Here is a 273,946-nt window from a genome sequence, read left to right as displayed (position 1 = left end):
GGCAGTTAAGCCACTGTTCCTAGGTCGTCATTGTAAATAAGAATTTGTTAACTGACTTGCCTAGTTAAATAAAAATTAAATACATTATTTCTATATGACCTACACTTTATTGTTCTGAACTTCTAACACGTGCGGCTTTGTGACAATGATCGCAAGAGCAGCTGCTCACCGATTTGAGGGCTCCAACGCAGTTCCACCTCCAACACTGCCAAAACATCTGCCATGCGGGTATCTTCTATCACCGGTTAACACTTGATCTGATGGAATCTAGGCCTTGATTTCCCCTTACGAAAAGCCCATCAACCCCTACAAAAATGTCTATTAATTATAATCCACATCAATCCATTCCCGTTGCTGCAGGATTATTTTCCTGCTGTAGCAAACTGGCTCAAATTAAGATCCTACATCTGTATCTACTGCTTGGATCGTTCCACCTGAGCCACTGGTTTATTCCCATTCTTTAACTTTTATTTTTGATTGAATTGGATATATGAATCCAACATATCATTTTTAAATTGTCATCACGTTAATAGGCTATTTGTTGTATTTCAAAAGTGATGTTGAATTGTGTGATTGTCAACGCAACCAAATATCAACATTTGAAAGAGATTTATCTTCTGCAAGGATAGTTCCATCTGTCTCACTTGACTAAATATCTGAGCATTTGGATTGACAAAGATCATGTTTAAAAAGCCTATGGATGAGCTAGTTAAAAAGCTAAGATTTAAAGCTTATTTGTTAGGAATAGATATTGCGTCTCCCTAGTGGTAGGAAGCAGGTTGTACAGTCAACTTTCTTGCCAGTTCATGACTATGGTGACACCATTTACCAGATTGCAGCAGCCACTACTCTTAAGCCTTTGGATGCCATCTACCATGGAGCCAAAAATACAAAATACATTACAATTGGATGTTCTGGTGCTGCTCAGGTCATTTCAAATATTGATTGGGAAACTTCTTACTGAGGAATGTATCTGTTCTTCTTGAATATTTGTGTTGTATTTGTTTTACATTGTATCTGATTTTGACTTCATTTTGTCTCCTGAATTGTGTATGCAGGGCTCCCTTGTGAAAGAGACCCTGGTCTCAATGGTGACTCCCTGTTTTAAAAAATTGTCTGTCTTTAATTTCAGTTTGTCTACAAATGAATAATATATCTTAGATTTTTTATTAAGATGGAGACTTAAATCCAAGTTATCGAATAGGACTAAATCGAATCAAACATTAAATGCACTTTAAATATAGTTTGATTTGGTCCTATTCTTAAACCTTTTTGGTTGAGATGGGGACTTGAATCCAACATGTCATTTTGTTTTATTTGAAGACAAACTGGAATTAAGTGAATGGCACAGATGGAACTGACCAAGCAGAATATACATCTACTTCAAATGGTAATATTTTGAATATCATTACGTTTTAAATCAACCAGAGCTTGAAACCCTAGGTCTCTTGTATTGTACATTTTGTTGAATTCTGGGTAAAAAAAAAACAATTGCTTTTGATGAATTTGCAAATGCCTTATAGGCCTAAATAGCGTCATTGATGATCGATAAAGCATGGTTACATTCAATTTGCTCCGTTAAAACTACCCTTTGGAATGACTTCGATAGCACCAGTGAATCTATTTAGTTTAGTGAAGATCTCTCGACAAACAATCATTCTCACAATAGCACATTGGTAAAAAGACAGTGACAAATATCATAGCTAAACAGGGCTGGGCTTGGTTAAAACCCTTGATGGGAGACCAAAGGGTAGCTGTAGATCAATTCTCCAGGAGGAGCTGCCCAGCTACGTTATTTATTTACATAAGGATTCAGACCCTTTGCTATGATACTCGAAAATTGAGCTCAGGTGCATCTTGTTTCCATTGATCATCCTTGAGATGTTTCTACAACTTGATTGGAGTCTACTTGGGGTAAATTCAATTGATTGGACATGATTTGGAAAGGCACACACCCGTCTATATAAGGCGCCGCAGTTGACAGTGCATGTCAGAGAAAAAACCAAGCCATGAAGTCAAAGGAATTGTCCATAGAGCTCCGAGACAGGATTGTGTCGAGTCACAAATCTGGGGAAGGGTACCAAAAAATGTCTGCTGTATTGAAGGTCCCCAAGAACATGTTGGCCTCCATCATTCTTAAAATGAGAGAAGTTTGGAACCACCAAGACTCTATGGTCACTCTGACAGACCTCCAGAGTTCCTCTGTGGAGATGGAAGAACCTCCTAGAAGGACAACTATCTCTGCAGCACTCCACCAATCAGGTCTTTATGGTCAAGTGGCCAAATGGAAGCCACTCCTCAGTAGAAGGCACATGACAGCCTGCTTGGAGTTTGCCAAAAGGCACCTAAAGACTCTGACCATTAGAAACAAGATTCTCTGATCTGATGAAACTAAGATTGAACTCTTTGTCCTGAATACCAAGCGTCACGTTTGGAGAACACCGTAGGGATGGTACCAGATTAAGCATGGTGGTGACAGCATCCTGCTGTTGATATGTTTTTCAGCGGCAGGGACTGGGAGACTTGACAGGATCGAGGGAAAGATGAATGGAGCAAAGTACAGAGATCCTTGATGAACACCTGCTCAGAACCTCAGACTGGGGCGAAGGTTCACCTTCCAACAGGACAACAATCCTAAGCACACAACCAACACAACGCAAGAGTGACTTCGGGGACAAGTGTTTGAATGTCCTTGAGTGGCCCAGACGGAGCCCGGACTTGAACCCAATCGAAAATCTCTGGAGAGATCTGAAAATAGCTGTGCAGCGACGCTCCCCATCCAACCTGACATAGCTTTAGAGGCTCTGTAGAGAGGAATGGGAGACACTCCCCAAATACTGGTGTGCCCAAGCTTGTAGAGTCATAGCCAAGAAGACTCAAGGCTGTAATTGCTGCCAAAAGTGCTTCAACAAAGTACTGAGCAAAGGGTCTGAATACTTATGTAAATGTGATTTGTATTTTATTTTTAAGAAACTTGCAAAAATGTCTAAACCTGTTTTTGCTTTGTCATTATGGGGTATTGTGTGTAAACTGATGAACAAAACAAACAATTTAATAAATTTTAGAATATGCCTAATGTGGAAAAAAGGGTCTGATACATTTAGAGTGCACTAACTTTGAAAATTTGGCATTGTTTTAAAAGTACAAATTCAAAATGTCTGAAATTTGGTTTCCATGAAATAATCCTGTGGTTGAATTGTCACCCTCAAAACAACAGTTTTGTATTTTCCACATTGGGCCAGTAACTGAAAGGTTGCTAGATCGAATCCCAGAGCTGACAAGGTAAAAATCTGTCTATCTGCCCCTGAACAAAAATCAAAATCATGTTGAAACAACGTTGATTCAACCAGCTTGAGCCCAGTGGGAATGTATTGCTTTTTAATTATTGAGGTCTGTGTTTAACTGAGCCCTGTTTACTTGTTGTGAACATACAGTGCCTTGCGAAAGTATTCGGCCCCCTTGAACTTTGCGACCTTTTGCCACATTTCAGGCTTCAAACATAAAGATATAAAACTGTATTTTTTTGTGAAGAATCAACAACAAGTGGGACACAATCATGAAGTGGAACGACATTTATTGGATATTTCAAACTTTTTTAACAAATCAAAAACGGAAAAATTGGGCGTGCAAAATTATTCAGCCCCTTTACTTTCAGTGCAGCAAACTCTCTCCAGAAGTTCAGTGAGGATCTCTGAATTATCCAATGTTGACCTAAATGACTAATGATGATAAATACAATCCACCTGTGTGTAATCAAGTCTCCGTATAAATGCACCTGCACTGTGATAGTCTCAGAGGTCCGTTAAAAGCGCAGAGAGCATCATGAAGAACAAGAAACACACCAGGCTGGTCCGAGATACTGTTGTGAAGAAGTTTAAAGCCGGATTTGGATACAAAAAGATTTCCCAAGCTTTAAACATCCCAAGGAGCACTGTGCAAGCGATAATATTGAAATGGAAGGAGTATCAGACCACTGCAAATCTACAAAGACCTGGCCGTCCCTCTAAACTTTCAGCTCATACAAGGAGAAGACCGATCAGAAATGCAGCCAAGAGGCCCATGATCACTCTGGATGAACTGCAGAGATCTACAGCTGAGGTGGGAGACTCTGTCCATAGGACAACAATCAGTTGTATATTGCACAAATCTGGCCTTTATGGAAGAGTGGCAAGAAGAAAGCCATTTCTTAAAGATATCCATAAAAAGTGTTGTTTAAAGTTTGCCACAAGCCACCTGGGAGACACACCAAACATGTGGAAGAAGGTGCTCTGGTCAGATGAAACCAAAATTGAACTTTTTGGCAACAATGCAAAACGTTATGTTTGGCGTAAAAGCAACACAGCTCATCACCCTGAACACACCATGCCCACTGTCAAACATGGTGGTGGCAGCATCATGGTTTGGGCCTGCTTTTCTTCAGCAGGGACAGGGAAGATGGTTCAAATTGATGGGAAGATGGATGGAGCCAAATACAGGACCATTCTGGAAGAAAACCTGATGGAGTCTGCAAAAGACCTGAGACTGGGACGGAGATTTGTCTTTGAATCTGTGGAAAGAACTGAAAACTGCTGTTCACAAATGCTCTCCATCCAACCTCACTGAGCTCGAGCTGTTTTGCAAGGAGGAATGGGAAAAAATGTCAGTCTCTCGATGTGCAAAACTGATAGAGACATACCCCAAGTGACTTACAGCTGTAATCGCAGCAAAAGGTGGCGCTACAAAGTATTAACTTAAGGGGGCTGAATAATTTTGCACGCCCAATTTTTCAGTTTTTGATTTGTTAAAAAAGTTTAAAATATCCAATAAATGTCGTTCCACTTCATGATTGTGTCCCACTTGTTGTTGATTCTTCACAAAAAAATACAGTTTTATATCTTTATGTTTGAAGCCTGAAATGTGGCAAAAGGTCGCAAAGTTCAAGGGGGCCGAATACTTTCGCAAGGCACTGTATGCGTCCATTGTCCTGAACTTGTCCACATTCAGATTCTGCCCACATTTTTAGACGGGTGTAGACGATTATAACTGATTGATCATCTTCCTGACCACTTCTGGAGGTAGTCGGGGACGAATTGATTGGTTGGATGAAAGTTGTGGGAAAACTTTGTGACAGGTCAGTTTGTGGAGTTTGCAGGTGAGAGTCAAATAATGGAATGTCTCGAAGGGAGGCAGGTTGGAGGGCATTAAACACAAGGTTGCCAGTTCGAATCACAATGCACCTTTTGATTTACAACCTTAGCTAACATACTGAAGGGCAGCTGAACTCAACTAACTTTGCTGGTTGAAAACGGCCTGTTGCATCATTATTAGTCAGACATTGATTCTAGTGTAAAAATGTACTAAACTCAGCAAAGAACGAAACGCCCCCTCACTGTCAACTGCATTTATTTTCAGCAAACTTAACATGTGTAAATATTTGTATGAACATAAGATTCAACAACTGAGACAAACTGAACAAGTTCCACAGACATGTGACTAATAGTAATGGAATAATGTGTCCCTGAACAAACTGGGGGTCAAAATCAAAAGTAACAGTCAGTATCTGGTGTGGCCACCAGCTGCATTAACCCTGTTGAATCTAGGGGGCACTATTTGCATTTTTGGAAAAATAACGTTCCCAAAGTAAACAGGCTATTTTGTCAGGACAATATGCTAGAATATGCATATAATTGACAGCTTAGGATAGAAAACACTCTAAAGTTTCCAAAACTGTAAAAATATTGTCTGTGAGTATAACAGAACTGATATTGCAGGCGAAAGCCTGAGAAAAATCCAATCAGGAAGGACTCTTATTTAGAAAGCTCTGCGTTCCTATCTCCCTATTGAGCAGTGAATGAGATATCAACCATATTCATTTTTCTATGGCTTCCCTAATGTGTCTAGTGTCACGATACATAGTTTCAAGCTTTTATTTTGAAAAATGAGCCTGAACGTCAACATTGCGTCAGCGGTCAGCTGGAGTCTCTCAGAGTGTTTTGTGCGTAAAAGACAAATGCGGCCATTGTTTCTCTCTTTCCTTCTATGAAGCCACCTGTCCCGGTTGATATATTATCGAATAGATATTTGAAAAACACCTTGAGGATTGATTATAAACAACGTTTGCCATGTTTCTGTCGATATTATGGAGCTACTTTGGAATATTTTTCGGCGTTGTCGTGACCGCAATTTCCGGTCGAATTCCCAGCCAAACGTGAAGAACTAATGGAGTTATTTCGGCTACAAAAATAATATTTTGGGAAAAAAGGAACATTTGCTATCTAACTGGGAGTCTTGTGAGGGAAAACATCCGAAGCTCATCAAAGGTAAACTATTTAATTTGATTGCTTTTCTGATTTTCGTGACCAAGTTGCCTGCTGCTAGCTAGGCATAATGCTATGCTAGGCTATCGATAAACGTACACAAATGCTTGTCTTGCTTTGGCTGTAAAGCATATTTTCAAAATCTGAGATGACAGGGTGATTAACAAAAGGCTATGCTGTGTTTCAATATATTTCATTTGTGATTTCATGAATATTAATATTTTCTAGTAATATTTATGTCCGTTGCGTTATCCTAATTAGTGTCAGTTGATGACAACGCTCCCGGATCCAGGATGGGAGTTACAAGATTAAGTACTGCAGTGCATCTCCTCCTCATGGACTGCACCAGATTTGCCAAGGCACCTGCAAGCTCCCGGACAATTCTGGGGGGAATGGCCCTAGCCCTCACCCTCCTATCCAACAGGTCCCAGACGTGCTCAATGGGATTGAGATCCGGGCTCTTCGCTGGCCATGGCAAAACACTGACATCAAGTACAGAACGGGCAGTATGGCTGGTGGCATTGTCATGCTAGAGGGTCATGTCAGGATGAGCCTGCAGGAAGGGTACCACATGAGGGAGGAGGATGTCTTCCCTATAATGCACAGCGTTGAGATTGCCTGCAATGACAACAAGGTCAGTCCGATGATGCTGTGACACACCGCCCCAGACCATGACGGACGCTCCACCTCCAAATCGATCCCGGTCCAGAGTACAGGCCTCGGTGTAACGCTCATTCCTTCGACGATAAACGCGAATCCGACCATCACCACAGGTGAGACAAAACCGCGACTTGTCAGTGAAGAGCAATTTTTGCCAGTCCTGTTTGGTCCAGCGACGGTGGGTTTGTGCCCATAGGCGAAGTTGTTGCCGGTGATGTCTGGTGAGGACCTGCCTTACAAAAGTTCTCAGTCCAGCCTCTCTCAGCCTATTGCGGACAGTCTGAGCACTGATGGAGGGATTGTGCGTTCCAGAATTCATCAATAATGGGAGCTTTGCTATTCCCACTGGGGTTTGTATGACCAACATACACTGGGTTTTGTATGACCAACATACACTGGGTTTTGTATGACCAACATACACTGGGTTTTGTATAACCATCATACACTGGGTTTTGTATAACCATCATACACTGGGGTTTGTATGACCAACATACACTGGGTTTTGTATGACCAACATACACTGGGTTTTGTATGACCAACATACACTGGGTTTTGTATAACCATCATACACTGGGTTTTGTATAACCATCATACACTGGGGTTTGTATGACCAACATACACTGGGTTTTGTATGACCAACATACACTGGGTTTTGTATAACCATCATACACTGGGTTTTGTATAACCATCATACACTGGGGTTTGTATGACCAACATACACTGGGTTTTGTATAACCATCATACACTGGGTTTTGTATAACCATCATACACTGGGTTTTGTATAACCATCATACACTGGGTTTTGTATAACCATCATACACTGGGTTTTGTATAACCATCATACACTGGGGTTTGTATGACCAACATACACTGGGTTTTGTATGACCAACATACACTGGGTTTTGTATGACCAACATACACTGGGTTTTGTATGACCAACATACACTGGGTTTTGTATAACCATCATACACTGGGTTTTGTATAACCATCATACACTGGGGTTTGTATGACCAACATACACTGGGTTTTGTATGACCAACATACACTGGGTTTTGTATAACCATCATACACTGGGTTTTGTATGACCAACATACACTGGGTTTTGTATAACCATCATACACTGGGTTTTGTATAACCATCATACACTGGGTTTTGTATAACCGATATACACTGGGTTTTGTATGACCATCATACACTGGGTTTTGTATGACCAACATACACTGGGTTTTGTATGACCATCATACACTGGGTTTTGTATGACCAACATACACTGGGTTTTGTATGACCAACATACACTGGGTTTTGTATGACCAACATACACTGGGTTTTGTATGACCAACATACACTGGGTTTTGTATGACCAACATACACTGGGTTTTGTATGACCAACATACACTGGGTTTTGTATGACCAACATACACTGGGTTTTGTATGACCAACATACACTGGGTTTTGTATGACCAACATACACTGGGTTTTGTATGACCAACATACACTGGGGTTTGTATGACCAACATACACTGGGGTTTGTATGACCAACATACACTGGGTTTTGTATGACCAACATACACTGGGTTTTGTATGACCAACATACACTGGGGTTTGTATGACCAACATACACTGGGGGTTTGTATGACCAACATACACTGGGGTTTGTATGACCAACATACACTGGGGTTTGTATGACCAACATACACTGGGGTTTGTATGACCAACATACACTGGGTTTTGTATAACCGATATACACTGGGTTTTGTATAACCGATATACACTGGGTTTTGTATAACCGATATACACTGGGGTTTGTATGACCAACATACACTGGGTTTTGTATAACCAACATACACTGGGTTTTGTATAACCGATATACACTGGGTTTTGTATAACCATCATACACTGGGTTTTGTATGACCAACATACACTGGGTTTTGTATAACCATCATACACTGGGTTTTGTATAACCATCATACACTGGGTTTTGTATAACCGATATACACTGGGTTTTGTATGACCATCATACACTGGGTTTTGTATGACCAACATACACTGGGTTTTGTATGACCATCATACACTGGGTTTTGTATGACCAACATACACTGGGTTTTGTATGACCAACATACACTGGGTTTTGTATGACCAACATACACTGGGTTTTGTATGACCAACATACACTGGGTTTTGTATGACCAACATACACTGGGTTTTGTATGACCAACATACACTGGGGTTTGTATGACCAACATACACTGGGGTTTGTATGACCAACATACACTGGGTTTTGTATGACCAACATACACTGGGTTTTGTATGACCAACATACACTGGGGTTTGTATGACCAACATACACTGGGGGTTTGTATGACCAACATACACTGGGGTTTGTATGACCAACATACACTGGGGTTTGTATGACCAACATACACTGGGGTTTGTATGACCAACATACACTGGGGTTTGTATGACCAACATACACTGGGGTTTGTATGACCAACATACACTGGGGTTTGTATGACCAACATACACTGGGTTTTGTATAACCGATATACACTGGGTTTTGTATAACCGATATACACTGGGTTTTGTATAACCGATATACACTGGGGTTTGTATGACCAACATACACTGGGTTTTGTATGACCAACATACACTGGGTTTTGTATAACCAACATACACTGGGTTTTGTATAACCGATATACACTGGGTTTTGTATAACCGATATACACTGGGTTTTCTATGACCAACATACACTGGGGTTTGTATGACCAACATACACTGGGTTTTGTATAACCGATATACACTGAAGCAGGTTCGAAAATAACCTGTGGTAATGTGCACTACCGTAAATAAACTAAACTTAATCATGAGAGGCACACCCGCCCGAGATTAAGACGGGATATTAAATAGGTGCTGGGGGATAGGACGGTGATCTTGTACAATGACTGACCTTGGCTTCAGGCGAGGAGGGAAGGCTCGAGAACTATAGGGCCTCTCTACCGGTGTCATGAAGAGAGAACATTTAGAAAACGCTGACGTCATTTTCAGTTTATAACCTGTGGAAAAATGTGTATGTACCAGTACTCTCTTGAATTAAACACTGTTACCTGACTTTTGAGACCGGGGCTCTGTCCATTCTTATAAAAATATAGGGTCTTACAAGCCCTTCGAATGCATTGACAGAGAAATTAATTCTGATTGGGAAATAATACAGAGGAATTTAGAATTCCACTAACAACGACTGGCTCATGTGAACTACAATTCCGACGCGGTGTTTTAAAGTTTAGAAACATCAATAATCATCGCTTGCGATACAGCTTTCAAAACATATGGCCCTTATCTTTATCCAGCGAGCAAAAATATACATTTACTGTAGCAGTTTTGCACAGATCCATACAGCTATGGGTGCCTCCATCCAATGAAACCACTTCCGCTACACTTCCCAAGTTACGCTTACACACACCAGTGTTTGGCGCATGCTAGACAGCTAACAAAACTGCCCTATGCAAAACTGCCCTATCCATCCAATGACTCTTGCGTGTAATGTAACCATGCCTGAAAGCAGAACCATTTATTAGTCAGAGGAGATGTGCTGGAGGGAAACGTAATAGAATCATGGGCTGAAATTCATTCAATAAAGTTGTGTAGAAACATACATTACATCAGCCGAGGTCATAGTTTCCTTACATTTATTAAAATATGCAGATCCTGAGTCTAGATAGAAGCAAACTAAGCATTCAGAAATCTGTAAAATGTGTTTATAGTCAATCTTTCTTATTGCACTTATCTTATTGCAATCCTTCTTATCTTAAATATATACCAACATTATAATATTTTAATCAAAGGTGTTTTTCCACTAAAATAATATATTTACCATACTGAATATTTGTGAGAGAGAAGCTTTCTCCCCATGCTGTGTTGTAGGGCTATTCTCCTGTGTTGTACGGCTATTCTCCTGTGTTGTAGGGCTTCTATACTCCTGTGTTGTAGGGCTTCTATACTCCTGTGTTGTAGGGCTATACTCCTGTGTTGTAGGGCTATACTCCTGTGTTGTAGGGCTATTCCCCTGTGTTGTAGGGCTATACTCCTGTGTTGTAGGGCTATTCTCCTGTGTTGTAGGGCTATACTCCTGTGTGGTAGGGCTTCTATACTTCTGTGTTGTAGGGCTTCTATACTCCTGTGTTGTAGGGCTTCTATACTCCTGTGTTGTAGGGCTTCTATACTCCTGTGTTGTAGGGCTATACTCCTGTGTTGTAGAGCTATTCTCCTGTGTTGTAGGGCTATACTCCTGTGTTGTAGGGCTATACTCCTGTGTTGTAGGGCTATACTCCTGTGTTGTAGGGCTATACTCCTGTGTTGTAGGGCTACTCTCCTGTGTTGTAGGGCTACTCTCCTGTGTTGTAGGGCTACTCTCCTGTGTTGTAGGGCTACTCTCCTGTGTTGTAGGGCTACTCTCCTGTGTTGTAGGGCTACTCTCCTGTGTTGTAGGGCTACTCTCCTGTGTTGTAGGGCTACTCTCCTGTGTTGTAGGGCTACTCTCCTGTGTTGTAGGGCTACTCTCCTGTGTTGTAGGGCTATTCTCCTGGGTGAAATGTCCTTTGACCACAGAGAACTTGTATTTTTATCTTCTGGTCAGCTCTTCACCAATAATGTCAGCAAAAATACCTTTGCAGCTGTCTTATAAAATCTTAGAAACTCTATTGAAGTCTGATGGACAGAGCTATGAGGATCACAAACGTCAGAGCTCATTTTCTTCTTAAGCTCAAGAAAAACTTCCAATCCCTGTTTAGTAGACCTCTAGCTTTAGTAGAGCACTGCACAACCTCAGGCTCTCACATTGCACACACTCAGTCTTGAGTCTGCATGGCCCTCCTCTGTGACGCAATGGCGATGGACTTCTTGCGTAATGCGGAGGCGGCGGCCTCAGTGATGCCATGATAACTGTCGGTCTCGGCCGAGTCCTCGCTGTTCTGAGACTTGGTGGAGTCCTGGAAGTCTGGTTTCTGTCTCAGCGTTCTGTTCTGCTCCTCCTTCAGCTCCAGGTAGGACCGAGAGAATGTGTGGAAGATGGAGGTGACGGGGAACGCCATCAGGAGGATCCCACTGAGGATGCTACTGAGTGCCACCACCTGACCCGGGATGCTCCGCGGCACCATATCCCCGTACCCCACCGTTGTCATGGAGATCACCGCCCACCAGTAGGTGCCAGGGATGCTGGTGAAGTCATACTTGGCGCCCATCTCGCTCTCCGCCAGGAACACCAGAGGGGAGAAAAGTGCCATGGCAACACACAGGAAGAGGAGGAGCAGGCCGAACTCACGGGTGCAGCGTCGGACCGTCAGGCCCAAGGTCTGCAGCCCCAGGGAGTGGCGCGCCAGACGCATCACGTAGAAGATCCTCAGGGCCCGGAGTACCCGCAGCACCAGGCCCACCTTCTCCAGGTAGTTGTTCCCGCCGCTGGGCTTCTCCCCTCCCTCAGACAGAGAGTCTACAATCAGGGTAATGTAGTAGGGAAGGATGGCCACCACGTCGATGATGTTGAGGGGCGTCTTCAGGAACACACACTTGCTCGGCGTCTGGATGAAGCGCAGCAGGAACTCCAGAGAGAACCAGGCCACACACACCGTCTCCAGGACAAAGATATTGTAGCACCTCTGAGAACACTCACCCTGGAAGACAGAGGAAACCGTGTTAAGAAAAACACAGTGGAGGAGAGAGAACAGTGTTAAGGGTTTTAAAAGTGTTGTTGAAAAAGTTAAGGGGTAAAAGTGTGAAGGTGAGCAACAATTATAATCCAAGACATTGTTAGGAAAGGACAATACATTCACTATTATAAAACACTATGAACAACTGTCTCCTAAATCACACAAGTCAGTTATTCCTATCTGGCTCGAAGGGCCAAACTGGGCCAAACTGGGCTGGGGAGAAGAGGAGAGGGAGGGTGCCAGACTCCTCTACACCAGCATGGGGGGGGGGGGGGGGGGGGGGAGATGGAGGGTGCCAGAGCAGTGATTGAGGGAGAGCTGGAGAGGGTTTTGTACTCTGATGGAGCAGCACACAAAAAAATCTGAATGTCCCTGCTAGTTGATTGGGATCAACAGGAAAAGAGATCAGTTTCTTTGATCAAACAGCCAGAGGGAGATGTCAATTTGTCTTCCTTTGTATTATAAAATAGACAGGCTGTCTGTCGGCAGTACTTTACATGATTTATAAAGGTAAGAGGAGAGGCTTTGATGATTCATTGAGGTTGAACACTGACTGAGGAAACACTATTCCTTCCTTTAATTGACAAGACAGTTGGGCTATACAGTACAATGTACAACTCTTTTAGACAAACCACCCTGGTAGCAATATCTGGTCATACATACAGAATCTTTGTACCCAAGATATAAATTACTGGTGTCCATCCACACCAGTAATCTCTCTCTCTCCATTAAGTGAAAATGATTACCTTCCTGGGATCAGCAGGTAGAAAGCTAAAGCCAACTGTGACTACATTATAAATATATTAGAAATACATTTACTTCTGACATGCTGAAACATCCTTACTTCCTGTAGGGTAATACATTTTCCGTCTGCTCTAAATTGGTCCATAAATATTATAGAACTGTAATTACATGTGATTATGAAAACAGGCCCACAAGGAGAACTGTGAGAAAGGGGGAGGAGGGGATGGAGAAGGGGGTGGATGCGTAAAGCCATCTATAATTATTTATTTGTATAAAAGAAATAACCCAAGCTGTTGGTCCTCCTTTCATTGCACTCTTACTCTGGGAAACCTAGCTACGCTTCATCAACATGTTTAAGAACAAGTGAGCATAAAATAATGTCTGAATTACTTTTGCCAACTTTTTGTGACTTGCCTTCCGTTTCGTTATACATTCTACCCAATTACTCCTTAAATGTTATTAGGGAACATGTGTCTTTGAGCAGCTATTGAGCTCTAACCTGTTAGAGAATCATCCCTTGTGAATAAGAGGTGCTTAAAAACCAATCCAGTGTATCCTTGGAAACATACAACATCGCATAGTGAGGAGGGAGAGTAAGAACAGAGCTGGGGGACAATTTAGATTCTCATTATTGTAGTAAATATAATTTCATCAAAGCAAATCTGTGTATTTGAAAGGCTTAGAAGGCAGAACAGAAATAAACATTTCAGAAAACAACCTTTCTTCCATGTTTACTAATTCAGACAACATGCAACCACGTCACTATGCTTGGTTATTCACAGAGCATAACGATAAACCCACTGGCACAGACGTCTGGTTGAGTTATCAACTAACGTGAATTCAACATGAAGTTAACAAAAGATGCCACCATGACATTGGGTTTAGGTTAAAAAAGTTGGGTAAAAATAAAAAAAGAGGAAATTCCCTTGAGTTGTAAATCCAATCAGTTTTCCACGTTGATTCAACGTCATCACATTGATTTGTTTGTTTGTTTGTTAAAATGACATGGAAACGATGTTGATTCAACGTCATCACATTGATTTGTTTGTTTGTTTGTTAAAATGACATGGAAACGATGTTGATTCAACGTCATCACATTGATTTGTTTGTTTGTTAAAATGACATGGAAACCATGTTGATTCAACGTCATCACATTGATTTGTTTGTTTGTTTGTTAAAATGACATGGAAACGATGTTGATTCAACGTCATCACATTGATTTGTTTTTGTTTGTTAAAATGACATGGAAACGATGTTGATTCAATCAGTTTTTTTTTGTGTGCACCTGTAAAACATATTTACAATATGGCCAGTCGTTGTTGTAGTAACGTTGTCCTTTGATGGGAATCTTTCTAATGGAGTAGGCTACATGCACCGCAGGCCCCCTTCCCCCCTTCCCCATGCCCTACAGTGCTCTGTGATACACAGACACGGCCACAGTGGATCAAATTAAAAACACACAATTATCCGATTCAGCAAACATGCTACTCTGACCGTATCAGAGCTCCAGACAGGCGTGTACCAGCCATGAAGTGTGTTAACCAAACTTTCCCCACTCAGGCCCCCCTGCGCACGCCACGTCTATTTCTATGGGAACAAGCACTGTTCATGAAACAATCTGTTCACACCCCTGTTGTTGGCAGGGAGAAAATGTTGCAGGTTTAAAGCGGGGTGAGGACAGGACTGTTAACATAGCAGCTATGAACATGGCGACCATTTTTGAATTTCAAGAATTCCTCATCTGAGAACACACATTTCTTGGGTCTAGATTCTCCAACTTCTGTTTTGACCCCTGGGTTGAATTGAAACAATAGCTGTTGATGACTTTGCAAATGCTTTAAAAGGCCTAACTAGTACAATTGATGATAATGATGTATTAAGTATGGTTACATTTCCTTTGCTGTGTTAAACCTACCCTTTGGAATGACTTTGATAGCAACAGTGAATGTATCTAGTTTTAAGTGGGGATCTCATTAATTATTCTCATGATAGCACAGTGAGTGACAAAATCATATCTATGCAGGGCTGGGCTTGGTTAACACCCTGGATGGGAGACCAAAGGTAGATGTAGATAGATCAATTCTCCAGTAGGTGGTGCTGTCCAGCCTATTGTTATTTTTTCTGATACTGGATATAATATTGAAGATCTGATGTTGTTTTAAAGGTACAAGTGCAACAGAAACCTTGTATAAAATATGTTGACATTTCAAAATGGGAAAGCTGTTCTGAATGTGGCAGTGGTATCTAGTGGAAATCGCTCTGTCTTTTCCCCTTGTTTAAAAAATGTTACACTGTTCCCTCAATTTCAGACTGTAGACTGACACTTGGTAGTACATGTAGACTGTGGGCTGACACTTGGTAGTACATGTAGACTGTAGGCTGACACTTGGTAGTACATGTAGACTGTAGGCTGACACTTGGTAGTACATGTAGACTGTAGGCTGACACTTGGTAGTACATGTCGACTGTGGGCTGACACTTGGTAGTACACGTAGACTGTGGGCTGACACTTAGTAGTACATGTAGACTGACACGTGGTAGTACATGTAGACTGTAGGCTGACACTTGGTAGTACATGTAGACTGTAGGCTGACACTTGGTAGTACATGTAGACTGTAGGCTGACACTTGGTAGTACATGTAGACTGTAGGCTGACACGTGGTAGTACATGTAGACTGTAGGCTGACACTTGGTAGTACATGTAGACTGGGCTGACACTTGGTAGTACATGTAGACTGTGGGCTGACACACCTAGTCGTTCGTATACAGTGCCTTCGTATACAGTATTCACATCCCTAGACCTTCCCACACGTGTTACAGCCTGAATTTAAAATGGATTACATTTATATTTTGTTACTGGCCTACACACAATACTCCATGTTTTTTGTTGTCGACATTTTTACAAATTAATAAATGAAAAGCTGAAATGTCTTGAGTCAGTAAGTTGAATACTCATTTGTTATAGCAAGCATAATTAACTTCACGATTTAAAAGTCTGCTTAACAAGTCACATACCTTGCATGGACTCACTCTGTGTGCAATAATAGGGTTTAACATGATTGAATGACTACTTTGTCTCTGTACCCCACACATACAATAATCTGTAAGGTAAATAATGACTCAAAGACCAGGGAGGTTTTGCAATGCCTGACAAAGGGCACCTATTGAGAAGGAAAACAAACAAAACAATCTTTGGATGGTGTAACAATACACCCAGTCACTACAAAGATACAGGCATCCTTCCTAACTCAGTTGCCTGAGAGGAAGGAAACATCTCAGGGATTTCACCACAAGGCCAACGGTGACTTTAAAACAGTTACATAGTTTAATGGATGTGGAAAACTGAAGATGGATCAACAACATTGTAGTTACTGCACAGTACTAACCTAAATGACAGAGTGAATAGAAGGAAACCTGAATAGAATAAAACTACTCCAAAACATGCATCCTGTTTGCAAAAAGGTACTAAAGTAATACTGCAAAAACTATGGCAAAGCAAATAACATTTTGTCCTGAATACAAAGTGTTATGTTTGGGGCAAATACAACACATTACTGAGTCCACTTTCCATATTTTCAAGCATAGTGGTGATGGCATCATGTTATGGTTATGCTTGTAATCGTTAAAGACTGGGGAGTTTTTTTAGAATAACAAAGAAAGGGAATGGATGTCACATTCGTCATAATGATGAGACCAAGGCGCACGCAGCGTGAGTAGAGTTCCACATAATTTTAATAAACTGAAACTCACCTAACAAAACAACAAACAACAAACGAAACGTGATGCTACTGCTGTGCACTAAGGAAACTATACATAGACAAGATCCCACAACACAAATGAGGAAAATGGCTACCTAAATATGATCCCCAATCAGAGACAACGATAAACAGCTGTCTCTGATTGGGAACCATATCAGGCCAACATAGACATACAAAAACCCTAGACATACAAAAACTAGAGTACCCACCCTTGTCACACCCTGACCTAACCAAAATATATAGAAAAACAGAGATATCTAAGGTCAGGGCGTGACAATGGAGCTCAGAACAGACAAAATCCTAGAGGAAAACCTGGTTCAGTCTGCTCTCCACCAGACACTGGGAGATTAATTCACCTTTCAGCAAGACAATAACCTAAAACACAAGGCAAAATCTACACTGGAGTTGCTTACCAAGATGACAGTGAATGTTGGCAGAGTTACAGTTTTGACTTAAATCTACTTGAAAATCTATGGCAAGACCTGAAATTTGTTGTCTAGCAACGATCAACAACCAATTGGACAGAATTTGAATAATTTTTTAAAGAATAAAATGGGCAAATGTTTCACAATCCAGGTGTGGAAAACTTAGACTTACCAAGAAAGAGTCATAGCTGTAATTGCTGCCAAAAAGGTTTCTACAAAGTATTGGCTCGGGGGTGTGAATACTTCATTTAAATATGTCGGTATTTCATTTTCAATACATTTGCAAAAAAAAACATAAAAAACATGTTTTCACTTTGTCATTATGGGGTATTGTGTGTAGATGGGTGAGAAAGAAAATGTGTTTAATCAATTTTGAATTCAGGCTGTAACAACAAAATGTGGAATAAGTCAAGTGAATACTTTCTGAAGGAACTGTATGTTAATACTGATTTTAGATTTAAATAGCAGAGAAGACAAACCTGGTAGTATATGTAGACTGTTGGCTGACACACATGGTAGCATTTGTACTGTGGGCTGACACACCTGGTAGTATTTGTAGACTGTGGGCTGGTATAGGGGCAGCTGCCGAAGGAGAAACAACAGGGGCACTCTGAACTCAGGGAGCTGCTGTCTCTCTAACAGAGGATCAAGGTGCTGCCCGCCAGCCATGCTGTGTGCGTGTGTGAGAGAATTTGCTTGAGGCTAGATGGCCTCAGGATCCTGTTGTATGATTAGAGCAGAGAGAGATAGTAGCCGTCTCACTGCAGTATTTGGTTTTCGCCAGACATAAATGGGACCCATCTCGTCCAAAAAGTTGACTCAAGTTTGCCAAAAAGCACCTGGATAATCATCAAGACTCTTGGGAGAATGTTCCATGGACAGATGAGTCAAAAGTATAACTTTTTGGACGACATGGGTCCCATTATGCCTGGCGAAAACCAAACACTGCATTCCATAATATGAACCTTACACGAACGGTCAAGCATGGTGGTGGTAGTGTGATGGTTTGGGGATGTTTTGCTGCCTCAGGACCTGGACGACTTGCCTTAATAGAAGGAATCATGAATTCTGCTCTGTATCAGAGAATTCTACAGGAGAATGTCAGGCCATCTGTCTGAGCTGAAGCTGAAGTGCAGCTGGATCATGCAGCAAGACAATGATGCAAAACACACAATCAAGTGTACATGAAAATGGTTCAAGTCCAGACCTAATCCCAATTGAGATGTGGCAGGCCTTGAAATGAGCAGTTCATGCTTGAAAACCAACAAATGTCGCTGAGTTAAAGCAGTTCTGCATGGAAGAGTGGGCCAAAATTCCTTCACAGTGATGTGAGAGACTGATCAACAACTACAGGAAGCGTTTGGTTGGAGTCATTGCAGCTAAAGGTGGCACAACCAGTTGAGTGTAAGGGGGGCAATTACTTTATCCCACAGGGGCATTGGGTGTTGCATACCTTGTTTAATGAAATAAGTATGTCATTCTTGTGTCATTTGTTCACGCAGGTTCCTTTTATCTAATATTAGGTTTTGGTTTGAAGATCCGATAACATTCAGTATCAAAAATATGCATAAATAGAGAATCTGAAAGGGGGCAAATCATTTTTCTTCACGGCACTGTATACTGTATGCAAGAGAGGAGACAGAGTAGCTGAGTGAGGGAACAAGCAAGAATTTTATTAATTCAAGACTAAAGTATCCCAAAGTCTCATGAGGAGGATTCAGAGTAAAGAATATGAGTTATTAGTATTCCATTTACGAACAGAAAATTAACAATTCAAGGCAGAACAATTTAAAGATTTAAAGTAATTTCCCCTCGTTCTCTTTCACCTGTGAAGATGGTAACCTGAAAGCTCAGCTCTCCATTAAATCAGCCAGAGATCTCCCCAGTCATTTATCAGAGAGATGAAAACGGATAAAACAAGTCCTACATTTCCACAGACTTTACAGGGGGAGAAATAAGCCATTTTGTTCATGGATGAAGTTGACATCCCAATTCTACTACTCTGAGGAGATAACTCTGAAGACACATTACATAGAGGACACACAGTTCTTAATCCTCTATTCATCCAGATAGAGACAATAAGCAGACCCATAAAACTGTGTGTGTGTGTGCATGCATGCATGCAGCTGTTATGTGGCCCCAAATCACTCTCAGAGCTATATCAGAACAGACAAGCGAAGTGCTTTAAAATCACCATCATCACATTGGATTTGTCCTCTGACACTTTTACACAAACCACAACATTGTTTCTGTTTTAATGGATCCACACCTGCACACATGCAAAGGGATGTGAAAGTTAGAGCCTAACTGGAGTCAGGAAGACAAGGGAACATCTTCGAGCAGGTGAGATAGGCCTGTCCTCTGGACGGAGCAACAAGCTCAATTCCTGAACAGAATGTAACATTTAACATGGTTGAGGACGCCACCTCTTAGTGTAAGACTACAAATGTACAGTTGAAGTCAAAAGTAATTACTTATAAATCATACAATGTGATTTTCTGGATTTTTGTTTTAGATTCCGTCTCTCACAGTTGAAGTGTACCTATGATAAAAATTACAGACCTCTACATGCTTTGTAAGTAGGAAAACCTGCAAAATCAGCAGTTCTCCCCACTGTAGATACTTTCGTACCGGTTTCCTCCAGATGTTTACAAGGTCTTTTGCTGTTGTTCTGGGATTGATTTGCACTTTTAGCACCAAAGTACATTCATCTCTAGGAGACAGAACGTGTCTCCTTCCTGAGTGGTATGATGGCTGCATGGTCCCATGGTGATTATACTTGCGTGCTATTGTTTGTACAGATGAACGTGGTTCCTTCAGGCGTTTGGAAATTGCTCCCAAGGATGAACCAGACTTGAGGTCTACAATTTTTTTTCTGAGGTCTTGGCTGATTTCTTTAGATTTTCCCATGATGTCAAGCAAAGAGGCACTGAGTTTGAAGGTAGTCCTTGAAATACATCCACAGGTACACCTCTAATTGACTCAAATTATGTCAATTAGCCTATCAGAAGCTTCTAAAGCCATGACATAATTTTCTGGAATTTTTCAAGCCGTTTAAAAAGGCACAGTTAATTTAGCGTATGTAAACTTCTGACCCACTGGAATTGTGATAGAGTGAATTATAAGTGAAATAATCTGTAAACAATTGTTGGAAAAATGACTTGTCATGCACAAAGTAGATGTCCTAACCGATTTGCCAAAACGATAGTCTGTTAACAAGAAATTTGTGGAGTGGTTGAAAAACGAGTTTTAATATGTTACGGTTTTCTTCCGGTGAAAGAGAGGAGGACCAAAATGCAGCGTGGTTATCTTTATACATCTTTAATGAAGATGATAAAGGAACAATATACAAAAACAAAAAAAAACAAGAGCCGTGGGAGAAAAAAAAAAAAAAAAAAAAAAAAAAAAAAAAAACGAAACAGCCCTATATGGTGCAACAGAGACAGGAACAATCACCCACGAAACACTCAAAGAATATGGCTGCCTAAATATGGTTCCCAATCAGAGACAACGATAAACACCTGCCTCTGATTGAGAACCACTCTAGGCAACCATAGACTTACCTAGACTACTTCACTAAACCACAATCCCATAACCTACAAAAAAACCCAAGACAAAACACACCACATAAATACCCATGTGACACCCTGGCCTGACCAAAATAAAGAAAACACAAAATAGTAAGGCCAGGGCGTGGCATAATAACTCCAACCTTAGTGTATGTAAACTTCCGACTTCAACTGTAGTATATTTTTATCCTGCTGGTCTAGTTGTTCATGTGTTTAGCCTATAGCTGAAACATCACATCATGATAAACTGATTCTGAATCTACATCTCAATAAAGAAGGCGTTCTGGGGATTTAATTTCATTAGTTTCATTTGCAGCCATAGTGGAAAGATCTGTGCCATCAGAAGCCTCCTGTTAATGGATATTAGCTAAATGGAAGAGGATGGTGGGTGGACTCCGTTCAAAAAAGGTTATTAGCTCTGGCTAATGAAGCTAGTTGATCTGGATTTCACTGAAGTGTTTAGTCACAATATTGTTCTGCCTAACATTAACACATGAACATACAGCCCACAGCATAACCTACACACATACAGCATGGGACTACACACCTACAGCATGGGACTACACACCTACAGCATGGGACTACACACCTACAGCATAACCTACACACCTACAGCATGGGACTACACACCTACAGCATGAGACTACACACCTACAGCATGGGACTACACACCTACAGCATGGGACTACACACCCACAGCATGGGACTACACACCCACAGCATAACCTACACACCTACAGCATAACCTACACACCTACAGCATGGGACTACACACCTACAGCATAACCTACACACCTTCAGCATGGGACTACACTACTCTCCTTGAACCCCCCCCTTACGAAAAAAGATTGCAGTCAGAGTGCAGTATAACCGCACCGTTGTCTTTTACTGCAGTAATTTTGCAGTGTAACTGCAGTTCAACTGCCGTATACTGCAGTTATTCTGCAATTACGGCGTCCAAAATAGCAGTCGACTGCAGTTACTGCACTTTTACAGCAGTTTCAAAACAGCAATATTTTTTTGTAAGGGTCCAAACATTGAGATGGTAATACACAGAAAACATTCCATAATACTGCTCCCTATCACCAAGTACAGAGTATTCTTGTTTGTTTGTCAAGTCTCTCTCATTGTAACACAGCAGTATATATCCTTGCCTGACCTCGGTCTCCCTCACTCACTTACAGTATTTACTCTTTTAAAAGCTCATCCAGTAACCTCCCCTCCACTAATAGGAAATGAGCACTCCAAGAGAAGGTCTTGGTTTGGGGAGTTAGCTCGCTAACGCTATCCCTCTTTGTACTGTAACTAACCCATGTAGCAACTGCAACTAGGGACTACAGACAATCATAGACTACAAAAGGAAAACCAGCCACGTCACCGAGACCGACGTCTTGCTTCCGGACAGGCTAAACACATTCTTTGCACGCTTTGAGGATAACACAGTGCCACCGACGCAGCCCGCTACCAAGGACTGTGGGCTCTCCTTCTCTGTGGCCGGCCTGAGTAAAACATTTAAACGTGTTAAACCTCGCAAGGATGCCGGCCCAGACGGCATCCCTAGCCGCGTCATCAGAGCATGTACAGACCAGCTGGCTGGTGTGTTTACGGGCATATTCAATCTTTCCCTATCCCAGTCTGTTGTCCCCACATGCTTCAAGATGGTCACCATTGTTCCTGTACCCAAGAATGCAAAGGTAACTGAACTGAATGACTATCGCCCCGTAGCACTCACCTCTGTTATCATGAAGTGCTTTGAGAAACTAGTCAAGGATCATATCACCTCCACCTTACCTGCCACCCTAGACCCACTTCAATTTGCTTACCGCCCCAATAGATCCACAGATGATGCAATCGCCATCACTCTGCCCGACCCCATCTGGACAAGAGGAATACCTATGTAAGAATACTGTTTATTGACTATAGCACAGCATTCAACACCATAGTACCCTCCAAGCTCATCATTAAGTTCAAGGCCCTGGGTCTGAATCCCGCCCTGTGCAACTGGGTCCTGGACTTCCTGACAGGCCGCCCCCAGGTGGTGGGAAACATCACCGTCACTCCGCTGATCCTCAACACTGGGGCCCTACAAGGGTATGTGCTCAGCCGCCTCCTGTACTCCCCGTTCAACCACCACAGCGTGGCCAAGCACGCCTCCAACGCATTCAAGTTTGCAAATGATACAACAGTAGTAGGCTTGATTACCAACAATGATGAGACAGCCTACAGGGAGGAGGTGAGGGCTCTGGGAGTGTGGTGCCTGGAAAACAACCTCTCACTCAACGTCAACAAAACAAAGAAGATGATTGTGGACTTCAGGAAACATCAGAGGGTGCATCACTGGCCACTTTAAGGAATGGAACACTAGTCACTTTAATAATGTTTACACATCTTGCATTACTCATCTCTTATGTATATACTGTATTCTACTGTATCTTAGTCCGTTCTGCTCTGACATCGCTCGTCCATATATGTATGTAGTCTTAATTCATTCCTACTTAGATTTGTGTGTATTGGGTATATGTTGTGTAATTGGTTAGATATTACTTGTTAGATATTGCTGCACTGTCTGCTAGAAGCACAAGCATTTCGCTACACCCGCAATAACATCGGATAAAATTGGATTTGAACTAGCTAACCCTCCTTATAGTTAGCTCTCTAACCATCCTTGTAGCTACTGTAGCACGTTACCCTTAAAAAAAAAGATAGCATTTTTGAAACTGCAGTAATTGCAGCATACTGCAGTTATACTGCACTTTGACTGCAATTTTTTTTGTAAGGGTAACCTTCCTTGTAGCTACTGTAACTAGCTAACCCTCCATGTCGCTAGCTCACTAATCCTCCTTGTAGCTACTGTAACTAGCTAACCCTCCTTGTAGTTAGCTCTAACCCTCCTGGTAATTACTGTAGCGCGATAACCCTCACAGTTACTGTAACTAGCTAACCCTCCTTGTAGTTAGCTCTCTAACCCTCCTGGTAATTACTGTAGCGCGATAACTCTCAGTTACTGTAGCTCTCTAACCCTCCTGGTAATTACTGTAGCGCGATAACCCTCACAGTTACTGTAGCTCTCTAAACCTCCTGGTAATTACTGTAGCGCGATAACCCTCATAGTTACTGTAGCTCGCTAACCCTCATAGTTACTGTAGCACTCTAATCCTCCTGGTAATTACTGTAGCGCGATAACCCTCATAGTTACTGTAGCTCTCTAACCCTCCTGGTAATTACTGTAGCGCGATAACCCTCACAGTTACTGTAGCTCTCTAAACCTCCTGGTAATTACTGTAGCGCGATAACCCTCATAGTTACTGTAGCTCGCTAACCCTCCTTGTACTCAGATTGATTTCCCCTTTGAAGATACAGCACTTCCTCAGTCCTCTCACCCCCCTCTCCATCGTTCTTTCACCCCGACGTGGAGGTCTCTTTGATAGTGGGAGAAGCCTGCAGAGGTTCTCTTTAATAATTTTAAAGCTTTTTTGATGTCATTCAGGAGGTTGTCAGTTTATTCCACCACAAAGACACTCCAGCAGGAACCCTGAGGTCTCAGAGGCACAACTACTAGTTCTGAAACACCCAGAAAAGATTATGATATAATTACTTCATATAGTTACTTATCAAATCAAATGTATTTATATAGCCCTTCGTACATCAGCTGATATCTCAAAGTGCTGTACAGAAACCCAGCCTAAAACCCCAAACAGCAAGCAATGCAGGTGTAGAAGCACGGCCCTCAGGCCGTCAGGGGAATTGATGCAGTAAGTGGCCAATGCCCAATTTCTAACCCCTATGAGACCCCCAAGTGGACAATATCTGGCTCAATGTGCCTTCAGAAAGTATTCACACCCCTTGGCCTCTCGTCACTGGCCTACACATAATACCCCATAATTTCAAAGTGGAATTATGTTTTTAGACAGTTTTACAAGTTAATTAAAAATGATAAGATGAAATGTCCCGAATCAATAAGTATTCAACCCCTTTGTTATGGAAAACCTATAAGTTCAGGAGTAAAAATGTGCTTAACAAGTCACAAATTGCATGGAATTGCAATAATAGTGTTTAACATGATTTTTGTATGACACATACAATTATCTATGAATTTCGAACAGAACCACGAAGACCAGGTTTTCCAAACCCTCGCAAAGAATGGCACCTATTCGCAATAATTACGTGAATTCTGCCATCTACTGTGCAGGTGGACAATAAAGATCACCAAAATTAAATAATGCAAGGTAAACATTTTAAAAAAGATAGATATACACATTGCAGAATAATAGTAAAGACATCAAAACTAAGAAATAGCACATATGGAATCATGTAGTAACCAAAAAGTGTTAATCAAATCTAAATATATTTTATATTTGAGATTATTCAAAGTAACCACCCTTTGCCTTGATGACAACGTATTAAAAAAATAAAAAAATAAATGGAAATATCACATTTACATAAGTATTCAGACCCTTTACTCAGTACTTTGTTGAAGCACCTTTGGCAGCAATTTCAGCCTCGAGTCTTCTTGAGTATGATGCTACAAGCTTGGCACACCTGTATTTGAGGAGTTTCAAGCTCTGTCAGGTTGGATGGGGAGTGTCGCTGCACAGATATTTTCAGGTCTCTCCAGAGATGTTCAATTGGGTTCAAGTCCGGGCTCTGGCTGGGACACTCAAGGACATTCAGAGAATTGTCCCGAAGCCACTCCTGAAAAAGAATCCAGCACCTTCTTCACCATCCTCGTGACTTCAAAAGGGTTTCTCAAATCAAATGTTATTTGTCACATGCACCAAATACAATCCTTAACTAAATTTTCTTAACTGCATCGTTGGTTAAGAAAATATTTACTAAAAACTAAAGGAAAACACAACTTTTTTTCAAAGTAAGAATAAGAAGAAGAAGAATAATAATAATAATAATAATAATAATAATAATAATAATAATAATAATAATAATAATAATAATAATGCTACATTATATACAGGGGGTACTGGTACCAAGTCAATGTGCGGGGGTACAAGTTAGTCATTTGTACATGTAGGTAGGGGTAAAGTGACTATGCATAGATAATAAACAGTGAGTATCAACATTGTAAAAACAAAGGGGCACAGTCTGGTTGGCCATTTGATTTATTGTTCAGCAGTTTTATGGCTTGGTGGTAGAAGCTGTTAAGAAGCCTCTTGGACCTAGACTTGGCGCTCCGGTACCGCTTGCCTTGTGGTAGCAGAGAGAACAGTCTATGACTTGGGTGAGTAGAGTCTTTGACAATCTTTTGGGCCTTCCTCTGACACCACCTAGTATATAGGTCCTGGATGGCAGGAAGCTTGGCCCCAGTGATGTACTGGGCTGTATGCACTACCCTCTGTACCGCCTTATGGTCGGATGCTGAGCAGTTGCCATACCAGGCGGTGATGCAACTGGTCAGGATGTTCTCGATGGTGCAGCTGTAGAACTTTGAGGATATTTTTATTTAACTTGGCAAGTCCGTTAAGAACAAATTCTTATTAACAATAATGGTCTACCAAAAGGCCTCCTGCGGGGACGGGGGCTGGGTTTAAAAACAAAATATATAGGACAAAAACACACATCACGACGAGACACCACAACACTACATAAGAGACCCAAGACAACATAGCATGACAAAAACACATGACAACACAGCATGGTAGCAACACAACAACATGGTAGCAGCACAATACATGGTACAAACATTATTGGGCACAGACAACAGCACAAAGGGCAAGAAGGAAGAGACAACAATACATCACGCGAAGCAGCCACAACTGTCAGTAATAGTGTCCATGATTGAGTCTTTGAATGAAGAGATGGAGATACCACTCAAACTGGACAGTTTTTTTCTGCAGCTAGTTCCAGTCGCTAGCTGCAGCGAACTGAAAAGAGGAGCGACCCAAGGATGTATGTGGGATCTGAGGACGCATGCCAAATCTTTTCAGTCTCCTGATGGGGAAAAGGCGTTGTCGTGCCCTCTTCATTACTTTGTTGGTGTGTTTGGACTAGAGGTCGACCGATTAATCGGAATGGCCGATTTCAAGTTTTCATAACAATCGGAAAATCTGTATTTTTGGATACCAATTTGGCAGATTTTTTTTAATTTTATATATATATATATATATATATATATATTTTTTTTTACACCTTTATTTAACTAGGCAAGCCAGTTAAGAAAACATTCTTATTTTCAATTAAGGCCTAGGAACGGTGGGTTAATTGCCTTGTTCAGGGGCAGAACGACAGATTTGTACCTTTTCAGCTTAGGGATTTGTTTTTGCAACCTTCCAACGCTCTAACCACCTGCCTTACATTGTACTTCACAAGGAGCCTGCATGGCATTCAAACTACCTGTTACGTGAGGGCAGCAAGAGGCCAAGGTAAGTTGCTAGCTAGCATTAAACTTCTCTTATAAAAAAAACAATCAATCAATCTTAACATAATCACTAGTTAAACTAGTAATATCAACCATGTGTAGTTATCTAGCATGTTCTGCGTTGCATATAATCGATGCGGTGCCATTTAATTTCACATTGAATCGCAGCCTACTTCGCCAAACGGGTGATGATTTAGCACTGTCATTGCACCAAACCGAACCATAAACATCAATGCCTTTCTTTAAAATCAATACACAAGCATATATTTGTAAACCTGCATATTTAGTTAATATTTCCTGCTAACATGAATTTATTATAATTATGGAAATTGTCACTTCTCTTGCGTTCTGTGCAAGCAGTGTATATGCAGCAGTTTGGGCCGCCTGGCTCATTGCGAACTGTGTGTAGTCCATTTATACCTAACAAAAACCGTAATTAATTTGCCAGAATTGTACATAATTATGACATAACATTGAAGGTTGTACAATGTAACAGCAATATTTAGACTTAGGGATGCCACCCGTTAGATAAAATACGTAACGGTTCCGTATTTCACTGAAAGAATAAACGTTTTGTTTTCTAAATGATTGTTTCCGGATTTGACAATATTAATGACCTAAGGCTTGTATTTCTGTGTGTTATTATGTTACAATTAAGTCAATGATTTGATATTTGATAGAGCAGTCTGACTGAGCGATGGTAGGCAGCAGCAGGCTTGTAAGCATTCATTCAAACAGCTCTTTGGTGCATTTACCAGCAGCTCTTCGCTGTGCTTCACGCATTGAGCTGTTTATGACTTCAAGCCTATCAACTCCCGAGATTAGGCTGGTGTAACCGATGTGAAATGGCTAGCTAGTAAGCGGGGTGCACGCTAATAGCGTTTCAAACGTCACTCGCTCTGAGACTTGGAGTAGTTGTTTCCTTTGCTCTGCAAGGGCCGCGGCTTTTATGGAGCGATGGGTAACGATGCTTCGAGGGTGGCTGTTGTCGATGTGTTCCTGGTTCGAGCCCAGGTAGGGACGAGGAGAGGGACGGAAGCTATACTGTTACACTGGCAATACTAAAGTGCCTATAAGAACATCCAATAGTCAAAGGTATATGAAATACAAATGATATAGAGAGAAATAGTCCTATAATTCCTACAACCTAAAACTTCTTACCTGGGACTCATGTTAAAAGGAACCACCAGCTTTCATATGTTCTCATGTTCTGAGCAAGGACCTTAAACGTTAGCTTTTTTACTTTCTTCTCCAACACTGTTTTTGCATTATTTAAACCAAATTGAACATGTTTCATTATTTCTTTGAGGCTAAATTGATTTTATTTATGTATTATATTAAGCTAAAAGAAAAGTGATCAGGCCTACCACCGTTGTGTCATCAGCAAACTTAATGATGGTGTTGGAGTCATGCTTGTCCACGCAGTCGTGGGTGAACAGGAAGTACAGAAGCGGACTAAGCACGCACCCCTGAGGGGCCCCCGTGTTGAGAATCAGCGTGGCAGATGTGTTGTTGCCTACCCATACCACCTGGGGGTTGGCCCGTCAGGCAAATAAGATTCCTTTAATGCATGAATAAGAGCAAGACCAGAGTGCAGCAGCAGTTACCTGGCAAAGGCAATAATCTGGTATTCATGTAATTGAAGTTGTAGCGTGTAGTGTAGCAGTCGTCCATGACAACATCCCTGAGCCATCACACTACCCCGGTGATGATGAGTTACTATCAGAGGGAAGACTCACTATGCAGAGGTTGTCTCTCAAACATCATCCGACTAACAGCAGAATGCAGATATGGATGTACCCAGAGTTTTTCCAGGTCTGTAACTCAGTCAGGTGAAACTCCTGGCCCAATATATAACCCAACTGAGTGTGATCCGGAAGTAAAGCCTGTGAGCAGAGAATAAACAGGAAGTGAACTCACCCTCTCCTCCTCCTCCCTGAGGTCAGGCATGGTACTGATGCAGAGTGTTACCGCGGTGATGGCCACAAACACCACCGACAGAAAGGCAAAGATCTTCCCAGGAAGTCCAGATTGAGGGTTCTCCACCATGTCATGGAGACTGCGCATACACCCCGCCATGCGGCTCTCCTCCTCCTCCTCCCCCCCCGCCCCGGGGGGCCCAAGCCCATCCTCACAGCTCTGGGGGGTCAGGGTGGTGGTGAGCTCTGCTTCCTCCTCCTCCATCCTAAGCTGCTCCTTGAGCTCCTCCTGTCTTATGCGTAGCTTCCTGAGGCAGCACCACTCCAACCTGGTGTCCTCCAGGCCCCAGTAGACAAGCTCCTCCTGAAAGGACAGGGCACACATCTCCCTCAGCAGTCGGAGCCGCCCTGCCGCCAGGAACGTCACAATGGTGCGGAACGCAGATGGGCTGCGGTCAAAGAAGAACTCCTGGCGCCCGTCGTCGTAGTCGTCACACACCTCCATGATCTCGTCCAATGAGCTGCAGCTCCTCAGCCGGCCCAGCCGCGTCAGAGGGAACTCCTCCAGAACGGACCAGGGGATACGGTACCTGGTGGGAGAGGAAAACATGTTTCTGTGCCCGGTTTATATGCCTTTTAAACCTTGCACCAGAGCCCTCCCGAGTAGCGCAGCGGTCTAAGGCACTGCATCGCATTGATTATCGAGTTGAACACGCCAACTCCTGATTCTGTGGATACGGTACCTGATCCCGCCTACATTGATAACGGCTGACAGGTCGTTCTCCTCCTGCGCCTCATTGGGCCTCCGCAGCAGTCGCTGCCGTTTAAAGAACACGCCCTTCTTAGTGACCACCTCCTGCTGGTTCTCCAGGGGGAAGTGGAAGGGCGTGAACTCTTTTTCCGTGCTGCCCGCTAGGAAGGCCACCTCCTGGTACATCCCTGCTGCTCCTCTGGGGGACCCTGGTTGGGAGGAAAGGGGTGGGGTTGGGGGTGTGTTTCACTGGCCGACTGGGTTGGCAGGGACCTCACCCATCCAGGAGCAGGGCTGGTCTCTGTGGAAACAAAGCAGAGGAAAGAAAGTTCTGGGTTTTTTCGAGATGAACTCACAGGTTTATTGGGACAAATTTGGTCAGAATCTCAAGGTTAAGCCGTTTCTAAAATCACTCTTCATACTCACTCTCTCATCACACCACAACAAGTCTTACATCAGCAGAAACCCTGATGCAGAGAGAGGAATTGGTTAAGTTGTGGTATTTAACATTGCCGAGGCCCTAAATGGAGGTGCTTCTCTTTAAAGTATTGTTTATCAAGGTTCACTGAATTACAATAAATACAGACCAATTAACTGTGGAATTTCAAAGAAAATAAGTAACAGGTTGGCTATACCAGAGTAAACCTTCCTGTGATTCATCTTTCATGGGCCATTGACTTTGTTTACAACAACAGAAAAAGGGCAATTAATTCTGCAGCATTAATGTCTTGTTTTAATCTTCTTCCAATATATATGTTTTAGTTAGTATAACCACAGCTTCAACCAAAGAAACAAACCCCTAAGATGTGGAACTTTCTAATGGCACCTTCCAGTCTTAATACTGACAGAATGCAGCTCCGCTCTGCGTAGTGGGGGTTAAATGATTCATACCAAGCCAAATGAGATCACAGTGAACTACTATCAGCCACAATACTCTTCATGATTCAGCATTACACTCTAAAACTTGTCAGTTTCAATTAAGAGTAGTCATTCACGAGAGTGATCCGAACCTCAAAACCCCCGAGTGGCACAGTGGTCTAATGTACTGCATCTTAGTGCAAGAGGCGTCACTACAGTCCCTGGTTCGAATTCAGTTAGTATCCCATCCGGCCGTGATTGGGAGACCCATAGGGCAGCGCACAAGTGGCCCAGCGTCATCCGGGTTTGGCTGGGGTAGGCCGTCATTGTAAGTAAGAATTTGTTCTTAACTGCCTTGCCTTGTTAAATAAAATTAAAAACAGGACACTGACTGTTGGTGGATAAGAGGAACATTACGAAATCTTTGAGAAATTATAGAATGTATATGTCCTTCATCAAACCCTAATCTCTCGTGTCCAATAATACATGTCCACTCCAAAGTCTCCAGAGACCAGAGTGCTTTGATGAGGTATTGATTTATTGTGATGTATTTTACATTATATTGCTGCAGATGGGTGAAAACATTTCAGTCAGGTCTACTGCAACTAAAGTAGAGCGCTGAAAGATGCTAGCCTAATGACAGCCTAATGAGCTAGGGAGGAGACTTCAAACAGACGACAATGATTTTACTGACCTGTTACTCGTATGCATGAAAGACAACTGCAGATTTAGGAAACCCCAAAAAAAGCAAGGTTGAGTCAGGAGTATCCATCGCCCGCTGATTAAACACAGTGAAAAGTGTCAGTGCACTCCAGTGCCTGGCTCGAGGGGAAAATAAGCTCCAGATAGATAATATGTCACATCTTCTGCTGAAGCCTTGTGTTCTAATGTATTTACCACGTGGTTTACCACATTCTCTTTGGTTAATTTTACAATGTACAAAAGGGGGCACAAAAATGGGGATGGATCCAGGGTCAAGTGCAGATAACGGAGTGTGTTTTTCCTATGTAATCCGTAAGTTACTATACCTAACAAAAATATAAACGCAACATTTTCAATGATTTTACTGAGTTACAGTTCATAAGGAAATCAGTCAATTGAAATAAATAAATTAGGCCCTAATCTATGTATTTCACATGACTGAGCAGGGGCGGAGCCAGGCCCAGCCAATCAGAATAAGTTTTGCCACAAAAAGGCTTTATTACAGACAGAAATACTTTTCAGTTTCGTCAGCTGTCCTGATCTCAGACGATCCCGCAGGTGAAGAAGCCGGATGTGGAGTTCCTGGACTGACGTGGTTACACATGGTCTGCGGCTGTGAGGGTGGTTGGACATACTGCCAAATTATCTAAAACGAAGTTTGAAGTGGCTTATGGTAGAGAAATGAACATTAAATTCTCTGGCAACAGCTCTGGTGGACATGCTCCCTCAAAACTTGAGACACTTATGGCATTGTGTTGTGTGACGAAACTGCACATTTTAGAGTGGCCTTTTATTGTCCCCAGTACAACGTGCACCTGTGTAATGATCATGCTGTTTAATCAGCTTCTTATTCCACACCTGTCAGGTGGATGGATTATATTGACAAAGGAGAAATGCCCACTAACAGGGATGCAAACAAATGTGTGCACAAAATTTGAGAGAAATAAGCTTTTTGCACATATGAAACATTTCTGGGATCTTTTATTTCAGCTCATAAAACCAACACTTTATTAAAACGATTGGTGTTTCCAATGACAATCTGTGTGCATCGTGTGATTTTGACTAATTGTGAGTAGGCATTGCCTACTAATTGGTTGATAAGGTCTTTGGAAATGCTTATCTTCATATTTTTTACTACAAAACATAGAAATGCACCATTTTCACATATGTTCATGATTGGGTGGTGCTGGAGATGATGAATATGAAGTTGAACAATTTGGAAATTTCCCGTTAGAAGAATTAGAAGCGTTAGAAGAAAACAACCCATCAAGCACATTTGGTGTCATAGTGGTCTCTGACTTGTGGTCTGACTCACTCAAGTGGAACAAACACTCATTTACACCTTTTTTCAATGCTGAATTGAATGTCATCGACAAAACAGAAAAGGTGTCAATGTATTTTTTTTTCTGCAAACATCCTACACATCAGATGTCATTGGTTAGCATGACATCTGTCTCTGGGGGCTCAGGTCCATAAATGCACAGAAAACCACCCCTGAGAGGAGGAGGTTATGAACTGTGACATAACACCCACAGACCATACAGTGCCATCATTTACAATCACAGGTGTAGGATCTTATATTTGATCACTTTTATTGCTGAGGATTTTCCAGCTCCACAGGAAATGCAGATGAGCTTTGTGATTTACATAAATTCACTGAAAACCCACACAATTATATTAACAGTATTGCACTTTTCATGTAGCCTACTTTTGACCAGCTAATAGACTAACCACTGATCAAACAACATTATGGACTAAACGTTCAAATGATGTTGATGCAGGATTATTTTGCTACGACAATACTGGTCAAATGAAGATCCTACATCTGTATGATGGACCACATCATCATACAGATAGGGCCTTTGACTAGTCGTCAACATAATGAATGCTGAGACAGTAGCCTGGTCCCAGATCCATTTGTGCCGTCTTACTGGAAAAACGGAGGATAGTACAATGCTTGGTCCTACATACAGGACTGCTGAGAGAGATGACTTTAAACTATAGGTACCCTCTCTCCAGTTGTGCTCACCAGTGGTGACCGCTGGAGGGACTACACTATCCTTCAACAACAAAATAGGTCCTGTGTAGTCTCTGTAGTACGATATTGTATCATAGCATTATGCCTACTCTACATATCCTGCCATACTGGAGTGACGTGGGCTTCCAGTTTAATCTGCGATAATGTCTAACAGTGCACGGATGGTTTGGGGAAGACAATACCCATATTTGAACAAGTAAACTTTTATCGGCTGAGAACAGAGCATGGCTGCTGCGCTGCTTCACTGACCACTTTCATAAATACACGTCATTACCATAAACATTCTGAAAGCCCAAAGATGGGTTCATGAACATCATCCGGGCTTTATTTAACTAGGCCTGTCAGTTAAGAACAAATTCTTATTTTCAACGGCTAGGTAATTGTGACCCATTTATTCAGCCCTTTAATGAAAGCAATTATAAAATACACCAGGGGAAAGTAACAACGAAAAGGCAGATGAAGGTAGCCCTAATCTAGAGGTATTCTAAAATGTAACATGTGCATCAGATTTGAGCCATCTAGTGGACCAATACTCAGAACAGTCCTGACCAACAGTCCTGACCCTTGCCAAGGTCCCGCATCAGCTATATCTCATGCGTCAAGCTGCATGTGGAGCTGGAGTACGTGGCTGTAAAAAGCATAGGATAGTTCATCCTTACAGTCGTAGATGGGAGATGCACTTTCAAGGTGGAGAGGAGGATGACAACATCAAAATAGGACATTGTAACAGAAAATAGCCATTTTGGGAGGGATTCATGCCCCACGAGGAAGACTAAACAGCTCCTGTAAAAAGAGCTTGATGGTCTATTCAAACAGAAAGGCATGACATCTTAGTAAGGTTGGGTAGTTTTGTTTATTAAAAGTGCTGTACTTTGTTCCTTTGCAAAAGGGCTTTAGAGAGAATGCAAAGTACAGTATCATATAAATAGCCTCAAGGTAGAGACTTAGAGGGTGTTTGATGCCTGAAATGTACAGTAGAGCACTTGTTTCTGTACAGGCATCGGTATGAGAAGTCCATCCACAATAACACTCTATTCTTCCATACATCGTTACACAACCACACAAGGGAGTGGCTGCATTTCTACTGTTAGAACGTGATTTATGCAATGTATGTGGTCTATAGTGGCTGAATCACGTCCTTCATGTAGTTTGGAAATAGTGCAGCTACAATGTCCAAAACACATTTCCCCCTTGAGGGCAATAATGTTTCTATCGCCTTTGGAATTTGTCTTGAAGGTAATTATTTCTCCCTGCATGTACTCAGATATTACATGGACTGTCTGTGTGTGGTTCCAGGACATATATGAAAAATGGGAGAATACTGTCATGTGTAACAGCATTAACCTCCCCAACCCCCAGTCCAGTCCACACATCAACAAGTGAATGAAATGTGGGAGGAATGCATAGACCTATATATATAGAGATTCCATACAGGCAGTAAAAGGAGAGCCATTTGAGAGGGTAGGAGCTGTTTTAAAAGGGTGTACAACCCATTGACTTGTATGGAACTCAATCACAGTCCATGATAGGTTCTAGAAAGAGCTTAGCTGAGAGGGTGGAATTCAGTAGACTATAGAAATATTTGTTTAATACAATTATAGCCCCATTTGTTTTGTGGTTATACAATTATTGATTATTGTCAATCAGAACGCTTGCACTGAGCCAAGACGGCCAAAAATCCAATATTCAAAGGCCTATATTTGAAATAAATCACCTATAGATTAATCTTATCTCGGAGACAACTTTAAACCTGGCTCTGTCAGATTTTGCACATCTTGCAAAAAAGAACCCGCTGCCATAGCCTACGGTGCTTTGGGATATGAGAGAGACACACCGTTGGACAAGTCGTTCATAGTAAGGAAAGGTTTCAAATGCATCCCAATTTCTTCCACACTGCATACATCGTGAATCAACATTCGCCTAGCCAGTTTATATGGATGGACATTAGATCAGACACATTTGTGACAATAGCCCTCTAACCTAAGTGCGCCGCGCACTCCAACATTTAGAAAAATGTTATGGCTACTATGTAGTAGATGCTGAATAAATATTTTTCAAAGTGTCTGTACAAACATTGAAATACTATTCATGATTACCACACCTACCCGCTGTGTTCGGTTTGTGTCCATCGGCAGAGAACTTCCCCACATTTCGATATCAATTATGAAAGCGCATATTGGTCAACATGAAATACATGCTCCAGTCGACTCCGTCCTCCGTATAAATGATCCTAACATGGTAATTGACTTTATACCAGGTGCACTCAATCCCAGGTAACGTCACGTGCTTTACTTCCGACTCATATGGAGCAAGTTTGAAGGTTCGATAAACTTGCTGCACACCCGCATTAGCAAGATCAAGGGGAGAATAAAAAATACTGAAAACTACTTTGATTGTTTTAAGTCGAATGAACTACAATAATTGCAAAAGAATCCGTCCAAATTCAACAAAATCAAGAGAGAACAGTTGGAAAAAGACACCGCGGATTTGAGAAGAGCCCAGCGTGAATGATTGGGTGTTGCCGCTCTGTGATAACTCCAATTTGAGGGCTCTGCTCTGACTGTCTAGGATGCCGACAGAGACTACTCCGCTCACGCGCAAAATCGCGCTGCGCGGTTTGTGCCATGCTCTGCTTCTTCCCCGAATTGAATCCTGCTTCCAACAGCCATTTCAAGAAGCTCACACTGTGATTGCAGAAGAAAAAAAATCATGATGCATACACATGTTTAATTGCGCACAAATGAATGTATGCGCAGAAATAAAAAATATAGGTTATACATAATTTGAGTTTGGAATGTTCTTTGTGTTATAAAAGATCGACGGGATAAACACAGCTAGGACTACTACAATGACGCTACTGTATTATTACATGGTTATAGGCTCCTCTCGTTTTCCTATAATGGTGTAGGGCCTACCATAGGCTGTGGTGTAGGCCTATGAAATATGATTTCAGAGTGATTGTGCATACAATTTATGGAAAGTGAAAGATGAGGGGAAGTGAAGGAAGACTAGGCAGTTGGTCCTTCTTGATTGACTGGTGTGATGATAGGTGTCTCATTTACAAAGCAGGTAGCAGCCAGGCAAATCAATGCATCATTTGTCTGTTCATTTCAGTGCTAGTGTCTGTCACAACATATCATATCATATCATATCAACATAACGTACCATAGGACCCATCTGCGTCACAAGGCCGTAATTGCTTCATGTGTTTGAATGAAGAAACAAAGCAAACGTGGTAATGATAACATCACTAATGAAGGTCTGATGGATGGACCTCTATAGATGAACAGCCTAGTAACAGATGAGGGTCGACACAGGGCAGGTGATGACACTGGCTTACATTAGGCCTACTACAATTCTAATGTTTACATTGATACTGTTATTCACCAGCACATCATTGACTGGAATGAACAATTGCCACAGTCAGTTGGTGACTGGATTGAGTTCGCCTCTCAAGTAATATTACGGTAAATACAAATATAGAAACAGAGAGTTGGGGCCAGGAGTTTTCCTAACCAGGTGACCCAGGTAAAAACTCTGGACCCTAGTTATGATGAGGTCTAACTATGAGAGCCTGAGCATTGGTACCATTCACTGTAAAGTCACCAGTCAGCAGCTGACAGGTCCTAGACTCTCACCTCTAGAGGAGGAGTCTGTCCTACCATTCAGTGATGATTAAAAGGGACAACTAGCTGTCATCGCTATGCCATATCAATGACACAAAAGCCTTTTGTGAGTGAAGGATGCCTCAGGTTATGATGTGATTCAGCTTCACCTGAGGATGTGAGCCCCAGTGGAATCATTTGTTGTGGAAAAAGTGAATTAGATGTTCTACATTGTGAGGGACATCTCAAAGTCTCATCCCAAAGAAAACGCCCCTCAGAAGTCTCCAGCAAGAGATCATATGTATTTAGAAAAGATCTGGAGCAAATGACTCCTGTTGTCTAGGCTAAAGGTCATTCATCTCCATTCCTTCTCTCATAATGTCCCTAAGACATTAAAATGTCTCTTTAACTTCATGGTGATAGAGAAAGAAAGTTCCAGAGATTGTTCCCTAAAACAAAAGTTTGTTCGGTTTTACCTTGTCTCGAATTGCTGAGAGAGAGCTGACTGGTGGATGAGATTAGCCTTGAACTATATGAAGTGGGAAGAGTGGAAGTTGTGTTAAAAAGAGCTATAGTCTATTGATTGATTGTCAATCACTTCTAAATGCTTTTATGTCTTCAGGAGGTTTTCTGAGTGCACATTACAGGTTTACCTCTTCCTACCACACTGTATGAGAAAGCAACAAATCAGCAGAAACTAGATTACACTGTCTAAGATGAGTAAACGTGAATGACATTACAGCGGTATTAAACGGCCCGCTATGGTTTGTGACATTGATGAATTACCGTGTTCAGAATGTCCAACATCAACTGATTCCACTGTCTCTGTCTCCAGTCCTCCTGTACAACCAGAGATGGAGAATCTACTGATTCCATCAGGGTCGTGAGTAATGAGTTTATAAACCCATGATTATGTTTACACACTCTCCGGTTTGTGCCGTAGGTTTAGGATAGAGTGATGGAGGAGGATGAAGAGGGAAACCCATAGATATAAAGTATAGAAGAGAGGAAGACTGTCGGAACTCTGACAAACAGGACCTGTGAGTCTGTTGTGAGTCCCAAATGGCACCCTATTCCCTATGCAGTGTACTACCAGAGGGCCGGTCAAAAGAAGTGCACGATTGGGAATAGGGTGCCATTTAAACCAGTGTGTTTCCACTGAGGTTAAAAATGCAGCTCTGTTTGCTCTGAGCTAATGATTCATAGTGATGACGCTGTCTGTATCAGGTATTGATTAAGCAGACTAGGATGCTCCCAGCCATTAGGGATCAGTGATACACAGGAGGAGGGTGGTTTAAACCTTTAGAATGGGACTACCTTCTCCTACAATGGCATGCTTGCCAACCACACTGGAAACATCACCAGATTAGGAATAATAAAGGAAAATACTAAAGCCAAATCATTAAATTGGGTAGATATTGTCATTATTCAGGTCACGGGAAAGGTTGAGCAGCATAAAAGCTTTGTCCACTGAACCACCACACTCACTTGCTGTTTGGACTAATCTCGGTTAACCCAGAACTAAAATCTTGCGTAATTTCATCAGACGTTTACGAAGTCTGTCCACAAGATATTACGTTTGGAGAAACCATTCCTACTAAGTAGACAAAACATTAAGAACACCTGCTCTTTCAATGACAGACTGACCAGGTGAATCCAGGCGAAAGCTATGACCCCTTATTGATGTCACCTGTTAAATCCACTTCAATCAGTGTAGATGAAAGGGAGGAGACAGGTCAAAGAAGGATTTTGAAGCCTTGAGACATGGATTGTGTATGTGTGCCATCCAGAGGGTGAATGGGTAAGACAAAATATTGAAGTGCCTTTGAACAGGGTATGGTAGTAGGTGTCAGGCACACCAGTCAAGAACTGCAATGCTCAACAGTTTCCCGTGTGTATCAAGAATGGTCCACCACTCAAAGGACATCAAGCCAATTTGTGGGAAGCATTGGAGCCAACATGGGCCAGCATCCCTGTGGAATGCTTTCGACACCTTGTAGAGTCCATGCCCTGACGAATTGAAACTGTTCTGAGGGGGGGGGGGGGGGGGGGGGGGGGGGTGTTCCTAATGTTTGGTATACTCAGTGTACATTCCTTCATTAGTAGGGCACATACTTCTTCAGTTCTGTTCTGTGGAAGTAAAGAGAGAGACATAAACACTATGAGCACATATCAGTGTAATTATGGTGCTCTTGACCCATATTAAAATGGCCACAATCACAATTATCTCCAGAGTAGTGCTGACACAGGGCAGCTCTGCTCCTAGCTCCTAAGCTTCTACAAGCCTTTCGCTACATCAGCAATAACATCTGCTAAACATGTGGATGTGACAAATAAAATTAGATTTGATTTCACAGTGGACCAGACGACATATTAATCAAAGCACTTTATTGTCTACGTACACATGTTGTACACACGCTTACACACACACACACACACACACACACACACACACACACACACACACACACACACACACACACACACACACACACACACACACGTTGTACACACGCTTACACACACACACACACACACACACACACACACGCACACACGCATGCACGCACACACACACACACACACACACATGGACGCACGCACACACACATAGTCTATCTTTCACAAATGCATTTCATGGTCACACATAATAATAATAAGAAATATTCATACATATAAACCAACACCCACACAAACATAAAAAGTACAAATCTCTACTCTAAATACAATTTATTCCCAAATCAGCCTTTTATTCTGGCTAAGCTTTCAAGCTTATTGCCTTCTCCCTTCATTAAAATAATAATATTTCCTCTGGAGAAGCATGGAGAGAAACTATCACTTAAATGCAGCATTCAACTTAATCATTACAAGATAATTACCCATAATAGTCACATCCATTTGAATAAAGTGCCCATTTGGATAATGGAAGTCGGAATCATGAAACATTTCTCCTTTTCAATCGTTCTCCTTTGAAATGTTGCCTCTGTGATGACTTGGAGCCGGGAGTGGATTCAGCAGGGATCATTCATAGACAGGCCTTGGAGGAGAGAGCTGAGAGGAGCGGAGCAGAGGCGAGAAATGTTCATCCCTGCTCTTTACTCAAGGTCTCTGTCCATCAGAGAAAAATGTAAGGGTGCTGAAAGAACAAGTAATGTGATTGACAGGCTCTGAGTCAGCTGTATTACTCATATTAACCTTCTCCTCTCCATAGCAGAGAAGAGAAAAGAGAAGCGAGAGATGTATACATGAAAGTATGTCTTTCCTTCCATTGCCTGCTGTGAGGTCGTAGCTCAACTAGGATCTAATCCAAAGACATACTGTAGGTCTATAGATGAAGCAGGGTTGTCACTCCTTGTACTCTGTCACATGACACGGAGCACAAGCAGTGGAATGTTAGCTAAACAGAGACTGGCAACCAGGCTACTAAATATCTCACTTCGCCTCTTCCTCTCTGGTTATATTGATAAAGACCCAACAGGGACCAACCACTAACAGAGACCAGCTTTGCATATAAATCCATGACCGTCGCAAAAATGAACTCCATCCAATTCCATGAAATTTGACTTGATCCGATTAAATTAGACTAGTAGGTGAACTCGTTCAAAAACACTTTCACTAACATGTATAGATTCCATATGGTCAAACCTGAGAATAGAAGAGCAAATGTAGAGTAGAAATGACTAGTGAGACGCTACGGAGTGTGTGTTTGTTTTACTGTGTGAGGCTCAGCATTATGGGTTGGAGAGCAAGAGAAGAGAAGACGAGAGAAAGAGAGAGATGTAGAAGGGGAGTACGGCATGTCTCAGGGAGGTGTGCGTGTGTGTAGTTTTGTAGCACATCTCAGAGAGAAGTGTGTGTGTAGTTTGTAAAGTAAACATGAAGGTGCAAGAGAAATTCAATAAGGCAAGCATCTGACAGAGTATCTGTGTGATGTCAGAACACTTTATCTCCTGATTGGTCCTGTCTGACAGGGAGACGTGTTGTGTAATACTGAAGAGTATTGTCTACACTGAGGGACAACTGTCATGTAGGAGTGATGCCATCTGAAGTAAGACAATGACTGAAAAGAGGAGAGAGAAGGTAGGCCTATATGGGAAGGACCAAGAGACTGAAAAACAGCTTCTATCTCAAGGCCATCAGACTGTTCAATAGCCACCACTAGCCGGCTTCCACCCAGTTATGCAACCCTGCACCTTAGAGGCTGATGCCCTATATACATAGACTTGGAATTAATGGCCACTTTAATAATGGAACACTAGTCACTATAATAATGTTTATATACTGCATTACTCATCTCACATGTATTCTATTCTACTGTATTTTAGTCAATGCGACTCCGACATGGCTCGATCTAATATTTATATATTTCTTAATTCCATTCTTTTACTATTAGATTTGTGTGTATTGTTGTGAATTGTTGGATACTACTGCACTGTTGGCGCTAGGAACACAAGTGTCACGACTTTCGCCAAAGTCTGTCCCTCTCCTTGTTCGGGCGGTGTTCGGCGGTCGACGTCACCGACCTTCTAGCCATCACTGATCCATTTTTCATTTTCCATTGGTTTTGTCTTGTCTTCCTTCACACCTGGTTCCAATCCCATCAATTACATATTGTGTATTTAACCCTCTGTTTCCCCTCATGTCCTTGTCGGAGATTGTGTGATTGTGTGTGATGTGTAAGTTATGTGTTGGTGTGCGACGGGTTTTGTACACACTTTTGTTATTTTGTACATTTTGGTTTTTGGAGTTTTGTCAGCACTTATTAAACGACTCCCCTGCCACCAACACGCACCCTTTACAACAAGCATTTAGTCACACCTGCAATAACATGTGACCGATATACCCAAGAAGACTCAAGTCTATAATCGCTGCCAAAGGTGCTTCAACAAAGTTCTGAGTAAAGGGTCTGAATACTTATGTAAATGTGATATTTCCTCTTTTTTTGTATATATTTGCAACAATTCCTAAAAACCTGTTTTTGCTTTGTCTTTATGAGGTATTGTGTGTAGATTGATGAGACACTTGAATATTATTTTTTTAAATTATAGAATAAGACTGTAACGTAACAAAATGTGGAAAAAAGTCAAGGGGTCTGAAGACTTTCCAAATGCACTGTGCTGTCTGGCTATCATTATAGTAGATCCTTTGATGGACTTTGACATCGCATCAAGATATTTCTGTGGCTGGCAAATCAATGATGTTGCTGAGAGGAATCATAACTCACTTCCAGCTAAAAAGGACCCAACTTTATTTACAGTCAAGTATTTACAATGAAATAAATCCACTATTTACTCATGACTGCTGCTTAGAGGGAGTTTTGACGAGAGGCAGTTTTGACACTCCACCTTCTACAAAAAGTCACAGGAAAGGTCCCAGCCTGTTTGGTAGGCTGCTGCTGTGGGTGACTTCCCCCTCCTCCTCCTCTTCCTCCTCCTCCTCCCATGTCCTTAACCATCATAATGGTTAATGTGCCCCACATTCAATTGCAAATCATTGAACATCAATGGGGAAAACAGCCATAAAATAGAGAGTTGCATGTGGGGGCGATAGGTAGTCTAGCGGTTAGACTGTTGAGTCACTGACCGAAAGGTTGCTGGATTGAATCCCTGAGCTGACAAGGTAAAAATGTGTTGTTCTGAACAAGGCAGTTAATCCACTGTTCCCTGGTAGGCTATCATTGTAAATAAGAATTTGTTCTTAACTGGCTTGCCTAGTTAAAAAAAATGCAACTGGTTTTAAATGTGCTGCATGGCTGAGGCGTCCGTCCATAGATTAACTGTTTACTACACCTTCCGCCATGATTATTACGACACGTCTTATAAACAGAGCAGGCTGCAGATGTTAGAGAAGTCTGTCTTTCTTTCTCTTTTCATTTTTTTCTTTCTCTTCCGCTTGACTTCCTGTCAGCAGCCCATCCGCCATAAGGTTCTGTACTGTATGGCGTGTTGTTGTTATGAAGTGTCAAAGTGTCACAACAGCAGCGTCCTAGACCTCAGCACTGCGAACTGCTAGTTTTTCAGTGAGGCTCAAGAATAAAAAACATACACTTTGTGAGTTTCCAAGAAGTTGGGGAAGCCAACATTAATTAAGAGGCTGCAGCACATGAAAAGGAACATCTTAAGTCATGATGATCTGTATGTCCAAACATTAAAGCCTCGCAGTTTCTCAAAATATCTCCAGGCGCAACACTACCCAAGGAGCTGCTCTGCGATTGAGCCTGTCTGGAGTGGTTTTCACTTTGGGGACTATCACGTTGGTTCCATTTCACCAGGAAAGCTAAAACAAGCCCAGCTAAAGAATTTGAAAGAAAACCAAATACTTTTTTAACACAGTTCTGCAAAATGATATCTTCCCCCTGACTTCCACTTATGCAGTAAATGTTATAATTTCCTATAGTAGCTAAATATTATCATGTTCTATAGTAGCTAAATGTTATCGAGTCCTATAGTAGCTAAATGTTATCATGTCCTATAGTAGCTAAATGTTATCATGTCCTATAGCAGTTCAATGTTATCATGTCCTATTGTAGCTCAATGTTATCATGTCCTATAGTAGCTAAATGTTATCATGTCCTATAGTAGCTAAATGTTATCATGTCCTATAGTAGTTAAATGTTATAATTTCCTATAGTAGCTAAATGTTATCATGTCCTATAGTAGCTAAATGTTATCATGTCCTATAGTAGCTAAATGTTATAATTTACTATAGTAGCTAAATGTTATCATGTCCTATAGTAGCTAAATGTTATCATTTCCTATAGTAGTTAAATGTTATAATTTCCTATAGTAGCTAAATGTTATCATGTCCTATAGTAGCTAAATGTTATCATGTCCTATAGTAGCTAAATGTTATCATGTCCTATAGCAGTTAAATGTTATAATTTCATATAGTAGCTAAATGTTATCATGTCCTATAGCAGTTAAATGTTATCATGTCCTATAGTGGCTAAATGTTATAATTTCCTATAGTAGCTAAATGTTATAATTTCCTACAGTAGCTAAATGTTATCATGTCCTATAGTAGCTAAATGTTATAATTTCCTACAGTAGCTAAATGTTATCATGTCCTATAGCAGTTAAATGTTATCATGTCCTATAGCAGTTCAATTTTATAATTTCCTATAGTAGCTAAATGTTATCATGTCCTATAGTAGTTAAATGTTATAATTTCCTATAGTAGCTAAATGTTATCATGTCCTATAGTAGTTAAATGTTATAATTTCCTATAGTAGCTAAATGTTATCATGTCCTATAGTAGCTAAATGTTATCATGTCCTATAGCAGTTAAATGTTATAATTTCCTATAGTAGCTAAATGTTATCATGTCCTATAGTAGCTAAATGTTATCATGTCCTATAGCAGTTAAATTTTACAATTTCCTATAGTAGCTAAATGTTATCATGTCCTATAGTAGTTAAATGTTATAATTTCCTATAGTAGCTAAATGTTATCATGTCCTATAGTAGTTAAATGTTATAATTTCCAATAGTAGCTAAATGTTATCATGTCCTATAGTAGCTAAATGTTATCATGTCCTATAGCAGTTAAATGTTATAATTTCCTATAGTAGCTAAATGTTATCATGTCCTATAGTAGCTAAATGTTATCATGTCCTATAGTAGTTAAATGTTATAATTTCCTATAGTAGCTAAATGTTATCATGTCCTATAGTAGCTAAATGTTATCATGTCCTATAGCAGTTAAATGTTATAATTTCCTATAGTAGCTAAATGTTATCATGTCCTATAGTAGCTAAATGTTATCATGTCCTATAGCAGTTAAATTTTATAATTTCCTATAGTAGCTTATTGGTATAATTTCCTATAGTAGCTAAATGTTATCATGTCCTATAGTAGCTAAATGTTATCATGTCCTATAGCAGTTAAATGTTATAATTTCCTATAGTAGCTAAATGTTATCATGTCCTATAGTAGCTAAATGTTATCATGTCCTATAGCAGTTAAATTTTATAATTTCCTATAGTAGCTAAATGTTATCATGTCCTATAGTAGTTAAATGTTATAATTTCCTATAGTAGCTAAATGTTATCATGTCCTATAGCAGTTAAATGTTATAATTTCCTATAGTAGCTAAATGTTATCATGTCCTATAGCAGTTAAATGTTATAATTTCCTATAGTAGCTAAATGTTATCATGTCCTATAGTAGCTAAATGTTATCATGTCCTATAGCAGTTAAATGTTATAATTTCATATAGTAGCTAAATGTTATCATGTCCTATAGCAGTTAAATGTTATAATTTCCTATAGTAGCTAAATGTTATAATTTCCTATAGTAGCTAAATGTTATCTTGTCCTATAGTAGCTAAATGTTATCATGTCCTATAGCAGTTAAATGTTATAATTTCCTATAGTAGCTAAATGGTATAATTTCCTATAGTAGCTCAATGTTATCATGTCCTATAGTAGCTAAATGTTATCATGTCCTATAGCAGTTAAATGTTATAATTTCCTATAGTAGCTAAATGTTATCATGTCCTATAGTAGTTAAATGTTATAATTTCCTATAGTTGTAACGGCTTTCTTCGGATGAAGTAAAGGGGGACCAAAACGCAGCGTGGTGATGATTCATGTTTGTTTAATAAAGTAAAACTATACATGAATAAACTACAAAACAATTAAATGTGAAAACCTAAACAGTCCTATCTGGTGCAAACACAGAGACAGGAACAATTACCCACAAAACACTCAAAGAATATGGCTGCCTAAATATGGTTCCCAATCAGAGACAACGATAAACACCTGCCTCTGATTGAGAACCACTCCAGGCAGCCATAGACTTTGGTAGAGAACCCCACTAAACCACAATCCCAATACGTACGAAAACCCCAAGACAAAACACACCACATAAATAAACCCTGGCCTGACCAAAATAATAAAGAAAACACAAAATATTAAGACCAGGGCGTGACAATAGTAGCTAAATGTTATCATGTCCTATAGCAGTTAAATGTTATAATTTCCTATAGAAGTTAAATGTTATAATTTCCTATAGTAGTTAAATGTTATCATGTCCTATAGCAGCTAAATGTTATAATTTCCTATAGTAGCTAAACGTTATCATGTCCTATAGTGGCTAAATGTTATCATGTCCTATAGCAGTTAAATGTTATAATTTCCTATAGTAGCTAAATGTTATAATTTCCTATAGTAGCTAAATGTTATAATTTCACATAGTAGCTAAATGTTATCACGTCCTATATTAGCTAAATGTTATAATTTCATATAGTAGCTAAATGTTATCACGTCCTATATTAGCTAAATGTTATAATTTCATATAGTAGCTAAATGTTATCATGTCCTATATTAGCTAAATGTTATCATGTCCTCTCAACACTGGAAACAAAGAGCAAACAAAGACAAACCGTCCGCAGTAAGGCTCGGGGCCCTGTGAGAGGTCTTATGACTGTAATAAATCATACAACCACAGATAGATGGGCTAGAGTTGGAATCTTTAGGAAGTCCACAAATTCTCTTCATGAAATTGACATAACCTTAGTTCACATTGCAATGCGGGGAAGACAGATAGAGAGAAGGAACCGAAAGACAGATATAGAGAAGGAAAGAGAGGAAGACAGACAGAGAGAAGGAAAGAGGGGAGGACAGATAGAGAGAAGGAGAGAGAGGAAGACAGACAGAGAGAAGGAAAGAGGGGAGGACAGATAGAGAGAAGGAAAGAGAGGAAGACAGACAGAGAGGAAGAAGTTTCATCGTACAACAGGACAGCGACCCTAAGCACACAGCCAAGACAACGCAGGAGTGGCTTCGGGACAAGTCTCTGAATGTCCTTCAGTGGCCCAGCCAGAGCCAGAACTTGAACCTGATTGAACATTTCTGGAGAGACCTGAAAATAGCTGTGCAGCAACGCTCCCTCTACAACCTGACCGAGCTTGAGAGGATCTGCAGAGAAGAATGGGAGAAACTCCCCAAATACAGGTGTGCCAAGCTTGTAGCATCATACCCAAGAATACTTGAGGCTGTAATCACTGCCAAAGGTGATTCAACAAATGACTAGTTACGAGTAAAGGGTCTGAATATTTCTGTAATATATATTTTTTATAATCATTTTCTTTATTAAAAAAAGTTTTGCTTTGTCATTACTTTGTCAAAATGTGGAACAAGTCAAGGGGTCTGTCTACTTTCCGAAGGCACTGTAGGTAAAATTGCGCTTCCCTCGATGTATAATATCTCACCATCAATGAAAATATGATTATTCCCACTATTAATTTATAATACAGGGAATCTTGAAATATAAGCCAGCTACTATATACACTATAAAATGAAATGGTCTTCTTTGACTGTCTGTGTGTGATGAGCTAGCCTCATAACAGCTAGCGGCTAAAAACACAGTAACCATCTGATAGAGAGGGGCTTTAAAGGGAAGGTTGTTGCATCGCTTGTTAGCTCTGTCAGAATCCTTAGCCCTTGTGAAGCAGCCAAGGGAAGCATGGCGAGAGAGGTGATTGGCTACTTGTTGTTGTGTTGTGGAAGGAACATGAAGATCAGAGGCTGGTGGGAGGAGCAATAGGACTCAATGTAATGGCTGGAATGGAATTGTATCAGACACATCAAACATATGGAAATGTTTGACTCCGTTCCATTGATTCCGTGCCAGCCGTTACAATGGGCCCGTCCTCCTATAGCTCCTCCGACCAGCCTCCTCTGATGGATATGGACATCAGGACATGTACAGGACCCCTCAGACCTCTGGTTCTGCTTTGAAATAAACATCATGATTCTAAAGCTGATGTTCAGAAGGGGCATCAAATACATGTTTCCTGGTATTTTGTTTCAAGGCTAGAGAATCATCTCTCATTTTAAAGGGCATAGTGCACAGTACAAAGAAAGACCAGAGGCACTTTTTACACAGTATGGTTCAGATAAAACATTTATAACGCAACAACATCTAGTGTTATTCCCAGTTTCAATCAATCAATAAAATGTATTTATAAAGCCCTTCTTACATCAGCTGATGTCACAAAGTGTCCAGCCTAAAACCCCAAACAGCAAGCAATGCAGATGTAGAAGCACAGTGACTAGGAAAAACTCCCTAGAAAGGCTGGAACCTAGGAAGAAACTTAGAGAGGAACCAGGCTATGAGGGGTGACCAGTCCTCTTCTGGCGGTGCTGGGTGGAGATTATAACAGTACATGGCCAAGATGTTCAAGCATTCATAGGTGACCAGCAGGGTCGTGAGCTCTGCTGGCATTATTTTATTTTAAAACTCCATTACACTGTAAATTCACATTGGTGGATTTATAAAGTCACATACGTAGGTGCATGGTGCCATAATGTACTCTCAGCAAAAACCGCTGAGTAGTTCCACTTTAACATTTGAAATAAGCAGCAGCCTAAACTCTATTGTGCCCGTGGACAAAAATACCCACGGCATTAACAACCGACCGCTGTATGACTGGAGGAGTGGGTAATTGGCTGCTGAGGTCTGGGATTCTGAACCGTATGGCCCGTCACTACGGGTGACACAAGGGACAGTCACGGCTTGACAGACAAAGGGGGATATGTTATAAGCATGTGAGAGGGACATGATTGAGTTACAGAGTATTTATTCACTTTGACAGTAGCACCACTGGCACCCAATAGTTGTTCCGGAACTAGCACTTTAAAACGAGTGTTGAGAAGCGTACAAATTCAACATGGCACCTAAAGATACCAGAATTATAAGGAAGGCACGCAGACACACACACACACACACACACACACACACACCAGAGGAGGAGCTGTCTTGTCTTGTTGAACTGACCCAGTTATTACCAGCAGCATTAAACACATGATCAGATTTACACTGCAGCTATTGAAATACAACCACAAGCTATTTTCGGACCTAAGACTGGAATGCGCTCAATAGCTTCAAAACCCTTATTTTTAAAGTTGGCAAAACAAAACAACACAATGGAGAAAACAACTGTTTAAAAAAAAAAAAATTCGTAGTATCCAATTGTTGTAGTAGCTACTATCTTGTCTCATTGCTACAACTCCCGTACGGGCTTGGGAGAGACGAAGGCTGAATGTCATGCGTCCTCCGATACACAACCGATACACAACCCCGATACACAACCCAACTGCTTCTTAACACAGCGCGCATCCAACCCGGAAGCCAGCCGCACCAATGTGTCGGAGGCTACACCGTGCACCTGGCAACCTTGGCTAGCGTGCACTGCGCCCGGCCCGCCACAGGAGTCGCTGGTGCGCGATGAGACAAGGAGATCCCTACCGACCAATCCCTCCCTAACCCGAACGACGCTAGGCCAATTGTGCGTCGCCCCTCGGACCTCCCGGTCGCGGCCGGTTACGACAGAGCCTGGGCGCGAACCCAGGGACTCTGATGGCACAGCTGGCGCTGCAGTACAGCGCCCTTAACCACTGCGCCACCCGGGAGGCCCACCTCTACTGTTGACCAGGTCCCATAGGGGTGCCAGAGGGGATGGCGCCGGAGGTGATGGCTGCCGTTTTACGGGCTCCTAACCAATTGCGCTATTTTGTGTATTTTTTCACATTGACCTAAAATAGCTTCTGGATATCAGAACAGCGATTACTCACCTCAAACTGGACAAAGATTTTTTATTTAATGAGTCTGACGTGAAGGATATAATGTTGCTCCCAGACAAGGCCCAAATCCCTGTCATTCACATGAAGAAAAGAAGGAAATAGAGGGGGCAAAGATCAGGGTGCCTCGTGAGAATTCGTCGGCGAGTGGGTAACCCGCCTCTACCATCCGTTCTATTGGCCAACGTGCAATCACTGTAGAATAAACTGGATGAGCTCCGTTCGAGACTATCCTACCATCGGGACAGTTTCGCTGAGTCGTGGCTGAACAACGACACGGATAATATTCAGCTGGGTTTTCCGTAAACCGGCAGGACAGAACAGCTACGTCCGGTAAAACAAGAGGTGGGGGTGTGTGTCTTTTTGTCATTAACAGCTGGTGCGCGATGTCTAATATTAAGGTAGTCTCGAGGTATTGCCCACCTGAGGTAGAATACCTCATGATAAGCTGTAGACCACACTATTTATTTAAGAGAGTTTTCATCTATATTTTTTGTAGGTGTCTATTTACCCCTACAAACCGATGCTGGCACTAAGACTGCACACAACAAGCTGTATAAGACCATAAGCAAACAAGAACATGCTCATCCAGAAGTGGCGATCTAGTGGCCAGGGATTTTAATGCAGGCAAACTTAAATCTGTTTTACCTCATTTCTACCAGCATGTCACATGTGCAACCAGAGGGGAAAAAAATCTAGATCACCTTTACTCCACACACAGAGATGCGTACAAAGCTCTCCCTCCATTTGGCAAATCTGACCGTAATTATATCCTCCTGATTCCTGCTTGCAAGCAAAAATTAAAGCAGGAATTACCAGTGAGTCCTTCAATACGGAAGTGGTCAGATGACGTGGATGCTATGCTATAGGACTGTTTTGTTAGCACAGACTGGAATATGTTCCGGGACTCATCAAATAGCATTGAGGAGTTTACCACCTCAGTCCCCGGCTTCATCAAAGACGTCATCCACACAGTTACCGTACGTACATATCCCAACCGGAAGCCATGGATTACAGGCAACATCCGCACTTATCTGAAGGAAAGAGCTGTCACTTTCAAGGAGCGGGACACTAATCTGGACGCTTATAAGAGATCCCGCTATGCCCTTAGATGAACCATCAAACAGGCAAAGTGTCAATGACCAAGGACTAAGACTAAAAAATCTGCTGTTTCCAGCTTCAATAGTCATTTACAACATATTTCTGATTAATTTGATGTTTTTTATTACCCTTTTTCATGGTATCCAATTGTTTAGTAGCTACTATCTTGTCTCATCGCTACAACTCCCGTACGGGCTCGGGAGAGACGAAGGTTGAAAGTCATGCGTCCTCCGATACACAACCCAACCAAGCCGCACTGCTTCTTAACACAGCGCGCATCCAACCCGGAAGCCGCACCAATGTGTCGGAGGAAACACCGTGCACCCGGCAAACTTGGCTAGCGTGCACTGTGCCCAGCCTGCCACAGGAGTTGCTGGTGCGCGATAAGACAAGGATATCCCTACCCTCCCTAACCCGGATGACGCTAGGCCAATTGTGCGTCGCCCCACGGACCTCCCGGTCGTGGCCGGTTACGACAGAGCCTGGGCGCGAACCCAGGGTCTCTAGTGGCACAGTAGTACAGCGCCCTTAACCACTGCGCCACCCGGGACGCTATTTGATGTTATTTTAATGGACAAAAAATGTGCTTTTCTTTAAAAAACAAGGACATTTCTAAGTGACCCCAAACTTTTGAAAGTTAGTGTATATAGGGAATAGGGTGCCATTAGGGACGCACACGATACAATACACTCCATTCGTTACACATTATTACACAAGTATCAATTATAAGTTCTGTGAGAGGGTTGTCTGGCACAGGGCCTAAAGGTGGCCGGGATTGGGTTTCTTCAGTCACAATACATTTTCCATTGATCAATGTCATAGGTGCTATTAAAATCGTGTGACTATAGTTCTACTAGTGAGTAAGCATCTCGGAGACTGATGGAAGTATATTACTCATGAAAAATGTCCCAAATCAATTCTTATAGTCAGCCGAACCAGAATAATGGAGGAAAGTCGTTTTCTGTCTAGGCATTTTTCAGTACCATGGATAGGTAGATAGACGTCTGTCTAATGGAAATGTTACTTTACAGAACTTTAGTAGACATACTGACAGTGAAGCTAGGGAGAATTCATTCACATCCCAAGAAGCCCCAGCAACAAAGTCTCAGCTCATATCCAATCATCTTATCGTAAAGTCACGTGGCTCACTGCCAGTTTATCAACTCATTCTATGTTGAAGTAATCATTTTTTCCACCACCATGTTACAACATGGTGGTGGGGAAATGAGGTCCAGAGATGTGTGTGTGTGTGTGATGAATATAGTGTGTATGGTGTGTGTGTGTGATGAATATAGTGTGTATGGTGTGTGTGATAAATATAGTGTGTATGGCGTGTGTGGGATGAATATAGTGTGTATGGTGTGTGTGATAAATATAGTGTGTATGGTTTGTGTGTGTGATGAATATAGTGTGTATGGTGTGTGTGTGATGAATATAGTGTGTATGGTGTGTGTGTGATGAATATAGTGTGTATGGTGTGTGTGTGATGAATATAGTGTGTATGGTGTGTGTGTGATGAATATAGTGTGTATGGTGTGTGTGTGATGAATATAGTGTGTATGGTGTGTGTGTGATGAATATAGTGTGTATGGTGTGTGTGTGATGAATATAGTGTGTATGGTGTGTGTGTGTGCGCACACTCCATGTCTGGGCCAGCAGCAGTTCATCCAGAGTCCCTCCAACAGAGACATTGTTTGTAAATTTGTAGTTCGTCTGACTGGCTGAACAAATCTCTATCGACTGCTGCTAAATGCCACCACTGAGCTGGATAGCAACCAGCTTTTCTTCTGGGAACTCGTTACTTGTTCTTCTTCTCAACACACAGACACACCGAGAGAGAAAGAGAGACAGTCATTTCAAAGACAAATTAATAAACAAATCTTTATTCAATGAAAAGTATTTTCTGTCAGGTCAAGTATGAAATAGAATATTTAAATACTTTACATTGTTTTTGTTTTCAATGAAAAGACTCAGCAAACAAAACTTGAATAGAGAAAACCAAGGATGGGCTGAATGTCCCAACCACAAACTATTTCCTCTTTATCTATCTAATAAGGTGAATAATGTGACAGAGTCTAAGGAGACACTGTACAGTGGCAGTTCATGTTCTGGGTGAGGACCCAGCATCACAGCATTTTAACTCCTGACCCATGACCTATCACCCCTGACCAATCGCAGCCCTGGATTCCAACACTACCTAAGAGGAGGCGGGGAAAACCTATTTTGGTCATTTCTGGTATATCATCAAAAGAAATCAATCACAGCACGTTTTTGGACTCATTCAGCAGTTTTTACCTTAAGTGCAATTGGAAATTAACGTTCAAAGTTCAATTGAAAATGATGCTGTCACTGCTTTCTCTTGACAAGACATTTGAATAAATAGCCCAATGTCAAAACAGAGTTTTAAAGTGCCCAAATCAATAACCAATATACACAAACAGTTTGTGATATATTGAAAACCAAAGCATCTACACATGCATGTGCAGCAATAGTGATCATATTTTTTTTAACTACACTGAAAAAACAGGGTTGGGGGGGGGGGAGCGGAGAAATGTTTCGATCACTGACAACCAGAACACAGTCAGCTACAGAGAAGCAACAATGTTTTATCAATCACTCATATTATCATGTTGAAAACAATCGCGTGGGATGAAATAACCATTTACATAAGTATTCACACCACTGAGTCAATACTTCGTAGAAGCACCAATTACAGTCGTGAGTCTTTCTGGGTAAGTCTAATAGCTTTCCACACCTGGATTGTGCAACATTTGCCCATTATTATTTTCAAAATACTTCAACCTCTGTCAAATTGGTTGTTGATCAACCATTTTCAGATCTTGCCATACATTTTGCAGTAGATTGACTCAAAACTGTAATTCAACCACTCAGGAACATTCACTGTCTTCTTGGTAAGCAACTTTAGTGTAGATTTGGCCTTGTGTTTTAGATTATAGTCCTGCTGAAAGGTGAATTTACCTCGCAGTGTCTGATGTAAAGCAGAATGAACCAGGTTTTCCTCAAGGATTTTGCCTGTGCTTAGCTCAATTATTTTTTATCCTGAAAAAATCCCCAGTCCTTAATGATTACAAGCATACTCATAACATGATGCAGCCACCACTATGCTTGAAAATAAGGAGTGGTACTTACTCAGTAATGTGCTGTATAAGATTTGGCCAAAAAATAACACTTTGTATTCAGGACTAAAAGTTCATTGCTTTGTCTTATTTTTGCAGTATTACTTTAGTGCCTTGTTGCAAACAGGATGAATGCCTTGTAATATTTTTTATCTGGTTCAGGCTTCCTTCTATTCACTCTTTCATTTAGGTTAGTATTGTGGAGTCACTACAACGTTGTTGAGCCATCCTCAGTTCTCTTTCTTTTCTCTCTGGCAACGGAGTTAGGAAGGACGCCTGCATCTTTGTAATGACTGGGTGTATTGATAGACCATCCAAAGTGTAATTAATAACTTCACCATGCTCAAAGGGATATTCAATGTCTGTTTTTTAACCGATCTACCAATAGGTGCCCTTCTTTGCGAGTCATTGGAAAACCTCTCTGGTCTTTGTGATTGAATCTGTGTTTGAAATTCACTGCTCGACCGAGGGACCTTACAGATAATTGTATGTGTGAGGTACAGAGATGAGGTAGTCATTCAAAAATCATGTTATACACTATTATTGTAACTTATGTGCAACTTATGTGACTTGTTAAGCACATTTTTACTCCTGAACTTTAGGCTTGCCATAACAAAGAACTTGAACTCTTATTGACACGAGACATTTCAGCTTTTCAATTTTAATACATTTCCACTTTGACATTATGGGTTATTGTGTGTAGACCAGTGACAAAAACAATCTCAATTGAATCCATTTTAAATTCAGGCTGTAACACAACATGTGGAACAAGTCCAGAGGTGTGGATATTTTCTCAAGGACCTGTACATATTTGGTAAACATGAAAACGTGCATAATTCTTACATTATACCTTGGAATATAGGGTGTTCATTTCAGGAGGCTGCCATCAAGGAAAAGGCAGAAAACCACTTTTTGCTGATTCATGACGCGTTATAGGAAATATCAACAGTGACAACTGTTGGATGCGATTTAAGTGATAGTTTGACTGTCAAATCCATGTATTGGTGTGTGGCCAGCTACTTTTATAGAGAGACTGACCCAATTTCTGGCATTTTAGAATTTGAAAATTAACTCTGCATTCTAAGTCCTGCACTCGGCAGTGCGTGTGATAAAATCAACAGTATGAAATCAAAGAGATTTATTTGTTTTAAGCAATTTATCTTACGTCATCGTGATGACTAGAAACCTTTATACTAACATCACCAATCTGATGTAAAAAGGACGTGCAATTCCACAACATGTTATGGAGTGAAAATGCAAGCTTGTGCAAAGTAGCAACACAAACTGTCCACATTAGGGAAATTTGCTCAGTGTAAAATAATTGTATGTGTCAAAATAATTCAACATGTCAATGTTATATGTTGCCCACTCAAACTATTGAACAATGACATCTATTTCTCACTCATTTAACCAATTAAGAGTTTAAAAATGCTCTCAAACACAATTTAACTGGGGTCTCTAAACTAGAGCCTCCACAGTGTCTGGGCAGCTGCCTGAACGTTTTGACGTTCCTACTAAGAGCAGTTGAGACTGGGACACTTGCTGACCCTGGCTGAAATGTTAGTAAATCAATGCCTCTGCAAGTGGCTAAAACATAAATCACCTGCTAGAAGTAGCTATAACACCTAATAAGAAGAATGGTAATAAAGCTAAACAAAATAGCTCCACCAATCACAGGCTCCAGTGAGTGGTTGAGACAGTGACCTGGTTGGTGGGTCTTGAACCTAACCCTTTGACAGGTGAATTAGTCTCGACCATAGACATGGCATCATTGCATCTGGCCCATTATAGCGTATGTGAGAGCATAGGCAGCACCAATGAGGTCATCTCCATTTTGAAGTAGTCAATTTTCTTCTTCTACTTCTATGAGTTAGAAAACAAACTGAAAGGGTGCACACTGCCACCAGGAGTGTGTTGTTTGAACAGGTATAAAGCCAAAGTTGGCGATTTACTACCACCTGCAGTTATGGAATGTTTGCTCACGAGTGTAATTCATTGGATGATCCCTACTGATGAGTTGGATGGAATTATGTGATCCTTCCTTAACCCATAGGAAGTCCCACCCAGCTAGGTACTTTAAAATGGTGATTGTCAGAATGGCCTTTTGGGTACTAGCATCCTCTCTCTCGACCAGGTAACTTTCGAAGTTGGTGTTGGAAAGGTTGATCAAGACCATTGGTGGAGCCAGGAGGGCAGGCACTGCTCATTGGTGGAGCCAGGAAGACCGGCACCGCTCATATATAAATATCGATCTCTATATATGTCTCTGGTACCAACGCCACAGTAAAGAAGAACAGAGAGGAAAAGATCCAATGGGACACATTCAGGCGTCTTAGTCGTTCTGCTGGTAACAATGTTTTAATGATTAACCCCTAAAAAACAACAGGAAATAGGAACACAGGATGTGATGTCAGAGTAAAATCTTTAGCTGCAGGCTCTGATTGGCCTAGTTCAAACTCTTTGGCATCATACGACCAATGAATTAAGTAATTTGTTGAATTTATATAAAAGTCTTAATGTGAAAAAAAACCTCAAGTAATACTAAATTAGCCAAAATCTCTCCTATTTTTTTATCTTACAATAAAACTGTCGAAAGTTTCTACATTAACCCTAAAAATGATCTACAACTACACTGCTCAAAAAAATAAAGTGAACACTTAAACAACACAATGTAACTCCAAGTCAATCACACTTCTGTGAAATCAAACTGTCCACCTAGGAAGCAACACTGATTGACAATAAATGTCACATGCTGTTGTGCAAATGGAATAGACAACAGGTGGAAATTATAGGCAATTAGCAAGACACCCCCAATAAAGGAGTGGTTCTGCAGGTGGTGACCACAGACCACTTCTCAGTTCCTATGCTTCCTGGCTGATGTTTTGGTCACTTTTGAATGCTGGCGGTGCTTTCACTCTAGTGGTAGCATGAGATGGAGTCTACAACCCACACAAGTGGCTCAGGTAGTGCAGCTCATCCAGGATGCGAGCTGTGGCAAGAAGGTTTGCCGTGTCTGTCAGCGTAGTGTCCAGAGCATGGAGGCGCTACCAGGAGACAGGCCAGTACATCAGGAGGTGTGGAGGAGGCCGTAGGAGGGCAACAACCCAGCAGCAGGACCGCTACCTCCGCCTTTGTGCAAGGAGGAGCAGGAGGAGCACTGCCAGAGCCCTGCAAAATGACCTCCAGCAGGCCACAAATGTGCATGTGTCTGCTCAAACGGTCAGAAACAGACTCCATGAGGGTGGTATGAGGGCCCGACGTCCACAGGTGGGGGTTGTGCTTATATCCCAACCGAGCAGTACGTTTGGCATTTGCCAGAGAACAACAAGATTGGTGTGCAGCACTTCCTGCAAGAGGAAGGCATTGATGCTATGGACAGGCCCGCCCGTTCCCCAGACCAGAATCCAATTGAGCACATCTGCGACATCATGTTTCGCTCCATCCACCAATGCCACGTTGCACCACAGACTGTCCAGGAGTTGGCGGATGCTTTAGTCCAGGTCTGGGAGGAGATCCCTCAGGAGACCATCCGCCACATCATCAGGAGCATGCCCAGGCGTTGTAGGGAGGTCATACAGGCACGTGGAGACCACACACACTACTGAGCCTCATTTTGACTTGTTTTAAGGACATTACATCAAAGTTGGATCAGCCTGTAGTGTGGTTTTCCACTTTAATTTTGAGTGTGACTCCAAATCCAGACCTCCATGGGTTGATAAATTTGATTTCCATTGATCATTTTTGTGTGATTTTGTTGTCAGCACATTCAACTATGTAAAGAAAAAAGTATTTAATAAGAATATTTCATTCATTCAGGATGTGTTATTTTAGTGTTCCCTTTATTTTTTTGAGCGTATATTTACACACCAACGTTTTCCTACTGTACTAACCTACCTTTTCATTCTGTACAACACATTCAACCTCGTTAAAACACATCCACACACACACACGGCACACAGCGTAGAGACAAAGATTCAGGCACCACCTGGACGTAAATCTGCTGGGGTAATTTAGAGTGTTTCTGTGAGGCATCGTTCATAAACGTCCAATCAAACGCCCCAGTTCTTTTGTCAAATCAAATTCATCCTTGTCAAATGAAGTCGTTGAGCTCCGCATCCAGGGCAGCGGCCATCTCATCAGCCTCTGAGCTGCTTCCTTCCTCTTCCTCATTAGAATCCTTGGTGGACTCTTCCGCCGACTCCCCCTCTTCCTCCTCCTTGGCCTCAGCAAGCTTGCGCTTCTGTCCCCTGGAGAGAGAGGGAGAGAATGGTTGATGAGTAAAACCTTTTTGTCTTGACACTTACTGCTATTGACACAAACATAATGATCTCCTAATATGATGTTACATCATGTGTATAGATCATACTGAAGGCAGGTCATTTAGGCATTACCAGAAAGAGCAATACAGCGAAACACAACAGCAACAATATTTGAGTAAACAACCAGACATGAAATCTGAACAGTATTACAGCCATGTGGGGGTCTTTGGTAACTATCACAACGCTATTCAGACAGAACAGGGGGTTACTGATGTACCAAATCTCCTATATCCCTATCCAACATGAAAAGGACTCACCACTATATTGAAGATTCATAATTTGCCTTGTTCCACACAAGACTGCTCTAACAGTAACACCCCTGAGAACAGTCTGATGTAATGAGAGAGTAGGACTCTTCTCTTCTCCACAGAGCTGCAGCAAGTCTTATTCTACTGGAGCTGTCTAGTTACTGCCGCTGTACCTCTATTCTCCCCCAGCCGACGCCATTCACAAAAGGCTGAGAAATACAGAGAGAGGAAGTCACAGACGGATCACACAGCGTGTGATACATCAGCCTGTCCTTTCTATTCCAGTTAAAGGAGAGCGACAGACACAGACAGACAGAGCGAGAGACTGATGCAGCCCCAGCACCTCACATAGGAGCAACGTACACCCTGCCCAGACCAGCGAGACCCCCCCCCCCGAAGGACTAGCACCAAGAGAACCCATGGCAAGAGAGCCTACACCCAGACCACAGTGTCACCAGCCACGCCCCAACCAGCTGAGACCACCCCAAACTATCCCTGGCCACACCCTATACAGCCCCCCCCCCCCCAGATTAGGCCTATGCCCCTTCTGGCCCCACGCTCCTGCATCAAGGACCTCAATATGACAGCAGGACATACGCCCAGGCCGTGAGCAGAGCAACAGGCCCAACCTCCACTAATACACTGCCCAAGCAATGTATTATCCATTATTTTACCAGGTAAGTTGACTAAGAACACGTTCTCATTTGCAGCAACGACCTGGGGAATAGTTACAGGGGAGAGGAGGGGGATGAATGAGCCAATTGTAAACTGGGGATTATTAGGTGACCGTGATGGTTTGAGGGTCAGATTGGGAATTTAGCCAGGACACCGGGGTTAACGGGGCTACTCTTTCGATAAGTGCCATGGGATCTTTTAATGACCTCAGAGAGTCAGCACACCTGTTTAACATCCCATCCGAAAGACAGCACCCTACACAGGGAAATGTCCCCAATCACTGCCCTGGGGCATTGGGATATTTTTTTTAGACCAGAGGAAAGACTGCCTCCTACTGGCCCTCCTACACCACTTCCAGCAGCATCTGGTCTCCCATCCAGGGACTGACCAGGACCAACCCTGCTTAGCTTCAGAAGCAAGCCAGCAGTGGTATGCAGGGTGGTATGCTGCTGGCATCCTGCAACCTAAGAGCTATGTATTAGATTCTCAACATGCTCTGCTCACACCTACTGTAATAGTCGTGGCCTAAACCACACGAAAACAGCACTAGACACTATGGAACACAAAGCTTTTACTATCTCATCCTGGAATATACAAGGTCTGCCGATATCTGCCTTTGGCCTAAAGAACAGGAACCAAGACTTCAAAGAAATTGGAAATACAGACAGTGTCATCCTACAAGAAACATGGTATAGAGGAGACAGTATTGCATCCCAAATATGCCCCCCTAGATACAACTAAGACAAAACAACCCAAAAAATGGGTCACAACTCATGCAGCTTTGTTGCACGCTGTGTCTGTACATAGTCAATGATAGGCTTCGAGGAGACTCCTATGGTAGGTACACCCACAGCTCTTCTCTTGGCAGTAGTACTGTAGATTACTTTATCACTGACAACCCAGAATCTCTCAGAGCATTCACAGTCAGCCCACTGACACCCTTATCAGATCACAATATAATCACAGTCTACTTGAACAGAGCAATACTCAATCATGAGGCATCCAAACCAAAGGAACTGAATAATATTAAGAAATGGTATAGATGGAAGGAAAGTAGTGTAAAAACCAACCAAAAAACAATTAGGCAACAAACTTCCTGGACAAAACATTTCACTGTAATAGTTGTAAACTTGGCAGTAGAAAGCCTAAACAGTATATTTGACCTTCCAGCATCCCTACCAAATCAAAATATGTCAAGCAGACAACCTAAGAAAATGTACAACAATGACAAATGGTTTGACGAAGAATGCAAAAACCTAAGAAAGAAATTGAGAAACCTATCCAAACAAAAACATAGAGACCCAAAAAACCTGAGTCTACGCCTTTATTATGGTGAATTACTACAATACAGAAATACAATACGGAAAAAGAAGGAACAGGACGTCAGAAATCAGCTCAAGGTAATTGAAGAATCCATAGAATCTAACCACTTCTGGGAAAATTGGAACACACTAAACAAACAACACAAAGAGTTATCTATCCAAAACGGAGATGTGTGGATAAACTACTTCTCCATTTTTTTAGCTCTATAAAAAACAGCAAAAACATATACATGATCAATTACAAATCTTGGAATCAGCTATTAAAGACTACCAGAACCCACTGGATTCTCCAATTACATTGAATGAACTACAGGACAAAATACAAACCCTCAACCCAAAAAGACCTCTGGTGTTGATGGTATTCTGCTCATGAAATGATAAAATATACAGACCACAAATTCCAATTGGCTATACTTAAACTCTTTAAAATAATCCTCAGCTCTGGCATCTTCCCCAATATTTGGAACCAATGATTGATAATCCCAATCCACAAAAGTTGAGACAAATTTGACACCAATAATTACCCTGGGATATGCATCAACAGCAACCTTGGAAAAATCCTCTGCATTATCATTAACAGCAGACTTGTACATTTCCTCAGTGAAAACAATGTACTGAGCTCATATCAAATTGGCTTTTTACCAAATTACCGTACAACAGACCACGTCTTCACCCTGCACACCCTGAGAAACAAACAAACGCAAAGTCTTCCCATGCTTTGTTGACTTCAAAAAAGCTTTTGAATCAATTTGGCATGAGTGTTTGCTATACAAATTGATGGAAAGTGATGTTGGGGGGAAAAACATCCGACATTATAAAATCCATGTACACAAACAACAAGTGTGCGGTTGAAATGGACAAAAAACACATTTATTTCCACAGGGCCGTGGGGTGAGACAGGGATGCAGCTTAAGCCCCACCCTATTCAACATATATCTAAACAAATTGGCGAGGGCACTAGAACAGGCTGCAGGACCCGGACTCACCCTACTAGAATCTGAAGTCAAATGTCTACGGTTTGCTGATGATCTGGTGCTTCTGACCCAACCAAGGAGGGCCTACAGCAGCACCTAGATCTTCTGCACAGATTGTCAGACCTGGGACCTGACAGTAAATTTCAGTAAGACACAAATAATAGTGTTCCAAAAAAGGTCCAGCTGCCAGGACCACAAATACAAATTCCATCTAGACACCACACAAAACGATTCATACCTCGGCCTAAACATCAGCACCACAGGTAACTTCCACAAATCTGTGAAATATCTTCGAGACAGGGCAAGAAGGGCCTTCTATGCCATCAAAAAGAACATAACATTTGACATACCAATTAGAATCTGGCTAAAAATACTTCAATCAGTTATAGAACCCGTTACCCTATAATGGTTAAGAGGTCTGGGGTCCGCTCACCAACCAAACATTCACAAAATGGGAAAAATATCCTCTGTGTACAACGTAAAACTCCAAATATGCATGTAGAGCAGAATTAGGCCGATACCCTTTAATTATCAAAATCCAGAAAAGATCTGTTAAATTCTACAACTGCCTAAAAGGAAGTGATTCCCAAACCTTCCATAAAGCCAACACCTACAGAGAGATGAACCTGGAGAAGAGTACCCTAAAGCAAGCTGGTCCTGGGGCTCTGTTCACAAACAAACACCACAGAGCTCCAGGACAACAACCCAATTCGACCCAAACAAATGAGAAAACCAAAATATAATTACTTGACACATTGGAAAGAATGAACAAAAAAACTGAGCAAACTAGAATGCTATTTGGCCCAAAACAGAGAGTACACAGTGGCAGAATACCGGACCCCTGTGACTGACCCAAAACAATGTACAGAGTCAGTGAGCATAGCCTTGTAATTGAGAAAGATTGCCGTAGGCAGACCTGGCTCTCAAGAGAAGACAGGCTGTGCGTACACTGCCCACAAAATGAGGTGGAAACTGAGCTGCATTTCACAACCTCCTAACAAATATATGATATATTAGAGACACATATTTCCTTCAGATTACACAGACCCACAAAGAATTCAAAAACAATTCCAATTTTGATAAACTCACATATCTATTGGGTGAAATACCACAGTGTGCATCACAGCAGCAAGATTTGTGACCTGTTGCCAAAAGAAAAAGGCCAACCAGTGTAAATGTGAACTATTTGCACATTGTTACAACACTGTATATAGACAGTTTGTTTATTTCACTTTTGTTTATCCCTTTCACTTGCTTTGGCAATGTTAAAATAGGTTCCCCATGCCAATAAAGCCCCTTGAATTGAATTGAGAGAGGTGAAACCAAATGGAGAGAGGATAGGACATGTATTCAAGAGACCAAGGGACTCCCCCCAGGGGGGTGAAGGGTTAAACATGCCCACCTCTCCCCTCCTCCACCCCTGGCTCTGTGACATCTCCCCTCTCCCCCCAGTGACACCGCAGCAGCAGCGGGCTCGTTAGCATGATGCTAATGAGGCAGGTAGGGGAGCGTGTACAGTAGGATTACATCACACACACACACACACCTCCACAGAGAGAGAGAAGGGGGCTTTCTCATTAGTGGTCTTCTGTCAGTTTGTCCCCCTAACCCTCTCACCAACCCCCCCCCCCCCCCACAGAGCAGCAACACTCTTGATTAGTGTGTTCATTAAAACTAGAACCGCCGAAGGCCGACGCCCCCGTTTGATTTTGTGGTGCACCATATGAACCACAAGTGGTGGCGCTTATGTTCACGGCAAATCATTTGACCACACGCCTTGTGGGTTGACAAAACTCTTTTCCTTTGAATTCATCAACAAAAAAGATGTTACTGGACTTTATTACTTACTTGTGGTTGGGTAGGTTACTTTCTAAATATAATCTGTCCAAAATTGTAATCAGTAAGGTAACTTTTGGATTACCTAAACTCAATAATGTAATCTGATTACCTTCTCCCCTTTAAGAGGCATTAGAAAACGACAAAAAGGATCCATCAAACATTTGACTTGTGGTCAGACACGCTCAGGTGGAACAAATTTCAATTAATCCTGCTACCAGCCACTTTTACCCCTGTTAACAATCCCTCCAGTACCACTGCACACTGGAATAAAAGTACGGGCACTGACCTACCTGTATATAAGACCTGTATATAACTGCTCCTTTTCTCTTCCCTCACACTTCACAGGTTTTATTTCTTATCTATATTACTACCTTTATTGCGGATTATCGGGAAAGAGCTCACAAGTTACGCATTTCAACTGTACTGCTTTTACACCTGCTGTATCCTGTGCATGAGACAAATCTGGAAACGAGAAACTTCAAAAGAAACGGCTACTGGACTGTATTACTTACTACTACTACTACTCTAGAACTAATCTAATCTAACATTATTATTTTTTAGAACCAAATGTATGACATTGTGGTGTTTTCAATGAGTTTCAGGCCTGTAGAGTAGGCAAATACCAAACCTGTCCGTAGCCTACATGTATCAACAAATCACTTTTGTACGGTCCCGCTTTACTTGATGTGCATCTTATGGAGACTTCCTAAAGCAATCATATATGCTTCATAAGCACTACATAAATCAGCCACAAATCTATAAAACATATTTCATGCTCCATATAGGTTTAATAAATGTGAACAAATAAATTGACGTTATGTCACACAGTTATGACACATTATGAATCTTTAGAGAGCATGATATATGGTGATTTGTAAAGCATCTAAGTAGTGCTAATGAAGGCCATAAGATGCTCTTCAAATGAAGCGGGAATGACTCTTCTTTCTATATCGTTTCAATGATATATTTCCACAAAGGTTTCTTTATGCAATTCATCTTTTATATTTGTGTTTTGAGTTATTTATCAAGCATTGGTGCTTATGTTTACCGCAAATCATTTGACCGCTCGCGCTTGCAGGTTGATATCCTTTTACCTTTGTGAAATGATCTGTAGGCTCCTGGGAAGCCCAGCAGTTCTACTGTTAAAGGTCAGAGGTCATCTAACTTTAGTTTAGGAAAAACTCCTAAAATGGCAGCCCAGGTCTAGTACAGTAGCCTGCTGTGTGAAAAGTTACTGTCTCTCTAAACTGAACCTTCAGGTAACGCCCTAACTATGGAATAGTCTTGTCATGCTTGCAACTGAATGACCTACTGGCATCAGGCTGTTTGGTTTGTAAACATAGAGCACATATTAGGAGGTAATAGCAAGGTCATGTAGTGGCTAAGAGCAGAGTTGAATTATATCTAGTATTGTATTTGTGTTATCACAGCAGTTACATTGCGTTTTATTATGGTTGTCTTATCAAAACAGGACCATCTCAGCAGGCTGTCATCTGAGAAGTGGAGTTATCAAACTGATCTCATTAGTGAAGGCTGGCTGCTGACAGCGAAGAATGTGTGTGTGTTTATCTGTGTGTGTGTGTGTGTGTGTTTATCTGTGTGTGTGTGTATTTGTGTGTGTGTTTATCTGTGTTTATGTGTGTGTGTGTGTGTATATTTATTTGTGTGTATGTGTTTATCTGCGTTTATGTGTGTGTTTATGTGTGTGTGTGTGTGTGTGTGTGTAACAGCTCTACATTAATAGTCAGACTCAGGGGCGGCTGTGTGTGTGTGTATTTATTTGTGTGTGTAACAGCTCTACATTAATAGTCAGACTCAGGGGGAGGCTGTGTGTGTGTGTGTGTGTGTGTAACAGCTCTACATTAATAGTCAGACTCAGGGGGAGGCTGTGTGTGTGTGTAACAGCTCTACATTAATAGTCAGACTCAGGGGGAGGCTGTGTGTGTGTAACAGCTCTACATTAATAGTCAGACTCAGGGGGAGGCTGTGTGTGTGTGTGTGTGTGTAACAGCTCTACATTAATAGTCAGACTCGGGGGGAGGCTGTGTGTGTGTGTGTGTGTGTAACAGCTCTATATTAATAGTCAGACTCAGGGGGAGGCTGTGTGTGTGTGTAACAGCTCTACATTAATAGTCAGACTCAGGGGGAGGCTGTGTGTGTGTGTAACAGCTCTACATTAATAGTCAGACTCAGGGGAGGCTGTGTGTGTGTCAGCAGCAGTGGGGAGTTCCTTCACTGATCTCCTCTCCACATGATTACCACCAATCTCAGACCCAAGCACCATGGCTATTAATACAACACACACACACACACCGTGCCAAGACACACACGCACCATCTCACCCTTTAAAACAAACTCATCAATGAATCAGGTTTTTATCAGGAATGTACTTTGTTTCATTAGACAATATTGCATTTCCTACCTATGGATCATCCTTCTCTCCCTTCTCCAACTCCTCCTCTCCTTTTCCTCCCTATCCCTTTCTCATCATAAGCGTCTCAAATTAGCGAGGAGCCTGGGGCTTAAAGTACTCGTTAAGTAGCCCTCAGGAACACTGGTATTCAGCTCTAACTGCCTGCAACGCGTGAAGAAAGTGTGGAGTGGCTACGGTTAAACGTCCAGTATTGTATTCATCTGAAGGTCCAATGAAATGCCAGGAGCTACAGTCTAACTCTGGTTCCTCTGAGGATTCCGTCCAGACAGAGCAGAGAGACTTCAATTCAGTTGAACACAATGTCTCTTTCCTCTGTATTACATACAGTATATCAACTTAGGGAGATGACTGAGCAGGAAGATTCTATAAAAAAAAAACCTAGGGTTTCTATTCATATATATATTTATGAGAGAGAGAAGAGAGAGAGAGGAAAGAGAATGGAGAGAAGAGGTGGAGGACAGATCTCTCTTTGTCGGTCTGTCTGCTCTAGTCCCACAGTCTGCTGTGCTACAGCAGGGTTAGCTAACCCTCTAAACGGAGACTTTCCCAAGATTCCTCTCAGACCCTGCTAGACTCCGCTAGAACACGGAGATGACGGAACCTTCTGAAACAGCTCCTTCATTTGCATTTTCTCATTAGAACCTCTGAGATCAGCCAATAACAGAGAACAACTGGTCTGATGTGTTTCTGAAATCACTCTGCTCGGGGAGGAAGAGACTCAGACAGAAACACCTACATCAAAGTTGTTCTAAACAACATCTGGCCTAACACTATCGAACACCTAGAAATCACTATGTAATGTAGTAGCAGCAGGGGCCAAATCGGCCATAAGTGGATTCTTTACATTTCCTCGAAGCACTTACTCTCAGAGCACCAACTCTATCGAATTCAACGTTTTTATCCAGGGAGAGAAATGATGTATTCTAGCAGTCCCGCTGCAGATCTGTGGTGAACGCTGAAAGGAGCACGCCTGGCTAAAAGGCTAAACTATTGATTGGCTCTCAGCCCAGAGAGAGAGAGAGAGAGAGAGAGAGAGAGAGAGAGAGAGAGAGAGAGAGAGAGAGAAGTTAGACATATGAAGCGTAATGGCCTTAGAGAGACCACAAGACCAGACTGTCAAATGAACACTTGAATAGAAATAGCTTGCTATTATCATGGTAATTTACAGAAGTGTTAACTCATTCCGCATGACATGCATCTTTAAATTACCACTGTTAGAAAGACTGCTTTCTTGACCTAAGTCATCAAAACATCAGTCATCTTTAAAAGGAGATTGAAGCATTCAACTGAATGTAATCGGCTGAACCCGTGTCTGTCCCACATGTCAATATCATTATGGTCTGGTTGATTTAATTAACATACTGTCAGACACTGCTTCATGCATGGATGATTCAGAACAGAAGACAAATCAACTTTCTCTAATTACCTGGTGTTAGGGACACAAGGCACATCCGAAATCACTTCCTAATGCTATCATCTGTGGGCTGTGATGAGGCGGTGTCCCGTCTGAGGCAGTTTGTGTGTGTGTGTGTGTGTGTGTGTGTGTTGTGATTATATCCAGGGCGTCAATAGGACATGCTCCCCAGCCCTCTGCCATTGTGACGGTGAACTAACAGCCGTAGGCCACACCAGGCCATTCCAGCTCCACACACTGGTGTTAGTGTGATGGTAACTGATATGAATGGCACACAATGAGAAGAGAAAACAGGATTGGGAGGATAAAGATGACCTGAAGCGCTCCGTCTGGTCTCAGAGCTGTGTATTTTAGTCACACAGACAGTCCAGACAACACCAACACAGCCTACATGTTGCAGATAAGACTAGATGAGCTGGGGAAGGTATTGCAGAAGCTGGCGTGTTGCAGCAGTACACAACCCAGTGTTTCTGTTTTGGGTATCCCCCCCCCCCCCCACAGATAAGGGCAGGGCAGTCAGTAGTTAGGAAGCAGGCAGCAGAAGCAGCTATGTGAGAGTCTCCTGGGCTCCAAACACTTCCCACAATCCTGTGGCGCAGGGAGACGCTACAGGGAAACACCAGCAGAGATGAAAGGGGATAAGAGGAGATGAGAAAGGGGGAGAAGAGGAGATGAGAAAGGGGGAGAAGAGGAGATGAGAAAGGGGGATAAGAGGAGATGAGAAAGGGGGAGAAGACGAGATGGGTGGTGCAGAGAAGAGGTGGGTGCCAAATGCTAAAGACCCCCCCCCCCCCCCCAAAAAAAGACTAGATACAACTCCACTTTCTCTGTCTGTGAATCGGTCTCTTCAATGTATATGCAGTTTACACAATACAGAGGAAGAGATGGTGATGTTGCAGAAGGAGAGAGCAGGGTGTGTGTGTCTGAGTGAGTAAGTGAGGAGGGAGAGCATCAGAGAGCGAGACGAGGGAATAGAGAAAGAAAGAGAGCGAAAGAGTAAAAGGAAGTGTGGGGGAAGCCCCGACACGACAGCAGACTTCAAGCAGCTCCGAGCTGTTCTTGAGAACACATCTGACAGCTCAGAGTTTGACACTGCTTAAAGAGAGAGAGAGAGAGAGAGAGAGAGAGATCCAGGGAATGAGAAAAGAGAACAAAGACGTGTGTGTGGTGTGTTTGAGGGAGAGAGAGTGAGAAAAAGTTAAGGGGAAAAAGAAAGAGGGAAGAGAGGAAGGGGAGAAAGAGACAAATGGAATCTTTTCAAGGACACCCGAGTCTAAAGAGAAAATGGAGGCTCTTCATCTGCTAAGATGTATTGCCAGTGCAAATGGAGAATGCAGAACTTATCACAGTGCACCAGCAGTTCCTCTAACTAGTCACCATATTAACAGCGGATTAAACACTAATACCATGCAGGAAGTAGTTCTATCAACACTGGGTCCCAAATGGCACCGTATTCCCTTCATAGTGCACTACTTTTCCTCAAGCCCATAGGGCCTGGCTCTTTCTGTAACCTAATTAAAGAGCCACACAGAGGAAGATGAAAGAAGGTAATTTGGCGAGGAGAAGGAGGGGACAAGTTGTGAGGGATGTGTTGGGGAGCTTTGCTTAGCCATGCTGAAACCACAATCACTGTTTCAATACAGGAGCAGGGGAATGAAAAACACAGAAATGCAAAACAGCACGACAACACGCACCCACATAATAAAAACATTCATCCCAGACATTTTGTTTTTTTACCAAAGTGCTTTCTCTTCCCCCACAAAGTTGTTTCATCAATGACCATCACAGAACGAACTCAGTGAAAAACTGCTGAGGGTGCCAAAGCAAAGGCATCTCAGTCTCAGCTGAACGTGAGAGATGTGTGTGGAGTCACCAGTGTGTCCTCACATGAGTGTCTCTATCTCCTGCCCCTCTGTCCCTCCAGTCCCTTAGCCCTCCCCCGTCCCCGTCACAACCAGATTAAAGGCTCTGGGCTTCCTTTCATAAGTCTGTTTTTTCCTCTCTGTTCCCTCTGAAGACACAGACATCTCTGGCAGGACTGTCACAGTTCTGTCGCTAACAGATGTGGTGGTTTCTCCTCACTGGGTTGTGTCCAAAATGCAACTGGCCAAAAGTAGTGCACTAGGGAATAGGGTACCATTGCGATGTACCCTGGGAGCTGAGCCCAGAGGATTGCACTACACCTGATGCAGGTCTAACACGGTTCAGTACCAGGGTCAAGTCAGCTCCTTATCGTTAATGACTCATTATTTATTCATTGAGTTTGACCGGGTCAAACCCTGTTCATTGATTTATCAGCTCAGCCTCTTGACGTTCTCCTAACCCTAACCCATTACTACTAGTGTAGTGTCTAACTCTGGCCACTCTCATTACTACTAGTGTAGTGTCTAACCCTGGCCACTGTCATTACTACTAGTGTAGTGTCTAACCCTGGCCACTCTCATTACTACTAGTGTAGTGTCTAACCCTGGCCACTCTCATTACTACTAGTGTAGTGTCTAACCCTGGCCACTCTCATTACTACTAGTGTAGTGTCTAACCCTGGCCACTCTCATTACTACTAGTGTAGTGTCTAACCCTGGCCACTCTCATTACTACTAGTGTAGTGTCTAATCCTGGCCACTCTCATTACTACTAGTGTAGTGTCTAATCCTGGCCACTCTCATTACTACTAGTGTAGTGTCTAACCCTGGCCACTCTCATTACTACTAGTGTAGCGTCTAACTCTGGCCTTACTGCCTATTTAAGTGAACATGTGTAGCTTTGCTCAGCTTTCAGATTAGCATCTATTGATACACAGAACAGGAGTCTAAAATCTGCAGTGTGTTCAGTCCTCATCATTATAAAGGAAGATGAAGCGTTCAAGGCTAGATGCAGGCCACATACAATCAGCATTCTAAACCAAGACCCTGTAGGGGAACGGAATCAGACTGGAACCTCAATCTGTGCTCACACAACCGCTTTCATTATTATTTTGTAGGCATGATAAAGACCTCCAAGCATTAAGCAGTGACTTTATGAGCGACATCACTGACAACAGCTTAGGACACAAAGTCACCCCCCCAAGAATATGGAGTTGGTCCCCCCTTTGCTGCTATAATAGCCTCCACTCTTCTGGGAAGGCTTTCCACTAGATGTTTGAACATTGCTGAGGGGACTTGCTTCCATTCAGCCATAAGAGCATTAGTGAGGTTGGGCACTGATGTTGGGCAATTAGGCCTGGCTTGCAGTCGGCGTTCCAATTCACCCCCAAGGTGTTTGATGGGGTTTAGGGCAGGGCTCTGTGCAAGCCAGTCAAGTTCTTTCATAACCGATCTTGACAATCCATTTCTGTACGAACCTCACTTTGTGCACAGGGGCATTGTCATACTGAAACAGGAAAGGTCTTCCCCAAACTGTTGCCACAAAGTTGGAAGCACAGGATTGTCTAGAATGTCATTGTATGCTGTAGCGTTAAGATCTCCCTTCACTGGAACTAAGGGGCCTAGCCCAAACCATGAAAAACTGCCCCAGACCATTATTCTTTCTCCACCAAACTTTACAACTGGCACAATGCAGTCGGGCAGGTAGCGCTCTCCTGGCATCCGTCAAACCCAGATTCATCCGTTGGAATGCCAGATGGTAAAGCTTGATTCATCACTCCAGAGAACGCGTTTCCACAGGTCCAGAGTCCAATTGCCGCGAGCTTTACACCACTCCAGCCGACGCTTGGCATTGTGCATGGTGATCTTAAGTGTGTGTGCGGCTGCTCAGCCATGTCATGAAGCTCCTGTGCTGACAGTTCTTGTCGCTTCCAGAGATAGTTTGGAACTCAGCTGTGAGTGTTGCAACCGAGGAAAGACATTGTTTTACGCGCTACAGCACTCGCCGGTCCCGTTCTGTGAGCTTGTGTGGCCTACCACTTTACAGCTGTGCCGTTGTTCCTCCTAGACGTTTTCCACTTCACAGTAACAGCACTTACAGTTGACTGGGGCAGCTCTAGCAGGGCAGAAATTTGACAAACTGACTTGTTGGATAGGTGGCATCCTATGACTGTGCAACGTTGAAAGTCACTGAGCTCTTCAGTAAGGTCCTTCTACTGGCAATGTTAATCTATGGAGATTGCATGGCTGTGCGGTTGATTGTATACACCTGTCAGCAATTGGTGAGGCTGAACAAAAAATATAAAAAACGCAACATGCAACAATTTTTACAATTTTACTGAGTTACAATTCATATGAGGAAATCAGTCAATTGAAAAAAATCTATTAGGTTCTTATCTATGGATTTCACATGACTAGGCCCACCCACTGGGGAGCCAGGCCCATCCAATCAGAATGAGTTTTCCCCACAAAAGGGCTTTATTACAGACAGAAATACTCCTCAGTCATCAGCTGTCCGGGTGGCTGGTCTCAGACGATCCCACAGGTGAAGAAGTCGGATGTGGAAGTGGGCTGGCGTGGTTACATGTGGACTGCGGTTGTGAGGCTGGTTGGATGTACTGCCAAATTCTCTACATCGACGTTGGAGGTGCTTTATGGTAGAAAGATAAACATTCAATTCTCTGGCAACAGCTCTGATGGACATTCCTGTGGCATTGTGTTGTGTGGCCTTTTATTGTCACCAGCACAAGGTCCATCTGTGTAATGATCATGCTGTTTAATCAACTTCTTGATATGCCACACCTGTCAGGTGGATGGATTATCTCCGCAAAGGAGAAATGCTCACTAACAGGGATGTAAAACACATTTGTGCACAAGACTGAGAAATAGGCATTTTGTGCTTCTGGAAAATTTCTGGGATCAGCTCATGAAATATGAACCAAGACTTTACATGTGGCGTTTACATTTTTGTTCAATATATATTATTATATAGGAGGATACAGTACAGAGCAGGCAGCGGGCAGTTTATGTTTTTGAAACAGTCTGACCCTGTGACCTGTAGCAAACTACATGCTGGGTAGCAGAGCTAAAACTGAGACAGAAAACATTTGATACCACAAGAAACAAAATAATACTCACTACTCTCACTTTAACTGTAGGCAGAAGAGAGAAAAAGCCCAGCAAGCCAGAAGATGGAGGAAAAGCAGCAGGACGAACTGACCCTGCAGAGTTGTGTTCTCAAAATGAACCTTTCTCCTGGTGGCCAAGTTGGGAGCTGCTTCACATCAATAGCTCTGGGAGAACAGGAACCAAGATGTATACTTGGATCCAATCTCAGACGCCGACTTGAAAGAGTTTCTTTCAACTTCAGTACTCGGTATCTCACGCAGGTGGTGAAACTGGCAAAATAACACCAACAGAATGCTGCTCAGATTTTTTCTTATACCTTTATTTAACTAGACAAGTTAGTTAAGAACAAAATCTTATTTACAATGACGGCCTACTTGTAAAGGCCCTCGGCCAAACCCTCCCCTAACGACACTGGGCCAATTGTGCACCACCCTATGGGACTCCCGATCACGGCCGGTTGTGATACAGCCCAGGTTCGAACCTTGGTCAGTAGTGACGCCTCTAGCACCGCGATGCAGTGCCTTAGACCACTGCGTCACTCCGGAGGCCAGATTACAAAGAGGACTTAAACATTTTAAAAAGTAAACATTGGAAAGAGAATGACGATGGGAAACGGTATATTCTCAGACGCAAGACTTGGCCTGTAGAGATAATGATGGTACCATCTGAGTGGTAACCACCCACCCTTCTACCACCAGCCTATAACACCACTCAGCCAGGAACATGCCCCCACCACCACCACCCTGCTACTTCCAACACACCCCAGCCAGGTAGTGAGCAGAGCTGGTTAAATGAGCAGCCTGGTCTCTGAGTTCTGAGGTGTCCTTCGTCAGACAGCTAATTGCCTTGTTCTGCCATGTGTGACGTGTCATTCTATAATGAGGGCTCTGACAGACACTGTTCTACAGTCACCATGGGCTCTCTGACACTTTCCTCCACACCATGGTATCAGATAGTCCTCTCTACAGTAACCATGGCGCCACCAGTCATACTAATGGCAAGCTCCCACTGACCATGTGGGAAGGAGAAATCGCATACTGTCCTTCCTTGATATGTGGTCCAATCATGTGCATTGGAGGTGGTTCGGTGAATCACACTTGTGTAATGATTCACCTGGCCTGACACGTGAAGGTGTCTGTAGAGTCAGAATGAGTTTAGCTACAAACTATGAAAAGCTGAGACACGACACGTGGGACATGTTTTGCTCTATGACGCTCACAAGCTACACAAGAGTCTCTATAAGGGTATGGGGGTTCTTCTACATAGAAGATCATAGGAAATCCCAGGACATAGTGTCTGTCACAAACTCCACACAGTTGTCACTGACATTTGTCAATAAAACTCATGAACGCAACGGTTTATGTCAAATTGCTTTGTTTTCTATTGTCCTGAAAAGAACATGGTAAAACACTTCATTGTGAGGCTAAATATAAGGGCTGGACATGCAGATAAATGAAAAGACGATTTTAGCTGGGGTCTCAGGAATGATAGGGTTAATTAAGAGGGGGGAAAAGGAATCTGCTTCCTGCACCACGGCTTGGAATAGAGAGAGAAGAGAATAATAATGGAAACTAGGTCAGATTACTTGCAGTTTTCTTATTTGTGAATTTTTGTCTCTTCCTTTTTAGTATTTGTGAAAAGCCTTAGTAAGCATTCCCATTTCTCAGTCAGTCTGCCTCATCTCTCTCTCCTCCCCCGCATACAGCTCTGTTCATCCTACAGCAACAACTCAGAAGGAGCGCCTGGCTAGCAGTGTCAATAACTTTGGACACGCTGCCTAGGGCTATACTACACCTTCCTGCTGGACTACCCTGGTCTGCTGGAGGCCTCTGGTTTGCTCTGCAGCTCTGGTGAGAAAAAGCCTGTCACGTCTCTGCTGTCTGCTCGGGGCAGCAGCACCATGCAGGGCTCAGGAGGCTCAGGTTGTGTCTCAAAATGGTGCCCTCTTTCTTATAGGGCTCTAGTCAAAATAAACGCACTAAATAGGGCAGGGATGGGAACCTTTGATGGGGGTGAGGGCCACAAAACATCTGAACTCATCATGAGGGTCCGCAGTTCTCTCTTGGGGCTGCGTACACACAGAGCAAGGCTGTGTGTTACCTGCTAAATCATCCCCAGGGAAAATGCTCTCCTTCTCTCATCTTCACAGGATCCATTAGTACACAAGACATGTTCTGTGGGCAAAGCAGTGCTTGAGCAACAACAGGCTTACACAAGCTTTCTCCCGCACACACTTCCTGTACAAAGATCATTCTCATCTTAGCTGCCTCTCCCAGAACACTCTATTTGACAGCTGACCTTCTAACTACCTGAGTACATTCCTCCACACCTTTCCTTTCCTCTGACCTTCCATCTGAACAGCAGCTCTGGGCAGTAAAAGCACTAGAAAGGGAGGGAGTGGGAGGGTTGCTCAGTGAACCACCAGCGGTATTGAATCAACCGTAGCAGTAAAGGCTGACAGAGAATATTTGTATCTAACACATCACAGCAGAGCAGAGCCCAGAACAGCACACTGGGTGTACCTACAGTACACATAGAACACATAGGATTCAATTAAATCAACTGCACAACAATGTGAGCATTGGTATTGCGGTTAAAAGTGCTGACGCACCACTTTTACAAACTCATTTGAAGTAGTTTTTGTTGTTTAAAAAAAAAGAAAAGATCCTCTTCCTTTGAAGCGTCAGTCACCTGCAGAGTTTCCTTTATACTGTGGAATGTGGAAGTAAACCGTAGCGGAGCAATGACAACAGAACGCTTGGCAGGGTAAGCCAGATATGAGAGCTTCGACTTTTACAGTAATAAGGAAAACAACACCTGAAGACAAACAATTCAACATGGTTTATCCTGTTCTTAGCGTCTTATCTGAGAGTTACAGTTACTATTACAGTAGTCTAACAGTACTGTAGTCTTGTGGGGATGAACCCTACTTAAATATGTTCGCCTACGATTCACACTACTATTCTAGGTAATATCTTCAATTAGAAATTGATGTTGCTTATTTCTCCTTAGAGGGAATATTTTTCAAAATGCAGCGACCAGAGCTTTACCATGAGTGGTGCAATGATTTAGTAAATTCATTTAATTTCAACATTAATGTGGTTTATCAGACTCCCTGAATGAAACGCTATTCTCTTCATAGCGAAGAAAGACTTGACTAGCCACATGAAGAGTCTACCCTCTACCCTAGTAAAGCATTGATGCTGAACAAACCATTCCAGAGCCTCTACATATCCAACTCAACTGGACCATGAGAGACATTGCTAGAGAAAGCGGATGCTATAAAGTTATAGGTGGAAGACTGAGACCAGTGATGCGGTTTGGCTCTACTGCATTCTGCCTTTCATTATACAGAGGAAAGGGGAAAATGTTCATGGGAAACAAGTCTGACGTGCTCGACATTATCATGCGTCAGCATGCGAAATTAAGCAGAAAAACTCATTTGAACTCAAACATTGGTGCTCGACAAGATGAACGCAGCGGGTATATCTCTCTCTATAGAGAACTTGTGTGAAATGATTAAGATGAGGAACTGCTTGAAGTAGCTTTGTGATCGGCACTCTTATTTCAGCCTGTTACGGTATTGATAACGGCAGACCTAACACTCCAGAAAGAACCGTTTATGCGTTAAAGACATCACATCCAGTTACTTTTCAATGAATACAAACCAATCAATTAAAAGTTATCCCCAAATTGTTTGGAAGTCCTATTCAAATAAACAACCTATCCAAAGTGACATGAGGTGGCTCTTCTGGATTCAGTCATTTGCTGTGTATTAAGTTTCCCGTTTGAAGCATTGTATGTAAGAGCTACAGTATGCATACGCTTAAAGACCTCATCCAGGTACTGGACGCAGACACCAACACCTACGCATTTAGTACTGGACAGTCCCTGATAAACAACTTCATTCACTAACAGCACTAAAAGGGATGTGGGCCAGTTTAATTTAGGAACAGAGGAGAACATACAAAAACCATTAGCTATCCCAGCAATTATATAACACCGCCTAGAAACCCCTGAGGTGATCCACGTTTCACTTTGTATGGATTTTTTGGGGGAGGGAGGGATGGGGGAGATAACAAATATGTAAATGAGCATTCATATTTTGAATTCTATATTTCATGAGAACATGAATATGAGGCGTTTAGTTAATCCCCTGTACAGAGGGCAGAGTGCCAGACATGCACATCTCTCTGTAGCAACACTAGCTACAGCTTAGGGAGGGAGGGAGGAAGGAGGGGGGCAGAGAGAGGGGGAGGGAGGAAGGGAGAGAGGCAAAAATAAAGAGAGAATAAGACATATGTGAAGGTGGAGAGGGAAGGATGGAGAGAGTGAAAGAAAAATACATTTTATTATTATTATTTTTTAAACATTTGAGTCATTTAGCAGATGCTCTTATCCAGAGTGACTTACAGGAGAGCCAATAGGGTTTAGTGCCTTGCTCAAGAGCACAGACCGATTTTTCACTTAGTCGGCTTGGGGATTAGAACCAGCCACCTTTCATTACTGGCCCAGCGGTCTTAACACTAGGCTACCTCCCACCCGATGACAGAAAGAACGAGGGAAAGAGTGACAGAAAACAGCCAAAGCATGCTGCTGAGATATATTTACCTCGTCTGTCCAGTCAAGGAACACATTTGACAAAAGGAAGAGAAACTGATGACAGCCTGTCTCTGTGTTTTAGTTCTGCACCGAGCAGAGTGAAGAAGCCCAAAGCAGCAGCAAAATGTCAATAACCCACTGTCTCCGTAGTCTTATTTCACCCAAATAAACAGGCATACATGCCCAACATGGTCATTTATTATGAAAATGTTTGATGCTGTATTAATTGTTCTACTTGGTTGATTATGATACACTGTATATAAGTTCTGGTAATATGTTGATAATGATTCAGTGGATAAGTTCTGGTAAATATGTTCATAATGATTCAGTGGATAAGTTCTGGTAATATGTTGATTATGATTCAGTGGATAAGTTCTGGTAAATATGTTCATAATGATTCAGTGGATAAGTTCTGGTAATATGTTGATTATGATTCAGTGGATAAGTTCTGGTAAATATGTTCATAATGATTCAGTGGATAAGTTCTGGTAATATGTTGATTATGATTCAGTGGATAAGTTCTGGTAAATATGTTCATAATGATTCAGTGGATAAGTTCTGGTAACATGTTGATTATGATTCAGTGGATAAGTTCTGGAAATATGTTGATTATGATTCTGTGGATAAGTTCTGGTAACATGTTCATAATGATTCAGTGGATAAGTTCTGGTAAATATGTTCATAATGATTCAGTGGATAAGTTCTGGTAATATATTGATTATGATTCAGTGGATAAGTTCTGGTAAATATGTTCATAATGATTCAGAGGATAAGTTCTGGTAATATGTTGATTATGATTCAGTGGATAAGTTCTGGTAAATATGTTCATAATGATTCAGTGGATAAGTTCTGGTAATATGTTGATTATGATTCAGTGGATAAGTTCTGGTAATATGTTGATTATGTTTCAGTGGATAAGTTCTGGTAACATGTTGATTATGATTCAGTGGATAAGTTCTGGTAATATGTTGATTATGATTCTGTGGATAAGTTCTGGTAACATGTTCATAATGATTCAGTGGATAAGTTCTGGTAAATATGTTCATAATGATTCAGTGGATAAGTTCTGGTAACATGTTGATTATGATTCAGTGGACACGTTCTGGTAATATGTTGATTATGATTCAGTGGATAAGTTCTGGTAAATATGTTCATAATGATTCAGTGGATAAGTTCTGGTAACATGTTGATTATGATTCAGTGGATAAGTTCTGGTGATATGTTGATTATGATTCAGTGGATAAGTTCTGGTAACATGTTGATTATGATTCAGTGGATAAGTTCTGGTAATATGTTGATTATGATTCTGTGGATAAGTTCTGGTAACATGTTGATTATGATTCAGTGGATAAGTTCTGGTAAATATGTTCATAATGATTCAGTGGATAAGTTCTGGTAACATGTTGATTATGATTCAGTGGATAAGTTCTGGTAAATATGTTCATAATGATTCAGTGGATAAGTTCTGGTAAATATGTTCATAATGATTCAGTGGATAAGTTCTGGTAAATATGTTCATAATGATTCAGTGGAAATGTTCTGGTAAATGTTCATAATGATTCTCTAGATAAGTGCTTTTATTATGCTCTGACTCAGATGAGACTGTGGATCCTCATAAATACATTGTGATCATCCAAACTGACAGATGCATTGTAATCATCCAAACTGACACAGATGCATTGTGATCATCCAAACGGACACAGATGCATTGTGATCATCCAAACTGACACAGATGCATTGTGATCATCCAAACTGACACAGATGCATTGTAATCATCCAAACTGACACAGATGCATTGTGATCATCCAAACTGACGCAGATGCATTGTGATCATCCAAACTGACGCAGATGCATTGTGATCATCCAAACTGATACAGATGCATTGTGATCATCCAAACTGACACAGATGCATTGTGATCATCCAAACTGATACAGATGCATTGTGATCATCCAAACTGACACTGATGCATTGTGATCATCCAAACTGATACAGATGCATTGTAATCATCCACACTGACGCAGATGCATTGTAATCATCCAAACTGACGCAGATGCATTGTGATCATCCAAACTGAGAGGCATTGTGATCATCCAAACTGATACAGATGCATTGTGATCATCCAAACGGATACAGATGCATTGTGATCATCCAAACTGATACAGATACATTGTGATCATCCAAACTGATACAGATACATTGTGATCCTCCAAACTGATACAGTGTGGTCCTCCTAACTGAGGCAGACACAGTGAGGAGGAATACAGTAGCTAAGTAGGGCATGCAGCACCTAAAACCTAAATACTGCATTTACATTACATAACAAGCCCCCTCTACTCCTGAGGGCTGAGGTGGTTGGGAAGGAAAGGAAGGCAATGACGATACAGAAAAGCACCCTAGTACATTACAGTACATTACAAGCATGGCGTGGTTTGCTCCATGAGTGTTTACAGCAAAGTTTACACAAAAGTTATCATCTAAATAGTGATGAGCTAGCTATCCGTTGACATGCACTACCAGTCAAAAGTTTGGACACTTACTCATTCCAGGATTTTTCTGAATTGTTTACTATTATTTAGATTGTAGAATAATAGTGAAGACATCAAAACTATGGAATCACGTAGTAACCAAAAAAGTGTTAAACGAAACAAAATACATTTTAGATTCTTCAAAGTAGCCACCCTTTGCATTGATGACAGCTTTGCACACACTTGGCATTCTCTCAACTAGCTTCATGAGGTAGTCACCTGGAATGCATTTCAATGAACAGGTGTGCATTGTTAAAAGTTCACTTGTGGAATTTCTTTCCTTCTTAATACGTTTGAGCCAATCAGTCATGTTGTGACAAGGAAGGTGTGGTAAACAGAAGATAGCCCTATTTGGTAAAAGACCAAGCTCATATTATAAAGAACAACTCAAATAAGCAAAGAGAAACAACAGTCCATCATTACTTTAAGACATGAAGGTAAATCAATCCGGATTATTTCAAGAACTTTGAAAGATTCTTCTAGTGCAGTCACAAAAACCATCAATCTCATGAGGACCACCACAGGAAAGGAAGACCCAGAGTTACCTCTGCTGCAAAGGATACATTCATTAGAGTTAACTGCACCTCAGATTGCAGCCCAAATAAATGCTTCAGAGTTCAAGTAACACACACATCTCAACATCAACTGTTCAAAGGAGACTGAAAATCAGGTCTTCATGGTTGTATTGCTGCAAAGAAACCACTACTAAAGGACACCAATAAGAAGAAGAGACTTGCTTGGGCGAAGAAAAACGAGCAATGGACATTAGACCGGTGGAAATCTGTCAATTTTTGAGAATTATGGTTCCAACCGCCGTGTCTTTGTGGAGGAGGTATGATGGTGTGGGGGTGCTTTGCTGGTGATACTGACTGCGATGTATTTAGAATTCAAGGCACACTTAACCAGCATGGCTACCACAGCATTCTGCAGCGATTCGCCAACCCATCTGGTCAGCGCTTAGTGGGACAATCATTTGTTTTTCAACAATACAATGACACAAAACACACCTCCAGGCTGTGTACGGGATATTTGACCAAGGAGAGTGATGGAGTGCTACATCAGATGACCTGGCCTCCACAAATCACCTGACCTCAACCCAATTGAAATTATTTGGGATGAGTTGGACCGCAGAGTGAAGGAAAAGCAGCCAACATGTGCTCAGCATATGTGGGAACTCCTTCAAGACAACAGGTAGCCTAGTGGTTAGAGCGTTGGGCCAGTTACCGAAAGGTTGCTAGATCGAATCCCCGAGCTGACAAGGTAAAAAATTGACGTTCTGCCCTTGAACAAGGCAGTTAACCCACTGTTCCTAGGCTGTCATTGTAAATAAGAATTTGTGACATGCCTAGTTAAATAAAAGGTCAAATAAAAAACAAAAGCATTAGTCATGAAGTTGAGAATTCCAAGAGTGTGCAAAGCTGTCAACAAGGCAAAGAGTGGCTACTTTGAAGAATCTAAAATATATTTAGATTTGTTTAGTACTTTTTTGGTTACTACACAGTTTTGATGTCTTCTACACGTAGAAAATAGTACAAATAAATTAAAAACATTGAATGAGTAGATAGATGTATCCACACTTTTGACAGGTACTGTACATAATTTTTTTTACAAATGTTGCATAATTCCGCCCAACCACAATCATTCTTACTAACCGTACTGTCCTGCTATTGAAGAGAAAAATCAACAACATACTGTATATCTAATAATGTCTCATTCCTTTACAACAGTAACTCACAGCACTAAAACCCTAAACCTGGATACCTATTTATCAAGAGAAAAGCTTGAGCAACAGTACGATGAGCACAGTGTTTTAAGTTTGAGATCTGTGGAGATGTGTCCCACTTTAACTTCTCTTTCATCTATATTAACGTTGAGCTTAGTTTTGCATAATGCCAGCCAATTAATGCAGGAGATTAATTTTGATGAATTCAAAACGAATATGCTGCGGAAGACAGAAATTATGTCTATATCATATCATCATAGCAAGAAGTCTGATGCTTTCAATATTTATTTATTGGTTTATTCGGGTATCCATCAGCTTTTGCCGAAATAGCAGCCATTCTTCCTGGGGTCCACACAAAAACACATTAAACCCGAAATTGAAATAGACATCGATTAACACGAAGTAACCCATTACAGCACATATTTAGTTACCGTAGCTGCTCTGGGGTGCCTCTCAACACAAGTTACTCATTCATGGCTGGTGTAATATATTCACAAGGCTAAATGAGAAACAGAATAGAACAGCAGACCCTCTCTTATGTGAAAAGGGAGGGTGGATTTGGTGTTAAATAAGCTAAACCACACACACACGGTTGTTCAAAATGAGCTTACCAACGTGTGTATGAGGAGATAGCATGTCCCTCTCTACCCTGGAGGAGACGACAGCTCACAGTGGAGCAGAGGAATGATTATTATTACTAACAAACATGGAGAGAGAAATACTGACAAAATGCTTACGTTTCAGTCAAATTGGGAACAGCTTGAGCAATAGCTAGCTTTACAGGGGTGGACAAATGAATGGAGTTTGAAGGCTACAGTATATAACTCGCTAAAGGAGTTTGATTCTGCTCAGTGATTGGCTAAGTTCCACCAGAAGAACCAATCCCTGCTCTGTATTGGCATTGGTCTTCATTCCCAGTAGGGGGCGGGGTCTGCTGGAGACACAGAAATCAGGAAATGACAGGCGGCTAGACTGACAGCTGGGACAGAGACCCTGAAAAGAACCGCCGTCAAAGAGATGAGAGGACAGTGCACACACACACACACACAATTTGGAGAGCAGAGAGCGTAACGTTAGTTGTAGAGTTTAGGAGACTGTAGGGCTACTACTCTCATTCCTTTACAGGGCTGGCAACTGCCCCTAAAAAATAACGAATCTCTTTGAAAACAGCCTGTGTCATCGATATGAGTCAGAAACATTTATTCCAGTGTTAAAATTTACTACAAAGTGTAAATCATTTTGGTCAAAGTCAGTCTCTGAGTTTGACACCTCAGTGAGCCACAACGAGTAAATTAAGGTTTTGGTTTAGATTTAAATTATGTCAACAAATCTTGCCCCCTTTTTGCAAAGCACCACATGCAAATCATCCCTCCGCCCACTTCTTTTCCCTTCATCGAATGGGTCTCTGTTGTTTCATCGCCCCAAACCAATGCGTTCAATGCCATTTGAGACTGAAAACCCCTATACGGATTGACCATGCAATGTATGCATCCAGCAGGATGCACAGCCAACAACTTATGGTTTTCATGCCCTGCGGTAGGACCTTATCGTGCTGGACAGGTGTTTGGAGTTTGTTGGTCCTCATTGGTGGTGAGTATACCGGTAACTAGTAAGACTGACACCATTTAGTCGACTGGTCGATTGTTTGGTCGACCAAGATTTCTTTAGTAGAGCAGTGGCGCAAACATAAATAATTGTGGAGGCCGTGGGGATGGTACTCTAAGACATGAGCTACTGAAATTGTATATGGTTATATTACATAAGAACAATGGTGCAACACTAATAAAAAATAATAACATTTTATAATAAACGTGCTTTCTCCTGCATTTAATAGCGGTCGCAGTCCACGGTTCTGAAAGATCAGCGTGGCACTGTTGAATTGGCGCCTTTTCCTAGACCATGTTGCTATGTGCATAATAGCAAAGTTACCCTGCATATTGGTGTTAAGAACAATGTGGCGGAGGCAGCAGTGGAGTTAAGAGACAAGAAAATAGCCCATGCCTTAATTGTCTAAGAAAAGTGAGGAGAGGAAACCAACTTAATTACTTCTATAATCAATAGTCTAACTTTTAAATGTGCCTGGCTTTATAAAGTCTTTCAAAGATAATCCGTAAAAATCATAATAACTTCACAGATCTTCATTGAAAAGGGTTTAAACACTGTTTCCCAAGCTTGTTCAATGAACCATAACAATTAATGACCATGCATCTGTGGAATGGCCGTTAAGACACTAACAGCTTACAGACGGTAGGCAATTAAGGTCACTAAAGGTCCCTAAATTAAGGACACTAAAGACGCCTTTCTACTGACTCTGAAAAACACCAAAAGAAAGATAAACAGGGTCCCTGCTCATCCGCGTGAACGTGGAGGCATGAGGACTGCAGATGTAGCCAGGGCAATAAATTGCAATGTCCGTACTGTAAGACGCCTAAGACAGCGCTACAGGGAGACGGGACGGACAGCTGATCATCCTCGCAGTGGCAGACCATGTGTAACAACACCTGCACAGGATCGGTACATCTGAACATCACACCTGCGGGACAGGTACAGGATGGCAACAACAACTGCCCGAGTTACACCAGGAATGCACAATCCCTCCATCAGTGCTCAGACTGTCCGCAATAGGCTGGACTGAGGGCTTGTAGGCCTGTTGTAAGGCAGGTCCTCACCAGACATCACCGGCAACAGCGTCACCTATGGGCACAAACCCACCGTCGCTGGACCAGACAGGACTGGCAAAAAGTGCTCTTCATTGACAAGTCGCGGTTTTATCTCACCGGGGGTGATGGTCGGATTGGCTGGTATCGGTCGAAGTAATGAGAGTTACACCGAGGCCTGTACTCTGGAGCGGAATCAATTTGGAGGTGGAGGGTCCGTCATGGTCTGGGGCGGTGTGTGACAGCATCATCGGACTGAGTTTGTTGTCTTTTCAGGCAATCTCAACGCTGTGCGTTACAGGGAAGACATCCTCCTCCCTCATGTGGTACACTTCCTGCATGCTCATCCTGACATGACAATGCCACCAGCCATACTGCTCGTTCTGTGCGTGACTTCCTGCAAGACAGGAATGTCAGTGTTCTGCCATGGCCAGCGAAGAGCCCGGATCTCAATCCCATTGAGCACGTCTGGGACCTGTTTGATCGGAGGGTGAGGGCTAGGGTCACTCCCCCCAGAAATATCCGGGAACTTGCAGGTGCCTTGGTGGAAGAGTGGGGTAACATCTCAGAGCAAGAACTGGCAAATCTGGTGCAGTCCATGAGGAGATCCACTGCAGTTCTTAATGCAGCTGGTGGCCACACCAGATACTGACTGCTACTTTTGATTTTACCCCCCCCTTTGTTCAGGGACACATTATTCCATTTCTCTTAGTCACATGTCTGTGGAATTTGTTCAGTTTATGTCTCAGCTGTTGAATCTTAAGTTCATACAAATATTTGTACACGTATATATATATATATATATATATATATATATATATATATATATATATATATATATATATATATATATATATACACACACACACACACATATACATATATATATAACACACACACACACACACACACACACGTCAGATCCTGCGTGTGTTGCCGTTTGAGAGTTTGCTTAATAGCCTACTGATTCATTGAGCATCAAGCCTCAATCCCAACATGTCGTATAAACAATTTAGGCTGTTTTTAAATCTTTGCTATGCTGTAAGAACAGTCTCTCTGGTATTACATCATTTATTTAGTGTTGTTTCCCCATTCCATATTGTTAGAATAATTATATTTATTAAAATAATAACCATCTTTCTTGATCTCATTGTTTTCATTACTATTATTATTATGATAATCATTATAATAAGTAACGCCATCATCATCATTAGTAGGCTTTGTATAGCAACTATCAAGCTGTAGGCCTAAGAGCGCATCCTTTTTAGTCTTAACTTACTTAGGCCTATATTTCAATACTTATGTAGGCTACTGTATCAAGCAATCATTCATTCATGTCATCACACAGCATTCATTATTTGAAATGGAATCAAGCATTTTACATTTTAGTTTTAAAATAAAGCGACACTTGAATAATTAGTTTAAACATTAAATAAAGCGCTCCATGTAGGCAATTGCATTCACGATTGCATGCGACAGATTTTAGTCTTTCCAAAATAAATTAAATAAACCTTAAGCCTCTCTGTTACGCTTGTTTACATTGTTCCAAATGTTCTGAAAGATTACAATATAATTGAACAGCACCTGTTTAACACACATAATATGCAGCGCTGGTTCCTTACTTTTTCCCCCCTTGATCTCCAGTATTTTCCACAACTAGTCACATGTATTACACACGACTCCTCCCTTTACCTCCTGAGCAACCACAAATTGCCCCGTTTTGAGTTTGTCACGTCCTCTGCATCCATTTTGCGGTCACGTGTTACGGTGTTCAGAGCTTGTTCTAAACAATTTATTGCTATGATATGCTATAGGTCAGGCCCTATTGGTCATGTGCATTCGATGCATACGGTGCTTTCGGAAAGTATTCAGACCTTTTGACTTTTTCCACATTGTTACGTTACAGCCTTATTCTAAAATAGATTTTTTCTTAAATGTATCCTCAGCAATCTACAGACAATACCCTATAATAACAAAGAGAAAACAGGCTTTTAGAAATGTTTTCACATTTATTTTAAATAAAAAAATACATTATTTACATAAGTATTCAGACCAATTGCTATGAGACTTGAAATTGAGCTCAGGTGTATCCTGTTTCCATTGATCATCGTTGAGATGTTTCTACAACTTTGAGTCCACCTGCGGTAAATTCAATTGATTGGACAAGATTTGGAAACATTTCTGCAGCATTGAAGGTCCCCCCAAAACACAGTGTCCTCCATCATTCTTAAATGGAAGAAGTTTGGAACCACCAAGACTCTTCCTAGAGCTGGCAGCATGGCCAAACTGAGCAATTGGGGGAGAAGGGCCTTGGTCAGGGAGGTGACCAGAACCCGATGCCCACTCTGACAGAGCTCTAGGCCTTTATGGTAGAGTGGCCAGACGGAAGACACTCATCAGTAAAAAGGCACATTAGCCTGCTTGGAGTTTGCCAAAAGGCACCTAAAGGACTCTCAGACCATGAGAAACAAGATTCTCTGGTCTGATGAAATCAAGATTGAACTCTTTGGCCTGAATGCCAAGCGTCATGCCTGGAGGACACCTGGTACATCCCTACGGTGACGCATGGTGGCAGCATCATACTGTGGGGATTTTTTCCAGCCGCATGGACTTGGAGACTAGTCAGGATTGAGGCAAAGATGAACGGAACAAAGTACAGAGAGCCTTGATGAAAACCTGCCTCAGAGCGCTCAGGACCTCAGACTGAGGCAAAGGTTCATCTTCCAATAGAACAACGACCCTAAGCACACAGCCAAGACAACGCAGGAGTGGCTTCGGGACAAGTCTCTGAATGTCCTTGAGTGGCTCAGCCAGAGCCGGTACTATAACCCGATCCAACATTTCTGGATAGACCTGAAAATAGCTGTGCAGAATGCTCCCCATCCAACCTGACGGAGTTTGAGGATCTGCAGGGAGGAATGGGAGAAACTCCCCAAATACAAGTGTGCCAAGCTTGTAGCGCCATACCCAAGAAGACTTTAGTCTGTAATCGCTGCAAAAGGTGCTTCAACAAAGTCAAGGGGTCTGAAGACTTTCCGAATGCACTGCCTGTGTCAGGTAAAGAGAACAAGGGTTGAGTTTTAAAATTTAGACCAATTGATGGTCGAAAGAAAAGACGACTCTCGGTCGACCAAGACAGCCCTAGTCACTAGACTGCTGGTTATGTATATTTTGATAATCATTATCATCGCTACTGTAGCTGACGCCAGCTAGCTGGCTAAGGTTAGCCTACTTCAATTCAACTCTGATTTGGCTTAAAAACACAATAATATTTTAGAAGGCGGCAAATAATATGTAGGAAAACCTTTTGTTATGATTGTGTTGTCGCCAGATTGACTTCTGATGCAGTATAATGTTTGCCAGCTAACTAAGATTGAGGGAACCACTATTTTAGCTAGCTAACATTAGCATTGCAAGCTATGTTTAACTAACTTTGCTAGTATTTGACAACATCATTATATGGCAAAGTTGTTTCCTACTACGTATTTGCATACTTTAGCAATGTCATCGTATTTCCATGCCACTCTAAATTTGTGTAATTTAGACGAGACAGTCACATTAGCCTCCGAGGTGCAACCCATGCCTAGGGCACGAATAAATATTGGATGCAGAAATGGTGGTGCTAGAGTAGCTAACTCATGTCTGCCTGTAACTAGCAGCAACAAACTCAAACCAATCCAGGGCCATAGCAAAACATGTCATAGTTGGTTGCATAGTGTGTGTAACATCATCACCGGCATGAATCTAATCCAATCAGTCAGTCTACACCTGCAAAGCATAGAATTAGCTTCCAATCTAGATTGTTATTTCTCAAGCTATGTTTAATACTTAGGGATGATGACAATTGTTGATCCTGTTTTTCTGTTAGACAAAGTGCACAGTTGCCCCGGGTTACTGCCCTGATAACAGACGGCGTCAACAACAACGACGGGTAATGTGTGTTATGTAAAATGTGAAATGTTGTATTCAAAAATATCCGGCTTGATAAAATAGTAGGCTAATTCCCCAGCCAAGCAGAGCCAAGTAGTAGAGCAATTTTGGTTGTGAAGTGCATTAGCAAAAAGCTTTGTCCTTTCTTTAAAACGAAATGCAATTTACCACTTGGCTGTCTATTTATATCACCTCAACACAGGCACTCCCAGTCAACACCACCGCATAAGATTGCCTGCTGCAGTTACTTGAGAGATGTCCAGTTTGCAGCCGAACCAGCAAGGAGGCCCTCACTGTGAGTATTCCTATGAATGGGACAATCAGCCACACGTTAGCAAGTATCCGGCCAGCAACCTGCACCTGTCAGAGGCAACCGCTTTCACAGGCTCATTATATGCATCTAAGATGTAGAAAATAAGCAACAAATAATGTCAGTTTACATAAATGTTTCACAATTGGGTTATGTACCAGAGTAATGAAGTGGGTTACCTTCAGTGTTTGTACAAATTATGTCCAGGGCATTACCTAGCCTTGTGGAACCAGCCTGATCTCTGTGTTCAACATTCTATTTTACTACACATTTTATTATATTTGAAGTGAAGTAGAAAGGTGAACACAGCGATCAGGCTGGTTCCACCATGCTAATCATAACCACCATTGATAATGTAATAAGTGCTCCGTGTCTGTGTCTGTCTGACAGACCAGTATCTTTGATAAGGGGCCAGAAGCTGATCTACGCTGCTATGCCCATCAATATGGCTCTGGCAAAGACCTCACCTCCAGTCTCACCTCTTGCCTGCTCAACAACGGTTGACGATGGGGGAGATCAGAATTAGGTAGGTTTTAGTCAGACTTGTCCAAACTTTAACATAGTATATGTTTGGGTGTCAGATATCACCTATCCCTAACTGCCCTATCCCTATAGAAGTGACTGTGTGTGTGTGTATGTGTTCACAGAAATGTATGGAGACAGCACATGAAAACTTGCAAAATTATGTGATGAAGTCCAGACTAAAAGACGGGCGTGATGCTAATGTCTCTGAATGGACATTTGTACTTGGATTGTATTTTTTTGTGAACTGAATGATGTCAGTCAATATGGGGAAGGAAAAACTCTGTGCATTCTTCTCCAGGATCAGGGAACTCATGTTGCATATGGGATACCACACAGGAAAGCATGACCACGTTTGACAAGGACCTAATACCACCAGACAAAATGCAGATAGGCACAATATATGTATTGGCTGGGAATGACAATGAAAGATGAAAGGTACAGACTGTTATATTAGCAGGACACTGCTTCTATGGTACTATGTCAAGTTATTATTATTATTTTTTTTTTTACATGGACCTGTTACTACATTTGGAAGTTAAAATATCTTGTCACTTGGTATTTATGACTCGTGTTACATACGAAAAGGTCCGTAAGTAAAGCATTTCACTGTTACTCTAAACCTGTTGAAGATGCATGTGATAAATACAATTACAACATTTCTTTTTTGATTTGATCTACATAAATTCAGCATTTGTTAGTATTGTTCTCATGTTACTCTGCAGGTTACTGACCTATCCAACGCTTCCTCCGGCATCTCACCATACGTTTGCCAATAGTTGATTCAACCCGCAGGAGGTTTGTTTGTTGAGACTGAGTGGGGTGAAACAGCTGCGGACAAGGTTCTGACAGATGGGTGTGTCTTGGTGGTTGCAAGGACACACCCAAGAAACACCCACATCAAACCATACCTCCAAGCCAACTCACGTTTGGCTTCTGTCATGGCCACCAGTATTTCTTAAGAGCAAACCAAAAAACGAGGCTAAATCAGCGGGTGCAATACCCCTTTACACACAATTGACGAAGAGACGGAACTGACAAAATGCATTTCAGGTCAAACATCTAGGACATTCAACTAACTCTTCTGAAACAACCAAAGCCTCAGGGAGAAGGCTTTAGAAGTAACTTTTTCTATTCTGTTTTGTATCCTAGGAGAAACCAAGCTGACGTTGACTAATGAATGTAGAGCAGGAGTGTCAAACTAATTTCCTCTGCGGGCCTCATTTGGTCTTCACTGAAATCTGGAGGGGCGTATTTAAATGTGATAATATTTCCTTGCCGTAAAAATAGACCTCTATCCATTGCTTTTGGAATTTCTGATGCTCCCTGACTGTCTAGCTTTCGTTTTGATGACTGTTAGCAAGCTGGACAGAGTGAAGAGACTATAAATGTAGGTCCATTATCATTTCTACACAATTTCAATTTGGTTTTAGACATTTCAATGTTGATTGAGATTTGTTCCCCTCCACACAAAACAACAACATTCTGTTTTTTAAATGTATTTTATTTAACCAGGTAAGATAGTTGAGAACAAGTTCTCATTTGCAACTGCGACCTGGCCAAGATAAAGCAAAGCAGTGTGACACAGACAGCAACACATGGAGTTACACATGGAGTAAACAATAAACAAGCCAATAACACAATAAACAAGTCAATGACACAGTAGAAAAAAGAAAGTCTATATACAGTGTGTGCAAAAGGCATGAGGAGGTAGGCAATAATAGGCCATAGGAGCGATTAATTACAATTTAGCAGATTAACACTGGAGTGATACATGAGCAGATGATGATGTGCATGTAGAGATACTGGTGTGCAAAAGAGCAGAAAAGTAAATAAAATAAAACAGTATGGGGATGAGGTAGGTAGATTGGGTGGGCTATTTACAAATGGACTATGTACAGCTGCAGCGATCAGTTAGCTGCTCAGATAGTTGATGTTTAAAGTTGGTGAGGGAAATAAAAGTCTCCAACTTCAGCGATTTATGCAATTAGTTCCGGTCACTGGCAGCAGACAACTGGAAGGAAAGGCGGCAAATTGGCTTTGGGGATGATCAGTGAGATATACCTGCTGGAACGTGTGCTACGGGTGGGTGTTGTTATCGTGACCAGTGAACTGAGATAAGGCGGAGCTTTACCTAGCATAGACTTATAGACGACCTGTAGCCAGTGGGTCTGGCGACGAATATGCAGCGAGGACCAGCCGACTAGAGCATACAGGTCGCAGTGGTGGGTGGTATAAGGGTATTTGGTAACAAAACGGATGGCACTGTGATAGACTGCATCCAGTTTGCTGAGTAGAGTGTTGGAAGCTATTTTGTAGATAACATAGCCGAAGTCGAGGATCGGTAGGATAGTCATTTTTACTAGGGTAAGTTTGGCGGCGTGAGTGAAGGAGGCTTTGTTGCGAAATAGAAAGCCGATTCTAGATTTGATTTTGGATTGGAGATATTTAATATGAGTCTGGAAGGAGAGTTTACAGTGTAGCCAGACACCTAGGTATTTATAGTTATCCACATATTCTAGGTCGGAACCGTCCAGGGTGGTGATGCTAGTCGGGCGGGCAGCGAACGGTTGAAAAGCATGCATTTGGTTTTACTAGCGTTTAAGAGCAGTTGGAGGCCACTGAAGGAGTGTTGTATGGCATTGAAGCTCGTTTGGAGGTTAGTTAGCACAGTGTCCAAGGAAGGGCCAGAAGTATACAGAATGGTGTCGTCTGCGTAAAGGTGGATCAGGGAATCGCCCGCAGCAAGAGCAACATCATTGATACAGTGCCTTGCGAAAGTATTCGGCCCCCTTGAACTTTGCAACCTTTTGCCACATTTCAGGCTTCAAACATAAAGATATAAAACTGTATTTTTTTGTGAAGAATCAACAACAAGTGGGACACAATCATGAAGTGGAACGACATTTATTGGATATTTCAAACTTTTTTAACAAATCAAAAACTGAAAAATTGGGCGTGCAAAATTATTCAGCCCCCTTAAGTTAATACTTTGTAGCGCCACCTTTTGCTGCGATTACAGCTGTAAGTCGCTTGGGGTATGTCTCTATCAGTTTTGCACATCGAGAGACTGAATTTTGTCCCCCATTCCTCCTTGCAAAACAGCTCGAGCTCAGTGAGGTTGGATGGAGAGCATTTGTGAACAGCAGTTTTCAGTTCTTTCCACAGATTCTCGATTGGATTCAGGTCTGGACTTTGACTTGGCCATTCTAACACCTGGATATGTTTATTTTTGAACCATTCCATTGTAGATTTTGCTTTATGTTTTGGATCATTGTCTTGTTGGAAGACAAATCTCTGTCCCAGTCTCAGGTCTTTTGCAGACTCCATCAGGTTTTCTTCCAGAATGGTCCTGTATTTGGCTCCATCCATCTTCCCATCAATTTGAACCATCTTCCCTGTCCCTGCTGAAGAAAAGCAGGCCCAAACCATGATGCTGCCACCACCATGTTTGACAGTGGGGATGATGTGTTCAGGGTGATGAGCTGTGTTGCTTTTACGCCAAACATAACGTTTTGCATTGTTGCCAAAAAGTTCAATTTTGGTTTCATCTGACCAGAGCACCTTCTTCCACATGTTTGGTGTGTCTCCCAGGTGGCTTGTGGCAAACTTTAAACAACACTTTTTTATGGATATCTTTAAGAAATGGCTTTCTTCTTGCCACTCTTCCATAAAGGCCAGATTTGTGCAATATACGACTGATTGTTGTCCTATGGACAGAGTCTCCCAGCTCAGCTGTAGATCTCTGCAGTTTATCCAGAGTGATCATGGGCCTCTTGGCTGCATCTCTGATCAGTCTTCTCCTTGTATGAGCTGAAAGTTTAGAGGGACGGCCAGGTCTTGGTAGATTTGCAGTGGTCTGATACTCCTTCCATTTCAATATTATCGCTTGCACAGTGCTCCTTGGGATGTTTAAAGCTTGGGAAATATTTTTGTATCCAAATCCGGCTTTAAACTTCTTCACAACAGTATCTCGGACCTGCCTGGTGTGTTCCTTGTTCTTCATGATGCTCTCTGCGCTTTTAACGGACCTCTGAGACGATCACAGTGCAGGTGCATTTATACGGAGACTTGATTACACACAGGTGGATTGTATTTATCATCATTAGTCATTTAGGTCAACATTGGATCATTCAGAGATCCTCACTGAACTTCTGGAGAGAGTTTGCTGCACTGAAAGTAAAGGGGCTGAATAATTTTGCACGCCCAATTTTTCAGTTTTTGATTTGTTAAAAAGTTTGAAATATCCAATAAATGTCGTTCCACTTCATGATTGTGTCCCACTTGTTGTTGATTCTTCACAAAAAAATACAGTTTTATATCTTTATGTTTGAAGCCTGAAATGTGGCAAAAGGTCGCAAAGTTCAAGGGGGCCGAATACTTTCGCAAGGCACTGTATATACAGAGAAAAGAGTCGGCCCAGGAATTGAACCCTGTGCTACCCCCATAGAGCCTGCCAGAGGTCCAGAAAACATGCCCTCCGATTTGACACACGGAACTCTGTCTGCAAAGTAGTTGGTGAACCAGGCGAGGCAGTCATTAGAAAAACCAAGGCTATTGAGTCTGCCGATAAGAATACAGAGTCGAAAGCATTGGCCAGGTCGATGAAGACGGTGGTTATGATATTGTTTAGTACCTTGAGCTTGGCTGAGGTGCACCCGTGACCGGCTCGGAAGCCGGATTGCACAGCGGAGAAGGTACGGTGGGATTCGAAATGGTCAGTGATCTGTTTATTATCTTGGCTTTCAAAGACTTTAGAGAGGCAGGGCAGGATGGATATAGGTCTATAACAGTTTGGGTCTAGAGTGTCACCCCCTTTGAAGAGGGGGATGACAATGGCAGCTTTCCAATCTTTAGGGATCTCGGACGATACGGAAAAGAGGTTGAACAGGCTGGTAATAGGGGTTGCAACAATGGCGGCGGATAGTTTTAGAAAGAAAGGGTCCAGATTGTCTAGCCCAGCTGATTTGTACGGGTCCAGGTTTTGCAGCTCTTTCAGAACATCTGCTGTCTGGATTTGGGTGAAGGAGAAGCTGGGGAGTAGCTGCGGGGGAGGCGGAGTTGTTGGCCGGGGTTGGAGTAGCCAGGAGGAAGACATGGCCAGCAGTTGAGAAATGCTTATTGAAATGTTCGATTATCATGGATTCATCAGTGGTGACTGTGTTACCTAGCCTCAGTGCAGTGGGCAGCTGGGAGGAGGTGCTCTTGTTCTCCATGGACTTTACAGTGTCCCAACACGTTTTGGAGTTAGAGCTAAAGAGTGCGAATTTCTGCTTGAAAAAGCTAGCCTTTGCTTTCCTGACTGACTGCGTGTATTGGTTCCTGACTTCCCTGAACAGCTGCATATCGTGTGGACTATTCAATGCTATTGCAGTCCGCCACAGGATGTTTTTGTGCTGGTCAAGGGCAGTCAGGTCTGGAGTGAACCAAGGGCAAAATCTGTTTGTTCTGCATTTTTTGAACGGGGCATGCTTATCTAAGATGGTGAGGAAATTACTTTTAAAGACTGACCAGGCATCCTCGACTGACGGGATGAGGTCAATATCCTTCCAGGATACCCGGGCCAGGTCGATTAGAAAGGCCTGCTGGCAGAAGTGTTTTCGGGAGCGTTTTACAGTGATGAGGGGTGGTCGTTTGACCGCGGGCCCATATCGGATACAGGCAATGAGGCAGTGAACGCTGAGATGGGTGGTGTATTTGGAGGGCAAGTTGGTCAAGATAATGTCTATGAGGGTGCCCATGTTTACGGATTTAGGGTTGTACCTGGTGGGTTCCTTGATGATTTGTGTGAGATTGAGGGCATCTAGTTTAGATTGTAGGACTGCCGGGGTGTTAAGCATATCCCAGTTTAGGTCACCTAACAGAACAAACTCTGAAGCTAGATGGGGGGCGATCAACTCACAAATGGTGTCCAGGGCACAGCTGGGAGCGGACGGGGGGGTCGATAGCAGGTAGCAACAGTGAGAGACTTATTTCTGGAGAGGTTCATTTTAAAAATTATAAGTTCAAACTATTTGGGTGTAGACCTGGAAAGTATGACAGAACTTTGCAGGCTCTCTCTGCAGTAGATTGCAACTCCTCCTCCTTTGGCAGTTCTATCTTGACGGAAAATGTTGTAGCTGGGTATGGGTTGGGGACAAAGAATAAAAGGAGCAGATTTCTGGGAGTGGTAGAATAGATTCAGGGCATTATGTGCAGACAGGGGTGTGGTGGGGTGCGGGTACAGCGGAGGTAAGCCCAGGCACTGAGTGATGATAAGAGAGGTTGTATCTCTGGATAAGCTGGTTATAATGGGTGAGGCCACCGCATGTGTGAGAGGTGGGACAAAGGAGGTATCAGAGGTATAATGAGTGGAACTAGGGGCTCCATTGTAAATTAAACAAATTATAACTAACCGAAACAACAGTATACAAGGCATATCGACAAATGAGAGAGACATACAGCGAGGCATAAAGTAATCACAGGTGTTGATTTGGAGAGCTAGCTAAGACAACAACGGGTGAGACAACAACAACAGGTAAAATGGCGACAAATGGGCAGAGAGGGTCGGTTAACTACACACAGAGCCTGAGTTTGCGGCTGGGGCCAACAGATATACAAAAAAAAAAAAACAGAATGGAGTACCGTGATTAATGGATAGTCCAGCGGGAATCAGCTATGTAGCCAAGTGATCATAGGGTCCAGGGGGCAACAATAGATGGAACAGGGAAGTCGCGGAGTAGTCATTACTACGCTAGCACGCGGGCGACACTGCGTTTAAAGAAAGTAGCCCGGGGCTAGTAGAAGTGTCTGCTCCGACGTCGGAAGGAGGCCGGTTGAAGGCACAGCGGATGGAGTATTAGTCGGCAGACCTGTTGTGGTGGTGTGGTGGGGCGCCGTGTCGACTAAGGATCCAAGCCAGATGGCGAAAGAGGTATTGTATTTGTAGTAATTTAGTTTTCTATCCGGGAGATGCGCCTGGCTCACCTGTTTTGAGACCCACCTTTAATCTGGGGGGGCTGTTTTGCATGCTATTTTGGTATTAATGTGTGTCACATACCAGTTTGCAAAACAAATTAAAATAGTTCATAAAGCCACATACAAACTTGGCCTGTTTATTGTTTTCTTGGATAAGTCAGCTCCAAAATGCAGGTGTTTCAGCCTAGTTTATAGTGTTTTCTGTGGTGGTGGGGCAGCCAGCGGAATATAGGTGTTGGTAATGTTTTCTAGTTGTGCTGTGCTTGGCTCAGTGTTCTGTCACTCTTGGGGCCACTCCATCACCGCCAAATCTCAAGGTAGAGCTAAAACATTCACGCCCCTTGGGTGCTGCCATAGAGTTATATTAGAAGTACCCATCCAAGAAGGCTCAAGGTCATTGACCACAGATAAAATTATGTTAAATCATGTTATATCTACAGTAGCTTTGATTGGACTGATCATGTCAACATCATACTTTCAGAATCTTAGCTAGCAAGCATCATCATGAATCAAGTCGGCAATCTACTGGCAAACCTTTTTAATCCTTGTCATATGAAGATAAATAATATATAAAACGTATCGGTGCTGATCAGGCATTGGACACAAACATTACACAAGTAAGTTGAAAATCGCAAAGCAATCACTAGCCTGTTATTCAGTGGAGTGGATGTGTGTTCCCATGTCTGGGTTTAAGGGTCTATTTTCCAAGCTTAAAAGGATAAACATTCAATATTGGCCATGCTGTCAATCCAGCATGACTTCTACCGCGTTCAAAACAACTGGAAACTCAGGACTGGGAAATCTGTTTTCAGTGACTTCAAGACAACTGGGAACTCGGGGGGGCTTCGACTGGTAAAATAAGTTTTGAGCGGTCATCCAACTCGGAATTGCAGTCCGGGAACTCAGGCCTTTTTCTAGAGATCACTGACGTCATCATCATCATTCAACCTAGTTTTTTTCCTTCCAGAGTTCCCATTTGTGTTGAAAGCATCATAAAGCCAGACTTTGATGACAAAGTTTGATGACACAATTTACCCATGAAGGACCGCTGCGCCACCTTCCTGTTCAAATGAGCAGAGCACAACAAGGTGAGTCCAAAAATGTCTTGTATGTTGCTGCATAAATGATGTAATATGCCAGAGAGATATGTAGACTGTAGCTAAGAAAGTCATACTACGTGTATGTTGTGTAGTAAGCTGTTAATAGCCCCTGTGCCTCACCCTAATAATTCCCTTTCTCCCTCTTCATTTCACCTACTGTTTTGACTTGGTGAACAGGAAGGATACAGTAAGAACGGCCCATTTTCTGAATTCTGTCGCTTAACAAATAGTTATATTGACTACTATATTATCCACTCCTCGTTCCCTTACGCCATAGTTTGTACATCTCAATTGTCAGTAGAAACCACATTTGTTTAAGCAAATCAGCCATATCAGCTGTTTCCCCCCCAAAAAGACAGTAAATGAGGCTGAATGAACTGTTTTGCTGCCAGACAAGGCTCCACTGACAGCCAGGTGTAGCAGTGGTAAGGTGTTGGGACTGCTGTTGGGACAGCTTTATGTGGGCCCTAACAGTTTGTGGGCACCGTTTATCACCGTTATAGTGCAATTCATGCATTGTTTAGTGGCTTCGCTGGCATGCATAAAAATACAAAATAAATCTTTGCCCCACCAAGATTTACATGCTAAAATCGCCATGGAACCTCCCTCCAACAGCCCTAGCTGACAAAGCACCCGTAAAAGAATAACAACAGCAAGGCTTTCATATGTGAGCGCATAATATGCACTTTCTGAAAAATCCTTCCTCTCCATCTCCCCTCTCTGTTTTATAGAGCCGGGAGGACTGACTTCAAGACATTTAAGTCAGATTCACAAGCGTGAAATGACAATGTCAATATTCATAAATGTAAAACAATACCGGTCATGCTCACAGAAAAGAGAGAGAGCAGTCAGTACATTACGCAAGCGATGCAATTGAAGGCCACGCTAAATTAGTGTGCAAAATCAGTTTAGTGATTTAATAAAACCGGGGAGCGGAAGGAGTCTCACCGGGAAAAAAACAAGACATCTATATTAGAAACAGCAGGGGAGAATATACTATTCTATATACAGCCATTAAATTAACTGTGTCCACAGTGCCACACATACCACCCACACACCATCTCTCTGTTAAACACACCATAGATTTTTACATTTCAATCATTTAGCAGATGCTGTTGTCCAGAGCGACCTACAGGAGCAATTAGAGTTAAGCGCCTTGCTCAGATTTGTTCACCTAGTCAGCTTGGGGATTCAAACCAGCAACCTTTCGGTTACTGCCCAACATCTTAACCACTAGGCTACCTGCCACTCATATATCAGAAATGAATCATCAGACACACTCTCCATCAGGCCGATCTAAAGGTTTTACTTGGTGAATATTTAATGGAGAGGAAAATGAGTGACGGTACCGTATTATCAAACAGAGAGAGGAGAGGTAGTCAATGTATTATCAGACAGAGAGAGGAGAGGTAGTCAATGTATTATCAGACAGAGAGAGGAGAGGTAGTCAATGTATTATCAGACAGAGAGAGGAGAGGTAGTCAATGTATTATCAGACAGAGAGAGGAGAGGTAGTCAATGTATTATCAGACAGAGAGAGGAGAGGTAGTCAATGTATTATCAGACAGAGAGAGGAGAGGTAGTCAATGTATTATCAGACAGAGAGAGGAGAGGTAGTCAATGTATTATCAGACAGAGAGAGGAGAGGTAGTCAATGTATTATCAGACAGAGAGAGAAGAGGTAGTCAATGTATTATCAGACAGAGAGAGGAGAGGTAGTCAATGTATTATCAGACAGAGAGAGGAGAGGTAGTCAATGTATTATCAGACAGAGAGAGGAGAGGTAGTCAATGTATTATCAGACAGAGAGAGGAGAGGTAGTCAATGTATTATCAGACAGAGGACGTCTTTCATTATCAGCAGCTTTCCAAGTCCTGTCTGTCAAACACCGGGGCCAGAGAACATGTTCTTAATGACCCCAGTGAGAGGAGGAGAGAGGAGAAACCTACAGTAAGGGGATATCCTCATCTATATGTAGGCCTCTGCTATGCTCTGATGGAAGCTCCAGATGTGATGAGAGGGGCAGATAGATACCAATAACAACTAGTAAGTCCCAACCCAAGGATTTCCACTTTGAAGTAGAGATAATACAGACAGACAATCACGGACTACAAAAGGAAAACCAGCCACATCTTGCTTCCAGACAAACTAAAACAACTTCTTTGCCCGCTTTGAGGATAAAACAGTGACACCGACGCGGCCCGCTACCAAGGACTGGCGGGGCCCCCCCTCTCCTTCTCCGTGGCCGACGTGAGTAAGACATTTAAATGTGTTAACCCTCGCAAGGCTGCCGGCCCAGACGGCAATCCTAGCCGCGTCCTCAGAACATGCGCAGACCAGCTGTCTGGAGTGTTTACGGACATATTCATATTCCTATCCCAGTCTGCTGTCCCCACATGCTTCAAGATGGTCACCATTGTTCCACCATTGTACCCAAGAAGGCAAAAGTAACTGAACTTAATGACTATCGCCCTGTAGCACTCACCTCTGTTATCATGAAGTTCTTTGTGAGACTAGTCCAGGATTATATTACCTCTACCGTACCCGTCACCCTAGACCCACTTCAATTTACCGATGCAATCGCCATCACACTGCACACTTCCATATCCCATCTGGACAAGAGGAATACCTATGTAAGAATGCTGTTCATTGACTACAGCTCAGCATTCAACACCATAGTATCCTCCAAGCTCATCATTAAGCTTGAGGCCCTGGATCTAAACCTAGCTCTGTGCAACTGGGTCCAGGATTTCCTGACGGGCCCATCCCAGATGGTGAGGGCAGGTAACAACATCTCCACCCCGCTGAGCCTCAACACGGGGGCCCCACAAGGGTGCGTTCTCAGCCCTCCTGTACTCCCTGTTCAACCATGACTGCGTGGCCATACGCGCCTCCAACTCAATCATCAAGTTTGCAGACGACACAACAGTAGTAGGCTTGATTACCAACAACGACGAAGCAGCCTACAGGGAGGTGGTGAAGGCTCTGGGAGTATGTTGTCAGGAAAGTAACCTCTCACTCAACGTCAACAAAACAAAAGGAGATGATCGTGGACTTCAGGAAACAGCAGAGGGCCAGCAGTGGAGAAAGTGGAAACACACATCACGGGCAAACTGAAATGGTCCACCCACACAGACAGTGTGGTGAAGGCAGCGTCTCTTCAACCTCAGGAGGCTGAAAAAATTTGGCTTGTCACCTAAAACCCTCAAACTTTTAGATGCACAATTGAGAGCATCCTGTCGGGCTGTATCACTGCCTGGTACAGCAACTGCATGGCTCTCCAGAGGGTAGTGAGGTCTGCACAACACATCACCAGGGGCAAACTACCTGCCCTCCAGGACACCTACAGCACCCGATTTCACAGGAAGGCCAAAAAGATCATCAAGGACAACAACCACCCGAGCCACTGCCTGTTCACCCCGCTATCAAGAAAGTTGTCACTTTAATAAATGGAACACTAGTCACTTTAATAATGCCACTTTATGTTTTCAATAATGTTTACATATCTTGCATTACTCATCTCATATGTATATACTGTATTCTATACTATGGCTTCTTAGCCTATGCCGCTCTGTCATTGCTCATCCAAATATTTATATATTTTTATTCCATTCCTTTACTTAGATTTGTGTTTATTAGGTAGTTGTAGAATTGTTAGATATTACTTGTTAGATATTGCTGCACTGTACGAACTAGAAGCACAAGCACTTCGCAACACTCACACATGCTTAGCAGATGTTATTGCATGTGACCAATAACATTGGATTTGATAATATTCCAGAAGAGTGAGTGTGATATGAAGCCTCATCTCTAGAGACAGCTCTGGACTATGACTCCTGGCCCTGCATCAATACAAGATTCTCACAGCTACTAGGTGCTTCTAGGATGGGATATATTCCAATGGGGCAAGTCAAAGCATGGGTGCTTTAGAGTTTGTGAGTGTGTGTCTAAATGTGTAAAAGAGCGAGAGGAGAGAGAGCAAACAAGAGAAAGAACGAGTGAGTGAGCGATCAAGCGCCTTAGTACTGTCCAGTGGGCTTTAGCAGTGATTCATATTTAATCGGTTATCAGATAGTAAAACATGGTGTGGCTCTACAGCTGCTTTGATGTCAACAACCAGTCAATGGAGACACAAACCGATCCCCACTGCACATCACACCACTGCCCCAGGGCAGCTCTCGGCTCCTCTCTTCTCCTCCATGCCCAACGAGAGAGATGTACAGTATACCATTTGGAAAAGCCTATCCTGTACAGTCATACTAAGGCCAAACAAACAGGAACACATAGGCTTAGCTAACCCTTGGGCCGGGAGTTTGCAACATGGTGGAGATGGTAAACCGTGTGATAGAAAAATGACATAGTTAACTGATTTGTTTGATATTAATTGTAAACTATTATATATTTAACTAAGAGTAAGAGTTTTTAAAGGGGTCCACTCTAGATTCCTGCAGCTAGTCTCGGTGTCGAGGACAGGGGTTTTACTAGAGATATCTTGAAGCTGACAATTGATTGATGCCTCGGTGATAAAACTTTACAGCCACATTCCAGTCTATCATTAGTGGTTCGTGTGAGATGTATTTCTCCGGTCTAACTGGGCCTGCATTTGATAGACGAGATAGAGATAGTCTGAAGGAATAGAACAAACATTTCAGTGTTTGTTCTCCCAGTGGGTCAGCAGTTTACATACACTCAATTAGTATTTGGTAGCATTGCCTTTAAATTGTTTAACTTGGGTCAAACGTTTGAGGCAGCCTTCCACAAGCTTCCCACAATAAGTTGGGTGAATTTTGGCCCATTCCTCCTGACAGAGGTGGTGTAACTGAGTCAGGTTTGTAGGCCTCCTTGCTTACACACACCTTTTCAGTTCTGACCACTCATTTTCTATAGGATTGAGGTCAGGGCTTTGTGATGGCCACTCCAATACCTTGACTTTGTTGTCCTTAAGCCATTTTTCCACAACTGTCCATTTGGAAGACCCATTTGCGACCAAGCTTTAACTTCCTGACTATTGTCATGAGATGTTGCTTCAATATATCCACCTCACTTTCCTCCTCATGATGCCATCTATTTTGTGAAGTGCACCAGTCCCTCCTGCAGCAAAGCACCCCCTCAACATGATGTTGCTTGCCACCCCCGTGCTTCACGGTTGGGATGGTGTTCTTCGGCTTGCAAGCCTTCCCCTTTTTCCTCCAAACAATGGTCTTTATGGCCAACCAGTTCTATTTTTGTTTCATCAGAACAGAGGACTTTCTCCAAAAAGTACGATCTTTGTCCCCATGTGCAGTTGCAAACCGTAGTCTGGCTTTCTTATGGTGGCTTTGGAGCAGTGGCTTCTTCCTTGCTGAGCGGCCTTTCAGGTTATGTCGATATAGGACTCATTTTACTGTGGATGTAGATACTTTTGTACCCGTTTCCTCCAGCATCTTCACAAGGTCTTTTGCTGTTGTTCTGGGATTGATTTGCACTTTTCGCACCAAAGTACGTTAATCTCTAGGAGATAGAACGCGTCTCCTTCCTGAGCGGTATGACGGCTGCGTGGTCCCATGGTGTTTATACTTGCGTGCTATTGTTTGTACAGATGAACGTGGTAAATTCAGGCATTTGGAAATTGCTCCCAAGGATGAACCAGACTTGTGGAGGTCTACAATTTTTTTTCTGAGGTCTTGGCTGATTTCTTTTGATTTTCCCATGATGTCAAGCAAATAGGCACTGAGTTTAAAGGTAGGCCTTGAAATACATCCACAGGTACACCTCCAATTGACTCAAATGATGTCAATTAGCGTATCAGAAGAATCTAAAACCATGACATCATTTTCTGGAATTTCCCAAGCTGATTAAAGGCACAGTCAACTTAGCGTATGTACATTTCTGACCCACTGGAATTGTGATACAGTGAATTATAAGTGAAATAACCTGTCTGTAAACAATTGTTGGAAAAATGACTTGTGTCATGCACAAAGAAGATGTCCTAACCGAATTGCCAAAACTATAGTTTGTTAACAAGAAATGTGTGGAGTGGTTGAAAAACGTAAGTGTATGTAAACTTCTGACTTCATGTCTCACATGCACCACTAATGACAGACTGGAATGTGGCTGTGAAGCTTTATCGGGGGCGGAGCCAGCCATGGTTGAAGAAGTTTTAGGCTTGGTATATAAAATACCCGGTATTCCCTGTATGATTCAAGCATTTCGGTCCGACAGTCAAGACTGTTGGATTGACGGCTTCATTATTGCAATAATTAATCGATATTAAATAAAGACGATTGTTTGAAGTCTCTCTCTGTACTGAATTTCCACGACAACAGCAGGAGGGGGAATTACATCAAATCCAGATTGCCAAACATATTGAACAGTAGGCCTATACCCTGGTTTTAGATGTGAAACATGATCATTGTAGTAATTCACGAGCATAACCTCGATATACAGTAGATCAGCACTGACCCTACTCCAAAGTCCTGTTTTGTTTCCATAAATCTGTCCAATTCAGAGCAGCGTTAGATAAAACAGCACTGTTCAGAGGAGAGCAGGTCGGTCAGTTCCATATTTATTCCTGATTGAGTCAGACATGGCCAGGACACTGCATGGGGCTCATCTCCTCATGGCTCCAAACACACCACCTACAGAGGAGCTAACAAGATGAAACAATGATCAGGCCTCCGCAGATCCTTCTGGAGGTCAAGACACCCTGAAGGCAGAGAGACAGCCTCCTCGGCAGAGAGAAAGAGTTTTAGGCTGAATCCTGGTAAGAGCTGTAGCCTCCATGTTCCCTGCTGTTCCTTATCTCTTGGTGTATACAGTACACTGTATAAAGACTGGTTTAGGTTGTGATAAGTGCCATTGTTTGTAGCTGTATTTTAGGCATGCGTTGGTAGGATTTGTGATATTATTGTGATGCTGCGTGAAATGGGAGGCAGTGTGGTGTGTAATCTGGGATGAGGAGGGGAACATACGGGAACTGCAGGCAGGATAAAATGAACGCAAAACTACATTAGAGACACACTCAATCTGACAAGTAATAATTATGACACCCCTCTAGGTGACACCCCTCTAGTCAACACACACAGTCGCGCATACGCACGGCTGGTGATAGGTTGCTTTGATCGGCTATAAGACGGAGTCTTTAATTAGAGCCAAGCAGCTGAATACATCCAGGAAACACATATTATTAACAAAGTGCATCAAATAATAGAAATGAGAAGATTAAAGGGGAAAGATCAGAAGAATCTTAAAACATCTACACAGGCTAATTAATCAAAGGCTAAATCTTTTTGAATGCATGTATGAATATGTATAGTCCTGGTTACGTTGACTATATCGCAGGAGGATGGTACAGTCCATAGGGCTAAAAGAAAAGCGCCACGTGTTAAGAACCACTCTAGATACAGACCATTCACTGCTGTCTTTAGAGACTCTCACATCCATGACGAGAGAGAGAGGCAGAGAGAGGGGCAGAGCGAGAGAGAGAGGCAGAGAGAGAGCGCGAGGCAGGGAGAGAGAGAGGCAGAGAGAGCGAGCGCGGGTCAGAGAGAGAGAGGCAGAGAGAGAGGCAGAGAGAGAGAGAGAGCATGAGGCAAAGAGAGGCAGAGGCAGAGAGAGAAAGAGACAGAGAGGCAGAGGGAGAGAGAGAGAGAGAGGCAGAGGGAGAGAGAGGCAGAGGCAGAGTGACAGAGAGAGAGGCAGAGCGAGAGAGAGAGCATGAGGCAAAGAGAGGCAGAGAGCGCGAGGCAGAGAGAGAGAGGCAGAGAGAGAGGCAGAGAGAGAGAGAGAGCATGAGGCAAAGAGAGGCAGAGAGGCAGAGAGAGAAAGAGACAGAGAGGCAGAGGGAGAGAGAGAGAGAGAGAGGCAGAGGGAGAGAGAGAGAGAGTGACAGAGAGAGAGGCAGAGCGAGAGAGAGGCAAAGAGACAGAGAGGCAGAGAGAGACAGAGAGGCAGAGAGAGAGAGAGGCAGAGAGAGCGCGAGGCAGGGAGAGAGAGAGGCAGAGATAGAGAGAGCGCGGGCAGAGAGAGGAGAGAGAGAGGCAGAGAGGGAGAGAGAGAGAGAGAGGCAGAGGGAGAGAGAGAGAGGCAGAGAGAGCGGAAGGCAGAGAGAGAGAGGCAGAGAGAGCGAGAGAGAGAAATGAGGAAAGGCAGCAGACAACAGGAAATGAATAAGGTTGGCCTAACTGTTGTAAGTCCCATGGGCCGAAAGTCAATGTATGACATATAATACACAAAGTAAGAGGAAGGAGAATGTCACAAAGGAAAAGGGAAGAGGGTTAGATAGAAATGCAAGAGCGAGCCATTATTTGTTCAATGTTGCCCTCAAGATGTCATTACTTATTACACATATTAATGCATATTCATGACTGCTAAGGCACCAGTGACCCGTTGAGATCTCTGTCTGGCATGCTGAGCCTCCAGACCAGAAAGAGGCCTGCGGCAGGCCGTCAGCACTTTGTGGACGACTGACAGTTTACGCAGACAAACAGGCTCCCGCCGCACGGATACGGACAGACACACGACCGTCATCTTACTCATCTCATCCCTGCTACCCTGAGGCAGACAGCCAGGCATGACTCGTTAAACCCCACATGGAGATGTGTGATCTGTGTCAATGACTCTGGGTTGTCTAGCAGCTCTATATACTATCCTCTCGTCATACTTGAGTAAAAGCAGAAGATACGTTAATAGAAAATGACTCAGGTAAAAGTGAAAGACACCCAGTAAAATACTACCCGAGTAAAAGTCTAAAAGTATTTGGTTTTAAATATACTTAAGTATCAAAAGTAAATGCAATTGCTAAAATATTATTAAGTATCAAAAGTAAAAGTATAAATAATATCAAATTCTTTATATTAGGCAAATCAGATGGCACAATTTTCTTGTTTTTCTAATTTACGGATAGCCAGGGGCACACTCCAACATAATTTACAAATGAGGCATTTGTGTTTAGTGAGTCCGCCAGATCAGAGGGAGTAGGGATGACCACGGATGTTATTTTGATAAGTGTGTGAATTGGATCATTTTCCCGTCCTGGAGTAAAAAGTACCTTATTTTCTTTAAGAACGTAGTGGAGTAAAAGTAAAAGTAGGCAATATATAAAGACATAAATATAAATACTAAAAAAAAACGACTAGAGTAAAAATACTTGAACGTATTACTTAACATCACTGGTGGTGGCTAGGCATGTCTGAAACATCCAACGCTCAGAGTCAGTGAAATGATTTCACTCTGCTGTAGAGCTTATACACTTTGTATATAGTGGTTCTAGACTTTAAAAACAGAGTTGCCAAACTCAACAGCGTGATAAAGGACTCTGTTTTCCTCCATTTGTCCTGAGAGAAATGGGAGGCAATGGAGCCAAGACCAAACAGAACTTAATGGAATGAACACACAAACTTAATTACAGTACAAATGTCAAAATGATGGATTTAAATGACTATCATTTCTTTTAAATACGCTCACCTTACTTGCTCCAGCTTAGACTGTAGCTTAAGCAATATTTTCAGCTGCTTAAAAAGAAATAAAGAGAGTGTGCCAGGAAGGAAAGGTCAAACCTCTGACCAGTAAAGTAGTATTGGAGTCAGAACATGAACGGAGAGTTGGAGAAAAATTCAGACAATAACTTTTCAGTGATTTTAAAGATGGTGGCGTTAACTCAAGGGCTCTCCATCCCTCTGTGCTTCAAGTAAAAAAAACTCAACTTTGTGATAAATGTCACACATATCACATCTATTTTGCTCAGGCAGTTCAGTTGCAGTGTGGGGGGAAGATTATTCATTTTCTAGAAGAATTGATTGCTGACGAGTCTGTGCGTCATTGCCATCCTAACCCACTATTACAGCCCCTCAACTTCATGGCCAGAGATGTTCCTTCCTGTATGTTACATCAACACAGCTAGGGACCATGACGGCATTAGTAGCCCATCTCTATTATTATTACATTCAAAATGCCTCGACTTCCTGAAGAAAACTCTTAGCCGCTGCGGAAATCAAGCATCCGACCACACCACTCCAGATGACAAGAGTAGCATAACATGGCGTGGAGTGGTGGCTGATTGCAATCATTGCAGAATGAAGAATGGGGTAGAGGAGGGTGAGTACCTCCCACCTCCTTCCTCCCGCTAGGCTGCCTCTCACCTCTTCCAAAGATAGACCATCTCCCGCAGAGGTGAAAGTGCTGTACTTTTCATTGACAAAAAAAAACCCATTAAACTGCTGTTTTTAAAATATCCCCCCCCCCCAATTTTTTGCGACGCCCATTCACATTCAATCATCCACAAACATCACTGTTGATGACTTAGGGGTAATAGGTACTAACACGCCGTCAGAATGAATCCGCGATATTCAGCTCATGACTTCTGAGGCTGACCTTAACCCACCTGACTGACGGATTTAAATCAAGTTGAAAGTGCAGATAAGGGAGGGAGTATAGATGCGCTGTAAAGTTGGAGGTTACATAAGTAGCCATTCAAAGCTGATTTAAATGGTTAGAAGGGCAGTGTTGAAATGGTATTTTTCTCTCCCAGTTGTTAATTACAGAACTTGACAACATCATATTACTGTTTCTCTGCCCTGACGGTATCCATGGCAACTGGCCATGGAAAAATTAAGTAGTCGAAAGTCGGGAACATTAATCCGTATTGTCTAAATATAGTCGAAATATCGCAGATCGCAAAAGTCCTAGTCAATGGCAGCTTTTTTGAATAGCCATTTAGTAAACAGAGAACACAGTAGACTTTACATCCCACACGGATTCTGAGAACTGTTATTCTACTCATGTGGCAAAGGACAATGACCAAAAGGAGCGGAGGAAGGCAAGGTCATTTATTTAGTTTTCAGTTCTGTTGGCATCCCACATATGCCTGTGTGCATTCAACCCAATGAAAAGCTGCACAAAGGAATGAAGGGTGCAAACATGTACTTTTATTCAAGATAACGAATTGAAAACTCTGTTTCGCACTCAATCTCTATGTTTTTGATGTTGTCATACTTGGATGAAAACACAAACTCTTTTCTTCTGGATCTCTCCGTGGGTAAAAAAAACAAAAAGTAAACATCAGTTGTCATTCATTCTACTGAAAAGATAGAGCTGGGGTGAGGGGTATTGCCCTAGATACCTTTTACATTTTTTGATTAAATAACTTCAGGGGACCAGGACGCCAGAGGGGCTGAACGTCTCAAGAGAACAGACGCTGGCTCTCTAGTTCTACTGTATCTTAGCAACAGGTTCCTGTCAGTTTAGAGGCTAAAATGAAGAAGTGGTAGAGGTGAGGGATGTAAAGACGGAGAAGAAAAGAGATGGAGGCATGCTCACCTCTTAGTCCAAAATAGAACCAGTCCAATTCAGTCCCATGTACATCCGGTCATTCCGTAGATGGTAAAGTGGCACAGAACTATCATATTCACTTTGCCAGACTCACTTTTCTTATTTATTTAACAGTACGACACCATTATTATACTAGCAGTGAGGGATATTTAATGTTGTATGAATGTCTTATACTAAGTACTCATATAGAAATGCCAGGCTTTTTCAAATATAGTATTCAGAGGTACTGCATCCTGATGTTACTGTAAATTCCCTGCAAACAGACAGCTTTACACATTAAATCACTAGAGGAGAGAAAGGAAGAGCGAGACGGAGAGAGGGGTGGATGCATAGATTGGGGAAAAAGACAAAGAGTGAGAGAGAGGGATGGGTGGACGGATAGACGGGGAGAGAGAAAGCTAGCGTGAACAAGGCAATGGACTTAATTTGCATGTCTATCAGCAGTGTCAGGGCTCCGAGGAGACGCTGGTAGAGTGAACGACTGTAGCACGGTCTGCCAGACGTGGCACTGATAGAACGCTCTTTCATGAAAACGGCTAGCGTGATTCCTTATTCTACATGTCAGAGGCATGTTCTACATCATTTATTTATATCTGAATGCTTCACAAATGTTGGGTGGGCAGGTGGCCTAGCGGTTAAGAGCGTTGGGCCAGTAACGTAAAGATTGCTGGTTTCAAATCCCGAGCTGACTAGTTGAACAATCTGTCGGTGTGCCTTTGAGCAAGGCACTTAACCCTAATTGCTCCTGACTAAAATGACTAAAATGTACCTTGCTGAATATGGCCCAGGTGCCCAACAGACCAGTGCCCGGTTCGATCTGCAATCACAAGCCTGACCATATACAGATGGACCAATCAGAACACATCTTTCCCATCTCCCTCTTTAGTATTGTCTAGGCTAGTCTAGCCAGCAATAATGGCACGCAAGTTTTTTTTAAAAACAACACTGTCAGAAATCTGAAAGTAAATGTCACATCGTTGTTCAGTGATGACAGTAATTATTCTGAAGCTCATAATACATTTCTTAAATGTAGTTGATGTGTTCTGACTATCTTGATAAAATTACATTATTCCAGCTACAGCTTTCTTAAAATCAAATCAAATTGTATTTGTCACATACACATGGTTAGAAACTTTGATGCTCAATATCTCAGAACTATGCTTCACGCAGATAGAACCTTTATAATCACAACTAGCCAGATGGCCACAACTAGATAACTAGCAACATTATAATTAAATCTCAATGGATTCGGTTTTGAACGAAGCAGCTGTCTGTTAGCTGCTGAGAGTCAGTGGCTAACTAGTAGCTAACTAGCCATGTGCAAACTGCAAATGACAATGATAACCGTTTAGCGAACGTTAGCTGCAAGCAAACTGGCACTGGCAGTATGGGATAAAGGAGAGTTAATAAAATGATTTATTTAATCTTGATAGCTAGCTTGGTAAAGCATTTAGGGTTGTGTGCGTTGTGCTGCACTTACCACCCCATTCGTTTCATATGAAGTGTGTGACTGCCTGGCTCAGTTATCAAACTAACATTAAGAGACACGGTTGAGTAAAAAAATATATATATTATGCAGATTTATTGTTTTAGTTAGAACAATTCATATGAAAAGGGGGTGGATTAGTCTGGGAAAAGTGCCTTATTTCTTTGTTATCGTCACTCCTTTCGGCTCCCCTCTCAGGTTGGTACCCAGCAGGCCTCGTCTTTTGTTCCATACCGTGTCTGCGAATATAAAGCTTTCGCCCCCACCCCTCCCGGAAACCACTTTCTCAAAGCTAAGGATCCGGATCACGTTCTGCACATGTCATTTACCATCTAAAAAACTATCAGCATTGGTGTGATGTAGGCTAATCTCTATATTTGCTGCCATAATGTAGCCACTAGCCAGAGTTCCTGAATAAATAACACTACCTCATTTACTACCTGTCTGCCTCCTGCTTAGCCAATCTTTTGCAATGATGAGCCAAGAGAATGACAGGCCTCCTACTGTGCTAAGTACCTATCGGCCTTCAGTTCTCACATTGTGTCTCACCTCGTGGGTCTAACAAGGAGCAGCAGATCTTATGACAGCAGCCCTAATGCTCCACCTCCTATCCTCCTCTTCCATTTTTCCTATTTTCCTGGCCATCAGTCTTCTCATCCTGCTCCCTCTCTCTGAGTCCAACCTGGCAACTCTGATTGGCAAAGCTGCATTAAAGAGATGCTTTCATTGTTTGCAGGTTCTGTGTGCTTGTAGACAGGCAGACAGTCACAGAACGGTGCTGTAGCTCTTCTGTTTACTCCTTCGGCCTGTTTCTGTGCCCGTCTCTCTTTCCGTCCCATGCCAAATATACACAACAGATGTACTACAACAGTCAGCTACAAGAGTTTAAAAGGTTGAACACCAGAAGAAAAGCTAGTGGTGGAGATCCACGTTCAAATGGCTTTATGGAGATGGAAACTTTCTAGTTTCTTTTCCCCCCGCCACTTAACATGTACTTAAAAAAATACACATCTTCACAGACATAAATAATCATCTACAAAGCAATTATATGTGATTAACTCATTTTAGAAGGTCTCGTAGTATCAACAAGGACTACAAATTCTAGGTTGCTAGCAACAACATTAGTGCAGCGTGCTAGTTAGCTTACATTAACCATCTACAAATTTAGGAGCAGACGGAAGATCTGTGCTATGTGAACAACAAAACATGTACTGCCGACATTCTGGGCAGCGGTGCTTAGTACCTTTTGGCCTTCAGTAGTCTTGAGTCGTAACACACAAACTGTCAGATCAGCAGACTTCAACAAGGCATCTGTCCATTCCTCTCTTCCTCAAGGTGTAAAACTAAGCCCAAGCTCCTCATGTAGGCGGGACTAGGGTTTGAAATCATTTCACTATTCGAATAGTATCATGAATTTGTGTCAGATATCCGGATATTTGAAATGCATGTGTTTTTTTTAAACTTATGTTTTGACCTGAGCACTGCTGTGCGAGGGAGAGAGGCTGGCGCTCTATTGCTGCAGCTGCGGCGGGGGCGGTGTGTGTGTGTGTGTGTGAGATGGGGGCGAGCAGATGGAGAGAGAGAGACGCAGTAGCCACTAGCAAAGGCAACTCAGCCACAGCCAATATTAGCTAACTGGTAGCAGCCACAATGTTATTTACCATCCCAAACAGTGCCTGTTTTGACTGGAGTAGCCTAGAGAAGCTAGCCAGCTATAGCTAGAGAAGCTAGCCAGCTATAGCTAGGTATGCTAGCCAGCTATAGCTAGGTAAGCTAGCCAGCTATAGCTAGGTATGCTAGCCAGCTATAGCCAGGTATGCTAGCCAGCTATAGCTAGGTATGCTAGCCAGCTATAGCTAGGTATGCTAGCCAGCTGTAGCTAACTACTGTAGGCTAATTGAGGGTACATGCCGAGCTTTCTCCCCAACCCAATTCCCAATAAAACAGCCTACCTGTTGGTTCCTTGTTGTAGCCTACTCCTTCTCATTTCACTAACTTTTAATTCCATAATTTTATTCCATCCTGCATTGCATTACAGAACTCTTACTCCACATTGAGCTAATTTAGAAAAAGCCTTTTCAGTGTTAAAATAGGCCCATACATTTTTTAATTGTAAAAATAAATAAAATCACAAGTATTCGAATACTACCCTCCGTTCGGATATTTGAATAAGCATGCACATCCCTAGGCGGGACACCATATGACTGAGGACCTGTCCCACCTGGCTTCCCTGTGGTGTGGGTGGAGGACACAGATGGAGGCCTTTACACCCGGTTTCCAGGCTCTAAACTGGGCAGCGTCAGCACAGAGCAAGGCAAGCATCTGGGAGGCAGATTTCTGGAAGTGTAGACTCGCTACCCTGTCCCGCAGAAGTGGGAGACTGTAACCCTAACCCCCTCCATCTGGCTGGTTAGTTTCCAGCATGGAAACATCACCATGGAAACAGACCAAGCCTGGAATATTGAAGGAGAGGATGGCTACTTCGGTATTACCACCACTAGACTGTAGTGGTTCTGTGGTGAGTGACAGAGCACCAATCAGAAACAAACCTGCGATCGTGAATATGACCACATCCCTTACCTTCATAGTCCTTACCTTTATAACTACAGACGTCTTTAAACTCTCATCATTAAGTTGCTTGATGAAACACATACTCTTCCATTAGAGAACAGCTAATCTGGTAATGGGTTACATAATACTTCCCTGCCTGGTTTAAAGGTGGTGCTCTGGTGGCCTTACCTTGGCACGCTGTCCGCCGTCGTTGTACCGCCCTGGTGACTAGGCGGCGTCTGTGTTTTCTCCGTCTCCTCTACAACGGTAGCCAGACCCTGCTGCTGCAGCTGGTGATAGTGCTGCTTCAGCTGGTCATGGTGCTGCTGCTCGTGGTGGTGGTGCCGTTGGTGGTGCTTCTCTCCCTCAGTGCTCTGTCCACTACCCTTTGGCCGCTGCACCTCTTCTTCCTCCATCTCCTCTTCCATCGTCTTCTTCCCCCGGCCTTCTCCCTCCTCATCGCTCTCCTCATCGAGCATGTCGTCCACCTGACAACAGAGAGTTGGTTTGGTGAGGCTTGGCTCCCCCAGGGTAGGGTGGTCTATACAGTACAGCAGGCATCTCACTATCCACCAGAGCGCAACATACAGTAGACAAAACCTCAACTCTTCACATAGATCCCATCAGATGATTAGAGAACACACTGAACCAACCCCTCACTTTAACTCTTTACTTAGACTTTGTTCTCTTGCACATCAGGTGGCAACAGCAGTTAACATGTCCCAGCAGCAAATTACATAACAGCTCTTCACATATGGATTCCTCTGGCCTGTTACCAAGTTTAATTACTGTCTATTCTGAAGGGAATAACCTATCAGATGCCTCTTTGTCTGCAGGGAACACCAATCAGATGCTGTTTGGACCTCCGTTATTGAGAGAGGATCATTTACCTGGAAAGTCTATAGGAATGCACATTAGGCGAAGGCTTTATATTCCTATAGGAAAAACAGCTGAGACAATATTTTCTTTCAATTTAATCTGATACATTATTAGCTAATATAAATTGAATCTGATACATTATTAGCTAATATGAATTGAATCTGATACATTATTAGCTAATATAAATTGAATCTGAAACATTATTAGCTAATATAATGGTGCTGGATGGAATGGACGTTTTTACGCGCTCCTGACCAATTGTGCCATTTTGTGTATTTTTTTTTGCGCCACCGTTTCCTATGACCGAAAGGTGCTTCTGGACATCAGAACAGCTAACACTAACCTCAATTTGGACAAGTCAGAGACTCAAAGACATATTGATTACCCAAATCCCAAATTGCCTCTACCCTCTGTTCTATTGGCGAATGTGAAATCACTGGAGAATAAACTGGACGAGCTCCGTTCAAGACTATCCTATCAACAGGGCATTAAGGACTGTAATATACTATGCTTCTCAGAGTCATGGCTGAGCAAGGACATGGATAATATACAGTGCATTCAGAAAGTATTCAGAACACTTGTACCACACTTTGTTACATTTCAGCTTTATTCTAAAAGGGATTAAATAAATAATAAATCCTCAATCTACACACAATACCTCATGATAACAAAGCAAAAACAGGTGCATCCTGTTTCCATTGATAATCCTTGAGATGTTTCTAAAACTTGATTGGAGTCTACCTTTGGTAAATTCAATTGATTGGACATGATTTGGAAAGACACACACCTGTCTATATGTAACAGTATAACTTTAGACCGTCCCCTCGCCCCTACCTGGGTGTGAACCAGGGACCCTCTGCACACATCAAAAACAGTCACCCTCGAAGCATCGTTACCCATCGCTCCACAAAAACCGTGGCCCTTGCAGAGCAAGGGGAACCACTACTTCAAGGTCTCAGAGCAAGTGACGTCACCGATTGAAACGTTATTTAGCGCGCACCACCGCTAACTAGCTAGCCGTTTCACAACCGTTACATATACAAGGTCCCACAGTTGACCATGCATGTCAGAGCAAAAACCAAGCCATGAGGTTGAAGGAATTGTCCATAGAGCTCCGAGACAGGATTGTGTCGAGGCACAGATCTGGAGAAGGGTACAAACATATGTATTCAGCATTGAAGGTCCCCAAGAACACAGTGGCCTCCATCATCCTTAAATGGAAGAGTTTCAGAACCACGAAGACTCTTCCTAGAGCTAGCCGCCCTGCCAATTGAGCAATTGGGGTAGAAGGGTTGGGGTCAGGGAGGTGACCAAGAACCCAGTGGTCCCTCGAGAGCTCCAGAGTTCCTCTGTGGAGATGGGAACACCTTCCAGAAGGACAACCATCTCTGCAGGGACTGGGAGATGAGTCAGGATCGAGGCAAAGATGAATGGAGCAAAGTACAGAGAGATCCTTGATGAAAACTTGCTCCAGAGCGCTCAGGACCTCAGACTGGGGTGAAGGTTCACCTTCCAACAGGACAACGACCCTAAGCACACAGCCAAGACAACGCAGGAGTGGCTTCAGGACAAGTCTGAGTGGCCCAGCCAGAGCCCGGACTTGAACCCGATCAAACATCTCTGGAGAGACCAGCCACACTCCACATCCAACCTGACAGAGCTTGAGAGGATCTACATAGAATAAAAAAAATAGGAGAAACTTCCATGGTTGTAGCCAAGGTTGTAGCGTCATACCCAAGAAGACTTGTGGCTGTAATCGCTGCCAGAGGTGCTTCAACAAAGTGCTTAGTAAAGGGTCTGAATACTTATGTAAATGTATTATGTCAATACATTGTTTTATTTTTTTGCTTTGCCATCATGGTGTGTAGATTGATGAGGGGTGAAAACTATTTAATCCATTTTAATATAAGGCTGTAATGTAACAACATGTGGAAAAAGTCAAGGGGTTTGAATACCTTCCAAACGCACAGTACATCTAGATGCATTTATTTTTTTATGTATCGGCAGGACCGGACGGCAGAGACCGGTAAGATCATGGGGGCGGTGTGTGTCTCTTTATGAACAACAGCTGCTGCACAATCTCTAATATTAAGGACGTCTCTAGGTTCTGCTTGCATGAGTTAGAATACCTCATGTTAGATGTAGACCATACTATTTACCAAGAGTATTTATTCTGTATTTTTCGTAACTGTCTATTTACCACCAAAAACCGATGCTGGCACTAAAGACCATACTCAACGAGCTGTATAGGAGGATAAGCATCCAGAGGCGGCGCACCTAGTAGCCATTGATTTTAATGCAGGAAAACTGAAATCCATTTTTACCTTATTACTACCAACATGTTACCTGTGCAACTAGAGGAAAACAATTCTAGATCACCTCTACTCCACACAGAGACGCATACAAAGCTGTCCCCCACCCTCCATTAGGCAAATCAGAACATAACTCTATCCTCCTGATTCCTGCTTACAAGCAACAACTCAAACAGGAAGTTTAAGTGGTCCTATGAAGCGGATGCTAAGTTAATGGACTGTTTCGCTACCACAGACTAACTAGAATATGTTCTCAATGCCATCGGATGAATCCCAGGAGGTTACAACATCAGTCACCGGCTAATAAGTGCATCGACGATGTCCCCACAGTGACCGTACATACATATCCCAACCAGAAGCCATGGATTACAGGCAACATCTCCACTGAGCTAAAGGCTAGGGCTGCAGATTTCAAGATATAGGGCATTAGTCCGGATGCCGTCCAACGAACCATCAAACAGGCAAATAGGACTAAGATCGAATCCTATGACACCGGCTTTGACGCTCGTCGGATATTGCAGGGCTTGCAAACAATCACGGATTACAAAGGGAAACCCAGCCGAGAACTGCCTAGCGACACAAGCCTACCAGATGAGCTAAATGCCTTTGATGATCGCTTCGAGGCAAGCAACGCTGAACCATGTGTGAGAGCATCAGCTGTTTCAGACGACTGTAGGATCACGCTCTCCCTAGCCGACGGGAGTAAGACCTATAAATAGGTTAACATTCACAAGGCCGGAGGTATATTTATTAGGAGGAATAGTATCAACCAGTACTTTACAGTCAAGTGAAAGGCTGGTTCCTAATAGACATCTGTTGATGTCATGAAGAATTACACTCCTAACCTAGCCGTAGATAGATTAAAGGTTAATTCCCCAATGGCACCCTATTCTCTATATTTGACCAGGATGCCATTTGGGACTCAGCCTTAGAGAGTACACCTCAACGAGAAGCCAGAATTTAGGCTACAAACTGAAACACAGGCCTTGGACAAAGGAGTGACTTACACAAATTTGAAAAGGACAAATCAAATGACAAATTTCCTGATGTCCTACCCCCTCACACACTATTACAGCAGTCCCCTAGTCTTCATTATCCCCTGTCCCCTGAGGGCCATTTGGGTCAATTAAAATAGGGTGAGACCCCTCCCACATTCACAGAGGTAAAACTAAATCGATATGGAAACAGGAGAGAGAGATTATAATGGAAGGAGAGAAGCAGAGGTTCCAGAAGAACTAGCATGTAGACTTTCATCCATTAAGTCATAAGCACAGCACTACACGTGTCAGAGCAGTGGAGATCTGGGATCACGGCAGAGAGAACATCCCTAGAGCTGGGCTCATTATTGGGGTCTGGCCAGGTTCATTAAGGTACAAACTGTTGTTGACAACATCAATTTAGACGGACGGAGAGCAAATACAGAATAGCCTAAGGCACGATGTTGATGTGGAATCAGCAGGAAACAAGCAATAAAAACGTTACACACTGAACAACATTATTAAACGCAACATACAACAATTTTACTGAGTTACAGTTCATATAAGGAAATCAGTCATTTTATATAAATTCATTAAAACCCAATATATGGATTTCACATGACTGAATACAGATATGCATCTGTTGGAGACAGATACTTTAAAAATGGTAGGGGTGTAGATCTGCGCATGGTAGGGGTGTAGATCTGCGCATGGTAGGGGTGTAGATCTGCGCATGGTAGGGGTGTAGATCTGCGCATGGTAGGGGTGTAGATCTGCGTATGGTAGGGGTGTAGATCTGCGTATGGTAGGGGTGTAGATCTGCGTATGGTAGGGGTGTAGATCTGCGTATGGTAGGGGTGTAGATCTGTGTATGGTAGGGGTGTAGATCTGTGTATGGTAGGGGTGTAGATCTGTGTATCTGGTGCGACCACCATTTGCCTCATGCAGCACAACATCTCCTTCACATAGAGTTGATCAGGCTGTTGATTATCATGCTGAAACAAGAGGTGATGGCGGCGGATGAATGGCACGACAATGGGCCTCAGGATCTCGTCACGGTATCTCCGTGCATTCAAATTGCCATCGATAAAATACAATTGTGGTAACAGTCGTCCGTAGCTTATGCCTGCTCATATTATAACCCCACCGCCACCATGGGACACTGTTCAAAGTTGACGTCAGCAAACCACTCGCCCACACGACCCCATACACGTTGTCTGCCACCTGCCTAGTACAGTTCGAAGGTGAGAATTTACTGATCTGCAGTTAGGTCAAAACCCTGGTGAGGACAACGAGCACGCAGATGAGCTTCCCTGTGATGTCTTCTGACAGTTTGTGCAGAAATTCTTTGGTTGTGCAAACCCACAGTTTCATCAGCTGTCCGGGTGGCTGGTCTCAGAAGATCCCGCAGGTGAAGAAGCCAGATGTGGAGGTCCTGGGCTGGTGTAGTTAGATGTGGTCTGGGGTTGTGAGAATGGCTGGACATCCTGCAAAATTCCCTAAAACTACATTGGAGGTTGGTAGAGAAATGAACATTCAACAGTACTGGTGGACATTGCTGTAGTCAGCATGCCAATTGCATTCTCCCTCAAAACTTGGGACATCTGTGGCATTGTGTTGTGTGACAAAAAAAAAGAGCATATTTTAGAGTGGCCTTTTATTGTCCCCAGCACAAGGTGCACCTGTGTAATGACCATGCTGTTTAATCAGCTTCTTGATATGCCACACCTGTCAGGTGGATGGATTACCTTGGCAAAAGAGAAATGCTCACTAAGAGGGATGAAATTTGTGCACAACATTTTAGAGAAAAGAGTTGCATGTATGGAACATTTCTGGGATCTTTTATTTCAGCTCAAGAAACATGGGACCAACATTTTACATGTTGTGTTTATATTTTTGCTAAGTGTAAGTTTACTGGCCTGCTATTAGATGTTTTAATCTAATACAAGTAGCTCAACACCCTAAGGCACCTGCGAATTGGGAATGTCGATGAAATGACGGTTGGTAGAAGGGTTTTGTGCATGTTTCTCACTGACAGAAAGTAACCTAACACCAAGCGTAAGCCTGTGGATTCCTGTTGCAGAACTGCTATGTGTTTCCCAAACACACACTGCCCTGTCTGTTTTTGTCTGAAGAAGTTTGTCCTCCTAACGGCACTTTGCAGAATACCTCAGGAGTATGTTGACAGACAATACTGTCTCCCTTTCTCCACATGATCGATAACAGTGCCTGTGGCAGCTCCTGATGCATTACAAGGAGGCAGGGCCATCTTTCTGTCAGACATGATGTTAAAGTACTGTATACATCACAGAGATGCAGTTTAAAGTACTGTATATATATATATATATATATATCACTCCCAGAGTGGGACTTTAAACTAGTGTAGACAATATATCACAACTCACCAGCAGTCAGATAGGAGGCTCTACATCACATGTTCCAGAGAGTTTAATAGTTATAATCTAGCAATACAAGAGGCACTGATATGCTACCAATGACAAAGAGCTGTATTCATTCCAATGGCTCAGAATACTTATGTGAAAGAAATAGCACTTACGTTATGCATCCATTATAACTAGAAAGATAAACAGAGAAATGGTGTGAAATGAATGCAGTGCACTAAAGCTATATTACAGATATTCAATATCAAACAAAGCACACGTATTTCTTTGACCGCTAAAGCACATTTCATCAACAAATATTTTTGACAACTTAAAATCAATGTAAACCCTCACATCACAGAAATCGTCTCCACACACTGCATTGAGTCAATAAGAAACCCTGCAGAGCAGTCATCTCCTCTGGCTGTGTTTGGTCCCTCGGAGGCAAGACGGCATTCGCAATAACACGAACAAACCCCAAAATCCCCAAGGAGAGTCATGCTGAGATCAATAGGGATTACAGAGACTGACAAAACAAATACAAATGGTCTCTGGCTTTTATTAAAATGGCTGATAAACACAACCACTGTAATCCTTGAACAGACAGTCACAGACAACCAAACAGGCTCTACTCTTTCACCTACTGTTGTTTGCAAAAACATATGCCTAACTTGAATACATTCAGCTTAACCCATCTCTGTACCTGCCGTGGTCAGTGTGGCCGTGCCCCAACGGTTGCCTTGTGATGGGCTCAAATCACTACCCTGCAGAAGCCAGAGCGCGGTTCAGACCGTCAGAGTGGTTAATAATATATTCCCCCCGAACCAGAAATGGCACCCTATTCCCTACATAGTGCACTACTTTAGATCAGACCATATGGGCCCTGGTCAAAAGCAGTGCAAAGGAAATAGTGCCATTTGCAGTACAGCCATGGTCTTTTCCAGAGGCATCTCTCTTCACACAATGTCATGTTTCTGTGAGTAATAAGCAGTGGTCGAAAAAAATAATCAATCGTCATACTTGAGTAAAAGTAAAGATGCCTTAATAGTAAAAGTCACCCAGTAAAATACTACTTAAGTAAAAGTCTAAGTATTTGGTTTTAAATATACTCAAAAGTAAAATGGAATTCCTAAAATGTACTTAAGTATCAAAAGTCACAGTAAAAGTATAAACCATTTAAAATTCCTTATATTAAGCAAACCAGACAGCACAATTTAAAATTTTTTTTTGACAGACAGCCAGGGTCACACTCCAACACCCAGTCATAATTTACAAACAAAGCATTTGTGTTTTGTGAATCCTCCAGATCAGAGGCAGTAGGGATGACCAGGGATGTTCTCTTGGTAAGTGTGTGAATTGGACCATTTTCCTGTCAAAATGTAACGAGTACTTTTGGGTGTCAGGAAAAATGTAGTGAAGTAAAAGTTGGCAAAAATATAAATAGTAAAGCACAAAAAAACAACATAAGTAGTACTTTAAAGTATTTTTACTTAAGTACTTTACACCACTGGTAATAAGGGCCCAAGCACAGCAGCACAGCCTCTCAGAACACCAAAGGGAGGCTGCAGGGAGCCAGAGTATTTCGGAGGCCTCGCTATTACGAGGAGCAGTGAAGCTGGAATATAAAGGCAATTCAGAACTTTTCTATTGCTGGCTAAAGGCACTGACCTCTCTACCCCTGAATGAGTGAAGCGCACCAGTGAAGAGTAAAGTGTTAGTGCCTTAAGAAAAACGATGACTCTAGGGTTTGGACTGCCGTTTCTGCTGTAATTTGCCATGCTCATTCAGCTCTACACCAGTGGTCTAGAAGCTTTAGTAAGAAGCTGAAGAAAGCAGAGGTTAGGGCACTCCACAGGTACACCATGCTTAACAGAGCCATAAAACACCCTGAATGTTTATTTATACTAAGCAAAAATATAAAATGCAAGATGTAAATTGTTGGTCCCATGTTCATGAGCTGAAATAAAAGCGCCCAGAAATGTTCCATATGAACAAGAGTATTTCTCTCAAATTTTGTGCACAAATTTGTTTACATCCCTGGTAGTGAGCATTTCTCCTTTGCCAAGATAATCTATCAACCATACTCAGACATGTCACCCATTGAGCACGTTTGGGATGCTCTGGATCGATGTGTACGACAGCATGTTCCAGTTCCCAGCAATATAGAATATAATCAATCTTTATTGTCCATCCAGGATGGACATGTTTCTTTGGCATCACCTTCATTAAAAGGATCACATACACATACATTCTCACAATCAGACACATTTCAACCAGTCAGCCCATCATGTTGCAAACACTAACAACATAGAGGACATTAATACATTCACTCACAACTGTCCCAACTGCACTAGATAGATAAGTACATATACCGATACAATTTACGTTGCATTTAGTAGGCCAACGGCACAAGGAATGAATTAATGTTTGAACACGTTCTTCTTGGCCATGGGCAGTCTGAAGCACCGGCCAGTGGTACGCCTCTCAAACTGAGGGTGTAGAGGGGTCACCAACGACAGCCAGTGTCTTCTTTTTGGTTGCCTTGTGGAACAGAATGCTCAAATATGCCTGGGGTCAACCAATTACTTTGCTGGCTGTGTTTACTATTGTGGTCAGTTTGCTTTTGCTCCTCACGCTCAGATGACCATACCAGACTGTCATATTGAAGGTGAGGATGCTCTCCACCAAGCTGCTGTACACCCTCTCCAGAACACCCTGGCTGACCCCAAACCCCTTTCATTTCCTGATTAAGAACAGGTGTTGCTTTAAAAAAAATAGTCTGCATTCTCTGTAAAACTCAGCTTGTTATCAATTTGTGTCCCTTGGTATTTAAAACACTCAACCACCTCCACTGCTGGGTCGTTCAGAGCGAGTGGTTGGGATATTGGTAAGTTGGTGCCATTGATGATCAGCTCCGTTGTCTTTTCCACATTGATGTGGAGGGCACTTGACCGACCCCATTCTTGAAGGTTGTTGGTCTGTTTAGAAAAGAAAAGAAGAGTCCTACCAGAGCCATGTCATCAGAGTAATTAAGGCTTCAGCAACTTTGCACAGCCATTGAAGAGGAGTGGGACGACACTACAGGCCACAATCAACAGCCTGATCAACTCTATGCGAAGGAGATGCGTCAAGCTGCATGAGGCAAATGGAGGTCACACCAGATACGGATTGGTTTTCTGATCCACATCCCTACTTACATTTTTTTTCTCCCAAGTATCTGTGACCAACAGATATATATATATATATATCTGTAGTCCCAGTCATGTGAAATCCATAGATTAGGGCCTAATGAATTTATTTCAATTGACCGATTTCCTTATATGAACTGTAACCCAGTAAAATCTCAGAAATTGCTACATGTTGAATTTATATTTTTGTTCAGTGTAGATGGATTGGAGCTTGTATCCACTTGTTGGACTCCATTCTCAGAATCTATTCAGTCAGGCTGGCTTCAGTTCCCTGTATAGACATGACCATGAGCCAGGTACGCACACCCCTCAAGACTCAATCTGTTTTGCATGAGTTACCTTGGTTACTGGCCACTTCAAACGCAACGATCCAGACAGAGAGACATGATAATTGACAGCAGGACTTTAGAATTATCTAACACCCACACAGACAAAGAGATGTACAGCTCTTCCCGCCTCTCGTTCTTCCCTTGGACTCGATTACGATTTCCTTTCAGTCAATTCACTTCGGTCTGCTTGAATTCTAATGAAAGGACGTGAATGAAAAGCAGTAGACGTGTGGATGGATGTGTATTGATGAAACACAAGCAGAACAGATCAGTTGGATCCGTCAATGTCCACAAGAAGAAAACTACATCAGCTGAACATGTTCTAGACAACACTGCAATGCTTTGGTCCATCCCTTAGAGAACACTGGTTGCGTCTGAAATGGCACCCTATTCCCTACACTACGTTTGACCAGGACCCAGTTAGGGTATAGGGTGCTATTTCGCACTCACCCACTGTCTACTAGTGTGTTGCGATTGGGCTTAAAAAGTTGGGAAGGCTCACAGCCAAACCTGTAATGCGAGAGTCGGAGGACATGTCAATCAGTGATTGACAGACAGGCAGACAAGAGCAAGCGGAGGCACACATCGCTGTCCATGTCTCCTTTATGAACTTCAGTTAAGAGGAACAATGACCCAAAACTGAGTGGAAAAGTATCACAGAGTACCAGTAGACACGAGAGCTGTAAATATATCATATTAATATAGTCAAATTAGGAGGCAGATATAGAAAAATCGCCACCCAAGGCTAAATGTAAAATCCTGCTATGAAATTCAAAGCAAATTTCTAATAGGAAACTACATGCAGATCTTGAGTTTGTGACCTGAGCTGTCTAAACTGCTACACAGCCTTGGTGTTGGAAACAGCATGGCTTTACAAAGAGTTATGAGACCTGTCACCTCTGTTTTGACCGCATTACACATAATGCATCTTTCTGATTCACATCAGAATTGAATTGCATGATCAAAACGCAAAATACAACAGGTGAAATGCTTACAAGACCTTATTGGTATAGTGACTCAGGCTAAGAAGAAGAATGAAGGCTTAAAAGAAGGCCTTAGAAAGCGTATAATATGCTGCTGTAGGCAGAAGTGAATGTGATTCTGATGGGTCATGATGCTCAACAGGGGCACAAGTGGATCCCCAGGGAGCTGCGGGGAACTCCAGGTTCAGAGTTACCACTGAGATAATACCTTCAGCTGGGGAGGTGTCACCAGTAGTACCGTGTGAAAGCAGAACTGGTGAGGTGTCGCCATGAAATGTGTTTGATAAAATACTTCCTCAATAGTAAATCGGAGAACAGGAACCGGAAACATTTATCCTAGTCATTCAGTGTCTTGTGCCAGATAGGACAGAGCACCTATTGTACTGTACCGCGTGTCTCAGAGTCCCCCATATGGTCATTTTGACTGCTCATCAATTCATTTATTTTATTACCCCGCTCCTTCTCCCGACAGTAGGGCCTGCTCCGCTCCTTCTCCCGACAGTGGGGCCTGCTCCGCTCCTTCTCCCGACAGTGGGGCCTGCTCCGCTCATTCTACCAACAGTGGGGCCTGCTCCCCTCCTTCTCCCGACAGTGGGGCCTGCTCCCCTCCTTATCCCGACAGCGGGGCCTGCTCCCCTCCTTATCCCGACAGCGGGGCCTGCTCCGCTCCTTCTCCCGACAGCGGGGCCTGCTCCGCTCCTTCTCCCGACAGCGGGGCCTGCTCCCCTCCTTCTCCCGACAGCGGGGCCTGCTCCCCTCCTTCTCCCGACAGCGGGGCCTGCTCCCCTCCTTCTCCCGACAGCGGGGCCTGCTCCGCTCCTTCTCCCGACAGCGGGGCCTGCTCCGCTCCTTCTCCCGACAGTGGGGCCTGCTCCGCTCCTTCTCCCGACAGTGGGGCCTGCTCCGCTCCTTCTCCTGACAGTGGGGCCTGCTCCGCTCCTTCTCCCGACAGTGGGGCCTGCGCCGCTCTTTCTCCCGACAGTGGGGCCTGCGCCGCTCCTTCTCCCGACAGTGGGGCCTGCTCCGCTCCTTCTCCCAACAGCGGGGCCTGCTCCACTCCTTCTCCCAACAGCGGGGCCTGCTCCACTCCTTCTCCCAACAGCAGGGCCTGCTCCACTCCTTCTCCCAACAGTAGGGCCTGCTCCACTCCTTCTCCCAAAAGTAGGGCCTACTCCACTCCTTCTCCCGACAGTAGGGCCTGCTCCACTCCTTCTCCCGACAGTAGGGCCTGCTCCACTCCTTCTCCCGACAGTGGGGCCTGCTCCACTCCTTCTACCGACAGTAGGGCCTGCTCCGCTTCTTCTCCCGACATGAAGGTGCCGTGCCCAGTTGATAATCACCCCAATAATTGCCACGAAACTGAACCAAAACTAATTTCACACATATAACAACAGATTAAACAAATGAAGTAAAGTATGATGGGGGATAAAGGGGAGAATGGATGAGTTGATGAGAGAGAAGAAGAATGATGCAGAATTATGTAATCACCAATTTTGAATGAAGAACAGGGCAGGCCATTAGATTAGAACTAGACTAGATCAATACAATCTCAAAATGGTACTTACCCTATATCGGTCCACCAAATCCACAGTTTTATCAGTCTACTCTGGCCTACACAGTGAGAGTATGCAGAATTTATAACGGTAAGAAGACCAAGACGAATGGATGCACATGCTGCGTTAGCGTTGCTACAAAATCAGGATGAAAACGAATCAGATGGTGGGGAAGAAATTAACTATGACATCTCTGGTGAGATTCTTCTGATTCTGAGCCTCAGCCTGAACCCCCCCGAAGACCGAGCGCCAAAAAAAGTCCAAACGGTACACACCGAGCAGGTACCCGGGCCACCACCAAATGAAACGGTGAGACAGGAGGGGAAGGGACGGCAACGTTTGGGATCCACATTGGGCAGCAGGTGAGTGGGTCTCAGAGAACGTGATGAGGCTTGTGGAACCTTACATTGGCAAAGGGAGAAATGTCACCATGGACAAATTCTTCACTTCACTGTCATTGGCGAACAAGTTTCTTGCAAATAAAACAAACCTAGTTGGCACAATGAACAAAGCGAGCTCCTTCCCTCTGCGCAAAAGAAGGCACCCGCACAGCCGTTGTACTCCACAACGGTGCTGAAGAATGAAAAGACAACACTCACACTTTACCAATGCACGGCAAGAAAGAACGTTCCGATTGTTATCACCACACATCCGACAGTTGCCGTGCGTCGAGGGGGACACAAGGAAAAACGGACACTATTATGAACTACAACCAAAACAAAGGTATGCCAGTAGCACATAACACACGTCCCCATATATAGATACAGTTCTGCAATGCATTATGCTCTTCTGTACAACACGTGTTGTTTTTCCTATGGGGAAAATAATCCTAATGTTTTCTCCTCTCTTCTGTTCCATATGTTGGTTTGGATGTTTTGGATCAGATGGCGCGGCAGTACTCTGAAAGGAGGCACCCACCGCTGGCCTGTTGCGGTATTCTACAACAAGCTTGACTTGGCTGCTATCAACACACAAGTGTTGTTCAAGCAGTGCATCAACAAAACCATGGCCAGGAGAGACTTCATCATGAGTCAGGCATACGGGCTACGTGAGAAACCATGGCCAGGAGAGACTTCATCATGAGCCAGGCATACGGGCTACGTGAGAAACCAGGGCCAAGGCAGCAGCAAAGATTCCAAGCGAGCCAAAATTGCACACAGCTCCAGGGGAGGAGACAGTGCCAGGCGCACAAAGAACAGAACCCAAAGAGACCTGTACCGCCTGCAAGCGACATGTTCGTGGGAAGTGTGTCTTGCAAGTGGCGAAGATTTGTGTCGACTGTTCGGACAAGGGCTAACCGCTAAATGAAATCCAACTGATGCCACTGCGTGAACACACACCATGTAAGCACAAGCTGACAATAATTGACTATCATTGCCTTTGTGCTGATTTACCATGTTACCATGTTCCAACACATACAGTATGCTTTCTGTTTCATAGTTGGAACAAAAGCACTCCACAAATAACATTTATTGAACAGTTTAATTTGTGTTGTTTCTAGTGTTTCGTTTTTACATATAGCCTACAGTAACATGAACTAATGAAACTTTAGACCTTCATGAACACAAGCAAATTATTATTTTAGCAATAGCATATATGAAATGTATTAATTACACTGTCAGAATGTTGCAGTCTGAATGCTCGTTCGCTTGAAGGGACCCTTGAGGCCCAGCGGTTCTAGTTAAGGCAGAAGCCCTGGCACAGTTTGTCTTGGCAGACTTTTTCTTTACAAAATAAGCACAAGTGAATGAATTACCATTATATTTACGATAGAAATATGGATTACGGTTGAGATAAACTTCAGGATGGAAGAGAGTGTGAAGTTTAGTGTCTAACTTCAGCTCGTGAGGGGGGTGAGTGTGCTGAAGGGAAGGAGCCACAGCTGTACAGCGCCACAGAGAGAGGAGAGGACACATCGTTAAGTCAACTGATTCTCCATTCACCAGTGTTGGTGAGATTCCTTCACAATGGGGCTCAAATCAAAAGCGACAACATCTTTAATAACGCTGTCCTTGGAGTTGAAAAGAAACCGTTTCAGGTGGAGGGAAATGTTTTCTATGTCTTCAGGAGGTAGACTGAAGTACTGTGGAGTCTGGCTGAGAGATAAAAACATTTATATTTGTTAAGAGACTGGGCAGGCTAAGCCATTTACACACAGACTGGGCAATACTCCCGCTAGAGGCAGTGGTTTGACAAAGACTGACAGAGAGACTGGGTAGAGGTAGATTGAACTCTCCTACAGACAGAGTAAGGTGGATGGACAGACTGGGTAGAGGTTGATTGACTGACACTGGACAAGGAGAATTCAGAGGGTCAGTCGATCAGAGCTCAACTTCCTGGCCCACTGCTGTTTGCTCTAGGTTATTGGAGAGAGAGAGATTCTGCCCTGAGCAGTCTAAAGGGAAATGTACACATCAACATACTTCATTGAGGGGATTATACAACCTTTACTGGCCGCCCAGATGATTGGTTGCTTGAGGTGAGCAGGGGAAGAGCCCAAATGTAGTGATGGAGAAGATTATCGATAGAAAAACACTAAATACTGGGAGCAAAGAACAAAACGGTCGCCAGCTTAGACAATTATCGTAGATAATCAAACTCTTTCATGCAGCGTAAACTCATTAAAACAATTTCCCACAGTCTCTCTGTTTAGCTCCTATAGTTCACTCCCAAATGACACAGAAAGAAAGAGCTTCTCCCCGCAGGGGCATCACACTAGATACTACAAGGGTGCTTAATAGATTTCACTGTCCACTTCCCCAAACTCAGGAAAGTTTTAACTACCACCTACCTGTCAGTCACAACAACCGGGGAAAGAAGAGAAGAAGAAAATGTACCTGAGGTAGAGTGAGACTAGTGAGGTGACAGACACCCACGCTGCAGCTGAGCCTCTCTGACAGAGGCCTCCACTGCCACTTCTCTCTCCAGCAGTCCTCTCACTGTGCTCCTCGGGGTCAGGGTCAGATCAAAGGCCGTATGCTTCCTCTGTAACACAGCCAAGAGCAGCCTGGAGCCAGTCCAATCCTGATCGGAGCAATTACCCCAGAAGGAAGTTCAAATCTTCAAAGCAGCTCAGTATCGTCTTGTCGGTCTGCTCTTAGCTTCCAGTCCAACCCTCACAGGGACTCTCAGGTGCAGAGATACATAAATACCTCAAATTAAAGGGCATGTAACTCTGCCTCGCTGCCTGATGGGAATTTGTTAAGAGGCACAGATGAACAGCAAAGGACAGGACAACTTATTTTCTCCATTTAACCAAGAGAAATACGTGTGTACTATACGTTAAGCTAGGACTGCAACATAAGATAAAACCTCAAAATATGGTGTTTATGCGAAAATGAAAAGTTGTAGAAACTGAAAGACGTAACCGACAAGGATTAACTCACTTGACATCGAACACCTACTAAAACAGATACCAATATGCACATCTAAGTATAGAAAGGGGCCATCTTTCCATGCCCATCTCCTCTCCCTCCTCACAAGTAACAGCTCCAAACAGTCCCACCTCCTAGTATGTTGCCCGGACAGACAGTTGAGTGACTGTTAGTGTTGCTGTCAGTTTGCCAAGGACTGTGTACATGAGGAACTGATCAGAGGGAATATTCCTGGTTCCAGGTTTTGGGACCGACGACGGCGTCGCTCCCCTGGTGATGGGAGTGGCCTGGAATGGCCCAGGGACTTTTGTAAATTTACTGATCACTGACGGCAAGTGACCCTACAGTACAAACCTCACATAACTCAGACTGGTGTGAGGTTAGTAGTCTGTGAGAGGACAGCCGACCCTGTATGGCCAGCTTCAGCACCTTGGACAGCGATATCAACACGTCATCAGAGAAAAATACTTATACCAAAGAGTTATAACTAAACCAAGATGGAAATGACAGGCAGTGGTCTAATGAGAACAAAGGAGTCATCGTGGGCAGAACAAGCAAGGAGATAGGCAGAGCCAAGCACGCACTCGCTAGATCCTATTGGCGCGTTCTAGCATGCGTCTGCATATTTCCATTAAGTACCGCCTATTCTGTGAAGTGCACGTGTCCAATAACTCAATTCACCTTCGTACTCCTACACAGCGCAATTTTCAAAGTCCACAAAAAACTTAGTCCACTCTGTTCATAGCAGATTATAGTTTTGGGAACATATAACTAACTGTATTGAGAGCAAATGTTTCATAGATAAGAAAAATTAGCAGAATGTCGGCTAAATCCATCTCGTTCCATCAGCTCCCAATGCCCGCCAGTGGGCTTCCTCTCACTACCATATTTGGTAGTGAGTGGAAACGCCAAGAGGATGCTTCACATTTATACATCCAGTGAAATATCTCTTATTGTTCCATCTGTGCTTAAACTCTCTGCAGCACAAACAATAGAAGGCGGAGAAGATGAGAATTGTAGCCAACACCTACAGGGAAACAGATTAAAGTGTTTGGAAGTGAAACCACTACAAATATACTCCTGAACACACATCAGTCAGTCCTAAAAAAGGACATCTGATTTCTGATGTGGAACAAGGAAAAAGGTCAGAATGAGTTAGGAACAAAGCAAGCAGTGAAGCAAACACCATCACCTCAATCTGATCAGACACAAAGGATTATGGGGCGAGACATGCAGCAGTGTGGTATTTTAGCATTGGCTCGACTCTAATCCACTGTGAAGTCTGTCTGCTTGATGTTAAGGGTCAACATGAGACTGTCATGGCTGGGTTTGTCCTTTTAGAGACTGGAAACTGATTGGAAAATATTGATGTCGGGATGTAATAAGACAAGGTGTATAGGAGGGGTTGGTTGGTGTTTTGTAAAATCAGTAAACTTTTTCCATAGACTATTTCTTTGCTAGTTATAAACCCAACAGTGAAGAAGATGTCAAAATGTATAACTTCTTGACTAAGCTCTCGAAATGGAGAAACACATTGATTGGTACAGCCTGGCTTGGTCCCTAGTCCGGAACTCAGAACACAGCCCAATCCTGGAACAATCTGAACCTAGTCCGACTGGGACAAAGCCAACCAGGAAGGGGTGGGAGAGCCACTCACAGGCATTCATTATGTCTGATTACAGAGATTACTCAGAAAGCTAGAAACAACACAATTTCAGAGACAAAAAGCTTTTTCTTCCCATTGTAGAAACATGGAAATCTTGGATGATCCATGCTGAATACTGAATTATTTCTATCCCCCCCACTGGCCCTTGTCAAATGTGATACATTGATGTCTTCTTCTGGCAGCCTCCTATTCGGTTGGTAGAGTGAAAAAGAGGGGACGGTGAGAAGAGAGGAGGCGAGGGGAAGCACGGGGCTCTGGTCTTGTCATCTGCGGAAGACAGTAGCCCAATCTCCAAAGCTTATCTGTCTCTATCCTGTGAAGGCAGAGACACAATGGCCATCTCATTACAACCAACTCCGAGGGAGACATTCCTTGACTGCCCCGTTCCCTTCTGTTCTGTACTGAGAGGAGATACAATGAGACTAATCTCAAAGATAAAGGCTTCTCATTCGCTTGGAGACAGATGATATGTTTTTCGGGGACACGGCATTCTGAGCACTGGTCATGTTTTTCCATTTATTTTTCACAAGGCTGGCTCTTCTCTTAGTCATGCTGGGCTTTTGTGCTGGTTTGAAGAGGCGAGAGCTGAAAACTGAAAAGAGGAGTTGGCCATCCACTGAAACAAGGACGGACTCTAAAGAATCATTGTCAAGTCTGGTTGTGTAATCAAACATCCGACAGATTCACACTGACAAAATGAGTTCTCCTCCGAAAAACGTACACAGAAAGCATTTTGGTAGAGCATTCATTACAGAGAGCATGGACGAGCTGGCTAATTTCAACCATAATGTGATTCTATCAATCAAAGATAAGAAAGAGCTGTGTCATGTCCATTCCCTCCCGTAGCACTGCAGCAGTGTAAAATCATTTCTCCATTTAAACCTATTGTTGCTAATAGCAAACCATCTTAGCGTCTAGCCTTCGTTGGGTTATATCTGGTTGTGAAGTAGCGACCGTATTCTTTCTCATTCAGGTCAGACGGCTGTCCACTAGGGTCGGACCCCACTGATCTGGTCACTATGTGATCAATAACCTGGAGCGTGTTGAGAGATCATTGGGTGAGCATGAGTCACCATGGTGACTGAGGAGTTCTACTAGATGTTGATGTGCTATTAGGTCTCAACGAAGTCTCTTAGCATCCTCACTGGCCTTACACTACTTTACAACCACATCTTAAGGAAGGAAGTTGCTAACTAGTGTTAGCGCAAATGCTCACTCGCGTTAGTACAATGACTGGAGGTCTATGGTAACGGCTAGCGTGCTAGTTGTTACCATCGACTTCCTGTCTTTGAGCTGACGCTAGTTAGCATTGGCTCACGAAACTACCTCCCAACTTCTTTCATACTGAACGCAGAGACATTGTCAAAATCCCGAAGTATCTCTTCAAAAGGTCACCACGTTTTTTTGTCATTGCACTCATGCAATTTACATATCTAGACTTCATGCTTTTGATCATTGCCATTATAACTTAACACAAGTAACAGGCTTACATGATGAAACTACATTAAATCAGGAAATTATTCAAATATATGTTATCAAGACATCAGCTCTTTGATGAGAATCCGAAACAAATTGGCAATACTGGCTAGGCATAACAGTAACTATCCAGGTCTTGTAATAAAGCTCTGATGAAATAAATGTGAAGAAATGCAGCAGTGTTGCACAGGGTATAGTGAGAACCCAGTGATGTGTGAATGGAGCCCCCTACCTCGATAAGAGACCATTAGGAGAACTGTAATCATCTTGTTATGTCTGTAATGTAGCTAGTAACTACTGCACATCCACAACATTAGTGTACATTCAGCTGTCATGATACTGTGCATTTAAGCAATCATGGTATAAGTTCAAGATGAATCAAAAAGACATAGCCTGCCCTATGCTTAGACCACCTTCAACACTGAAATATATACCTTAAAGGAGTAGACCACTATTTTACAACATGTCAGGTTCTTCACCCTGAAAGTAGGCTATGGGCCAGGATAAATTGTAATCCATAGTTTGTCTTTCTTTGAACAGACACTACAATCTTCAGCTAACTTTAGCCACCACTAGCTAAAAATCAATGGAAGGGATTGGGTCATGTGATCCCCATGAGCAAAATCAACACCATATATAGTTTGGATGTTTCTTAAAGGTGATTTTGCCATTAAAAAAAATGCCCTCATCATTACCATTGAGTTTTAGCTAGCGGTGGCTATAGTTAGCTGAAGTTTGTTGTGGCTGTTTAAGAAAAACCAAGCCATGGATTGCAATTTCTCCTGACCCATAGACTACTTTCAGGGTGAGGAATCATCAAACATGTTGTAAAATAGTGAACTACTCCTTCAATAGGTTCTAGCCTTTTTTGTTGTTGTCTACGACTAAATGGAGGGGGTTGAATAATCTCAATTCTGATCACAACAGAAATCACTGAGCAAAGTATGAGTAGTCAGCCATTGCGAATATCAATCTTTGTAGCGTTGTTGATTAATGTTGATCAGTCGCGGCACACAGTCTGAAAGTTAGGCTGTTGGGAGCGGAGCAGATTTACACCCTTCGGCTGTCTGGCTCTCCCTTTCATGATTTATTCAAGACAATCTGAAATATTTTTGTTGCGTGAAGAAGATGGAAGGGGAACAAAATGCATAGACGAGGGGAAAAGTGGATTGTGGCTTAAATTTCCCCTTTCCTACAGATCAGAGAGAATACTATACAGTGGTGGTCATTACCGGGAGGGTGGGCCGTGTTTACACCGGGTGGGCAAGGCTGTGTCTGTCTGATGCTTATCACAGGAAGGCACAGTCGTATCTGTCTAATTTGTACTGAGGTGTGAAAGGCGAGAAGCAGACAGAGACCTGGAACACAGCTGATAAGGGAGGAGACACTCAAACCAAACACTTGTTCCTCAGTCTCAGACAGACAGCGTTACCTGGCTCATCAGTCAGTCTAAGACACACAGTGTTACCTGGCTCATCAGTCTCAGACAGACACTCACACATACAGTTGAAGTTGGAAGTTTACAAACACTTAGGTTGGAGTCATTAAAGCTTGTTTTTCAACCACTCCACAAATTTCTTGTTAACAAACTATAGTTTTGGCAAGTCGGTTAGGACTAGAGGTCGACCGATTATGATTTTTCAACGCCGCCGATACCGATTATTGGAGGACCAAAAAAGCTGATACAGATTAATAGGCCGATGTAAAAAAATATATATTTGTAATAATGACAATTACAACAATAATGAATGAACACTTATTTTCACTTAAAATAATACATCAATAATATCAATTTAGCCTCAAGTAAATAATGAACCATGTTCAATTTGGTTAAAATAATGCAAAAACAAAGTGTTGGAGTAGAAAGTAAAAGTGCAATATGTGCCATGTAAGAAAGCTAACGTTTCAGTTCCTTGCTCAGAACATGAGAACATATGAAAGCTGGTGGTTCCTTTTAACATGAGTATTCCATATTCCCAGGTAAGAAGTTTTAGGTTGTAGTTATTATAGGAATTATAGGACTATTTCCCTCTATACCATTTGTATTTCATTAACCTTTGACTATTGGATGTTCTTATAGTCACTTTAGTATTGCCAGTGTAACAGTATAGCTTCCGTCCCTCTCCTCGCTCCTCCCTGGGCTCGAACCAGCAACACAACGACAACAGCCACCATCGAAGCAGCGTTACCCATGCAGAGCAAAGGTAACAACCACCCCAAGGCTCAGAGCGAGTGCAGTTTGAAACGCTATTAGCGCGCGCTAACTAGCCAGACATTTCACTTCGGTTACACCAGCCTCATCTCGGGAGTTGACAGGCTTGAAGTCATGAACAGCGCAATGCTTGACGCACAAGGAAGAGCTGCTGGCAAAACGCACGAAAGTGCTGTTTGAATGAATGTTTACACGCCTGCTTCTGCCTACCACCGCTCAGTCAGATACTTAGATACTTGTATGCTTGTGTGCTCAGTCAGATTATATGCAACGCTAGATAATATCTAGTAATATCATCAACCATGTGTAGTTAACTAGTGATTATGATTGATTGTTTTTTATAAGATAAGTTTAATGCTAGCTAGCAACTTACCTTGTCTTACTGGATTCGCGTAACAGGCAGTCTCCTTGTGGAGTGCAACGAGAGAGAGGCAGGTCATTATTGCGTTGGACTAGTTAACTGTAAGGTTGCAAGATTGGTTCCCCCGAGCTGACAAGGTGAAAATCTGTTGTTCTGACCCTGAACGAGGAAGTTAACCCACCGTTCCTAGGCCGTCATTGAAAATAAGAATGTGTTCTTAACTGACTTGCCTAGTTAAGTAAACATTAAGTAAAGGTGTAATTTTTTACATTTTTTTTAAAAATTAGATGGCAAATCGGCGCCCAAAAATGCTAATTTCCGATTGTTATGAAAACTTGAAATCCGCCCTAATTAATCGGCCATTCCGATTAATCGGTCGACCTCTACTTTGTGCATGACAAGTAATTTTTACAACAATTGTCACTTATAATTCACTGTAGCACAATTCCAGTGGGTCAGAAGTTTACATACGCTAAGTTGACTGTGCCTTTAAACAGCTTGGAAAATTCCAGAAAACGACGTCATGGCTTTAGAAGCGTCTGATGGGCTAATTGACATAATTTCAGTCAATTGGAGGTGTACCTGTGGATGTATTTCAAGGCCTACCTTCAAACTCATTGCTTGACATCATACGAAAATCAAAAGAAATCAGCCAAGACCTCAGAAAAAAAATTGTAGACCTCCACAAGTCTGGTTCATCCTTGGGAGCAATTTCCACACTCCTGAAGGTACCACGTTGATCTGTACAAACAATAGTACGCAAGTATAAACACCATGGGACCACGCAGCCGTCATACCGCTCAGGAAGGAGATGTGTTCTGTCTCCTAGAGATAAACGTACTTTTGTGCGAAAAATGCAAATCAATCGCAGAACAACAGCAAAGGGCGTTGTGAAGATGCTGGAGGAAACAGGTACAAAAGTATCTATATCCACAGTAAAACGAGTCCTAAATCGACATAGCCTGAAAGGCCGCTCAGCAAGGAAGAAGCCACTGCTCCAAAACCGCCTTAAAAAAATCCAGACTACGGTTTGCAACTGCATATGGGGACAAAGATCATACTTTTTGGAGAAAAACTGTTTGGCCAAAATGACCATTGTTATGTTTGGAGGAAAAAGGGGGAGGCTTGCAAGCATAAGAACCTCATCCTAACCATGAAGCCCAGGGGTGGCAGCATCATGTTGTGGGGGTGCTTTGCTGTAAGAGGGACTGGTGCACTTCACAAATTAGATGGCATCATGATGTAGGAAAATGATGTGGATATATTGAAGCAACATCTCAAGACATCAGTCAGGAACTTAAAGCTTGGTCGCAAATGGGTCTTCCAAATGGACAATGACCCCAAGCATACTTCCAAAGTTGTGGCAAAACTGGCTTAAGAACAACACAGTCAAGGTATTGGAGTGGCCATCACAAAGCCCTGATCTCAATCCTATAGGAAATTTGTGGGCATAACTGAAAAAGTGTGTGCAAGCAAAGAGGCCGCCAAACCTGACTCAGTCACACCAGCTCTGTCAGGAGGAATGGGCCAAAATTCACCAAACTTATTGTGGGAAACTTGTGAAAGGCTACCCGAAATGTTTGACCCAAGTTAAACAATTTAAAGGCAATACACTCAATTAGTATTTGGTAGCATGTAAACTGCTGACCCAGTGGGAATGTGATGAAATAAATCAAAGCTGAAATAAATCTCTCTACTATTATTCTGACATTTCACATTCTTAAAATAAAGTGGTGATCCTAACTGACATAAGACAGGGAATTTTACTAGAATTAAATGTAAAGAATTGTGAAAAACTGAGCTTAAATGTATTTGGCTAAGATGTACGTAAACTTCCGACTTCAACTGTATCCCTCATTACACATAGACTAATGAGCAGCTTGACTCACCATTGATGTGATGCGACCAGTAACAGTCAATTCTCCTGAGGGAGTCAAGAGGGACTGAACACTCAGTAAGTCAAAGGGGAAACTCTGGCCTTGAAGGACATATCGTTAGCATTCATTAGTACAAGATGTGCAAAGTGACATGGCTGACTGGATGAAAACATAGGATATACTGCAACTCTAATTAATTAGTCAGAGGAAAAATACCTGGGTTCAAATAGTATTTGAAATCTTGCTGCTGTAGCCAGTCAAATCAAATTAGAACTCAACCCAAGAGCTTCTGAGGACACGGAGACATCACGTACTGGTGAGATGTTCACATCTCAGCAGAATACCTCCTGATCCAATTAGAGATACTGGGGGATGAATCCTGTCTGTCCCCGGGTTTTACTGACACATCAGCCACGACTACATGCCAGTAAACAACCTATCAGATCAGATGACTGCAGGCAGTGTAGGATTGATCAGGTACACAACGCCAACCGGGTTATAGGAGTTTTAAAGGTCGGGAGGTCCAAGCAGTGTCCTATGGCAAGTAGTCTTGCATGAGCCTTGGGTTGTGCAAGCCGGAACGACTTACTGGAGCAGGAGCCTATCTCCTGTTTCTGTAGCGTGAGGTAGCTTGATGTACAAGCACACCCCCTGGACAGGATGCCAGTCTATCGCTGGGCCTTAACACAAATATATCTCTTGAATGCTAAGCAGCGACACACCGGAACCCATTTTTACAGTCTTTGGTATAACTTGGGGATCGAGCCGGGGATCGAACTCCCATCCTTCCAATCTCAGGGTGGTCACAAACCACAAGGACAATGAAATGGCGGAGTAATGCTAGAGGGCCGGATAACTAAACCGCTAAGAAGCCAACAAGGCTGAATGGTTAAAGAACATAAAACTAAGTTCACCTAAAGCAGATGACGGCATAACTGCTAGCAGGGGTTTATGGCAGAATGCTAAAGCCTCGCTAATCACAGTGCTAACAAGGCTGCATGAGTTCTAAAGTAAAGGTCACCCAGTTGGCATACAACACACCACCAGGCAACCGTATACATTTGGCTGCTTCTCGTAAACATAGACATCCAGGGATGGAACCAGCCCTGACGTTTTAAAATGTGAGTCAGCAGCCAGCCTACCTGACAGAGAAGACTCAGTGTGCGTCACAAATTGCACCCTATACCCTGTATACAGCGCATTCGGAAAGTACTCAGACCCCTTGACTTTTCCCACATTTTGTTACAGCCCTATTCGAAATGCGTAAAAAAATATATATTGTCAGCAATCTACACACAATACCCCATAATGACAAAGCGAACACAGGTTTTTAGAAATGTTTGCAAACGTGTAAAAAAAAAAACCAGACCCTTTGCTAGGAGACTCGAAATTAAGCTCAGGTGCATCCAGCTTTCATTGATCATCCTTGAGATGTTTCTACAACTTGATTGGAGTCCACTTGTGGTAAATTCAGTTGATTGGACATAGGGCTGTGGCAGTCACGAAATGTTGTCAGCCGGTGATTGTCAAGCAAATAAATAGTCGGTCTCATGGTAATTGACCGTGAATTAACATAAACACATTTAGCATCTCCTGGCTACAAGCCATTTTAAAAAGTCTAATAAATCCATGTAATATAGCCTACACCTTCATAATAAGTCCATTATTTTCTATTGTGAAATCCAGTTGTAAAAAATATTGCTGAAAGAAAATGGAGTACCACTGAACCAAGAAAGACACTTCCTACACAGAGCATCTCCTAAGGGACACCAATCTAATACAGAGCAGAATAAATACACAGCTAAAACACAGGGGACAGAATAAGCATTGGACTGAGATTCGAGGCGCCTTTGAATAGATTGTTAGTTAAGCCATATGTTCTTTACGACACACGCAAGCACAAAATCATACCTCCAGGATTTTTTGGGGGGTGATATATGCTGCAAAGAATGCTTGATTCTGCAGCTGTTTTACATTAAAAAAATGTTGTTAATTTCATATAAAGCAATAAAAATCATGTGTGCTCAGTTCTAGTACGATTTTAAGCAGAATATGTCTTGACGCTGTCTGCGGCATGATCAATTTCCTAGCACGCATATATGATAGAGTGTGTATTTATTATGGATCCCCATTAGCTGCCAAAGCAGAAGCTACTCTTCCTGGGGTCCAGCAGAATGTCTCTGAAGCCGCTGCGCTCAGCCGGAGTAGAGTGGCTCAATCCTTCATTGTGATTTATTGATTCATTGCGGCCAGCAGCTCAAACAAAAAAGAATAATGATTATTCTCGAATCAATAAAAATAGATGTTCAAAAATAATGAATCGTTTGCAAACTGCACATCACTACCACAGATTTCCCTGCTATCGCTTTGGCTATGGTTATCTGCCGACTTCTGCTGCTGCGGTGGCTGTGCGGACATTCTTTGAACATTCTTTTCGGATTCGAAGTGACTTTCTCTTGTGTTCCTGCACAACAATTCACCCCCACTTTCATGTAAAATAGAGATGGGCAACTGGCAGCCCCCCATTTGTAGGCACGCGGATCAATTTCCAAACTCAGTCGGTCTGAACTATTTGCACATCATCTTCTGCACATCTATCACTCCAGTGTTTAATTAATTAATTAATGTTTTGCTAAATTGTAATTATTTTGCCACTATGGCCTATTTCTTGCCTTACCTCCCTAATCTTGCTCCATTTGCACACACTTGTACATAGATTTTTCTATTGTGTTATTGACTGTACGTTTGTTTATTCCATGTGTAACTCTGGATTGTTGTTTTGGTCACACTGCTTTGCTTCATCTTGGCCAGGTCGCAGTTGTAAATGAGAACTTGTTCTCAACTGGCCTATCTGGTTAAATAAAGGTGAAAAACACACAAAAAAAAACTTACAGCTCAGAGTTACAATAGTAGAATACAAAAGGTGCAATTTCTAAATGTGGTTGTGCATAAGCAGTTTCCCTCCTTATGTCACTCAATTAACAATGTCAGCTAAAATAATTTTGGATTGGTAAATTAGCTGGCTCGACCATCTAAATTTGTAGTAATCATTGTCAAATTACTGACAATCTCACTCAGATGTCATTAAAAACTGCAAATATTTCTCTGTGTGTAGAATGTGTAGAATTGCAGAAAATTTGTTGCACAATTGCAAAGACTTCTCCGATCCATGACAAAATGTGTAGAATTGCAAAGCCGCGAACCACTGCAGCCCCTCAAGAGGAGTTCATATTTTTTGTGGACCCCACCCCCTTCCAAATTGCACATCTCTGATGTAAAACATTTGGAAATAGTTTTGCACGGTCTTCAGCTGTAACAACTGTTGGTAAATGAGATGGATTCCTGTTCATTGTTCTGCCCGTCATCAAATTTCAGCTTCACATGCCGACACCTGGGGAAATAACTTTTGTTCTTATGTGGTTTGATTGGGCGGTTTCCCACGGTAACAGTGCTCAAAATTGCAAACCCTCTTTTGATTGGACTATTTTATGCGGTAAAAGTGTGGTGATTGGTCAAAATTGCGAGCTCTCGCATAATGTGTGTGGATTGGTTGATTTTACATTGAATTATGCAATAGCAGAATAGTGGAGGGACTGAAAAATATACCGTATAATGCAGCTACGGTTTGGGAGAATGTCTGCCTGCTACAATTCTGGCGTTTGGCTTCTAAAGCCCTCTGAGCTTAAAGTCCTACCATCCAAAATGTCACATTTACACAACAACACCGCTGGTCTTTAGGAAACAATACCCACATTCCTTCCTGTTCATGGTCCATCACACAACAAATCACAGCACTCCATCTACAGTGATTTCTGAGGTTTGTGAGCAGATAAGACTGGCCTTTGAGTCACAATAGAAAAATCAACGGCAGGTCTGAACCCCTTGAATGACCATTCAATTGTTTTAATGCCGCCATGGAATCGATTACCATGAAAAGTAGCAAAAAGCCCCAGAATGCTTGATGTAGGGGGGGGGGGGGATATTGAATTCCACTCAAGTCACACATGTGAGAGTTAGCCTGTCTCACACAGACAGAAGTAAATGAATTGCAAATTAACCTGAACATCCTTAGCACATACATTTGTTTTGTATGTTACATGTAACCAAGCCCTGCTTCTCAATCCGTCTTCCATGTTCCAGGAACGATAGATGGTGTAAGATGGATAGACCCATTACTCTTTCTCCATTTCCATGGGAGCTCAGTACATGTCTCTCTGTAGGAGCGTCCTGTAGATCAGTGATCACCACATTAGTGAGCCCATTCCTCAGCCTGTCTGACAGACCCAATGCCATATGCTGCCGAGAACAGATTTAATAAAACTCTCCTCTCGGTTTGGCTGTAGTAAATCGATCACTAACACGCTTCCCTGGCAACATCAAGGCCAGTCAAATCAGGTAAGATTTGACTTCATCATTAATAGTTTGACTTTCCTCAGGCCACCACTAATATTTAAACACATTAATGCAGGCAGATTACTGACAGTAATGAAAATGGCTGGTAGCTCAGTGACAGGGCAACAAGATTCACTGATATATGGATGCTTTTGACCACTCATTTACCTGCTATAAACACTAACTGTATGGCATATACTAGAGTGATATTAAAATCGGGACTCCTGCAGGACTCAGTCTAAAATAGGTTGACATGGTTTAAAAATTAAATAATTCACCACACCTTATTGGATTTAACATTGCGGAACCAATTTTCTTTATTGTAAACTTAAGTTGAATTGTAAACATTTTGAAAAGACACAAATGTCAATGACAAAATTGGCGCCCCGGAGCTTGTACTTGGTTGCACAGCCTTTGGCCAAGATGACCTCAGACAAATGCCTTTTCGTAGCCATCAATGAGCTTGGTGCACCTTTCTACTGACAATTGACCCACTTCTCAGCAGCAAATTGCTCTAATTCTTCAATATTTCAGGGGTTCCCGCCACCAACTGCTGTTTTCAGATCTCGCAATAGGTTTCTGAAATGACGTCAGAGACATGGAGATGAACGAACATGGTACGATATTGGACATAGTATATCATCAAATAGTATACCATTAAACATCTAGTTGTTACTGATATCTGTACATGCAAAAAGCATGTGGCAAGAAAGGAGCAAATTGTACTTGGATGGGAAGGCCTCTCATGGTTCATGGACGTAATGCAACATTGTGAAAAACCAAGTTATCCACATCCCCACACAGCCCTTCGGAGCACCTTCTCAGAAAGGAGATTTAGACAGGAACTGGAAAACAGAAACAGAGGGGTACCAATCCAAAATACAGAAGTAAGAAGAGCTTTAGGTTTTGCTTTGGCATTTTATTTGTGGAGCAGCCCGAGACTCCATTCAACATTAAACTAAAAAAGACCAAAGACAAGAAAGAAAGGTCTTCTCATGTAAGATTCTGACACAGCAGCAGTAGAAGTGCAGAACCGTAGCCCGTGGCGACCAGGGTTGCCAAACATAATCTTTCAGTTGAACTCAAACAGACCGAGCAAATGTCTAGTCTCTCTTGACGCGTGTCCGAAATGGCACCCTATTCCCTATGTAGTGCACTAATTTTGACCAGAGCTCAAGATAACCCTCTAAAGAGAACGTGTTCTCAATGACGTACCTAAAGGCAAACTCAATAAAGGGAACAGGGTGCTATTCTAGACACAGCCATGATCCCTTTCTGCAGTCTCCTGGTTCACAACAAGCCCTTCATCAATCATAGCATGACCAATCACGGTGATATCTGAAACAGATTCAAAATCATAACTGGAACCCATTTGTCGTGACAAGCTGTCTGACCTGTGCTACTGTCAAGGTCAGGGGGACAGAGAGAGAGAGCGAGAGGTGGAGTGAAGGATAGAGGGAGAGAGGAGAGAGAGAGCGAGAGGTGGAGTGAAGGATAGAGGGAGAGAGGAGAGACAGAGCGAGAGGTGGAGTGAAGGATAGAGGGAGAGAGAGCGAGAGGTGGAGTCAAGGATAGAGAGAGCGAGAGCGAGAGGTGGAGTCAAGGATAGAGAGAGCGAGAGGTGGAGTGAAGGATATAGGGAGAGAGGAGAGAGAGCGAGAGGTGGAGTCAAGGATAGAGGGAGAGGTGGAGTGAAGGATAGAGGGAGAGAGGAGAGAGAGAGCGAGAGGTGGAGTGAAGGATAGGGGGAGAGAGGAGAGACAGAGCGAGAGGTGGAGTGAAGGATAGAGGGAGAGAGGAGAGAGAGCGAGAGGTGGAGTCAAGGATAGAGGGAGAGGAGAGAGAGGTGGAGTGAAGGATAGAGGGAGAGGAGAGAGAGGTGGAGTGAAGAATAGAGGGAGAGGAGAGAGAGGTGGAGTGAAGAATAGAGGGAGAGGAGAGACAGGTGGATCGAAGGATAGAGGGAGAGGAGCGAGAGGTGGAGTGAAGGATAGAGGGAGAGGAGAGAGAGGTGAGAGAGAGAGCAAGAGGTGGAGTGAAGGATAGAGGGAGAGGAGAGAGAGAGTGAGAGGTGGAGTGAAGGATAGAGGGAGAGAGGAGAGACAGAGCGAGAGGTGGAGTGAAGGATAGAGGGAGAGAGAGCGAGAGGAGGAGTCAAGGATAGAGGGAGAGAGAGCGAGAGGTGGAGTGAAGGATAGAGGGAGAGAGGAGAGAGAGCGAGAGGTGGAGTGAAGGATAGAGGGAGAGTAGAGAGAGCGAGAGGTGGAGTGAAGGAGAGAGCGAGAGGTGGAGTGAAGGATAGCGGGAGGGAGCGAGAGGTGGAGTGAAGGATAGAGGGAGAGGAGCGAGAGGTGGAGTGAAGGATAGAGGGAGAGGAGTGCGAGCGAGAGGTGGAGTAAATGATAGAGGGAGAGGAGAGAGCGAGAGGTGGAGTGAAGGATAGAGGGAGAGTAGAGAGAGTGAGAGGTGGAGTGAACGATAGAGGGAGAGGTGGAGTGAAGGATAGAGGGAGAGGAGAGAGAGGTGGAGTGAAGGATAGAGGGAGAGGAGAGAGAGGTGGAGTGAAGGATAGAGGGAGAGGAGAGAGAGGTGGAGTGAAGGATAAAGGGAGAGGAGAGAGAGGTGGAGTGAAGGATAAAGGGAGAGGAGAGAGAGGTGGAGTGAAGGATAAAGGGAGAGGAGAGAGAGGTGGAGTGAAGGATAGAGGTAGAGGAGAGAGAGTGAGAGGTGGAGTGAAGGATAGAGGTGGAGTAAAGGATAGAGGGAGAGTAGAGAGAGTGAGAGGTGGAGTGAAGGATAGAAGGAGAGGTGGAGTGAAGGATAGAAGGAGAGGTGGAGTGAAGGATAGAAGGAGAGGTGGAGTGAAGGATAGAGGGAGAGGAGAGAGAGGTGGAGTGAAGGATAGAGGGAGAGGAGAGCGAGCGAGAGGTAGAGTGAAGGATAGAGGAAGAGGTGAGCGAGCGAGAGGTGGAGTGAAGGATAGAGGGAGAGGAGAGCGAGCGAGAGGTGGAGTGAAGGATAGAGGGAGAGGAGAGCGAGCGAGAGGTGGAGTGAAGGATAGAGGGAGGAGAGCGAGCGAGAGGTAGAGTGAAGGATAGAGGGAGAGGAGAGGAGAGAGAGGTTGAGTGAAGGATAGAGGGAGAGGAGCGGAGAGAGAGGTGGAGTGAAGGATAGAGGGAGAGGAGCGAGAGGTGGAGTGAAGGATAGAGGGAGAGGAGCGAGAGGTGGAGTGAAGGATAGAGGGAGGAAAGCTAGCGAGAGGTGGAGTGAAGGATAGAGGGAGAGGAGCGAGAGGTGGAGTGAAGGATAGAGGGAGAGGAGCGAGAGGTGGAGTGAAGGATAGAGGGAGAGGAGCGAGAGGTGGAGTGAAGGATAGAGGGAGAGGAGCGAGAGGTGGAGTGAAGGATAGAGGGAGAGAGCGAGAGGTGGAGTGAAGGATAGAGGGAGAGGGGAGAGAGCGAGAGGTGGAGTGAAGGATAGAGGGAGAGGGGAGAGAGCGAGAGGTGGAGTGAAGGATAGAGGGAGAGGGGAGAGAGCGAGAGGTGGAGTGAAGGATAGAGGGAGAGGGGAGAGAGCGAGAGGTGGAGTGAAGGATAGGGGGAGAGGGGAGAGAGAGCGAGAGGTGGAGTGAAGGATAGAGGGAGAGGGGAGAGAGCGAGAGGTGGAGTGAAGGATAGAGGGAGAGGAGAGAGAGCGAGAGGTGGAGTGAAGGAGAGCGAGAGGTGGAGTGAAGGATAGCGGGAGGGAGCGAGAGGTGGAGTGAAGGATAGAGGGAGAGGAGCGAGAGGTGGAGTGAAGGATAGAGGGAGAGGAGTGCGAGCGAGAGGTGGAGTAAATGATAGAGGGAGAGGAGAGAGCGAGAGGTGGAGTGAAGGATAGAGGGAGAGTAGAGAGAGTGAGAGGTGGAGTGAACGATAGAGGGAGAGGTGGAGTGAAGGATAGAGGGAGAGGAGAGAGAGGTGGAGTGAAGGATAGAGGGAGAGGAGAGAGAGGTGGAGTGAAGGATAGAGGGAGAGGAGAGAGAGGTGGAGTGAAGGATAGAGGGAGAGGAGAGAGAGGTGGAGTGAAGGATAAAGGGAGAGGAGAGAGAGGTGGAGTGAAGGATAAAGGGAGAGGAGAGAGAGGTGGAGTGAAGGATAAAGGGAGAGGAGAGAGAGGTGGAGTGAAGGATAGAGGTAGAGGAGAGAGAGTGAGAGGTGGAGTGAAGGATAGAAGGAGAGGTGGAGTGAAGGATAGAAGGAGAGGTGGAGTGAAGGATAGAGGGAGAGGAGAGAGAGGTGGAGTGAAGGATAGAGGGAGAGGAGAGAGAGGTGGAGTGAAGGATAGAGGGAGAGGAGAGCGAGCGAGAGGTAGAGTGAAGGATAGAGGGAGAGGAGAGCGAGCGAGAGGTGGAGTGAAGGATAGAGGGAGAGGAGAGCGAGCGAGAGGTGGAGTGAAGGATAGAGGGAGGAGAGCGAGCGAGAGGTAGAGTGAAGGATAGAGGGAGAGGAGAGGAGAGAGAGGTTGAGTGAAGGATAGAGGGAGAGGAGCGGAGAGAGAGGTGGAGTGAAGGATAGAGGGAGAGGAGCGAGAGGTGGAGTGAAGGATAGAGGGAGAGGAGCGAGAGGTGGAGTGAAGGATAGAGGGAGAGGAGCGAGAGGTGGAGTGAAGGATAGAGGGAGGAAAGCGAGCGAGAGGTGGAGTGAAGGATAGAGGGAGGAAAGCGAGCGAGAGGTGGAGTGAAGGATAGAGGGAGAGGAGCGAGAGGTGGAGTGAAGGATAGAGGGAGAGGAGCGAGAGGTGGAGTGAAGGATAGAGGGAGAGGAGCGAGAGGTGGAGTGAAGGATAGAGGGAGGAGAGCGAGCGAGAGGTGGAGTGAAGGATAGAGGGAGGAGAGCGAGCGAGAGGTGGAGTGAAGGATAGAGGGAGGAGAGCGAGCGAGAGGTGGAGTGAAGGATAGAGGGAGGAGAGCGAGCGAGAGGTGGAGTGAAGGATAGAGGGAGGAGAGCGAACGAGAGGTGGAGTGAAGGATAGAGGGAGGAGAGCGAGCGAGAGGTGGAGTGAAGGATAGAGGGAGAGGAGAGGAGAGAGAGGTGGAGTGAAGGATAGAGGGAGAGGAGAGGAGAGAGAGGTGGAGTGAAGGATAGAGGGAGAGGAGAGGAGCGAGAGGTGGAGTGAAGGATAGAGGGAGAGGAGAGTGAGCGAGAGGTGGAGTGAAGGATAGAGGGAGAGGTGAGAGAGCGAGAGGTGGAGTGAAGGATAGAGGGAGAGGGGAGAGAGGTGGAGTGAAGGATAGAGGGAGAGGAGCGAGAGCGAGAGGTGGAGTGAAGGATAGAGGGAGAGGGGAGAGAGTGAGAGGTGGAGTGAAGGATAAAGGGAGAGGAAAGAGAGGTGGAGTGAAGGACAGAGGGAGAGGAGAGAGGTGGAGTGAAGGATAGAGGGAGAGGAGAGAGCGAGAGGTGGAGTGAAGGACAGAGGGAGAGGAGAGAGGTGGAGTGAAGGATAGAGGGAGAGGGGAGAGTGAGAGAAACTTCATAAAAGAAGAGTATCATAAAAGTGCCTTCAGTCATATTCTATATGGCATTAATAAAACCCAGGTCAACGTCACAGATTTCCATCATGAGCGTCGCTCCTGTTTTTATTCAGCCCATCATTCATCAGATTCTCATTTCTTTCACCTCGTCTCTCTCCAAATAACTTAAAAAGGCACATGTTCACAAAATGACTAGAGGCATTCAGCCAGTGTAAGGGGACAGAATACCGATTAGAACAGATCAATAAAAAAACTAGCCTTTATATACAAATTACTTCTGTCTGACTGTGTGTGGGTCAATAATAAGCATGGCTGAACGCCACACAGCTCAACCTCAAAAACAGACGTAGAGCAGACTATGTTTTAAACAGGCCATTCAGTTAAAACGTGTTGTGTGAGGAACTTCTCTTACCAGCCAGCCAAATGTAGGAGGACTGAGAGTTGGGCTCTCTGGAGAATCAATTAAAACTCTGTGGCGCCGTCATCATTTGGGGCGATAGGTAGCCTAGTGGTTAGAGTGTTGGGCCTGTAACCGAAAGGTTGCTGGATCGAATCCCCGAGCTGACAAGGTCGTTCTGCCCCTGAACACGGCAGTTAACCCACTGTTCCCCAGTAGGCCATTATTGTAAATAAGAATTTGTTCTTGCCTAGTTAAATAAAGGTTAAATAAAAATAAATTAAAAATCATTAGCAATGCAACCAGTACAGTCTTACAACACACGAGACCAGTGAGTGACAGAGAGCAGCAAACATAAGCACCAACGCGGAGGTAGAGAAACGTGACTTAGTAGAGCAATACTTTATTATCTATTGTCAGAGTGCGCCAACTTGTAGTCCTAAAACCCGGGTTCATCAGGTTCGTTCGGGCATCTCTATGGGAAAGATGAATGGGGAATTAATAGGGTTTTGGAATAAACGCAGGAAATAAGGGGTGAGATTAACACAGGCTTAGGAGATGCTCTGTCCTATGAGACAATAGCAGATCTTTATGAATTATGTGCTTTGTGTATTTTATAATTACATAAACTCTTCAAAATTCAGTGTCATTAGCTGATGAAGATTCTCAGAGAACAAAATGTATAAGATCTCCTACACCTGTGTTTACCACAGACCTTATTTTCCACATTTATCCAAAAGCGCCATTCGTTTTCCTCATGCTTTGTCCAACGAGCCATGGCAGAGTTAGACGCCATTACTATTACTCTATAATCTGAACATGCAGAGAACGGACAGATTTGTTTTTTTTCCAGGCAGGCAGACTCTGGACAGCCCTACTGAGACAAATAGAGAAGGCTGCTGGAGAGGACCCAGGAGTCTGTCCCGACACATTAGCAGCCATCAGACGTCACTAAACACCATTATCTAGCTTCGAGGCTGGAGGTGCACAGCCTGCACACATTAGTGGATGTACCAGGAAAAACAGCACTATAATCAATGTGTGTGTGTGTGTGTGTGTGTGCGCATGTGTAATGATTTTATTCTCAGAATCCTTTCCTTGAAGAGAGAGATGGAACATCAAAAGGTGCACTGATGTTTTATGTCTGAGTGTAGTTATGTGTGTGTGTGTGTGTGTGTGTATAGTTCTGTCTGTGTATGGCAGATATGAGGAGCTCAGAATAACACACAACGCAGAGAGCCCACCGCACTGCTGTAACCCGGTCAGGAGACTATAGAATTGTGAGACACAGTACAGGTAGTGTTCATGACAGAATGTATTTTCATGGTCCTTCATTCAGTATGCATACATCTTTTTAAAATTGTGGTAGTTACAGTGTGTGTGTGTGTGTGTGTATATATATATTTATGTGTGTTCCTCACCTCCTTGTCCATGCTGTCCAGGTCTTCTTTACAGAATGTGTAGAGAGGGTTGGTCTCTGACATGCTGGGCTGGCGTTCCCTCCGGCGGCAGGAGGGTCCAGGCTGCTCCTCGTCTCGACTGGAGGGACCCGCCATCTCCCCCTGCTGGTCCTTCTGACCCCCCCTGGTCACACCACAACAAACAACCATCAGCCAGACACAAACATCTCCAACTATTACCTAATTAGCCATAAACTCATTGTGAATCCCCATGCGATAACTGGGGCCTTTTTAACACCGGTGGTCTGAAAGACGAAGAGACACACAAACACCCTGTGTGTGATTCTAATGACATTCAGCCTCCAGAACACACACTTTTCCATTATGTTCTGAACTCCTAGTAGAGGCTCAGGCTTACGGCCTTAGAGGGTAGCTGGAGTAGACAGCTAATATACAACCAGACTAGACATTTAGTCCTGTTAAAAGGCAGGTGAAATGTGGTCGGCCACAAAGACATTACTGAGTCTGGAACGGGTGATATATATCTACCCCCCTCCATTTGTCTCCAAGTTTGTGTGAGTTTCCAAAGATATGGGAGAAAGTCAAGGACATGTGTTACGTAGGAAGGATACAGTAAAACTATACATTCATATAATCAAAAAGACAGATGCTACCCATTAAACTCTCCGTTTTTAATCTAGGACAACGTCGACACGTAGCAGGACACAATCTGTGAGTGGAGGGGGAGAACTAGTAGGGAGGAGGGAAAGACGATGGGAGTAGGGGTGCAATTTTGGGGCTTTTAAAAATGCAGTGAAAATGAGATATTTCCCAGTGGGAGAATGAGCGGTTTGCAGACCAGCGATAGATCCACTGGGATAGTAGGAAACTACAGATATATTCCCTTCATTTTACACCGAGCAGGATACATAACATGTTCTGTTGTTCATAACATGTTCTAAACGAAGTCTACTCAAAATAATTGCCCTTCATTGATGAACCTGATTGGTCTATTTCAGCAAGCTCCTCCTGGCCAATCACATTGTGAGGAACGTTTGGAAATCACAGCCACTTCTCCCAATGGCTGGTATTTGCTACTGTATAGCATTTTACAGATAAAGGAGAACCCAGAAGCGGCCTGTCCTTGAATAAGCTACAAGGAGCTCCTGAGAAGCGAGGCTTAGAGAACATGTTTTGCTAAATGTTTAGGCTATAGGATATCTTAGGACAGCCAAGCTGAGGCTGTATGTGTGGAGCCAAGGTGGGTCTGGGAAAATAATTAGAGACCGACCAATAACAAATAAACTAGGATGAAAAAAGGCACTCATGCGGCTCTCAACACTAGCGGCCATTCTCATGATGTGTCATTATTGTCACAATGTATGAAATCAACATTTGAAGCATAGTTACTGGACAATTGCACTTTTGAATGGCAATTTAGGAGATACGGTGTGGAAAAAGTACGCTTTTTAATTTCCCCGCAGTAAAACATCGTATCGGCAGATAAGTTTAAGTACCCCGTATAAATAGGAATCTGACCCTTTTTTTAAAAGTCGCTCTTTGGGAAGACTGGCACATCTCACAACTATCATGTTGGAGGACCTCATTGAGAACAGGGGTGTATCTAGCTGAGGATAAACAAGTGAGACTGGCTGGGGACTGAGTGGTGATGTAGAGAGGAATGTTTCTCAGAAACTGAGAAAGTAAGTATTGAGAGATTAAGGAGGTGAATGACACTCCACATCACCCAGGACGCACTGCAGGCGGGAGCACTTCCTCCTGGCGGTCTCCAATTTGGTGAGGAGCTTCATGTGATGATTCCACTCTAAAACTCAGCTTTCTGCCTCACTGTGTGTGTGTGTGTGTGTGTGTGTGTGTATGACCAAAACTATTCCTCCGTGTGGCTCAGAATGCATAATACAGCACCATGCTCTGCTGCGAAGAGTCATTGTGATGTTAATAACATGACATCTACTACATGACCAAAAGTATGTGAACACACTCATTGAACATCTCATTCTAAAATCATGGGCATTCATATAGAGTCGGTCCCCCCTTTGCTGCTATAACAGCCTCTACTCTTCTGGGAAGACTTTCCACTAGATGTTGGACATTGCTGCTGGGACTTGCCACAAGAACATTAGTGAGGTCGGGCGCTAATGTTGGGCGATTAGGTCTGGCTCGCAGTCGACGTTCCAATTCAGCCCAAAGGTGTTTGATGGGGTTGAGGTCAGGGCTCTGTGCAGGCCAGTCAAGTTCTGCCACACCGATCTTGACAAACCCTTTCTGTTTGGACCTCACTTTGTGCACTGGGGCATTGTCATGCTGAAACAGGAAAAGGGCCTTCCCCAAACTGTTGCCACAAAGTTTGAAGCACAGAATGTGAATGCACAGAATGTCATTGTATGCTGTAGCGTTAAGATTTCCCTTCACTGGAACAAAGAGACCTAGCCCGAAACATGAAAAACAGACCCAGACCATTAGTCTTCCTCCAACAAACTTTACAGTTGGCACTATGCATTTGGGCAGGTAGCTTTCACCTGGCATCCGCCAAACCAAGATTTGTCCGTCGAACTGCCAGATGAGGAAGCATGATTCAACACTCCAGAGAACGTGTCCACTGCTCCAGAGTCCAATGGCGGCGAGCTTTACACCACTCCAGCCAAAGCTTGGCATTGCGCATGATGATCTTAGGTTTGTGTGTGGCTGCTTGGCCATGGAAACCCATTTCATGAAGCTCCCGAAGAACAACTGTTGTCCTGACGTTGTTTCAAGAGGCAGTTTGGAACTCTGTAGTGAGTGCTGCAACCGAGGACAGACAATTTTTACATGGCACAGGGTTCAGAACTCATCGGCCGTCTTTGCTCCTAGACGTTTCCACTTCACAACAAAAGCACTTACAGTTGACCGGGGCAGCTCTATCAGGGCACAAATTTGACAAAATGACTTGTTGGAATGACGGATCCTTTGACGGTGCCACGTTGAACGTCACTGAGGTCTTCTGTAAGGCCATTCTACTGACAATGTGTGTCATGATTGCATGGCTGTGTGCTCGATTTTATACACCCGTCAGCAACATCCATTCATTTGATGGGGTGTCCACATACACTATATATACACAAAGTATCTGGCTGAAAGCAGAAAGCTATGGAGCCACTGGCAGAGACCGTCCGGAAAACAGATGCCAGACAATTTAGAGAAAACATTTTTCACAACATTTTGAGCCAGCTCAAAAGGAAACCATCAACACCAAGCCTAGGATGTTAACCCTTTTTGTACCTGGCAATTGAGGTGTTGAGTAAAGAAAGTAAAGAAGCTACCTACACTCCTGAACACAGAAATGCGTGCAAACACCGCAAGTAATAAACCCTTCACGTTGGACTGGGAAGTAGAACTCAGTTAATACAACTACAACTTCTTGTAGCTGCTTGCTGACTTACGAGCAGTTTCCCGTCACATTCATCACAGCCCCAGCGTTTTATTTTGTTTTTTTTATCTCCTCCATTCCAGCATTAACATGCTAATTCATCTTCACCTCTAGCTGTAGAGCAGAGTGAACAGGCAGAAATTCCAGCAGCAAATTGGCTAATCATTTCATTCCAGGAGAACAATCCCAAAGCTGCCAACGCCCACCTGACTTTACGATGCTCACATTTTGATTTCGAGCCCGAGATTCATGTATAGATGGATTTTAGGAGAAAATCCAATTTGGCACAAGAAGGGAAAGGCCGCACACAGCATATAGGCCCCTCAGACCAGGGCATTAGATATAGAAATAAACATGCATCTCCAGAGTCCCAGTGCTGAACAGGCACTTCTCCCTCTAGCAGACAATATATTCTCACTTTCAACACAGCTCTAAAATGACTGGGTCAGAGCTCCGAGGGAGCATGGCCAGGTCGGTCGGGGAGCTGCCTAGCAGCGTAAACGCCTGCTGCTCTGTTGCTAGACAGACAGGTGGTCTCCGGCCTCCAAATAGAAATATGATTAACAGGCCAGACGCTGCTCTCTATGTTAACAGCTGTAAGCACGGCCAGGGTTTTCAGTGCTCTTCTGTCTACAGGGCCAGTGTCTACTAAAAGGTGAGGCAATACATTTCAATTTCAGTCATTTAGCAGACGCTCTTATCCAGAGAGACTTACAGGAGCAATTAGGGTTAAGTGCCTTGCTCAAGTGGATGTCGACAGATTTTCACCTAGTTGGCTCAGGTATTCACTCTTAACTGCTAGGCTACCTGCCGCCCTATAGCAGCCATCAGAGCAGACAGGATAGACACAAGCTACGTTCCAGAATGTTCTAACTAGTACGAGACCAGGTGTCCCTGCTCATCTAGGTATGAGGGGGGGGCAAGAGGACTTAGGAGGAGCTGCTTACCAGGTACTTAGAAGCACTGAAAAGCCAACCATCTATCCCAGATATCAATACATCTGAAGGAGTACCACAGAAGAGGACATATCTGAATGTTATGCGTGCACTTTGTTACAAAGACAAAAAAGTACACGTCATGCACAGTTGAGAACAAGGCTGAATAGCCAAGTCAGTACCTCAGGGATGTCTGGTCACCGTGGGCAGCAGACATGGAGGCCTGGAGGTAAGATGGTGGTCTGGAGGCCTGAAGCCCGCGGCGAATCAGCTTCCCTGTGACCGGGTCGTACGTCCGCACCTCAGGGGCAGCTGGAGGGGGGAGGTGGAGGGGGGCAGGGGGGAATAGGGGGTTCTGGAAGGACCCTTGGTGGTCAGGGAACGTGGCTGGGCTGTTGCTCCTAAAGACAGAGAGAAACACCATCAGATAAAATGTGCAAGTGTGTGTGTGTGTGTGTGTGTGTGTGTGTGTGTGTGTGTGTGTGCGTGTGTGTACACACTGTTGGGTCTTGGTGTAGTCCTCCTTCAGTGGATACAGTGATTCATCCACCCTCTCCCAGCGCTCCAGACATCCCCACAGCCAGTCAGGATTCACCACATGGAGGCGTTTACAGCCTTGGGCCTGACGCACCTTCTCTGTACCTGGGAGAGAGACAGGGAGAGCTAGGATCAATCAACAAATCAAGAAGAGGAATCGATACTGTCTGTCGTTAGGTACCCCTCTTAACAACCAAGCTGCAGAAATAAAAGGGGGAGAGGTGCGGGGGGGGGGCTGCCATAATGAACATCCCTGTCTTCAGCGCCCGGGGAACAGTGGGTTATCTGCCTTACTCAGGGGTAGAACGACAAGATTTTTACCTTGCCAGCTCGGGGATTCAATCCAGAGAGAGCAAACTGAAGAGAGAAATATCCAGCAACTCTCGGATGACAATGGAAGTTGATTTTATTGTTAAAACCAGCTTTTGGGCTGTAGCCTCCATCATACATTCAAAGCCAATTAACAATTATCCTGAAGCATTTCATTTTTCACCAAACCATTAGGTTCCATTGACAATCAGCTTCTGTTTTATTTTGTCATTACGTCAGTTCAGAAGAGGGCTGGGAGCAGCAATTTCCATTTGACTTGGGACCATTGATGTCTGACACACAGACAAGGAGAACTGCATCCAAGAGCAGCAGTGTACCTCATCAGAACACCGTACCTAATTAACACAAGGTTAGCCCATCTCACGGCAACAAGTACTGACCTTGCTCTGCACGTTAACAGCCTTTCCTTTTTGGCCATGTTTTCTCCCCAAATGTATCTGGTGCGTCTGAAACTGAAACAAGCTTGTTCTGTTGACTCTATAACTCAGGGATCCAGAACAAGAAGAGGTCAGCCCTGAGACTGCATAGCAACAGCAGCCAGACAAACAAATCCTCTGAATATGATCTGACTGGCAATGCTGAAATTTGAGATGACTGAAAGTAAAAATATATATATATAAAAAGCAAGCTAATACATTAGTCTGTGAGCCGGACGCCACAATTTGGGCGGTCGAGCTCACTTGGTCTTTGTCCCCAGAGTTGGAAAATGTGCAATAGCAGTTCAGCAATGGCAGCTTCATCCCTCCAGCCCGTTCATTTCCCCCCATAGGGATTTTACAATATGACAAACAATGTCAGTACACACGTTACTGGTCACATATACCCTTTGATCATATATCATTGGAAAGCTTATATTCACAGCTATCCATCAGACATTTCCAGAATGTTCAGGTCAACAGAACTTTGACACATCAGAATTGCCTGTATAAATTGCTTTAAAAAAAAGGAAACCCTAATACATTTGAAATGTTGTTTGAGAAGTTTAACTTGGCCACTCAGGAACATTCAATGTCTTCTTGGTAAGCAACTCCAGTGTAGATTTGGCTTTGTGTTTTAGGCTATTGTCCTGCTGAAAGGTGAATTCATCTCACCGTGTCTGTCGGAAAGCAGACGCTCCAAAGATAAGGCGTTGTATTCATTTTGTTGTTGTTGCAGTATAGAAAAGTGCCTTGTTGCAAACAGGATGAATGTTTTGGAATATTTTTATACAGGCTTCCTTCGTTTCACTCTGCCATTTAGGATAGTATTGTGGAGTAACTACAATGTTGTTGATCCTTCCTCAGTTCTCATCTCACAGCCATTAAACACCGTTTTAAAATCACTATTGTCCTCATGGTGAAATCCCTGAGTAGTTTCCTTCCTCTCTGGCAACTGATTTAGGAAGGACGCCTGTATCTTTGTAGTGACAAAGGGGTTGAATACTTATTGACTCAAGACATTTCAGCTTTTCATTTTTAAAACATAATTCCACTATGACATGATGGGTTATTGTGTGTAGATGAGTGAAACAATTCAATTCAGGCTATAACAACAAAACTTGGGGAAAGTAAAAGGGGTGAATACTCTGAAGGCACTGTCAGAGAGCAATTACGTGTTGTATAATGACATTGTCATATGGGAATTTCCCTATGGGGAAAATGAATGGGATGGAAGGATGAAAGAGAGTGAGAACACAGAAAGCTGCCATTGTTGCACTGCTATCACACATTTTCAACTCTAGGGACATAGACCTTCAAGACAATCACTATAAGACATTGTCATCTCAAGTGAGCCCGACCCCCCCCCCCCCCAATCTTCTCTTTTTAAATCACTACAAAAGAAACCATTTCCCATAGGCCACCAGCAGTGCTTTTCTGTTCATGCTGTGCGTGCTCTCGGCTGGCTGCTCCAGAGCACTCCTTCCAGCCCCGCCTGCCTCCCAGCGCTACCTGAGTGGTGAGTCAGATGTCCCCTCTCTCTCCAGCAGAGACAGACATGTAGGCTATTCAGACAGAAAGGTATTGATCAGCCGCATGTCAGCATGATGGAGAGGAACAACCATGGGAACTCTCTTAACGTCACTGCTGACATACTGTCCCCTGTGGCTTTGTCCACTTGAGCGAGAGAAAATGAGATGCTGAGAGAACAGGGGAGACTCAGGACTGTGGTGTTTCATGGCATGGTGGTCCTGACCATTGACCACCAGACTTGTCTTCAGATGCAATTAAAATAACCAATCACCTAATCAAGAAGCTATATAAAGCCCAGTACAATGAATGCCAGACTGTCTTATGCTCTTGTACCGACAGCCCACACAATGGCTGCTTCTTAACATGGCCTCTTCACATGAAGTGGGCCCCTGTATGCTGCTGGGCCGTTAAGTGCTCCTTCTCTCTCCCATTCTCCTTTTCTCTGTGGTTGATTTTGTCCGGTTCTGACGTACAGACCACGGACCGTTAATTGCAAAGTGCAGCTCCGAGAGAGCCAGTACCACGACAACGCTGCCTGCTGTCTGAGGGCACGTTGGATTGGATGAGAAACCGCATCATGCTGGGCTATTGTTGCGCCTTCCTTTAGAGACATGACGTTCGCCTGCCAGTCAGACAGCCAACCCCACATACTTAAATGATGCTACTCTGAGAGATGGAAGGGAAGTAATCATCTGTTTGGCACAGACAGACAATTATTCCCTGCTCCTCTTTCAGAGTAGCATCACTGAAGTCAATGGGTTTCCAAGACCAGGAAGAAGGTACTTGTGACATTTGGAATGTCAGGAGGTAAGGTGACCCTATAATGCCTGCGTCTCTCAGACCGTCCACGTGTCTCTAATGGCTGAAGAGAGGTGCCTGTGTGAATCACGTTTAAAATGGGCCTGAAAGGGGCTGTCTGCCACTCTGTACACTCAAAATGTAAAACCAGTCCCCCATCCTAAAGTGCATGAAAGTTAAAGGAGAATCTGAGAACACAGTCGTATTCATTGTCCAGGCATGCTGGTCTTGTTAATGGAATCTTCACCCCTTTATAACTGAAAAGAGAACCCTCGTAATGGTCTTCTATCTTTAGAAGAATGGGTCATGTTAGCAATTCAAACCAGACCTCATTTCAGTCAGTAGGAACTCTGACAGTGCCATTTGATTGAACGCCAGCAAAGTGCTAAGGGAGACCAAATTGAAACCACGGCTACACAGCGACAGAATTTTAAACGGAACAGCGACAAGCTAATGGTGTCTGTCTTATAGTTGTACGTGTTCATCCAAATCAGTAACACCTGGTCATAGTACAGCTTACTTGGTCACTGTGGGGCTTCACTGTGCAGGCCATAACTAGCCATGTACAGATTCAATAGCCATAGACCCTCAGTCTGATGATCCGTTTCACTAGAATCCATCTTACAATCCAAATGACAGTGCAATCTCTCTAATAGCTGATATCATCTCTCTAATATAGATGATATCATCTACACCCATTAGGGACCGGAATATGCGAAAGCTAAAGACGAGAAAAGCCATTCAGAAACAGCTTAGGCTAGTCTCTGTTTGGATTTCTTTAATGGATTAAATTCAGGAGAGAATATGTACTGTAGGTTATATGGCTATCTGGTTTCATCACTTAAAGTAGGCCTAATATTCATGATGGCTCAGCTCGCTAGAGAATATAGATTTACAGTGATGGAGGAGAGAGTCCTCTGGCCTGTTTACTGGGTTAATAGGGAGGAACAGAGAGAAAACATCATAGTATCACTTCGCCATCTCATTAAAAACCTACTCTCTGCTAGATGTTGAGGTTGAATGTGTTGAGCAGATGATGTCACTGGAGCAGTTAGAAGTGCCATTATCTTTTCTCCTGCTACTTCAGCCTGTTTCTTCCCGACATGGCCTGCGTCCCAAATGGGCCCTGGTCAAATGTAGCATACTATAAAGGGAATAGGGTGCCATTTGGGACACATCCCTGCCTTCCCCATTGGAAACCTGATACCTTAAACAGAACACTGCGTTGAATTAGTTTCCAACCACAATGTCCCCCACGATGACTGTGGATCTGGTCTCAGTACATTAGTACGTTCGTATGTTTTTCCTACGCGATATTTCAGACAGCATTGCACGATTTTGACAAAACTTGAGTGAATCATGTCTTGCCATAGATCCGGCCTTTACAAAAATTACACATCGGCCAGATGGTGGCTCTATAACAAGAGAATGAAAATGCTAACTTTGAAAGGTCATGCCCCTCACCCCGTTTGACCAAAAGTCGCAAAATTCAGTACATACACAACATGGCCAAAAGGATGTGGACACCCCTTCAAAATAGTGGAATTTGGCTATTTCAGCCATACCCGCTGCTGACAGGTGTATAAAATCAAGCACACAGCTATGTAATCTCCAGAGACAAACATTGTCAGTAGAATGGCCCGTACTGAAGAGCTCAGTGACTTGCAACGTGGCACTGTTATAGGTTTCCACCTTTCCAACAAGTCAATTTGTCAAATTTCTGCCCTGCTAGAGCTGCCTAGTGCTGTTATTGTGAAATAGAAACGTCTAGGAGCAACAACGGCTCAGCTGCGAAGTGGTAGGCCAGACAAGCTCACAGAACGGGACCGCCAACTGCTGAAGCACGTACAAATCGTCTGTCCTCGGTTGCAACACTCACAACCAAGTTCCAAACTGCCTCTGGAAGCAACGTCAGCACAAGAACGGTTTGTCGAGAGCTTCACGAAATGGGTTTCCATGGCCGATCAGCAGCACACAAGCATAAGATCACCATGCGCAATGCCAAGCGTCGGCTGGAGTGGTGTAAAGTTCGCCGCCATTGGACTCTGGAGCAGTGGAAACGCGTTCTCTGGCGTGATGAATCACACTTCAACATCTGGCAATTCGACTGGTGAATTTGGCAGAATCCAGGAGAACGCTACCTGCCCTAATGCATAGTGCAAACTCTAAAGTTTGGTGGAGGAGGAATAATGGTCTAGGGTTGTTTTTCATGGTTCGGGCTAAGCCCCTGAGTTCCAGTGAAGGGAAATCGGAATTCTACAACATACAATGACATTCTAGATGATTCTGTGCTTCCAATTGTGTGGCAACAGTTTGGGGAAGGCCCTTTCCTGTTTTAGCATGACAATGCCCCCGTGCACACAGCGAGGTCCATACAGAAACGGTTTGTCGAGATTGGTGTGGAAGAACTTCACTGGCCTGCACAGAGCCCTGACCTCAACCCCATCGAACACCTTTGGGCAGAATTGGAACGCCGACTGAGTTTAATATCGTATAGTTTATGTTTTTCAGTCAGAGCAGTTCAGGACCCCTGTCTAAATCAATGTAAGCATCCATGCCTGACGGGATCAATGGCCTGGTACAGAGGTAGGCAACACTGTTCATGGAGGAGCGCCACAGGTACTGCAGGATGTTGTTCCAACCAGGCACCACACCTGACCAACTGAGCTAATTGATCAGCTCAGTGATTGCCTGAATTCAACACACCTGGTTTTCCAGGGCAGTTAAATCAAAAACATGAAGTGCCTGCAGTAATCCAGGGCTGCCTACCACTGGTCTATTATGTTGATGTATTGTGATGAAAATTGGGGAGGGTACAGTGGACCTGTCTCTGTCAGTTAGTATGTTCGTCACACAAACTATTTCAGATAGCACTGGCTTTATTTTGACGAAAGTTGGGTGAATGAAGTGTCCTCCAATAGAGATCCGGCATTAACAAAATGACACTGATTGGCCCGAGGTGGGACCTATAGTAACAAACTGAAATGTGTCAGTCACACACTATCTCAATTGGCCTAAGGAGCACAGTGCATCATTCGTGTGGGATGACAATGCATCATTTGTGGGGAAAGACAATGCATCATTCGTGGGGAAAGACAATGCATCATTCGTGGGGGATGACATGTTTACTGTTGCCTTGTTTCATTGCGATTTTACTCAATCAGAAACAACCATTATACCCCACATAGCCTGGTTCCTCTAGGTTTCTTCCTAGGTTTTGGCCTTTCTAGGGAGTTTTTCCTAGCCACCGTGCTTCTACACCTGCATTGCTTGCTGTTTGGGGTTTTAGGCTGGGTTTCTGTACAGCACTTTGAGATATCAGCTGATGTACGAAGGGCTATATAAATAAATTTTATTTGATACCGTACTCTTCTTCCTGATGTTTCTTCACAAAGACAATTGCAATGCTGTTAGCAGCTTCTTCCTTTGCAAATGGTTATTTACTCTGGGAAGGAAAATCACTTGACTTTCAAATGAAAACATAATGCTTCAGGCTGTTTTGTTGGTGCTTTTTCTGCTCTTCTCTAGTTGGTTTGGTCTCAGGACCCAGTGAAACAGACACACCGAGACCCTGGTAGAGAGTACACAGGTCCTCTCTCTCTCAGTAGTCCAGTCAGTATCTGATAATGATTGTGAATGAGCCAACTTTTTATTCTGCCAAATGAGCAATTAACAACCGCGTAAACTGACATTTGAAATGACCTGGACCAGTGAACCAGTAAAAATGGGATAGTTGATGTGATTGAGATGACTATGGACCATGGGGACAGGCGCTTATGTGTTTGAGGCGTGAACCGGGGTCAGACTGATGCATTTGAGAGGTGATCATCATGTCATTATGGATGTAATGAGTCAGACCATGCAGGCCCTATAGTGCTGCTCTGACCTGCTGGATCAACAGGCTACGGGGAAGATCCAGAAATATCCATCCTCTCTGACCTTCTCCTCTAATGGGCTTTGAGGAGGTGAGGACGCGAGGAGTATGCAATAGAGATTCTCCCTGTGTTGACGGTAACCTGACCACCTCTGTTGACAGAGACTAATTATTCCATCCATGTGTGTGGTGTTCAGCCCGTGGTTTTACCTCACCACTCAGACTTCCATTAACAACAGCATAACCAGTAGGGCTGGGAATTGCCAGGGACCTCACGTTACGGTATTATCACGGTGCTTTGATGCCGATACGATTAGTATTGCGATTCCATATGCATTGTGATTTTATTGAGATTTGATGTTCCAAACACATTGCTCACCATATGTCTACCGCAGAGGGACAAGATAGAGCCATGAGAAATCAAGTTGATCAGTCATGGAAATAAAAGTGCTGAAAGCTCATTGGCTCCCTACTTAAAAAGAAGATGGAGGACGCCTGTATCTTTGTAGAGACTGGGTGTATTGATACACCATCCAAAGTGTAATAAATAACTTCATGCTCAAAGGGATATTTTTTTTTTTACCCATATATCAATAGATGTCCTTTGTGAAGCAATGGAAAACATCCCTGGCCTGTTGTTGAATCTGTTTGAAATTCATTCCTCGACTGAGGGAACTTACAGATAATTGTATATGTGGGGTACAGAGATGAGGTAGACATTCATAAATTATGCTAAACACTATTATTGCACACAGAGTGAGTCCATGCAACTTATTTGTTAAGCACATGTTTTCTGAACATATTCAGGCTTGCCATAACAAAGGAGTTGAATACTTACTGACTCAACACATTTCAGCTTTTATTAACTTGCAAAAATGTCTAAAAACATAATTCCACTATGACATTATGGGGTATTGTGTGTGGGCCAGTGACACAAAATCTCAATATTATCCATTTTAAACTCAGGCTGTAACAAAATGTGGAAAAAGTCAAGGGGTGTGAATACTTTCTGAAGGCAATGTATGTAGTAACTCACCTGCTCTAGCAGCAATGAGGTGCGTGGTTCTGCCAGGGTCTTTAGAGCTGAGCAGGAGGCTCTTGCCTATCTTTGCTCCCAGGGCCTTGGCGTGGTAGTTCTCCCTGGTTCTCTCCATTGGGTAGTTGGTGGGGTACAGCCCAGAGAACACAATGGTGGTGCCCTCCAGGCTCCGGGCCTTCAGCTCCGGGACGATCTTCCTGATATCAGGCGTCTCTGGGCGTTCCTTCCTGATATCAGGCGTCTCTGGGCGTTCCTTCCTGATATCAGGCGTCTCTGGGCGTTCCTTCCTGAGGAAGGCGCTGTAGCGGGCGTAGTATTCTCCATGGATACGCTCCAGCACCTCTTGTAGGTAGATGAGGTGGTTATCCTGGTCCACCTCCTCCTCCTCCATGGTGACTCCTGACTGTTCACTGTTCTGGGACTCTGTCTCAGCCTCCCTCCGTTCTGAGCACCCGTTCTCCTGCTCAGGAGGGAGGACAAGCACAGACGTCTCCCCTCCTACCTCGGAGCTGTTCTCCCCGGTGCGCTTCTGCTTAATACCCCCCTCTTCCTTTCCTCCAGCCCCGCCTGATGGCTCCTCTACTGCCGCCTGCTCCACCCCTTCCTGTTTGGACTTCCTGGTCTGGCTATACTCCCCCTCACTGTCTGATGAGGGTGGTTTACACGTAACAGAGTCAGAGTCGCTGGACAGGTCAAAGTCCAGGTTGCTGTTGGGCTCATGGAGGTCTGGAGGAGTGGAGGATGTAGGAGGAGCTTCCTCCTCTGAGCCCACTGTCCTGCTGCCATCCTCCTCCTCTCCTTGCACATCCTCTTTCACATTTGTCCTGTCGCTCACCTGTGCTGCCGTGCTGGTATCGGCCCCCCCGCCCTGACCCCGCCCCTCCTCCACAGCCTCACCCGGTTGAGTCCGTTCATTGGCTGCTGCTTCCTGAGTGGCTGAGGGGGCTGTTGACTCCACCCTCTCTCCGTTGTTGTGGTCTTTAGACCGCTGTTTCTTACGGCCGTTACTCCGTTCCTCTGGCGCAGACGACCCCGCTGTAGGCCCGGACGTTACTGCTGCTTCCGAGGCCTGGCTGCCGGCTGGGGTAAAGCAACATCACAGGAAGATCCGTTAGCACATGAAAACACATGCGCAGACATTTTGTCACTGAAATCACTAGACTAGAGGGTGTCTGTGAATACATTTCACTGAAGTTGTTTTGGAGGTGTAACCGAATGAAGGCAAGTTGACCTGTGGCCACTGAGGCACTGAATCAGCGTTGAAAACACGGTCTGTTTAAACCATGGTGCATGCCTCAACAAGAACAATGTTCTTCATAGCACTTTATCCTCTCAGGTCATCTACAAACTCTTAGTAATACAGAAATACATGGGTCTGGCAGCTGTCCATGTGATGTCACGGAAATTAGCAGCACTTCCCTAATTGATCTAACAGCCTGTGTGTCATTCTCTCCTGGGAACCCATAGAAGTACTCTCCCTCATTTGTAGCTTGTCCTGTTTGTCTCTACTGCTCATCAAAAAAAGATCTCCACTGGGAGAGGCTCTCTGAGAGGAAAGAACCCACGCCCTCCTGAGACTAAGCCTGAGAGGGTAATCACGGTTCAGATGAACCCAATCTCATCATGGCTACCCAGGCTTGGTGTGGGAGTATGAATACAGTGTTGATGGTGAGGTGCTGTTAAGGCTTGGTAGCTCTAATTCTATCTTTATCAGATTGATGTATTTAGTATTTGGATTCTGGTCAACCCTGGCCTTTGGGTATGATCATTAGCCTGACACGGTTCTAAAATGTTCAATTTGGACCTTATTTTCACAGAGAGGTCCCCGAGTCACCTCCCACCTGTGTTGAGAGGATCGTAATAACTTATCTACCAAACTAAAAAAACTCACTTGCCTCCCTGCCACCCCTTCTGTTGTGGATCATAACATTTACATATCACAACCATTTCTCTTAAAAAATCTTCACCCTCCCTCTGCGGAGCTGCAGTCTGCCACGCAGGAGAGCGGTGCAGCAGTCTGCCACGCAGGAGAGCGGTGCAGCAGTCTGCCACGCAGGAGAGCGGTGCAGCAGTCTGCCACGCAGGAGAGCGGTGCAGCAGTCTGCCACGCAGGAGAGCGGTGCAGCAGTCTGCCACGCAGGAGAGCAGTGCATCGGTTGATGCAAATTAAATCAAAACAGTGAGACTCCATTTGCAGCCAGAGTACCAGGATGAGATCACATCCTTGAAGTAACCATCAAACCACTCCCTCTTCCTCTCTGAACTTCGGTCACGCGACGGTTTTTAGAAGGTAGTGTTTTTTTTCTTTAGTGTAACACTGACAAAACACTGAATGCCCTTATAAGGGAGTGAGGACTGTTTTTCAGAGGGCTGTTTTAATAGATCACCGTGCGTCATGTATTGACCACTTCAAAACAGTGCCCACTGTGCCATGTTAAGCCCATTGTATTCAGACCCTGTATACAGTACCTTTCCTTGCCTGCTGGGCCTCTTTAGACCCGGCCGGGGCGTTGATGTCTCCTGTGCCCTGGAAGTAGATGTACTTCTTCACAGTGATCAGGTTGGGAGCAAACTTCCACACGTCCTCCCGATCATCTATAATACATACCATCGAGTCACCACACGGGAACAGATTCCTTAGGGGTAGATGAGAGAGAGATAAAGAGGGGGGAGAGAAAGAGAGGGGGAAAGAGAGTAAAAGGTAGAAAAGAACGAGAATGAGAGTTAAATATAAGTGAAACTGGCACTCCCTCGCCTCTGACACGTGTAACACCCTAGGCAGTGTGTCTTTAGGGAATAACAAAGTCCCACAGTAACAGAGCACAATGTTATGCTCTCTCGCCATCTCCCAGTCATAGGCTACGTCCCAAATGGAACCCTATTCCCTATGGGCCATGGTCAAAAGTAGCACACTATAAAAGGAAATAGGGTGCTATTTGGGAAGGACCCTCAGAATCCCTTCAGGGTAGAAATTAATTCTGTCTGTCACGCTTACTAATCATTATCTGAACTTCATAACTATACAAGAAGCACATTTTCTACCATTAAGACTTTGATTTAATAAGAGAACAATGTTCTAGCAGGCTTCTATAACAGGAGTCACTGATTAGAAGGAATTCTGCATGGCTATTGGCTATTCCCTCTGCTCATCTATAGCGCTGTCATGCTAGAGCTGGATGGCTCAGTTTTACCGTGCTGTATTGTCTGTGGGGACAACAAAGTGACTTCAGATGACTTGACTGATGCCAGGTTTTAATCAACACTAAGGTCTGGTAGCACCAATCATTACAGGAATTCCCTCAGTTGAACTCTTCTTCAGTAGTGGCTGAGTGGAAATCAATTTCTCCTTGACTGAATGAATGCCTTTGTCTAAATTAAAGATAACATATCAGCTGTGTCCTTTTCATATTGGACAGATTTTTCTTAAAATTGTCCTGGTGGAAGATGCTACTGGTATGTGTCAAAGTGTAATACGTGGACATCATAAAGCAGTGTGTGTGCTAGCAGCTCTGCCAGACAGAGAGCCAGGTCTGACCTCAGGTTCCCTGTCTTGGAGAAGGGGTCGATGCATTCGTCTCTGGACAGGATCCTGTGGGAGAACAGCTTCATCTCAGGGTCCAGGAAGCCTACGGTCACAGAAACACACAAGAAAAACATCTTAAAAATGGACTCAATAAATTATAGGAGAGAGAGAGCACGAGAAAGAGAGAGCACAAGAAAGAGAATGAGAAAGCACGAGAAAGAGAGAGCACAGGAAAGAGAGAGCACAGGAAAGAGAGAGCACAAGAAAGAGAATGAGAAAGCACGAGAAAGAGAGAGCACAGGAAAGAGAGAGCACAGGAAAGAGAATGAGAACGCACGAGAAAGAGAGAACGAGAGAGAACGGGAAAGAGAATGAGAAAGCACGAGAAAGAGAGAACGAGAGAGAGCACGGGAAAGAGAATGAGAAAGCACGAGAAAGAGAAAGCACGAGAAAGAGAGAGCACAGGAAAGAGAGCACGGGAAAGAGAGCACGGGAAAGAGAACGAGAGAGAGAACGAGAGACTACATTAGACATCTTATTTAAAAGAGCACTGTGGAAAAGCCGGATGTATTCACTAAAATAAAGGCGCAGTTTTGCCAAACCGCCAATCTCCATTACTCCCCGGCCGCCTGGCAGGGTAGCTGTCTAACAACAAAGCTAAAAGGTTTTGAGTCCATTTAGAGACAATTCTCATGTTTTTTCTTTATCTGGCCGTTTTCATGTTTTGTTACACAAAATCTTCAAATTTAACTCAAATGAAACTGCAGGCGTCGCTGTGCGTGCGTGAGACATCTCTGTATACCCAGTAGGCTTTCATTAAAACCTCAAAGCTTTGAGATGAGAACTAAATGCAAGCGGGGTCTTCCCAGTTCCTCTTTAAAAGCTGCAGAATAATGTGTGTCTGGATGAACAACAAAGCCTGGCTTCACAACAAACACCTTGTTACCTGGCTGCTATTAAAATCCCAGAGAAGAGGGCAGGTGTCGACTAAAGCACACAAACCCATCTACATGGAGAAACAGCCAGATAGTGACCTCTCTGCTCCACAGACTGAGGTAAGTACTACATCACACATTCACTAGTCATTTGCTTACAACATTCAGCGTTGACATTCATTATAGAATAACTTCTAATTGGTAGCGAAATATCGTTTCCAAACTTTAAAAAGAGATCCAATGTTCACCTCTATAACCAAAATGCCGATATTTAGATGACTAAAATGCTCAACCTTTCATTGTAACTTAATGTAAAGTGAGATATGGTTAAAAGTAAGGTTGAGTATGAGGTTATATTATATATATATATATATATATATATATATATATATTATTCTCTGAGAGGCTGGTAAACTGACCAGTGAGGAGGCATCCCAAATCGCACTCTATTCCCTATACAGTGCACCAGGGCCCACATGGCTCTGGTCAAAAGTAGTGCTCACCGTTCTTGTGATAATTTTGACCCCACGGTGTGAGATCTTGCGTGGAGCCCCAGATTGAGGGAGATTATCAGTGGTCTTGTATGTCTTCCATTTCCTAATAATTGCTCCCACAGTTGATTTCTTCAAACCAAGCTGCTTACCTATTGCAGATTCAGTCTTCCCAGACTGGTGCAGGTCTACAATTTTGTTTCTGGTGTCCTTTGACAGCTCTTTGGTCTTGCCATAGTGGAGTTTGGAGTGTGACTGTTTGAGGTTGTGGACAGGTGTCTTTTATACTGATAACAAGTTCAAACAGGTGCCATTAATACAGGTAACGAGTGGAGGACAGAGGAGCCTCTTAAAGAAGAAGTTACAGGTCTGAGAGCCAGAAATCTTGCTTGTTTGTAGGTGACCAAATACTTATTTTCCACCATAATTTGCAAATAAATTCATTAAAAATCCTACAATGTGATTTTCAGGATTTTTTTTCTCATTTTGTCTGTCATAGTTGAAGTGTACCTATGATGAAAATTACAGGCCTCTCTCATATTTTTAAGTGGGAGAACTTGCACAATTGGTGGCTGACTAAATACTTTTTTGCCCCACTGTATATAGTAGGGATGTAACGATTCACCAATATGTTCAAATGTTTAAGATATGAGTGCATCGGTATGAGGGAACTCAACCCAAATGTAGCATGCATCAGTCCGAAAATCAACTCAAACGTTACAAATCGGCAGTTCGCAAATGTTTTTTTGCTCAAATGACTTTCTATCTTCCGAAAAAACCCCTCACCTGTGTCGAACTAAGAATGTAACTATGTTGACAGTCATTGATCTACAAATAATTTTGCATGTCGAACAACCCCAGGCGATATCAGTCAAACTGTACGCTGTGTGCAGCTTTGCACGCTGATTAACGAGAGGCAGGCCTATCCTTGATCTGGCACATCTGTGCGTCACTTTCTTAATTCAAAATGTTTGTAATGGCTTGCGCAAAATTAAGATTTATTGGTTGAGTGACAATGTGTTTTGCCATGTTATTTTTTTTATCAAATGCGCTGTTGAAAATGGTGTTTTAGCGAAATAAAAGCTACCACCGGAGACAACTAATCTGGCTATAGGTAGGCTACATGCTGATCGGGGCCCACATTACATTTTATTATGATTATTCAGGTTCACCATCAGCAATAGTTTTACTTGAAACAATCATAAGTATATGTCCATTTTTAAATATACAGGGTAAAGTTGATGTTTTCATAACGAGGACAGCAGTCATATGTGCTAACTGCACTGCATGGAAGTCTGTCAAAACTTCCAAGCAGTGGGGTGGTAGACTTCCAGTTTCCTTTGTGGCTCAGCTTCCTACAGAGAAATAAGGCACGTTCGAGCAGATCGCTCTTGTCAAGTTGGTGACCACTTTTCAAAGTGTGTTGCATTATGGTTATAAACATTGTCCAACGCGCAACTACATAGGAGGCATTATTTGTCAACCAAACATTAGGGTGGTTTGTTTGACTAACGTGAACTTCGCCAAAGACGTGACTAAAACAGGAGCCAACTTTGCCACGATTCTGGATACAAATGATATTTCAGACCTCTCTCTAACCAATTAATTGAACACACGTTATGTTTTCAGTTCGTGTGTGTGATATGAGGTATAGAAAAGTTTATTTCTACAGAAAAACCTTCCTGAACAATAGCAGCTACAGAGTCTTCAGAAAGTATTCAGACCCCTTAACTTTTTCCACATTTTGTTAAGTTAGCCTTATTTTACATTGCATTTTTATAAATACTCAGCAATCTGCACACAATACCTCACATTGACAAAGTGAAAACAGGTTTAGAAATGTTTGCAAATGTATTAAAAATAAACAGGAATATCTTATTTACTAAAGTATTCAGACCCTTTGCTATGAGACTTGAAATTGAGCTCAGGTGCATTCTGTATCTATTAATCATTCTTGAGATGTTTCTACAACTTGATTGGAGTCCACCTGTGGTCATTTCAACTGATTGGACATGATTTGGAAAGACACACAACTGTCTATATAAAAGGTCCCACAGTTGACAGTGCATGTCAGAGCAAAAACCAAACCATGAGATCAAAGTAATTGTCCGTAGAGCTCTGAGACAGGATTTTGTCAAGGCACAGGTCTGGGGAAGGATACCAAAACATTTCTGCAGCATTGAAGATCCCCAAGAACACAGTGCACTCCATCATTCTTAAATGGAAGAAGTTTGGAACCACCAAGACTCTTCCTAGTGCTGGCCGCCCGGCCAAACTGAGAAATCGGGAGAGGGGGGCCTTGGTCAGGGAGGTGACCAAGAACCCGATGGTCACTGAAAGAGCTCTAGTTCCTCTGTGGAGATGGGAGAATCTTCCAGAAGGACAACCATCTCTGCAGCACTTTACCAATCAGACCTTTATGGTAGAGTGGCCAGACCGAAGCCACTCCACAGTAAAAGGCACATGACAGCCCGCTTGGAGTTTGTCAAAAGGCACCTAAAGGACTCTCAGACCATGAGAAAAAAGATTATCTGGTCTGATGAAACCAATACTGAACTCTTCGGACTGAATGCCAAGCGTCACGTCTGGAGAAAACCTGGCACCATCCCTACGGTGAAGGATGTGCTAACATCCAGCATCATTATTATAATTTTATTTATTTATTTATTTAATATTTTTTTTTTTTTACACCTTTATTTAACTAGGCAAGTCAGTTAAGAACAAATTCTTATTTTCAATGACGGCCTAGGGGCAGAACGACAGTTGTACTTTGTCAGCTCGGGGGTTTGAACTTGCAACTTTCCGGTTACTAGTCCCAACGCTCTAACCACTAGGCTAGCCTGCCGCGGGGATGTTTTTCAGCTGCAGGGACTGGGAGACAGGACAACAACCCTTAGCACACGGAATGTCCATGAGCGGCCCAGCCAGAGCCCGAACTTGAACCAAATAGAACATCTCTGGAGAGACCTGAAAATTGCTGTGCAGCAACACTCCCCATCCAACCTGACTGAGCTTGAGAGGATCTGCAGAGAAGAATGGGGGAAAACTCCCCAAATACAGGTGTGCCAAGCTTGTAACATCATACCCAAGAAGACTCAATGCTGTAATCACTGACAAATGTGCTTCAACAAAAGTACTGAGTGAAAGGGTATGAATACTTATGTAAATGTCATATTTCCATGTTTTATTTAATCTCTAAACCTGTTTTTGCTTTGTCATTATGGGGTATTGATGAGGAAAGAAAATGTCCTCCATTTTAAAATAAGGCTGTAACGTAACAAAATATGAAAGAAGTCAAGGGGTAAAAATACTTTCCGAAGGCACTGTATGTTGACACCGTCATATTGATCTGAGCCTTGCTGTTGGAAAACCACTAGTGTCCGGCTTTTGGCTGTCGCAGATGCACCTCCCCAGACTTCCCTTGCCGATTTTCGTCTACGGTTGGCTTACCGCTCAGAGACACCCATATACATAATTTACACAGAGAGAGAGAAGTCAGCTCAGACAAATCCATCCCAGAGGCCCAGCTCATGAGCACCTGAGACACAAATGGAAGGTAAATGCTGACCTCTAGTGGCCACTCAGACTTCTAGCGCTACTCAGTATTTGCCTCCAATGCTGAGACCAATCACATTGAGGCATGTCTGTTAGTCTTGTTAGGTGCCTAATTTTTCAAACTGGGAGTGTATAGACAAACATTTAAAAAAAACTATTCTCACCTATAATGCAGACAGCACTCAGGCATTAAGCGAAGATCTATAATTCCGTAGAGAGATTTTTTACAGAGGATGACATCCTAGATAATTAAATGTGTTTAAATTCACCTGGCATTTAGCTTCTGAGCACTCACACAATTTTGGTATTTACGTATTTTTTGCTGTTGTTGCTTTTTTGATACTTTTTGCATTACTTACTGTAAAGCAAATGATATAGTGATTCAATGTAGGCATAATTATCAGAGAATGTGTGTGGGTACCTGCGATGGTGTGCGCATAGAGGCGGCTTCCGAAAGTGAAGACATGCAGCTCATAGAGCTGGGCGATCTTCTCCAGGAAGTCTTTGCAGTTCGGACGCAGTCGCGTGTGTAACATGGGCTCCCCCCGCCCCAGCTGGAAGTGGAAGATTCCCTGTGGAACAAGAGCAGAGGCATGGGCAGAACCATCAATGGTTTGTTCTAGCTACATAACCATTAGTGGTTAATTGCACACTAGCTACATACAGGGTAACTCTTCAATACCAAACCCACAGCAAAGCCTGGGGCATAGAAATAGAAAACAACCTCTTTTCATAGGCCAGAGGGGGAAAAAATGTAATTGTAGCTATGGAGATCAGATGCACATACCTTATTGGACATGCGCTGACAGTGATGCTCGGTGGTGTGGATCAGGGTTTGGTCCAGATCAACCATAAGAACCAGCTTCTTGTTCCTGTGGAGTCTCTGCTGGTCCTCTCTGCCCAGCTGCTCCGCTTGCTGTGTTGGGGACATATCACAAAGACCAGGCATTTATTAAAAGGAGACAATGACTTCCACAAAAAACTGTCTCTACTACATTGTAAAGTTGAATTCCAACGACACAGAGGTAGTTCTACAAGGTCACATTGTTGTCAGTGGAAACTCGTCTTCTAGTGCCATGACATCCTGAGCCTCACCTCAGAGCTGACCATCAACTCGGGGACACTGTGCACCATGGAAACGTTTGCCGTGGAGATGTGAGCCTGCTGCCTCCCATTATTACTCTGCATCCTGAAAAAGAGAGAGAGAATCCACTTCGTAATGCAGCCGCATAAGAGGTCATCTACAACTAAGAAGCAGGCCTATTTTTTTTTTTTTAAGTGTGTGAATATGCCAATGGAAATTCTAGCATGGAATACATGTGTGTGTGTGGGTGTGTACTTACTGTGTGAGGTCCTGACCACATTCAGCACACAGCCCCTTCATCACGACTGGATGACTGCATTCTTCTACTCTGACAATCACAGCACTGGAAGAGAAGTGGCACTTGAGACCGCAGCATAACGAGTGTCCCCCTTAAAAAGGGCTTTACAATGCAGGTGCCGGATAGAATGGCCACTGTCTCTCCAACATGTGTACATCCATATTTAAACAAACACGTTAATAAACAACTTCCCCTCACACTTCCCCATAAGACTACATTAGTGCCTCCATATTGAAAAGCACCAGGGCATAAGCCGTCAGCAGTTTCTGAACAACAAATTGACAACTGAATCGTCACATTCAAACTTTAAAAACAGAAACAAGGGATGTCTTCTTCAGCTCTAAGATAATATTTGGCCATTTTCAGTCAGGGGCACAACTTTGGTTTTATAAGTGTGTGTGTGGGGGGGGGCATCGTTTTAATTTTTTATATCCAGTCAGTTTAAACACTCAAACAGCCTACCCAACAGCTAGGTGGCATCTGCATGGTCCTAAAGCAAACCGTTGCCTCGTTTTGTATCACGTTTCAATTATAAAACTGGGGGGATAAAGATGCCATTTCCAGTGAAAGTCCACTCCTGTTTTCAATAGTACAGGAATGATGTCATGCGAACAATGTGTCATATTCACAATGTGTTGTTATCAGTTATATAATTGACGGTCTGGCTTGTTACCCAAATTCATAACACCACAATGCTTTCTGAAGCACAAAGTTCTCTGAATTCTGGTTCCATCAAAAACTGGACCAAAAGTGCTCGAGCGTGCAAATTCGACGACTCGATACCAATGTGGATGATGTAATGTGCATACTACAATATGGAGCAAGTTCGTTTGGCGTGTGCCCCGGGCGGTTGAATATTTGACTTAAGGACCAATCGAATGGTCTACTATTAAACACCGCACTACGAAGGCACCGGGACATGCAAAACGAACTCGCCCCATTGACATGATAATTTCAGCTGTTTTGGAGTTCGACGCTCCTGCACAGGCACTGAGTTAGGATAGATAGCTACCATTACCTCCCATCAGCTAGGATAGTTAGTAATGCTACTGCGAATGTGGTCTATGAGCAACATCATTCGTTAGCAAACACAGTTAACTACACACGAGCACAATATAAAAACATTGCTGACATAGGCAATATGAGCTAAATTAACGTTAGCTAGCTAGCATACCCACCCAGGCGATATGACTTGTCCAAGTAGACAACATAGGTCCTTCACCACTCCAGCTCGATCCGATTTCAGTTTCTTCTCTGGCAGCCTTTTGGGCTGTTCTGGCGGCTGAGACCCGGCCTCTTTCTCCAGCGGGATGGGAACACATAACCCCAACACCGAGTCCACATTGACGAGGGACCCTGGTTTGACTTTCCATTCCAGCAGCCGCATAGGACGCGCTGCCATTGGGCAGCGGATCTCTGCCACTTGCGCGGTGGGGCCCTGTGCTGCCCCGCCACGGACGGAGTCAGCGGGCTCCTCCATCGGTTTCGCGCTTCAAAACCCTTTAAACTATAAGCACAGGTCAAGCAAATATATGTATCCAAATCATGTGGAATTCGGTTTATCATAAATGATTGAAACTGCGCTAATAATAATTTTAAAAAGCAACGTGCGTTTTGAAAACAGACCGATGGTCCAGATTCTTTCGCTCTTCCCGCCAGTAAACAGGAAACACAAGACCTCAGCGACGACAGTCGGACAGCTTCCGGTGACTCTGATGACAGAGGACCTCTCTACTTTTAAGTCACTTAAAGTACTTTGATAATGGAACAGTTGGCATCCATTTGTGTTGAAATAAACGTGCCAGTTTGAGGTTCATGCATAGCATGTCAAAGAGAAGTCGAGAGTATCATGTAAACAAGATGCTAAAAAAATCAAATGGAAGATGCAACATCATGCTGTTCTGTTTTCCACTCACATTGTTTTCTTCCCCTTCAAAGCTCTGGGGATATCCCTTGATATGCTCTACCTGATATGATGTAAGATGATGTAACATATAAATCATGCATCTGCTCCTCCTGATTAGTAGAGTTGCTACCACTGACCTAAAGTCACACTAAATAAGGGGCTGATCACAGTAATTCCCACGTTGATGTTAATGTAAACAGTTATAATACATATTATTCAGGCTATGCCAGTGATGTGATGGCTGGGAAGGAGGATCACAAATTATCAAGTCAAGACAGAGTCAGTAGTATTTTGCCGTTATCATCGAAAACAACATTGTTTAAATTCTACAGACCATATGCATACCATCTAATACCGTAAACCTGACTGTAACAAGGTTGTGCAGAGATTGCACACTTGAATCGTTTCTGATACATGTTATGTAATTAGCCACATAAATGAATATTTTTTTTACAACGTCCATTTCTGATTCAACCACAAAAAATACATGCATTATTCTGTACATTTGTGATTTAAACTCAAAAAGTCATTTTAAAGTATGCTTGGGTTGATTCATTTTGATGCGAGTCAAGTGAGGAATCGTTTCACTGGAGAATCTTCGGTCACATTCGGACCATTTGTCACGTGATCAATTTCGTGCCCAATGTGTCCTTAAATCATTTGTAGCCAGTTCAGGAAATCAAGTACGATCTGAAACGGGAGGAGGCAGTTACAATCGAATAGAGGCTATACTTTTTTTTTTTTTTTTTTTACAATTAAATTTTTTAAAACTACATATTAGTGAAAAGAGAGCACAGTGAGTGTATAGGCTGAACATGGCGTGGGAGACCTTCAAAGCAGTGAGTTGAACTGTTTTTTTTAAATGTTATCTTTTCCTTGCTTGGTAACGTTAGGCTAACTAGTTATACTATAGTAACATAAATAGCTACACCAAATTAAAATATGCCTGTACATACCTTCTAAATCAACACCTGACATTTAACAGTTTATGCATATATGGATTAAATGTCATAAATGACTAGGTTAAATGTATGTGTGCGCGTTGTATGTTAACGTTGCACAGTATATTGCTAACGTTACATATACCACTAGCAAGGGTTGGTCTAGTTCCAATAACTAACGTTACTCTCTAACACACAGGAAATGCGCTTGGACATTTGATGCAATGTAGAACCTAATGCAATGCAATGTAATGTATAACCTCCATACTAAAATCAGAGGTCGACGTACAAACTCGCTAAACGAGATCAAGAGCTCGTGTGATGTCCCTAATTTTGAGGTCGTAGTTTACCCTCCATTACTTATAAGTTGTCACGTGTTTTATTCAATGCCATGGGAAACAGGGTAGCATGAGTAATCGTTTGTGTGCACGTGGTCAGTGACCTGACATAGAAAGGATCTATCTATAAATCTACTACTCTGGACAGTTTGTCCTGTGCTAGATGGTTAAGGAAAACAACAGCCTGTTCTGGCCTATGGAGAGTGGCCTTGATGCAGAGTCCCCAACACCAGTCTCCCATGTTAACATGGTAAAATGCAGAGTTTGTTTTTCTCTACTTTTCTAGGGATGGTGTTTCCCAGCATGTCTACAGTGACTAGCAAAAAGAGTGGATTCGTTTTAAGTTGATGCTTCAAAGTGACACTAATTGTAGTGGTGTTTTTGTCATTCTGTAGTTAAGGTTGTGTTGGCCTCATTTGGCCCTGCTGCGAAGATGTCCCCACCCACATCCACAACTGTACAGATCCTTCAGCTCACAAAGGTACTATACTAACTACACCTTGTCTGAGACCATGGCCAAGCTCCTGTTCCTATAGCGTCTTGTCAGCTTGATGTACAAGTACACTACCTAGGCAGGAAGCAGAACTTTATAGCAGTTAATCAAACACTGTAACTTTCCAGAAAGCAACATCGAAAGAAACGTACACACACTGTTGCTGAAATGCCCATGTCTTCTCCTCTCAGGCCAGGGAAGAGCCGAGGGTTGTTCAGGAAGATGTTTCTGGGTGTGGCGGTGAGTGTTCCCGCGGTGGTGGGGGTCCAGTACGCCTTTGCGGAACCTCGAGAGAGACGGAAGATGAAGATCTTGGTGAAGGGAGTCGGTCGCTTCTGTAGGTGGGTCTCGTCATCCTTTTTGCATGTGGTCAAATATTTTGAATAATTTCCTTTTTGAGTTACTCAAACCATGTCCCTCTCTCTGTCCCTACAGGTCTATATATGTAGGACTCTATATCTCAGTAGATTATTGGTGGACCTCCAATGTGACGTTGCGTTGCATGGACGAGGTAAGTTTGACAGAATACATATTGTTCCTCTGTCCAGGTGTTGCTGACGCATGCCAGATCTTAGAATGTCTGGATCGGTATTTTTAAGTATCCGCTAACCACATATGTTATAGTGATCTGGTGCCTGACAGCACAGTTACGTGGCCCGCAACCATTGGTTGATGCATGCAACGTCTAAGCAGGGGAACGCGACCATTATGAATTGTGACAGCCCTATGTGTCTGTCTGCTAAACAATGGTGTGAGTCTGAAACGATCTCTGTAGTTCAATCCCGTCTTCCCCTCTGTGTTGCCAGAGCAGCTCATCATTCGTGGCAGGGATGTCATTGTGCCACCAAAGGGCAGCAGACAGCATGGTGGAGGGAGCGGTGCAGAACGGAGGGATATATGTTAAACTTGGACAGGGACTGTGTGCTTTCAACCACCTGCTGCCTCCTGAGTACGTCAAGACACTGCATGTCCTGGAGGATAAGGCTCTTAACAGGAGATACAAGGAGGTAAGACCTGCAGTATTTTGTCTTGTCAAACATTGAGTAGTTAATGAAGCAATATGTAGTGAAAGTGATGAGGGAGCCGTGCTTATAGTTGTCATGGCTTTGAATGCCTCTTGGCCATTCATAATGCGAGGCTAGAACTGGCAATTTTATAATTTACAATGAAAAGTGTTGAGAAACACACTTACATGAAATGATCTGTCACGTTCTACCAGGTAGACTCTCTGTTCAGAGAGGACTTCAACACTACTCCAGACAGGATGTTTAAGAAGTTTGACTATGAGCCCATCGCAGCAGCCAGTCTGGCTCAGGTCCACAAGGCAGAGCTGCAGGACGGGACTCCTGTTGCTGTCAAAGTGGGTTCAGGTTAACTGTACAACACATTCAGCCACAGTTAATGGTTCACTGTGTGTGATTTACTCTCTTCACCTTGCCTGATTAAACCAAACCGAACACTTTTGTTAAACCATTCTAGATATCACTCCTTATTCTGAATATTAACCTCTCCGCCTTCTCCAGGTGCAGTACATAGACCTCAGGGATCGGTTTGACGGTGACATCAGGACTCTGGAGATCCTACTGGACGTTATAAAGTTCATGCACCCCAGCTTTGGCTTCAGATGGGTCCTCAAAGTAAGGGCTTAAACTTTTCTGCTTATTTGGCTGAAAATGCTTTTTTTGTTTTTTTTTACATCAGATAATACCTCGCAGAGCATGATTAGATAGACATGGTCCCCTAATCTAACCTAACGTTGGCATTCTCTGACGATATTAGGACTTGAAGGGGACATTGGCTCAGGAGCTGGACTTTGAGAATGAGGCCAGGAACTCTGAGAGGTGTGCAGAGGAACTGAAACACTTCAAATTTGTCATCGTGCCAAAGGTTTACTGGGACCAAACCAGCAAGGTGAGACCCAGAACTATTCACTGCTGTAAATTACAATGGCTGCGTTCAAATAGGCAGCTCATTTCAGATTTTTTTTTTTTCTCCCACTGTCTTTAGACCAATGACGGATCTTTTAACATCACTCTTTTTCAGATCTGATTGGTCAAAAGATAAATTAGTGGGGGGGAAATCAGTATTGGCCTGCCTGTCTAAACGCCTTTGATACCTTTTTGACCACTTCTGTATTATTGTACTGTAATAAACAGACCATTTCTTTAGAGAGTGTTGACTGCAGAGTTCTGTGAAGGCTGCAAAATCAACAATGTGGAAGAAATCAAAAGACAAGGACTTAGCTTGAAAGATGTGAGTACCGATCGTGACACCGTAGAGCAGCCTTTGTCTATGCTCATTAGTACTCGGATAAGCATATAAACCGTTGTTTTTTTCAGACTGCTGAAAAGCTGATTCGTACGTTTGCAGAGCAGATATTTTACACAGGCTTCATTCACGCTGACCCTCACCCCGGAAACGGTAGGTCAGGGGCATGTTTACAGTTTCTGCTGAACTCTTAACTTGTATCAGGGCAGTTTCCAAGCGCTTTTTATATAAGTCAAGTTGATAAGAAATAACTAACTGTTCAACAATATTTGCTAAAAATGACTTGGTGACCTTGAGTGCATGTTCTGTACCATGTCACAGTGCTTGTGAGAAGAGGTCCAGACAAGAAGGCAGAGCTAGTACTGTTGGATCATGGTCTGTATGAATACCTCAGTGAAATGTAAGATTTAAACTATAATCATAAGCCATTTAGCAGACACTTTTATACAAAGCAGCTCAGTGGTGTGGATACATTTTAGAAGCTACAACCATGCAATGTGATCAATCATTTTTTTAAAATAGTGCAGCTTGTATGTTGTTTTTTTTATTTGTATTTTTTATTTCACCTTTATTTAACCAGGTAGGCAAGTTGAGAACAAGTTCTCATTTACAATTGCGACCTTGTATGTTATACCATCACCTAACCTTTGACCCTGTAGTGACAGAGTAGCGCTGTGTAAACTGTGGCGGTCCATAGTCCTGAGAGACGACACTGCCATGAAGAGGTACTCCAACAGCCTGGGGGTCAAAGGTGAGCGGACAACTAATATCATTATTTCAAACAGAAGTCCTATGCCTTAAACAAATCCAGTCTCACAACAGGCTAATAACATGCTTACAATATCCTGATTCCTATCCAATCAGACTACTTCATCTTCTGTGAGATGCTGCTGCAGCGGCCAATCAACATGCGGGAGCTGGGCCTGTCCAACATCCTGAGTCGTGAAGAGACATCCTATATGAGGGACATGGCTGTCAATCACTTTGACAACATCATGGTCGTTCTCAAGTCCATGCCACGCCCCATGCTGCTGGTGTTTAGGAACATCAACACGGTCCGCAGCATCAACATCACACTGGGAGCTCCGGTAGACAGATACTGTGTCATGGCCAAGAGGTTAGTCGTATCAGGCTGGGAGCTCCGGTAGACAGATACTGTGTCATGGCCAAGAGGTTAGTCGTATCAGGCTGGGAGCTCCGGTAGACAGATACTGTGTCATGGCCATGAGGTTAGTCGTATCAGGCTGGGAGCTCTGGTAGACAGATACTGTGTCATGGCTTAAGAGGCGAACAGACGACTGTTTCAAATAGTAGCAGTTGTATTTACTTACTAACCTGTTGTCCTGTCTCCAGCGCTGTGCAAGGCTGGGGGCGGCTCTGGGCAGAGAGGCCGGGAGTTCTTCCCAGGTTCAGGGTGTTTCGATGGGTGTGGACCTCCTGGGAGAGCCTCAAATTCGAGTATGCCCTGAGGTAACGAATTATCCTCCACACTATACACTCAGTAACCACATTTCCATCTAGTTTGAGTAAAATCATACCGTATAAAACATTTATAATAATGACAGCTGTGATGGAAGTTTCGGTACAATTTTATGAATGCCGACGGTAAGATTGTGAGAAATGGCAGAAATTCCTTTATGCGCAAATATAACATATCGAAGTAAACTTGGAGTCACGTGTGATAGTGTGGTCTTCCCACTACGACTGGGGAAAGCATGCAGTTTTAGGCTACAGATGAGAACTTGTGTATATCAGTGTAGTGAAACTGCACAGTGATCTTGATGCTCCTTTCCTATAAATATTGAGGGTCTTATTCTGATGACATGATGCTTGACTGCAGTTTGACCAATCCCAATATTCTCGCATTTGTCCGTAATTCCATAATGTAGACTAGCCTACCCGCACTGTATCTAAGAGCGCAAGTGTCAACACGCTTTGCCTCCAGATCTCCCTGTATTCTTCAGGGGCATGAAAACATTGCTCAATTGGTATCAAAGGACCTAACGTGTGCCAGGGAAACATTCCCCACCAGCCTGTACTGTTGACACCAGGCAGGATGGGACCATAGACTCATGCTGCCTATGCCAAATCCTGAAGCAACAGGACCTGGGACTTGTCAGACCAGGCAATGTTTTTCCACTCCTCAATTGTCCAGTGAGGGCGTGCCCACTGGAGCTGCTTCTTGTTTGTAGCTGATCGGAGTAGAACCTGGTGTGGTCCTCTGCTGCAGTGTGACAAGGACCAATGAGTTGTGTGTTCAGATGCCTTTCTGCACACCACTGTTGTAATGCGCTGTTATTTAGCGTGCACAATTCTTGCCATTCTCCTTCGACCTCAAGCAGTTTTTTGCCCACAGAACTGCCGCTGACTGGATGTTTTGTTTGTCACACCATTCTCTGTAAACCCTAGTTAGAATAGAGTTTCCGCGTACTCGGTCCTCAGGACTCCAGGGAGGGTGCACTTTCTGGTTTTTGCCCTAGCACTACACATCTGATTTCAAATAATCAAGCTTTGATCATTTGAATCAGCAGTGTAGTGTTGGGGCAAAAACCAAAACATGCAGCCCTTAGGGACCTGAGGGAAGAGTTTGTCTAGGGCAGCGTTTCCCAATGTTGTGCGTGAAAAGCCAAGGAGGCCCGGCAACTTCGGAGATGCTGGAACCGGTATCCCTGGCACTGATCATACCACACTGTTAGTGGGCAAAGTGTGTGACCGAGTAACTGTCTGCCTGCTTTTATATAGCAAGCCACAGCCACGTGACTCACTGTCTGTAGGAGCAAACCATTTTCTGTACCTAATAAGCTGGCCACTGAATGCATAGCAGTAGACCCAACTGGGTAGGTCATGCTCCAGACATTACCCAAAATACATCAGCATTTTTTGTTCCTACAAGATAGCCTAAAACATTAATACTTTTCTTCCCAGGTCAGAAATGGCGACGATGCGTCTGACACGATACCTGCTATACCTGTTGTCTTACTTTAACCTCATATCGCTGGATGAGGAAGTCGACCAATACCTGAAGTAGAGGTTGAGACCCTGACCTCAGCTGCATACCTGAGACTACTGACTCACGATTAATGCTCAAGAAATGCACCCCGTTTGACAGGAAGATAACGAAGTAGTTTAATATGATAGTTGTCAGTTGGGCTGCTACAATGGTGCTATGCATTTGACACATCTACAGTACATGCCAAATCTGCTTTGGCAGAATGTGTAGACTAAAATATTTTTTTGACTTGTGTCTTAGTCAGGACAGGGAAAAAGCACCAAATACAGCTCCAAGCCAAAGACTTGACTCGCCAGGAGTCATGGTATTGAGGAGCACTGTCTCAATGCCTCAATGGAATGTCAATTGGCATGACATATAAACACAATTTAATGATTATAAATGTAGAACCATTTATTTTGGTGGTTTATTTGACCTCGTTCACTGGGGATGAATGATTGCAGTATGTGTAGGTAAAAAGCCTGAAGTGATTCCTTTTAGCCAAGATTCTTGCTGTTGCAATCTGACTTGAATGAGATTAAAGTCAGCCTTCTCATCAAATCTTATTAATAGCACATGTTTAGTCACAACATTCCAGATTTTTAAATCTTGTTGCATTACCTGGATAATAGGGCTTATAGATGCTGAGATTACTTTTACTGCAGACATGTAGTTTGGTCAAATGTTCATCCCTTTTGGAAATATTTGGTTATCACTCAAGCACCCACCTAACTGCAAAAACTAATGCTGCTGAAGAAATACCTTTTAAAATTGTATTCTACTTTAAATGAAGTGCCCTACCTCCCCTTCGAATTCTTTCTCTTGTAAATAATGCATTGATGTCCATGATAGATTTGCATGTTACAGGTGCAGATCTCAAATTATTTGAACCTAAAAGACCAAGCTGATTAAAGCAGTGTACAATCCACTTTTTTTTAATAAAGTTTACTTACAAAATATTCTGAGAAACATGTTTACGAACTCCTTATGACTGAACAAAATTGATTAAACGCATAAGTTTCCATACAGAACATAGATATCAAAAAGCATTTTCCGATGGAAGATCCTGGGTCTCACGTAGTCAAGGATGCTGCTCTCAGAAATGAGCAGTCACCCTGTCAACCTCAAGGAGATCATCCAAGATCTGAAACGGAAATAAATACTTAATTCAAACATCTCATAACTAATAGTGATTTGGACCACAATTAAGATGGGGATGATACATTAAGATGCTAGTTTTGTAGAAAACGAATAATACTCACTATATCAGAGGTGGTGCCAATCTTCTTGGCCAGCTCACTGCGCTCCATGGTGCTGAGGTACAGGTACTTGTTGAGCAGCTCTCCATCCAGAATGTTCCGCACCGCGTTCTGGAGCTGCCGCCGGTCAGCATGCAACATCCTGGAGGACAAGATCCCCAAAAATAAAAAGCCAATTGAAAGCTTAAAGTATTTAAGTGTTGCCTACTTTAGAGGCATGGGGAAAATGATGACCACAACAGTTATCAGTGACGTGTGGTAAGTTACCTGAATGCCTTGGGGTTTAACCCGGCGTGGTGTGGCAGCATGGTGGTGAGAGCATTCTGCAACATCAGCAATCTGCGGTAGGTCTTCTCCTGCATGGGTAGCAGCAACCCGATGCCGCCATCCAGAGTGGCTGTAGGGAGGGAAGAGGAGAAGAATTACTACTAAAGCTCTAAATCCATTTTTTTTTAAGCTACTGACAAAATCATGTCCATCCTTCTGAGAACATACCAGGAGGAGCATTTGATCAGGCCAACTGAAGCAAGATTTTCAACAGACAACCCTTCACAGCTTCTTCTGCTGTGTCGGTCAATACAAAATCTCAGTCAAAATTGTGTCCTACCAAACCATGTGATGTGCTTGTTGTCCCAGGCCAGGGTCTTTTTGGTGGCTGTGTCCAGTGCCCCTCGACAGGGCATCCTCCAGAAGGCGTTGACATGAGCGCCCACGTTGAAGTCTGCCCTCCTCAGCAGACGCATGCCCCCGAAACTCTCCTTAGCTACAGCAGGACGCAAAGTACCAGTTATGTGATCATGACATGGTGGAGCTGCAGTTTGTCATCACACATGACCTCTACCTTTATTTGATATTGTGATGTTTGTGGGACAGTATTACCCGGTTTACGTTATCACTTACCTTCAGGCAGATACATGTACACCGATATGTTCTGATCTCGGTCGGACACTGAAACAGAAAATAAGTTTACTTTGAGAGGTCTAGGCATATATATGCTCCATCCAAAGAGTTAACCAGGATAACACTACCAGGCTAACTACCAAAGTTATATAAACCTTACCCAAGAATCCCAGCTGGTTGTTATCCACCATAAACTCTACACTGTAGACCTCCAGAGGCTTGGCGTCCTAGGGAACCAAACACAGAAACAAAACCATTAAGACAGGGGTCCCCAATTACATTCAGCCATGGGCTGATTTTTCCTTGGTCGGGAGGCAGGAACATACAGTAGTTAAATAATATGTACATTACAAATTGACCACAAGAATCCAAAACAGATACCTTGATTACATTGGGATATGATTAAATATGCCTCTATATAAGTGAGAATACTTGGAAAAGGATTTCCTAAATTAAAATCACTTTTAGCTCATTTCCTGGTGATTTTACAGTCTTCGAAGAACAAACATGTGTAATATACACATACACACAACCGTTCAAAAGTTTGGGGTCACTTAGAAGTGTCCTTGTTTTTTAAATTAAAGCAAAATAAATTGTCCATTAACATCCAATTGATCAGAAATACAGTGTAGACATTGTTAATGTTGTAAATGACTATTGTAGCTGGAAACGGCAGATTTTTTTTATGGAATATCTACATAGGCGTACAGAGGCCCATTATCAGCAACAATCACTCATGTGTTGCAATGGCACGTTGTGTTAGCTCATCCAAGTTTATCATTTTAAAAGGCTAATTGATCATTAGAAAACCCTTTTGCAATTGTTAGCATAGATGAAAACTGTTGTTCTAATTAAAATAAGCAATAAAACTGGCCTTCTTTAGACTAGTTGAGTATCTGGAACATCATCATTTGTGGGTTCGATTACAGGCTCAAAATGGCCAGAAACAAATAACTTTCTTCTGAAACTCATCAGTCTATTCTTGTTCTGAGAAATGAAGGCTATTCCATGTGAGAAATTGCCAAGAAACTGAAGATCTGGTACAACGCTGTGTACTACTCCCTTCACAGAACAGCGCAAACTGGCTCTAACCAGAATTGAAAGAGGAGTGGGAGGCCCCGGTGCACAACTGAGCAAGAGGACAAGTACATTAGCGTGTCTAGTTTGAGAAACAGATGACCTCGCAAGCCCTCAACTGGCAGCTTCATTAAATAGTACCCGCAAAACACCAGTCTCAACATCAACAGTGAAGAGGCGACTCCGGGATGCTGTCCTCTGTCCAGTGTGGGTTATTTTGCCCATTTTAATATTTTATTTTTATTGGCCAGTCTGAGATATGGCTTTTTCTTTGCAACTCTGCCTAGAAGGCCAGCATCCCGGAGTCGCCTCTTCACTGTTGACGTTGAGACTGGTGTTTTGCGGGTACTATTTAATGAAGCTGCCAGTTGAGGACTTGCGAGGCGTCTGTTTCTCAACCTAGACACTAATGTACTTGTCCTCTTGCTCAGTTGTGCCGGTTAGTGCTGTTCTGTGAAGGGAGTAGTACACAGCGTTGTACGAGATCTTCAGTTTCTTGGCAATTTCTCGCATGGAATAGCCTTCATTTCTCTGAACAAGAATAGAATGACGAGTATGAAGAAACAAATAACTTTCTGTACATTTTGAGCCTGTAATCGAACCCACAATTACTGATGCCCCAGATAGAGTGATGGTTGCTGATAATGGGCCTCTGTACATGAATGTACATAATCCATTTGAAAAAATCTGCTGTTTCCAGCTACAATAGTCATTTACAAGATTATCAATGTCTACACTGTATTTCTGATCAATTTTATACATACATACATACATACACACACACACACACACACACTTAAGTTGGAGTCATTAAAACTTGTTTTTTAACCACTCCACAAATTTCTTGTTAACAAACTATAGTTTTGGCAAGTCGGTTAGGACATCTACTTTGTGCATGACAAGTCATTTTTCCAACAATTGTTTACAGACATTATATCACTGTATCACCATTCCAGTGGGTCAGAAGTTTACATGCACTAAGTTGACTGTGCCTGTAAACAGCTTGGAAAATTCCAGAAAATGATGTCATGGCTTTAGAAGCTTCTGATAGACTAATTGACATCATGAGTCAATTGGAGGTGTACCTGTGGCTGTATTTCAAGGCCTACCTTCAAACTCAGTGCCTCTTTACTTGACATCATAAGAAAAAAACCAAAAGAATTCAGCCAAGACCTCAGAAAAAATATTGTAGACCTTCACAGGTCTTGTTCATCCTTGCGAGCAATTTCCAAACGCTTGAAGTTACCACGCACACAAGCCTAAGATCACAATATGCAATGCCAAGTGTCGGCTGGAGTAGCGTGGAGCAGTGGAAACGCAGTCTCTGTAGTATTGAATCACGCTTCACCATCTGACAGTCCGACAGACGAATTTTGGTTTGGCGGAATCCAGGAGAACGCTTCTTGACCGAATGCATAGTGCCAACTGTAAGTTTGGTTAAATGGTCTGGGGTTTTTCATGGTTTGGGCTAGGCCTCTTAGTTCCAGTGAAGAGAAATCTTAACGCTACAGCATACAATGACATTCTAGACAATTCTGTGCTTCCAACTTTGTGGCAACAGTTTGGGGAAGGCCCTTTCCTGTTTCAGCATGACAATGCCCCTGTGCACAAAGCGAGATCCATACAGATCCATTGAGATCGGTGTGGAAAAACTTCACTGGCCTCAACCCCATTGAACACCTTTGGGATGAATTGGAATTCCGACTGCAAGCCAGGCCTAATCGCCCAGCATCAGTGCCCAACCTCACTAATGCTCGTGGCTGAATGGAAGCAAGTCCCCGCAGCATTGTTCCAACATCTAGTGGAAAGCCTTCCCAGAAGAGTGGAGCAGCAAAGGGGGGACCAACTCAAATTACCCATGGGCCGAATTTAGCCTAATGAGGAACCCTGCATTAAGAGTCCCTTAAGACTCAGAACACTGGCATGAAGAACGGCCCTGATCATTTAATCATCCCCTCCAGGACAGCACTGCTCTCAAAGATAAACTCGACACACAAAAAACGCTGAGATCCCACAGGGGAACAAAGACAGTGCTTTCTTTCATCCATGTTCAGAACCCTCATCGGGGATGTAGTTAAATCCATAAACAACAAACTAACATAGAACAAAACCACTCAGAGAATGATCATCAGAGAGTCAGAAGATGGTAAATCACGTGCCACTTAAACACAATACTTTGAAGTTGGTTTGACATCTCCCCTGTGTTACTACTTAAGTAGTCCTGTAGCCTTGCTGTCTTACCCTGCTAATTAGCGAAAGAGTCTTACTCTCAGGCTGGTATCTGAGCAGAGAGATGCTCTTCATGACGTCAGCTGCCACGATAAAGTTCTTGATGCTAAACATCTGGTGGATGTAAAGCTGGGTGTCAATGAAGGCCATGCCTGTCAGGTCGTTGTCCTTCAGACTCCACAGAAAAATCTAGACAGAGAGGAGAATAGACAGATGCATCGATCACAACCAGGACTTTGTCTCAGGGTTACAGGAGAGATGGTTGACATACTGTACTTGTGCTCCTTAAAAGGGCTTTCTGACCAGTTCTTATAATAAATGGCTAATTCAATATAAAAAATACACTCAAGTGCAACATGGTGGCCACACAATGAAAACAATGTCAATCGGAACAGAAGTATATTCTAGATTGGGATATCTGTAGCGGTATAATCAGAGGTGGGTCTGTCACCTTCTGTCCGATGGCAGAGACCAAGTATCCGCTGCAGTGACACAGAGCTGTGACCGGTCCCTTCTGCTCCTTCTCATACAGAACCTTGAATTTGTTCTTCGTCAGGGGCTGACCAGGTTCCGGGACAACCTCAATCACATCCAGGATCAGTATCTGGACAACAGTAGAGAGAAATAAGTCCACACTAAAATCAACATCATGATTTCAAAAGGCATCATCTGTCTGTCGGACTCCATAATAGGTCATGAGTTTCCTGACTAGGACAAACTCTGGACCCTACTTTAGACTATAACTTACAGCACATAACTAGGGCCCAAAAGATATTCCTGGCTCTAGTCAGTAGTCAGAGTAGTTTTGGTGACTCACCCGGCCCCTACAGGTGACCTCCTCCCCCTGCATGAGACAAGTACCAGCAGCTATGTATCCCTTCAGCCCAGACACCGTCTCTTGACTCCTCAACGCCACAGTCTTCATACACGTCACATGTTCCCACTCCTCCAGGTCAATTCTGGCAAATATCAGAGAGGGAGGTCAGAACAGACGCCCACTAATACGCCCTAGATGCTTAAATATAAAAGATATCTATATCAATATGCATCAGCTCTATAATGAACATCCCTCATGTTAGAGGCCACGCTGCAGTAGCTACAGTTGTTACCGTGTGTTAGGGATGGCCTCCCAGCTGACAGGAGATATGAGCTGAATGGAGAAATTCTCCTGCTGAGGAGGAATGTAGCGCTCGTCTGAAGAGACACACAACACAAAGGAATTTTAATGGTGGAAGAATGAGCGAAGTATTAAGCCAATGAGAAAGTGATGTGAACGTCATGGAGACTAATGCATATACTGGTCCCACCTCTGTCTATGGTCTCAAACTCCTTCTCCTCTCCGGTCATTCTGGGGATGCGAGTGCAGGGGTCCTTCACACTGGTGCACACTGCATACACCTTGGACTCCACATGGTAGGACACATAGTGAACCGTACACCTCAGAGGAATCTTCCTGACTGGCCAGGGGGCGTCATACGACAGATACGTGGGTAGAACACTGATCCTCAGCTCACCCTGCTTATTGAAGTAGAGGAAGCCTTTGGGACAGTTGATGTTGTGGAAGGGGGAGAAGGACTCGATTGGTCCATCGATTGTCATGGGGTGGAGCCTCAACGCCCCTCGTGATGTCACCAGCATCCAGTGAGGGGAGGGGCCACAGATGAACACCTGACACACAAACAAGGAAACATCATGAGAACCTACAGAACTACAATATAGATATATAAAGTCTGTGCAGACAGCAGTACCTCTCCTTCAAGATGCATCCGGCAGGGAACCTGAGTATCTAAAAGCGTACCCTTCGTTACCCATGATGTAGATATAGTCCTGTAGGAAGAGAACCTCTTACCCCAGAGTAACCAGAGATGTCCTCAAAGTATCTGAACCTGGCCACACGACCTTTGACCACCGCTGGCCCCTCCTCGCTGGGACCAGCCTGACCTTCAGCCTTCTTATCTTTCTTCACCTTTGACTTCTTCTCCCGGAAGTTGATGTTGTGGGGCATCTGAGAAAAGACAGGAGAACAGTTGGAAGACATAAAATGCCCATTCAACACTGATAATTTAAGACTGGTTTCCTAGACACAGATTAAGCTTAGTCCTAAAAAGCTTGTCCAATGGCCTTGCTCTTCTTACCTTCTTGAAGCGGACCTTCAGGTTGCTCTGAGCCTGCTGCTGGTCATATGGGAATGCTTCATAGATCAGAAGCTCCTGTTCAACATGGACCTGGGAAAGAAACGCAACATAAAACCTCAGATCTATCTAAAGCAATTTCCCAAATTGAGATCAATGAAGTACCACTGCTACATATTCTGGTGTTGTCATCCTACTTTAATACCTTTACTGAAAACTCACCAGGAGGTAGGGTCTGCAGTGGTTGTTGCCGAGCGACACCAGGGCCACTTCTTTGACCAATGGGATCTCTCCCTGTCGTGTCACTTCCTCCTTTTTCCCCTCCCCCTGGGCTGCCGATTGGCCGGCGGAGCTGTCAACCAACACTCTCTGGCCAACAGGGAAGTTTTTGACCAGGAACACCAGTCTCCAGTCAGGTAGCTGGTAGATCTAGAGAACAGGAGGAAGTTGTTTTACTATTAGCTCTGTCCTGTAGAAAATGTTCACCTGTCGGTTGTGGTGACACTCGTTGCTATGGCCACTGAGTTCTTGTGAATTTCTGAACATAAGTTTAAATTCCCCAGGCTTTTATCCAACCTCTAAATGGTACCATAGTATAAATGTTGGCATTAAACAGTATTAGAATTGTAACAGCTATGTAAATTAAGTCAACTAAATGATTATGATACAATACAAAAAGTGTATTGATACAGCTATTTCTAAAATTGTGCTGATAAAATAGAGACATTGATCCTAACCTCCATGACGCCGTTCTCGCGGACCATCATGCACCAGTGTGTCGGTTCAGCTCGTCCCGACCTCCCCTCGGACCCCCCACCCAGGGCCCCAAAGGGGCGGTAGCCAGGGTGGGACTCGTCCTTGGTGGGGGTGATGCCTGCTGGGTTACAGTCTCCATATAACATCTCCTCCTCATCATCCACCGTGTTACTAAAGAGGAGACATGGAAGACAGAGCTGTACTAATCAACTCTGAGGTGACCGTGCTTCCACTGTCTAAAGAAATGAGGTGCAGCCCAAAAACGTAATGTCCATGGGGACAGCTGGCATAGCTTTCATTCTTCAGTTCAAAACAATCTACTTTATTCAAAAACATCCTACCTGAGATCCTGCATGATGGTCTCAGTCTCTGATTGGCTGTTGAACATGGTGTCTTGATCCTTGGTGTGAGAGGTCTGCTTGTTCTCTGTGGTGAACATCCCGCTGACGTCACGGAACGTACACAGCGTAATCACTCGGGGTTGCTGCACGGGGAGACAGAGAGAGTCACCGGTCTGAGAGTCTTATTTTTTCACTCATTCATCAGGTTGTAGTACTGCCTGGCTTAGTTGTACAGTACAGGATATGACCGTGACTCACAGCAGCTATCTGTGGTTTCTGCAGGGCCAGCCGGTGGGTCTTGCCCATGTAGGAGTCGGTCTTCAGGACGAACATGGTGACCACTCCGTCTGCCGTCATGATGACCACATAGGGGTCCGCTACGGAGCACTGCACTATGGGAGAACCCAGGTCCACCGGGATGAAGTGCAGCTGCGTCACTGGAAGGAACGTCAATCAATCAAATGTATTTCTGAAACCATTTTTACAGTAACAGTTGTCACAAAGTGCTTTCCAGTCAGTGAAAGAGTACAAGTGAGAGGTAGGGACACAGAGTATTAGGGATTATTTTATTAAAAGATGTACAGATCTCTCTACCTCCTTCCAGTAGCCGTATGCCCATGGGGGAGACCTGGATGATGTATTTGTTGTCTCCGATGTTCCCAGCGAACACAGTGGGCCCCTGGGTGGCAAAACCACTGGTGTCCAGCTCCATGATCTCCTGGCCCGTCTGCAGGATCTAGAGAACCACACAGGAGGGGTTCCAGTTACCTCAATCATTACCCTTAATCAACATTACACACTCAATCTAAACATGCTGGAGCTCTGTAGTGGAGGAAAAAGCTCCCTTTCAGACTGCTGTGTAGAGCAGAGTGTGTCTAGGGGTGCAGTGTGTACGGTACTGTGTAGAGATGAGGTGGGAGGTGTACCATGGTGGAGTCCTCTCTGCTGAGAATCAGGAAGCCATGTTTTTTCTTGTCGCCCTCCACTGGCGCAGGCGCAGGCTTCTCCTCTGCCTCCTCTTCCTCAGGGGTCTCACCCTCTTCCTCCGTTGCTGGAGGCTTGTCTTTCTTCTTGCCTTTCTCCTTCATCTCATTGGGGATGACAGTCCACATGTCATGGCAACCTGGCAGCTCAAAGGTGGTGACCACCTGGGGACGGATGCTCCTCTGGACGGGGCCACACAAAACAGTCATCAATAGTCGCAGAACAATGGCCAGATGGAAAAACTGAATCATCAACTCCCATAGCTGACTCTGAAAATAGCAGCTCTTCACATTGTTTTCCGGTAGCTACTTCTAACGCGCCACAAACAATCAGTGGTCTTTCTCTGTAGCACAGTCACTGAACCTGAGGTAGATAGGCCTCACCACCACAGGTCTTAGCACAGTGCAGCGACACACACGCACAGAAATACAGAGACCGGTTGAGGAGAGTATTTACCTGAAGCACGGATAGACCCCCGTTCTTCCCAAAACCAGAACACACCACTATCTCCAGGTCAGGCTCTGGGTTGGTCTGGAACTGTGGACACAGAAACACCAGAGACAAGTCTTAGTGCATCTTACTGTTAGCATAGCAAGGGCTTGAGAAAATAACTTGGTACAGGTATTGGATATTAAATCAGTGCTTTCACAAATACAACACAACCATGATGGACATCATGACTGGAGGTTAGAAACCTCTTTTGTGAATTAAAAGTACCTCTTCGGAGAGGAAGGCTGGCTCCCCCATGGACGCACCAGCACATGGTCCGATGTTCAATATGCTGTCACACACCTGGAGGAAAATATAGGAAAATCATATTGTAAAGACTGCAATAATCAAGACTAGAATATGAATAATGAACTGATAGAGCTTCTACTGGGGTAACAAGGGGTCCTACCTCAAAGGAGTAGGTGGCCAACTGAGTGCCAGACGCCACTTCGCTCCCGTACACCTCAATTTCATCCACCTCATCAGGCAGTTGGTTCTTACCTTACCATAGATGACATGGGAGGAAACACATTATTTATAAATATAAAAACATTATAGGTGACCATATCACCTCAGTTAGTTCCATACATATGTAAAGGGTAATATGCAAGACACAACCAAGACATTGTAATACATAGCCTAGTGGTTAGAGCGTTGGGCCAGTAACCGAAAGGTTGCTAGATCGAATCCCTGAGCTGACATGGTAAAGATCTGTCGTTCTGCCCCTGAACAAGGCAGTTAACCCACTGTTCCTAGGCCGTCATTACAAATAAGAATTGGTTCTTAACTGACTTGCCTAGTTAAATAAATAAAATACAACAACTGTCCAAATACCTGTCAAGTTGGTAGAGGAATCAATTCTCTTCTTTTTACTGGGAGGTTCCTCCTGGAATGATCAAATTCAAGTTAATTCTGCAATTTATATCAGAATACAGACATAGAAATGTGTATCAGCAACTCATTTAGCATTTCTGTTTACAAAATGGACACTGGGCCGGTAGGTAGCCTAGCGGTTAGATCGTTGGACTAGCAACTGAAAGGACACTGGCTCGAACACCCGTGACGGATTTTTTTACCTGTCGATGTGCCCTTGAGCAAAGCACTTAACCTTGATTTGCTCCAGGGCCACTGTACTACAATGGCTGACACTGTAAAACAACACATTTCACTGCACCTATCCAGTGTGTGTGACAATAAAACATCTTATTTTTTCAGGGGTGAACTATAATATGCGACATCATCACATATTAAGTGGCATATTTCCACATCTGCTAGTCAAAGACCAGTCACAACAGCAGTTGAAGTGCTAAAAATCTGTTTATACGTGGAACACGAACACAGAAGAAGGGCAGCGACTGCTACTTGTTTTTGAAACATCCTCTTTTGGCGACATTTACAACTGGCTACATTTTGAAGCTCAATTTGATCAACTTTGCCTTGACTAGAATTTAAAAATCTATGGAATCTTTACATTTTTGACAGAATCACTCACAGCAATATGCCACAGGGACCAGACTGAGGAGAATATCTACATAGGAGCTCAAATCAAACCAACTCACCTGCTTCTCCTCATCGGTCTCCTCTTCCTTCCCTTTGTCCTCCTCCACTGGTGGTTTCTCTGGATTCTCCTGGTACTTCTCTGTGTATTTCAGCAAGAGGCTGTTTCCCAGCCGGGACCCCAGGAACAGATACCCAGGCTCCATGGTCATCATCTGGGGAGGAGAAGAGACAGGGGCGAGGAGGATGAGAAGAGACAGGGGCGAGGAGGAGGAGGAGAAGAGACAGGGGCGAGGAGGAGGAGGAGAAGAGACAGGGGCGAGGAGGAGGAGGAGAAGAGACCGGGGCGAGGAGGAGGAGGAGAAGAGACCGGGGCGAGGAGGAGGAGGAGAAGAGACCGGGGCGAGGAGGAGGAGGAGAAGAGACCGGGGCGAGGAGGAGGAGGAGAAGAGACCGGGGCGAGGAGGAGGAGGAGAAGAGACCGGGGCGAGGAGGAGGAGGAGAAGAGACCGGGCGAGGAGGAGGAGAAGAGACAGGGGCGAGGAGGAGGAGAAGAGACAGGGGCGAGGAGGAGGAGAAGAGACAGGGGCGAGGAGGAGGAGAAGAGACAGGGGCGAGGAGGAGGAGAAGAGACAGGGGCGAGGAGGAGGAGAAGAGACAGGGGCGAGGAGGAGGAGAAGAGACAGGGGCGAGGAGGAGGAGAAGAGACAGGGGCGAGGAGGAGGAGAAGAGACAGGGGCGAGGAGGAGGAGAAGAGACAGGGGCGTGGAGGAGGAGAAGAGACAGGGGCGTGGAGGAGGAGAAGAGACAGGGGCGTGGAGGAGGAGAAGAGACAGGGGCGTGGAGGAGGAGAAGAGACAGGGGCGTGGAGGAGGAGAAGAGACAGGGGCGTGGAGGAGGAGAAGAGACAGGGGCGTGGAGGAGGAGAAGAGACAGGGGCGAGGAGAAGAGACAGGGGCGAGGAGGATGAGAAGAGACAGGGGCGAGGAGGATGAGAAGAGACAGGGGCGAGGAGGATGAGAAGAGACAGGGGCGAGAGGTGGGGAACCTCTATACTTCCACAGCTCCTCTATGACCAGTTCTCTCTTGGCCAACCATTGACAGCAGACTGAGAATATCACTGCACTGCATTCTTTACACCTAAGTGAGTCTGTGTGTGTATATATCACCCCTTCTATGCCAACAACTCTCTCTCTCTCTTCCCAGCTACTGTATCCTACTTACACATGTGGTGAGGACACTGGCAGCAGCCTTGTCAAAGTGGAAGGCCCGGACACTTCTCATGCCATCAGTGATCAGGGTCAACACATAGCTGAGGAGAGAAGACAGGCACAGTCAAAGCTGACTCTTACAAGGTTATGAAAAAATACAATGCCATAACTAGCTGTTGCTACACAATGCAGTTATTGCTACTATGCCACACCAATTTGAGGGAACAAAAAATTGCTTTAACACGGTCTAATAAAGCAGTTATGGCTAATAAATATACACTGAACAAAAATATCAAAAACGCAACATGTAAAGTGTTGGTCCCATGAACTGAAAAAAAGATCCCAGAAATGTTCCATATGCACAAAAAGCTTACTTCTCTCAAATTGTGCACAAATGTGTTTTCATCCGTTAGTTAACATTTCTCCTTTGCCAAGATAATCCATCCACCTGACAGGTGTGGCATATCAAGAAGCTGATTAAACAGCATGATCATTACACAGGTGCACCTTGTGCTGGGGACAATAAAAGGCCACTCTAAAATGTGCAGTTGTGTCACACAACACAATAGGGCCTAATTTATTTATTTTAATTGACTCATTTCCTTATATGAACTGCAACTCAGTAAAACCTTTGAAATTGTTGCACGTTGCGTTAATTATTTTGTTCAGCATACATAGCTAATAAATTCCATCACAACTGTTACGGGCTCTATTCCATCACAACTGTTGTGGGCTCTACTCACATCTCTCCTCCCTTTAGAGAGATGACCATCTTATCAGAGCCGATGAAGGTGGACTGGGAACAATCTAGTGTGATCTTCACCTCCTCCTGTATACCTGAAACACCAACACACACGATTGATCAGCCTTATTAGAATACATAACAAAGGCTCTTACATGCTTACAACATGTTATAACGCTTTATATCTGCAGGTATATTGCAGTGTAAGTGTTACCAAATTACTTCCCTACTTCCCTATAAATGTCTTAGGAATATTAAATAGGCTAAATGGCTTTCTTTTCTATATGCAGGGTGAGCTTGAGAACACTGATGTATGTGTGCTATTGTCCTGTCAGTACTTACGCAGGGGGAAGGCGGTGGTCCCAGTGGTCTGTGTGTTGAGTGACACTCCATATGGAGGAACACTCTGGTTGAGGTATAACAGGGAGTTGACAGCAAACACCACCACACCACCTAGAAACAATGGGAATAAATGCACAATCTGAGTCATGATATTATCTAGAAACTGATCATACAAGTCTCTTCATATGTAACTCAGAAAATAAGAACCCATAAATGGAGTGAGTGATTACCAATGGGCTTGGGCACAGCCATGACCTGTGTGCAGTCAAAGGGCAGGTTGCTGAGGGACCAGATGACAGGGTGAACCTTCTGCATGATGTTGAGAGAGATGGCTACGATACTGCAGGTGTCCTGTCTCACTGCTACACGCCTGGAGGAGGAGGACATGGTCAGACTAGAGCTGCACACCACAATATTACCAGTCATAAACAGGTCTGAACAAGACATGACTAAGTTCCTAGCCTTCTTCATGTTAACTCATCAGCAGACTTTTGTTTAGGGGGGGCGGTCTCAGACAGACAGACAGAACAGAGAGGAAGACAGGTGCCGGTGTACTGACCCAGGCCACGTCTGGTTGGGCTCATACAGGATGAGCAGTGTGGGTTCATAGTAACCGTGGAGGAATTTCATATCGACAATGTTCAGAAGCTTCTCATCCAGCTCACGGACATCTATGATGTAGCTGGGAAGAAAGCTGGACTTGGGCCTTAAATCAGTGGTAAAATAAAACATGAGTCAAGATGACTGATAAGAAATCATCAAATGCAAAACGCCTCAAAGAAGAATTACTACAACTCAAGAGTGCATTCTATGGGTATCCTAAATATCACTACGAGGTGCTATGATTTTAGGACTCTCTGGAAAAACAGTGGCAAATGTTACTGAGTGGTCTATCCTAACTAAATAAATAAAATTATGAAATATGTCTACATACCCTTCCACTACTCCCTCCTGTTCGTCAGTAAGCGTGTCCTTTCTGAATGGCAGCACCACCAGCTGGGTGCCATACACCAGCATCACAGCACAGCGGTTCTCTGGGTCCACACGGACCATGGGGATGTGCAGGTTCTGGACAAACCCATCCTGGAGATAGAACAATTATGGAATAAGATACAACTTTTTCATATATGCTCATCTTAATAGTAATTTGCAGATTATGTCTTTGAATGTTTTTCAAGCACAGTTAATTTCCTCTTACCCTCAGCTCTGGCTCCTCAAAGAAGTGAAGCGAGAGAGTCTTCAGATCATGTGTTCCTGGATCATACTCCACCACTGACAGCTGGAGTAAACAAAACCAGGACACTGTAAACAGCAGTCAGAGACATTTTCTAGGACAGGTTGCTTGCACCTGTCCTAGCTACTGCCACATGATAATTGATAACATTGAAATAGAAAGAATAAGTAGGCTAAAGAAACGTGGAAAATGAAAGTTGTGAGTTTAGGATTAGTAAAACAATCAATCTAGACCTTTCAGGTACCTTAGCATCTTTGAAGCTGAGCAGGAGAGCATCTCTGTTGGCTCCTACCAGCTGAACAGAGGCCATGGACATGACGTTACCAAACAGGGAGAAACAAGCCACCTGCTCAAGCTTCTCCTTACGACTCTTGACATCTGCAGAGGACAAGGAAAAGATCAAGAATGTGTCAAAGAAGAAATCAGATGTCAGAAACAGTCCGTCAGAGACTAACGTTGGCACGTGCATGTCTGAGGAAGGCTGACAACATAATTATAGCATACAGTGTGGTTCACTAGTCTCTCTAGAGTCTAGACAGACAGGTTGCCTCCCACAATGTTACCAATGTTCCAACATAGTATAGTGCTTTTTCCCCAGGTCTGGGATTAGCTGCTCATTCACCAGAACGTTGCTAGATTGCAAGGCAGTTTTGGACATACCTGGTGATTTGTCTGTCTTTGAAGCATTCTGAAATATGAAGACAAATATGTAAATAAATAAACTGGATGTCATGAAGGAAAAAACATACTCCCCACGACCGGTAGCTACAATTTATTGTACTTTTGATCAGTGATTGAGGAACGAAAGACGACCACGGCTAAAGGCTACTTTACCTCCACATCGTGAATGATCCTGTAGACGTAAAGCTGAGATGTTCCAGCGACGACCAGGTTCTTCTCCTCGTTGGAGATGAAGTTGCAGTAGACAGAAAACTCGATGGCGGTGGGGGAGTGGGCTTGGCGGTACACAGCATACATCCTGCAAGTAGCACACCCTAAGCACCTTAACGTTACAGCAGAGTTAATAACTACAAATTAATCTGAATACGCATTATATTCGAAGACACGTCTAAGGATATTACACCAGTACTACTTAAGTTAGAAAAATATATATCTAAGTTAGTTAATACGTTGCACACTGTAGCTAAACATATTGGTGTCAGGCTTAAATACAATCCAGGGTTGATTGTTAGCAAGCACAGTAGCTAGCTGGTCAATTATGTTCTAGCTGGCTCGCCTGTCTGCGAACGTTACTTGCCTGGCTCGTTGCGGGACGAAGCAAATGTTACTTTATTTGGGAGAATACTAGCTATATTATTTTTCCATTTAGTTTGGTAACTAGCTGAAGAATTTTAAAATAACGCTAGCTAGTTGGAATAGCCGTTTGGCTCACTTGCCAATAACCACTAGCGTCGGTTAGCTGGATAGCTTGTTTGCTAACGTGCTTCAAGCAGGTGTTCAAATTTATCACATATAAACCTACCTATTACGAACAAGCTACAATAGTTTCCAGTTTGGGTCTTGCCTTTCTCACTTTTATTGCAGCATAATTCAGTTCACAAAAATAAGTGTGGTTAAGCAATGACTGTAGCTATACATTTAAAGGTTTAAATTATTTTCATTCAAACATTTCCCAGGCTGCCATTCGACCCAAATGCGCAGCTAAACTGAATTCGTCAAGAAAAAGCAAACACGCAATAATAGTTCCCATCTTCATTGAAAGAATATGTGTACGATTCAAATCTCACCCTATTGCAGTTGTGTGTGCACAAAAAGAAAAAACAGACAGGACAAGAGTTTTATTGAACATATATCAAATTAACGCCACCTTTTTACCCAAAGTAAATGTAAAGGACAAATAGGGTATCTATCACTCAGATGGAATAGAATAAATATAAAAGGCAACATAATAAGTAGGGTCAATGTTTGGCTCTTCAAGACACATTACCAGTTAAATGCATTTATACAACCGTGGGGTCTAATCTTGATTGGTTAAAACCGCATTCCACAGGTAAAATTCGATGCAATACCATTGGAGGGGCGTTATGCATTACATTGATCTTTTATAATCAAACTATACAATTAAATATACGGTTGTAGTCGAGAACATTGCATTTGGCTAATTCATGATTCAATTGCACTGTGAATGAGCACTTTGCAATCATTATTGGTATGGATAACTGAGTATTTGTAATCATTATACTGTAGAAGAAGGCTATATTGTCTCATAAATAAAGAGCAGCAGCGTAAACAAGTTAGAAAAACTAAAGTAAGATGCATGATTAAAGAAACACAATGCACAGTATTTTTCAAATAGAATTTCCATGAATCCTCTTCCCAATAGGGAAAAATGTAAAAACACGATGCCGAAACAGAGTTAGTGCTTTTTTTGGATATCCTATCCCACTCCTTCCTTCCCTCCCTCAGCAATTAATCTTCTGACATGTGATGAGATACTCAGGGTAAGCCTGTGTGTCGTTGAAGATAACAAACAGAGAGGGGTTGTCCATCTTATCTGCCACGCTGTCGTATCTGAGGGGTATCTCAGAGCTCTCCTTCAGAGGAGCAGTCTTCATGGAGTGACTGCCCTGAGTGTAGTCCCCAGTCAGCACCTTGGTCACAAACACAAACTTGTGTCCGTCTGCGTTGGGGGGAGAATACTGATCCTGGACAGACAGGGCTGAGTTCAGAGCAAAGTAGACCCCCTGACCATAAACAGTGGCTGCAAAGAGAAACCAAAACAAGAGACTAAATTACAGAAAGAGATACAGGCCAAATTAGTAAAGTATAACCCTTGACCGTAGACGATGGCTGCAGAGAGACCAGGATATAGAAGAGGCCACATGATTACAAGTCTACATGAAAACAATGCTAAAATGAAGTGAAATGGAAAAAAAAGCTGATGAACTACTGTGAGACACAAAAAAAAAACTATCATTAGAAAAGCTTTACCATTCTTTCCACAGAAGCTTCTGTTGAAGCCATGAACGCAGATCTCTTTCACGCTGGTCTCACTTGTGCCGTGGTACAGCGTACGCTCCACTTCTGGGTCATTGGCACTCTGATTTATACTTGCCTTCTTCAGTCTATACTGGTTGTAAAGGAGCCTATTCATCAGCTTCTCAACCTGGGAAATGCGATTAACAGAGGAATGGCTTCTGACGTCACTGATACAGCACAAAGTTAATGGTTAGTTGCTGTTGACATTGATAGATCCTACATACCTTAATGATTTTGATTCTGTTGTGGTACTCATGTATGGAGTCGTAGAAGTCTTTCACAACATCCTGAAACTCATCAGAATCCTCATTCACTCTGGACGTTTCAGGCAGGTTGGACAGTAGACTGTAGTCCTCATCTGAAAAACGGTGCAACATATTGTAGCAATATAAGTGCGATATAGCATGACGGAAAACGGTGCAACATATTAAATAGCTTTGTTAAGATATTGCGTCAGTAATTAAATTGCATCTCACAAATGTAATTGTTATTTACCAAAAAATAAATAACATGATTATAGGCTCACATACAGTATTTGCTAAGTTCTTTACCTTGTATATCTGAGTACAAGTCTTCTGAGCTCAGCATCTTCCTGGAGATGGTTACTGACTTCCCAGAGGCCACGTTGTACTCCTGCATCTTCTCAAAGTTGATGATGTGCGGCTGGTTGTTGAGCAGGATGTCGATCTTTTTCTGCCTCATCTTCCAGGCGTTCTCCATAAACACTGTCGCCTCCGGAGCGTACGCGGTCTCTGTCCCTGATGACGCTGGGTCGTGCCACAGCCATTGCACCGTCCGCAGGATGTCGGCGTCTGACGTCGTCGTGGATATCCTCCTCAGCAGGAGCTTCATGTCCGGCATCGCCCCGGTAACGAAGTCTTTGAACCCGGAGATGGTTGCCGTGGTTCCCTGGATGGTGACCTCCACAGCATGTTTCCTCTTGATGAAGTCCAGACACCTCCTGATTGGTTTATTGAATTTATTTGTAAATATAAAAAAACATTTGCTTGCGGGCACCAATATTGCAAATTCCATATGATATCTTTTAATATTGATATGAGCAAGGCATATCGTATCGTAATCTAGGTTTATTCTTAACCTACACCATTCTGTAAAAAGCATACTGAACATGACTGTTCCTGCAGGCATAAAACAGATATTTTCACAGGCTCAAGTTACCATAGTTAATTGCCTGCTGATGGGCATCCCATGTTTTTTATTTTATTTTTAATTTCACCTTTATTTAACCAGGTAGGCTAGTTGAGAACATGTTCTCATTTACAAATGCGACCTGGCCAAGAATAAAGCAAAGCAGTTCGACATATAAAACACAGAGTTACACATGGAATAAACAAACAGTCAATAATACAGTAGAAAAAGTCTATATACAGTGTGTGCAAATTACTTAAGGGAGGTAAGGCAATAAATAGGCCATGGTGGCGAAATAATAACAATATACCAATTAAACACTGGAGTGATTGATGTGCAGAAGATGAATGTGCAAGTAGAGACACTGGTGTGCAAAGGAACAAGATAAATAAATAAATACATTATGGGGATGGGATAGTTGGATGGGCTATTTACAGATGCTCTATGTACAGGTGATGTACACAGTGATCTGTGAGCTGCTCTGACAGCTGGTGCTTAAAGCTAGTGAGGGAGATATGAGTCTCCAGCTTCAGTGATTTTTGCAATTCGTTCCAGTCATTGGCAGCAGAGAACTGGAATGAAAGGCGGCCAAAGGAGGAATTGGCTTTGGGGATGACTTGTGAGATATACCTGCTGGAGTGCGTGCTACGGGTGGTTGCTGCTATGGTGACCAGTGAGCTGAGATAAGGCAGGGTTTTACCTAGCAGAGACTTGTAGATGACCTGGAGCCAGTGGGTTTGGCGACGAGTATGAAGCGAGGGCCAGCCAACGAGAGCGTACAGGTCGCAATGGTGGGTAGTATATTGGGCATTAGTAACAAAACGGATGGCACTGTGATAAAAAATTGGATGCAGTCTGAGTAGAGTGTTGGAGGCTGTTTTGTAAATGACATCGCCGAAGTCGAGGACCGGTAGGATGGTCAGTTTTACGAGGGTATGTTTGGCAGCATGAGTGAAGGATGCTTTGTTGCAAAATAGGAAGCAGATTCTAGATTTAATTTTGGATTGGAGATGCTTAATGTGAGTCTGGAAGGAGAGTTTACAGTCTAACCAGACACCTAGGTATTTGTAGTTGTCCACATATTCAAAGTCAGAACCGTCCAGAGTAGCGATGCTGGACGGGCGGGCAGCAATAGGTTGAAGAGCATGCATTTAGTTTTACTTGCATTTAAGAGCAGTTGGAGGCAACGGAAGGAGATTTGTATGGGATTGAAGCTCGTCTGGAGGGAAGTTAGTGTCCAAAGAAGGGCCAGAAGAATACAGAATGGTGTTGTCTGCGTCGAGGTGGATCAGAGAATCACCAGCAGCAAGAGCGACATCATTGATGTATACAGAGAAGAGAGTCGGTCCAAGAATTGAACCCTGTGGCACCCCCATAAAGACTGCCAGGAGGTACAGACAACAGGCCCTCCGATTTCACACACTGAACTCTATCTGAGAAGTAGTTGGTGAACCAGGCAAGGCAGTCATTTGAGAAACGAAGGCTGTTGAGTCTGCCGATAAGAATATGGTGATTGACAGAGTCCAAAGCCTTGGCCAGGTCGATGAATACAGCTGCACAGTAATGGCTCTTATCGATGGCGGTTATGATATCATTTAGGGCCTTGAGCGTGGCTGAGGTGCACCCATGACCAGCTCGGGAACCAGATTGCATAGCGGAGAAGGTACGGTGGGATTCAAAATGGTCGGTAATCTGTTTGTTAACTTGGCTTTCAAAGACCTTAGAAAAGCAGGGTAGGATAGATATAGGTCTGTAACAGTTTGGGTCTAGAGTGTCTCCACTTTGGGGATCTCAGACGACACGAAAGAGAGGTTGAACAGGCTAGTAATAGGGGTTGCAACAATACTTTTAGAAAGAGAGGATCCAGATTGTCTAGCCCGGCTGATTTGTAGGGGTCCAGATTTTGCCGCTCTTTCAGGACATCAGCTATCTGGATTTGGGTGAAGGAGAAATGGGGGAGGCTTGGAGAGTTGCTTTGGGGGGTGCCGGGCTGTTGACCGTGTTAGGGGTAGCCAGGTGGAAAGCATGGCCAGCCGTAGAAAAATGCTTGTTGAAATTCTCAATTATAGTGGAGTTATCGGTGGTGACAGTGTTTCCTAGCCTCAGTGCAGTGGGCAACTGGGAGGAGGTGCTCTTATTCTCCATGGACTTTACAGTGTCCCAGAACTTTGAGTTTGTGCTACAGGATGCAAATTTCTGTTTGAAAAAGCTAGTCTTAGCTTTTCTAACTGCCTGTGTATATTGGTTCCTAACTTCCCTGAAAAGTTGCATATCACGGGGGCTATTCAATGCTAATGCAGTTCGCCACAGGATGTTTTTATGCTGGTCAATGGCAGTCAGGTCTGGAGTGAACCAAGGGCTATATCCTGTTCTTGGTTCAAATTTTTTGAATGGAGCATGCTTATTGAAGATGGTGAGGAAGGCACTTTCAAAACAGTTAGGTAGGTTTATACCATCAGAACACACCTGTCCCAATGGACAATCAGCAAGCACTTGTCTGGACTTCAAATATAAGTAAACATTCACAACGTATTTTCTACGAACCAATTTAATATTGAATGGAAAAACTGCAACTGATATCGATATACATTTTCCATGTCGGTGCCCATAACTATAAAAAAAATGCACAATGTACACACAGACACACACACGTACCTGTGGTACTGAGACAGGATCCTCAGGCTGCGGTGCTCTAGCTTCTCCTCATGCTTCCTCAGAGTGACCTTCTTGTTCAGGGCAATGTCCACTCTGATCAGGTCACAACTGTAGCCAGCGAACACAAAGATTGTTGCCGTGTTGGCTGACTGGATGGCCTCCTGCAGAGACACCTGGACAGCCTGATCGAGGTGCAAGCCAGCAGCAGGGAGGGAAGAGGTAGCCATGGCACCACCATCATGCCGAGTCATCTTCGTCATCTTCTTGGACAGCTCCAGAACCTTCTGCAGCTCCTCCTCCTCGGTCAGGGACCTCTTTGTGGTCTCCATGGAGTACTGGATGGCCAGGGACATCTGGGCCTCCTCATCCAGGGTAGAGGAGAGTTGCGTGGCCCAGGACTGCCCTCCATCCTGGGCAACCAGAGGAGCAAGAGCACCCTCATCATCACTACCCCCTCCCTCCACTAGCGGCTCTGTAGCCTGCTCCTCCATTTCAGTGCTGTCTCTGTCTGGGCCCTGGTCGGTGCTGAGGGCAATGGGTTCCCCGGCCGTATACAGATCCTCCTCAATGTCAGTGGTTCTGGTCAGACTAGAGAGGCCACAGTCCACCATCTCATCTATGGCTGAGAACAGCATCTTTGCCTCCTCTAGAAGACCTGGGATCAGTACATATGTTTTCAGTGATTGCAAAACAACAATGCCAATAGAATAACTCCCTTCTGGCCACTGTGCTTCCATATGCTCTTCAGTGTCTAGGCTGGGTACAACACTGACAATTTATGTAAAATGTTTTTTTTTCAAATACATGTGATCGCTATGAGAATAATGAAAGTATGTACCTATGTCTGGAGCTGAGAGGTCGTTGGAAGTCTGGTTAGTATGAGTCAGAACTGATGTGGAAGCCTGTAAGGAACCATCTGAGGACCTTCTCTGGAAGCTCTGATGGGACGTCATATTCCATGCAGCCTCAAAGATGTCCTGTAGGGAGATCACAAAGCTAGAATACACCAGAGACATACTGTATATAGACAAACATATATATATATATATATATATATATATATATACACACACACACACACACACACACATACATATTGGACAGAGGAGGTTGGTCGGGGGAGCTATAGGAGGATGGGCTCATTGGAATGGCTGGAATGGAATAAATGAAACGGCTTGATACAGTTCTTTGAATTCCATTCCAGCATAACAATGAACCCATCCTCCCACCAGCCTCCTATGATCTCTGAAATACACCATTTGCCTAACTATGCTTATCCAAACAATGTAGAAGAACAAGTTCATGGCACAGAAAACAAATTGCATTATACATCCATGTGTAGATCTTTATCATTCGGCAACCTCATTTGTCAAGTGAAATAGTAATGATAGTAAAAGCATCGATAATACAGTCTATATTAATATCGTCATCATTGGGCCAGCTACCTCATTCTCCAGGGGTTCCCAGTGCACCTTCTCCATGTTGATGTAGACCTGGAACTTGGCCTGCATCTCCCTGAGGATGCTAGTCCCCTCTCCCTCCTGAATGAGGAACCGCGCCACACCCGGTTCGTTCACTGTGATGGTTCTGGTCACGATGGACGACACCACACCCCTCAGAACCTCATCAGCCATTTGACACGCCCCTGCATTGCCGTGGATCTACCAATCACAGACATGACGAGTATGAAACGCTGTATAAGACCATTATTCAAAGACATTGGATACCCTTTTCACACTAGTGTGCCAAACTCAACCGTACTGTTCTGGCTCAGATATTTGATTTTCACAATGTCCACTCCAGCACATGTAACCAGGCCAACCCAGTACAGCTCAGCTTGACTCGGTTGTGTGAAAAGGGTGTGAGAGGATTACTGCATATGCTGTGAATTAATTTAGATAATGCAAGGGAATGTTTTTATGATATTTCAAAAAGGTAAAACACCTACTCGGAGTCCACAGATCCCATGTGCGTCCAGAGGGAAGATAGACACCTGGTCCATATCAGCCAGTAGCTGATGATGGTGGGTCTGGATGTACTTCAACATGCCTGGCTCCATAGAAATGATAGCCTCTGTTTCAATGGGTGTACTGAGGAACTCCACTATCTTAGCCTGCTTCTCCTCCTCCAACCCTCTCAGAGTCAGGACATCTATCTGTCCCCTCTCTGACACCTTAGCAGAGCAGAGACCCAGAGACTGAAGGAAGCCAGTCCACTCCTGGGCATACAGCATACACTCATACTCTCTGTCCACAGGGATACTGAAGTCAGACAGCAGGGTCTTCAGCAAGCTACACGCCTGGCTCACCAAGCTGAAAGACAGAGACGTTACCACAACAACGCAGTCCGACACTGTGTACATGGACGGCAGTCCCTTGTCCTTCAACGTCTGCAGCAGCTTGTCTTTCACTTCCTGTTTGGCCAGGAAGTGGGCCTTCTCGAGGTCAAAGGTGAGATGAGCCTGGGCCATACCCCCAAGGAACTCCAACATAGCATTCTTCAGCTGCTCCAGCCCCAGCCGGTCAGACCCTGCCATGTGGACCCCGTCTTCCCTGATCTGGACGCTACAAGCTGGGTGGGCCAGCTGAAGGCTCTGGAGCAGGGGACTGAGCTGGAGCAGCGCAAGTTTCACTGGGTCAGGGACGGGGATGTGGCTCGACATGGGCTCTGGGATTGATGTTAGGTCCTCCATGCCTCCTTGGGCTGCTGTTGCCTGGGACACAGGGTGGGACAGCAGGGGGACCAGGGGCTCAGAGGTAACCTGATGGGAGGACTGAGAATGGTCACTGGTACTGGCTGCAGGGAGAGAACCAGTCTGCGATTGCCCACCACTTTCTGTCTGCGGTGTGTTCGTTGTGTTACTATCGGATGTTCCACTCAGAGAGGTCAGGGGAACGGTCAGAGGTGAGGAGGAGTCCTCTGATTGGAGGAAGGAGAAGTAAGGCCTGACCATCAGATCCGTCTTCTCGAGTTTGTGTGATTGTTTAAGGACACGTTCCACTGCTGTTAGATGTAATAAGGAAGGGAATAAAACACATTCAACAGCTACATAGAACTTGCATGCTTTATAGCCATCAAATTCAAATTTGGATCTCGAAGCCAGTTCCAGTACATTCTTCCCTTCTTATCAGGGACTGATTTAGACCTGGGATACCAAGTGGGTGCAATTAATTATCAGGTAGAAGAGAGCACCAGCAGTACTCCAGACCCTCATGGTGGGATTTGAATACCCCTTCTTTATAGCTTTTATGTTTCATTAACATACTACAACATTAGTACTTTAAAATGGATACAACAGCTACAACAGAAATGATTGTATACAAAATGTACAAAGTCCTTTTTTTCTACAGTAGAAAACATAACTTACATTTCAAAAAGAGACATTCGGTAGAGACACAGTACATTAAAAACATATAAGTCTATGTTCAAAACTTACAGTCAAAGTCCAGGAAGGAGACCCTGGCAACCCCTTCTGAGATGATGGTGACTTCCTTAACTCCACCGCCCCCACCCCGTTGGCTCTCCAGGTACAGACTGAGCATGTCTGCTGTGATGCTGGGGTGCAGGTTCTCCACTAAGATGGAATCAGTCTGATCTATCTGTTCCAGAACAATCTGCGCTCCATCTAGAGGCTTCTTAGAAATCTTTGTGAAAAGCTTCTGGAAGTCTGTGCATGCAAAATAAGGAAGAATACACACATTAACTATACTGTATGCAAAAGCAGAGCCACTTAAAATACATTCACAATTATATTGTTTGCCAAATCATTTCAATTACTTAAAATCTATGGTTTTAAGTAGGCCTATAGTGACGGTTAGAAGCATTTGATTTTGCAATGGCATAAGCCTACATTATTTTGGATTTGTGTGCCCATGAGAACAGTTTCACGGTGAAACATAATGAAATGTTACCTAGGCATTGTTACACTTCTAGTGCGTGTTCCGAGATCGCCACGATCCATGATTTGTACAGGGTTTAAGTTCAATGTTTTCATTCAATTGTTAAATGCTTACCAGTGGCAAACAACGCTGTCAAATGTCATTAATGTAAGGAAAGAAAAGGTAGTGTTTTATGTCACACAATCTAGGAAGACTCCAAGCATTAACTCATGAATTATGGACAACTCATGAACGAGGGTATACCTTCAGGCTGATTCAAATAATGGATTTATTTGAATGTAGGCTACCTATTCTGCATGTGTTCAGGTGTTTAAAACTGCCTTGTCTGAGAGGGTAGTCTACCGGCAGTGGTGTAGACATAGTGGTGCGTCGTTTACCCACCCTTTAAATAAAAAATAATAAAATGCATTGAAAGTATAGGGAGCGTAACTTTTTCCACCGCAACCAATTTACCCACCTACTTTTTTTTTTTTTAAACACTACATCTATTTGAACTTCATTTTAATACACATTGTTGCCTAGTCTAGTAATTTGACTGTGTGTTAAGGTGACCATCACATTTTTCCCGGAACAGTTTCAGGCCATTTCAAGTGTCCCAACTTTTCTGGCTACAAAAAAAGTATTTTTATCAGCAAGACGCATAAATTTATGTCAGCCTAATCGATGGCAATCGCTGAATGTCATTAGGAACACTTTTCTGTCGTTTTGAAAGAGATGTATATTTCCAGTCATCAAATGCCACGAGTATACATCCAGTTGGAATGCTGGAATAATTTTGAAGTGGACGAACATGCCTACTTTTTGAAATGATTTGTTTGACAATCAGGTGAAAATATGACTTGCTGTGTTCATGCCACACTAAAAGGTAATACATTTTTACCATTTAAAGTATGTCTTTATTATTAGGCCTAGAAAATAATGTTGTGCAAGTGCATGCACTCGATACAGACACCCCCTAAATGTCATGGTGTAAATTGAACTCTGCGTGTCTGTTTGTGATACTACAACATCAAAGAAGTTACTGCAAACAAACTGTTTTTTTCCCCTTCTGACATTGCACACACGATAGAAGAGCACAATATGTCCTACGATGTTTTTACAACGCTGCACGACATTCCTCAGCACGCCAACAAAAACAAGAGTGGTGGGGCGGCTTGTGATTCCGTTTCCCCCTACTGTGGATTCCATCTTTGAACTTGATAGGAAAACCCCTAACCTTTATTGAAGGCCTGACGGAAGTGTACTAGGAACAGGTCCCTGCCAGGTGAGGGGTACAGAGTGTAATCGTCTATGTCCATCCCCATCATGTTCTCTACATACAGCTCCACCAGCTCCTGACTGGTGGTTGGGTTAACCCCCCGCAGCAACAGTCTCCATGGATCCTTACACGCCGGCTTCCTCACGGTCAACTCAGCGTTGTGCAGGACATGGGGTCCTTTAGACAGGACCCTTGCTGCAACTGTTAATCAAACACAGATATAAATCAGAATGCTATGGATGGTAATAGAATAATTGTTTTTGGTACAATAGTATCATTAAATTTGTGGACCACAGGAATACTAGCTGTTGCTAAGACATCAGCTAATGGGGATCCAGATAAAGAATGATTCATGAGGATGTTGTGTAGGTACATAGGACATTTATTAGCCTTCAACATTATATCAGATTACAAGAATTACACAGACGGAATCCATTCTTACCCTCTGCCTCTTCAAACAGTAATATGGCCCGGCTCCCTTCCAGCTCCACAGACACCAGACTACCTCCTCCAGAACGACGCTTGTTCTCAAAGTACAAATACAGGAGCTCATCCTCCACCTCCTCAGGTACCCCCAGTACCTCCACTGTCCGGTTCGCTTGGCTTTCAACAGACATCCTGACATACATACATTCATACATACATACATACATACATACATACATACAACACAGGAATAATCCATGGGATTGATTGACAATCTTTACAACTTTTATCTTGGCTTTCTAACGGTGAAGAGACTATTGTATTGCAAAGCACAAGGTGAAAGTAAGAATCAAAGCCAACAGACAGGGCCTAGTGTGAGCACACCTGCAGCCAACTGTGTATTGGTCACAAAATATGTCCTATTTGGCTGCAAAAGTAGAGTTAAGTTATTGACTTAAACACAAATAAATCGCTGAATATAATACAATGTGGGGGATTTTTAGTACATTAGTTCTCATTTTCGAAGAAATAGAAACCATCTTCGACGTACAACAACGCAAGCAGCACGAAAGGCAAATGACACAATAGCATATTAAAAAGGAATAATAACTCTCGCTGGGTATAAATATAAACTCGTCCAGTTAGTTATCGGATGATTTTTTTAAACACACTTTTATTTGCAGTTTGTCAGGAAAACGTACCTTATATACAAGCATTCTCAGATCATGACGCACGGAAATGTTTTCACTCGCGACTTCCTGGTTGTTCCGCATGCCACCGGGTATCGGCGCTTTTGCGCCAGCTACAGGATTTATGAATTTAGAGTAGCAAGGCCACTTGAGTATTTTATTTTCTTTTATTTATTTATTTTAACCTTTATTTAACTAGCCAAGTCAGTTAATAACAGATTCGTATTTACAATGAGGACCTACCCCGGCCAAACCCGGATGACGCTGGGCCAAATGTGCGCTGCCATATGAGACTCCCAATAACAGCCGGATGTGATACAGCCTGGATTCGAACCAGGGACTGTAGACCGCTGCGCCACTCGGGAGTAAGTAGGCCTAATTAGTTAGAATATCATAATTGGTTTAATATGCAAATATTACATGAATGGAGGGGGAGAGAGTCAGAGGACGCTGATGATTCTAGCTGGGTCATGTAGTTGCAATGTAGTTCTACACTATAATTTGTAGCCTAATGTATGTATGTATGTATGTTTATACCTTGATCCTTCAACAAGACAGTCTCAGGAGAGCAAAGATGATATTGTCATTATGCTCTTGTGAAGCAGAGCCATTGGCAAATACCACAGTTTATCCATTAGGTCAGGGTTTCCCAAACTCTGTCCTTGGGCCCTCCCTCCTCGGGTGCACGTTTTGTTTTTTCCCTATCATTAGACTGATTCACGCTTTGATGATTTGAATCAGCTCTGTAGTGCTAGGGCAAAAACTAAAATGTGCTCCCAGGGGGGCCCCTGGACCGAGTTTGGGAAACCCTGCACGAGATGATAGTGCCCTCTAATGTAGGGTTTCCCAAAGTCGGTCGTGTGTGTGTGTTTTTAAAAACGTGGAGCGTGTTATTATCACTGATATTGAATTCATTGACCATTAATAATAATACTCATACATGGTGTTACTGGTCTCCTTTTTTAAACAAATATTTATTAAAATGAAACATGTTACAGGGTCTCAACTTGTAATGTAAAACATGGGAATAGCTCAATCGCAAACGCCTTGTGTCCTCTCTCCTCGTCTCCTTCTCAAAACCCATTGGAGGAAAAGGTCAGAGGGGAGGGACCTCTGTTTTCTAATCCAATGGATTTTGAGAAGGAGATGAGGAGAGAGGATGTGAGGAATATGCAATTGAGATCTTCCCCATGGCTCAAAAAAATGTATGGGGGGACTTTAGTAAAAGTCTAAAAGTATTTGGTTTTAAATTTACTTAAGTATCAAAAGTAAAAGTACAAGTAATTTCAAATTCCTTATATTAAGCAAACCAGGCAGCACTATTTTCTTGTTTTTTACATTTGCAGATAGCCAGGGTCACACTCCAACACTCAGACATTATTTAGTGAGTCCGCCAGATCAGAGGGAGTAGGGATCTACTCTTGATAAATGCGGGAATTTAACCATTTTCCTGTCCTGCTAAGCATTCAAAAAGTAACGATTAATTGTGGGTGTCATGGAAATTGTATGGAGTAAAAAAGTACATACTTTTCATTAGGAATGTAATGAAGTAAAATTAGTGTTGTCAAAAATATAAATAGTAAAGTACAGATACCCCAAAAAACTACTAAAGTAGTACTTTAAAGTATTTTTAATTGAGTACTTTACACCACTGGTTCTAGGTCACTACAGTTTCCCATCATTGTTAAAGGTCTGATACATCTCTCTGTATCAGAGTCCAACTAGTGGAGATGTTTTTGAGAAGCCTGTAACATCTGAAAAGCCTGTCATAAATAATAATACTGTATTTGGTCATGAGTAATTGCAGAGCTGTCATGAGCAGCAGCTCCAGAATTGTAATGTACTGTGCATGTTAAATCATTTATCAAAGAATATTGCACTGCTCCCTCACAAGAATAACAAAGGCACTTTGGACCTGCTTTAACTGGTCAAATGAATATCATGGATAAGGCACTTAATTACCCCAAAAAATTGACACCCTTCTGTTTTATGGGGTTACGACTGTACATGGTGGCTAAATGTGAATATGAAATAGTTTTGTTTCAGTCATCTATATAAATCAACCAGCATCAGCTCTGTATCAAAACCATACCCACTGGGCACACATAATTTCAATGTGGACAATTGGGTAATATTTTGTTGAGACGTTGATCAATGAGATTACAACCTATATTCACTCGCTCAAAAAGACAGTCGAAAGGTTGTTGAATTCCCAATGTGTTATCACCATGCTTTCAACTGTCTAAAAGCACAAGTAAATTCCAACGGAAAAACAATGTCTAGTTTTTGTTTGGTTGAGTGGTCACCTACAGTACCTTCAGAAAGTATTCACACCCCTTGACTATTTCCACGTTTTGTTACAAAGTGGGATTAAAATTGATTTGTCATTTTTTTGGTCAACAATCTACACAATAAATACATTTATGGGAAATAAAACAGGCATCTATTTAGATAAGTATTCAATCCCCTGAGTCAATACATGTTAGAATCAACTTTGGCAACTTTGGAGACAGCAGAGTCTCCAAGATCTTTGCAAACCTGGATTGTACAATATTTGGCCTTGCATTTTAAGGTTATTGTCCTGCTGAAAGGTTGATTTGTCTCCCAGTGTCTGTTGGAATGCAGACTGAACCAGGTTTTACTCTATTCCTTTTCTTTTTATTCTAAAAAACTCCCTAGTCCTTGCCGATGACAAGCGTACCAATAACATGATACAGCCACCACCACGCTTGAAAATATGAAGTGGTACTCGGTGATGTGTTGTGTTGGATTTGCCCAAACATAATGCTCTGTATTCAGGACATTTCTTTGCCATATTTTTCAAAGTTTTACTTTATTGCCCTATTGCAAACAGTGTTTTGGAATATTTGTATTCTGTACAGGCTTCCTTCTTTTCACTTTGTCATTTAGTTTAGAATTGTGGAGTAACTACAATGTTGCTGATCCATCCTCAGTTTTCTCCAATCACAGCCATTTAATGCTGCAACTGGTTTAAAAATCACCATTGTCCTCATGGGGAAATCCTTGAGCGGTTTCGTTCCTCTCCAGCAACTGAGTTAGGAAGGACAACTATATCTTTGTAGTGACTGGGTGTATTGATACACCATCCAAAGTGTAGTTAATAACTTTACTATGCTCAAAGGTATATTCCATAGCTGCTTTTTTTTACCCATCTACCAATAGGTGCCCTTCTTCGCAAGGCGTTGGAAAACCTCCCTGGTCTTTGTCGTTGAATCGGTGCTTGAAATTCACTGCTTGACTGAGGGACCTTACAGATAACTGTGTGTGGGGTACAGAAAGGAGTCATTCAGAAATAGATTAACACCATTATTGCACACAGAGTGAGTTCATGCAACTTACTGGACTTGCTAAGCACATATTTACTCCTGAGCTTATTTAGGCATGCGATAAAGGAGTGAATCAGCTTTTCGTTTTTAGAAATTAGTTCAAATTAATAACAATTCCACTTTGACATGTGGCTTTGTGTGTAGATCAGTGATACATCTCAATGTTATCCATTTTAAATTCAGGCTGCAGTAACGAAATGTGGAAAAAGTCAAGGGTGAATAGTTTCTGAAGGCACTGTACATGTGTATCACTGGATTTAAGACCATTTAAAAGCACAACAAAGTTCAAATGGGAATACAATGTCATATGTTATTTATACAATAACTTAATGTGTTATCACTGTGCTCCATCTAACAGCACAACCAAATGGCAGATTGCAGTTGAGAATACGTGACATTAAAATGACATGATGCAAGTGATCAATGCTGTTTATTGTAGAAATTGTGAAGCGGTCGACAAACCTGTGATCTTGAACGTGCACTCTTTTTTTACAAATAAATATACACAAAAATAAATATATACATTTTTATATATACTGGGTTTATGACAGACACTTCAAAACCTTGTTTTTGTTACTTTTTGCCATTTATGAATGTGCTATTCAATGCGCTTTGGTAGTAAAGGCCAAAATTAATAATTTATCCAAAAAAAAATGTATACCTAAAGGAGTTCTAAAATTCAAAATCAAATAGCTAATGGATTCATAGTATGACCATCTAAAACAATTCCATATGTCAGCTTAGCGCAACCCCCCCCTCCCCCCCATACATTATTAACTTTTAAATTAACCAAAAGACTCAAACCATTTGCCTATATGTATTGTCTATTTTTAGTTGAATCCTGGGTTGAATTCAAATAGCTGTTGATGACGGTCGCAAATGCTATATAGGCCTAAATAGCATCATTGATGGTATCCGATTGATGAAGTATGGTTACGTTTCCTTTGCATTGTTAAACCTACAGTAAGTACATTTATCCACAATGAAGTAGCTATCAGCAAAGTCAGAGCTACTCAGGGGGAAAAAAGTACAAGTGTTAGTTCACAACCAACACTTTACTTTTTGTGTGTGTGTGTGTGGGGGGGGGGGGGGGGGGGGGTCTGATAGTGGATATAACATTAAAGATCTGACATTGTTACAAAAAGGTACAAATGTAACATTTTATATAAATTGTGTCTTAAAAATAGGTTACCATGACATAATCCTGGTTGAAATTTCACCCTCAAAACAATTGTTTACATTGATGACTTTTTGCAAATCCAAGACATTTTACACATGCATTCCACATCACGATACAGTGACAAATTACGTTGAAACAATGTTATTTCAACCAGTTTATCCCCAGTGGGTAATCCCTGAGTCAACAGGATTTAGGCTGATGAGGCTTGATGATCTCAGGCCAATGACATCTCCAGATATCAGAAGCCTCTGAAAATATCAATTTTGTGTTTATCAGCCAGAAGCAGGGTGACGTTGTTCTCATGGTCCCCATCATGCACCCCGGTTTTGCGGAATTCGCCTCCGTGGTAATTATTGTCCCAGTAGTGGTGCCAGTTCCCATACCGGTCCGCTCCGAACCCATACACACTCACCTAAATGATACAATACACCATTATGCAGAGATACTCATCCACCCTGGATTTGGCCATCAGTGTGCCACCCCCCCTCCCCCAAACTTGTTTGGTGCACAATGCCACTGACTACCATATGACTTATAGTCATATACATATGTGCTTTGACCCAGATAATACCATGTGCTACAGAACTGATGAGGTGGAATGTTGCTGTACTGATTGATGCGTTTATATGGTGTTCTGGTACTCTGACACATATTAGATCGACAAAATTAAATGAATCTAATTGTGGATTTTTTTTATTTTTCTTGAAACGTACAAAACATAGTGCATTGCCCTTATCAATAGGCCTAACTCTAGATGTCAGTATACAGTTACTAGAAAGTCTGCGCTTCTAACATTGACTCAGTCAAGCACTATGTAACAACTCCAGGACATTGGCAGTGTGACTCGTTCAAAGACGGTTGCCCCTACCTCTGCATCACTTGGGTAAACTGTATAGATTCCTGTTTTTCTACATTCAAAAGACGAATATATAAAAAGGCTGTTGACAACCAAGGCAACCATGGGTGCATTTTTATTAAACATAGCAGTTAACCTATTTCCTGAAGTCTTAAAATTAAATGTTTCATGTAAGTATATTTTCAATTTTTACTTCAAATAGATTACACTTTTTTTTTATTCATGTATTAAATAATATGAAATAAATGTCATTAAAATATACATATATTTATACCTGGAGGAACATGTATCAACTTTGAAACATGTTTCTCTTTCTTTGGGCTAATGGCTTCTGCCTAGGACATTGTAATTGCCTGCAATTCACACCTTCAGTGTAGATGGAGATAATTAGCATAACACTCGGTGGTCTGCCCGTCTTTCCAGCCCAAAATGTATTTGTAGAGCAGCGTTGCTGCTTGAGCCAAGTGGTGGGTAGCTAATGCAGTGCTGCACAGCGTATGGCCATTTCACCAACGCAGGCGGTGACTTCAATTCCATCGACAGTAATTAAAAATAAAAACAATTTGGGACACTTTTTACGGCTTTAAACTCTAAGACCTCAGCACAAACTCAACGCGAACCCAGCTCATGCTTTGCAGTCACGCTCATGGTGTAGAGAACCTTGTCAGACAGCCAAATGGAAGTGTAAAGCTTGTGAAGGTGGGTGGACTCACCTTATCGCAGATGTGCATGGCAAACAATAGGCTGAGGAAGCCAGTGGAGGGATAGTGGCCATGATTCTCCAGCCATGTGTCATAGACATATTTAAAGAAGGCTGGGTTGTATATCAACACCTGCAAAAAAAAAAAACACAAAAAAAACTTTGACCATGTGAGAAGTTGAAATCATTAAATTGGAATGTTTTTCAACCAACCAATCACTCTTCAAAATCTGCATTCTTTTGTCTCCAGGTAAGGTAAACTAAAGCAGATCGACCCATACATAGGGCTTTGGTCAAAAGTAATGCTCCACTATAGGGTGCTATTACAGACAGAACCAAAGGTTCACTCACCTTGTTCTTGTTTGCCTTAATCCTGGACCGGACCGGAACGTATGTTCTACGGGAAGCAAAATGCATAATATAAATACTATCACAGATATTATTATAGTATTATCACAGATACACTATATATACAAAAGTAGGTGGACACCCTTTCCAATTAGTGGATTTGGCTATTTCAGTCACATCAATTGCTGACAGGTGTATAAAATTGAAAACACAGCCATGCAATCTCCATATACAAACATTGGCAGTAGAATAGACGTATTGAAGAGCTCCAGTGGCTTTCAACGTGGCCCGGTTATAGGATGCCACAGAGTCAGTTCAGCCACAAAAGCGCAACACGTAAGTAAAAATCGTCCGTCCTCGGTTGCAACACTCATTAGAGTTCCAAACGGCCTCTGGAAGCAACATCAGCACAAGAACTGTTCGTCGGGAGCTTCATGAAATGAGTTTCTATGGCCGAGCAGCCACACAAGCCTAAGTTGCGCAGCCACACAAGCACTATGCTCAATGCCAACCGTCGGCTGGAGTGGTGTAAAGCTCGCCGCCATTGGACTCGAGCAGTGGAAACGTTCTCTGGAGTGATGAATCATGCATCACCATATGGCAGTTCGACGGACGAATCCAAGTTTGCCTGATGCCAGGACCAACTCCGTATTAAAGCCCATGATTTAGCAATGAGATGTTCGACTAGCAGGTGTTCACATACTCTTGGTAATGCGGTGTAAAAGGGGAGACCAAAGTATCTTTGGTCCTGTCAGTATAAACCGCCATCTTTGATAAAGTTCACCTTATTTCTGACAGAAACAGAGGCGCCACCAACTTTGTTTACTTTGTGGTGGCCCGTCTATCGGCATTGGCTAACAGACTACTGAATTTGAGCTCCTCATGACAAACTAGTAGCCTATACCAGTAATATGTAAGGTTGTCATGTCTGGAAAAGAAACCCAATTTCAGGTTAGAAAATGTTACATTTCATAGTGAATTTGTGACACTGATACGGTTTTGGTTACTGTACCAACAAACAGTTAAACCAAGTAACAGTTTGCAAACACATTGTCACATTATTTATGTTTTTATAGATGATCACAGTGACAGTCCTAACGATGAAGATGACCAGATCCAGATGCAAATAGCAGAGGCTTGTTTCCCATCAAGGTCAAGGGTCATGCATAAGGTCACACACTAACATGATTTAAAACCACACTCTTAAGATGTGCTGGGTGTGAGGTCATATAACCAATGTTGATTTGGGAATGATTTGATTTGCACCACACGTAGGCTAGGCTGTATGAAAATTAAAGCTGCACAGTGTAGATCCAATTATCTAAAATGTAATATACTGAACAAAAATATAAAAACGCAACAACTTCAAAGTCAATTGAATAAATTCATTAAGCCCTAATCTATCAATTTCACATGACTGGGAATACAGATATGCATGTTTGTCACAGATACCTTTACAAAAAGAAAGAAAAAAAGGTAGGGGCATAGATCAGAAAACCAGTGTGACCATTTGCCACATGCAGTGTGAGTTGATCAGGCTGTTGATTGTGGCCTGTGGAATGTTGTTCCACTCCTCTTCAATGGCTGTGCGAAGTTGCTGGATATTGGCATGTCAATACAGCATTCCAAACGTGCTCAATGGGTGACATGTCAGGTGAGTATGCAGGTCATGGAAGAAATGGGACATGTTCAGCTTCCAGGAATTGTGTACAAATCCTTGCGACATAGGGCATGCATTATCATGCTGAAACATGAGGTGATGGCGGCGGATGAGTGGAATGACAATGGGCCTCAGGCTCGCATCACGGTATATCTGTGCATTCAAATTGCCATCGATAAAATTAAATTGTGTTTGTTGTCCATAGCGTATGCATGCACATACCATAATCCCACTGCCACCATGGGGCAATCTGTTCACGTTGACATCAGCATAGCGCTCACCCACACAACACCATACACGTGGTCGAGAGGCCTGTTGGACGTACTGTCAAATTCTCTAAAATGACATTGAGACGGCTTATGGTAGAGTAATTAACTAATTCTGGCAACAGCTCTGATGGAAATTCCTGTAATCAGCATGCCAATTGCACACTTCCTCAAAACATCTATGGCATTGTGTGACAAAACTGCACATTTTAGAGTGGCCTTTAATTGTCCCCAGCACAAGGTTCACCTGTGTAATGATCATGTCATTTACAATCAGCTTTTTGATATGTCACACCTGTCAAGCTGGATGGATTATCTTGGCAAAGGAGAAATGCTCACAAACAGATGTAGGCCTCCTTGCTCGCACACGCTTTTTCAGTTCTGACCACAAATTTTCAATAGGATTGAGATCAGGGTTTTGTGATGGCCACGCCAATACCTTGACTTTTATGTTCTTAAGCCATTTTGCCACAACTTTGGAAATATGCTTGGGGTCATTGTCCATTTGGAAGACCCATTTGCGACCAAGCTTTAACTTCCTGACTGATGTCTTGAGAAGTTGCTTCAATATATCCACATCATTTTCCTTCTCATGATGCCATCTATTTCGTGAAGTGCACCAGTCCCTCCTGCAGCAAAGCACTCCCACAACATGATACTGCCACCCCCGTGCTTCCCGGTTGGGATGGTGTTCTTCAACTTGCAAGCCTCCCCCTTTTTCCTCCAAATATAATGATGGTAATTATGGCCAAACAGTTCTATTTTTGTTTCTTCAGACCAGAGGACATTTCTCCAAAAAGTACCATCTTTGTCCCCATGTGCAGTCGCAAACCATAGTATGGCTTTTTTATGGCGGTTTTGGAGCAGTGGCTACTTTTCTGTGCGGCTTTTTGTCGATATAGGACTCGTTTTACTGTGGATATAGATACTTTTGTACCCGTTTCCTCCAGCATCTTCACAAGGTCCTTTGCTGTTGTTCTGGGATTGATTTGCACTTTTCGCACCAAAGTACGTTCATCTCTAGGAAACAGAACGAGTCTTCTTCCTGAGCGGTATGACAGCTGCGTGGTCCCATGGTGTTTATACCTGCGTACTATTGTTTGTACAGATGAATGTGGTACCTTCAGGCATTTGGAAATTGCTCCCAAGGAACCAGACTTGTGGAGGTCTACAATTTATTTTCTAAAGTCTTGGCTGAATTCTTTTGATTTTCCCATGATGTCAAGCAAAGAGGCACGGAGTTTGAAGGTAGACCTTGAAATACATCCACAGATACACCTCCAATTGACTCAAATGATGTCAATTAGTGTATCAGAAGCTTCTAAAGCCATGACATTTTCTGTAATTTTCCAAGCTGTTGAAGGCACAGTCAACTTAGTGTACGTCAACTTCTGACCCACTGGAATTGTGATACAGTGAATTATGAGTGAAATAATCTGTCTGTAAACAATTGTTGGAAAAATTACTTGTCATGCACAAAGTAGATGTCCTAACCGACTTGCCAAAACTTTAGTTTTTTAACAAGATATTTGTGGAGTGGTTGAAAAATGTGTTTTAATGACTCCAACCTAAATTTATATAAACTTCCGACTTCAACTGTATGTATGTATGTATGTATGTATGTACCCCAATTCCGTGATATCCAAATTGGTAGTTACAGTCTTGTCCCGGCGCTGCAACTCCCGTACGGACTCGAGAGAGGCGAAGGTCGAGAGCCATGCGTCCTCCGAAACACAACCCTGCCAAGCCACACTGCTTCTTGACACACTGCTCACTTAACCCGGTATCCAGCCGCACCAATGTGTCAGAGGAAACACCATACAACTGGCGACCGTGTCAGCGTGCATGCACCTGACCCGCCATGGGAGCAGCTAGAGCCTGATGGGACAAGGACATTATGGCCAGCCAAACCATCCCCTAACAAAGCTGGGCCAATTGTGCGTCGCCTCATGTGTTTCCGGGTGTGGCCGGCTGCAACACAGCCCGCGATTGAACCCGAATCTGTGGTGATGCCTCAAGCACTGCAGTGCCTTAGACCGCTGCGCCACTCGGGAGGCCTTACCCTTAACATTATTAAGCTACCCAGATACTCAGGACTGCTCTGGGACCAGAAATTAGCCCTGGCTTTTCTAACACACCGGCCCATTCTTTCCCCTTGAGGCCCCCACACTGGCTTAGTTCTTCCTTGAGGCCCCCATTATTAGCAAGACCGTAATCATGTTGCACACAAAATCCAAGTTAGACAGGCCAAATTGGCTAAAAATGGACCAACCCATCTGGCATTTACCCCAAATGCCAGATACTCAAGGTGCCAGTAAAGACACAGGAGAGGAGTGGGGGTTTTAAGACTTAAAAGCCGGACCTAAATAGTTTGCAGAAACTCTCGCTCTGGTTCTCTAGTATGGGAAGACTGAAACCTCTTTGTTCCAGTCTCTTTTCCACCAAAACGTTTACATCAATAAAATGAGAACATTATTCCTGACATCCAAATGCTAAGAATGGTCGATGGGGATCTAAAGAATAATTATGTCATATTGTTTGTTATTTTGTGATGTCATTAAGGATGGTATAACAAAGTAACTGTCACTCTGAAAGTGTAGGTATTCTGTATCAACTTTACATCTAAATATTGTATAAAATATATTAAATATGAGAATACTTTTGTGATGATAGACCTTCTAAATTAGATAGTTTTTCATATAAACTTGTGCCCAGTCAGTAACCATGCCCAAGTGAGCACAGACATTGTGTTGGCGCGATGGAATGTCCCCTTTTTACCAGAGGATAAAAGCCTTGGTAGTGAAATTTACATTAGACCAAGCAGACGGACGGTGTAAGCCGGACGTCATGAATGGTTAAAACTACAACACCAGAAAGAGTGGAGCGGTGGCTACACGGCTGAAAATGGTGAGACCAGTACATTGTCGGGTTAATACTGGCGTGTAGTGTACGGGAGCTGAACCCTGAATATTCAATCATTGAGACCACTACGAAACCAAAAGACGTGAGACCGTGGTCTACACGTAGAAATGGTTAGAAACTCTGAAGCTCTCAACCTCGACAAGAGTGAAGATGATAAAGACTAGACCAGAACATTCACAGTCTGCAGCTGTGCATGCAAAAGTGGTCCTAGAACTTTGACTAAAAGACACGAGGTGGGAAGGAAGAATCCCTCTCAGACAACTGTTGGTACATCTGAAATATCTATTCTAACAAACACTTTCCTACCAGAGCAGCTCTACAACTAAGGACATTGTGACCTCTGGTGGACAACCAGAGCCTTACATCGATCCACGGATCTACGGATCGATTGAAGAAAGACATCTACGCATAAATATATACATTTATATAATGCATTTCCTATCAGAATGAGCGGTGGTTCATGTGCAAAGTATTACTATTCCTTTGAGCGTAGGTTCCAAACGTAACAATGATAAGTTGAATTTATGTCTCTCCCTTTCCCTTTCTATTGACCCCTCCCTTTTTTAACCAAGCAGTGATGCTTTTGTTTGTCCACCTGTTTTCATTGTCTAATCAATAATCTATTTTTGTATTTTTTATTTATCCGTTAATTTTACCAGGTAAGTTGACTGAGAACACGTTCTCATTTACAGCAATGACCTGGGGAATAGTTACAGGGGAGAGGAGGGGGATGAATGAGCCAATTGTAAACTGGGGATTATTAGGTGACCCTGATGGTTTGAGGGCCAGATTGGGGATTTAGCCAGGACACCGGGGTTGACACCGGGGTTGACACCCCTACTCTTACGATAAGTGCGATGGGATCTTTAATAACCTCAGAAAGTCAGGACACCCATTTAACGTCCCATCCGAAAGACCGCACCCTGCACAGGGCCCTTCACAGGGCATTGCCCTGGGGCATTGGGATATTTTTTAGACCAGAGTGCCTCCTATTGGCCCTCCAACACCAATTCCAGCAGCATCTGGTCTCCCATCCAGGGACTGACCAGGACCAACCCTGCTTAGCTTCAGAAGCAAGCCAGCAGTGGTATGCAGGGTGGTATGTATGTATTCTGTTTAATTATTTAGTTAGTTAGAAAATAAATAATTAAGCCAATTTGTGTATTGCTGATTCATCAATAAAGTTAGGGTTGTTGCAGATAGCAAAGAGTATGTGATGTTCAGAATGAGACTGCTATTAGGTAATGATTAATAATTGACTGCTAATAATTGACTGTTTAGAGTTTAATTCGTTAAACAACTTTTCGCATGGTTCCCCATATTCCATATTCCTCAATTAGTTAATTGTAACATGATTAATTTAGTCGAGTAACAATTAAAAACAGTTGATAAAATAAATAACAGTCATCAGATTAATGATAGTCATGTCACAACAGAAAGTTTACACAGCTTGAAGGATAAATGATTCCGGACCTCAGTGATGAGAACGTTGTTTATACTTTCATCTTTGCAGACAATTCCACAGGCGTCAACTACAGTTTCTATTGAAGGTTTGCTAAGGTGCACTTACATACTTTATGTGAACGTGCAGAGCATATTTATTGATCACTCACTCTTTGATGGAGCCGGTGGTCAAGGCACTGGTGATCCATTGCAGGTCCAGAGTCTTGAAGGGGATGAGCAGAAGAATGGTGGTGTTCTCCAGATCTATAGCGCTCTCTGGGTACATGACGTGATGCGTAGTCCGGCTCCCAACATCCTCCTCAAAGCCAGAGGTAGGAGCCATGTTCATTCTGCAGGAGCAGGGTTACGGTTAAGGTAGTATATTCTGCAATATAACATATGGAGCAGAACACTGATGGTTGTTGTCCAGATCTATGGTGCTCTCTGGGTACATGATGTGATGCGTAGTCCAGCTCCCAACATCCTCCTCAAAGCCAGAGGTAGGAGCCATGTTCATTATGCAGGGTTACGGTTAAGGTAGTATCTTCTGCAATAGAACATATAAATTAATCTACTTCCACATACTAATCAACATAGCTGTTTTGAGGGTGGGATGCCTGGAGGTAAAAAAAAAAACTTGAATTTGCATCTAAATTAAATGTAGTTCATTTGGAATGTGAACATGGTGATGAATCATGTGGCAGTCTGTGGCATTCCTGCTTCTCCACATGATCATACAGTTCCAGTAACAGTGAGTGCATTGAGGGGAAAGCTGTGATTCTGCCTGTTCAATTAATCTAGTTAGTTCTGCAGAGAGGATCTCTCTCTCTCCCTCTCTGTGTGTTTGTGTGTTAAGTGAGTGTGGGATGAGCAGTATAATCAATTTCAGCCAAGGACTTTCCTCCTCATGTCCACATTGATAATTGGTCTGGTTCCTCATTGAAAAACCGTGCAGAAATCAAATCTAAAGCTGGACTTACATGTTGACTGCATGAACTTTACAAAAACCATGTGATCAAAGGTCATGCAGTTAATAAATAAGTTGCTTTCAAGTCACTTCTCACCAACTGCACCATGCAGCCATTACCTGAATTGTGGGATGCACCATTTGTCAACCAATCATTAGGGTTCTTTTGCTTAACCCATACGAACTTGACCAAAAGTGACAAACAGGAACCAACTTTGCCGCAATTCTACATGGGGTACAAATGAAAGTGATGAGACCAATTAATTGTAGCCTATACATGTTATGTTTTGTTTGATATGGGGGTAAAGGAACCTCACTGCTCGAACAAACCCAATCATATTTGAATGTATTGGCCAGTCCCTCCAGGATTCCGTGATATCAAAATGTTTAGCAAAATCAACAATTCCTTGCTAATTTTACCATTCACTGCACTATTTCAGCAAAAAAACGGTCATCGCATAAAACTGACCCATCACTGTAATACAAAGAGAGCTCATAATTGACCAATCATTGCACATTTATCGCATGTGGTTCCATCAAGCCACACGTAAACAAACTTTTTCCCCTCATCAGCGCCTTTCCGCAACAAGTTTGCCAATATCGTTGCACATTGCTATGCAAAATTGCAGAATTGCCTCTGCAAAATCAAGCATTTTTTCCTGCAAATATCACAAAAAATCCCAGCGAAATCTTGGAGGGAATGGTTGGAAGTTGGTAAATAAACTGAAAAGGTTCATACCCCCACCTATGTGCTGGAGTGTGTCTAGTCTCACCACGTTTAAAACCAAGGGCTATTAACTGCCACCTGCAGGTAGCCTTTCCTGTAGTCAATGACCAAAAGCGCACTCTTTGTCCTCATGGGTGGAATGTTAATTAATAAGGATTTCAGAAAATCCGGTGTTTCTATGGCAAACAGTTTTGTAATATTTCAGTCTTCTGTGATGTATATAAAGTGGAATATTTGTATGCAAACTCAATTTCAAATTTAAACTACATTTAAAATGGTACAGGTGTCTTTTATAAGTTCATAACGATGTGTGTGAGGTATATACTTTTGTTTCAAAATAGATTTATTTAAGACTACCAAAAATCACTGTGGCCCTAATTTAGCCCACTGCAATAAAAGGTTTTAAAGGAACGTTTTCTCAGGAGTACATTTCATTAGCTGCTGACCTGCTGACCCCTTCTCAAACAAAAAACAAGCTTGCCCAGTCACCTGATGATAACATCACTGGAGTCGATGAGGGGTCCGTAGCGGGAGCCCTTGAGGTTCCCAGAATTCCCCACCACAGCACAGGTCCTACAGCGCTCAGGCCCCGCGTCCTTGTAGAGTTTATCATTATCAGGGATGACCTGGAACAACTTCTCCACCACCTCGCTGAAGTTGGCCGGGTCCTTATGATCCTGCAAGCGCTGGAGAGAGACGGAAACCGTCAATCCTTTAGCTGTGTCTTCAACCACTCTGGACAGCAGAGACAGAAGAGGTAGACACACAGCATAGACAGCCCAGCTACCACAATGTTCTGAGAACCATATGTTGCTTGGTGAGAGCATGGTTGTCCTATGGTTATTTTGCATACAACCTTCCCATAACGTTTCCTCACTGGGTTCGCGCCCAGGCTCTGTCGTAACCGGCCGCGACCGGGAGGGCGTGGGGCGACGCACAATTGGCCTAGCGTCGTCCGGGTTAGGGAGGGATTGGTCGGTAGGGATCTCCTTGTCTCATCGCGCACCAGCGACTCCTGTGGCGGGCCGGGTTTCCAGGTGGACGGTGTAGCCTCCGACACATTGGTGCAGCTGGCTTCCGGGTTGGATTTGCGCTGTGCTAAGAAGCAGTACGGCTGGTTGGGTTGTGTATCGGAGGACGCATGACATTCAACTTTCGTCTCTCCCGAGCCCGTACGGGAGTTGTAGCAATGAGACAAGATAGTAGCTACTACAACAATTGGATACCGCGGAATTGGGGAGAAAAAAAAAAGGGGTAAAATTAAAAACAAAACATAACGTTTCCTCATGGTTCTATTTAAACTCATGTTCTCAGATTGATCAGAAAACGTTAAGAAACAGCGTTTTTCTGTGGGAATTCCAGGATTTCAGCGTAATGTTTTCTGCAGATTTCCTCATCATTCTATTTAAGGTCATGTTCAAGAAAACTCAAAAACCACAAAACATTAGTTCAAAGAATGTTCTAAGAATGTTACTTAAAAACATATACATTCTATTCTCAGCATCATAAAATAATCCTATTAAAGAGATACTTTGTGATTTTGGTAATGAGGCCCTGTATCTACTTCCCCAGAGTCAGATGAACTCATGGATACCATTTTTACATCTGCGTAGAATAGGGCAATAACTAGCGCAATGACTGGAAATCTGCTAGCAGATACCCATAGACTTCCAGCCATTGAGCCAAAACTACCTCTGTTGCTCTTATCCAGAGCAACTTACAAGTGCCTTGCTCAATAGCACATCAGATTTTTCACCTAGTTGGCTCTGGGATTTGGCCCAACAATTTTTGTTGTTGAATTTTACCCCTTTTTCTCCCCAATTTCGTGGGGAGAAATTGTTAGTAGTTACTATCTTGTCTCATCGCTACAACTCCCGTACGGGCTCGGTAGAGACGAAGGTCGAAAGCCATGCGTCCTCCGAAACACAACCCAACCAAGCCGCACTGCTTCTTAACACAGCGCGCATCCATCCCGGAAGCCAGCCACACCAATGTGTCGGAGGAAACACCGTGCACCTGGCGACCTGGTTGGTGTGCACTGCTCCCGGCCACAGGAGTCGCTAGTGCGCGATGAGACAAGGATATCCCTACCGGCCAAACCCTCCCTAACCCGGACGTCGCTAGGCCAATTGTGCGTCGCCCCACGGACCTCCCGGTCGCGGCCGGCTGCGACAGAGCCTGGGCACGAACCCAGAGTCTCTGGTGGCACAGCTAGCACTGTGATGCAGTGCCCTAGACCACTGCGCTACCCGGAAAGCCCCTGGCCCAACACTCTTAACTGCTTGGCTACAGGACGCAGACACATACAAACAGTATCTACTGCTTCATCTGACTCTGGGGAAGTAGGTAAAGGGCTTCATTGCCGAAATCCCGAGGTATCCCTTAAAGTATGTTCAGTTGTGTTGGCCATGCCCACTAATTGGATCTTAATGAGTGCTTGTTTCCTTTGAAATAGAGTCTGTTTGAATAGACTAAAATGACCAGCTTTTATGGAGCAGTGGATTCATTCAATGGATAGACAGCAGAAGATCGTAGGTTTGAATCTGGGGCAATGCAACAATAAAAAAAGTTCACATATTTAATGCCTAAGCAAATTAATTTCAACTAACCTATAACTATCAATATGGTGACAGATTAGGTTCAAAAATAGAATGTCTCTGAAAGACTGAGCAAAAGGGAGTGGAAGTTTTTTTCCCTCTGTTTATTGAATCTAGACATTTCTAGCAGTGTTGAATGGTATTCATTCAGTTCTTTCTGGTGCAGTTTTAGCCACCTCATAATAAAGCATAGCTGACTAGCAGATGGCATTGTTAAGAAAACAAAGTTAATTGCGTTGGTACGTGCATATCATTAATAACGTAGTCATGGACACATTGTTTTCTTCCTTGTCCTGATTATCATTAGGATGGGTTGCCTGATGTGACTGAACCAAACTCACCTCTGATTACTCACCTGTAAGTCTCAGAACATCTCATCTGCCATCACATGTACATGTCAGTCAGCAGACTGTCCCTACAGGTCAGAGGGTGGACTAACCCAAACTCTAACCCTTGCTTTATGTCCTCATCCCGGTTCAACTAACCCTTGCCTTAACCCTAAACCTAACCCTTGATTCATGTCCACAACCCAGTTCAACCCTAACCCTAGCTTCAAGTCCACAACCCAGTTCAATCCTAACCCTAGTACATGCTCAATCCTAACCCTTGCAGTGGTAACATCTCACCTGCCACCAGCGGTATGTGTCGTTAGTCAGCAGGCTGTTCCTCCTAGACAGCAGAGGGTGGACTGACAGGTTGAACCGCTCAGTGAACCAGGGGTCGTCCTCCAGCTCTGTCATACACTGTCGACAGCCACACTGGCCATTAGAGAAGAAGATGTCCGACTTGCGTATGGCATATTTGAAGAAGTACAGAGAGGGATCTCTCAACGTGAAACCGAAGAGGAACATGGTGAAAGTTACAATAAAGGCTAACACAGTAAATGCCCTGAAGTTCTTCTGCATCGATAGATACATGGTGTAGTGGTAGACAAAAATGAAATTCTCAGGGAAGCGGAGGTAAGGGAAAAACAGAGAAGCCCCTTATTGAAAATTCAGATTTCCAAGGGATGTCTGAGAATAATTCCTCCCCTGGAGATTTCTTGGCTATAACAGGATGAACACTGGGTTCCTCTGATGAACAGAAACAGGCCGTGTCTTCATCACAATTACAGGCTCCACTTCAAGCCGTTGGAAAACAACATCTCAGTAAAAATGTGACCAGAATACTAGCTTCTTATATTTTGTAGGGAAAGCCTTGGCCTTCTATAGAAAATGTTTTGGTCAGACAAAAAAAATCACTCCATTGAAATCCATAGATGAGGAATCCTTGTACATGTCCATTATTCGTCTGCTGACCAATAGTATGGTAATTCCACTGTGGTACACAATCCAGGATGGTCCTGTCAACTTAACAATGGCCAGATAACTAAATCTATCTGCTCTTCTGCTGTTGACAGCGTGAGATCAGTGACAGGTGCGTCTAGCATTCACTGCCTGTACAGTCAATCATCCACCTAGAAGGAAAACGAGACATTTAAAACAAATACAAACTGCTGGGTAAATTAACAATCATATATGTGCTAAAACAAAAAAGGCCCTTCAACAGCATTCAACTTTAAGTATTCCCAGAACCAACTCTAGCTTTGTACTAAAAAACAGAAGCAGGAAGACCTCCTGGGATCTACTTCCACATAAAAGGACAGAGCTCCACTATGCAGCAGGCTGGGTTTACTGTTAACATGTCACAGAATTGTTCACATTCAGCCAAGGCAAGTCTATAGCCACATTCCACACAGAAATCTCTCTGCAAAATTTAGGCAGAGTTGATCAAATAAGGGGTTAGCAGAAAAACATACTAACTTCCCATTTTTGATCATTACAAATCTGTGTCATGCCAATTTAGTGCAGATCTCCAATACAAAGGGACACAGACCAGAGGCTGGGGGGTGTTTAAATATTTTATTTTTAATATTATTTTATTTTTAAAACTAGGAATCTACCAGGAAACCCTGCAGGGAGACAGAGGAGCAGGGGTTGTGAAGGGTGTCTGGGAGAAATGAAGAAGATAATGGAATGGAGGAATGTCTGAGGCTGTGTGGGAGGGATCGTAATCGTTCTGTGGACGGGTTAATCTGAGAAAAACATCACCCTCTCATAATCACATCTGAACTGTCGGCCGTGGCACATATCCACATCACCTGTAAGGTGTAAACGGTGGGCCTATCGTGCTACTGCTACTCGGAGTTATAAGTTGACAATTTGACAGGTGTGTGTGTGTTTGAGTGAGAGAGAAAGTGTGTGGTGTGTGTGTGTGTGTGGTGGGGTTAATGCACACTAATGTAAGAGGTGGTGTATTAAACTCAGGGAGCCCTTGGAGACATAAGGCCAAGTACTGTAGATGACAGACTGAACTGGCTGTATGGTACAACAGGGGAAGGGAGGGGGGGGGGGGGGGTTGCAAGTGAAGAAAATAAAGAAATAAGGGAGAGCGAGCGAGCAGGAGAGAGAGGGAGGAAAAGTATGACGGCTGAGGAGTTACAGGTTCTTTTCTAATCTCAGGTTTATACAAGTCATCAACTTTACAAGATAGTGCAACAGATAAGTTGTGTTCCGAGAGATTGCTTATTCCTTTCCTGCTTCCTGTGAGCAAGTTCATCTCTCAAACTTCTGCAGAGTTGAGTTCTTGACTCACATTTTGATTTGTATTACTTGTTTGACAGCACATCTGTACTGTAAAGGACATTCTAGCTAGAAAAATAACCCCAATATAAAGCTATTACACACTATGTAGTGAGTTTCCTCACCTCAAAGAAATTACAATCAGATTTATGGGATTCTATTACACAGTCATTTACAAGACTGATCAGGTAATTTTTACATTGAGTCAACATTCCAGTGCTTTCTGCTTGATAGCACATTCTAATTGTGTCAGTTTGAGGAATAGTAAGCATTTCCCAAAGTTAAAGCTTTTAGACCTAAAAATATGGCAGACTTCCAACAAGCCATCTAGGCTTTTTTCCCCAGTTGTGGAAAAAGTACCCAAAGGTCATACTTGAATAAAAGTAAAGATACCTTAATAGAAAATGACTCAAGTAAAAGTGAAAGACACCCAGTAAAATACTACTTGAGTTAAAGTATTTGGTTTTACATTTACTTAAGTATATTAACATTTACTTTTGATACTTAAAATTAAGTGCCAAAAGTATAAATGATTTAAAATTCCTTATATTATGCAAACCAGGCTTCACCATTTTGTTGTTTTTCAGCCAGGGGCACACTCCAACATAATTTACAAACAAAGCATATGTGTTTAGTGAGTCCGCCAGATCAGAGGCAGTAGGGAAGACCAGGGATGTGAGAATTTGACAATTTTCCTGTCCTGCAAAGCATTCAAAATGTAAGGAGTACTTTTGGTTGTCAGGGAAAATGTATGGAGTAGAAAGTACATTATTTTTCCTTCAGGAATGTAGTGAAGAAAAAGTTGTACAAATATAAATAGTAAAGTACAGATATCAACAACAAAAAAATGCAAATGTGGAAGCACTACTATGGGCCCTGGTCAAAATTAGTGGACTATAATGGAGACGCACTCAGCCTTGGACACAAGATAACATGGATGTTTCCGATTTATTTTTGGGAGCGGACTAGAGAACACTTCTCATTTTAGAGAGCGGTAGTAAACAGTTATCATACTGGTTAAAAATATACGTTATTCTCATCAGACTGGCGTTAACCGTCAATGTACACCGTTTTTTTTTTACTTTAACCAGAATTAAACCACAGGTCAACATAATGTCACGGGTTAGAGCAATTCATGTTGAATTTACATTTGTTCGCAACTCAAAATTAGTAGTTAATTTGAAGTGTCATGAGGTTCTTGCCCAGAAAGGGGGAGTATGCTCGGTGTTGGCAAAACTTGGCTGGTGGAAGGTAGAACCACCATGTGCCACATGAGCGCTCCTTTCGTAAATGTTGTTGTGAACTACGCTTGACTTTTTACACCCCAAGCTCTGACACACACACACACTCACATACATACTGAGATAAGTGGTTGTCCCGCCGAACTATTGTAACGAATCTGTAAGGCCACCGAAACTCGCACGTAGTTTGTTGACTAGCGTTAACAGTCTAGGACACTGATTTCCCATGAAATAATCTAGTTGTATTTTTTACCCGCCCGCACAAATCCCCTTCCCAAAAACTCTCCCTCAGCATGCCCCAGCATCCGCACATGCAGCAACTAAATTGTACAATATTGTGATAGGGTGAGAGACTTTCTAATGTGTTACGCTAACTGTAAATCGCTCTCGTCTGCTAAATGACTAAAATGTAGAAAATTGTGCTCCATACAAATACAAACCTGTCAAAAACGATTTTAAGAAAAAAAAGTGTTTCTGGCTGTCTCACTCTCAGGTCACACCAGGGCTAATACAGCTCTGACAGATATACAAATTTACTGACCTGGTTCAAATGTTTTTTTAAACGCCCGTTGAAATATGCAGCTGGAGTCCAACAGCACAGCAGGTGTTTAGAGGAACTGCATAATGAGCGAGTAATCGATGTGCGAGAGCAGAATTAGAGTTTAAGAATGACATCAACTCGGGCCGCCACCCCTATGACGTGTTTATAGTGACATTCATGTGACGACTCTGACTCTAACGCCATAACCTATTGGGCAAAATTTGAACACATGTAAAAAAAAAAATTAAAAAAAAAAAATTGTACAAATAATAATTGGGAACACTTTGCAATGGCCGGTGTTTGGGAATTACCCAAGAGCATTGCGCAATACAGTGTTTCTTGGTCCTCAAATACACCCAACAGTATACTTTTGTATTGTAACCCTGGACAACTGGTTCAAACACAACTGGTTCAACTTGTCAACTAATAATCAACTAATCATCAAGCCCTCAATGAGTTGAATGAGGTGTGTTTGTCAATGGCTACCACGAACGGTGTGCTGTTAGGGGTACTCGAGGCCCGGGGTTGGAAAAACTGGTGTAACGCTTTCATAATGATTGGTATCGTAATTACAGCCACATAGCTGTCAATACAAATATCATGTCGAATAATGGTATGATTTTGTTAAGATTCCCATTGGCGACAGTTAGTCTTACTGGGGTCCGATACATAACGAAAACGACACTACAGACAACATACTTTGCGATTTTACATACGTTCAAAAAAGTAACATGTGGTGTGTGTGCTTTTATCAGTTACACATGCACGTCAGTACATATACACAAAAAAGCATATCACATGGGAGAGTGGCGTGAGGTTTTGCTTTATTTGTTTTTGGTTGGCTGTTCACAATGGATAGGCTACCATACAACGAAGAAGGAACAAGTACAGCAACATTCATTGCTTAATAACAGGTGTTTAGGTAACACCTTGAGCAAGAAAGGGTTCTGAGTGACAGAACATTCTGATTGAATTCTACCCGAGGGTTGCAAAACCGTAGGTATGTACTGTAATGTTTGTGGGAGTTTAGCACGATAGTATTCCATGACGTTAGTATGAAGTCATAGTTTGTCCCCTGATATAAACTAAAAGGATGTGTCTTAATCAGGACGTGAAACCATGACTGTACACGATGAGTAACTGATAATAACAATGTACTATATAGGAAATTCTACCAAATGTGGAAGCTTTTCTTCAATTATGAAGAGCCTGCAATTTCCCTCTACTCTGCAGTAAATTGCCTGTATTCGATAGTTACATTTTTTTTAAATTTACCTTTGTGTTTTGTTTTAGCATGATTTACTACAGTGTCCTTATTTATTTTGAAGACCAATTGTGTTTTTTTTTTTTTTTTTTTTTTTTGAGTGTATGTTATGCTGTTGCATTATGTAACATTATGTAACATTATGTATACTTTACATGGATCTATACATTCCTACCTCCCTAAAACATTTCCCCCCGTATTATATTGGATGTGACATATCATCTACCAACTCAGTGGCCTTATTGTTAGAGTATCTGCTCTGGGATTGGGAGTTCGATCCTTGGCCGAGTCATACCAAAGACTGTTGTTACAGCATTTGTTGTCCATCTAATTGGTTTGTAATGTTGCAAAATACATCTTGGGAATGTTCTAAGGCAAGTCATGAAAACAGCAACCTCCCCTCTATGGCACGGCAATACAGTAACATGTTGTGCTTAGCAGCATTTTCTTCTCCCAGTAGTGAACCCACTGCTCTCCTAGGTTGCTTCCTTTACGAACTTGATTTTCTATATAGTGCACTACTTTTGTTAGGGCTCTAATCAAAGTAGTGCTCTATATAGGTAATAGGGTGCCATTTAGGACACAACCCTCCTAATGGGTAGGGTGTTTTTTCTCTGTGTGTTCTGTGTATGTGGTCTGAGATGGAGAAAACACATGGTAGTACAGCCCAGGGGCCAAACCATGGGGCCCAACACCGCTGTAGCCTAACTCCACAGGGGCAATCTACAACCACACTAAGGCCCTCCACAATAGCAATGGACTAATCCATTCAGGAGGTTTCCCCTATTGCACCCATAGGGATTCCACCTTCAGCTTCCTTAGTCTGACTTCTGAAATCCTTCACCCCCCAATAGTCATTAGATATTTAGAAAGGGGGCTCTGCCAAATACATATTATCAATCATAATCTGGTTCTAGTGTAAAACTAAAACTACACAACAGTTAAACTAAACTACTTGACTATTTCTACTTTTTCAAACCTAAAGCTTCAGTTAGTCAGGTATGATTTATACAGTAAGACGAATGAACAAAGGCAAAAGAGATGAGAAATTATTAGGTTTCTGTCCTAAAATGGTACACTATTCCTTTAGTGCACTACTTGACCAAGACCTTTAGAGGCCTATGGATTCAGACCCAGACACAAAGCTTCCTACTGAGTTTTTGGGGTGAAAAGACAAACATTCATTGTCATAGAGAACAAAGACGACGACTCCACATTGTCATTATACCATATCCTTCAACATTCGCTCTCTTTTATTCAAGACAAAACCAAACAATGGCAGATCTTCCAAACACAAACAGACAGGTTATGCTTGTAACCTGCAGCATATATCACACCCAATATTCAGATCAGATGGATGCCATTCTTGTTGCTTAGAGACTGATATAATACATACATTATTCTGATGGGTGTCACCAACACATAACATGTACCAGCCATGTGAGTTGAACTAGTCTCACAAAACAAAATGAATGTTGTGACCATTATGAAGAGCTGAGATCTGAGAGAGAACTCCTAATTAACACCACACCTCTGAGGCATGACAATTAGCCTTTTTCTAACAAACCTACCAACAGAAAACAGGACAGAGAGGTGGAAGACGGACACAGTTGGGAGCACTAGGACATAGTTTCAAGTTTCAAAGTTTATTCGCCACTTGGACAGGATACAACAGGTGTAAAACAATACAGATAAATTATTACCTTGAGAGCTCTTTCCTTACAAGGCAGTGATAATAATAATAATAATATAGATAATACAAATAAAATGACACACAAGATGAGAGTTAAAGAAACACGAGAATACACGTACATACAGGTACCAGTACCTGTACAGGGTTACTGGAGTGGTTCAAGGGGTTTTATACATACAACATGACTGGTAGTAGGATATACACTGAGTGTACAAAACATTAGGAACACATGCTCTTTCCATGACTTAGACTGACCAGATGAATCCAGGTGAAAGCTATGATCCCTTATTGATGTCACTTGTTAAATCCACTTCAATCAGTGTAGATGAAGGGGAGGAGACACGTTAAAGAAGGATTTTTAAGCCTTGAGACATGTATTGTGTATATGTGCCATTCAGAGGGTGAATGGGAAAGACAAAATATTTAAGTGTCTTTGAACGGAGTATGGTAGTAGGTGACAGGCGTACCGGTTTTAGTGTGTCAAGAACTGCAACGCTGCTGAATTTTTCAAACTCAACAGTTTGTATCAAGAATGGTCCACTACCCAAACGACATCCAGCCAACTTGACACAACCATGGGAAGCATTGGAGTCAACATTGGCCAGCATCCCTGTGGAACAGTTTCGACACCTTGTAGAGTTCCTGCCCCGAGGAGCTGAGGCTGTTCTGAGGGCAAAAGGGGTGCAACTCAATATTAGGAAGTTGTTGCTAATATTTGGTACGCTCAGTGTACATGTAAACAGGAGAAATAGTGACCAGTAGCAGGATAAATAGATAAAACATTAATGGTAATGGTAATCAATTATCAATGGACAGCAGTGTAATGGAATAATACATCTAATCAATAATCAGAAGCGTAGGTTGTGTCTGAGTAGGTGGAGACCTGTGGATGGGCATAGAGTCAGTGTGGATAGGCTGTGGGAGAGGGAGAACAGTAGTTGGTTTGCCATTTAACATGTGTGCTATTAAACGGAGTCAGTCTACAATAGGAAGTATAAATGTATTTCATTTTATCTAACAGACAGGTTCCGGGTCTGCGTGACCTTGTCAACATGACCTTATATAGGAATAAAAGGCTTAGGAAGAAGCTTTATGTAAGCTGTGGCCTATTCACATGACTGACAACACACGGGAGTAATGACTAAAGAATGATTCCGCCCTACTGCGTCCCAAACGGCACCCCAGTCTACTACTTTTGACCAGGGCCCATAGGGCTCTTTTCAAAAGTAGTGCATCATAAAGGGAATAGGGTGCCATTTGGGACACATAACAGCGCCATACAAGTCAAGGACAGAAAATCAGTCCACCAAAACGAGAGGAAAAAAACATCCATTATATCTAATTTCTCGCAACTATCTATAAAATTTGATGTACAAAAGGATACAACATCTGGTGGTATCTACAGTTCTACATAATGCATCAATCCCTCCTGAAACAGAGCAGCTGTAGAAAGCCTTTTAAACACGTTCTCTCCTTAGACAGCTGGGTGTTGCCTGTCTGCACCGTGTTAATTTAGAGACAGAAGTTATGTAATATTAAGTCTTAATTGAGAGACGTGGTTCACTTTGATTAAACTGGTAAACCTAGTGCCAAGGAAAACAGACATTTGGCGATTCTCTCAACATAACTGCAAATTATAACCGCTTGCTAAATAAATTCCAAAAGGAGACAAAATACAATTGCTGTGTCATACCATGACGTCTGCGATAGATGACAATGACACGTTCAAATGTTGTTGTTTTCATGACCTCAGCCAGCAGTAGAAAGCGGTGGACTGGTATGTGGAGTTGGTCACGTAGGATGTATGTGGAGTTTGTCACGTAGGATGCTGTGCTTTAAAGATAAGTTTGGCACAGAGCCAAGACTGTAAATAAAAATAAAAAAAAAGCCCGGAGAGAATTCTTCTTGAGAGAAACTCTATGGAGGGAAAGTAGTGTCTGTGACTGCTCTGACTGGTTAAAACGGAGACAACTCTGGTTATGCTGTCTGGGCGGAGACTCTGGTTACGTCCCAAATGGCATCCTTTTCCCTAGAGATGTCGGTTCTTAATTTGAGCCAATTTGCTACAGCAGGAAAATAATCCTGCAGAAACAGGAAATGTGAATTATTACGTGGATTACAATGAATAGACAGTTTTGTAGTGGTTGATACATTTTTCATAAACAAAAATTTACGTCTGAAATTTCAAAGTGGAAATTATAAACTTCAGAAACCTTTTTAAAGCTCAAATACAATACACTTTTTAATTTTCTGCATTGAAGGAAAGTTCTCCTGTAACTGGGTGATGAAATTAAGATCCTACACATTGTGAACTGCTTTTCACCAGAGCCCTATGGGCCTATATATATATATATATACAGTCGGTAGTTTACATACACCTTAGCCGAATACATATAAACTCAGTTTTTCACAATTCCTGACATTTAATCCAAGTAAATATTCCCTGTTTTAGGTCAGTTAGGATCACCACTTTATTTTAAGAATGTGAAATGTCAGAATAATAGTAGAGAGAATGATTTCTTTCATATTTTATTTCTTTCATCACATTCCCAGTAGGTCAGAAGTTTACATACACTCAATTAGTATTTGGTAGCATTGCCTTTAAATTGTTTAACTTGGGTCAAAAGTTTTGGGTAGCCTTCCACAAGCTTCCCACAATAAGTTGGGTGAATTTTGTAAACTTATGAATTATGTAAACTTCCGACTTCAACTGTATATTACCTCACCTGGTTTAAATGGTGTCTCTGAAGACGTAACGTCTCTCATCGTCACTCAATGCCTAGGTTTACCTCCACTGTATTCACATCCTACAATACCCTTGTCTGTACATCATGCCTTGAATCTCTTCTTCCTCAACCAGAAACCTGCTCCTTTTACTCTCTGTTCCGAACGCACTAGACGACCAGTTCTTATTGCCTTTAGCCGTACCCTTATTCTACTCATTCTCTGTTCCTCTGGTGATGTAGAGGTTAATCCAGGCCCTGCAGCACCTAGCTCCACTCCCATTCCCCAGGCGCTCTCATTTGTTGACTTCTGTAACCGTAAAAGCCTTGGTTTCATGAATGTTAACATTAGATGCCTCCTCCCTAAGTTTGTTTTATTCACTGCTTTAGCACACTCTGCCAACCCGGATATCCTAGCCATGTCTGAATCCTGGCTCAGGAAGACCACCAAAAGTCCTGAAATTTCCATTCCTAATTGTAACATTTTCCGACAAGATAGAACTGCCAAAGGGGGCGGAGTTGCAATCTACTGCAGAGATAGCCTGCAGAGTTCTGTCATACTATCCAGGTCTGTGCCCAAACAATTCAGATTCTACTTTTAAAAATCCACCTTTCCAGAAACAAGTCTCCCCCTGTTGCTGCTTGTTATAGACCACCTTCAGCCCCCAGCTGTGCCCTGGACACCATATGTGAATTGATTGCCCCCCATCTATCTTCAGAGCTTGTACTGTTAGGTGACCTAAACTGGGACATGCTTAACACCCTGGCCCTCCTACAATCTAAGCTAGATGCCCTCAATCTCACACAAATGATCAATGAACCTACCAGGTACAACCCAAAATCCGTAAACCCGGGCACCATCATAAATACCATCCTGACCAACCTGCCCTCTAAATAGACTTCTGCTGCCTTCAACCAGGATCTCAGAGATCACTTTGCATCCATAATGGGTCTGCGGTCAAACGACCACACTCATCCCTGTCAAAAGCTCCCAAAAACACTTCAGCGAGCAGGCCTTTCTATACGACCTGGCCCGGGTACCCTGGAAGGATATTGACCTCATTCCGTCAGTAGACGATGCCTGGTTATTCTTTAAAAGTGCTTTCCTCACCATCTTAAATAAGCATGCCCCTTTCAAAAAATGTTGAACCAGGAACAGACATAGCCCTTGGTTCACTCCAGAAATGACTGCCCTTGACCAGCACAAAAACATATTGTGGCGAACTGCATTAGCATCGAATAGCCCCCACGATATGCACCTTTTTAGGGAAGTTAGGAACCAATATACACAGGCAGTTCGGAAAGCAAAGGCTAGCTTTTTCAAACAGAAATTTGAATCTTGTAGCACAAACTCCAAAAGGTTCTGGGACACTGTAAAGTCCATGGAGAATAAGAGCACCTCCTCCCAGCTGCCCACTGCACTGAGGCTAGGAAACACTGTCACCACCGATAAATCCCCAATAATTGAGAATTTCAATAAGCATTTTTCTATGGCTGGCCATGCTTTCCACCTGGCTACCCCTACCCCGGTCAATAGCCCTGCACCCCCCATAGCAACTCGCCCAAGCCTCCCCATTTCTCCTTCACCCAAATCCAGATAGCTGATGTTCTGAAAGAGCTGCAAAATCTGGGCCCCTACAAATCAGCTGGGATAGACAATCTGGACCCTCTCTTTCTAAAATTATCCACCGCAATTGTTGCAACCCCTATTACTAGCCTGTTCAACCTCTCTATCGTATTGTCTGAGATCCCCAAAGGGGAGACACTCTAGACCCAAAATATTACAGACCTATATCTATCCTACCCTACCTTTCTAACTCTTTGAAAGCCAATTTAACAAAGAGATCACAGACCATTTAGAATCCCATCGTACCTTCTCCGCTATGCAATCTGATTCCCGAGCTTGTCATGGGTGCACCTCAGCCACGCTCAAGGTCATAAATGATAGCATAACCGCCATCGATAAAAGACAATACTGTGCAGCTGTATTCATCGACCTGGCCAAGGCTTTCGACTCTGTCAATCACCACATTCTTATCGGCAGACTCAACAGCCTTGGTTTCTCAAATGACTGCCTCACCTGGTTCAACAACTACTTCTCAGACAGAGTTCAGTGTGTCAAATCAGAGGGCCTGTTGTCCAGACTTCTGGCAGTCTTTATGGGGGTGCCACAGGGTTAAATTCTTGGGCCGACTCTTTTCTCTGTATACATCAATGATGTCGCTCTTGCTCCTGGTGATTCTCTGATCCACCTTTACGCAGACGACACCATTCTGTATACTTCTGGCCCTTCTTTGGACACTGTGTTAACTAACCTCCAGATGAGTTTCAATGCCATACAACTCGTCTTCCTTTGCCTCCAACTGCTCTTAAATGCAAGTAAAACTAAATGCATGCTCTTCAACCGATCGCTACCCGCACCTGCTTGCCCGTCCAGCATCACTACTCTGGACGGTTCTGACTTACAAATACCTAGGTGTCTGGTTAGACTGTAATCTCTCCTTCCAGACTCACATTAAGCATCTCCAATCCAAAATTAAATCAAAGCATCCTTCACTCATGCTGCCAAACATACCCTCATAAAACTGACTATCCTACCGATCCTTGACTTTGGCGATGTAATTTACAAAATAACCTCCAACACTCTACTCAGCAAATTTGATGCAGTCTATCACAGTGCCATCCGTTTTGTCAACAAAGCCCCATATACTACCCACCACTGCGACCTGTATGCTCTCGTTGGCTGACCCTCGCTTCATATTCGTCACCAAACCCACTGGCTCCAGGTCATCTATAAGTCTTTGCTAGGTAAAGCCCAGCCTTATCTCAGCTCACTGGTCACCATAGCAGCACACACCCGTAGCACGCGCTCCAGCAGGTATATCTCACTGGTCACCCCCAAAGCCAATGACTCCTTTCCTTCCAGTTCTCGGCTGCCAATGACTGGAACGAATTGCAAAAATCACTGAAGCTGGAGACTCATATCTCCCTCACTAACTTTAAACACCAGCTGTCAGAGCAGCTCACAGATCATTGCACCTGTACATAGCCTATCTGTAAATAGCCCATCCAACTACCTCATCCCCATATTGTTTTTATTTTTTTTCTCCTTTGCACCGCAGTATCTGTACTTGCACATTCATCTTCTGCACATCTATCACTCCAGTGTTTAATTGCTAAATTGTAATTACTTCGCCACTACGGCCTATTTATTGCCTTACCTCCCTAATCTTACCTCATTTGCACACACTGTATATAGATTTTTATATTGTGTTATTGACTGTACGTTTGTTTATTCCATGTGTAACTGTGTTCTTGTTTGTGTCGCACTGCTTTGCTTTATCTTGGCCAGGTCGCAGTTGTAAATGGGAACTTGTTTTCAACTGGCCTACCTGGTTAAATAAAGGTGAAATAAAAAATATACAATTGAAATATTATAATAATAAAACAATTTATTCAACTTCTATTGTGCTTTTCATTACAGAAATAGTCTCAAAGCGCTTGAAAAAGCAAAACAAACAAGAATCCAATAAAATGGATGACACAGTTAGGTCTGGGCTACGATTTAGATTCAAGCCCACAAAAGATGGAGTGACATGGCTTGAGCAAAGGGAGGAAGTGGTCAACAGGGGGACATGAGCATGTCCTCCAGAGGCAGGCAGCACAGTTCACTCTCTATTCCTGGCGTCTTACCGGCACCTCACACCGTCCCTGCTGCCTGACTGCAACTTCTCTGTTGCCTTGACTCTCTTTGGTCTTGAAGAAAGAGATTAAATTGGTTTTTGAGCTCTCCACTCATTCAGAATGATGATGATCGCCACTGTCAGCTCGCCATGCATAGTAGTCCTCCTCATTGTGCCAGGAGACCGTAGAAACAACAAAAATAGGCTGGTGTATTCAAATCAAAAATACACCAGCTAGCTAGCATCGTTAGCTAGCTACAGTATCTTGAGAGAGCTGATTTGCAATTAATTCAGAGGCAGGAAACAAATAAATTTAATCCATACACATTTAGCTATTCAAAACATTTGGTAAAAGATACAATTTTCTTTTTTAAATATTTACAAAATGGAAAGGAGCTCTCTGCCTAGGCGACTTCATGGAATATATACTGAACAAAAATATAAACGCAACATGTTCAATGTTGGTCGCATGTTTCATGAGCTGAAATAAAATATCCCTGAAATGTTCCATACACGCAAAAAGCTTATTTCTCGCAAATTTTGTGCACAGATTGACTTACATCCCTGTTAGTGAACATCCACTTGACAGGTGTGACATATCAAGAAGCTGATTAAACAGCATGAGGAGTATTTCTGTCTGTAATTAAGCACTTTTGTGGGGGAAAACTCATTCTGATTGTCTGGGCCTGGCTCCCCCATGGGTGGGCCTAGCTCCCAAGTGGGTGGTCCTATGCCCTCCCAGGCCCACCCATTGCTGCACCCCTGCCCAGTCATGTGAAATCCATAGATTAGGGCCTAAAGAATTGATTTAAATTGACTGATTTCCTTATATGAACTGTATCTCAGTAAAATTGTTGAAATTGTTGCATGTTGTGTTTATTTTTGTTCAGTATATATTCCTATATAGGAAATAGGGTGCCATTTGGGATGCAGGCTCTGGTTACTAGTGAAATATACCACCTCACAAGCTGTCTATAACCACTTCAGATAACAGCAGCCAGGAACCACAGCTTTGAGGTCTGACTGTTCACAGGATGGTGCTCTCTCTTTTCCCATCTCCTGTGCAGCAGGGTTGGTGGCCAGACCAGACCGTGGAATTACAGTATAAAAGAGTGATGTGCAGAAAAGGCTCTGACAGGCTCTGTGCTTAATAGAATGGCATCTCCACAGTGTAGGATGCTGAGCTGCATGGACCACAAGAGTTGGCTCTTATGACTAGAGTACTGACTAGATTGCTTCTAGTGCTTCTACACCTGCATTGCTTGCTGTTTGGGGTTTTAGGCTGGGTTTCTGTACAGCACTTTGAGATATCAGCTGATGTAAGAAGGGCTATATAAATACATTTGATTAGATTTAGATTACAGTATGATTTATGACTATAGTACTTTTCTTACCATGAGTACTGTACTGACTAGATTACAGTGTGATTTATGACTACTGTACTGTGTCTGGTTTATCCTACAGTAGACTCCTGAGTAGTCATTCTTTCTAAGCAGCCTCGGAACATAGTTGTTTTATCAAGGGAATACATGAAAGAATCTTGTAAAATTCTTTTAGACCAGTACTTAAATGTGTAATTATAGCTTTGTGTCTACTGTAGATCAACTACTGTAGATCTATCATCAGACAAGTTGGCTCTACTGAGATGGCCTGTTTTTCTCTGGTTACATTTGCCATTTAAGTCCTTAAGCAGACACTCTTATCCAGTGCATAAATGTTTCATACTCGTCTGCAATGGGAAACAAACCCACAACCCTGGCGTTGCAAGCCCCAAGCACTATCACCTGAGCCACATGAGTGGTTGAGAGTTACTGAGAGTTATTGTACTAAGTTTCTCCAACATCTGCAAAATTCAAAATTATTTTGTACCACCAGCATATAGGGCCTACTGTAATTACAGTGTACAGCCTAGCTGTACTACTCCTCAACATGAAATGACACCTGGCCTCCACTTCCATCTCTGAGCACACACTGATTCCCCAAGGTCACGCCGCAGCCAATCATCACAGACGGAGAGCAATATACAGTATATTGTGAGCTGGCAACAACGTTCTATTGCTTATTACTTCTAATGCTGGTTGAGGGGATTGAATTAAAAGATAACCTTTCTAACTGAAACCCTATCATTAGTGTACATAAAGGACCTCAGTTTTAACTCTGTAGGGAATGGGAAACACAATAACTCACATGCAATTTAAAGCTAATTTATAAAACATCTAATAACCCCCCTGGGTTTTAATTACAGTAAGACATAGAGGTTTATAATGGCAGCATATAGGGGGAATCCGAAATGGCATCATATATACATTCCATATATACAGAACCAGTCAGAAGTTTGGACACACCTACTCATTCAAGGGTTTTTCTTTATTTGTACTATTTTCTACATTGTAGAATAATAGTGAAGACATCAAAACTATGAAATAACACATCCATCATGTAGTAACCAAAAAAGTGCTAAACAAATCCAAAGATATTTTATATATCTTCATGAGGTAGTCACCTGGAATGTATTTCAATTAACAAGTGTGCCTTGTACATTTGCAGAATTTATTTTGATCTTAATGCGAAACAGTTGTGTTGTGACAAGGTAGGGCGGTATACAGAAGATAGTCCTATTTGGTAAAAGAACAAGTCCATATTATGGCAAGAACAGCTCAAATAAGCAAAGAGAAACAACAGTACATCATTACTTTAAGACATGAAGGTCAGTCAATGTGGAAAATTTCAAAAACTGAAAGTTTATTCAAGTGTAGTCGCAAAAACCCTCAAGCGCTATGATGAAACTGGCTATCATGAGGACCGCCACAGGAAAGGAAGACCCAGAGTTAACTCTGCTGCAGAGGATAAGTTCATTAGAGTTACCAGTCTCAGAAATTGGCAAATAACTGCACCCAAATAAATGCTTCACAGAGTTCAACAGACACGTCTCAACATCAACTGTTCAGAGGAGACTGGGTGAATCAGGCCTTCATGGTCGAATTGCTGCAAAGAAACCACTACTAAAGGACACCAATAATAATAAGAGATTTGCTTGGGCCACGAAACACGAGAAATGGACATTAGACCTGTGGAAATCTGACCTTTGGTCTGATGAGTCTGATTTTTGGTTCCAGCTGCAGTGTCTTTGTGAGACACAGAGTAGGTGAATGGATGATCTCCGCATGTGTGGTTCCCACCATGAAGCATGGAGGAGGAGGTGTGGGGGTGCTTTGTTGGTGACACAGTCAGTGATTAATTCAGAATTATTTATTTTTTTACATTTATTTCACCTTTATTTAACCAGGTAGGCAAGTTGAGAACAATTAAAGGCACACTTCACCAGCATGGCTATCACAGCATTCTGGATCGATATGCACACCTCCAGGCTGTGTAAGGGCTATTTGACTAAGAAGGAGAGTGATGGAGTGCTGCATCAGATGACCTGGCCTCCACAATCAACTGACTTCAACCCAATTGAGATGGTTTGGGATGAGTTGGACCGCAGAGTGAAGGAAAAGCAGCCAACAAGTGCTCAGCATATGTGGGAACTCCTTCAAGACTGTTGGAAAATCATTCCAGGTGAAGCTGGTTGAGAGAATTTCAACGGTGTACAAAGCTGTAATCAAGGCAAAGGTTGGCTACTTTGAACAATTGAAGAAACTTTCAAAGTTCTTGAAATGTTCTACATTGACTGACCTTCACGTCTTAAAGTAATGATGAACTGTCTTTTCTCTTTGCTCATTTGAGCTCTTCTTGCCATAATATGGACTTGGTCTTTTACCAAATAGAGCTTTCATCTGTATACCACCCCTCCCTTGTCACAACACAACTGATTGGCTCAAACGCATTAAGAAGGAAAGGAATTCCACAAATTAACTTTTCACAAGACACAAATGTTAATTGAAATGCATTCCAGGTGTCTACCTCATGAAGCTGGTTGAGAGAATGCCCCGACTGTGCAAAGCTGTCATCAAGGCAAAGGGTGGCTACTTTGAAGAATCTCAAATAGAACATTTTGAACATTTTGATTTGTTTATGTAACGGTCGTCGTATGAAGAAGGTGTGGACCAAGGTGCAGCGTGGTAAGTGTTCATATTATTTATTGAACTGAACACAAAATACAAAAATGACAAGATAATAACTTAAACGAAAGGTGCAAACACATAATCTGCAAACACTGATACGGAAAACAACTACCCACAAAACACAGGTGGGAAAAGGCTACCTAAGTATGGTTCTCAATCAGAGACAATGATAGACAGCTGCCTCTGATTGAGAACCACACCTGGCCAAACACACAGAAATAGAAAACATAGAACATATGTGCTATTTCATTGTTTTGATGTCTGCACTATTTTCAGTAAAAATAAAGAGAAACCTTGAAATATACACTGCTCAAAAAAATAAAGGGAACACTAAAATAACACATCCTAGATCTGAATGAATGAAATATTCTTATTAAATACTTTTCTTTACATAGTTGAATGTGCTGACAACAAAATCACACAAAAATGATCAATGGAAATCAAATTTGTGGACGTCGGGCCCTTATACCACCCTCATGGAGTCTGTTTCTGACCGTTTGAGCAGACACATGCACATTTGTGGCCTGCTGGAGGTCATTTTGCAGGGCTTTGGCAGTGCTCCTCCTGCTCCTCCTTGCACAAAGGCAGAGGTAGCGGTCCTGCTGCTGGGTTGTTGCCCTCATACGGCCTCCTCCACGTCTCCTGATGTACTGGCCTGTCTCCTGGTAGCGCCTCCATGCTCTGGACACTACGCTGACAGACACAGCAAACCTTCTTGCCACAGCTCGCATTGATGTGCCATCCTGAATGAGCTGCACTACCTGAGCCACTTGTGTGGGTTGTAGACTCTGTCTCATGCTACCACTAGAGTGAAAGCACCGTCAGCATTCAAAAGTGACCAAAACATCAAATCAAATCAAATCAAATCAAATTTTATTTGTCACATACACATGGTTAGCAGATGTTAATGCGAGTGTAGCGAAATGCTTGTGCTTCTAGTTCCGACAATGCAGTAATAACAAGTAATCTAACTAACAATTCCAAAACTACTGTCTTGTACACAGTGTAAGGGGATAAAGAATATGTACATAAGGATATATGAATGAGTGATGGTACAGAGCATTATAGGCAAGATACAGTAGATGGTATCGAGTACAGTATGTACAAATGAGATGAGTATGTAAACAAAGTGGCATAGTTTAAAGTGGCTAGTGATACATGTATTACATAAGGATACAGTCGATGATATAGAGTACAGTATATACGTATGCATATGAGATGAATAATGTAGGGTAAGTAACATTATATAAGGTAGCATTGTTTAAAGTGGCTAGTGATATATTTACATCATTTCCCATCAATTCCCATTATTAAAGTGGCTGGAGTTGAGTCAGTGTCAGTGTGTTGGCAGCAGCCACTCAGTGTTAGTGGTGGCTGTTTAACAGTCTGATGGCCTTGAGATAGAAGCTGTTTTTCAGTCTCTCGGTCCCAGCTTTGATGCACCTGTACTGACCTCGCCTTCTGGATGATAGCGGGGTGAACAGGCAGTGGCTCGGGTGGTTGATGTCCTTGATGGTCTTTATGGCCTTCCTGTGACATCGGGTGGTGTAGGTGTCCTGGAGGGCAGGTAGTTTGCCCCCGGTGATGCGTTGTGCAGACCTCACTACCCTCTGGAGAGCCTTACGGTTGAGGGCGGTGCAGTTGCCATACCAGGCGGTGATACAGCCCGCCAGGATGCTCTCGATTGTGCATCTGTAGAAGTTTGTGAGTGCTTTTGGTGACAAGCCGAATTTCTTCAGCCTCCTGAGGTTGAAGAGGCGCTGCTGCGCCTTCTTCACGATGCTGTCTGTGTGAGTGGACCAATTCAGTTTGTCTGTGATGTGTATGCCGAGGAACTTAAAACTTGCTACCCTCTCCACTACTGTTCCATCGATGTGGATAGGGGGGTGTTCCCTCTGCTGTTTCCTGAAGTCCTCAATCATCTCCTTAGTTTTGTTGACGTTGAGTGTGAGGTTATTTTCCTGACACCACACTCCGAGGGCCCTCACCTCCTCCCTGTAGGCCGTCTCGTCGTTGTTGGTAATCAAGCCTACCACTGTTGTGTCGTCCGCAAACTTGATGATTGAGTTGGAGGCGTGCGTGGCCACGCAGTCGTGGGTGAACAGGGAGTACAGGAGAGGGCTCAGAACGCACCCTTGTGGGGCCCCAGTGTTGAGGATCAGCGGGGAGGAGATGTTGTTGCCTACCCTCACCACCTGGGGGCGGCCCGTCAGGAAGTCCAGTACCCAGTTGCACAGGGCGAGGTCGAGACCCAGGGTCTCGAGCTTGATGACGAGCTTGGAGGGTACTATGGTGTTGAATGCCGAGCTGTAGTCGATGAACAGCATTCTCACATAGGTATTCCTCTTGTCCAGATGGGTTAGGGCAGTGTGCAGTGTGGTTGAGATTGCATCGTCTGTGGACCTATTTGGGCGGTAAGCAAATTGGAGTGGGTCTAGGGTGTCAGGTAGGGTGGAGGTGATATGGTCCTTGACTAGTCTCTCAAAGCACTTCATGATGACGGATGTGAGTGCTACGGGGCGGTAGTCGTTTTGCTCAGTTACCTTAGCTTTCTTGGGAACAGGAACAATGGTGGCCCTCTTGAAGCATGTGGGAACAGCAGACTGGTATAGGGATTGATTGAATATGTCCGTAAACACACCGGCCAGCTGGTCTGCGCATGCTCTGAGGGCGCGGCTGGGGATGCCGTCTGGGCCTGCAGCCTTGCGAGGGTTAACACGTTTAAATGTCTTACTCACCTCGGCTGCAGTGAAGGAGAGACCGCATGTTTTCGTTGCAGGCCGTGTCAGTGGCACTGTATTGTCCTCAAAGCGGGCAAAAAAGTTATTTAGTCTGCCTGAGAGCAAGACATCCTGGTCCGTGACTGGGCTGGATTTCTTCCTGTAGTCCGTGATTGACTGTAGACCCTGCCACATGCCTCTTGTGTCTGAGCCGTTGAATTGAGATTCTACTTTGTCTCTGTACTGGCGCTTAGCTTGTTTGATAGCCTTGCGGAGGGAATAGCTGCACTGTTTGTATTCGGTCATGTTACCAGACACCTTGCCCTGATTAAAAGCAGTGGTTCGCGCTTTCAGTTTCAAACGAATGCTGCCATCAATCCACGGTTTCTGGTTAGGGAATGTTTTAATCGTTGCTATGGGAACGACATCTTCAACGCACGTTCTAATGAACTCGCACACCGAATCAGCGTATTCGTCAATGTTGTTATCTGACGCAATACGAAACATCTCCCAGTCCATGTGATGGAAGCAGTCTTGGAGTGTGGAGTCAGCTTGGTCGGACCAGCGTTGGACAGACCTCAGCGTGGGAGCCTCTTGTTTTAGTTTCTGTCTGTAAGCAGGGATCAACAAAATGGAGTCGTGGTCAGCTTTTCCGAAAGGGGGGCGGGGCAGGGCCTTATATGCGTCGCGGAAGTTTTGACTAGTTTTGTGTGTGTATCTAATATATATATTTCTCATGTCATTGCTTACATGTATGCATAATTAAGACCTTATAGATGCCAAGTATTGGTCATGATATGGTTTCAGTTTTTTCAGTAACAATGATCCAAGGTCTTTCCACCCCTGGTTGGGCAATCGATATGCTGATAAAATTTAGGGAGTCTTGTTTTCAGATTAGCCTTGTTAAAATCCCCAGCTACAATGAATGCAGCCTCCGGATAAATCGTTTCCAGTTTGCAGAGAGTTAAATAAAGTTCGTTCAGAGCCATCGATGTGTCTGCTTGGGGGGGGATATATACGGCTGTGATTATAATCGAAGAGAATTCTCTTGGTAGATAATGCGGTCTACATTTGATTGTGAGGAATTCTAAATCAGGTGAACAGAAGTATTTGAGTTCCTGTATGTTTCTTTCATCACACCATGTCACGTTGGCCATGAGGCATACGCCTCCGCCCCTCTTCTTACCAGAAAGATGTTTGTTTCTGTCAGCGCGATGCGTGGAGAAACCCGTTGGCTGCACCGCTTCGGATAGAGTCTCTCCAGTGAGCCATGTTTCAGTGAAGCAAAGGACGTTACAGTCTCTGATGTCCCTCTGGAATGCTACCCTTGCTCGGATTTCATCAACCTTGTTGTCAAGAGACTGGACATTGGCAAGAAGAATGCTAGGGAGTGGTGCACGGTGTGCCCGTCTCCGGAGTCTGACCAGAAGACCGCCTCGTTTCCCTCTCTTTCGGAGTCGTTTTTTTGGGTCGCTGCATAGGATCCACTCCGTTGTCCTGTTTGTAAGGCAGAACACAGGGTCCGCGTCGCGAAAAACATATTCTTGGTCGTACTGATGGTGAGTTGACGCTGATCTTATATTCAGTAGTTCTTCTCGACTGTATGTAATGAAACCTAAGATGACCTGGGGTACTAATGTAAGAAATAACACGTAAAAAAACAAAAAACTGCATAGTTTCCTAGGAACGCGAAGCGAGGTGGCCATCTCTGTCGGCGCCGGAAGTTCCATCAGCCAGGAAGCATAGTAACTGAGAAGTGGTCTGTAGTTATCACCTGCAGAATCACTCCTTTATTGGGGGTGTCTTGCTAATTGCCTATAATTTCCACCTGTTGTCTATTCCATTTGCACAACAGCATGTGAAATGTCTTGTCAATCAGTGTTGCTTCCTAAGTGGACAGTTTGATTTCACAGAAGTGTGATTGACTTGGAGTTACATTGTGTTGTTTAAGTGTTCCCTTTATTTTTTTGAGCAGTGTATATATGGCATAGTGTGCCATTTTGGATGTCCACATAATGTACTATTGTGTGGACAGCATGCAGAGAGAACAGCATTATAACCTGCTACATTAGAGATAATACAGTGCTTACTAATCATTACTGTGCCATTGAGCAGTTAAGAGTTAATGGGGGTCATATTGTCAGAGGTTTTACAGAGATATTAAACCATGCAGCGTTACAGCTGACCTTTATACTAGTAAATATGTATGTCTGAAAACCATTTTTGTATCATTCTAATTTGTATTTGTATATACATGTTTTGCCCATAGCCAAAGAACACAAGGTTCTTGAAAAGCTAGCAATGAGGCAGTAGAAAGGTTCATCCATTTTGCACTGCTGATACCACTAACTAGATAGTTTTACTCCTCACGTATAGGTTTCACCTAATCAGTACTCTTCAATTTATGGCTGTATGGTTAGGCTATATCTAACCTGGGTACAGTTTAAAAGGTGACAGTACTTGATCGTTTTTTTTCAATAGACCTATTCTATCAGATGTTTAAAAAAAAGTTTAAAAATTGAAGTTGGTTGTAAATATTTTACAATGAATGGGAGAGTTGCCCTCTACCCTTACTGTACATTGAGTAGCCTAAGCTATATATAAAAACATATATTATTTGTACGGATAATGTGACTAATTAATTCAAATCAAAGAACCAAGAAAATGCATATTTGATCATGCAAAACGCATCAGTGGGTGGATACTTACTTTCAAATCCAAGAAAGCTCTGTTAGGAATGGGAGACCCATTATCCGGAGAATCAGAACAGCACAGCGGTAACGTTATCCAAGCAGGGAGCTGCTAAGGGAAACCATCCTGTCATAAATCAAATACAGTAGGCTATTTTACGTCGAAACGTTCATTCCCTTATGCTACTAAAAGGTCGTTTTGCTGCAAGTGGAGGGCTGGAAACGGCGAGTCCGTTATTATTCAGTGATATGTTCCCAACGCATAGAGCGGTTAGTGGACCGCTTCTCGTCCACTGGCGGCGATCAGGCGCTCTAGGATTAAAAGGGGTTTGCGTTGCGCTGTTGTGCCTCGCCAATCCACATGGCTTTACCGGTTACCGATGTTGACATTCTGTGAGCTGATCCATGTGACTGTTTAGAGCTGCTTGCGCTTGCTGCAATATTCCCTTCAAACTAGGCTGGCAATATTTCACGTGCTTTGCAATTGTGTAGGAAGGCTACTTTGTTCATGATTTCTGTATTATACTACATAATTGATAACTCCACTCCACTACTTGTCTAGGCATCAGTGGGATAAGAAGTGAGAATAGGCTACGCAATGCCCAAGAAAAAAAAGTATGTGTACCTTGTAGGTCTACCCTTACTTTGATGACTTTGCAAATCAAATCAGTTTTCCACGTTGATTCGACGTAATCTTTTTTTAAATTGAAATGACGTTGAAAGATTTTGCCCAGTGGGATAACTAGTATTACAGATTTGTTTTCAATGATCTTAGTGGTAGCCTAAGCCTACTCATTTAATTTGCTTATGTCAATGTATCTAACCCATCCTATGTAGGCAACCTCCATTATACATTCCTCTGTCCAAACCGCTATACCGGTAGTGTAGTAAAGCAGTTTCAATGTATGATTTCTACCAATAAATGTTTATTAATTAAGACAACAATTAATGCAAACCAGGTATTGAACAAGTTTGGTCCGAAGTCTTGTTTGAATCTTTGCGATGCGCAATTCGTTCATAATGCGCTGTTTAAATGAACATTTCTAAATGTTTTCCCAAAAACTACAAATTAGGCCTACCTGGCAGAATGATATCATGATGATTTGTATCAGGGATGGGAAACTGGTGGCCAGCAGGCCTCCCCCTTTTGTAGAGTGGTATGGATGTGGGTACACAGACTCAAGAGCCACTGCAGCCCCTCATGATGATTTCCGTTATTTTTTGGCCCCAGCCCAATCAAAGATGCCCACCCCTGATTTGTGTCAATCGTGGGGGCATTTGCTGCCGGTGTACTAGCTGCCACCGATTCTTTTTACTTTTCATTTGATTATGTCTGTCTTGTGTGTCACCTGTGTTCTATTTGGGTAATTAGGGGGGTATTTCAATCTCACCATTTCTTCTGGGTTTTGCGCGGGATTGTTTCGTTTGCTGTCGTTCAGTTCTGGGTTGCGTTTTAGGTTCTGTTGTACAGGTGGTTTGAGGCTACTGTTGTAGTCCTGTTCTTTGGACCTTGTTTATTAAACGCCCTTTTCGGAAACTTGCTTTCTCCTGGCCTGACTCCACACCCTCATCTCCTTTTGGAGATATCTGACAGTGTTTACACTAAAGCTGTCAAGGTGATTGATGTGTAGTGACCTTGTTGAACTGTGGAATGTGTTTGAACATTTGATACATCTGTTTAGGGTAAAGCATGTGTTTGCATTAACTCTGTTATAATGATTGATGTGTAGTGACCTCGTTGAACTGTGGAATGGGTTTGAACATTTGAAAGAGTATGGCCACTTGTAGTGAACTTATGGTCTGGCTGTTGTATATGAAACAGTAATGTCCAGGGTAGGTCAGCCGGAGTATAAGTAAGAGCTGTGAACACTACTAGCGACAAGAAACCTCGAGATAAACCCCAGAACACTAAAGAATAAATAAATAAAACGTGGATTTCTTGATTCCTGACACACCCGTGACGACTCTTAAGGGTAGAGTATAAAGCATCAATATACGATACGAAAAAAGCGTTTCCTAAATATGTATAGAACCCAAATACCGCCCGCAACTGTGCTGAAAGATCAAGTGTTGATGTCTAATGGACAACTATGGGGTTATCTGTTTGATTACCCGGCCTGTAGAGTGAAACTCTATACCGTAGCTGAAGGAGAAGAATATACAGACCAGACTTTAGGAGTGGACTGCAGGCTTGAAGACTGGCATGTGTTTCGCAAGGTGGTGTGTCCCGAGCTAAGAGTTATCACAAAGGGGTATAGCTTGTTCACTGGCTACGAGACCCGTTGGGAAGGTGCCCCTGACTCCTCAGGAAGAATATTTCATTGGGTGAAAATACAAAGAATGGACTTCCATGTGGGTGCGTGGAATTCTATATCAGCAACGAGAATATCTGCATTATACATCTGAATCCTAAAGATGATGATTCAAAGGAACCCCCAGAAGGGTCATCCCCTGAAATAAAATGAAGTACGTGGCTGTTACGTTAACCACGCCCCGATACCAAAGGAAGGATTCGACAATATAAGGGGGTGACCATAACGCCTAGGGTTCTTCATTTCAGCATATACCATGGATATCCATATACCATATCAGGACTCCGATACGTTGTGGGTACCAGAACCTAAGGACTCTATGCCTCACAGCCCTCCTTTCTACTTCCCCCCAGGCAACCCCCCCGACACCCCCTACATGTACACAGCATGAGGATGTGTTTGATGGGGCCGAAGAAACAGGTGGCAGGTTAGGCGATGCTCAAGTGAATGAATGGCTAGCAGAGCAGGATGCTTATACTCTGCATAAACCTGTGCAAAAACAATTTCCACAAAATATTGTTGTTACTACTCATCCCATGTCCCAGTTTCAGGCAGATCTATGTGACATGCAGGCCATTGCAGATAAAAGTGATGGAAATCGATACATGCTAACGGTTATAGATATTTTCTCTAAAGATAGTGAGCTCCAAAATGCCGTTGGTCTAGGTATACAGAAGGCTGTGGCTTTCTCTGAAATAGTCAAATTTGACAATTTGCAGAACATCAAGATTGTTTATTAATTTCACCTTTATTTAACCAGGTAAGCTAGTGGAGAACAAGTTCTCATTTACAGCTGCGACCTGGCCAAGATAAAGCAAAGCAGTGCGACACAAACAACAACACAGAGTTACACATGGAATAAACAAGCGTACAGTCAATAACACAATAGAAAAAAATAAAGTCTATATACAGTGTGTGAAAATGGCATGAGGAGGTAGGCAATAAATAGGCCATAGTAGTGAAGTAATTACAATTTAGCAGATTAACACTGGAGTGACAAATGAGCAGATGATGATGTGCAAGTAGAGATACTGGTGTGCAAAAGAGCAGAAAAGTAAATAAAAACAATATGGGGATGAGGTAGGTAGGTTGGATGGGCTATTTACAGATGGACTATGTACAGCTGCAGCGATTGGTTAGCTGCTCAGATAGCTGATGTTTAAAGTTAGTGAGGGAAATATAAGTCTCCAGCTTCAGCGATTTTTGCAATTCGTTCCAGTCACTGCCAGCAGAGAACTGGAAGGAAAGGCGGCCAAAGGAGGTGTTGGCTTTGGGGGTGACCGTTGAGATATACCTGCTGGAGTGTGTGCTACAGGCGGGTGTTGTTATCGTGACCAGTGAGCTGAGGTAAGGTGGAGCTTTACCTAGCAGAGACTTATAGATGACCTGGAGCCAGTGGGTCTGGCGACGAATATGTAGCGAGGGCCAGCCGACTAGAGCATACAGGTCACAGAGGTGGGTGGTATAAGGGGCTTTGGTAACAAAACGGATGACACTGTGATAGACTACATCCAATTTGCTAAGTAGAGTACTGGAAGCTATTTTGTAGATAACACCGCCGAAGTCGAGGATAGGTAGGATAGTCAGTTTTACTAGGATAAGTTTGGCGGCGTCAGTGAAGGAGGCTTTGTTGCAAAATAGGTAGCCGATTCTATATTTGATTTAGGATTGGAGATGTTTAATCGGAGTCTGGAAGGAGAGTTTACAGTCTAGCCAGACACCTAGGTATTTGTAGTTGTCCATATATTCTAAGTCAGAACCGTCCAGGGTAGTGATGCTAGTCAGGGATGCGGTTGCAGGCAGCGAACGGTTGAAAAGCATGCATTTGGTTTTACTAGCGTTTAAGAGCAGTTGGAGGCCACGAAAGGAGTGTTGTATGGCATGGAAGCTCGTTTGGAGGTTAGTTAACACAATGTCCAAAGAAGGGCCACATGTATACAGAATGGTGTCGTCTGCGTAGAGGTGTATCAGGGAGTCACCCGCAGCAAGAGCGACATCATTGATATATACAGAGAAAAGAGTCGGCCCGAGAATTGAACCCTGTGGTACCCCCATAGAGACTGCCAGACGTCCGGACAATAGGCCCTCCGATTTGACACACTGGACTGCGAAGTAGTCGGTGAACCAGGCGAGGCAGTCATTGGTGAACCAGGCGAGGCTGTTGGCCGGGGTTGGGGTGGCCAGGAGGAAAGCATGGCCAGACGTAGAGAAATGCTTTTTGAAATGCTTGATTATCATGGATTTATCTGTAAGATTGTGGTTATGTACCATAGTACAGCCAATTCAGCTCTCTTGAAATTCCAGAACAACCCAAAACCTCATCCTCAGATTCTGTACTTTTATGTGCAATACAACCATTTTTATGCTATTACCAACATCGGAGATTTTTTAGGTGCACAATATGTGTGTCCATCATGTCATTCAGGGGGGCACTCATGTCCTTATAACTGTTCAGTGTGTCAGGATGAAAAATGTCCGATGCAACCCTTACAACTAACAACGTGAGGATTGTCATCATACATGTCGTTCTGCCTACTGCTACGAAAAACACAAAATTGAAACATGGCACCCCAAGGCATGTAAATCTGTAAGCAGTTGTGACATTAACAAGAAATGTCCAAAATGACATTGCAATTACAACCTTAAAATAGACAACACCCAACCTCACGTATGTGGTATCGTACGCTGCCCAATCTGTAAAGGGCCTTTGAAAAGCAGAGACACTTCACGTTTGTAGCTCACAATTCTAGATCCTATGATTCCTATCACCTCGCCTTCAACCAGAGATACAGAGATACATTGACAGTTTAAGTTTCTTACCCATGAGATTGGCTGAAATGCCTGAGGCCTTGGGTTTTGAAAACTCTGTGAAAGGTTGGTTTCCTCATTTCTTCACATATGAGGAGAATCTACATTATATTGGATCTTATCCCAGCCCCGAAATGTACGGGTGTGATCAAATGTCTCCCAAAGAGCGAGAGAGATTCATGACATGGTATGAGACAGTATGTCATAATACCTTGGATTTCCATAAAGAGATGGAATTATACTGTGACAATGATGTGGTTATCCTGCGTGAAGGATGCCTCAGATTCAGAGAAGAGGTAATCAAAGATGCCGGCATTGACCCCTGGAGTTGTACAACTATTGCATCGGCATGCATGAAAACCTATCGTACACACTTTTTACCTCCAGCATCTATAGCTATTCCATTGCCTGACAACTACCACCGACAATTCAAGTCATACTCTAGCGGGTCCATTCAATGGTTGCAGTACTTGGCCCAGGATACTTAAAACATGATACTTAAAACATGGCCCCAGGCCATGTGTGTCTTAACCCAAAATACTTTTGGGGATATGTACCAGGAGTTCCAAGACAAATTGGAATCTTTACATGCTGCTTATGTGTTGAAAGTGAATGTGATGTGGGAGCACGAGTGGACAGAACTCTAAAAGTCTGATCCTCATGTTCGAGCTTTCCTTTCCACCTTTGACATACCCGAACCCCTGGAATCCCGACAGGCCTTGAATGGAGGTTGTACCAATGCTTTGACATTACGGTATGTACAGTAGCGCAACCCGATGAGACAATTGGATATGTACATTTTACATCCCTTTATCCTCATGTAATGAGTTCCTCTTGTTACCCTATGGGTCATCCTGAAATTATTCACCGTGACTTTGACTTACCACAAAACTATTTTGGTCTGATAGAAGCAACTGTTTACCCTCCACAGGGTTTGTTTCTGCCAGTGTTGCCTTACAAGAGACCTCAAGGGAAACTTTTCTTTCCCCTTTGTCACACCTGTAGTGAAAACAACAACCAGGAAAAGCCTTGTGATCATTCAGATCAAGAAAGAGCTCTGACCAGTGTATGGGTCACCGTTGAATTCTCTAAGGCTATAGAGAAGGGCTATTGTATGGCCAAAATCTTTGAAGTGTGGAACTTTTCCAGGAAATTAGACACTCTTTTTAAAGAGTACATCAAGATCGTCTTGAGACGCAAGCAAATGGCTTCAGGGTATCCTGCATCAGTCACAGATCAAGAGAGCAAAGACAAATACATTCAGGACTATCATGACAAAGAAGGCATACGCCTTGACCCTGACAGAATAGAGGTCAACAAAACCAAAAGAAATCTGTCGAAATTGTATTTAAACTCTCTTTGGGGGAAGCTATTCCAGAGAAGTAATATGCTAACAACGTCGATCATTAAAGATCCCAAAGAATTTATGGAATGTGTTTTTTCAGACCAATACAAAATTTCACATTTTTCATTCTTGAGTCAAGACATTGCCCTGGTGCAATGGAGACGTAACAAGAAGTTGGTTCTACCCCTGGGTAATGTAAACGTGTTTTTTGCAGCATTTACCGCGGCCTATGGTCGACTTGAATTGTACACCTTCATGGAACAGCTGCAGAGGGGGGTTCTTTACCACGACACAGACTCTGTGGTCTATGTAAGCAAATCGGGTGATTGGAACCCCCCTCTTAGCAACTATCTGGGTGGTTTAACGAGTGAACTCGAAGATGGTGACCATATCATAGAGTGGTCCTCCTGTGGTCCCAAAAGCTATGCTTTTAGGACTAAAGACAATCACATGGTGTTGAAAGCCAAAGGCGTGACTCAAAACGATGAAAATGCCCCGCGTGTAAACTTGGAATCAATCACACGCTTAGTTGAGGGGTTCATAAACAACCGGAATAGTGAATTGGAAATTGTGACCTCCTACAAAAATATTGTTAGGGATAAAAAGGGCTTCCATCTGAGGAATGCCCCACTTACTAAAAGATTCCGGGTAGTCTATGACAAGAGACTGCTTTTACCTGACGGGACCACCTTGCCCTTTGGTTACTGACTTATGCTACAAGCCCGGTGTGTCTTAACCCTTAAAATATAATGGCTGCTGTAGAAGGTTTTGATCCCAGGTTGCAACTACCATTTTCGGCCTTAATCGCAGGCCCATCCAATAGCAGTAAAACTTGTTTTGTAAAAAGTATTTTAGGGAATTCTGAACATGTGTTATCTCAGAAACCTGACAATATTGTGTGGTGTTATTCATGTTATCAACCTATCTGTATGATGAGTTGTTGAAGAAAATAAAAATCAAGTTTGTTGAAGCAATACCTGCATTCCTGTCTGATGATGAACTCTTACCTCCTCATAAAAACAATCTGCTGGTTTTGGATGATATGCTTTTTGCCGGTAGTGAACATCCTGAAATAGTTTGAGCTTTTATTCAATATACCCATCATCGAAACCTGTCCGTGCTTAACTTAACAAGGTAAAAATAGCCGTACATTTAGTTTGAACGCCAATTACTTGGTTTTGTTCAAAAACCCCAGAGACAAACTACAAATAAACACTCTAGCTCAGCAGATGTACCCTGGAAGGATATCCTACTTTATGGAAAGCTATGAGGACGCTACCAAAGCACCATTTTCTTATTTAATTTAAAATCAAATACTCCAGAACACCTGAGGCTCCGAACTGGATTGTTTCCGTGGGAGTCAACCAAATTTAAGAGTAAACGTTCTTGAAAGAAAATGTCAGAGTGTATAGGCCCTAGCAGATGAAACTTCTGCACAGTAGCGAGCACGTGCCTCCAGTCCTTTGTTTTCATCTGTGGTGGGATCTATGTCTTCCATAGATGCTCCTGCAGTATCCCTGCTAAACAGCCCAGCGCTGGATTGTGTCTTCAGAGTATCTTCGGGGTAGTTTAGTAAAAATTCCAGTATAGCCCTATAAGGATAGGTGGCACTGCTTTGACTGATAAGGCGTTCACCCAAAGTCACATCCACTTGGGAGAAGATGGTGGCCAAGGGGTAATTAATGAGACTCACTTTTGCATCATTTCCAATATTAGTATCATCTCTTTTGGTCACTTTGAGACGTAAATGTAATAAAGTGTTGTTGAGGTCCAGGTAGTTGTCACCATGGCCTGGGATGAAAAACTCTTTAGGACTATTGTCTGTAATGGCGGAGAGTGGGGCTATCTCCACATAACAGGACCTATCTATTGAAAAGGGGGCCGTGAATAGATCGAGCTCTGTCTTTATAGCTTCAGAGGACATGCGGTGTAAAAGAGCCATGTTGCTTGTTCTTTTAGAAAATACTTCTGAGTATTCTTTTTGCAGTTTTTGGTCCAGACCTCCTCACTTTACGTTGTCTTTGACTTACTGAGTTTCTTTTAACGGTTAACCTCCAATTTTTAAGGGCCGGCCTATGCCTTATATCCGGAGGTCTCTTTTTTGGTCTTCGAGACAACATCGTAAGCCCCGAGCCTTCTTGATGCTCGGGATCTGATGAAGCCCTTCTAGTCATAGCATTGTCCACCACCTCACTTACTATATGTTTGGCCGCTGATTTTAAATGTGGTTTGGCTATGCTAAGACCTCCCTTCATAAACAGTAAAACCACCCTAAAGAGGATTTATGAAATATGCCTCCTATCCCCAAACCATACATGGTAGGGGTTCCATGATGACCGGGTAATCCATTACCCACTTGATCAACATAGTGTGAGACATATCGGTTAGGATCGAGGTGGTTGTTGTGTACCATAACCATTCTAATTTATTTGTATTATGTTTATACATTTTTTAAATATATATAACACAATTTAATATATTAGATATGTAGAGAGGCTTTGGCGGATCTAAAGTGTTACAATAGTTTTACCATAAGTAAATTGTATATATTTTTGTTCTGATCCGTTTTAAGCTCAACCTGAATGTTTTCAATATATTTCTTGCTTACGGGTACATAGTGTGGCTTGTCATAGTTAACATCACCATCCTTTCCATCTATATGAACTGTTCTCAGGAGGGTCACATAACTGTCTCCTACCCTTTGATAGGATATGATGTCGGTATACACAAACATGTATATCCACAGGGAATGGGAATAATTTATCTTTCACACACACGTCTATTTATTGGAACTCATCCCCAACATGTATGCTAAATTATCACCGGTCTTTATACCCCCCTCATCATCCCCTGAGATTTGTACACGTTTATGAATAGGGTTGTAGTTCAATAGTATTTTCATATTGTTCAGGGTTAGGAGGCCATTCAACTCAAAGATGATCCTCTCTACAGTTCTATAGAATCCTTTTTTTTTAACCTTTATAAGTTTTGGGGGTTCAGATATCCTTTTGCAATAAAAACCACGGTCCTTATCCTTGATATTATACCAACTATGGGGGTATGTAATCTCACTGAGATCTACTTCCCAGGCCTCTGATTACTCTATAGGCTTTGGAAAATTGGTTGTATAATTCAAACTTTTGTTATTCCTATATATATCTGCAGACGCATTACTGGGGAGAGTCAGGTAAAATCCACTGTGCTCCATGATGCACTCCTGTGTACACTGGAATGATGGTGTTTCTATCATGCATGAGGGTTTAAGTTAACCCCCACTGCCTCCACCACCTCGTCCTCTAATACCCAACTGTTGAACTTTTGTGGCCAGTTTTTCCAACGGACCAACACCCATTTTTACCCTTTTCTCTCTTTTGATCCAGAATCTCCTCCATGTGAAAGACTTTGTCTTTACCCAGCTGTACCTTCTGGAGTTCCTTCTCATAAAATGAACACTGTATAAGCACCCCATCATAATATTTTAACTTGTAGACAGGGGGTATACGTGGTAGACATTCGGTAACCGTGAACAACTCATCGCTGTAACCTTGCTCATATTTTTTGTCGAAAACACCCCTCAACTTGGATAAACGTACCAAATCCCCCACAATGAATTTAAAATCTATTTTTTTCTTACGGCGAAGGGGGAACAAACCATACAGATATTTAAAGACTTGAAAAGAGTTATCAGAAGAGACCTCCGAGGGTTTCATTCCTTTTTAAATCTTGAACTATATCCACATATCTATGGGTGTTGTGAGCCGTAAAGTTTTTCCACATCCTCTCCTTCAAAGTTCTGTTAAAGCGTTCAACAACTAAAGCTTTCAAATCAGAACCTGTAGCAAAATGTATGATATTGTGCTTCTTCATGAGTTTCTGAAAAGTATTATTAAAAAATTATTTACCGCCTTCCATCTGCACTTTCTTGGGTGCTCCTATTTTTTAATACCCTTACAAATGCTATTTTAGAGAAAATATCTATAACTTTTAGCATGTATCGATTTCCATCATTTTTATCTGCAATGGCCTGCATGTCATATAGATCCGCCTGAAATGAAACTAGGACAAGGAATGAGTAGAAAAAACTATATTTTGTGGAAACTGTTTTCGCACAGGTTTATGCAGAGTGTAAGCATCCTGCTTTGCGAGCCAATAATTCACTTGAGCATCACCTAACGTGCTACCTGTTTCTTCGGCTATAGCTCTCTGGAACCTCTCCTTCTTGCCATAAGACCCGGGGTTAGAGGGGGTATAATAAATGTTTTTCATCATCTGCTCCGCCATCCTTCTTGCCTCTCTGATGTACAATAACATTATTGAGCCCCTTTCAAATAACGAGAACATTTCATTTTAATTTAGCATTTTATTTTTGCATACATTTTTTAAGTATTACGTATCCATACAATTCAGGATACGTAGCAGGATATTAGTACCCGTTTTCTCAATGACCCATGCATGCATCACATGGTATACTTGGTTTACATTTACAGGCTTTATATCGCTGAATTTTTAAAAGACATGCATTCATTACATAAGTATATAAGCAAAAAATATGATACATGTTACAATTAAATGACGGTTGAAACAAATCAACTAAAATCTCAAGGATGTTTCTAGTTCTTCATCCACAAGATGTGATACCAGCTGTGTGACTTGTTCCATTTTTAACACACGGTCTGCATTAACCCCTGTATTGTTGGATGTGTAGAGCGATACAATGTTCACTTTATTTTCAATAATTTGGTGCGTAACATTGGTTTATTCTCTTTAACATCGTATGCAAATATTTACCCATTGCTTTATATCTATATAAAAAAATATATATTGTTACTCGTTCTCTTGCGGTTTATTGAGCCAGAAAGTCACCACATCAGCCACCAAAGCTTCCTTGTATTTGTTGTCGTCCACCAGTGATTCCCTGAATTATTTGAGCTTCTCATGGATGAAGATCACCTCCTTCAGTTCATGTAGGAAAGCCTCGGTTACACCGTAAACCCTGGGAATAGATGGCACAAGACCCATAGACTCCAGGGCTCTGACCATCGATGGTATAAAGCGGCTGGACCACAGTCTTTTCACCAGCTCCTCAGGGTTGTTGAAGAAGTAGTAGTACCGGGGTGGGTCATATAAACATGGATGTCGTCGTTGGCTGGGGTGACTGATCTCACAACCGTGGCATTTCTCTTATACTGTATACTCTCCAATCACCCCATCTAACAGTGCGGCTACAGAGGCCTTGATGGTGTCCACAAAAATAGTACTGACCACCCCATCAAACACATCCTCATGCTGTGTACATGTAGGTGATGTCGGGGGGGTTGCCTGGGGGGAGTAGAAAGGAGGGCTGTGAGGCATAGAGTCCTTAGGTTCTGGTACCCACAACGTATCGGAGTCCTGATATGGTATATGGATATCCATGGTATATGCTGAAATGAAGAACCCTAGGCGTTATGGTCACCCCCTTATATTGTTGAATCCTTCCTTTGGTATCGGGGCGTGGTTAACGTAACAGCCACGTACTTCATTTTATTTCAGGGGATGACCCTTCTGGGGGTTCCTTTGAATCATCATCTTTAGGATTCAGATGTATAATGCAGATATTCTCGTTGCTGATATAGAACTTCACGCACCCACATGGAAGTCCATTCTTTCTTTGTATTTTCACCCAATGAAATATTCTTCCTGAGGAGTCAGGGGCACCTTCCCAACGGGTCTCGTAGCCAGTGAACAAGCTATACCCCTTTGTGATAACTCTCAGCTCGGGACACACCACCTTGTGAAACACATGCCAGTCTTCAAGCCTGCAGTCCACTCCTAAAGTCTGGTCTGTACATTCTTCTCCTTCAGCTACGGTATAGAGTTTCACTCTACAGGCCGGGTAATCAAACAGATAACCCCATAGTTGTCCATTAGACATCAACACTTGATCTTTCAGCACAGTTGCGGGCGGTATTTGGGTTCTATACATATTTAGGAAACAACATTTTTTTGGTGCATCGTATATTGATACTTTATACTCTTCCCTTTCTCTATGTTTTAACTGGGGTCGTGCTTCCGTTGTTAAGGTTGTCACGGGTGTGTCATCAAAAAAATCCATGTTTTATTTCTTTCTTCTTTAGTGTTCTGGGGTTTATCTCTTGAGGTTTCTTGTCGCTAGTAGTGTTCACAGCTCTTACTTATACTCCGGCTGACCTACCCCGGATATTACTGTTTCATATACAACAGCCAGGCCATAAGTTCACTACAACAGTTCAACGAGGTCACTACACATCAATCATCATGACAGCTTTAATGCAAACACATGCATTACCCTAAGCAGATGTGTTCAAACACATTCCACAGTTCAACAAGGTCACTACACATCAATCACCTTGACAGCTTTAATGTAAACATAGTGCATCTGTTTATGTTAAAGCCTATCAGGTTTCATAAACACGCACTCGATACCGTGAGAACTTCCAGACAGGATGTACATATATGGAAATAACCCCGTGACCCATAACATATTTTTATTCCCCCTCCCTGCTCTCTTGCCCCCTCCCTGCTCTCTTGCTATAGCGTGTGTGTTTGTGTGCTGCTCTCGGAATGGGCATTTGCTCTTATTTGCGGCAGATTTAAATTAGCTTCTGGCATGTAGCCTAGTGGTTAGAGCATTGGGCCAGTAACTGAAAGGTTGCTAGATCCAATCCCGATCTGACAACATGTTTGTAGATGTTCTGATTTTAACAACATACAGTGCCTTCAGAAAGAATTCATGCCCCTTGACATATCCCACATTTTGTTGCGTGACAGCCTGATTTCAAAATGGATTTACACTTTTTTTTATCTCTACATACAATACCCCATAAAGACAAAGTGAAAACCTGTTTTTTGAAATTGTTGCTAATTTATTGATAATGAATTACAGAAACATATAATTTACATAAGTATTCAAACCCCCTCAATAAATGTTAGAATCATCTTTGGCAGTGATTGCAGCTGTGAGTCTTTCTGGGTAAGACTCTAAGAGCTTTTTGCTAGAGAGCTCATTGCTAGAAAGTCATTTCAAGCCTTGCCATAGATTCTCAAGCCGATTGAAGTCAAAACTGTAACTAGGCCACTCAGGAACATTCAATGTTATCTTGGTTAGCAACTCCAGTTTATATTTGGCCTTGTGTTTTAGGTTATTGTCCTGATGAAAATAAGGTTTTCCTCTAGGATTTTGCCTGTACTTAGCACTATTCCATTTCTTTTTATTCTAAAAAAAAGTCCCTAGTCCTTGCCGATAACAAGCATACCCATAACATGATGCAGCCACCACCATGCTTGAAAATATGAAAAGTGGTACTTAGTGATGTTTTGTTGGATTTTCCCCAAACATAATGCTTTGTATTTAGGACATAAAGTCAATTTCTTTGCCATATTTTTAAAAGTTTTACTTTATTGCCTCATTGCAAACAGGATGCATGTTTTGGAATATTTTTTATTATGTACAAGCTTAATTTCACTCTGTCAGGTTAGTATTGTAGATTAACTACAATGTTGTTAATCCATCCTCAGTTCTCCTTTCACAGCCATTAAACTCTGTAACTGTTTTAAAGTCACCATTGGTCTCATGGTGAAATCCCCGAGCGATTTCCTTTCTCTCCGGCAACTGAGTTAGGAAGGATGCCTGTATCTTTGTAGTAACTGGGTGTATTGATACGCCATCCAAAGTGTAATTAATAACTTCACCATTCTTAAAGGGATATTTAATGTCTGTGTTATAATTGTTTTACCCATCTACCGATTGGTGCCCTTCTTTGTGAGGCTTTGGAAAACCTCCCTAGCCTTTGTGGTTGAATTTGTGTTTGATACACCATTCAAAATGTAGCCCTGCTCCACTGAGGGAATTTACAGATTATTGTATGTGTGGGGTACAGAGATAATGTTAAACTCTATTATTGCACTCAAAGTGACTCAATGCAACTTTTTATGTGACTCGTTAAGCAAATTCTTACTCCTGAAATTAATTAGGCGTGCTATAACAAAGGGCTTAAATGCTTATTGGCTCAGACATTTCAGTTTTTAATTTAGTATTCATTTGTTAAAAATAAATTCTAAGCATAATCCCACTTTGTGTGTAGGCCAGTGACAATAACATCGAAATTGAAACCATTTTAAATCCAGGCTATAACACAACAAAATGTGGACAAAGTAAATGGGTTTGAAATCCAGACAGCTGATGTTCTGAAAGAACTGCAAAATCTGGATCCTTACAAATCAGCTGGGCTAGACATTCTGGACCCGCCTATTCAACCTCTCTTTCGTATCGTCCGAGATCCCCAGAGACTGGAAAGCTGCCGCTGTCATCCCCCTCTTCAAAGGGGGAGACACTCTAGACAGAAACTGTTATAGACCTATATCCATCCTACCCTGCCTTTCTAAAATCTTCGAAAGCCAAGTTAATGAACCGATCACGGACCATTTCAAATTCCACCGTACCTTCTCCACTACGCAATCTGGTTTCCGAGCTGGTCATGGTTGCACCTCAGCCACGCTCAAGGTCCTAAACGATATCATAACCGCAATTGATAAAAGACAGTACTGTGCAGCCGTCTTCATCGACCTGGCCAAGGCATTCGACTCTGTCAATCACCGCATTCTTATTGGCAGACTCAATAGCCTTGGTTTCTCAAATGACTGCCTTGCCTGGTTCACCAACTACTTCTCAGATAGATTTCAGTGTGTTAAATCAGAGGCCTGTTGTCTGGACCTCTGGTAGTCTCCATGGAGGTGCCACATGGTTCAATTCTGGGGCCGACTCTTTTCTCTGTATATATCAATGATGTCGCTCTTGCTGCTGGTGATTATCTGATCCACCTCTACGCAGACGACATCATTCTGTAAACATCTGGCCCTTCTTTGGACACTGTGTTAACAAACCTCCAAACGAGCTTCAACGCCATACAACACTCTTTCCGTGGCCTCCAACTGGTTTAAAATGCAAGTAAAACTAAGTGCATGCTCTTCAACCGATTTTTGCCCCCACCCGCCAGCACGACTAGCATCACTACTCTGGACAGTTGTGACCTAGAATATGTGGACAACTACAAGTACCTACAGTTGAAGTCTGAAGTTTACATACACCGTAGCTAAATACATTTAAACTCAGTTTTTCACAATTCCTGACATTTAATCCTAATAAAAATTCCCTGTCTTAGGTCAGTTAGGATCACCACTTTATTTTAAGAATGTGAAATGTCAGAATAATAGTAGAGAGAATGACTTATTTCACATTTGATTTCTTTCATCACATTCCCAGTGGGTCAGACGTTTATATACATTCAATTAGTATTTGGTAGCATTGCCTTTAAATGATTTAACTTGGGTCAAACGTTACGGGTATCCTTCCACAAGCATCTCACAATAAGTTGGGTGAATTTTGAATTGAAGTTCTATTTTTGTTTCATCAGACCAGAGGACATTTCTCCAAACAGTACGATCTTTGTCCCCATGTGCAGTTGCAAGCCGTAGTCTGGCTTTTTTATGGCGGTTTTGGAACAGTGGCTTCTTCCTTGCTGAGTGGCCTTTCAGGTTATGTCGATATAGGATCCGTTTTTACTGTGGATATAGATACTTTTGTACCGGTTTCCCCCAGCATCTTCACAAGATCCTTTGCTGTTGTTCTGGGATTGATTCGCACTTTTCGCACCAAAGTACGTTCATCTCTAGGAGACAGAACGTGTCTCCTTCCTGAGCGGTATGACGGCTGTGTGGTCTCATGGTGTTTATACTTGTGTACTATTGTTTGTACAGATGAACGTGGTACCTTCAGGCACTTGGAAATTGCTCCCAAGGATGAACCAGACATGAGGAGGTCTATAATTGTTTTTCCTGAGGTCTTGGCTGATTTCTTTTGATTTTCCTATGATGTCAAGCAAAGAGACACTGAGTTTGAATGTAGGCCTTGAAATATATCCACAGGTACACCTCCAATTGACTCAAATGATGTCAATTAGCCTATCAGAAGCTTCTAAAGACATGACATAATATTCTGGAATTTTACAAGCTGTTTAAAGGCACAGTCAACTTAGTGTATATAAACTTCTGACCCACTGGAATTGTGATACAATGAATTATAAGTGAAATAATCCGTCTGTAAACAATTGTTGGAAAAATTACTTGTGTCATGCACAAAGTAGATGTCCTAACCGACTTGCCAAAACTATAGTTTGTTAACAAGAAATTTGTGGAGTGGTTGAAAAACAAGTTTTAATGACTTCCAACCTAAGTGTATGTAAACATCTGACTTCAACTGTATATGTGACCAATACAATTTGATTTGAGAGGAAAAAAATTGAGAACAGGAAAAACGGGAAACACGCTGGTACAACCAGACAAGACAAGACTAGATGAATTGGCAACAGACAATAAGAATACGCAGGAGAGAATGGGGAACAATGGGAGACAAAAGGTTGGGGGTGGAGACAAGCACAAGACAGCTGAAACAGATCAGTGTGACACTTTAGGGGAAGAAACCTTGGCGGTAAACAGGGAAGAAAGGGCAAGGGCAAGGCTGTTTTTTCAGTGAACATTCATAGCCACAATTGAAATAATTCTGTATGATGGATGTGAGACCACATATTGATGTTTCTAATTAGATGACATTTAAAGGGACTTGCCCAGGTACCAGGAACATTCTCACAGAGAAATATGACTTTGATCTTATGACAGCCTAGTTAAAGCACAGTGACTCAGGAAGATAACCAAGAATGTGGGGGGGAGGGGGCAATGCAAATAGTCTGGGTAGCCATTTGATTAGATGTTCAGGAGTCTTATGGCTTGGGGGTAGAAGCTGTTTAGAAGCCTCTTGGACCTAGACTTGGTGCTCTGGTACCTCTTGCCGTGTGGTAGCAGAGAGAACAGTCTATCACTAGGGTGGCTGGAGTCTTTGACAATTTTTAGGGCCTTCCTCTGCCACCACCTGGTATAGAGGTTCTGGATGGGCTGTACGCACTATCTTCTGAAGTGCCTTGCGGCCGGATGCCGATCAGTTGCCATACCAGGCAGTGATGCAGCCAGCCAGGATGCTCTCGATGGTGCAGCTATAGAACCTTTTGAGAATCTGAAGACCCATGCCAAATCTTTTCAGTCTCCAGAGGGGGAATAGGTTTTGTCGTGCCCTCTTCAAGACTGTCTTGGTGTGCTTGGACCATGTTAGTTTGTTGGTGTTGTGCACACCAAGGAACTTGAAACTCTCAACCTGCTCCACTAGAGCCCTATCGATGAAAATGGGGGCGCACTCGGTCCTCTTTTTCCTGTAGTCCACAATCATCTTCTTTGTTTTGATCACGTTGAGGGAGAGGTTGTTGTCCTGGCACCACACAACCAGGTCTCTGATCTCCTCCCTATAGGATGTCTCGTCGTTGTCGGTGATCAGGCATACCACTGTTGTGTCATCGGCAAACTTAATGATGGTGTTGGAGTCGTGCCTGGTCGTGCAGTCATGAGTGAACAGGGAGTACAGGAGTGGACTGAGCACGCACCCCTGAGGGGCCCCTTTACTTTCAGTGCAGCAAACTCTCTCCAGAAGTTCAGTGAGGATCTCTGAATGATCCAATGTTGACCTAAATGACTAATGATGATAAATACAATCCACCTGTGTGTAATCAAGTCTCCGTATAAATGCACCTGCACTGTGATAGTCTCAGAGGTCCGTTAAAAGCACAGAGAGCATCATGAAGAACAAGGAACACACCAGGCAGGTCCGAGATACTGTTGTGAAGAAGTTTAAAGCCGGATTTGGATACAAAAAGATTTCCCAAGCTTTAAACATCCCAAGGAGCACTGTGCAAGTGATAATATTGAAATGGAAGGAGTATCAGACCACTGCAAATCTACCAAGACCTGGCCGTCCCTCTAAACTTTCAGCTCATACAAGGAGAAGACTGATCAGAGATGCAGCCAAGAGGCCCATGATCACTATGGATGAACTGCAGAGATCTACAGCTGAAGTGGGAGACTCTGTCCATAGGACAACAATCAGTCGTATATTGCACAAATCTGGCCTTTATGGAAGAGTGGCAAGAAGAAAGCCATTTCTTAAAGATATCCATAAAAAGTGTCGGTTAAAGTTTGCCACAAGCCACCTGGGAGACACACCAAACATGTGGAAGAAGGTGCTCTGGTCAGATGAAACCAAAATTGAACTTTTTGGCAACAATGCAAAACGTTATGTTTGGCATAAAAGCAACACAGCTCATCACCCTGAACACACCATCCCCACTGTCAAACATGGTGGTGGCAGCATCATGGTTTGGGCCTGCTTTTCTTCAGCAGGGACAGGGAAGATGGTTAAAATTGATGGGAAGATGGATGGAGCCAAATACAGGACCATTCTGGAAGAAAACCTGATGGAGTCTGCAAAAGACCTGAGACTGGGATGGAGATTTGTCTTCCAACAAGACAATGATCCAACACATAAAGCAAAATCTACAATGGAATGGTTCAAAAATAAACATATCCAGGTGTTAGAATGGCCAAGTCAAAGTCCAGACCTGAATCCAATCGAGAATCTGTGGATAGAACTGAAAACTGCTGTTCACAAATGCTCTCCATCCAACCTCACTGAGCTCGAGCTGTTTTGCAAGGAGGAATGGGAAAAAATGTCAGTCTCTCCATGTGCAAAACTGATAGAGACATACCCCAAGCGACTTACAGCTGTAATCGCAGCAAAAGGTGGCGCTACAAAGTATTAACTTAAGGGGGCTGAATAATTTTGCACGCCCAATTTTTCAGTTTTTGATTTGTTAAAAAAGTTTGAAATATCCAATAAATGTCGTTCCACTTCATGATTGTGTCCCACTTGTTGTTGATTCTTCACAAAAAAATACAGTTTTATATCTTTATGTTTGAAGCCTGAAATGTGGCAAAAGGTCGCAAAGTTCAAGGGGGCCGAATACTTTTGCAAGGCACTGTATGAATGAGTGATGGTACAGAGCGGCATAAGCAAGATGCAGTAGATGGTATCGAGTACAGTATATACATATGAGATGAGTATGTAAACAAAGTGGCATAGTTTAAAGTGGCTAGTGATACATGTATTACATAAAGATGCAGTAGATGATATAGAGTACAGTATATACATATACATATGAGATAAATAATGTAGGGCATGTAAACATTATATTAAGTAGCATTGTTTAAAGTGGCTCGTGATATATTTTACATCAATTCCCATTATTAAAGTGGCTGGAGTTGAGTCAGTGTGTTGGCAGCAGCCACTCAATGTTAGTGGTGGCTGTTTAACATTCTGATGGCCTTGAGATAGAAGCTGTTTTTCAGTCTCTCGGTCCCAGCTTTGATGCACCTGTACTGACCTCGCCTTCTGGATGATAGCAAAAAATACAGTTTTATATCTTTATGTTTGAAGCCTGAAATGTGGCAAAAGGTCGCAAAGTTCAAGGGGGCCGAATACTTTCGCAAGGCACTGTATGCCATTTAGCAGATGTTTTAATCCAAAGCTGTCATGCATGCATATTTTACATATGGGTGGTGCTGGCGATCATCAGTGTTGTCAAAGTGCTTTTCATATTCAGTAATGCAAATAATAACATTTGCATAGATTTAAAAAAAATTGTAATAGTAGAAAAGGTAACCCCTTCTCTCTCTCTCTCAAACAGGTGAGAACAGATCATCTACTTCTAGTTACTGCTCATGGCATAGTGATATAGGATTATGTAATAATCTGTGCGCAGTGTACATATGATTATGTACTTCACATACAGGTACAGGATAGTACTGTACATAGGATTATGTAATTCACATACAGCTACATATGGTTCAATGTAATTCTATGGCTCACATAAATAACAGAATAAATGATATTAACATTGTCTTTAGGGAATCACAGCAGACTACTTGCGACTCCACGGGTAACACTTTATTTGGGCTCCCAAGTGGGGCAGCGGTCTAAGGCACTGCATTCCGTACTGTATCACAACCGTCCGTGATCGGGAGTCCCGTAGTGCGGCGCACAATTGGCCCAGCGTTGTCCAAGTTAGGGCCGGGGTAGGCCATAATTTTAAATAAGAATTTGTTCTTAACTGACTTGTCTGGTTAAATAAAAATAAAAACATTTGAAGGGGGTATACATACACTACATTACCAAAAGTATGTGGACACCTACTCGTCAAACATTTAATTCCAAAATCATGGGCATTAATATGGATTTTGTCTCCCCTTTGCTGCTGTAACAGCCTCCACTATTATGGGAATCCTTCCCACTAGATGTTGTAACGTTGATGCGGGGACTTGCTTCTATTCAGCCACAAAACAATTAGTGAGATCGGGCACTGATTTTGGGTGATAAGGCCTTGCTCACAGTCGGCGTTACGATTCACCCCAAAGGTGTTTGATGGGATTGAGGTCAGGGCTCTGTGCAGGCCAGTCAAGTTCTTCCACCGATCTTGACAAACCATTTCTGTATGGACCTCGCTTTGTGCACAGGGTCATTGTCATGCTGAAACAGGAAAGGGCTTCCCCAAACTGTTGTCACAAAGTTGGAAGCACAGAATCGTTTAGAATTGTATTGTATGCTGTAGCGTTAAGATTTCCCTTCACTGGAACTAAGGGCCCTAGCACAAACCATGAAAAACAGCCCCAGACCATTATTCTTCCTCCACCAAACTTCAGAGTTGTGTTATATAAATAATTGTTATATAAATAATCTAATATAAAGCGTTACTAGCAGACCAAAGCTCTGGTTAAACCGGATGCCCTCAGATAACTCTGGGCCCAGTGTCCTCAGTCAAGTCTAGAGCCTGTGTGCAATAACATGATTATCCGAAGGACACACAGCTGCCATCACGCAAATATACTCCCCTGTAACTACAAAGAGCAGCCTGCAACACTAACGAGCTTAGAAGTGCCAAGCTATCTCACTGACATTGACCCTTGCATGCACTCCTGCAAAGACAGGAAACACCTGAGTCTAAAGCAGACATTACCAATATCCACGCTTCCTTGACACACATACATCTCATGAAGCACTGTACACTCACACTCTACCCCCCCCCCCCCCCTACTGGTCGGGTGCCAAGAGCAAAGGACTTTGCTGTGCACCAATGGGGCCCGCTCTGGCTAGATGCAAGTCTTCAGGACCAGGACCAGTCAGAAGACCAACACGACGAGACTCCACCTATATTATTCTGTGTATACATTCGGCTGTAAACTCTGGCTAAGCACCCCTTTCTGGGCTGACTCCTTCTGAGCCAAAGGAATAGGGTCCGTGCACGTTAAACTGCAAGACAGGATATCTTTGACTCAATAAAATGCCTTTTTGATACACCTGATTCCACTCTGTCCAGCGTCGTTGTTTTGCATTCCCTCTCCTGTATGTAAACACCAACAAAATGGTAGCATGAGGATGGTTATTCCTGGATTCGATCTATGATAAATTGGTGTGAGAGGACGAAACTGATGACGGCTCAAAATCAGACGGAAGTGTGACCTGTCCAAGAGACAATCAGCCATTCGTCTTGCCTCAGGAAATCTGATCGGAGCGCTCTACTTGAAAGGTGAGCAGAGCCTGTTAAATCGAAATCTGCATAATGTATTATAGTCTAAACCAAATTTTGATCAGAAAGTACTGACGTGAGTATGAATCGTTGCCAAATTATTTTACATAAGACACCTGATTCCACTCTGTCCAGCGTCGTTGTTTTGCATTCCCTCTCCTGTATGTAAACACCAACAGTTGGCACTATGCATTTGGGCAGGTAGCGTTCTGCTGGCATCTGCCAAACCCAGATTCTGCCAGATGGTGAAGCGTGATTCATCACTCCAGAGAACTGCCCAAGAGTCCAATGGTGGCGAGCTTTACACCACTCCAGCCGACGCTTGGAGTAAAAACGGCCAGCTCATCTCCTTTCCAAGACCCCAACCTCCTTGTGATTTTCTTATTGAAATAAGATCACACCAATCATTATACTTTTATTAGCCAATCAGCAGCCTTTTTTCCCAGGGACTTAGCATAATACCCAACCAGGCAAGGCCTCAGACAGTCTATAGTTTCCATTCTGATGACCAACTGGGTTTTCTCTCCTCCTTATTTTATCTCCTTAAAAAATGTATTTTCTTTCTGATGTTTATTGTGCATGCAGCAAAATGTAAGTGCCAAAATCCTGATGTCTTGTTGTTTGGAGCTAAATACTGCCTGTTGTAAATATGTACCATTTGTGGTAATCCTGCTATCTAGCTCGTGTCCTCCCGCTACTGTTAGCATTAGCATTGTCATCCGGTATGCATTACTAAATGCTAGCATTTGTGAGCACTTGGCTGGGGTGCTAGGCTATTCTTGGTTGTAGATCGTTCATGCTTATTATGTTTTATAATGTGTAGATATTTCTACATTGCTCTATTGTTTCTTTGTGCATCTAGCATAGCACCCCGTATTATCAGCATATTCAACAGCGTTTAAGAAATATATTACCTTCACGTGTTATCTTATGATCAAGCCATCAGTGTTTTGTGATTATTGGTGTTGTAGAAATGTTAGCTGACGGGTCAGCAATTAGAATGTTTGACATTTCAGTGGAAACACTACTACTATCAGCTTTTTGATAAGCACACATGTATCATCGGCATACCAGTTATTGGCCACTTGACTATTTTGTTCAATTAATTACATGATATATCCGTTTAATTTTGTTCAAGAAGAGACACCAACCTCGTTTCCGAAGTGATTACTCGATAGCTAACTTTTCATTGCGTAGCCCGGTGCACCCTCATGTAGCCTCTTAAAAATGGTTCTTCACCAACATCTTCTTCAGTGTTGAAACCAAATAATGTGTCATTATTTATTTTACAGATTGTATGTTTTGAGAAAGTAGATAACAGTTTAATACTAACGTATAAATGAGTATGAATAATTTTGGTAAAAAGTTGGATGTTAAATGATGTGTGTGGTCTGTCGCGCAGTCGAATTTTACAATATACAGCGTGTCGCACAAAATGTATATATGTATATATATATATATAATTTTCTTGAAAACTCTCAAAACCTAACTGAAGTTACATAAACTGCAATGATAATTGGTGGTCAGCTAGCTAGAAGGGTGTCTTTAGTCTCAAAACCTACTGTTATTTTCCAGTCCTTAAATGTTGAGCTCGAGGTGACTTAATCGTCCAACTGCTAAAGAGTGTCCAAAGTTAGGGTGTCCGATGTTGGGGAAAAATGAGTTAGCATGTGTTTGGGTCCACATAGTCTGTTTAGTTTGTTGACATGCAAAAAGGCATATTTTCACATACTGTGTGTTGTTACTGCCTAAGTTCTCCAATTTTCTTTACAGAACCACAATTAGTATAAGAGAGAGTGGTGTTGTATGTGTGTGTGTGTGTGTGTGTATCTTCATTAAACCCTTGAATGACAAGATTTAGAGAACGCTGCTCACTGGTAGACTGAGTTTCCATCTCAAATGTCACCCTATACCCTTTATAGGGCACTACTTTTGACCAACGCCCAACAGTTACAGCCTTGTTCCTTATAGGCTCTAGTCAAAAGTAGTGCACTATTTAGGGATTAGCGTGCCGTTTTGAGACATAAACTAACAGATTGAAAGCCCTATGGTCTGTTGGCTTCCCATGTATTGTGAAAGCAGTGGAGGTGAAGTGGACTTGGTCAAGGAAAGGAACCTTTTCAACATTCAGCATTCTATCAATCTTTCAATCACCAGCTAGTCAATGGACTTTTTTTTAGATCAGTTCAGATCAGAGCCGCACTTGTTCACATTTGTTGATATTCTTTGCTAGTTTGCGAGTTATTAGCCCAGTTATAGATAAGTATAGGTAAGCAATGGGGAGTTACTGCTTCCTACAAGAGCACAAAACGTGTAGGCCACATTTCAAGCTGCAGTGCTGTATATGGTCTGGATCCATATACAGTTGAAGTTGGAAGTTTACATACACCTTAGCCAAATACATTTAAACTCAGTTTCACAATTCCTGACATTTAATCCTAGTAAAAATCTGAATAATAGCAGAGAGTGATTCATTTCAGCTTTTATTTCTTTCGTCACATTCCCAGTGGGTCAGAAGTTTACATACACTCAATTAGTATTTGGTAGCATTGCCTTTAAATGGTTTAACTTGGGTCAAACGTTTTGCGTAGCCTTCCACAAGCTTCCCACAGTAAGTTGGGTGAATTTTGGCCCATTCCTCCTGACAGAGGTGGTGTAACTGAGTCAGGTTTGTAGGCCTCCTTGCTCGCACACGCTTTTTCAGTTCTGCCCACACATTTTCTGTAGGATAGAGGTCAGGGCTTTGTGATGGCCACTCCAATACCTTGACTTTGTTGTCCTTAAGCCATTTTGCCACAACTTTGGAAGTATGCTTGGGGTCATTGTCCATTTGGAAGACCCATTTGCGACCAAGCTTTAAGTTCCTGACTGATGTCTTGAGATGTTGCTTCATTATATCCACGTAATTTTCCTCCTCATGATGCCATCTATGTTGCGAAGTGCACCAGTCCCTCCTTCAGCAAAGACAGCAACATTTCTCCAAAGAGTACGATCTTTGTCCCTGTGTGCAGTTGCAAATCTGGCTTTTTTATGTATTTTCATCTCTAGGACACAGAACGCGTCTCCTTCCTGAGCGGTATGACAGCTGCGTGGTCCCATGGTGTTTATACTTGCGTACTATTGTTTGTACAGATGAATGTGGTACCTTCAGGTGTTTGGAACTTGCTCCCAAGGATGAACCAGACTTGTGGAGGTCTACAGTTTTTTTCTGAGGTCTTAGCTGACTTCTTTTGATTTTTTAACCTTTATTTAACTCGGCAAGTCAGTTAAGAACAAATTCTTATTTTCAATGACGGCCTAGGAACAGTGGGTTAACTGCCTGTTCAGGGGCAGAACGACAGATTTGTACATTGTCAGCTCTGGGGTTTGAACTTGCAACCTTCCGGTTACTAGTCCAACGCTCTAACCACTAGGCTACCCTGCCGCCCCCATTTTCCCATGATGTCAAGCAAAGAGGCACTGAGTTGTAAGGTAGGCCTTGAAATACATCCACAGGTACACCTCCAATTGACTCAAATGATATCAATTAGCCTATCAGAAGCTTCTAAAGCCATGACATCACTTTCTGGAATTTTCCAAGCTGTTTAAAGGCACTGTCAACTTAGTGTATGTAAACATCTGACCCACTGGAATTGTGATACAGTGAATTATAAGTGAAATTATCTACCTGTAAACAATTGTTGGAAAAATGTCTTGTCATGCACAAAGTAGATGTCCTAACCGACTTACCCAAACTATAGTTTGCTAACAAGAAATTTGAGGTCTTGGCTAATTTCTTTTGATTTTTCCATGATGTCAAGCAAAGAGTCACTGAGTTTGAAGGTAGGCCTTGAAATAGGCCTGGAATTGTGATATTCTGAATTATAAGTGAAATCATCTTTCTGTAAACAATTGTTGGAAAAAGTACTTGTGTCATGCACAAAGTAGATGTCCTATCCGACTTGCCAAAACTATAGTTTGTTAACAAGAAATTTGTGGAGTGTTTGAAAAACGAGTTTTATTGACTCCAACCTAAGTGTATGTAAACTTCCGACTTCAGCTGTACATCACATTATCCATGCTGACTTGTACTGCACATGGGCTTCGCAGCTTATTTTATCTGCTCTGATTTCTTTGTGTTTAATGCTGACGTTTTGTAACACTGCTATGAAACGGAACTGGACAGGAGACGCCTGCCAGGGACATAATAGGACAAATAGGAGGACATTGACATATAGGGGCCAAAATACCAGTACAGTATTGACAAACAGTATAGGGGACAACCAGTGATATGAGGAGGTTGGTTTAAAGTGTGGTAGACATACATAGTGCCATATATAATACAGCAATCATCGCTTGACT

General features: G+C 43.0%; 6 protein-coding genes across 12 annotated transcripts; 1 reads left to right on the top strand and 5 right to left on the bottom strand.

The window, feature by feature from the left end:
• Nucleotides 1-11,797: 11,797 nt before the first annotated feature.
• Nucleotides 11,798-30,406, bottom strand: LOC139392104 (voltage-gated potassium channel regulatory subunit KCNG2-like). The gene is made up of 3 exons (XM_071139823.1): nucleotides 30,184-30,406; nucleotides 29,442-30,030; nucleotides 11,798-12,619 (listed from the first exon to the last, which is right to left on the bottom strand). The coding sequence occupies exons 1-3, from the start codon at nucleotides 30,375-30,377 to the stop codon at nucleotides 11,798-11,800; spliced, it is 1,605 nt and encodes a 534-aa protein (XP_070995924.1). The 5' UTR covers nucleotides 30,378-30,406.
• A 24,453-nt stretch (nucleotides 30,407-54,859) lies between these two features.
• On the bottom strand, nucleotides 54,860-171,824 carry LOC139392284 (RNA polymerase II subunit A C-terminal domain phosphatase-like). Its single transcript, XM_071140154.1, has 14 exons — nucleotides 171,771-171,824; nucleotides 171,323-171,651; nucleotides 170,106-170,189; nucleotides 169,858-169,951; nucleotides 169,550-169,678; nucleotides 169,184-169,334; nucleotides 163,794-163,884; nucleotides 162,728-162,894; nucleotides 160,256-161,338; nucleotides 152,232-152,373; nucleotides 151,914-152,132; nucleotides 147,391-147,553; nucleotides 112,290-112,588; nucleotides 54,860-58,461 (listed from the first exon to the last, which is right to left on the bottom strand). Exons 2-14 carry the CDS (start codon nucleotides 171,622-171,624, stop codon nucleotides 58,305-58,307), a joined length of 3,081 nt encoding a protein of 1,026 aa, XP_070996255.1. The 5' UTR covers nucleotides 171,625-171,651; nucleotides 171,771-171,824; the 3' UTR covers nucleotides 54,860-58,304.
• An 826-nt stretch (nucleotides 171,825-172,650) lies between these two features.
• Nucleotides 172,651-180,048, top strand: LOC139392396 (uncharacterized aarF domain-containing protein kinase 5-like). Its single transcript, XM_071140361.1, has 15 exons — nucleotides 172,651-172,889; nucleotides 173,725-173,810; nucleotides 174,014-174,163; nucleotides 174,258-174,333; nucleotides 174,629-174,829; nucleotides 175,042-175,182; nucleotides 175,346-175,459; nucleotides 175,602-175,733; nucleotides 175,992-176,075; nucleotides 176,162-176,243; nucleotides 176,412-176,490; nucleotides 176,750-176,841; nucleotides 176,955-177,207; nucleotides 177,444-177,560; nucleotides 179,016-180,048. The coding sequence occupies exons 1-15, from the start codon at nucleotides 172,866-172,868 to the stop codon at nucleotides 179,116-179,118; spliced, it is 1,734 nt and encodes a 577-aa protein (XP_070996462.1). The 5' UTR covers nucleotides 172,651-172,865; the 3' UTR covers nucleotides 179,119-180,048.
• LOC139392394 (cleavage and polyadenylation specificity factor subunit 1-like) lies at nucleotides 180,001-195,941 on the bottom strand. 3 transcript variants are annotated; one of them, XM_071140356.1, is made up of 35 exons: nucleotides 195,756-195,941; nucleotides 195,107-195,267; nucleotides 194,933-194,960; nucleotides 194,517-194,650; nucleotides 194,237-194,317; nucleotides 193,973-194,121; nucleotides 193,598-193,744; nucleotides 193,269-193,408; nucleotides 193,039-193,149; nucleotides 192,698-192,791; nucleotides 191,968-192,055; nucleotides 190,806-190,958; nucleotides 190,081-190,132; nucleotides 189,656-189,747; nucleotides 189,475-189,549; nucleotides 189,214-189,294; nucleotides 188,700-188,939; nucleotides 188,368-188,509; nucleotides 188,032-188,210; nucleotides 187,774-187,916; nucleotides 187,414-187,603; nucleotides 186,899-187,105; nucleotides 186,680-186,769; nucleotides 186,394-186,549; nucleotides 185,852-186,212; nucleotides 185,654-185,738; nucleotides 185,362-185,503; nucleotides 184,996-185,148; nucleotides 184,557-184,733; nucleotides 181,399-181,465; nucleotides 181,239-181,286; nucleotides 180,946-181,101; nucleotides 180,606-180,735; nucleotides 180,342-180,480; nucleotides 180,001-180,223 (listed from the first exon to the last, which is right to left on the bottom strand). In XM_071140356.1, the coding sequence occupies exons 2-35, from the start codon at nucleotides 195,248-195,250 to the stop codon at nucleotides 180,176-180,178; spliced, it is 4,422 nt and encodes a 1,473-aa protein (XP_070996457.1). In that variant the 5' UTR covers nucleotides 195,251-195,267; nucleotides 195,756-195,941; the 3' UTR covers nucleotides 180,001-180,175. The 3 variants fall into 3 exon arrangements, with proteins under 3 accessions (XP_070996457.1, XP_070996458.1, XP_070996456.1); XM_071140357.1 differs by having other exon boundaries at nucleotides 195,107-195,251; XM_071140355.1 differs by having other exon boundaries at nucleotides 195,107-195,275; nucleotides 195,756-195,939.
• Nucleotides 195,942-196,056: 115 nt separating this feature from the next.
• Nucleotides 196,057-207,444, bottom strand: LOC139392395 (protein mono-ADP-ribosyltransferase PARP10-like). 3 transcript variants are annotated; one of them, XM_071140360.1, is made up of 12 exons: nucleotides 207,361-207,444; nucleotides 206,676-206,851; nucleotides 206,192-206,434; nucleotides 204,513-204,743; nucleotides 203,025-204,079; nucleotides 202,522-202,737; nucleotides 201,915-202,053; nucleotides 201,077-201,731; nucleotides 197,824-198,233; nucleotides 197,497-197,630; nucleotides 197,225-197,399; nucleotides 196,057-196,994 (listed from the first exon to the last, which is right to left on the bottom strand). In XM_071140360.1, the coding sequence occupies exons 2-12, from the start codon at nucleotides 206,848-206,850 to the stop codon at nucleotides 196,696-196,698; spliced, it is 3,732 nt and encodes a 1,243-aa protein (XP_070996461.1). In that variant the 5' UTR covers nucleotide 206,851; nucleotides 207,361-207,444; the 3' UTR covers nucleotides 196,057-196,695. The 3 variants fall into 3 exon arrangements, with proteins under 3 accessions (XP_070996461.1, XP_070996460.1, XP_070996459.1); XM_071140359.1 differs by lacking the exon at nucleotides 207,361-207,444 and having other exon boundaries at nucleotides 201,077-201,722; nucleotides 206,676-206,962; XM_071140358.1 differs by lacking the exon at nucleotides 207,361-207,444 and having other exon boundaries at nucleotides 206,676-206,960.
• A 3,109-nt stretch (nucleotides 207,445-210,553) lies between these two features.
• On the bottom strand, nucleotides 210,554-225,710 carry LOC139392289 (CMP-N-acetylneuraminate-beta-galactosamide-alpha-2,3-sialyltransferase 1-like). 3 transcript variants are annotated; one of them, XM_071140168.1, is made up of 7 exons: nucleotides 224,988-225,710; nucleotides 222,621-222,857; nucleotides 222,254-222,450; nucleotides 220,241-220,420; nucleotides 213,783-213,828; nucleotides 213,445-213,564; nucleotides 210,554-212,287 (listed from the first exon to the last, which is right to left on the bottom strand). In XM_071140168.1, exons 1-7 carry the CDS (start codon nucleotides 225,276-225,278, stop codon nucleotides 212,114-212,116), a joined length of 1,245 nt encoding a protein of 414 aa, XP_070996269.1. In that variant the 5' UTR covers nucleotides 225,279-225,710; the 3' UTR covers nucleotides 210,554-212,113. The 3 variants fall into 3 exon arrangements, with proteins under 3 accessions (XP_070996269.1, XP_070996270.1, XP_070996273.1); XM_071140169.1 differs by lacking the exon at nucleotides 222,621-222,857 and having other exon boundaries at nucleotides 210,555-212,287; XM_071140172.1 differs by lacking the exons at nucleotides 210,554-212,287; nucleotides 213,445-213,564; nucleotides 213,783-213,828; nucleotides 220,241-220,420 and adding an exon at nucleotides 220,850-221,263.
• Between the last annotated feature and the right edge of the window lie 48,236 nt (nucleotides 225,711-273,946).

Source organism: Oncorhynchus clarkii, chromosome 32 (assembly GCF_045791955.1).
Source record: "Oncorhynchus clarkii lewisi isolate Uvic-CL-2024 chromosome 32, UVic_Ocla_1.0, whole genome shotgun sequence".
In the NCBI taxonomy this organism is placed as follows: domain Eukaryota; kingdom Metazoa; phylum Chordata; class Actinopteri; order Salmoniformes; family Salmonidae; genus Oncorhynchus; species Oncorhynchus clarkii.
This window is presented reverse-complemented; position numbering and strand designations above follow the sequence as displayed.

Excerpts from the sequence above, each read along its gene's own strand:
- LOC139392104 (XM_071139823.1), bottom strand. The coding sequence starts at position 30,377 with ATGTACCAGGAGGTGGCCTTCCTAGCGGGCAGCACGGAAAAAGAGTTC. Across the intron at positions 30,031-30,183 it reads ATCAATGTAGGCGGGATCAG|GTACCGTATCCCCTGGTCCG; the intron begins GTACCGTATCCA and ends CTCTCCCACCAG. Across the intron at positions 12,620-29,441 it reads TCAGGGAGGAGGAGGAGAGG|GGTGAGTGTTCTCAGAGGTG; the intron begins GTGAGTTCACTT and ends TCTGTCTTCCAG.
- LOC139392395 (XM_071140358.1), bottom strand. The coding sequence starts at position 206,898 with ATGTATGTATGTATGTATGTATGTATGTATGAATGTATGTATGTCAGG. Across the intron at positions 201,732-201,914 it reads CCTCTCAGCTCCAGACATAG|GTCTTCTAGAGGAGGCAAAG; the intron begins GTACATACTTTC and ends TACTGATCCCAG. Across the intron at positions 198,234-201,076 it reads ATCCTGTCTCAGTACCACAG|GAGGTGTCTGGACTTCATCA; the intron begins GTACGTGTGTGT and ends TAAACCAATCAG.
- LOC139392289 (XM_071140168.1), bottom strand. The coding sequence starts at position 225,278 with ATGTATCTATCGATGCAGAAGAACTTCAGGGCATTTACTGTGTTAGCC. Across the intron at positions 222,858-224,987 it reads ACACATACCGCTGGTGGCAG|CGCAAATCCAACCCGGAAGC; the intron begins GTGAGATGTTAC and ends TTCTTAGCACAG. Across the intron at positions 213,565-213,782 it reads TTAAGGCAAACAAGAACAAG|GTGTTGATATACAACCCAGC; the intron begins GTGAGTGAACCT and ends TTTTTTTTGCAG.
- LOC139392394 (XM_071140356.1), bottom strand. The coding sequence starts at position 195,250 with ATGTATGCTGTGTACCGCCAAGCCCACTCCCCCACCGCCATCGAGTTT. Across the intron at positions 194,318-194,516 it reads TCAGCTTCAAAGATGCTAAG|CTGTCAGTGGTGGAGTATGA; the intron begins GTACCTGAAAGG and ends TGTTTACTCCAG. Across the intron at positions 189,295-189,474 it reads CAGCCTTCCTCTCCGAAGAG|TTCCAGACCAACCCAGAGCC; the intron begins GTACTTTTAATT and ends CTGTGTCCACAG.
- LOC139392396 (XM_071140361.1), top strand. The coding sequence starts at position 172,866 with ATGGCGTGGGAGACCTTCAAAGCA. Across the intron at positions 175,734-175,991 it reads ACTGGGACCAAACCAGCAAG|AGAGTGTTGACTGCAGAGTT; the intron begins GTGAGACCCAGA and ends CCATTTCTTTAG. Across the intron at positions 176,842-176,954 it reads CAACAGCCTGGGGGTCAAAG|ACTACTTCATCTTCTGTGAG; the intron begins GTGAGCGGACAA and ends CTATCCAATCAG.
- LOC139392284 (XM_071140154.1), bottom strand. The coding sequence starts at position 171,624 with ATGGAGGAGCCCGCTGACTCCGTCCGTGGCGGGGCAGCACAGGGCCCC. Across the intron at positions 170,190-171,322 it reads GGACAAGTCATATCGCCTGG|TGCTGTGATTGTCAGAGTAG; the intron begins GTGGGTATGCTA and ends CTTCTCTTCCAG. Across the intron at positions 152,133-152,231 it reads GACTACACCAAGACCCAACA|GAGCAACAGCCCAGCCACGT; the intron begins GTGTGTACACAC and ends CTCTGTCTTTAG.